Source organism: Drosophila montana, unplaced genomic scaffold, assembly GCF_035044405.1.
Source record: "Drosophila montana isolate Dmon_TW-CO22-7 unplaced genomic scaffold, ASM3504440v1 contig_855_1, whole genome shotgun sequence".
NCBI lineage: Eukaryota > Metazoa > Arthropoda > Insecta > Diptera > Drosophilidae > Drosophila > Drosophila montana.
The window spans coordinates 211,684-486,899 of NW_026999144.1; the positions used below are offsets into that span (position 1 = coordinate 211,684).

Sequence of the window (275,216 nt, forward strand, 5' to 3'; positions counted from 1 at the left end):
TTACGCTAGGTTCAAAATATCCCTTGGTCGGGCAGTCTTGCTTGCTTATATCTTAGTTAATGACAGCCTGGCGCTGGGCACAGGGTATTTCTTAGTCAGGCACTCCCGACCACTGCACTCTTACTTGTTCTATACTGTATCTGATATTATTGGTTTTGTTTTTGCACCTTCTTTGACGATTCACGATAACACTTTGCACTTCGCACAAGCCGCTTCTGCTGTTGTGATGGTTTCTGTTGCGGTTTTATTACCGCATACATATGTTATAAAATGTACACCTTATCTACTAGCGATTTGCAATCACAAATACCTATACACATACATACAAGTAAGTCATTAGTATGTATGAAAGTATGTATGTACTGTAAGCTATTTTTTTGAAACGTGAGTATCCCCGTACTTCGCATTATCTTGTTTACCAACAAGCAAACAAAAACATGAAAATGCGATTTGTTCGTGAGTGCCCCACTAAAAATACCCTGAACCAAGCGAAAAACTGCTCATATAAAGAACACAGTATATCTTTGTTTCATGTAGAGTCTCAAAGAAGGCATTCTCGGACATACATAGTATGTACCTTTTCTCATGCGAAATTTCATGTAATCAAAATTTAAGTATGATAAAGTTGTAAATATCTACATGAAAGGCAAAACAGCAGGAAGTTTTATCTTTAAGAACTTACATTCGGCCGATCTTTCATGTGGCAGCTATATATATTTATAGTGGTCCAATGTTGATGAGAATTGGCATATATATGTACATACATATATGTAAGGAGCATAGCAAACCTTATAAATGCTAAGTATGGTCTTCGTAAGCACAAAAGTGTTTATACGAGAACCTATTTTTCGATTGGTCGTTCCCAAGTCAGCTAATTTGTATAGTGGTCCGATCCGGCCAGTTATGAAATATGTACTGCCTGCAGCAGAAAGACGGACCTCTTAAAACTTAGACACTAGTTTGCAAGAAACAGGAAAATTGAGATGGCTTCGGATATCACCTCGGCTGCTGATGCCAATCAACAATATATACAATTTGAGGTCGAAGATGTATCTGTCCTTGCGTTACGCATTTTATGACAATTTTACAATAACTATAATATTGCGATATATCAAGCAAATTCGTCGATACATCGTACTTAATTTGCATTTGTACCAAAGTATCAAGAAAAATACGTTTCTGGCTAAAATTGTTATTGAAAACTAGTATTAAGAATTAAGACAATTTTATTTTTTATAAATCACTATGCTTTTCCTAAACCTTGCATAGAAAGTATTTAGTTGACCCGTTTATCCAGTAATCGGCCTAACAGACAGTAGGTCTCAGGACTTGTGCAGCCTTTAAAAACAGTCTTTCAAGCACTGATCTTGCGCCATTTTTAAATACTCATAGTGATGCAGCTTTGGGAACTGCACCTGATGGTCTGCTCAAACTTCTATAGGATTCTCATTTAAGCGACTTACCTTAGCACTCAAGTAATCAGCTGACTCATCAGCTACTCTATGGTCTTTCTGAATACTTTTCAAGTTTGGGATGAATTCCGATATATACATTGGATACCTTAATAAAACACATTCATTTATGTACTGATTTATAGACTTATGTGATGCCAAATATAGCCTGAAATAGTTTTAATGATCATTTGTTAATTAACTTCCGTTGCGGCAGTGAAATTCAATCTTCGATTTAATAAATTGATTGAATGCGTTCATATTCCATGATTAGATATATCGTATCAGATCAACATATTAAAGGAATACAGCACTGACCATAGAACATATAGACTCGACAACTAGAGTAAAAGAATGGGACCATGCATATTTTTCGTCAGGTCCAAAGTCGTCTTCGTTTTTGTTCGGGTTCGAGACACGTTCTATGTTCTATGGTTAGTGAATACATCGAGGGTTTTTGGAAAGAAAATACAAGACTCCCTTCAAGAACGAAAGTCGGATGTTTCATTAGACGCCAGTAACCATTGTAAGCCACATTTGAAACAGCCAAAGAGATAATGCCTAATTATTGAGCTGGTGCATATAGCCCCAAGTCAATGACTTTTAATTGGTAACCTTATAAAAAAAATGTAAGATTATTCGTTATTAGTAGAAGAAGGTTCAAGGTATCCCCTACTTCCTAATTTACTAATGTGAGATAGATTCCAACTGAAACTATTCGAAACATTAAACTTGTTGAAGTTGTGTGGAATTTGTTGTGTAAGTATTTTCGTGTTATTAACAGCTGATGCTCTAAAGACGGCTGATATTGGAACTTTGCTTCCTAAATATACCAAAACTACCAAATATCTCTAGTGTTGCAGATTTGTAACACTTTATGTAGTGAAGGGACTAGGTTTACCAACGTTGGATGAAATATTGTAGTGAACATCCTTATTGGCTCTCAGCAGCTGGCTCATGCTGGCTCATATAAAGATAAAAATCCCTATTCCTTCAAAAAAAAAAATAAAACCAAGCTATTTCATTGCTCTTCAATTTATATACTCGCTGCCATATACTTAGAGCTGAAGAGGCGATTGATTGCTAATTGGATTTTATCTTATTGGATTTGACGCCAACGGTCTTTATACGTAGTGGGGCAGAACTAACACTCATGAAAAAGCTGGGCTACTATTTAAGCAACCTTGTCTAGAACTCACGTTACAAAAGTGTAAAGTAAAAAGAACTGCGAGACGCTTTAAATTGGCTTTATTATTGGTGGCTAAGCGGAGGCTCTATCCTCACTTAATAGGGGAGCACCGGGACTAAAGGCTCTCTGAGTTTTAATAATTCAAACTTTAGGTTAATTCCCATCCGTATCCCAGTCAAAGCGGACTGGTATGCCAATAGAGCATGCTATTACGGCCTCGAAGAGCGGACTGGGACAAAGACATTCTACACCGACAGATGTAAATTAGGCAACTGGAGATCTAGTTGATTAAGGCTTTGTCTTCAAATTGGACCCTCTTTATCAATCAGTAGGAGATCCACGGTGTGGAAGGGCGTGGAAAGCCTCGGCTGTTAAAGACGGTTACTAGCTCTCCATCTGCCAAGTCTTATCCCGTGTTCTCAATTGTTAAACATTTTGCACGCCTGTAAAGTAAAAACTCTTAAACAGCTCTCACCGCGTTTACCTCAATAATAGTAAATTTATTCATTAAAGAGCATTAAATGTATATGCCTTTCATAATAATGATACACCCAACCCAATACACTCACTTACGAACCTGAAAGTCGACTCCTGACATGGAACGTTGGAATTATGAAAGTCAGAGGCAGTCGGAGTATAGTTTCGTTTTTTTTCACTGATTCAACCAAATACTGAAATATGGTGTTATACCGTATGCTACCTCAATGCGGAAGATTCTACAAGATAAGCAACAGTCGGCCTCTAAAAGCGTAAATCGTACTAAAATGACACCTTCTTCTCAATAACTATCTGATCAATTCTACTCTACGAGGTCTCTCACTCTATCGTCGAGCAAGGTAAGTGCACCGCTCGGCTCATTTTATATATATGGAGAAAATGATAATTTATTGGGAAAGTGGAATGTTTTCTCTGAGGTTGCTGCCTAGGACAGGTGAGGGTGTTCAGTGATATTTATAGTAATGATTGGCCATTAAAAATCACCCTTTCTGCGATTTGCCTCCTGCGTCGCCGCCATTTGGGTCTGGCGATAAGTCTAGCCATGCGCCTTTAATGCGCAACCAGGCGGGCGCTGTACCGGTCCAAGGTGCGATACGCGCTGGTATTCCGCTTCCAATGCCGACAAATGCCACGATTGCGCTACATCCCAGTCGCTGTTCCAATTACAAAATAATTTTAAGCGTCAATTAGTGCCTTGGCATTTTCACTTCCACCTTGGTTAGGCGTGGGGCCCACCCAAAATCTCTTTTGATCTATAGATCACGGCACCCGGTTGTATAGCGCTGGAAAATGCAGCTCCAGCTCATCTTCTAACTATCAGTTGTGGAGAGTAATTGACTAACGTACCTCTCGTACATCATGGCGACGACGTTGGCCCTCGAGTACATGATTGCCCCTACACTACACATGATTGCACAAGAATTCTGAAAATGTAAATAAAGAAATTGTCTAATAACATGAATAATCGATTCTTATTCACACTATTTTGTGTTATGTTGTTATGTTCTTCCGCATAGTAACTGATGGGGTGCGAGTGATCGCAGCACGATCCCATAAAGGTTTCATCTCTTGCACCTACAACGCTACTTCCTTCACAACCTGTTCGACTAGGACAAGGGACACAGCCTCGACTGACCGAGGAAACTCTACTCGCGACGGGTGACTGCGGAACACGCGCTTGGGCAGCGCATGCATCGCAAGCGCCCATACAACTGCTCGATCTCTGCAATCGGCGAGAATATGAGCTCGCTCTATAAACACGTTATTAAGAACATCTAATGCAATTTCACGCGCCCCCTTGGTCAACTTATCAATTAGCATGTGGCGATCTGGCATCACAGAAATTGATACATTCACTAACCAAATAACATATAGACTGGTCAAACCGTACATTTGGTGGTGACAAGCGTTTTTTTTGCGGCTGGTCCAAAGTCGCCTTCGTTTTTGTTCGGGTTCGAGACATGCCCGCATGCTCTCACAGCAAGAGAGTAAGAATACATATGACCTGTGTCGTGGAACGGCATCGCTGTTTTTTATCTCGCTCACTCTACAGGAAACTGCTTTGGCTTACTCTTAGTGCTCTTTCAATTTGTCTATGTACCGTTTAAATGTTTGTGTGTGTATGTGTCCGCACAAGCAAAAATGCCCACAAATTCAATTTTTCTCAAAAGTCGGTGGCATTTCTTCCCTTTTGAGGGGACGAGTAATATGAAATAATGAAAGGGTTTGCCAAGTCGATGCAAAATTCTTTCATTTTAGCTCGTTCTTGTTCGAAAGGGTACCTAAGCGTTGGCATGTGTGCATTTAAAAGTTTTTGGACCTGCTATTCACGCATACTTGCGTATTTTGTGTATGATAGAAGCATTTATGCGCATGTGTGCCTGTTGGTCCCTGCCTGCCTGTCCGATGCAAATTTGACAATATTTATGGATTTCTGAATTTCGAGCTCTACACATACACACAGTGACACAAATGTGTGTGAATGGGCTGCTCATGGGCGCGAAATTTCGAAATATAATTATTGGCACGCGTCTGACGCGCGCCCTTCTTTTTATGATATTGGGTTTTAATTGAATAGCTTGAATATAATAAGTCAATAAAATCATTAATACTATAAATATATAATTGAAGATTTTAATTTTTGCACAAATATCAAACAAAACATACTGCTTCAACAATCCACAAGTCCGCACAATTAGACTCTCCATTCGTTTCACAACTTTAAGTCTAGGAGGGGGAACTGTGGCGATCTGGCATCACAGAAATTGATACACTTTAAGTTTTTTGTCTTTGATAAGTTTGCTTGACCTAATTTTGAATTTCACAATATTACGAAAAGTATGTATAACTAATTCTAGCTCGAGCTCTCTAACCTTCTAATTATTCATATTTTTTTGGTGTATAATAAATAAAGCAACTATTGCAAAAAGCGAAATATTTTACTTGTGTTAATGGATGCAGACTATCCATATAACCACCCAACGGGCTGCTGCAGGTAATGAGGGGTCAACATTCATTCATTGAATAGCAAGTCCAAAAACTTTTAAATGCACACATGCCAACGCTTAGGTACCCTTTCCAACAATAACGAGCTAAAATGAAAGAATTTCGCATCGACTTGGCAAACCCTTTCATTATTTCATATTACTCGTCCCCTCAAAAGGGAAGAAATGCCACCGACTTTTGAATTTGTGGGCATTTTTGCTTGTGCGGCCACATGCACACACAAACATTTAAACGGTACCTAGACATAAAGAGAGCATTGAGAGCACTGAGAGTAAGTGCGAGCGAGATAAAAATAAACAGCGATGCCGTTCTATCGCACAAATCATATGGAAGAGAGTAACCCAAAGCAGTTTCTATCGCACAAATCATATGGAAGAGAGTAAGCCAAAGGAGTTTCCTGTAGTGTGAGCGATCAAAAGATGTCATATGTATATCTTACTCGCTCGTTGGACCAGATGCAAACTCATTTTTGGTGACCAACATGTTTTCACTGGTTGTCCTATCTATATGTTTTTTGGTTAGTGATATAACCAAAAGCATCTAAAATTAGGTTCTTACACAACTCTGATAAGCTAACGCTAAAAATTCGGCTGTTTCCGGCTAGTGACCTCTGAAAATATCTTAATTTAGCTGGAAAATAGTTGAATTGGCAACACTGCTGTCCGTCACCGACTCTGAGAGCAAATGGAGTGAAACAGGTTTAGTCGTTCAGTCTCCTAATCCATAAAAAATATATATTCTTGATGAACATTTCATAAAGCCGCAAACGGCGTGCGTGCTTTAGTATGTTTGGAAGGAAACTAGAATATTTGTAACGGCAAATTGGCGTTGGGTTCAGATTCTGATTGTCGGATATTTGAGCTAGATACACACAATTTTGATTTGTGGTCTACCGAATAGAATACTCGGATTAGGAAAATTCCTGCTTTTACGGATCATATACACCACAGATATTAAGGAATGCATATCCCACAGTGAGTGCTTATTTGTGCCTACGTATGGATTAAGGAAATTCCGAATGGTTGTAACGGCGGCGCAGGGTATATTTATTAATGACTTGAGGGAATTTCCCGTATTACATTGACAACTATTTCCAACAAGGAGTGGATTATCCGAAAACTGCGAAATACCCCTCAAATTGACCAATCAAATTTTAAGGAATTTCCGTATTCAGAAAATTTCTATATATACATATAACTTTGAAAACGAATTTGAAGCCGATCTTACCCATGAAGGGTAAATGGAATATTTAAAAACCCTGCCATAGCATCACATAACCCAACTACGCTAAAAATTTCTTCTTCCCACCTTTTACGAACTGGAAGCATTTCCTATTCCTTGAAGTTTGCACTATATTCTTTTAACCTTACATTTTTTAACGAAACTTTCCCTTTTATTAGGAATATCTCGTGATTATATAAGCTAGAAACACATTTTGTAAGTTATCGTATCGAATACAAATTTTTTTTTGTAGAAAAAAATAAATAAATATTTTAGGGATAGTGACTCAAAATCTGTGCCTGTACGAAATATGCTATGCTGCCATTTAATGGGAAGCAAACTAGGGCGTAGTCTTTAAAAGATAAAAGATAAAGGGAATCAGCAAGCATCCAGACAAATCGTCTTTAAATCCTAAAACTCAGACAAAACAAACATTTTACGATCACATTTGTATAGAATGGATTATAATTAGTATTATTGCGTTAAGAATAAACTCAAAATAAACTCAGAACACACTCTTAGTATCTAAACAGAAATTAAAATAAGTTTGGTGATTTTCAAATCTCAATGCAATTTGCCTTTGCAAACCGAGACCAACTACTGCCTTGCCAAATGGGCAGTTTCTGCACTTGCAGCCAGTTTCTAAAGTTACCCAATAGCGAGCTGCAAGAAATATAATAACTGTAATTAGATTGTGAATGACGGACGGATGACTTTGAACTATTTACCGTTGCATGATCAACGTAAAAGCTGTCTTGGGCCCAATGCAAGGCAATGCCTGCAGATCCTTAATGCTGCCATTGTTCACCAGCTCTAATAGCTTGGCGCGATGCTTGCGCAGGCGTGTATTCTGGGAGCCATGGCTGACCTGCCCTGAAATAATCTCGTTTAGTCCACCTAGTTTGTTGGCAGTGTTACTTCTATTATGCGATTTAACGAGCGTTTTAGATGGCTGTTCAGTAGCCGGATATGGTTTCAATTCCGTTTGTAAGGCAATTCGTATACTGCGACGTCGCTGCGGTTGCTCCTGACAGTTTTTGATTATTTCTATGTTCATTTGTCGGCTCATTAAACGTGTTGAGCGACGTCTAACAGCTGTTGGTTCCATATTGCTTTTGCTTATAAAAGAGGGTGAAGATGACAGTGGAGAAATGCCGCTGACATTTACTGGACTAGGGTCTCGGGGATTGGAACTGGCAGGACTACTGCTAAAGAATTGACAGCGCGGAACAGTGATTTCATCGATTTCTTCAGCTATGGAGCACAGCTCTGAGTTAAATTCGCAGTAACTAAGCAGAGACAATGACGAAGGCCGCTCAGCGGATATAACAGGGTCATTCAGATGAAGTTTCTCCTGTTGCTCGTTTAGGTAAAGTTGCTGCTGCTGCTGCAGCGCATCGTACTTCATTTTAAGCTTTATATAGTCCCTTATAGTTGGAAACGCCGTAGGTTTCTTCACCCCTTCCGGACTGCTGTTACTCTGTTCTACCAAAGGTAATAATTCCATTGGGCCTGGATTCAAATCAACTGGGAGCTCCAGCAAGGCACGTGCACTGTAAAAATAGAGTTTTTAACCAATTTGTACAACAAATGTCAACATTATTTACCTCTCCTTGGCCTTAGGTGTCAAGCCCATGTCAGAGTGATGGCGCTGTAAATTTTCCTTTGCCTCTGTATTTTTGACTGGCGTACAGAAGCTATTTCTTGTGGCTGCATGGGAGGGCAAAGTCAAAGGCCGCTTGATGACTTTTGAGCTTGGCAGTACACGCCGTAAGCTCTGTCTCGTAGCATTGATGGACTTCTTTTTGGCTGAACGCTGTAAACAATAAAAGTGACATTTGATATAAAAATCAGCTTCAGATCGAATTTGCGGTTGCGGTTAGTACTTATATATGCCTATAAAAGCAATCGCCGGTTAAGGTCTGCTCACAGTACACAATCATGGAGCAACAGGAGGATCTACCCAATGCCAGCGTTCGTAAGACGCTGGAAGAGTTACTTGGCCGCAGCGACTATACACTGGAGTTGGCGTGTGCCAAGGGCAATAACTACTTGGGCATAGTGTGGCGAATACAAGTGGCAAAAGAGCAAAGCCTAGTCTTGAAGCTTCCACCCCAGAACTTATTAAGACGCAAGCAGTTTTTTGCTCGGCCATGCTTTGAGCGCGAAGCTATGGCCTACGAAAAGTTCTTGCCGCTGGCCCGCAGTTTTCAGGCAGAGCGACAGGTACCGGAGCTAAAGCGCTTTTGCCACTTTGCACGATGTTTCGCCAGTCGCCAGGATGAGCCCAACGAGTGTATTGTGCTGGAGGACTTGTGCCGTAATGGCTACCAGATGCACGATCGCTTCGCGGACCTTACACCAGCTCACGTATCGCTGGTCATGTGCGCGTATGCAAAGCTGCACGCAGTCACATTGGCTGTTAAACACCAACAGCCTCAGAAGCTATTGCCATTTCAGAAACTGGTAGATATTTTTGAGGAGCGACGCACAGATCACGTCCTAGGTGTCTATTTTGAGCAGCTGAAGCAAAGCGCACTGAGCACACTATGCCCGCAAAAAGATGCTATTTATATTAAGCGCCTACAGACTTTTTTTGGTCGGGGTAGTTATTTCGAAATGTTATTGGAATTACTTAATGGTTCCAACTGTGAACCATTTGCAGTGGTTTGCCACGGCGACAGTTGGAACAACAATTTTCTCTACAGCTGCCAAGCGTGCACGAAACAGCCTTTAGAGGTCTGTCTTATTGACTGGCAGCTAATGCGATATGCCTCCCCGATAACTGATTTGGTCTACTTCTTATTCAGCTGTACCACGCGAAAGTTTCGCAGGCAGCATTACCAGCCAATGATTCAGTTATACTATGAGGAGTTGCGACAACAACTAACTAGGTGAGCTACCCTTTATTTCGATTGAACTTTACTTAAACTCAAATTTTTTACTTTGGTTTGGAAGACTGGGAGAAGTGGCAGAAGCTTTATTTCCACTGACTGCTTTTAAGCAACAACTAAAGGAAAAGGGCGCTGTGGGATTGCTGCTAGCCATGATGGTGCTACCAATAGTGACCATGCGTGGCGAGGATGCGCCGGATCTTCAAGTTATTAGCGAGATGGCAGAAGGCGGTGCCACCACCAGTTTGCACAGAGTTGGATTTTTAGGAATTGGCAATGAGATGTTGTACAAGCAACGAATGCGTGAAGTCATATTGGATTGTGCAGATTATAACTATATTTAGATGTTTCAGTTGCTTACCAATTGCTCCTGCAGCTGCTGCAACCGATGACTCAGTTGCGGGGACAGCTTCACTTGTTTGGCACTCTTAGCAAAGCGCAGCGTGGAGATAGTTTCAGACAGATCAGAAGCATGTGGACTTACGCAAGTCAGCAAAGTTAAATAAGCACCTGCACTGAGAGAGTCTGCAAATAAAAATATGATTCGCGCGCCTTAATTTAAAAAAATACTAAATACCAATGTTGTCGATAAATTTGCATTTCTATTAAAGCCCTTTTTATTTTTAAGGCTATCCAGATTAGACTTGAATTAGAATTAAAATAAATCAAACAACCTATTCAACCAAGAAAAATTATTTAATTTATATATCGTTGTGCAAATGTATGTATATTATTTATATACATTTCTGCCTCTCATACCTAGCAGATTACATAAAATAGTAAGGCTAATTTGATACTTAGGTTATTTTAATTAATACGCAGAAGAAGCTCACTTCACACTAGACCCCGAATTTATGAAAATTAAGTAAAAACAAAAGTGTACCGTGTATAACATTGTTATTGATGTAAAGATCTATATTGTTTTCTGTGTTTTCAATATCTTACCTTGCCCTTTTTATACCCTCGTAGAGGGTAATAATACTTTCGGAGTTTGTATTTCTATAAGTATGTATTTTCTTGAACAGCATCAACAGAAGCTTGGATTTGTTTCTATTAAAACTACGCAATATCAAGTTTTTTTTTTACAATTAAAATGCTTTTAATAAAGTTAATTTCGACCGATCTAAAGCGGGAAGTAGCTATAAATGCTCGGCTTCTTACCCTGACCAAGTATATGCTTTATGACGTCGGAGATGTCTGCTTCTATGCGCTACACATATCATGGCCAAATTATAATACCCCCTATAAGGTTTTTAGAACGGGCACTCCCCAGGGAGTTTGAAGAGCATTCTTAGTTGTTGAGGTTAGATATGCCCCTTTCTGCATTTCCAAAAGTGCGGTACACACTTTATTGGTCATAAACTATATTCATAATTTAATAATATTCTACCAGCCGTGTATATATATACGCAAAAACACATAAAATGGCACTTCTCTTAGACTCAAAATATGGGAAATGCCTTTGTAATTAGCTGCGGTTGTTATTGACCGATTTAGATGAAAGAACTAAAAGCAGATCACTCAACAAACATGCAAGTTACTCAACATTCAATTTTCACAGGCGGAAAAAGTAGCTCTGCCGCTTTAAAACAATGTCAATCGCAGTTACTTGAAGCGTACATTGAAAAGGTCATGGATATACAAGGTGATATTGCAATCTTAAATGTAGATCAGCTAACGAAATCGATTTGAAGAACAGATTGATTATGATAGTTTGCCAGCTTGGTCAGAGCTGCCGAAGAACAAACTAGGAGCTATATGAAAATATGAACCCAATAAAGAATATCAGGTCAACAGGTGCTCTAAGTATGATCAGAAGGCAGTTTCCAAGTGCAGTTGTTGTTCAGTCACTAATCAGTCTCTCAAATCCTCTTTGAAGAATAAAACTGTACAGATTTAGGATTTCCGATTGTCTCTAGCCATGCCCATCGCTCTTGTATTTATTCACAGCCAAGTCTCGTGTGCCAATCTTTCAAAGGCAATCGATGTGAAGATCATGATGACTTTCAAGTAATCATTTATTGGCTTAAAAGAGACCGATGTCGTAGCCAACAGAATAGTAGAAATATAAGAACTTTCTGCTTAGGTTCATTGGCATCATGAGCCATCAGAAGCGAATCCGGATGATCTGCCATACCCGCTTTTGGTTTATGGTCCTGAATCTTACTAGCCTCAAGTGAATGGCCACGACTTAATCACTTTGAAATATCGCTGGAAATACATTTGTCCGAAAACACAGTGGCGAAAAAAACAGTGGCAGTCATTCAGTCGATATGGGGAAATCCTGTGAAATCTTAGCGTATTATAGTATACATCAACCATTTTCTTCAAGCGAAAAGACGTAGTCTCAACAAAGGTGCTGCAACTCGCGTTTTTAAAATTGGAGTTTTTAAATTAAGCTTGGACTCGAAATGGTCTAATTAGCACCTAATCTTCAAAGATGCAACCATTCGTAAAAATTATAAATCTTTTATACAAGGTCATTCTGAAGCCAATCTGGACATTCAGATGTGGGGCACGGCCTGAAATTCCAACATTGAAATCCTGCAAAGATTTTAAAATAAAACTACGCAGGATGGTTAAGGCCCCCTATTACGTCAAAAACAGTGTAATACACAATGACCTCAAAATCCCATCCGTCACCGAAGAAGTGAAACGAATAAACCTGAAGCACGCAGACCGACTGGACAACCACTGCAACCACCTTGCAAAAAACCTTCTCGATAACAACCTACACCCCCGACGCCTTAAAAGACACCACCCACTCGACCTGCCTTTTAGGCCACCTAAAGAGTGGTGAGACCGTCTAAAATACCAGTGCCAATACACACAAAAACCACATGCAAATATCTACACCACATAATTTACTTATTATCGAAGAGATAGATCGTAAATAAAAATAGAAAAGAAAAAAAAAATTAGTTAAACATTTTTTGTGGTGATGAAAGATGTGTTTACAGCTGATTCACTGCGTGAAGCTCGTCCCTTCTTAGTTTGTGGCTGCCTGGATATGAACATTAAGAATAGAGGGACAACTCCTTTCAAAACATTAGTCACCATCTATGTCTGTTTTTCAATAGATGGTTGTTTATTTGTGTGACGGTCTGAAACATCATCAATTTCGTAGAAGCGGTGAACGACCTGAAGGATCTTCATTTGGTGTACGTCGAGAAGCATCCGGTCCAGGCATACGCAGCGGAGCGAGGTGTCGACTGGATATTCACCCCACCGACGTTGGCTCATTTCGAAGGGCTGTCGGATTCAGCCGTACAAGCCAGAAAGTATCGTCTGGTACGAATTAAGTACGCACCAGGTGCAAGTCGAAGCTCCACTCAACTCTCAACGCCAAGCCACCTAAATGAAGCCAACAGCAACCTGGGCGTACTTGAAGCAGTTTTGGCTGTTCCTTTCCAGGGATTATCTGGTCACTCTGCAGCAGAGCAACACTGTAAGAGTTGATGTTTAATATGCTGCGTCCGTATATATGATATCAGCTCATAAATTAGCTTAGAATGGTCTTATAATTTTGCTTTTGGTTCGCTCAGATTTCAGCGATAAAAGCATTGGTCAACCTCTCCGGTGTTTAATTTTATTAAGTGTAAAGTTAGTTGGAATACAGCTCTGGTAGTGGCCAAATGCAAATAATTTGTATAAAATTCGAATTTTTCGCTTTCCAATTAGGAAGGAGACAGTGCGGATCACTAAGCTGCGTCCAAAATTTATACAAATACAGAAAAAACCTACCTACCTACTTGCCAAATGTATTATATTTAAATTATCGTGTTTAAACCACCCAACACACAACAAGTAAGGGTGCTCTACTTGGGGCTGCCCGACTAGGAGATACCCTGAACCCCGCTGAGTTAGTTTTACAAACAATCTAGCTTTCGTTTTTACATACACTCACGTGTTAATTTTTCCCTTAGCATCACTATGTGGAAAGGCGTTCGCAATGAAATTCGATGTGTATATTTCAATCCTTATGAAGTTTTCAGGGCATAAATATCGCAATTCGCAAGTTTCTATCTAATAATTTATTTATTATTTTTTGGGGGAGGTTATGCAAAAAGTAAATTATTTGTAAATTTCCACTTTTTCCCGTTTTCAAAGAATTCAGGGCGTAAAAAAGAGTTAGTCGGAAACCAGAAGTCAAAAAGACACATGTACATACCTTGTAACACAGTTGTTAGGATAGAGTCTCGATAGGGTATCAATGTGTGCCCAGCAGACATGGAGAGCAGCACTTTATTTATACCCAAGAGTCCCATATTTATATAGACTCCCTCAGCACGTGCCATGCCCTCGTTACCAGTGCGACGCACACCCTCGGAACCAGCTAAATCGACGATGTTCAGGCGCGCATGGCTTTGGCCTTGTCGAATATGGATGGTGACAATGGCATGGGAGCGAGAACTATTTTTGTTCATGTTGGTGGGACGCACATGCCGATTCTTAGTACCCAACATCAGTATATGTAGCAGGTCCTGTTGGTTTCTCAATGGCTTACATGTGCCACCCGTGAACCGCTGACCACGCGATGCCAAAGGCTTTTCCGTGTCGAGCGCAAGAAGATCGTATGCTCTTTCATTATATACTTCTATGTAGGAAGCGTAAACAAGCTTCGGCAAAGGATTTTTCTCTTTTTGATCTACAAGGAATGTATGGTCCAGTATGTCTTGCAAGCACCGTGGTACTACACCCATATGTTCCTCTGTCAGTTTCTGCATTCAAAAAGAGCTCTTCAACGCTTAATGTCAAAGTTTACGCCGCTAATTCAAACTCACCTCTGCGCTCATCCCCATAGAATAGCTTTTCCCAGTGCCGGTCTGACCATAGGCCAATGCTGTGCAATCATAACCAGATAATACCTTTAGGACCAGCGGATGAATAAGCGTATCATATAGCTCAGACTGTGTCACAGTGGAGTCGAATACATAATCAAAGCTAAAAACATTACCATCGACAGAAAGGGCCTGTAAACAGAAGCATGTTCGCCATCACAGGATTAAATTTAATATGTTTGTGGTGTACAGTTACATTGTGATCGTATTTACTTTTGGACAATTCTCCGGATACTGGATTATACTTTTTTCATTGGGGCTTTTGTTGCTAATCAGTGTGGTCCGAAACGGCGCTTCACGCACCGCTATAAGCACAGAATGTATTTTCTGTGAATCCATCAATTAAATCAAATACAAATATTGCTTGGATTTTAGCGTCGCTTTTAAAATTTAAATAGTCTCATTAGGTAGATTCTTATCGATATATAAATTTGTAAACAATAGGCTATCGAATTGAATAGGCTTTTCGATAGTATCGTGTATATTTATTTAACTATCGGCCTAATTCGTTTATTGTTTTATTACAATGCAAAGCATCATCGATATTTGCTTGCCAGCCGGCATACAAAAAAATTTACTTTCTGTGACATAGTGCAGTGGTGGTGTTCCTGAAACCAATTATGGTTTCGGCGATAAGTTGTTCACAGCTGCTCCATACTAGATGTGCAGAATGCCCGGAAAAAGAAGGGAAATTAAAAGTTATAGAGACAACTACTCAGTCAAAAACGAACCTAAATATAATAATTTTAATATTTTATCTACATCGATTCTTAAAACATATAATTTAAGTTACAAATCTTTCCGTTGGTTAGTATTGATGTTAAGTACGTATTCAAGGCTAATGTTCTTGAGTGATAAAAATAACATCAGCAACATTATTGAACAGTATAAACAAAATTTAAAATTTTAATAATAAAGATAAGTATAACATGTTTAATGTACATGATCTAAATCATGAACAGATGATTTAAATGTGAGAATTATATTCATAGCAATATGTCTATCGATATTTTGTTCTAAAACCATTAAATATTTAACGGATTTTATCGGGTTTTTTCCTGAATTATACTTAATATTTGTGCAACTTAGTTTAATATTGAAACATTTTACTATTTTTCAGAAACTGGTTTTTAATAGCATTCAGTTTTAGCTTTGAATTTGTTGACTATTGCTTGACCGATAATATGATAAGTGCTGCCAATTACTTAAATTTGTTAGTCACGAAGGGCTGCATAAATACATTTGGGCTACCTATTCGTAGCCCTGTCAGATATCGATTGCACGTAGTTCTGCTCTTTTTATCAAAAAAGAAAAGAAAAGTATCCGCTAATCAATTTTGCTTTTGGTTCTGTGCAAATAAAGTATTGATATAAATAAAAACCGTAGTGCATATAAAATAAAAAAAGTGAATACCACATATATATATTTAAAAATGATTCTAAACGCCTAAAAATGAGAGTTTTGACCAGCTGTAGGTTAACATCGCTATCAATATCAACAACAGTGCAAGCAAGAGTGCTATAAAATGTAGAAAGTAAACAGAGGCACCCTAAGTAACATTCATAGAAATATATTTTCATTTATTCGTGTGCTCTTTTTTATTTGGTTTGGTATTGGTGAATGGGCGCTGCAACCGCCGCCATCTTCGCCGTTGCCCTGAGATATGGCCTCTCTACATTCCAGTTGGCGTTTCGGCAAAAAAAGAAGCAAACTACAATTACGCATTAAAGGTATATTATGTGTAACTATGATAAATGTTAATTAGAATATGCCTCAAGTAGCATCGCTACTACGTATGTAAACTTAGGTGCATAATACATACTAAATAGATCTGATATTATTATTACTAGCTGTTGCAAGGCTGTAACATGCTAAATAGCAGTAAGCGGAAAGAAAGTCAACAGCTACTGCGGGCTTACCCAATAAACACATATATATGTATGTAGTTTAAAAGGCAGGCAAAGTCGATTGCGCATAACCGAACCAATGTTGCAGCATCCACCTGGCAATATTCTTTAAAATAATCGTCACCTCCGGGTGGTGTAGCTGTCAGAAATGGGTTGATATATTTTTATATGTACATACATATGTGCTTGTCTATGTTTTGTTTGACCAAATTTTTACTTCATGTTTGTTGTCTATTAATAGACGTCACGTCGCTAACATAGAGCGCCCCAACGATGACGCAGCAAGCTAACAACAATATAAAACCAACAGCAACAATTCACATTTGTTGTTAATTTATTTTCTAAGTACAGTTGGGTTGCTTGGTTGCAACGAGACAAACAACTGCTAAGACACTTAATAATTTCACGTGCGCCGGCAGCCCAACTTGACAGCAACAGCGCTGTTTAGTTTCGCTCGTGGAGCAATTTCACTTTGATAGCCGTTTGTTGAGTGAAATTTACAATTGTTTGTACGACATACTTAAGTACATTTTAATGCATAAACATTAACATTGGCCTTATATGCGTTTGTGCAAACAGTCAAAAATCCATATCAGTACAGATATTTACTGATAACAGCCTTGATTTGAATGGACAGGTCTTAAGGTGCAGGCTTCGTTTGCCGGTAAATTCAATAACATCGATGTCTTTTAAATCGTTTAAGTGAGAAATTAGTTTACTTTCATCAATTTATTCGATGTAATACTTATAGTAGATTCGTTTTTCAGTAGTTTGACCGAGACCTTGCCTTCCAATCTATAGATATTGATATACGGTCATAAAATAATTAGAAATGATATGTGTCAACGGTTTATGATTATTGAAAATAAGAAATACTATTTGTGTCTTAAGATACATGTTTAAATTTTCAGTTTTGATACCATAGTCGGTATTTTACAAATGGTTCAGGTATCCTGTCTTTCACCCATCTGATTCCACAAATTCTTGTAACGTTCCTCCATAGATTTTAGTTGTTTGTTAAATCATTCTCCGCGTTCATATCTAAGCTCATCTAAGTTGGTCGACACAAAAGTCTAAGTAAAGACTAATTTTTTCTTAATTTTATTTTAATCATGATTAGGACGATTCCAATAATTTTCGAACTTTTGTTTCCCAAAAAATATCCAGAAAACTGTCGGAATTATTTCCAGACTGCTTTATCATCTGCTGTTAAAATAGATTAAAATTGCTCATATCCTAATAGCTTTCCAAACAATGCGCCATTGAAGGCGCTTTTCTATTTAACACAGTTGTATTCATATTATGTAATCTACGTTTACTAAAAGCGCATTTTAAACATTATGAAGTATGTACTTCTTGTTTTGACCAGTCCATCCTTGAGAACACGCAAAGCGAGCTCGACTTTCCCAGAGGCATAGAAAGCAGCAATACTTTCTATAACAACATTACAATCCCGATAACATGGCTATAACTTTCATATAGAAGCAGACCTATCACGGTTGCTTTTTATGTTTGAAACATTCAAACGGTTCAGCGTTCTTCAAAAAAATTCATGCATATTAACAGAATGGGCGATGGGCATGCAAGATTATATTTCGGAGTAATACAACCCTTACAACGCCACTATCCTGAACATTCCATGCCTTTATGAGTAAAATTGAGAGAATATCAGATGATCGCGTATGGGTGGCCTGCTTAACCCATGACCTTTTTAAGTGAATTTTTTTAAGTCGTTTTGAGGTGCCCGCAGAATTAAGAAAAATGGATACTGACCTCTGATTATTAATGATGATTTTGAATTCGTAACTGTAAGTTTTTTTTGTCTGTGTTGAAATCCGTAACGCATTAACTATCAAATTATTCAAAATTATAATGGTCTTGTGCAAATGTGTGTAACAGGCTAAAGGAAGCATCTCTGGTCTCATAAAGTATATATGTATATTCTTGCTCAGTATTAGCTGCAAAGTCGATTTGGTTTTGTCCGTCTGTCTAATGAATTGAAATTTTGAACGTATTTCCCGCGCAGTGCGATGTCAATAAAGATATTTCATTAATTAACGGTATATATATAAAAGTTTGTCCCGATTGACTGAATGGACATCCCGAGCCGTAAGAAAGTGGGTGTCAAAGTTTTTATGAAAAGCATCAAAAACAACGCAGCCACACACTTGCTGCGTTGCAAACGTGACGTTATTAGTTTGTGTGGCTTAGGTTTCTGGGCGTCGGACTAATGAGTAGGAAGTCGCCGGTTCGATTGCAGCACCAATTGTTGATTTTTATACCCTGAACCCAGGTAAACAGGGTATAATGTATTTGTGCAAATGTATGTAACAGGCAGAAGGAAGCATCTCCGACCCCATAAAGTATATATATTCTTGATCAGCCTCAATAGCCGAGTCGATATAGCCATGTCCGTCTGTCTGTCTGTTTGTCCGTATGTATGAACGCAAGGATCTCAGAACCTATAAGAGCTAAAGACGTGATATTTTAGCTGTAGGTCCTCCTAGTCCCCGCGCAGATCGAGTTTGTTTCCGATATTCGATAACTTGCCCCGTTTCCAAGTAATCGATAAAAATCGATATCGAAATCCTGTTTTTTTAAGAATTTCGGCAAATAATAAGAGCTAGAGTCACCAAACTTGTCTTGTATGTAGCTTCTAGAATAGTATATGTATGTATATATATCAAGTATCTTTCATTTTATAGCTATCGCCACCTCCCCGCTACCACCACAAAGCTATAAATCATGTTAGTAAGCCAACTTGTATTACCTATCTAATTAAGCCACAATATAAATGCAATTGTCATTTTGAGAAAACACGAATATTTATTAGTACAATGAGATATACTACTGAAAATTTCATTAAGATCGGTTAAGAAACACGAAAGAAAATGTGTTTTGGTCTACAAACACGTGCAGCAGCAAGCGCAAATTCCAAGAATTTCTGTATATTGTATTGTTTTCTGTGCTGCTATTATAATTTGTTTATTTTTTCTCATTAAGACTCAATAATTGGTGTGCAGGCGGCAGGTAGTGCGTTCTGCTGCGAGTTCGAAACCTAACGAAGAAATTTTTTTTTTTTGACTGGTGTGGCTGTTGAGTAGAGGCGGCAGCAATTAATGCGGTCAGTTGCGAGTTTTTTTTTAAATTTATCTTTATTACTACTAAAGCAAACGATCGCGGAGCGCGAGCTGCATTTGGTGTATATAAGAATAAGAGGGTTCAGGGTATCCCCTGTGTTGAATGCGTATAGTTCCGTATAGCGCCTCTCAGAGATGGTGTCAGCCAGAACGCTGGCGACGGTATTGGGATGCTCCAGCAGCTTGTCGGCTGCTGCAAACACAGTTAATTTGATCTCCAACCGTTGTGAGGCGAAGATCACGTTCATAGCGTCAGTTGCGAGTCATCTACGCTTGCCTGTTGCCTTGAATTAGCCTTAGCCGATTAAGTTGGTGTGGTGATGCCGTGTCCCAAAGTTGGACGGCGTAGATTCAAATGGGCGTGAGCATCCTCTTAACGAGTAGCGCCTTAGTACAGATAAGCAGCAAGTTTTTGAGCATATACAAGCATTTAGCTCTGCTGGCTGTGATCTTGCGATCCACCTAAACGACCAACTAATAGATAACTCTAGTATGTGCAATCATCCCTCAATTGAAGTGCAGTTCCACGCAGCATTCGGGGTGCAGCGTGAACGTGACACACGCAGACTTGGCACAATTGATTGGGATATTCCAGTCCGTTGTCCAGCTTCTGACCTGCAGCAGAAGTCGCTCAGGGTCAGTGGTGTTGTTCCATCCAAGGAATGGGATGTCAGCCGTGAATAGCGTGTACAGCACCGGACCGAGCACACTGTCTTGCGGATCGCAAGCTTTCATGCTCTTTACTGTAAAGTTTTCATCCATGACGGCGACGCTAAAGGTACATGCTGCCAAGAAGAATGTTGAAGAATGGCGCTGGGAGATGAGACTTAAGTTTGAAGAGAAGGCAAATTTTTTTAGCTCAGAAATCTGGTAAAACTTGAAAACCAATTGTATTATCGGGGACCATGCAGTTGACTTCTTTGAGTTCATTAAGTCTGCTCAATAGTAAGCGCTCAAAGCTTTTTTAGAGCGTTCGCCCCTAGCACATATCACCTTTTGTCAGATCCTTCCTGCTCTGCCTCTCCCCACAATATTTTTTAATTACGTATGTTGATTTAATGCGTTTTTAGTTTCCCAAGATCCGGAGGATTTTTATAGATTGGATCCAAAGAAATCGGCGGCTGAAAATGCCTATGACATCTATGCCATGCTTTGTGTGGAGGAGACGCGGGATACGAAGCGTTTGTTTCTGCTCAATGCTCTGGCCTCGCTCTGCCTAGCGGCCACCACGGGCTCGCCGCACAACAATCTACGCTTCAGCACAGAGGAACTCCTTTACTGGTAAATTACGCATGCAGCAAGGAATCGTAAGAGTTATTTCATACTACTAATATTTTTATCTGCAGTCTAAGTGCCTCACTGGTACACACATTTACGCAGGTACGTGCGGCTGCGCTCCGCACTATCCGCTATACGCTGAGCACGCCAAAGGATATCAGAGCGTTCAATGCGCTGCAGCTTCAGCACCTTTTATGTCGGTCCATTGATTTGATGCTAAAGAACGACGATGAACGCGTGCAGGCGCTTAAGTTGGTACGTAAAATGCTGGCCATAGCGCCTGAAGACATAAGTCCAGTAGTCGTCAGATGTCTAGTGTCGCTGGCCGATAGCGGCATTGAGGAGAGCGACAATCTTCTTCGTGCCTGCCTTGCGACGCTTGCTGAGTTTGCAGTGCTCAATCCGGCGCTGCTAATTGTGTGCGGTGGCGTTTCATCCATTACGCGAAATGTGCTTGAGTGCCACAATCCACGCATCGCCGAAAGTCTCTGTGGTGTGCTGCTCTATCTTCTCGAGTGGCCGCAGACGCGAAATATTTGTGGGGTTCGACTTGACTGCCTAGCGGCCCCTTATTGTGATTTCACCTATGGACTAGGCATTATGGATAAAAACAAGTAATTTGCGAAGTTATTGCCTTTTGTTATCTTCTCTTATTTATTGATTCACCCACTGCAGGGACGCACGGGAGCTGCGTTATACCAGTTGCCGCCTAGCTTTACTTTCCGTTCTACGCAGTTGGACAGGCACGCTCGAGTTCTGTGATCCAAGCAAACCTTCGGGATTAAAAGCAATAGTTGACGCTTTATATTTAAATCAAATTGAAGTCAGAGTAAGTAGAGAAATTGCATGTACACCCATCTTGGCAGTCTAAGTGTATTGAATCTTTTGCTTATTTGGTCTTCGACAAAACTTTGTGACCAGGGAAATAATGTCCTGACTGGTTGTTATGTCAACTTTCAATGCTATCATAGAAATTTTTAAATGTTTGAGGTTCAAGCCTACGAGAAGACAGAATAATTATTTATTAACGATACAGATTCGAAGAAAAGGAACTACATTTTTTTCTGTCGTACAGTTAAGTTAATTTCGACTATAAAATGTTCTTTAAAATTAATATAAAACCATCAAATAAAAATATTATTAACGTTGCTCATAAACTTCACTTCACTAACTATACAATATTTCAATTGTTTGCTAAATTGTAACTTTTTCGAATTTTGTTTATAACTGAGGGTCTAGACAGACCGACATGACTATATAAACTCACCCTATCGTGTATATATTGTAACTTTAGAGAAGCCCCCATTTTCCTGTTCGCAAAACAGTACAATAACAATTTTAGTTTGTAAACAAAATATAAAATTTCGTTTTTTATGTGTATTTATATAATAACTAACTAATTGTCATTCCCGCTCTACTCTTTTTTGTGCGTCTTTCTGCCTCCATTTTGATACCGGCAGAAAGCAATATTGGACTTGCTTTACGAGCTTTTATCGGTGCCACAACCTGGCTGGACGGATGATTATGATGTGGCGTTGCAAACGGTTGATCCGTCAGATTTCCAAGACTCTTGGCTGCTAAGCAATGGGTTTGTCTCCGCTGAGGGACGTTCTATATTACCAAGTTTGGCAGCACGTGCTCCCAATGTGGTGGAACAGCACTTAGCGCTGCTTCTTTACTGCTTTCTTGAAACAGGACTGCTCAATGCTCTGGTCGAGGTAGCCGTTGCCAGTGATCAGTTTGTGTCGGTGCGCGCCACAGTTTTAATTGGTAAAATAGTGCAACTAATGCATACACATTTGCCAGCGGATATTTTTAGCACTAGTCCAGCGTTACCCACGCTCGTTGGACATGCCACGCAAGGCAATCAACAAGCCAATGCAGCCGTGGCAGCTCTGCAAAACTATCAGAAGATGTTGCGCCAGAGGCCGGCATCGTGTAGTTTATTTCTTGATAGCATTGTACAAGGTGGTGCGCTTTTACAAACACGCCTCTTTCGGCGTAACATCAATGCACAGGAACAAACTAGTGCTTTGCAGCTGCAGGATACGGCAGGAGCAGCGGCCGCTGCAGTAGCCGTCGCGTCCTCGTCGTCCTTTTCAGCTTCTTATAGAGGCACAGGAACTCTGGATAGACAGCGATTGGATTCTGTTTCCTCCAGTGATGAGTCTAATTCACAGGCATCAAATTCTCTGCGTTCCAGCTTTAGACTGAAACGTAAGTTTCTACCGCAGGTATTTAACCTCGATAATTTTCGTGCCTTCAATCGACTGCTGCACGAATCACATGTGTTAACCCAAGCCGATGCAAATGCCTGGGACTGGGAGGTGATCATCACAATACTGAGAGTAAGCATTGAAAAATTGACATAGTCATATTTTTCTAACCTTCCTTTATGTCTTTGTCTCAGTCAAATTTAATACGCAAGCTTGACTACACGCCGGGAAAATTCCTTAATAAATTCCTTAAACGTTTGGTGGACTTCTTTAAACCAAGTAACTACCGTTTCTCACATCGAGATCTTGTTCCGGGCCACACAATGCCAGCTTATGTAAGCGCTGGCCTCGATCTTATTGATGTGTTGCTAAGCAGCAACGAGGTAATATTGTTTTGATACAGTCTTAACTTTTTCTTATGCATGTATGTTTTTTTTCTCTGAAGCTGGAATGCATGCGCTACATAACTGACTATTTCTCGGACATAAGCCAACATCTGCTGGCAGTGACCACATCAAGTCGTGCCCATGATTGCCTGTTTAGTCCGCAGCATATGAACAACACAATGTGCCAGCAATATTTCTGTATATTGGACGGATGTGTCGCAACAACAAGGGTATTGAAGTGCTTAAGAACACAACCGTATTCGAATAGTGAGTGAGATTGTCCCAGTTCCCAAGTTAACTTTATTCATTCTATTCTCTCTAGTCTGATTACGTTGGTGCGTCATACTGATCATGTTTGCTATGTAAAACTGATTGTCTCTGGTTTAAACTACAGTCATGAAAATTTGCCGCGACAAGTGCTAGAAAAAGCCCTTACGCTCGCCAAGACACGTAGTGGTCGACTATATGCCACCCAATTTCTGGCCGTACTGCTTCGTGCACGTTTGCCCAACTTTGAAATTTGGGGCCTACCACTAATTATACAGCAAACCAAGGATTCGGACCGCAGTGTTGTACTAGCCGCTATGGATGTGCTAGAGGAGGCATGCCATGACAAATACTATCTGGAAGAGATCGTTAGTCTGTGGCCAAATCTTAAGCAATTGGGCGATGTCGGGCGTCTGCTTATGTCACGTTTTTACTCTCTATCGCGCGGTCTGAACAGCAGCAAAGCTCACATCGAGGATGAGATCAAGTATTGGCGCAATGGGTACAACAAGCGCTATGTGCTGCTCGTCGAGGCGGAGACACACTCCAGTCTAACGCTACACGTGCGCAACGAGGATGGCTACTACTCCAGGCGCAATTGCAATCAACGAGCACAGTTAGTTCCGCCCAATATAGCGCCGCATCTCTATGGCCAAATGGCGCAGACCACTCAGGGCATGACAGCTCTTCGAAAACATGCCGATCTCCCCCAGCTAATCGAGGTGTTTACGCGCGGTAAGTGCAACGACGATGCCGAATGCCTTGAGCTAAAAGCGGCTATTTGGGCTCTAAGTCATACCTCAACGCACTCCAATGGCATTGAATACTTTGTAGAGCTGGGCGCCAGGTGAGCCAATATACATTTACAACGTTGGACAGTAATAACATTATAACTATACAATTTGCAGGCTCTATGAAAAGCTTATACTGTTGGTGACCAAGTGCGAAGTGTACTCGGTGCGGGCGACATGCTTTAGTGCCTTGGGTCTAATAGCAGGAACTCAGGCAGGTGCCAACTTGCTTTTCAAGCTAAGTAAGTTTTAAGTGTATATACATAAACTTTGTACAATTTTACTGCAATACATACAGATGTATGTCGTATCACATTTAGGTGGAAGCTGATCTGGGTGTAGTTGAAGATATTATGACTATATATGTGGCTATAGAAATTTGAATATACTATAAAGTGCAAGAGAGAAAGCAAGTGAGAGAGACAGACTGACAGTCTCTGTTATAACGCAAGCAGGAAATAGCAAAAGATGGCAAATATTGATGGATATGTTATGTTTATAGATTGGCTCAGCGTGCGTCATGATCGGAACACAATGTGGCCCGTTCATCAGCCAGAGGATTGGATTTCAAATCAATATACTCCGGTGCGTCATCACTATGAGGATATGCCGCCGTATAACTACACGGGAATTGAGGATCAAATCGATGCTTCCTATGATACAGGGAGTTGTTGGAATCTTCAGGATGTAAACACCACCACAACGACGACCACGGACAGCGCCCGGACCACTGTCGAAGAGGTATGTCGTCTTAATAATAACTCACCAACTACAAAAATCTAAGAGTTAACTTTCATTCATATGGTAGCTTCAGTTCAGTCGGCCGCTTCCCATTGGCGGAGTAGCAGCCAAATCAAAAACGCTTCCAGAAGGAAGCAATGTGCGTCAGGGTAAACATCAGCGCTCTCTGTCCGAATCCAAGACAACGGATGTATTTAGCCTACTAGCTGGCGGAACTAGTGCGCCAGGTGTTGGTTTCTGTCCAATGCATTATCAGCATCGAATTCGCTACAATTCTTGCACGGACTCTAATACCTCGGGCGTTAGCAGTTGTGAGTCGGTAACTGGAAGAACAGCTGTTGCATCCGCTGCTGCAGGTGCTATCAACGTGGGTGACTTTCAGCAATTTCCATTGAGTCCCATACCAAGTATGTCCAATCTGCTGGAGCTACCGACACTGCAAGCCGCAAAATTGTTGCGTCGCACATCATTGTTGGGTACCAGTTTTCTACCGCCCGCGCTTAGTCCGCTGGCCATGGAGGGCTACGCAAAGCTGCGCTCTTTACGTGCTCGGAGTCGTCCGGTATTCTCAGAGTCGGCTGCGGAACTATACGACTTTATCGACATTGTTGATCGTGGTGAGGTCCAACCACGAAAATACTCCTGGGGCGAATCCAACCGCCGGATTAAAGTGCGCAGTTTGGATCGACAGACAATGCTTAATGTGTTCACGTAAGTGCAGACTAAATACTAAATGTTATTGTATTTGTTTAAAAATATATATAATCGGTGAACAGCGAACGATGTGAACTGGTCGGTCTGTCTATCTGCTTGTTTCTATGCCCCTCTGTCTCTGTCTCTCCTTTTCTCGCTCGCTTTTTTTCTCTCTCTCTCTCTATCTCAAAGATATATTTATGATAATTATATGATATACCTTTACTTTCTGAAGAACGTGACTTATACCATGTCAAGTTACAAATTTCTTCATTTAGAATAAATGAGCTTAGATTATAGGAGTAGAATGCTACTCTACTGTCCCCCAGGGTGTATTATACGTATATAATCTTTTATTTTCCTGGTGAACACGGCGAATGTCCTGTAGTGCGAACGAAACAAATTATAGAACGACGATCTTGCTCTGTCACACAAGGTATGTAGCAATCGCACAGATTGCTCTCCTAGAACGTGAGCGGGTTGAGGAGACGCGGTAGTCCCCTTTGCGTAAAATTGTGCCAAGGCAAGAGGCAGTGCAGCCGCAGCTTAAGCGGTGCTGTCAACGGCGTGCGGGGAATTGGGTTCAGGGAATTCCCTAGACGGGCACTCCTCGGGGTACAAAAGGAAGCATCTGTGACCTTTTATATGAACGTGTTGTTCTCAGAACCCACAAGAGCTAGACATTTGAAATTTTGAACGTAGGTCCTCCTAGTACTCATGCTGTACGAGTTTGATACCTATATCAAAATTTGGTTTTAAAGGATTTCTCTTAGGTATTAAGTGATAGTGTCACCAAGTTTGACATGAAGAACGTAAGGTATACACTGAGCAAGTATAAATCTTCGCTAAAACTAGAGCAGCGAACGCGTAGCGCAAGCTGCATCTGTTTTTGGAAGAAGAAGGTTCCGAATATTTGCTAGCCGGAGGGCACTCCCGACTAGAGCACTTTTACTTATTTTTTGCTATGGAATATATCGTCATGTGACATCCATGTTTTGCGATATGTCCAGCAAAAACGTCGATTTCTTCGATATGTCGTTATAGTTAACATTTTTAAAATTTGTCCATGGAAAGGGACGAACAAGCAATAACTGGCATTTGGAATCGGAGATGTTTCGTTTCGTGTGGGCAAAGTAGGAGAGATGCTGTATTTGGTTGCCAAAAAATATTTTCACTGGCTTCACTATGTTTAACTCATTGTAAGTCACTACTTCATAGTAAAGTTACTTACTATCATAAAAACTCAGTTTCACGCAGGTTTCAGTCACCATTGCTGCTATATATATTATGCCATGTGTCTTCCATGATATTAAAGAAACGGTAATAAGCAAAGTAGTATGCAGAAGAAGCTATACATCCAATAAAGCTTCCCATTCATTTGCATAAACGTGAAATACGCCACGGTGTACACGTTTTTTGTTTATGCGAAGGTCATCCCGGCTATAAGCCGTATATACGGATGCTGTAACATTTAATGTGCTTTTTAAGCAACTCATTTTCAAATGTTGTAGAAATATCGGATTTGGTAAGCTGGTTAGCCCTCGCTAGTCTTCAATATTTATGCAATTTTATATTTCATATTAATACTTTTAACAATTCAAATTTTCAAATAAACTTGCGCTGAGTCAGATAGCAGCTAGGCGCTGGGTACAGGGAATCCCGTGTTTTACTAGTTTGTGGTTCGTAAGAAGGCCCATGACAGAGTAATGTACTGCTTTAATTATAATATATTTTTTAATGTTGTAACTTTTTAACATTTTTCAGACGTCTCTCATCGGAAGAGCTGCAGGTGCCATTACCCTCACTAAATACGCCCAAGTTTCTGCCGCCAAATGATCTACAAGGTCCGTGCTATACAGGTATCTGCTTGCCTAAAAATGCACTCGATTTGTTTCCCTCGCGGAATTTAAGTCGTACTTATGTCTCATGTGATATTATTGATCAGGATTTAATGGGCCTTAATTTATTGAGCGGGCGACCGCAGTTCTTAACGTTTCTTAACGATTCCATCAACAACGAGGGCGGCGACGAGTCCTCGGTAATATCCTCGCTTTCTGATGTCTCGTCATCGGCCAGTCGACGGCCGTCCAAATGGCAATTTGGTGCCAAACATGCACGCAGCCAGTGCCTTTATTGTACACGCTCACGTCGTCAGCAACGACTGCAAGCGCAAGTGCAAGCGTCGGCTCAGGATACCAACAGCACCAATGGCCTTGGCAGCCAAATGGCACCCTGTGAACTTTATAGCAGCGCATCAGCGACATTGGTTGCCGCTGGTATGCAAGCTGGACCCGCATTGGCCCGTAAGAGTTCTGGCAAAACTAGCGGTGGTTCCATACAGCTTGCGGATACGAGCTTCCACTCGCCTGAGAGCATATTGAGTGAAGAGAGTCTCCCAGATAAGTTAACCGCTTCTATACTGTACAATGTGCAGCGTTTAGCTAATCCGGTTAGTGCAAAACAGTCGAAAATGGCATTGTTAGAGCTGAAACAGAAGCATCCCCATGCTTTTCAAGACATTTGCCTATACTCGGAATCTTGCAAGACGTTGGGGCGCAGTAGCTATCGCATGAGTGCGCGCCGCTTTCTGCAGGAACTTTTTCTAGACCTAAACTTTGATACGTTCTATGTGGAGCCGCAGCTTATTATCAGCGCTCGTAAGCAGCCCGCAAACGATCTACAGAAATCATCACATACTTCCGTTGCCTCAACATTATTGTTAACAACCTCAGCAACATCAATAGCTTCAACATCCACGTCAACAACGACAACAGCAGCAGCAGCGCCACCGCCATCAAATTCAACGTTGCTGTCCCACAAGGCACAGCTGAAGCCTAAGCAAACGGCCCAACTAGCAAGCGTTTATGAGACCAGTTGGGAAAATCTACTAATGGATCAATCACCGCGCCTAGGGTCCAACAAGACTCCAGTGCAAGGTTACTCAGCGTCACAACCTAGAACGGTGCCGGCGACCACACACAATGAGCTGCACATTGCCGACTCAACAGAGGATGCTATGTATAGTGACGAAGATGTTGGCGAAGATGTCTGTGATGGAAGTGGTGCCGGCACCCAGGCCAGTAATGTAACGGCCGCAACTACTGCCGTTCTTGCAGCCCACAGTAATCGCAGCAGCATTGGCACTATTAGTCAACAGCCACCACCGCCGTCGTCGACAACATCGTCAACTGTGCCAGCACCCATATCCAGCACGGCATGCAGCAATCTTGAAAACGAAAATCGTCAGTATACGCGTGGACGTTTCTATACGCTGGAGCTAGATCTAAGTTGTACGAAAAATAAATTTCCTATCACGAATCGAAATCGAACGACAGCAATAAAGGCGGATCAAGGATCGATGCCGGGTTCATTGCTAATGCGGCAAATAAGCGCGGATGCGCCTGTGTCACCTGCGTTGACTGATGGTGCCGCGGTACTTTACTCCAATGTGACCAAGAGCTTGGCAGCCTCCATAGCTAAACCTGTGGGCAGTCTTTACTGCGAAAAGCGCCTACAGAGCTCAAAATCTGAGGCATTGCTTGATGGTGGCAGAAGCGGCAATGGTACTCTCAATTGGTCAGCACCTAAACGGGCAGCCTTGTAAAAATAAAAGGTGACTGTGAAAAGCTGTAAGAGATAGCCTTGCTTGACTGAGACTGTCTACCCTGAAAGTTACTCGGCCTCTCATCTATGGCTTCAGTTTTTAAGCTTATCGCGTTAAGTTGTCCACAGTTTTCTTTGCGTTAGCTGAGCGATTAATGTAACTTGTGCATATAGAATATATATATATATATATATGTACAATCACAACAAAAAAGAGAATACACACATCTAAATATACATAAGCGCATAATATAAATAATACAAAAATACCTATTTTCTGTAGATTTTACAATTACAATTAATATTATTGATAAATATTTTCTTTTAATAAAATTTGTTACCGTTAAGTGTGAAACATAATCCAAAAAATAATGTATACATTTTATTTGTATAATAACATAAAAAATAGGAAATATCGGCTACTTCGGAACGCCGATGATAAAATACCAATACCTAGATTTTGGGTTAGAAAGTTTAATTCTGCCCGATCGTTCCTGTTGAAATTATATGATATAATAGTCTGATGTATTACAGATATATTTGAGGTATAACAAATATATCAGAATAGTGAAACTGATAATTTCGGAGTTTTATTAAGATATGGTGAAAAACTCAACAATTTTTTATACAAAAGTTTGTTTTTCGAGAGAACATTCTATATAAATAGTTTATAAATGCCAAGTTTTTTAAAATATCTCGAAAAACAAAAAGTTTTTTTATAGCTGTCCGATGTTGATAAGATTTTTACTCATATATGTAGTATAAGGAGCATAGTGAAGCTTGTTAATGCCAGGTGTGAATAAAATAACTTGGAGAAACGAAAGAGTTGACCGAAGTTGATAAGATTGGTTTAATGAAGCTTTTAAATTCTAAGTAAGGCTTGACCTTATCTAAAAAAAAAAAAACAATGTTCACACAATAACTTAATTTTCACAGATTATTTCCATGGCTATATGATAGAGTGGTCTGCTTCAGCCGTTTACGACATATGTACAGGCTGTAAAGATAGACGAACCTAAGATATAAACTTTCATAACGATAGCTTTTAAGCTGAGAAATCTCCATAGAATCTGATAAATGGTCGTGGCTACATCGACTCAGTTGTTGATGCTGATCAGCAATATATACATACTACCATATGTACGTTATGGGGTCAGTGAAGTTTCATTGTATGCGTTACACACTTCGTGAGGGAATAGAAACAGATAACCGAAAAGGAACATCAAAACCACCGCAATTAATACGAAATTGCCTGAACAGTTATTTTAATGGAAGATTGTAAAGGCATATAAACTGTATTTAAATAAAAGCTTCCAAATAAAATAAATACATGCATACTCAACAAATTGAAAAATTGTAATACAATTGCCCCTAGGCCAAGAAACAGTCAAAATCGGATTTATGCGGGCTTTGTGCGAGCTTGGGTCCAGTTATAAAGTACGATAAAAATGTCGCAAGCAATATCTGTATACCATCACTAACCAAATAGCATATAGACTGGACAACCACTAATGACGGGGACAAGCGTTTTCAGTGCGGCAGGAAGTTGGTTTGGCTTACTCTCAGTGCTCTTTCAATTTGTCTATGTACCGTTTAAATGTTTGTTTGTGTATGTGGCCGCACAAGCAAAAATGCCCGGAAATTAAAATTTTCTTAAATATCTTCTCTTTTGAAGGGACGAGTAACATGAAATAATGAAAAGGTTTGCCACGTCGATGCGAACTTCTTGCATTTTAGCTCTTTATTGTTTGAAAGGGTACCTAAGCGTTGGCATGTGTGCATTTAAAAGTTTTTGGGCTTGCTATTCACGCATACTTGCGTATTTTGTATATGAATAGAAGCATTTATGCGTTTGTACATACATATATGTGTACATACATATGCAAGTGCAGGTGCTTGCCAAGCGTTTACCCTTACGGCCCAACGGGCTGCTGCAAGTAATAAGGGAGCAACATTCGTTCATCAATTCAAACGCGTGCCAATGTTCATACATACATAAGTACATATTTCTTACTCTCTTGCTGTGAGAGCATGGGGGCATGTTTCGAACCCGAACAAAAACGAAGGCGACTTTGGACCAGCCGCACTGAAAACGCTTGTCCCCAGCATTTGTACTGGTTGTCCAGTCTATATGCTATTTGGTTAGTGCTTATAGCAAGCAAATCAAGGGAAAGTACTCCAGCCGGGAGTTCTTGACAAGGAGATGCCCTGAACTGAGCGCCGAACTCAGTTACAAACACTGTAGCTTCCTTCTATACATACATACACATACACGCCCCAATCTCTGGTATTTTTTCATAAGCTTCAGTGTTATTTGTCTTCTTCATCCGAATGCCTAAGCTCAAAGTAATGCACATAAATCTGGAATCCAAGTGTGTGTAAATAAGCCCAAGACTATACTTCTATAACTGGGGTTTTTTTTACTTTGTGGGGTATCCAAAAAGTAAAATATTCTGTGTACATTATACACGAGACTCTACATACCAAATTTGGTGTATCTAGCTTGAAACGGGAAAGTTATCGTTGACCGGCAACAAACTCGTATATTCAAGTCTTTAGTTCTAATAGTTCTGAGATCAACGAAGTCAAAAATATGGGCAAACGGACAGAAAGTCTATATAATTGCATTTCGATACCAATTGAATGCAAGTTAGTTGAGCAAGACATTCACTCTTGGGGAGGTGCGAGGACCATCTTCAACCTCTGCTGGTGTCTGGGTACATCACAAAGTTGACACGCAAATCTAGACTCTCCCCGCATTACTCCCACAAAGTGAACCAATTATAGTAGTAGGCTCGTACTAGCCCATCCCATGGCACCAAATTAACAGCTTTGGACAACTGTTCGATGTAGTATCTACTCCCCAATTTTTTTTTAGGGTTAAGTAATGGGTGGCTTAACCTCGTTGCGTGACACAAAGTGCCCCACCACTACCATCAGATCATCTGATAAGACCTCGTGGTACAGTCCATTCCACTATTAGTTTCGAATATCTTCAGTCACTCAGGCACTGGTAGATCCCGTGTGGCTGCCCTTTAGTCTATTCTTCGTCGCCGTCTATTGAACCTTTCTCTTGCGAACAATTCTAATCTTCGCAGCTGCTTTGGTGTCTATAAGACCCGGGAAAAGTCTCAACTATCCTCTTGCCTCCTCACACGCACAGACGAACAGTCAGACGGTCGTGGTTAGATCGGATTGACTATTGATGTTGAGTAAGAATATATAATATCTTACCTACTGCCTGTTACGTACATTTCCACAAAACCATTATACTATTGATTCATTTTCAATGAGTTCAAGGCTCCTTATTGAGGTTCCGGACAAAAGTATCCCTAAACAAAAATGAAAGTGTGCGAAAATGGCCTTGGTTATCCGTTGCTTCGAACTGTTGGAGGCGGAGCTCGGCACAACCGCTCTCTGCAAGGACCTTAACTGGTATTAGGGGACTCGGCCGGAGCGTTTCTGACCATGCTGTAGCAGTACAACCGGAACCTCTTTATCCATAACTGGTGTTGAGGGTGGAGAATACGAGGAGCGCTGCAAATCGGGCGGTGATAATTATTAATAAGGATTCACTCGCATCGCTATTGGTGAGCCTAATTTTGGCAATAACTTGGCAGCCATCAAGATCTGTAAGTCTGTAAGCGACAAAGACGTCAGGCTCATTTCGTGGCTAGAGGAACCCGATAGGTTTAGTTTGACTCAACATGGGCCGGACGCGTCCACTATTACGCGGGATATCAAAGTTTCCTTCCGTTTAGCTGATTTTGGACTAGACTCAGATAACGCTGACGCAGTCATAGAGTGGGAACTCTACCTAGAAATAACATCTTCAGATGTCAGTAAGACTACTTCAGGTAACCATGATTATGAAGCAGCCTCCGCTGCTTTCCTACTCCGCCTCTCCAGTCAGTCGGAGTCACCGATATGCTTTTAGCGCCTAAATTAAAAAAAACAACCAGGGATCTGTACCTGTTGACATCAATCGCATATTGGTTGATGACTGCGAGAGACCCTAAATTGGTCTTATTAGTGGTTGTGCTCACACAGTACGGAAGCGCTGACACAACTGTAAGGGCAAGTTAGCTACTAGCAAGCTACTACTATTAGGCACATACTTGGAGATATGTAACAGATTTGACCCTTGCATCTCAATAAATAACCGCTTGAAAATACACAATTTGCGGGTAGTAACTATATCAGTGTGTTGTAAACTCGAGGTCTGATACATAACTACTTCACAGCTGCAACAAACAATATTCAAGAAAGTACTCAAAAACGGAAAGATATCAGATGTCTGGATTCAAGGGTTATCTTTGTACCCAAAGCCGGTAAAGCCTCACACTCCTCTTTCAAGGACTTCAGACCGATCAGTTTGTCATCCGTCTTGCTGAAAACCCCTAGGCCACCAGAGCATCAATAAGATTCGCATCCCTGAAAGGGATGCTGCGATCATAGCGAAATCCTTACAAAGTATGGATTATATCCGAATATTAAAGCTGCTCTTAACAACGTCCTGCGTTTTCTGTCCTTACATTTCACAGTTTTCTCGCCATGACAAGAAACAATGTTAGCAGCCATACCATAAAAAGAAAGGCATAGAAAATTGAAGGACCGCTGAAAAAAGTGTGTTGTTCAAACTTTAGCTGTAGGTAAAACATAAAATTAATTTTGTTCTTGTATATGCACATATACATATATGTACAGATCAAACCGTAAGAGCTGGGAGGCTAATATTTTAACTTGTACATAACTGCACTCTAAGATGGGGCATTTGGAAATTACATTTACAAATGTGGAAAAATCGAGGATGTCTGTTGTATGAAACTATTGTAGTGCATGAAATGTTCCTTATCGCGCCTACATTCAAAATGAACTATAACCTTGTCTTAGTTGTGCGCTGACCAGCAATTAGTCAGTCAGTCAATCAACACAAACAGTTTTATGCATATAGAGATAATAAACAAGTAAGAGGTTCTAGTCAGGAGCTCCCGACTGGGGGATACCCTGAACCCTCTTCTTCTTACACCAATTGCAGCTCGAGCTACGCGTTCATTTGCTTTGGTAGTGATAAAGAAAAATTAATATAAAAAAAAAATTGTTCCTTGGCAGGGTTCCACAACTCGCAACTAGCCGCACCACTTGCCGGCTCCTCTACTCAAGAGCCACACCAATAATTGAGTTTTAATGGAAAACAAACCAATTAAAATAGCAGCACAGAAAACAATACAATCGCAATTGCAGTGCTGTTGATAGAATTCAAAGCAGACGCGCATGAATGTGTGTGTGTCATGTATACAGAAATTCTTGGAAGTTGCGGTAGCTGATGCTAAAAGATGCGCACATAACTTTTGTGTTTCTTAACCGATCTTAATGAAATTTTCGACAGTACATCTTATTGTAGAACAGAATATAGAATATTTGTGTATTCTCAATTTTATTATCAATTGCATTAATTGTGGCTTAAATTAGTGGGCAATACAAGTTGGTTTATTAACTTGATTTATAGCTTTGTGGTGGTAAAGGGTAGGTGGCAATAGCTATAAAATGAAAGATTCTTGATATATATATATATATATATATATATATATATATATATATATATATATATATATATATATATATATATATATATATACTATTCTAGAAGCTACATGTCAAGTTTGGGGACTCTAGCTCTTATTATTTACCAAAATTGCGCAAAAAACAGGATTTCGATATTGATTTTTATCGATTACTTGGAAACGGGGCAAGTTATCGAATATCGGAAACAAACTCGATCTGTGCGGGGACTAGGAGGACCTACAGCTAAAATTTCAATTTTCTTTAACTCTTATAGGTTTTGAGATCCTTGCGTTCATACATACGGACAGACGGACGGACAGACAGACGGACATGGCTAGATCGACTCGGCTATTGATGCTGATCAAGTATATATCTACTTTATGGGGTCGGAGATGCTTCCTTCTGCCTGTTACATACATTTGCACAAAAACATTATCCCCTTTTTACCCATTTTTAATAGGTTCAGGGTATAAAAACCATTTATCAATGCTGATAAAAATGAGTTTTCAATGATAATTAAATGTAATTTTCAAATTCGTTAAAATTACATTTCATTATCGTTACGTTTATCAATTACATTTCATTATCACGACTTTTTATAATGCCAATCACAAATGCATTACAAAATAAATTTATTGCCTAAAACACATTAGATCTGAGCCAAATTTAAATGTATTTTAGTGACAATTGTATTTGTATTAAAAATTATGATTGTACATACACATACATATGTACTTGTCTATGCATGTGCATGTATGTATGTAGGTACAAAGTTTTTCAGACAGATATATTGAAGTGTTTTCGACTACTATGGTGACAACAAATAAATATCGTAATATAAAAAAATGTTGCAAATATGCCCACTGTATTAAGAGACATAGAGAATCCAAGCAAATATTTCCATTTCCCACGAAGTGCCTCACAAGTTTGACTGTTACTGTAACTGTTGCCGCTGTAATAATATAATTTAAAAATAAATTGTTGTAATTGCTAATCGCATACATTACATTTAATCTGGAATATATACTTACACATCCCCTGTGTCATCTTCGGCTATTGCTTCTGGGGTCGTAGCCTGTTGGTCTTCCGTCAAGCAGGTGCAGTTGCGATAGTTCAAGAGTGAGCTCGTTGCTGGACCACAGGAGCCATCAGTAAGCATGGACGTATTCTGCAGCTCAGCAAACTCAATAGCGGCACAGACTAGAGCCAAGCAGCAGAAAATTAGTGCCAGAGCAGAAAACACGTAAGTTTCAACAAGCAACACCTTGTAGCAGTTGTTATGTGTCCTTTTGTATTCAGCTCCGCGATCCCGACCAAGCAGTATTAGACCGGCAATACTGGCAAGTAAAAGCTAAAATATTACTTGGTTTACTACTCAGTAAGTAACACTTATGTGTGCAATTAACGGGTAACATTTTTAAAATCAAAATGGACAATTAAATATGGGATGCAACTTACTGATAAGCCACTTAGGTACGGATTTATCAGTATAGAGGCACTCGGTGTCAAAAAAAATATTGAGAATGCGAGACCAACGATCAGCAGGCCAATTGCCAGTTGCAAAATCAGCAGTTGACGTGAAAGATTTGAATTCCGAATGTGTGTAGAATACGTATCTTGGATACCTGTGGGTAACATGCATAATGTAAATAGATAGACTTATTTTTAATGTTGTTGGACTTACTGTCATGGTTCTTATTATTTACAACAATCATCCGACTGTGTCTTAGACTATTTCGAGTTGGTGTGTGTCGTCCAGCGATTTTCATCCCCTTCATATTCTGTGGCACCGTTGTACTCATATAGACAGCCTATCCATTAGAAAAATTAATAAGCATTATCTAGTTTTTCCTGACCACATCGCATCAGGTGCCAGGTATTGTTAATACGAACCTGCGTTGGTTGTAGCACATCTAGATCGCTCAATGGAATTTGCTCATATGTGGCGTCATAACGGTGCGACACATTTGTGGGCTCTTTCATCGCCTTCAAGCTGGTTGGTTCCGGTAAAACGGGAATACGGGTGGACTGTGGAACGTTTTGGTAATTGGGCTCCGGCGTGATTACTAGCATTGACGCATGTGAGTCATGATCATCTGAAGGCGTCGCGGTAACGTCCAATGTCTCACAATTGTGGATTCCAAAAAAATTGGATTTTGCAACACTCAGCGCCGCTTTAACTGCTGCGATGCTGTGGCTGGTTTCATTCAGCTCCGAGACGTGTTCTGGCATTTCCAGGCCAAGCCGATCCCGCGTTTTTGATGCTGTTTCAATGGCTGCTGTAGCCTCAGGCGTTTTCTGATATTTTCGGCTCCGAGATTTCTTGTTTACGTTCATGGCTAAATCACATTGTAAACTTGTGCTATCATGATTGTAATATGACTGCAGTGTGGGGCTCTTTGAATAATCGTTGCTGGGTGTTGCCTCCAGCATTGACTGCTGTTGTTTTATCTTCGGTTCCGATGTGTTGGCTGTGGCAGTTAAGTTGTCATAGGTGCTTATTGGCCGGACGATTTGTGGTTGCATTGTCGCCTTCTTCCTTCATCTGACGTTGTACTAATAATAATGTTGCCTCTTGGCGCATAGCGTATTTTCAGTATCTCTTACTAAAAAGATAGCTGAAAAGGTGGTATTAACTGCAAGGTGAAAACGCCAGTACAATTTTTAAACTCATTTTCTGGTATTTTCAAAAAGTATTAGAGTTTTTATGCCATATACACACATATGTACATATGTAAGCGTGTCACCAGTCAGACTGTTCTAGTCGGGTGTGCTCGATTTTAAGATAGCCTGCAGATAAGACAGCGCCAAGCTATTGCATCAAACATGACAATTTCCTGCATTCATGCCCACACATACACAACACAATCATGCTCACTTTCTGCAGCAGCAGTGCTTCTTCTTACCTCAGCCCCACACCATGGGAAATGCATTCTTAAAAAAATAGTGATTTGGCAGGCGGGAAGAGGTATCCCAGACGAACAACATTTGTAATCTATATATATACTATACAGGAACCCACATACCAAATTTGTATTTAGTTATTATAGTTTCTAAGTTTTAAGCCCTTGTAATAAAATCGATATTTATCGATATTATGAATATGAAAAGAGATTTGGAAAATTTCGTTCTACCTGAGACGAGATAAAAAATGTCAAGCTCTTTTAGTTTCCAAGACCAATATGGTTAGATCGATTCAACTCATCGTCATGAATAAATATACTTTTTATGGTCGGAGATGTTTCTATCTGCCAGTCACACGCATTTGCACAAAATCAATATTACCCTTTTACCCACATGCAATTGGGAATACAATTTGTAAAGGCTTGATGGCACAGACGTACAAACACTCGTACTTAAGGTGAGTTTAAATCGTGTACCTCAGCATTAGCAAGTATGTATGTAATTCACATTACTGCAACAACCAACACGTTAACAATAGTTGAGTTTAAAACTTTTTAAAGTGTACATATATAATGAAGGGAATCGTTATGGGTCGTTGAATATGCTGTTGTTCAAAGTAGGGTAATTGTAAAACGTTGCTTCGATCTATTTAACACTTCTTCCGCATTACAAACTTTTTAAATAAATGTAAACACATGTATGTATTAAGAGAAGCACAATATACAAATACATAAAAAGATATGTGTGTAGAAAAATGGAACCATAAGAGGCATACCAGCTCACAATAAACGAAAGTAGATATATAATGCATAGATATGCCTGTTAATCCACATAAAAAACCTGTATATATTTACCTGTGTATCTGCATGTAAATATGCATGCATATGTAAGTTTCTACTGAGCCAGAAAACAACAGTAAATATTAAAAAAAAAACAATTTTAAAAAATCATAAAACAACAACAGTAAATGCACTCCGATCGAGACGCTGGCAACTGTACGCACCGAAAGGTGAAAACAAACTAAAAATAATTCTCGAACACACTTCGATCGAGCGCTTTAAACAAGCCATTTCCATCTGTACGCTCGCTGCTTGGCCTAAACAAAAACGAAAGCAAGCGCAGAAACCAAAACGGAATTCGCTTACTTACCTGCCAGCACTTGGCAAGAGCGACAGCAAGAGCGCAAGCACTCACATGCTCGCCGCTCCGAGTTTGAGCCGAAGGCCAGAAGCGCTGAATGAAGGTGCGGATAGTTTTCAGTGTTCAGTGAGCGACTAAGTTGACGTGGCAAGGCTAAATTGCATTTTCTTTATATACGATAGAGTAAGAGCAAGTAAGAGAGCTGTTTTTGAGAGTACCCTACTGGCAGACACCCTGTACACAGCGCCGATCCGACACGCAAACTATGGAATTTGAATAACTTCGGTATTTATAGCTCAATCCTTATGAAACTTTCAGGACATAAATATGACATCTTTATGTATACATAAACCAAAGCGCCAAAGGCTGTACCTTTTTAAATGATTTTTTTTTTTAAATTTGGGGTGTATCCAAAAGGTGGAATATTCTTTAGCTGTGTATGCTACTATACGAAATCCCACATACTAATTTGAAAAGTTATATAAAATTCAACAAATTTTAATTTTCTGCATATAAATCAATTCTCAAATTCGATATAATGGAAATGGGGGAGACACAGATAGAATATAGTTATATTCTCGTATTATATACAAGAATACACATGTAATTCAAGTCTCGAGTTTTGGATTGCTGACGAGATCAACGACGTTATACAGAGAAACTTGGCTGAATCAAGCCCGCTTATCATCAAGAATGTTTTTGGGGATATATGTATATGCATCCTTCTGCTTATAACACACAGTTACATCAAACTATTACACCCTTTTTTAGCCGTTTTCATACGGTAAAGGAAATAAAAATATAAGGCGAGAGAGAGAGAGAGAGAGAGGGCATAAATTCAAGAGCGGTGGCTAACGTTTAACCGACAGCTTGTCTTTCACTATTTGTATTTGTGTACCTACATATTTTCTCACAGATTGCTTGACAATGAAATCCACCGTACCAAATCTTGATATTCGAATCTAAGGAATTTCATATTTTAATGTCTAAGCTTTCAACTTAATTTTTTACCTGAAAAGAATATCTGATGAATATATGGATCATAAATAAAATTGTTTGTCCTGACCGACTGACATTGACTGGTGATCAACGCACATCACAAACCGTAGCTAGGAAGTGTTTTATTGATTACCATCCGATCAACTGGGATTTTCAGAAAGTTCCATCAACTTCTATTCAAAGCTTCTATTCAATTTTTGAAGAAAAAAAAAATTGAAGGAAAGGTGTCATAGCGATCAGGAAAAATCTACCTCGAAAATACGAGGAATACCCTGAACATATTGAAAATGGGTAAACGAGTATAATAGAGTTGTGCGAATGTATGTAAATGTAGAGAAGTAAGGGTTACATAAGTTACATATACTCGGTATCAGAAAGACGAGCTAACCGTGTTCGGGTGTCCGTAACAATAAGTAGCTAAAGACTTTAAATATGTGTTATATGTACATATACTTTCGTATATTCTACTCTGAATAAGCTTATCATTTTTCTTTCGATATCACTTTTCATTTAAAAAATATCTATAGCTGTCAATATTCACTAAAATTTTTTCAGACAAGATATATTATACATATATTAGTTCGAAAATTATAAGAGCTGGATATCACGAAATTATTCAAGAATGCATTTCCCCTTATAAGGGGCTAAGGTAAGGAGAAGCACAGCATAAGTTACCAGTTGCACTTGGTTGCTTTCCAAAGATACGTCCGGCGACATACATTTTCGAACAGATGTCTATAATTAATTTTTATACAGGGACTAAACAATTGAATAAGGGCTTTTTGAGAATCAATTTTCGAAGATTTTTTATTGTAATTGAGCTTCGTGGAAGGTTCGGGTGTCTTGCATCGAGTTTGTTTCCGATATTCGATAACTTGCCCCGTTTCCAAGTAATCGATAACAATCGATATCGAAATCCTGTTTTTTGAGCAATTTTGGTAAATAATAAGAGCTAAAATCACCAAACTTGACATGTAGCTTCTAGAATAGTATATATATCATGTATCTTTCATTTTATACCTATCGCCTGTTGGAAGAAAAGGGTTTAGGGTATCACCTAGTCGGGAGCTCCCGACTGAACCTCTTACTTGATTATTATTATTTCATGTGTTTACATTCATTTTGATTATCTTATAACTAACAAGAGGTTCTAGTCGGGAGCTCCCGACTAGGGGATACCCTGAACCCTCTGATTCCAACCCCAATTGCAGCTCGCGCTACGCGCTCGTTTGCTTTAGTAGTAATAAAGATAAATTAAAAAAAAAAATAAGTTTCCTTGGCAGGGTTCGAACTAGTAACTGACCGCATTATTTGCTGCCGCCTCTAATCAACAGCCACACCAGCCAAAAAAAAAAAAATAGTTTCCACGATAGGGTCCGAACTCGCAACAGACCGCACATACTTGTGCCACACCAATAATTGAGTCTTAGTGAGAAAAAAACGAATAAAAATAGCAGCCTATAAAACAATACAATCGCATTTGCAATGCTGTTGATAGAATTAAAAGAAGACGCGCATGAATGTGTGTGTGTACATGTATACAGAAATTTTTGGAATTTGCGCTTGCTGCCGCTGATAGGAGAAAAGTCAAAACACGTTTTCTTAAATCATTTCTGTTTTCTTAACCGATCTTGAAGAAATTTTCTAAAGTACATCTTATTGTACTATAAAATATTCGTGTAGTATCAAAAAGTCATTTGCAATTAAATTGTTGCTTATATTTTTGGGCAGCATAAATTGGTGTTTTTACTTGATTTATAGCTTTTAGGTAGTAGGAGGTGGCGATAGCTATAATATGAAAGATACTTGATATATTTATACTATTCTAGAAGCTACATGTTAAGTTTGGTGACTCTAGCTCTAATTATTTACCAAAATTGCTCAAAAAACAGGATTTCGATATCGATTTTAATCGATTACTTCGAAACGGGGAAAGTTATCGAAAATCGGAATCAAACTCGATCTGCGCGGGGACTAGGAGGACCTACAGCTATAATTTCTCTAGCTCTTATTGGTTCTGAGATCCTTGCGTTCATACATACGGACGGACGGACGGACAGACAGACAGACGGACATGGCTACATCGACTCGGCTATTGATGCTGATCAAGAATATATGTACTATATGTGGTCGGAGATGCTTCCTTCTGCCTGTTACATACATTTGCACAAATACATAATACCCCTTTTACCCATTTATAATGGGTTCAGGGTATAAAAATAAAATGGAACTCTGCATGAAGAAAATTGATTATACATATATACATAAATGTATCTGTTCAAGATACATATCTTGATAAAGAGACAGTTTTTCATACAAGAAATTAATTTTCGATCAATCGATAGAATACTTGATATATTAATCCGATATTAATACGTTTTCCAATATGGAGTAAGCAAAGTGAAAATAATAAATACCGAGTTAGGTCAATATATCATATTTAATCACATTTTTCGTTGCTTTTCAACCGATCATGGTCGCTATATAATATAGAGGTCCGATCTGACTGGCTCTAACATATGTAATGCCTGCAACAGTTGCAAGACGATAGGTTACGAACTGACAGATAAGTTCGCATAGAGAGAGAGAGAGAGACGGATAGACAAACGGCAGACTGCTGTTGATTCCAATCAAGTATATACATATATACTTTATGGGGTCGGACGTGTTTCTTTCAATGCGATCCACATGTTAAGATGAAACTATGATATCTTCTACGAGAGAAAAACAATTGCCATTTATTTATTAATTTCTTTGAGGTACAGGTGGTGTGCTTACATATATATATGTACAAAAATGTATGCTGAATTAATACATACGTACATGTGCTTACACATGCAAAATATATGCTACAGAACCGGTATATGCACACAAATGCATGTGCATGTGTGTACATACATGTAGCACACACGCATTTGCTCGTTTTTGCAAGCGGCACAACACGTCGCACCGGGGCTAGCTTTTTACCCCTGAACCCCTTAACAATGTGTAAAAAGGGTATAATGTTTTTGTGTTAATGTATGTAACAGGCAGAAGGAAGCATATTCGACCCCATAAAGTACATATATTCTTGATCAGCTCCAATATCCGAGTCGATGTAGCCATGTCCGTCTGTCTGCCCGTCCGTCCGTACGTCCGTCAGTCCGTCCGTATTTATGATCGCAAGGATCTCAGAACCTATTAGAGCTAGAGACTGAAATTTTAGCTGTGGGTCCCCCTAGTCTCCGTGCAGATCGAGTTTGTTTCCGATATTCGATAACTTTCTCCGCTTCCAAGTAATTGATATTTCGATTCGATATTGAAATCCTGTTTTTTGAGCAATTTTGGTAAATAATAAGAGCCAGAGTCACCAAACTTGACATGTAGCTTCTAGAATAGTATATATATATCAAGTATCTTTTATTTTTTACCTATCGCCACCTCCCCGCAAAGCCATAAATCAAGTGAATAGTCAAACTTGTATTGCCCATCAATTTAAGCCACAATTTATATGCAATTGACTTTTTGAGAATACACAAATATTCTATTCTACAATAAGACGTACTGTCGAAAATTTCATTAAGATCGGTTAAGAAACACAAAAATGATGTGCGCACGTGTTAGCAGCGGTAGCGCAAATTCCAAGAATTTCTGTGTGCATTTACACACACACATTCATGCGCGTCTGCTTTAAATTCTACCAACAGCATTGCATTTGCGATTGTATGTTTTGTGCTGCTATTTTAATTGGTTTTATTCTCAGTGAGACTCAATTATTGGTGTGGCTGTTGGTTAGAGGCGGAGGGAAGCAGTGCAGTTTTTAGCAAGTTCGAACCCTACACAGGAAACTATTTTTATTTTGGCTGGTGTGGCTGTTGAGTGGAGGTGAGAGCAAGTAATGCGGTCAGTTGCGAGCTCGAACCTTGCCAAGGGAACTTTTTTTTTTATTTATTTATCTTTATTACTACTAAAGCAAATTCAACCCGCAAGTATGGAAACATCGCGAAAATCGATTGTATACAACTGTTTTGTTTAACATCCGAACGGGTTCAAACACATTTTAAAAGTTAGGTGTTCAAATTGAGAGGTGTTTCTGCTACGGGTCAAGGATTAAATGACTAAAATGTGCGGAAAACGTTTATTCCATATTTGATGGACTTCAAATTCATTTAATTATATATATTTAAAAAATTACTTTGCTAGTGGAGTTCCACGTGAAGGAAATTGTGGAATATGTTTGTCTAAAATTTGAACTAAAGAACTAATAACGGGTAATGCCGTAAGATACCATCTATACATACATGTACGTATTTATTTCTTCAGCATAGATAAATATGTATTCCAAACCATGATAGTGAAATGATTTATAATTAAAATGAAAATCAAGAAAGAAGGGCTATCCTCGGCACGCCGAAGATTTTATACCCTTGCAGACCGAACCTTTTCATAATGCTCAAAGTGCTTTGGTTGTATTTAAGAAGCACAGGGAAAATAGTTAATGCAGAGTATGGTTAAGATATCTTAGAAAACAAAAATTGTTTCATACAACTTATTTTTAGACCGATCGTTCCTATTGAAGCTAACATATATGATATAACGTTCCAATGTAAATAGACTTTAAACGCCGAGTTTAATCAATATATCATGAAAAACAAAATAGTTTTCCATACAATAACTTAATTTTCCATTGAAAAACAAAACAGGTTTTTATAGATGAACCTACTTTTCGACCGGTCGTTCCTATGACAGCTATATGATATAGCTATGATATATATAAAACTGAGAGACAAGCTCGAATAGAAACAGACAGACGGACATGGCTATATCGGCTCGGCTGTTGATACTGATCAATAATATATATATCTTATGGCGTCAGAGATGTCTCCTTCTATGCGTTACACATTTTGAGAAAAAATCGAATACCCTCGGCAAGGGTATAATAAAATGTAATGAATTACTTTTTTAACAATAATATTTTCAATAACAACTAAATTGCACTTTCGAAATAAAAAATTGTACTATAAAACTTTCTTTTTATCTTTTTATATATCCCGAACCAATTAAAAACGGGTAAAAAGGGTATAATGTATTTGTGCAAATGTATGTAACAGGAGGAATCATCTCTGACCCCATAAAGTATTTATATTCTTGATCAGCAACAATAGCCTAGTCGATCTAGTCAGTCCGTCCGTCCGTATGTATGAACGCAAGGATCTCAGAACCTATAAGAGCTAGAGACTTGAAATTTTAGCTGTTGGTCCTCCTAGTGCCCGCGCAGATCGAGTTTGTTTCCGATATTCGATAACATGCTCCGTTTCCAAGTAATCGATAAAAATCGTCGCCAAACTTGACATGTATCTTCTAGAATAGTATATATATATCAAGTATCTTTCATTTTATACCTATCGCCACCTCCCCGCTACAACCTAAAAGCTATAAATCAAGAAAGAACACCAATTTATGTTGCCCACCAATATAAGCCACAGTTTGAATGCAATTGGCTTTTTGATAATACACAAATATTCTATAGTACAAGATGTAGAAAATTACATCAAGATCGGTTAAGAAACACTGAAGTTATTAAATAAAGCATTAAATAAAGCGAGTTTGGCGCAGCAAGCGCAAATTCCAAGAATTTCTATATACATGTACACACACACATTTATGCGCGTCTTCTTTGAATTCTATCACATCATTGCAGTAGCGATTGTATTGTTTTCTGTGCTGCTATTTTAATTCGCTTTTTTCTTATCAAGACCTAATTATTGGTGTGGCTATTGAGTAGAGGCGGTGTATATAAGAATAAGAGGGTTCAGGGTATCCCCTAGTCGGGAGCTCCCGACTAGAACCTTTTACTTGTTTAATTTATCTTTATTACTAAAGCAAACGAGCGCATAGCGCGAGCTTCATTTGGTGTTGGAAGAAGAGGGTTCAAGGTATCCTCTAGTCGGGAGCTCCCGACTAGAACCTCTAACTTGTTCTTAATAAATTAGAGGTCGCTTATGACATTAGCCCAAATAACAGTTATAAAATACGTTGACATGGACATTAATGTAAAATTATCTATTATACATTTATTACGCCAAAGAGGAGCCGATCCTTCTAAGCTTTAGTCCAATGAATGCGTTCAAAGATCTTCTGGGAATAAGCGCTTTACCCTTCAATTTGGGAAGGACGAAGAGATATCCGATAGCTGAATAATACAAGGCACATGCGATCCTTCTACTTTACTGTAAGAGATTAACTCTTCAATAATAAATGATTTCCGAATCAGTAAGAAAGGAATTCTCAAAATATAATTTAATCTCAGTTGTAATTTCACCGAATGAGATTGAGCAAATCGATGATATTTTGTAATAGTTGCCCTGAACCTGTTCAAAATGGGAAAATATGCAATTGTTTAGCACCCGCAGGATAGGTTTATTTCACATCATCGGTAGCTTGCTCCGGCGTGGGCTTGTTTTGTATTCTCTAGTATTCCCTATTCCCTAGTCGGGCACTCCCGACTATAGCACTGTTGTTCAATTTTAAATGGTTTCTGAACCCATGTGCAATAATGAAAACACATTTAACAAAGGCTATTATAATTTCGGCCACATCATTTCATAAAATTCAAAACACATTGAATAAATCATATCGACCGCGTATTTTTGATCTAATTAAATATCTGAATGGATATCGTATGCAAACTAGCCTCTCAGTTTTTAAGCTATAGTCATGAAAAATCGGTCGAAAATTAAGTTTTTAATGAAACACTTTTTTGCTTATCAAGATTTTTTGACCAGACTCGGCACTTATTAGTTTTATGCAACACTTTTTTTTTTATCAAGATATCTTGACAGGACTCGGAACTTATTACTTTGACTATGCTCCATACATATAAGCATATAGCCCTATATAGAGAAGCGGTCAAAAATTTGTTTTTGTTCGGCAGTTTTTTCTGCTTTTTACTTCAGCTTCACTTTTTTTCTTACATTACGGAAAATCCGTAAGCCATAAATATACAAGTGTATATATATATTAATCTTCAGTGTGCCGCAGATAGGTGTTTTTTTAATTTTTCGTTACCTTGATCATGCTGAAAATTTCTTATCTTATCTTACCTTACCAACATCTAACTAGTGTATTATATAGCCCCAACGGGAAAAATCGGTAGGCTATAAAGCTTATGTATAAAATCACTTCAATCTTCAGCGCGGCGAAGATAGCTGTTCTTTCGCGTTATTGTGTTTTATTTTTTATTCAATAGCAAATATCTTATATTCTAAATATCGAACATGTACTTGACTAATCTTATCCAGAATACCCGACTAGGAGATTCTCTTACCCCGAACCGAGCTGTAGTAATATTCAGGGAAACTTTCTTTTATAGATGCACACATACTTCTACAAAAACACATACCCAATCACGCACGCCACAAGCTGCGCACTTTATGCAGCGACAGTACTTTCTCTTTCCTAAGCCCCTCACTTTGGGAAATGCATTCTTGAATAATTTCGGTGCTTATAGTTTGATATGCGTACATAAGAAAGCGTAAGTTATACTGGTTCTGAGTCGACTTTGTCTGCGTTGTTTTTGTTTGGGCCGGTAAAATTTTCGCGCGCCGCCCGCAACATCCCACGAACGCATCACTTTCTGTTTTTTCATTTAACAACGAAATAATGAAGCATGAACAACAGCCGCATTTCGCTGTTTTACACTAAACATGTCATTTACACTGAGGTTTTGATCTCGTTTCCTGCCATCGGGTGGTCCTAAAACAATCAATGGCTCCATTGCACCTGTTGTTGACATATCAATAAGCTAAAACTAAGAAACGCAAGATAAGAAACGCATTGCGGCTCTTGTTGCTAGATTGCTTCGCTTAATTGAAAAAAAATCACTTCCGTTTGAATTTATTTAAAACTCTCATATCTTTGAATGCTCAATTTAAAAACAAGTAAGAGGTTCTAGTCGGGAGCTCCCGACTAGGGGATACCCTGAACCCTCTTATTACAACACCAAATGCAGCTCGCTCTACGCGCTTGTTTGCTTTAGTGGTAATAAAGATAAATTAAACACGTAAGAGGTTCTAGTCGGGGATACCCTGAACCCTCTTCTTCCGACAGGCAATAGGTATAAAATGAAAGATACTTGATATATATATACTATTCTAGAAGCTACATGTCAAGTTTGGTGAATCTAGTTCATATTATTTGCCAAAATTGTTAAAAAAAAAAAAGGATTTCGATATAGATTTTTATCGATTACCTGGAAACGGGGAAAGTTATCGATTATCGGAAACTCGATCTGCGCGGGGACTAGGAGGACCTACAGCTAAAATTTCAAGTCTCTAGCTTTTATAGGTTCTGAGATCCTTGCGTTCATACATACGGACAGACGGACGGACGGACAGACAGACGGACATGGCTAAATCGACTCGGCTGTTGATGCTGATCAGGAATGTATGTACTTTATGGGGTTGAAGATGCTTCCTTCTGCCTGTTATATACATTTGCAAATACATTATACCCTTTTTACCCATTTTCAATGGGTTCAGGGTATAAAAAAAGTATTCTGTCTTCTTGCAGGTACGAATACCAAGCTTCGTGCTCAATATGCCGATGCTAATCAATCGAATAAGTTGAAAAAATTGTGTAAGCATTTCCATTTATTTTTCATTTTTCCTATATCCTGAATTAAAATAGTCAATGGCTTAATGGTTTTGTGCAGACAAAAGGAAGTATCTCCGACCCCATAATTTCAATATATCTCTATATATAAAACTGTTTGTCCTGACTGACAGACTGGCTGACTTATTGACTGACTGATTGGTGATCAACGCACAGCCCAAACCGTAAGAGCTAGGAAGCTGAAATTTTCACCGTAGTTACCTTATGTGATGAAGGTGCACGTTAAGACGGGGTTTCGGGAAATTTCACCCGCAAGTGTAGAAAAATCGCGAAAAACGTTTGTATGAAACTTTTTTTTTTACCATTCCTTGGTGAAAATGTTGGTCAAAAGATATGGTGGGTGACGTTTCGCGCTCAAATTCATTTCCTAATTTCTAAATGAAAACTCATTTGAGGTGTGTTTCTCTTTTTTTTGCAAAATCTAAACTACTTCGGTGGAAAGTGTATTTCAAAGATTTTTTTGGTAAAGTTTTAAGTTTCAGCGATTTTGAAAATTCCACCAGTCACAGTGGTAAATTGGCGGAAAACGGTGGTATGAATGTTTTTTGTTTACCATCCGATCGGACTCAAAATAATATTCAAAGATCTTTGTCAAAATTCATATGATGGGATATCGCACTTTTTTGAAAATCCATCCCTCCTTGGTGGATATGGAAGTCAGTGATTTGGTGAGTGACGTTTCGCCCCAAAAATTCATTTCCAAGGATCTACAAAAAAAACACTTGAGACGTGTTTCACGTTTATCTCAAAATCAAAGCTTTCTACATAAGAATTTAATCAATACGCGTTTTAGCGATTTGGGAAATTCCACCCGCAACAGTGGAAAATTGGCGGGAAACGATTGTATGAAATTTGTTTGTTTACCGTCCGATCACTGTCAAAATCATTTTTAAAGCATTTTGAGCAAATGTATTTTAAACGTGCCACGGGCAAAGCCGCGTTATACCCGCCATATGTTATAGACTTAAAATTGGGTAAATCCTTCAAGTGTCCGCGAATAACGAGTTTTTTTTCAAATCATCGATAACCGTATTTCAATGAAATCAATAAGTATCAATATCGAAATACAGTTTGTTTTTATAAGAGCTGGGGGCACCAAAGGTGGTATGAAGAATCGCGTATATAATATAAATATCCAGAATATATACTTCTTTTGGATACCTACTCTTTTTCCCAAATAATTTACAAAAAAGAAAAGAGGCTCTTGTCGGGAGTACTCGACCATGGGATACCGTGAACCCTCTTCTACCAACAGATGCAGCTCGCGCTATGAGCTCGTTTGCTTTAAATAAAAAAAAAAATTGTTCCCTTGGCAGGGTTCGAACTCGCAACTAGCCGCACCACTTACCGCCGCCTCTACTCAAGAGCCACACCAGAAATTCTTGGAATTTGCGCTAGCTGATGCTTACACGTGCGCACATAACTTTTGTGTTTCTTAACCGATCTTAATGAAATTTTCGACAGTACATCTTATTATAACCTGAACCCATTAAAAATGGGTAAACAGGGTATAATGTATTTGTGCAAATGCATGTAACAGACAGAAGGAAGCATCTCCGACCCCATAAAGTATATATATTCTTGATCAGCATCAATAGCCGAGTCGATGTAGTCATGTCCGTCTGTCTGTCCGTCAGTCCGTCCGTCCGTCCGTATGTATGAACGCAAGGATCTCAGAACCTATAAGAGCTGGAGACTTGAAATTTTAGCTGTAGGACCTTCTAGTCCCCGCGCACATCGAGTTTGTTTCCGATATTCGATATCTTTCCCCGCTTCCAAGTAATCGATAAAAATCAATTTTGGTAAATAATAAGAGCTAAAATCATCAAACTTGACATGTAGCTTCTAGAATAGTATATATATATCAAGTATCTTTCATTTTATACATATCGCCTTTTGGAAGAAGAGGGTTCAGGGTATCCCCTAGTCTGGAGAACCGACTAGAACCTCTTACTTGTTACATCATGTCTGAATGGTTTTAAAGCGAGAATGATCAATTTGCGGTAAGAGCAAAGCACAGGTTATTAACGGCATTCTGTTAAAAATAAGCCAAAGAAATAACAGACGAAAATCAAAGCCAAACTAAAACTGTCTTGGTTTTTTCCCGTTTGACTGGTACTGCGCTGCATCACTTGGGGTAAACAGTGGGGCAATTGGCCACCGTGCTCACGCACGACAGCCAATTGACACCGAACTGCTGGGTATGTATTCATTCTATACGCATACATTCTTTAAGTAAACATGGATACCCACATATGAGAATGTAGTTGCCACGGTTGACTACTTACCTTTATTGACCATGCCAATTAATAGAATTAAACAGAACATAGCTTTTACTGTACTCCAGTTATAGTACGGGTTTATTTTCCTTTGCTCACTTGAAGTTGCTCTGTGAACTAGACAGCGGAAAAAAATAAGTAAGAGTGGTCTAGTCGGCCTTGATCGACTAAGAAATATCCTGTACTCAGCGGCGAGCTCCCGCAACAAGCATGAACTCTTCTTTGGAAATAATGTCATGGAACCCAGTTCGCTATCTGTGTAAGTTCCAAATATAAAATGTACCTATATCGTACATAAGGACAAGTTGGGATCGATTAAGCTTGCCCTATATATCTGGAATATATTTACTCAAAGGAGACTTTAACACAACTGCAAAATACCTGGATACTGGGTTGCTTTTAATGGATATAAAAACGGCAAGACTCATAAAAGGAGTGTTTGTATAATATTACCTCATAGTTTACTCTCTATAAAGTTACGATATGATAAATTGAATATATACCAAGTCGTTAATTGCATTTTTTTCATTTAACAAACAAGGAGGAAGAAGGCTAAGGTATCCAACACATGAAATATTCTTAATATTCTACGCCACTTTTTTCCCTAAAGTTGATGTCTTTCGGTCTTATATACTACGAAAAATTTATAAAATTTTAAGTTCTTTTCGATTTTAATTGAATTTAGAATAATATAGAATATTCTGTGTGTGCCATAGTTGAGCTTACAGCCCAATTTTAAAGTGTTCGTTCTTTATATGTAGTCTCTGAGATCGACGCACACATACAGACGGATGGAAGACAGCAGTCATAGTTAGATCGGCTCGTTTTTTGCTTTGTACAATTGTAACCCCTTCAACCATTTTCTACATGTCCAGGGTATAACAAGCAAGACTGCTCACGTCGGGAGTGCCCGACTAGGGGATATCCTGAACCAACGAACGAACCGATTGTCACGATTATGAATGTATGTCTGCTCATCTATTAATACCCTAACCTATCATTATGAAAGTTCCTGGCATTGAACATTCGTATATTCACAAAAAGTTAACAGCCTTAAAATTGTGGCTGCAAATTGTTGTGTTGTTCCAGTTCGAATTTGTATTCATTTGATTTTGTGGGATAAGGAGGCGGCATCCAAAAACTGATCTGTATATACTATACTAAAAGCTAAGTGGCAAATTGGTAACTCAAGGTCTTAAAACCCAAAAGATATTCTCAAAAAACAGGATTTCTATTTCGATTTTTATAGATTGCTTGGAAACATGCAGATTCAAACTCGTATAGCATGCACTTCAGGGGAACTTAAATTCTCAAGCTTTTATAGATAAGATCGACGCGTAGAGAGACGCAGCGAGACGGACGGAAAGACTCGGGCATTTGAAGCCGACCTAGAATATATACATTTTATGGGGACAAAGATGCTTCCTTCTGCCTGTTACATACATTTCAACAAAACCATTATACCCTTTTTACCCATTTTCAGTAGGTTCAAGGTATAAAAACTTTACGTCGGTAACAATAGGGCAACAAAGCCGGCACTTTAACGCGGAGGTTGATTGATAAGTTACAAGCAACGGTTATATTAATAGTATACAACAGGTCATTTGGTATTTCAAAATTATTATATTTGTCTAAGGTTTGCAAGAGTAATAAGATCAAAGGCTTAAAATCAATATATAATAAATAAAGTTTCTGTTAACAAATAATTCTTGTTGATCAATACTAATTGATGGATACATAAAATGAATGATTAAATTTGTTTAAATTTTTAGCTTAAGTTTATTTAAAAAAGTGCAAGTTATAAGAATATCATTATTGATTTTCGCACATCTAGTATAAGTTAATATAATACAAAATTAAATCTCATGCTAATCCAATGCTAATCCGCTTTGGAAGTATGTTAGATTTGGTTAAACTTATTATAGAAAACCAATATTGAAATTAAGTAAGAAACGGTTGCGATGTTGCTTTAGTCTTCATTAAATTCCTACATACGTGCCAAATATGTCTTCAATCAGCCCTCGCACAAATTGTGTAAAGCTCTGCGATTGCGCAGCATGCTTGTATTTCACGTCTGCAACAATGCCACAACAATGACAAACAGCCAACCGAGCAACCGACCAGTCGACCGACCAACCAACAAACCGAGCAGCCAGCGAACCAATCAACCTTATGGTGACGGTGGTCGGTCGTCGGTGCACACGCGCACTGCTGCGAACTTCTGTAAGCAAAGCGCCAGCTTAAAACCAGTTATAAGTCAACTTTCATTCCAAGCAGACGTGTCAGGCGTACGGATCGGATCGCGTTTTTGTGTGTTTTGTTTGGCAACAGCGAACTCCGTATATATATACGATATATATATATATATATATATATATATATATATGTATATAACTATCTATATATACTATTACTTTCGTATATATATATTTATATCGCATATCGTATGCACATGCAATAAATTCACAATCATAGATAACCATTTATTAAAAAGTTGCTGCTCAAGCCAAAAAGTATCGTTTTTGTTTAATACATTTTTTTATGGTGCATTTTTTCACGAGTAAAGGAAACAGCAATAATCAACTTTAACTCCCACTCATAAAATTGTGGATAGTAAAAGCAGAACATTTCCAGAAAGCGAAATCAATAATTCTGGCCATATATGTAAATGGTATAATCGTAAATATATGTATATATACGAAAATATTTTTGTATCTGTATGCATATATTTTCGTGTGTATGTGACATAAAAAACTCAAATCGGGGATTATTTTTTATTTTAACTGACTGTGTGCGTTTTCGTGGTTTAACAGTTCTAATTCGATTTGAGCGCATTGTACTTTCTCATATGGATTCAATTAACACTTCGAATTTCGAATTTATAAGACACTAGCTAAAAACCTATAAACCAAATATTTGTTGCTATTTAGCCAGTAGCAATTAATACCACAGCACAAAACACCAGAAACAGCATTGATAACTAGTGAAAGATACTGGACGTAACGAAAGTTGCTTATGAGATTGGAGAAACCGGCCACCGAAATTCTCCTCTCAGCACAGTGAACATTTAGCGTTCACCATACAAATTTGTATACCCTGTGCACATTAAAATTGGGTAAAAGAAGGGTATAATAATTTAGGCAAGTGTATATGCAGTTTTGACCCCATTAGGCATATATAAAATCGATATTGTCGACGAATGATTACGAAATCTAAAAGAGCTTCAGGCGTGAAATTTAAAACATATTCCCACATATACATATCTCTCGCAATTTTCAGAATATTGATAAATAGAATTTTTTATGTTTCCCTCGGAGGAGCTAGAAACACTCTGATCTCATTAGCATTGATCAAACCTAAAGCTGGTTGCGGACTGCGTGCTTGTGCGCGCGTGTGTATATGTGTTTTTGTTTATGTATGTTTGTATGTATAGAAAAAAGTTCAAATTCTTCTGGACTTAGGGTAACTTATAGTCGGGCACTTTCGACTAGAGCACTCTTACCTGTTAAAATGTATCATAACACACCTAATAAAGCAATCGTTCGACCATAGGCAACATGCCCCAGGCCAAGTTAGCCAAGCTAACAAAACGCAAATGAAGCCTTGAAAGCGGTCAAAGTGCTGCATATTAATACAAGCAGCCAATGAAAATAATGACAATATTTGTTAATACCACTACGTAAAAAGTACTAACGTTTACAAACTAGTGCAATATTCGTCCCTTATTTCCATAGGATACCTAATAGGTATAAATGTATCTGCTTTCCACATATGAATGGATTTGTAGGTACCTACATCATTCCATCATTCAGTATGACTGATTTAGGCTTCAAAAAGTTTTTGCTTCAAAGTCATTGCCCGGTTATTGTGATTTTTAATGATGAAATGCATTTGTTTTATACACCAATACGTACATACATAGATTAACATGTATTCATACATATTTTCATGATTAAGCAGTGAAAATTCAATGTGAATGCAAAATGAAAATCTGGCGAGTGTAAGACAGCAGCTCATGGCTTGTACTCACATAGTTGTGAATATTGATTGAATATATGCATTTATACATATGCTGCACATGCAATTATATAAGTACATACATAAACACATAAAAAATAGGCATTTGTATGCATATGGTGATCATATATGATGCTACAACTGTAAATACCCCCACTAATCAACAGCTAATAACAGCAAAAAGCAAACAATGTTTTGCTTTTGCCGCAGGTTATTGTTCGTCTCGGTTGCACCTCGACTGGAAAACGTTTTTCAAAGAGCCATGGCCTTTTCAAAACATACGTTCCCTCCAACCATAATGCTGATAATGATGATGATGACGCTAATCACATCCGGGAGTTGCCACAGTAAGTTCCTTCCTAGCAAATTTATTCATAACATTAGCATTAAGATTATAATATAATTTCAATCATCAAATGAATTTACAAGAATGCAAATCTTCGAAAAATGCATATTTTATATATATTATTTGCGTGGTCCTATGACATTAGCACTCATAGGCTTAAAGATCGACTTGGTATTCACACACGTATTGGCTAGGTCGACATACACATACATTTATGTACATACATACATTGTATGCAATATAGTAGCGGATATTCCTTTAAAGTGATTCATTTACACATTTTACTCTTTTAAATGGTTGAGATGTTTAAAAATTAAAATATCAAATATAATTACTGAGTTAACTAACTCTTTAATTTCGCTGTTACGGGTTTTAGGTATTACATACACCTATGAGATATGTTTATAAATAACATATACGTTTTGTATCCGCCTGTTTTGCCATAAAGGAATACAGATTCAAGCTGTATTCCTATCACACAGGCTATCTCCTTGCATATGTACTCGAAAGTGAAAAGATTAAAAAAACATAAATTTTGGTCAATAGCCGTCTGTCTCTAAGTATGAACGACGCCCCTGCAGACGCGGAAAATCGCGGATATCAATATCTTCCACAGTTTGAGAGCGTCCTGAAATTCGGAATGAAACCTACTGATAAGCTGAAACACTGTCCCATTTGCTTTCGAGTACACTTATATTTACAGCAAGCTGTTGATTCAGCCACTCCCTACACATTAAAAAAAATGTTGTTTAAAACCATATTTGTGTTTATATATAAGAATTTTAAATCGAGTTTACCTTTTGCCGAAGTTGGAGTTAAACGACTGAGTAAAAAGTGAGTGGTTCTTTTCGCTTTTAAGACCCAAGTAAAAATTTAAATTAATTCACAATTAAAATAAGACCAAGAGGTATGAATGTAAAATTAAATTGGTATAAACAAATTGGTAAGAGTTACAACAAAAATTTAAATGAACTAAGTATATAATATTTTGTAATACTTAATAATAATAATAGTAATAATAATAGTAATAAAAAATAATAATAATAATAATAATAATAATAATAATAATAATAATAATAATAATAATAATAATAATAATAATAATAATAATAATAATAATAATAATAATAAAAATAATAATAATAATAATAATAATAATAATAATAATAATAATAATAATAATAATAATAATAATAATAACAATAACAATAATAATAATAATAATAATAATAATAATAATAATAATAATAATAACGTAGTAAAGGGGAAAAATACTGCGACCGACATGGTTTATTATGCGTGGGGCTCCCTAAGAGAGAATGTGGTATAACCAATTTATGGATTTGAATGCCAACGAACTTACGACAGCAGTTAGCATAATGTCTAGATGTTCTACAATTCCAATTGAGTCTCTTATACAGAACTACTCCCAGGTATTTGACGTCATTAGATAAATCCGTAAATCCCAACGATAAATGGATATAAAGACCTACATCGATTATGTACCGTTCAGAGAACAGAACGACAATCGCCTTTCGTTGGTTGATGTTGAGATACCGCAGTCATCATTTACAATAAGAGGTTATGAATTCTATCACTAGGCACCAAAGGAGATAACATTCCTTCCACTGAAGGAATGCGTGCAGAGATGGCGACCAGTGCCGACGTTCCAAGCTAAGTGCCCTGGATATAAATGGGCAGCCAGAGTTATTGAAAGCACCCTCACAGGATGCAAAGGTATTTACAGCGCAGCGAATACCAACTTATTACCTATATGATGGAGAGTGACCTCAGTCGATCTACAAACAATTACTTTTATTTTCAATTGCTAGTGAAGAAACCATAAATTATAATGTAGATGCTGTATAGAATTGCAAACTGATCATGCCATTTACCAATTATCATTGACCGATCCTTGGCCATTAGTTACACCAAAAACATGGTAACAATATTTATATCTGGATCCTTAGAAGAAGGTTTCACTAGTTTTTGAGGCACTTTTTAAAGCACTGTGGGAGGAATAGACTGCGGTTTACGCGCCACTAGAGGGAGGGGCCCAAAAAATTCAAAATTTAAATTCTTTAGCTTCAACACCATCGTATATATGGATGGATGGACAGTAAAATAGACATTGTACAAAACCAATATACTCTTGTCGCCATGTGAACGAATATAAAAAAAACAAGGGAATTTCCAATGCTATATCACTGTTTTTTAAACCCTTGCCGACTTGGTTGTATATATTGATTAAGAACTCATTTTAGTATCAACAGTTAACTCGATATAGCCATGTCCGTATGTCTGTTGGCCTTAAACCTATCTACGTGAAGCGACAAAAATTAAGTTCGTGCATTAAAACCTTTTTTAAAGATGTATACAAGGGCATTTAGCCTTCGGCGCACGGAAGAAAGCCATTCTTTCTTGTTATTATGAGACACATAATATATAAAGCAAAACTCATATATGTAAGTATGGGTATCATAAATACTGGTTACACCGGATAAAAGCGATTGTAGTCTAATAACAATAACTGCTTTTTATACGGCTCTTGGGGAGAAAAAAAATCATTGAAGTTAGCAACACTTTGCAAAGGGAGACACCTGACATCAGCATCTGGAACAGCAACAACATTCGCAAATATCGCACAAACCCCGAACAACTAAAATACCAAGCCAAGCCAAACGAAACCATTAAGAAACAAATAAATATCAGCGAGCAGAATATTATATTATATCTTTCGGACGTATAGAAATACACTTTAAAGTATTCGAGTCTTAGTCAAAAGAAACTTATCTTCATAAACCTTAACTAACAACTTGTCCGTCATGTCCCAAAATATCAAATGTGCAATGAAACATTTTTGGGAAGATAACCGAAAAAATATAGTTTCAGTCGAGTGCATCCGGGTGCACAATACCCTGTTCATTGTGTAATTATCTCTATATATAAAACTGTTTGTCCTGACTGACTGAATGACTGATTGGTGATCAACGCACAGCCCAAAACCGTAGCAGCTAGGAGGCTGAAATGTTCACTGTAGTTACCTTATGTGATGTAGGTGCACGTTAAGACGGGGTTTCGGGAAATTCCACCCGCAAGTGTGAATAAATCGCGAAAAACGTTTGTATGTAACTTGTTTGTTTACCATCCGATCGGCCTCAAACTTATTTTCAAAGATCTTTGTTCAAATTCATTTGAGGGGTGTTTCACACTTTTAGGAAAATTCATTCTTCCTTGGTGGAAATGGAGGTCAAAGATTTGGTGGGTGACGTTTCGCGCGCAAAATCATTTCCAAAAATCTATAAGAAAAATCATTTGAGACGTGTTTCACACTTTTCGCAGAATTCAAACTTCTTCGGGGGGAATGCGATTTAAAGATTTTTTGGGCGAAGTTTTAAGTTGTGTCCGATTTGCTTCAAACTTATTTTCAAAGCTATACATAAGAACTTAATAAATACGTATTTCAGCGATTTAGGAAATACCACCCGCAACGGTGGTAAATTGGCGAAAAACGTTCGAATGTAACTTTTTTGTTTACGATCCGATCGGCCTCAAACTTATTTTCAAAGATCTTTGTTCAAATTCATTTGAGGGGTGTTTCACACCTGTTCGAAAAATCCGTTCCTCCTTGGTGGAAATGGAGGTCAAAGATTTGGTCGGTGTCGTTTCGCTCTCAAATTCGTTTCCAAAGATCTATAAGAAAAATCATTTGAGACGTGTTTCACACTATTCGCAGAATCCAAACTTTTTCGGGTGGAATGCGACTCAAAGATTTTTTGTGCGAAGCTTTAAATTGTGTCCGATTTGCTTCAAACTTATTTTCAAAGCTCTACATAAGAATGTAATGAATACGTGTTTCAGCGATTTGGGAACTTCCACTCGCAACAGTGGTAAATTGGCGGAAAACGTTTGTATGAAAGTTTTTTGTTTACCATCCGATCGGCCCCAAACTCATTTTCAAAGATCTGTTCAAATTCATTTGGGGGGTGTTTCACACTTTTTGAAAAATCCATCCCTCCTTGGTTCAAATGGTTGTCGAAGATTTGGTGGATGACGTTTTGTGTTCAAATTTATTTCCAAACATCTATATGAAAATTATTTTGAGACGTTTTTCACATTTTTCGCAAAATCTAAACTCCTTCGGTGGAAAGTGCGATTCTAAGATATTTTTGGTGAATTTAAGGTTTTGTCCGATTTGCATAAAAGTTTGGTTCCCGTCCGATCAGTTTCAAAATCATTTTCAAAGCTTTTTGAAAACATTGATTTTATAACATACGTGCCACGGGCAAGGCCGGGTTATACCCGCTAGTAACGTATATAAGTTAAAAAATGTCTTCTTGAATTTGGAGTATTAAGTCTGATACCACAAAGCAGGGGCCTCTAACCTGTAAAATTAGCAAATATTGATTAGATAAAAGCATTATAAGTCTGGAAGATACCATTTGTTGTTGTTTTCTTGCCACATGGTGGGCACTTTAACACTTGTCTGATGCAAAGATGTATATATTCAAAATTTCAAGACTCTAACTTCAAACAAGTAATAGGTTCTAGTCGGGAGCTCCCGAACCCTCATCTACCAACAGGTGATAGGTATAAAATGAAAGATACTTGATATACTATTCTAGAAGCTAAATGTCTAGTTTGGTTACTCTAGCTCATATTATTTACCGAAATTGCACAAAAAACAGGATTTCGATATCAATTTTTATCCATAACTTGGAAACGGGGCAAGTTATCGAATATCGGAAACTAGGAGGACCTACAGCTAAAATTTGAAGTCTCTAGCTCTTATAGGTTCTGAGATCCTTGCGTTCATACATACGGATAGACGGACGGACGGACAGACAGACGGACATGGCTAGATCGACTCGGTTATTGATGCTGATCAAGAATATATATACTTTATGGGGTCGGAGATGCTTCCTTCTGCCTGTTACATACATCTGCACAAATACATAATACCCTTTATACCCATTTTTAATGGGTACGGGGTATAAAAAGAGCCAAAAACATTGAGTTTATAGATGGATGATAAGCAAGAAGAAAAGCAAGATGGTCAGCTAGTCGGATATTGTACAATTCCAAAATACACTATACACTGTTTGAACGAATATGCAGTGTGCCCAATCCGGGTAGATGGTGTCGGCCTGTGCCCATTAGTCTTAAATTATGTAATATTGGTAGGTAGGCATGCCGTTTAACAATAATGAGAGTTTTATTCTTAATTATTGCAAAACCTGAATAGAAAATGTTGTTGGTATTTAGCGGCATACACACAAATATACACCGAACTTCATATATACTAACTAACAATCGTGTTTAAATTTTAAGCACTATGGGAACATTTTTAAAGTTGAAAATTAAATTGTTCGTTTACAAATTATGGTCTATGGGAAAGAACCCAAAACATAAAAGAATATATTACATACATGTAGTATATGCAAATTTTAACTTTGAGAATGTGTTCTTATATCAAGGAATACAAACGAAACCCAACCGAAAGAAACACCCACACCAATAATGCGTACAAATAAATGTGGCAGCTACACATGTATATGTATGTATGTATAAGGCCCTGAAGACCATTCCCAAATTTCTGGACTTTTAAAAGGTTTCTGAATGCGGCATTTATTTTTTTGTTTTAATTTTAAAAACTTGAACCTCGATGACTTACCAAAGACATTTTAATTTAACCAATTAATGAAAATAAATTCAATCGCTATAGAAAGTTTTCAAAAATTAATAGATCTTCTATTTATTAATTAATAATTTCAATATTTAACCTCTATATATAAAACTGTTTGTTCTGACTGACTGATTGGTGAATAATGCACAACCAAAACTGAAAAAGCTAGGAAAACGAAATTTACTTATTATTTACTGGATTTACCTTATGTGATGTGAAGACAGGCTTTTGGAAAATTCTAACCGCAAGTGTAGAACAATCGCGAAAATCGTGTGTATACAACTTTTTGTACCCTTGCAGAGGGTATTATAATTTTGTCCTGAAATGTATTACGCATAAAAGGAGACATCTCCGACCCCATAAAGTATATATATTCTTGATCAGTACAACGGCCGAGTCGATATAGCAATGTCCGTCTGTCTGTTTCTATGGGAACTAATCTCTCAGTTTTAAAGCTGTCTTTATGAAACTTTGCCGAAGTGCTTCTTTCTGTTGCACGCAGTACATATCGGAGCCAGCTGGATCGGACCACTATATCATATATCTGCGATAGGAACGATCGGTCGAAAATTAAGTTGTTGTATGGAAAACTTTTTTGTTTTTCAAGATATCTAAACCATACTCGGCATTAACTATTTTACCTGTACTTCTTAGATACGGGCAAAGCACTATAAGCATTATTAAAATGTTGGGTCTGCAAGAGTATTAAATCTTCGGCTTGCCGAAGATTGCCCTTCTTTCTCGTTTCCTTACCATCCGATCGGTCTAAAAGTGAAGTTTCGGCTTGAATTTAATTTCCAATTATCTTTATGAAAATTCATATTAGATGTGATGTACGCTTTTGGCTGTATCTATACCAGCTGACAAACATATAAGCCCATACACAAGAGTTTACTGATTACGTGTTTAAGCGATTTTGCTTTTGCGTGCAAACGGTTTAAGTTTACAGTCTATTATGCTTATTTCCAAAGGTCCTTGTGAAAATTCTTCCCCCTCTTTAATGGAAATGGGTGATAAAGGTGGTATGAACAAAAGTTTATTTTATGGCTTCATGCTTCACAACACAGTACTACAATAAGCGAAAAACGACGAATACAACTTTTAATGCTACAGACTTGACACCTTTTTAAAGAAAATATGAGTAAACAATTAAGATGTTCTAGTCGGGAGCTCCCGACTAGGGGATACCCTGAACCCTCTTCTTCCGACACCAAATGCAGTTCCCGCTACGCGCTCGATTGCTTTAGTAGTAACCAAAATAAATTTTTTAAAAACAAAAATAGTTTCCTTATGAGGCTTCGAACTTGCAACAGACTGCACTACTTGCCGCCGCCCCTACTCAACCACCACACCAATAATTAAACCTTAATGAGAAAAAAAAACCAATTAAAATAGCAGCCTATAAAACAATACAATCGCAGTTGCAATGATGTTGATAGAATTCAAAGCAGTCGCGCATGAATGTGTGTGTGTACATGTATACAGAATTTCTTGGAATTTGCGCCTGCTGCCGCTAATACGAGAAAAGGTACAATACGTTTTTTTAATAACCGATCTTGATGAAATTTTCTAATGTACATCTTATTGTACTAGAGAATTATCAAAAAGTCAATTGCAATTAAATTGTGGTTTATATCGGTGGTCGGCATAAATTGGTGTTTTTACTTGATTTATAGCTATGTGGTAGTAGCGGGGAGGTGGTGATAGCTAAAAAATTAAAGCTAATTGATATATATATACTATTCTAGAAGCTACATGCCAAGTTTGTAGACTCTAGCTCTTATTATTTACCAAAATTGCTCAAAAAATAGCTTTTCGATATCGATTTGTATCGATTACTTGGAAACGAAGTTATCGAATTTTCAGACATTTTCGGAAGATCAAAGATTAAGTGCCATTTATAGGCGTCAGATAATATAGTAATGCAACATGCAGTTAGGTTAGGAGAATAGTGAAGCGCGTGATTGCCAAGTTTCCTATGCGTCGATTGCGTAAAAACTTGTGTGTTTAAAACTGGCTATAAGCCTTCTACAAGGGAAACAACTTTGATTTAAGCACAATGAAAAAACAACTAGTTCTTTAAAATTAGGACTTTACTGTATTGTCCTTTCAATCATGTTTTGAAACTATTACAATAATTATAATGCAATACACATTAAAGCAATTGAAACTTATATCTTTGACAACCCATTCTTCGTACATCTCTGGGCTAGATTCGGATTGACCAAGTATCTATGTTTTTTCCTTCCCTTCTGCCGCTTATCTTTGTGCATTGCAACAACAAAAGTTTTCTGCATCGATATATATATATATATATAATAAAGTATAGTTTGATATATATAATGTGTATTACATGCAGATACATAAATATTTGTATATCCTTTTATATGTCCTTCCGTATATTCATCATTAAAAAGGTATTCACTTTGTTTTGAAATGACAACTGTCAATTTCTGTTAACGAACACCTGATTTATTTTTTAACAGTGTCATAACTGAGCAGGGGTTTTTTTTTAAACGTTTATCGGAAGAAAACCCGATTATTCTCTTAATAATACCATTTCAAATACATATAAAACTATCTTGAAATTCACATATTTATGTACCTAAAAAATATATTATATATGTATATATAAGTCCACAGCGCCCAGTCTTGTGGTTGGAAGCTTACAGCATTAATCCGCATTTTCAACTCAAGAGGGGGAGGATTTCCAAAAATTCAAAAAAATATAACCCGTAATTAACCCGTTACGTCGCACAATAATCAGCACACAAGAATTTTCACAAAATCTTCAAGTGCATTTTTGTAAAGATCCTTGGATATGAGTTTGTACGAGAAACTTCACCCACCAACACATAGACAATAGGTGTAAGAAATTTCTCAGATGATCTTCACAAAGATCTTTCAAACAGTGTTTGAAGCCAACCTGGTGATAAAAAGAATTGCTTGAACTGTACGTTTATCAGCAATCAGACAGTCAGGACAGACAGTTTTATACATACATCTTACACATTAACTTCCCTAAATATCATCCACAATGTTAGTAAATTTAAATATTTGTTAGCAAGTGTAAAAGACGTTTTTTGATTATACTAATCGTCATTAAGTCATTACAAACTTTAGGTCCGAATTGTGGAAATACAAATGTGCGATGTTCAGAGTGAACCGAAATATATGACTCAAAATTAAAAAATATCAGAAATATACTTGGTAAATTATGCCATCAAAGAATGTAAGTAGTTTAAGGCCTCTTGCTCCTGGACGTGGCAATAAAGAACCAAAATATCATGTTTACTTTGTGTACTAAATACAAACATATATATACCTACACATTTGTGCTTGAAAGGAGAATACATATATGTAACTGCAAAGGCAAAAACGCTTTCCGGTTGTACATGCATATGAAAGGGATAGAACATATTTAAAAAAAAGAGAGATATACGCTTTTTTCTTATTGACTTGCTCTAGGTCATGGATCTTTTGTAATTTAATTAAAACACAATATAATTTGATGACGATTGTCGTGATATTAAAGCACAAAAATTAGAAACCTCGAACCAACCAAATCAAAAATCGTATAAAAATAAAAAAGTTGTCATCAGATCACAAAAACTAAAAAACAAATATGTATAATTGTTTTTGTATTTATTTTTAGTTTGTGGTCCGCCGGCAGTGCCTCTTAATGCCAAAGTTCGCACAGTGACCGGCGAGACTGGTATATCAGAGGCACATTACACATGTGATGCTGGTTACGAGCTGTTTGGCTCGCCAACTGGTAAGTGTGATCCCCACAAAGGCTGGGAGCGAGAGCTGCCCTTTTGTGGCGTCAATGTGGCCTACCGCAAGCCGGTTAACCAAAGCTCCTATACGCGCAGTGGTCCTGCTAGCTTTGCGAATGATGGAAAGCCCGGCAATAAGGTAATTATAGTACATTTACCAAACGAACTAAGCTTTGAATGTGATACGATTCTCTCTTGCAGAATCCTGATGGGCAAGAATGCTCGGAAACACAAAAAGAGCCATCTCCTTGGTGGCGTGTCGATCTTTTGGTACCGCAGGCTGTACATGTGGTACGCATTACCACGCGCGGTTGCTGTGGGCATCAGCCGCTGCAGGATTTGGAGATACGAGTGGGCAATAGCAGCGCGGATCTGCAGCGGAATCCACTTTGCGCCTGGTACCCAGGCACACTAGACGAAGGCATTGTGAAGACTTTCACCTGTGCAAGACCGCTTGTTGGCCAGTACGTTGCCATTCAGCTGGTTGGTGTTGAGGGCAGCCTAAGCTTATGCGAAGTAGAGACATTTACTAATGATGAATTTTCCGTGGATCGCTGTCTAAGCCCTAAAATCGGAGTTGATACTGTAGTAACGACATTTTCCAAGACATGCTACGACTTTCATATTACGAAAGGAGAAAGCTTTGAAAAAGCTCAAAGCATTTGCAAGCAGACTGGCAAGTACATTGTTGCATACAAAATAACCTATCGATAATACATGTTAACTAACAGCACTTTTTTGCATCAGGTGGTAACTTGGTTCACGACTTTCGTGGCGCTACGAGCCAATACATTTTATCGGAATTGGAGCGTCGAAAAACTGAGCTAAAGCCACAATTGGTTTGGATTGGCGCACAAAAAGAACCAGGCATTACATCCCGAACTTGGCAGTGGGTTAATGGTACGAAAATATTATTATCTACATATTTAAATGTAAATAACGAACGCTATTCTATTAACAGGGGAAATAGTGCAGAAGCCAGCGTGGGGTAAGGATCAGCCGAATAATTACAACGGAGAGCAGAACTGTGTAGTCTTCGATGGTGGCCGCAATTGGCTCTGGAATGATGTGGGCTGCAATCTGGACTATCTTCATTTCATATGCCAACACTGTATGTGTCATCTCAGAACATATAAAAATATCTAACGTGCTTATCTGTTTTAGCACCGATGTCCTGCGGCTCGCCGGATGCGCGGCAAAACACAACCGTGTTGGGGAAAAAATTTACATTGGGGGAGAAAATTCAATACGATTGTCCAAAGGGTCACTCGCTTCTGGGCTATGCAGAGCGCGAGTGCAAGCCAGATGGTACGTGGAGCGGAGCAGCGCCGACATGTAAATGTGAGTAACTTATTAGAGCTTATGTACCATTTAAATAACAACAACTATGCAGATGTTGACTGCGGGGCATTACCCGAGCTGAAATTCGGTTCTATACACCTGTCTGAGGAACGCACCAGCTATGGAGTGGTGGCTACCTATAGCTGTCATGAGAATTACACGTTAATTGGCAACGAAAATCGAACATGTTTGGAGGAAGGCTGGAATGGTAAGCAGCCAGAGTGTTTGGTTGACTGGTGTCCTGATCCACAAGGGATTCCTGGCGGCAACGTGCACTTTACTGACAAGCGGGCTGGGTCCACTGCCACGTATGTGTGTGAACCGGGATATGTGCTTGTTGGAGAAGCGGTAAGTATCCAATTTTATATGCCAATTCATATATGTACATAATTTTTAATTCGTGTACAGATAATCTCTTGTGGATTGGGAGGTGATTGGTCTAATAAAACGCCTTCGTGCCGGTTTGTCGACTGCGGTGCGCCCGCTCGTCCAGATCGGGGCATATCCATTCTAGTAAACGGTACCACGACGGTTGATTCTATTGTCAAGTACGAGTGTGATGAGGATCATTGGTTAGACGGTCCGTCGGATCTGTACTGTACAAGAGATGGAAAATGGTCTGGCGAAGCACCGGTTTGCGAGCTTGTCACATGTGAAACGCCACAAGTACCAGCCGGCACCTTTGTCATCGGATATGATTACAATGTACACTCTAAAATACAATACAACTGCGATCCTGGGTACATTATGCATGGAAACCCAGTTCTTGAATGCTTGGATACAGGAGAATGGAGTTCCGATGCGCCCTTCTGTGAATGTAAGTGTATCTGTGAGGTGTTATTGCAATGTTACTTAATTAAAATTCTTTTAGATATCGACTGTGGCCCCATATTGCCCATACCGTTTGGCTCCATCAAATATGTGTCTAATACAACACACGTCGGCTCCGAGGTGGTCTTCACCTGCACGCAATCACACAAGCTAAGCGGAGTGCTTAAACGTAAATGCCTGGAATCAGGCATTTGGAGCGATTCCATGCCCAAATGTGAAGGTAGGATTATATATTGTCAATTTTATAGTATGTTGAATTATTGTACATTATATGATTGTTTATGTTCTTAAGAAATTCGATGTCACGAACCGACGCTGCCCACACATAGCCTCTTGTCTGTTACCGGTAATGACCGAATGTACGGGCGCACTCTTATACGCACCGCGGATTCCACACAAAATACAGCACAGACATACAAGTAAGTTGTGACGATTATATTAATCATCTCGTTTCTGGAGAAAATATTGACCCATCGACAGGGATAAATTGATATCCGCAAAATTATGTTGTAAAACTTATATCTATTAACACTTAGATATGATATTTTACTTGGCTTTTCGAATTCTTACTTCTTGTTAATAGTGTTGAATTGTAATTAAGTCGTTGGCATTTCAGAATTGGAGCTCTGGCAAAATATCGTTGTGAGCGTGGGTACAAAATGGTTGGCGAGGCCCTGGCTACCTGTACGGATAACGGCCAGTGGAGCGGTATAAGACCAGAGTGTGTATGTAAGTATAAAGAAGTTATAAGTTAAATATCGATAGACCCAAAACAAGCAAATTCCCTAACTTTACAGATGTGGAGTGTGGAGCGCCAGAAAATATAACTAACGGTAAGGTGACGTTGGCTACCAATGCCACTTACTATGGAGCTGCAGTACTTTACGAATGTAATGCAAATTACAAACTCAATGGCGTCTCACGACGATTGTGTACAGAGCACGGCAATTGGAGCCACGAGGCCCCAAAATGCGTTGAAGTTGTCTGTGATATGCCCAATGTAAGTGATAGTTTAATTGTGGAGGCAGACACTCGCGCCGTTGGCTCGGTGGCTATCTTTAAGTGCGCAAAGGGTCGCATTTTGGTTGGCAATGATACACGCATCTGCCAAAAAAATGGCAAATGGGCGGGCAAGAGTCCCACATGTAGACGTAAGTAATATAAGTTTAAACGGATAAAATATACATATATTGACGCGTTACAATTGTCAATAAATAGCTGTTGACTGCGGACGGCCGTTATCCATTGACAATGGTCGTGTAATTGTCGTCAACGATTCCACCCTATACGGTGGCTCTGCCGAATATCACTGCATACCAAACTACCAAAGGGTTGGTCAGTATCTGCGGAAATGCACCGAGGATGGTGCTTGGAGTGGCAAGCAGCCGCATTGTGAACTGGCAACTGTGGAGGGGCAAGAAAGTTCTGAACTGGGTACAGGTGTTGCCATTGGCGCTACTGTTATTGTAGCGTTGCTCGTCATCTTTGGCCTTATATTCTTGTATCGGAACAAGGCAAGGCCCGTCAAAAATTCAGAAAACATTCAGGCAGCCGAAACAAAAGATGAGCGCAATGCCGCCGTTATGTCATATTCTACGCTAGAGGCAAACAATCGCATGCACATGGACAACAACCCATCCGCGACCTTCAACACATTTCAAGGCGGAGCTGGTCTTCGAGGAGTCCGGAACAACGATAACACTGGCGACGGTGAACGAGTAAACAATCGCTCGGGTGAGTAGAGATTTTTTTACAATTAAAATAACTAATTAATCCAATTAAATATGTATTTGCAGAAAACATTTACGACCAAATACCAAATGAACAGTTTTATGATGCACCTTACGAGATGCGCACAAATGATGAAGTATACGAGCCAGAGCCAGTATCCAATAACGTAATCACAATTAATGGCATATCTGTGCGATAAAGAGCATGAGTTAAACATTTGTTTATATATGTATATAGTAATTTAAGAAAGGACGTGAACAATTCGTAGTTGTGAAAACTCATTTATTACCTACTACCCAAAGCACAATCAAGAGCACGAATATCGACCCTGTGTGTAACAGGCAAAAGAAAGCTTCTCCGACCCTATAAAGTATATACATATGTATATTCTTGATCAGCCTTAACAGTTAGGTCAATTTAGCCGAGTCCGTCTGTCTTTCTGCATGAACACGTTGTCTTAAAAAAATTGTCGTCAAATTTTGAATATAGGACCTCCTAAAGAAGACGTTAAATTATCATTAACTCCTGTCATTTGCCATTTGCGTTTTGAACCCATCTTGTAGAGTATAGGGGTTAGAGGCACACAATTCGGGATTAATTGTTCTATGTATATGGACAATTCATGGCGCCCTCCCCCCACTATTAAAGTAATTTTTTTTGAAGGAATACCCTTGCGCGTTGGGTGCCATATTGAACTCCTCATATTCAACAAACAAAGGTCGCACTAAAAACAACGAAGATATTTAAAAATGCATTTCCTACAGTGTGGATGCGAAGGAAGAAGCACAAGCGCTGCAGCAAGTGAACATGTATTAATGTAAAAAAGGCATGTTTGTTAGAGAAGCTTGACCCTGGGTATACGGTATCTCCTAGTTGGGCATTCCCGATTAGAGCACACTTGTTTTTTTTTTAAATTATTAAGTATTATATAAAATATGTATAACCAGAATGTACAACTTTGTTATGCAATGTGTAAGTACTCGATAATACTTAAGTCAAGAAAAACTATGTTTTATTTAAATAAATATGTGGTTAACTAATTTATTATAATGCAGATAAACTGAATGTATACGTTCTTTAATCCATACCAATGCGTTGAGTCGTTCTGCTCTTCTGGTTCTAGAAACAAAATTGTTTGATCAATACTTCTTTGAAAAATTGTAGAGCTGCTAGGCATAACCAAAAAAGTTGTTTACAACACAATATTCAACTTACAATATGCTACATTTTAACAAAAATTTGGCTCTTTTATCAAAATTATTATAAAATATTTGGATTTTAAATTGCATATGTATGAGTCTGTACGTAATCGGAACAGACCATGGCAAGGAGAGGAGGAGCGCAACAGTTACAGGTTGAAATTAAAACTGACGAAGAACTGGACAAATTTTTGACCCGCCCAGGATTGCTTAGTATAGCTGGTATTGAATTTTAGTTAAGCATACACCTAACTTTCTTCTTTGCAGTTTTGGAAGTCTACTCAGAGTGGTGTGGCCCATGTCTTGGAATGCTTGGTACCTTGCGTAGAGTTAAACTCGAAATGGGAGGCGATAACATGCACCTGGCAATTGTAAGTAGTTGTTTAGCAATTTAATAATTACTACTTGAAGTATATTTATAGTGCAAATCTGATACCGTGACTGCTCTAAAGCGGTTCCACAAAAAAAGTGAACCTACATGGCTTTTTGCTGTAGTAAGTTGTATTTTCTCATGTAGTTTCTTCTCTGGGTCGATTACTTTCTTTTTTTTTGTCACTTTAGAACGGCAGGGCTGTAAATATTTTCTATGGGTCAGATGCTCCAAAATTAGTATCCATTATACTAAAGGAGCTTGAAAAAACCTTACAAAATGTTTCGCGACCAACCTACGGCATTGCAGACCTTCAGCCGGTTGAAGCTGAAGCACTGAAGGTCAAAAGGGAGGCAACTGAAAAGGCTGAACGCATTGAGCATGAAAAGCAACATAAGAAAAAAATTGATTATCTGAACCATTGCACAGATGTTATAATGGAAAATTTGCCCGATATTGGTGTAACTGTTTTTGGACCACAAGTATCTCGGGATATGTTTAAAAAACTTTCAGAGCCAGCTGAACATCTCAAAATGCAATGCAAAGATCGAAAGTATATCGAAGTGTTTGCAGCAGATTTTGATATCATTAACTATGCTTGCAAGAATCCGTTGTCCCCTGACGTTATAGAGCAACTGGATGGCAAAGAATTGCTTGTGTGCTTCTGGAAAATAGACGAGTCCTCTGGGCCTATACCACATGTGCTTGCAACCTACGCGCATGAACTAACAAAGGAAAGAGTTGCCCCACCCGATGAGGAAATTAATGTACCACATCCTATTCCACCAATTATATCACCATTGAAGGTGAAATTTGAGGTGGAAGTGGAAGGTATGCGTTTGAGATCTCTGAAACATTTATGAAACGGCTTAAAACTTTTTTTTTCAGAGGGAGAAATTTGGGTTGAGGAAATTAGTTCAGAAGAAGAGGCCAGAGTAAAGGCTGCCGAAAGAAAAGCAGCTGAAAAATCAAAGTCTGTTACTCGCCTGCAAGACGAGTCTCGAAAGGATCAAGAGCCGGGGGAGGACGATGGCGAGGAAGAGGCTAGTGAAGAAGAAGAGGTAGTACAAGCTGCACAGCCAGCATTCCCCGGAATGGCATTCGATTTAGATTTAGGACTTGACGATAACGTTGCTACCGAAGAGGAGATGGAGGAAGAAGAAGAAGAACCTCCAAAGCCTATAACTCGTACAAAGCGTGTTAAGATTCCGCCCATATGGGTGGCCAATAATCGTCGCACCCATGCTGCCTTGATCTACGTGTTCTTCCGTAGCCAAACTGCCGGATTCTTACCCCCAGATCCACCACCAGAGCCACCGCATATCATAATGGCATTCGAAGCATTCAAACGGGATGATATTATGGAAGTTGTGGAAACCACTCGAGAAGATATACCTCAATATGGTTTCTTTACTAATGATACTCCAGGAGAGGCAAAACTAATAACAAACTCTATATTTAAATATGATGAGCTTCAGGAACCCACATCAACCGACAGATTCGTGCTTAAAGTTAACAAAGTACAATCTTATACGATGTTGTCTTTGGTGCAATTTGAGCCTACCTACTGTAGTAGCAATGTTAAAGCCGGTCGTTTGGATGCACTCAAATTCTTTCCAGAAGACTATAAGACGGATGATGACATACCGCCTGAAGCGGAGAAGAAGCCCAAGAAGGTAAACCATTTCATCCAGACCTTTTTGCAACAGGCAGCGTATCCGACCGTAACGTATATTTATTTTTGCTCAGCATCAACGGCCGAGTCGATGTAGACAAGTCTGTCTGTTTGTTTGTATTAACGCGTCGTTCTCAAGAAGACTTTAAATTATTAACGTAGTTCCTCCAATGCACGAGATGCAGATCGGGTTTTTGTTTTAAATGATCGATAATTTTCCCTCTTTCTACCCAATCTGCAGTCCTGTTAGTAAAGAGTGGTTTTAAGAGCTTGTGTGCTGCTCTTTTAATTCAGTTTTGTTTCCATGAAAGTCAAAATAATAGTATGAAGCGACCCTTTTTTGATACCCGCAGGTATGCTAGTTGTGTTCGTTTACCCATTACAAAAGTTAAGAGCTTCTGGTTTTGGTGGGATAAAGTTGAGGGTATATCCTAGACGGTAGACGGTATATCCGACTAAAGCACACTTATAATTATTTTTACAATCCTCTACAGAAAAAGAAAATTCAAATGGAACAAGAAGCAGAAAAGGCTGGGTCGCGTGCTCCGTCCACTGAGTTGGAGAAAGGCATTGAGTCCACCCCAGGTGAAGGTGCGACCGCGGAAGAGGCACCTAAAGGTCCAGAAGTCGAGGCGCTGCCGGGCGATACTCAAACGACCGAGGCAGGGCCGACCGAAGCTCCAGCGACCACAGATCCAGTGGCTGTACCGCCAGAGGGAGCACCTCAACCTACCGAAGGCGCCGCAGTACAGGAACCACCCAAAGAAGAAACTACTGCTGAACCAGCAGAACCACCTGCTGTGGATGCTCCGCCACCAGCTCCAGAACCGCCAACCGAACCTGCACCAGCCGAATAGTTTGTTTATATTTATCTATGTACAAAACTTTTATAACTAAATTTGTGGTAAATAGTCACTTCATTTAAAATTTGATTGTTTCTATAGGAGCCATATAATAATGTAGTCCCGGTACAAATCGCAAGGCAACTTTTTCAATTTTGCAGGGAATGGGGGAATGTATCCAGAAAGTAAAATATAGTAATATATACTAACCACACTGAATCTCAAAATTGGTGTTATCGATATTTGGAATATGTGACGACATATCGACAAAAAATTATAAACTCATTTTCCTATGTCATATACATATGTATGTAGGAGATCGACGCGCTATACATATCGACGGACATGGCTAGATTCACTCGGATATCTTTGCTGAACAAGAATACATATATGTACATACATATGCCTGCTTAGGAGATTCACAAGCATTCTAGCCTCGTCCTACACATACTTGCACAAAACCACACATACACACAGACGATGACGCTCGTGCGCAGCTTACGCAGCGGCTGCGCCGACCCCTTACTTAGCACAGCACTATGTGAAATGCTTTCTTCATTTACTTCGGTAGCTATTGTCACATCTTTAAGAAATTTTAAAAGCGCAAATATGGCATCCAATGTGGGCAAATGTCAAAGCCCAAATGTCAGATAAACCACTTCTACCGCTTTGGAATAGGATACAAAAAGCATCATATGAATCCATTGGTATGATCAACATAACTGATAAGCAAGCAGCTTTTATGCACATGCCTTTGTATGCATAACGTAAACAAAGAAAAAACACGCGGTCGCCTCGATAGATTAAAGGTTTTGCTTTCGCATTCATACACCCACACACATATGCGTGTACACAAGCCTGAATATTAGGGTGGATTAAAATGTTCATGTAAAATACAGTCGACAAGGTGTATTGTAAAAAAGGTAAAGGGCAATGGGCTTTAGCAAATAAACCATATTGTTCAATATGTTATCATGGATGGATAGGATGAGTATCTAAAGTTTTTTCGGCATTTCTGTAGAAGTTATGGCTGTTATGGTGGTATCTTGGGGGAGTTTTCTAAAATTCACAGCCGGTTAAAAATTTACTTATAGAAATTGATCCACCCTAATGCATATGGTCGCGCTCATGTGAGTGTGTATCCAAAATCGGTGAGAAACGCTTGATAAATACATGCAAGTGATGATGAAAGTGCATTTCACTACAATTTTTCTTATATGCATCGAGCAATTTACTAAGGCCATTGCCCAAGGCATGCCGATCAGTCCGTGCCCAAAGGTCTTTCAGTACAGATATGATGGTAGTGAATGGTTCGGTTTAACTGCCATACGAAATCCAGATGTACAGGCTCTACAGATTCGCGTAACGCTCTCCATGCGGGGCAAGCCAACGACGGTGGGTGTTTGAAATGTACCATACGATGTTCTTAAAATTCGATTTCTCTTTACAGAATTATCTTGGCGAAATTGAGTTGCTGACTCGTGGACAGTTTGCAAGCAATGCGCCAGTGCTTTACAAGATTCGATTTCCAAAACATAACTTTCCTCCCAAATTAGTGCTTATTTCGGCTAACAATCAAGTTATTTGTGTCGGTTCTGGCGGTATGTAAACATTATGATATACTTGATTGTGATAATAAGTTTTGTAACAATTCATATTTTTGTAGATCACAGCATTTTTATGACTCAAATTCAGCTAGAGCATACACGAAAACTTACTTTTATACCAGATAAAAAATCATCGGGTGTAATGGTGGCTCCAGGCGGTGCAGATTTCGGAATGGTAGTTGGTAAGGAGTTGCCAGCAAATAATGAGTTCGGCTCTAAGCCCCTGCCGCACATCCGGTTCAAGAAGTATGCATTTGGATTGTGGTTGGCTTTAGTACAATTGTTCTACAGTCATATGTATATATTTATATATATTTTATAATATAATATAATATAATATAATATATATATATATATCTATATATATAAATCTATATATATATATATATATATATATATATATACATATGTATACGTGTGACTCGTGTGCATTGATAAAATTGTAATTAATTAAAGTCTTAATACCTTGCAGAAAACCATTTCATTCACCTGGAGAAATCTGTGGTAAGATTAATAAAAGTCTTGGCTTTCGATTGCCTCAACAAAGGCAACGTAAAATAACGTCTAACCTTTCATCAACTTCACAAGGACGGGTCACTACCAATAATAGGTTTGGATTGAGTGCTGATCACGCTGATCAATCGCCAGTTTTTGGGTCTAATAGTGACTACGACAACGATGGTAGCGTCACTGTCCTGGATGAGATGGAAGAGGATGGGTTCGACTCAGATGTCACGTTTACTTTTGTGGATGGGCAAAATACCACGACTGGCAACAGCATGCCTTCAATAACTCGCGGTGCTTGGCCCTGGTTGGCGGCGATTTACGTAAATAATCTTACATCACTGAACTTTCAGTGCGGTGGCACGCTCATCTCTGCGCGGGTGGTTATAAGCTCAGCACACTGTTTTCAAATGTTCAACCAGCGTTACACGGCCAACGAAGTGCTTGTCTTTTTAGGCAGACACAATCTCAAGAACTGGAATGAGGATGGCTCCTTAGCAGCGCCTGTCGATGGTATATATATACACTCTGATTACAACAAACAGCTGAGTAGCTACGACGCGGACATAGCTGTCATTATTCTCAAGGATGAAGTGCGGTAACTATTCTTCCATTGCTTGTGCGCTATTAAGTAATTTGGGACGAATTTAATTATTTGGTAGTTTCAACACATTTATACAGCCAGTGTGTCTGTGGTCGGGCTCCAGCAAAACGGAATACATAGTTGGCGAGAATGGTATTGTCATTGGCTGGAGTTTCGATAGATCAAATTTAACGAAATTTTCAAAGGATTCATCGTCCACATTTGTACCTGGAGACGGTGCTGCGTCCTATGCGAGTAACAGTATACCAACAGTAGTAAGAGCACCAATAGTTTCCAATGAGGTGTGTTTTAAGGCCAATGCACACTTCCGCAGCCTTTCGTCGAACCGCACATTCTGCGCAGGGTTCTTGGTCGACATCCACAAAGATGGTGGCCGCGCTGGTGTTAGCATATATACGGGCATTTCTGGCGCTGGGCTTATGATATTAAAGAACAATCGTTGGATGTTGCGAGGGACCGTTTCCGCCGCTTTGCCCGCTGATCCCAGAGGGTCGCTGAGGAACGATTCTGCTCTCTGTTGTACTAGTCAATATGTCATCTATGCCGACGTGGCAAAGTTTATTGATTGGATTATGGCCTTTATAATATAATTTGTGGAGTTACTTTTATGTAATGTGATATGCCACCATTCAGATGCTAAATGAATTTGAAGTAAATAACTGCTGTGATAACCGTTGAATAGGTTAAGATATAATTTAAGATATGATCACGTTTCACGTGCAGGCAGATCAGAGCTACCTTAAATTTGTGGATTTGATTTTTCTTTTGTAACGGTTTTTTTTGCACCTAGCTACCTAAACAAATCTGGGCTTAACTTCTTTTAAATTGCTTTTATGGCAGACTCTGACTACAGCCCAGTTATTCTAGTACCTGGGGAAGCTAGGGCTATGTGATTTGTGAATTCGTTTACCTGGCCCTCGCTTGCAGAATGGACACTAATTGTCAGGTGTTCTTCTGTTCGTATAAAGTTGAGGCGCAATAATACATATTACATCATTATTGGTTGAGCCTTGGCTGAACATGTTGAACTTGGTATTAATATTAATCGGACTTGGTTTGGTGGCTGCTAACGATGATGGCTGCAATGAAATAGTCTGCGGCTCGGTGGTGTCCAAGTGTCTACTTACACAGAGCTGTCAGTGTAAGCTGAATGACTGTCATTGCTGCAAGGACTGCCTGAACTGCCTGGGCGAATTGTACACTGAGTGCTGTGGATGTTTGGACATGTGCCCGAAGCACAAAGATGCTCCAACCTCTTTGACGCTCCGGTCGGAGATTGGCGATGTTGACGGTGTACCCGAATTGTTTGATACACTCACTGCCGAGGACGATGATCAATGGGCAACCATTCGCATTCCCATGCGCTTAGGTGCTAAACAGCGCATTGAAGGTGAATCTAACCTTGTTAATCAGCCCAGATACAGGCCGGCTGCTATTGTCAACTGCACTGTCATTTACGTTAACTCATGCATCCGGTCGAACAAATGCAAGCAACAATGTGAAAGCATGGGAGCTAATAGCTATCGCTGGTTCCACGATGGGTGCTGCGAGTGCGTGGGTGCCCACTGTCTTAACTATGGAATTAACGAGAGCCGCTGCAGCGCCTGTCCGGATCAGGAGCTTCTTGCGACTGATACTGTAAATGCCGATGCTGAAAAGGATCTGGAGCGAATATTCGGCTTTGAAGATGATTCGCCCAATGATATGTGGGACTATGTTGAGGAAGACGACATGGAATAGATTAACCCTAATCTGACAGCGACTTTAATATTCACCCATGTACCTTAATTGTTATTAACTGAATAAACCATACCTCTGGTATACAAAATAGTTCATGAGAATGTACATACTTAATCAAAAGAATTAATAACAAGTAAGAGGTTCTAGTCGGGAGCTCCCGACTAGGGGATGCCCTGAACCTTCTTATTGCTACACCAAATGCAGCTCGCGCTACGCGCTCGTTTGCTTTAGTAGTAATATAGATAAATTAAAAAAAAAAAAGTTTCCTTGGCAGGGTTCGATCTTGCAACTGACCGCATTACTTGCTGCCGCCTCTACTCAACAGCCACGCCAGCCAAAAAAAAATGGTTTCCTCCGTAGAGATCGAACTCACAACCGACTGAACTACTTGCCGCCGCCTCTACCCAACAGCCACACCAATAGTTGACTCCTTATGAGAAAAAAACGAATTAAAATAGCAGCACAGAAAACAATCCAATCGCAATTGCAATGCTGTTGATAGAATTCGAAGAAAACGCGCATGAATGTGTGTGTACATGTATACAGAAATTGTTGGAATTTGCGCTAGTTGCCAGCCACAGCACCTTTTCTTTAATAACTTCTGTGTTTCTTAATCGGTCTTGATAAAATTTTCTATTGTACTATAAAAGGTTCGTGTATTCTCAAAATAACAATTGCATTTAAATTGTGGCTTATATTGGTGGGCAGCATAAATTGGTTTATTTACTTGATTTATAGCTTAGTTGTGGTTTTGGTAGAGGGGAGGTGGCGATACCTATAAAATGAAAGATATTTGATATATATATACTATTCTAGAAGCTAAATATCAACTTTGGTGACTCTAGCTCATATTATTTACCAAAATTGGTCAAAAAAACATCATTTCGATATCGATTTTTATTGATTACTTGGAAATGGGGCAAGTTATCGAAAATCGGAAACAAATTCATCAGCGCGGGCACTAGGAGGACCTACAGCTAAAATTTCAGTTTATAGCTCTTATAGGTTCTGAGATCCTTGAATTCATACATACATATGGACGGCCGGACGGACATGGCTAGATCGGCGCGGCTATTGATGTTGATCACGAATATATATACCTTATGGGGTCGGAGTTGCTTCCTTCTGCCTGTTACATACATTTGCATAAATATATAATACCCTTTTCCCCATTTTCAATGGGTTCAGGGTAAAAAAGGAAATGCCAACTAGCGGGTGTTCCCGGCCTTGCCCGTGACATTTTAAGTTCGACGAATAAAGAACCAACCTAAACATTTGACTCGCACTTTCCTTCCAAAAGTGGTGAATTTTCCATACAACGTATCAAGAAAATTCTCTCAAATATCTTTGATAATTAGTTTGAATCCGATCCAATAGAAAATAAAAGGATGAATATTTTCTGACATATTTCCAAAGGTGCGAGTCGCATTTCGTATGCTAGAAAATAAGTTTGAGACCGATAGGATAAACAAAATAATTTCAAATTAACCATCGATAAGCAGTTTCGCGAAATGTCCCAATTCAATTTGCTTAAAGTGTTTAGAGAAGAAAGTTCGCCCATTCAACCTTTGATCCGCATTTATCATCCACTAAGGGCAGATTGTGTTTTGTTGATCTTTGAAAATTATTTTAAAGCCAATCGGATACAAGAAATTTTCATACAATCGTTTTTCGTCAATTTAGCACAGTTGCGGGTGGACTTTCCTAAATGGACCATACATGTATTTATTAAGTTCGGATGAAATTTAGAACTTACTACCATTGTCCGCGCAAAAGTGATGGAATATACGAATAATGTAAAACACGTGTCAAATACATATTTCATGATCTTTGCATCCGAAACATTGTTCATTCAACACTGGAATATGCAAAAAGTGTGAAACACGTAACAAATAAATGTTCACAAAGATCTTCGAAAATGGCGAACAAGCTGAGTTCCAATATCGATTAAATACGCATTCCTTAAGTTCTTATGTTGGTCTTTAATTAGGCGATTCGACGAAATTTAAAACTCCGCATAAACACATTTTTGATCCGAAGTTTCCACCGAGGAAGCATTCTGCGTAAAGTGTAAAACACTATTTTTTTTATTTCGATTTCTACAAGTTCGATTTCGTTATTAAGTGAGCCAAATCTATCAAACATTATCGGGTAACTAAAGAATGATTTCTATTACAATTCATAATTTGAGGTTAAATTAAGATTTATTGTGCTCATTTTCAGTAAGGCTTCTTTTCATCAACTAAGGCATACATGAAATACAAATATTAAGTTAAGCTCACCCGTTGTTCCGGCTAAATTTAATTAGAACTCTTATGTATATTACGCTCTGCGCACAATTTGAATAAGTATTTTGAGGCTTGTTAATTGCAAACAGCGCCTTGCACTTAATGCGCATATGCTGGCTGCTATCGAGCACGTCATCATCTGCTATCGCTGTCATCATCAAATCAGCTACGGATGTACATGCGCAAATCTGTCATCTAACTAGCTTAGGCACAATGCCTTCCAATACCTGGTGAACGGATAGCATATCAGTTGTGGCCGAACGGTGCCAGCGAGTGCATCCCAGTCGCTGTTCGGAGTCGTTTGCGGGTCTTTGCCCGTGGTTTGCGTGAATACAGATCGTTAATCTTGCATGTGTTAATATTGTCATGGAGATTCTTTGTCCCTTGTTACTACTCGGGGCTTCGGTTTTAAATAAACGATTTGATCTCTAAAAAGAGCTCGAATTTATAAACCGTAAAGTCTGTCACTTTCATCGTGTAAAGCGTAATTAGCAGACGAGTGGTGTTTTTTTTTATTATCAGGATGCTGGGCGGAGTGGGAGCTCGACGCGGAAGGGTCTCATCTCCGATGGGACGCTTAACAAATGCAAACGTCTTTAGTCTAGATGACAACATTGCCATAATTGGAGATGGCGTCATCAGAGGCAGCACACCTCCTGGTCGGCAGCTGTTCAAACAGCGTAGACGACCCGCCACAGACAGTAGTCATGAGAATATTGCGCCATTTCAAAATCGTCTCAACTTGAGTGACATTATGTAAGTATAATTAAGTAGATATGTTGGCTGGTATAACCCAGCTTTGTTAGAGCCAAGGTTAGACTCATTTCCTGTCCGTGTAAAACTTACATTTATTTTATCCTACTACCTTGATTAAATCCCACGCCTTAAAGTACATATAATACAGATATTAGATAGGTGCGAAACATGTCATTTATAAATATTAAGCTGATCCGAATGAATAATATAATGGTTTTATCCAACAATGTTTAACGAGCATTATTAATTTTTTTTTTAAAATACGACTGAAAGCATTCGGACGCTTCTTGAACTTTCGCCCGAAATCCCATTTCCCCTCCAGGGAGTTGGGCTTTCCGAAAGATGGATCTTTGTAATGAGTTTGAAGCCAAAATGTTTCATAAACCGTCTTTTCATAATTTTTCACAGTTGTGGATGGATTTCCCCAAAGCCCCGTCTTGGTTGCACTGACACCATCCACAGTAGCTTCCTAGATTTTAAGGCTTATGTCAAAGAGCGCGCGATAAGCGATGCGACGAGAAAAGCGATATTTCGTGCTATGACAAATGCGACAAGTCGACTGAGTGAAAGGTTTAAGCTAATCAATTTTTCAGTCGTTTTTAGTTAATTATTCTTAGTCGTAGTTTGAGGGCAATGCATTCAAATGAAGAATGTTATGGTTTAAATGCATCATTTACATTAGTGGTCGACAGTAAAAGGAGCTCACCCACTCAACCAAAATCGAGCAGAAAGAGGAGAATTTTATAATTTATTTGAAGATCTAAGAAGCATCCGTTAATTTTTTACAATCCTTACTTTCGACTATATATTTAATACAATAAGTAGAATGTTGCACAAATGTTGTAATTCATCATATTGTTATATTTACAACTGAAAGAGAATGCAAGTCGTATACAAAGTAGGTAAAAACAGACGTAATGTTTGCCCAGAATGCAATAAAATATGTGTTTGGGCTGTCATTGATCAGTCACTAGGATATGTAGTTCTGTATATATGTACATGTGTATGCATACATAGATAGATTTAAAAATGTAGACATAGATATGTATAAGCTTGCTATGTGAACAAAAATATGTGATTTACAATTTTTTGAAATTTATTTGACTTGATTTGAGCATCGGACTCCTCCACGGCATAATTGTAGTTTAATACCGTTTTGCAGCCCCGCCAGAAACATTGTAGTTCAAATGATATGTTACCAGATGGCGCAATAACATAAGCAGCCCTGTCTGTAAGCTGGTAAACAAATCGATAAGCGAGTAGAAAGCATAATTGCTTTCCAACTGGCAAGTCGTGCAGTGTATGTAGAGCCCAGAAATTGTGCCCATGCGATGGGGGATGAAAGCATCATACGAAAGCTTAAAGCTTTATTCAATGCCATATGTGCGATAGAATCAACACTATCGAGCATCTGTGTCAGATGGAAAGAACGCATGGCTATATCAACGGGCCTACGTTCGCTTATATACACATCTCTTTTATTCCTACGTCCCAACGAAGACAACGTCTTGGTTACATCAAGTGATGTGCAGCTTATTCGCAGCGGCAGTACCTGCAAGTGTTCAGTTTGAGCTTTTGTGTTCGATCCAAAGCGCAGGACTGTTTGGTTAGCTGGTTGTGCGTGTAGTTGTAGTGTGTAATGTGTAAAGTGTAATACAAAGTCTTCATCGACTTGCGTTTGTTAAGTTTTTCGTCCAACTGGTGAGATTGTCGGTAACTAGTCGAACATAGCGGTTTTTGTTTTTTATTTTTGCAAGCGACAATCGAATCTAGAAAACATACGCTGTTCATTTGTAGTGCGAAAAAAAAAAACAAAAATTTTGCCATTTATCTTAACTGGGGCTGAACACTCGACTTTTCGTGGTGGCATATAGCTAAAAATCGGGTCGAGTGGTGAATATAAAGATAGAAAAGTTTAACTGATTAATTGCGAAATTGTTTGTGTGGAAGCCAAGGAATACATTCGAAGTGAAACCACCGAAAAGTGAATTAAAAAACCGTACATAAATAATATTTGCTCGCCGCCCATAAAGCAGCCCACAACCGCATTCACAGCCACTGCAGCTGCAATACGCTAGGAGACATCTTCAACATGTTTGTCGCGCTTCGTTGGTGTCGCAAGTGGTTGTAATTGTTGAGTTCTCGCTTACATTTCTAGTTAAATAGCCTCAATATACGCATTTATCACACATACATATAAACGTATGTATGTACAGACGATTCATACATACATATGTACATACACAATGTACACCTACTTACAAATGCGGCTGCGAATGCGACAGTATGTGCGCGCACTGCTATATGTGTGTGTGTGTATATAACTTGGGTTTGGGATTGGGTCAGCGGGTTGGTAGCACAACGGGTGGAATGTTGCGTGGGTGGGGACGGCGTCAGAGCAAGCGTCAGCGACAGTTTTGACAGCGCCAAGTGAATTTTGGTTTCGGTTACAGCGGTTTTCGAGTTGTGACGTGTATGCGACGGGAGGTGAATGAATTGCAGCAGCACTTTATAAAACAATGCCAAATTATTTTAAATTATTTCTATAATAAACATATTAATTGGAAATGTATGTAAGAGTGTCTGTTATATGATTTCATCGTATCAACATATATTTGTAAAAATACATTTGTATATTCGTACAGATACACTTACATATGTATGTCAATATGTTAACAAGACCAATGTATAAAAGCTGTGGCTTTGGGGCTTAATGCCCCCGGCAATGAAAATTATGTTGTATGTGCTAATGGGATTTTTATATACAAATATACCTACGTACTTATGTCCATTTGGATGTTACGCCAACATGTATTTTTACGTACATAATTTCGGCTGTGCTCAACTATTTACACATACAGTGAACGCTCGATAATAAGAAAGCTCGATATTAGAAAATATCGGTTATAACAAACACCAGTGCAAAATCATTGTCCGGCCGAAATTATAATTGATAATTTCTAGTTTTTGGGAGTGTTTATTTTTTGTATAATTTTTGTAGTATTAATATATAATACTGTTGGTTCAGCTGGCTCAAAGTACAGGTACAATGCAAAATTTAGTTAGTTTTGCGTAAATAAATCAATAACACACGCTCGGCAGCTTACGGTCGTTCAAATTAACAAATTTTGTAGAATCTCACAGCAGTTGACGACGCTTATTTAATCAGTTAACATAGAACATATACATAGATGGAACAGCTTGTAAAAAAAATATTAGCCACTCGTGCGCTCAATGCAGTCTCATTGATTTCTATAGATCCTTGAGATGAACGTGTATGTACATTAAAACGATCTAGAGACATTAATGAGAGGGCACTGAGAGTAAGCAAATACAATGTTCTGTAGTGGGGGTGAAACAAATGTGAGCCATGCCGCTCTGTCAGTAACTCTCTTGCTCTCTGAAATTGTGAGAAAAAAGAAGTCTATGTAGAGGTCCTACACGGTCCTACGGCAAAGAAAACGTGTCACTACGTTTTTGGTAAGAGCTATCCCATCTATATGTTCTATGGTAAATGATATAAGCGAGCAAGAGAATCATTAAACGTTTCTAGTAATTATTGTACCTGAATAAAATTTATTCCCAAAGCAAACGACTTGCATAGGGTTGTAGTGCTAGTACTTACCTACGTACGTGTCTAAATACGTTTAAACTAATTAATAAGGTTGTGTGGCTAAAATACAAAATGTTTTGTTGAAAGGTCGAATAAAAGCAGAACGCGAAAGCCAATTGGCACTGCTACGTCTTTACATGCCTTAATGTATTCATGTATGTATGATGGCATGTGTGCACACTATTCACATGCACATACATATGCAGGAACAGTTGTTTGTTTTTATTCTTTATAGGCTTAAGTTGTCTGCTTTTGGTTTTTCTTTACAACTATATTTTCTCCATTGCCATCCAAATTCCAGAGAGAATGAACCCAAAAACAAATTAAAGAATGACGTCACTAAATTACTTTTAGTATGTATTGTTTATACCAAAGCAAAACAAATGCCTACTTAGTACATTGTACATATGGATAATTCCAAAGACCCGATTCATGCACGACTTAAATATACAAAAAAAAAACACACACACACACACGCAAAGACATCAAAAACAAACCAACCAAAAGGTTTGGTCTCATTTATGGACAGAACTTACCTATAAATAATTTTCGTGTTAACTAAATGTGGAGCCGTCAGAGTACGGCAAGGTATTAACGTACAGAAAATGGCAGGATTTAAAAACGATTTCGTCTGCATCAATAAAACTGCTAAAGTTACCTCAAGTGCTTTTGCCTTACGTGTGTTTTAAAGTGTTATTATGACAAAATATGCTGCACATTATAATCATATGTATCTAACTAACTTAAAGTAACAATATTCTGTTCTGTTCTGCGACTTTATAGATGCATACGAAAACCACTTTTATTTTTGACAGCTACAATACATACATACAATAGAGAATACGTTGAAGAACATGGGATATTATGTTACAAGTAGTCAATAATGTGCTTGTAATAAATCATAATGTATAAACATTTTGCGAATGGAATACATACATATATGTATGTATTAGCCATATGCAAATTCACTAAATTATAGGATTTATCTTTATCCGAAGAAAATATTTGCAGGCAGAGCTACTATCCGGCTGCCCATATTCAGCGCAGTAAGAAACTTTTATTTAACGTTTCACATTTCACCACAGCGTGTTGAACTTTTCATGACCACACTTACGTACGTCGGAATGTATGTAAGTGCCGAGCGTTTCATCCCCTAACTTTTCATTCATATCGTGTTCCAGTAATAAAATGATATACTGACATTTGAAGCTACCTACATTCATATCTACATTCACCTAAAAATACGTCTAAAATAGAATAAGTAAACATTTGATATGTTTATAATAAATTTATGAAATCTACTAATATCTAACTAGTATGTGACATGTGTATACTCGCATTTGTACATGTGTATGAAAATACATTCATATGTATGCATTCATACAAACATACAAGTGCATTTTTGGTGTGTATTTCGATAGGTCATGAACTGAATTGACCCGAACAAAAACAAAGTCACTCTCATAAGCTATTCCTCGCGAAATTCTCATTGAAAAGTGCTTAACAACAAATGAATAAATAGTTATATAAATAAAATCATAAAATTCTTTATACATACACATTAATATATGTGCAAATATAAACAAATGTGATAAAACCAGTACCCTAAACTAAAACTAAACTTCAGCATCTTTGAATGAAAAAAATGTGAACGTGTAAATACAAAGTGATAAAACTACATGGCTCAATTCATAAAATATATCATAAAATCGTGTACGGCAAATTCTCTATAGAACATTAAAACAGTTCCACCTCATCTAAAAATATATATGTAAATGTATTTTGTGTTTGAAAAAATAGCATTTTGTGCAATAATAAAATATTAGAAACAAATACCATATACCAAAATAAAAGACAAAGCAATAGGCGCTGTAATAAAAAAAATAAATAAAAATAAAAACAAAATCTTAAAGAAATTGTGACCGAAAAATAACGAGTGGAATCCGCCTTGCTATTCTTAGTCCTCGGGCATAATATATCGGAAACCCGGCCACTGCGAAATATAGAGCGGCCTTTGGCTTCCAAGCTAAATGTCCGGTTGCCACTCTTGTGCCATGCGGACCGCGTGTCACTCCCGACAAATGCGTATTGTGGTTCATCTTGTGTAATATAATTATGGCCGAGTGGTCGTTACGAAAGTATCAAAAATTGGATATAGTGACGGTATGTTTATCGCCCATAGCAGTAGAGCTAACTTAGTTAATTTAATCTTAGTGATGTGTTGCTAAGTGTCTGCTAAGTCTACAGACACTATGCATATTATTTAGTATTATGTAGCTACAAGTCAGTTTGCACAGTGTTCGTTTCGAATCTATCGAAAGGATATGCATGCCTATTGTTTTTTAACTTTTTTGTTTTTTTTTTATATTAGCATTGTGCAACTTATTGAACAGAACAAACATGCTCATATGTCGTTATAATGACTTCTATCTTCTAACTTAGGTTGGAAGCAGCTCAGGAAGCAGTGCTAGCAGGGCATCAACAGGACTCCTTAGGCGGGGGGCACTTGGGTCGAAAGGGAGCCCATCGCTTAGCTGATAGAATGGGTGGCCCGAAAAAAGAGGAAAACCCACCAGGTGGTGGTCCAACGTCATTGTTTATCCTAACCGAGGATAACCCAATTAGAAAGTACACACGATTCATCATTGAATGGCCGCCCTTTGAGTACGCTGTGTTATTGACAATCATAGCCAACTGTGTTGTGTTGGCACTAGAAGAGCACTTGCCAGAAGGCGACAAGACAGTATTGGCTCAAAAATTGGTAAGAATATAAAACCTTGTTTTTCAGTTCTGAATAGTTATGAATATTAATTTATAATGAAAATAATAACATTTATGTTGTGTACTGCAAACACACTATCGACATTTTATTCAGTCAATTAACTAATACTAATGTTATCAACCAATTACTTTTGAGGGTTGCTCTTTATATTTTGCGTCTAATATCGAAAAAACTTTAATAAAAAATAAAATATTCATTATAAAAATCAATACTCTTGCATGAGTTTCAATTAATTTTAAAAGCACCTTGCCACTAGAATCCAACAAATTTTTTGGGAATATATAAAAAATGTGGGTTCTACGACAAAGAAATTTTCTTGACTGTCATTTATCCTTTCAATATCGAAGGTATGTTTGACCGGCTAATATCTAATCATTTCTTAGTATTAATAATAGCAATTCACTCACAGCACATAAAAAGTTTTTGGACGACCTACACGAAACACCCAAGTTGATCGTTTCCTCGATGCAACTTTTCAAGACCTAGCAACAACTATTACATTCCAGACCTATTATTTCAGACCCTTGACTATTGATCTGTGGCAAATCTGCAACACTGAAAATGCAAAATTACACGATAAATACTCGATTAATACAATCGATATTTCGGTATCATTTAGTGCTAAAGTGATGACAACAGCTGTTAAAAGCATCAATAAAGTAAACTAATAGCCTTTCTCCACTGGGCTTTAAAATGTCACATTTTCAAGTTTCACATATTGGTGTTCCACCGGTTTTCGGTAACAATTGAGTGGCAAAGGTACCACTTATTTACAAAACAGCTGATCGAGTTGCATTAATTTAAAAGTCAAATAATACGGCCCCGAAGTAGGTGCTCCGTTTAATTGACTCTTTGCGGGATTTGGCCAACTTTAAATGTTAAAAACTATTGGATTACTAAAATTTAAAGTTATTATTTAAAGTTACCTTCGTTGCAATATCAGCTGGTTTATGTTCACATTTTTCACAACATCGATAGAAAACTCGATAAATCATCGCAAAAAACACGAACTGTTCGGGGCGAATTTACATATTTTTAAAAAATGTGATATTTTTGAAAAATGTGTGAAATGTGTTTTCTTATGGGAAAGCGTACAGGCCGCATTTTACACATTTTGCAAAAATGTGACATTTTCAAGAAATGTGTTCAGTGGACAGAGGCTATAAGTGCGTAACAAATACTACACACTTCCTCAACATGTTGACTATTAGAAATAGTTGAGATCATCCGCCAAGAGGGTATCTTTAACGCATTTAAATTGCATCTTTCTTAAGCTAGCAAATCAGCAATAACTGAAATCAAATAAACCAAAATGTTATCAGAACGGCTGCGAACAGGTATAAACCATCATTGTGCAGAGTTGGAACGTTGAAGGCTGTTCGCACTTCAAAGCAAACCGAATAGTTCAACTACTATTGAGATTTGGATTTTTTGACCAGCTGCCAGTCTACCCGAATAGGGTAGATAGACAATTTCCGCGAAAGCACAAACGAAAGAAAAAGTAAAAACTATTTTTCCAAGTCCCTTAAAAAAAATAATTTGCCTGCGACGTTGTCCACGATCGTTTTGATTAGGCCGGTAATATTCCTGTTCACCCCTCCTTCGTATAACGATCAATTTTTTCTTTTAACAAAGTAATAATGAAATATAAACAAATACAAATATACATATGTATATAAGAGAAACTACCCGTCGTCGCCGGGGTCTAAATAATGCTAAAACACCTTAATAGCCACCACTTATGTACGCATTCGCCATTCTCTCCAACCCCAATTTATTACCAATTTATTACAAGTGAAATTGTAAACATTAAAACTGCAATTTTCACTGAGATCTTACCATGGGCTTTCGTATCAGGCGGACCGAAAACATTCAATGCTCCCTTTTTCCATGTTGCGGCCCGATCGTCACACTAAGTAAACGCTAGCTCATATCCCAGAGGTCATAGATACATACGGACATTGCTAGATCGACTCGGCAGTTGGTGCCGAGCAAGAATAAATATACTTTTTGCCTGATTTAGTTGAGTCAGTCAGTCAATGCGATCTCTATTATGTATGTTGACGTTTTAGCTGGAATTTGTATATTTTCAACTCCTTTTCTATCTCCATCATCTTTGACACTGGATAATGATCTCCATCTTTATCTCCTTTTTATGCTCCATCTCTATTTCGTTTTGCCCCTTCTTAGCTGCCATTTCGGGCTCCGATATGTATTTTTCTTTCTCCAAATCAGCCATGCCGGTTTCCCTGCCATATTTAATTTATTTTTATCAAGCACTCTTCATACCAGATCCGTCAGCCTTGCGGCTAGGTCAACCTGTTTGGTGGTCACTATCCCCAGCAAAACGAGTACTTCTAACTTCTTCCACCTTAGGCCTCATTAAATAATTTCATTAACTAATGTCGAAATGTAGAAGACATTCTCCATATTGAAATCACAATAGAATGTTAACAAACACCAAGCTTGGCCGTGTCATTTTCTACACAGAAAGGTCTTAGTATAAAACAAAACGAAATCAAATCTAAATCCGCCCAAGAGATGATTTCACTAAATCTATTACTGTGATCCTAATTTCCTTAATTTTTCTGGGCATGCTGAATATTTTGTATGGGACAGTTGTGAGCATGGCATACCTTTAAATATTTTAGAAGTTATATTTTTTCTAAGCCTTTTTTTAAGCTCATATTTTAACCGATTTTATTGGTCGATACGTTTAGCAATGATTCGTTAATATGTAAGCAGAATAATAAAACTAAGAATGAGCCAAACATAACTTATTTTTAGATATGCTTACTGTGCGCTAGGAGAATAATCGATTTTTTGCCATTTTGGCTTGATTTGTGATTTCTGTTTGAGCAAGCAATATATTGATTGAGGCGTATTTAATTTAAACTCTTTTAATATTCAAACATAACATATTTAATAACTTACCAACTATAGCTTAAGAGTATACTATTACATGCATTTCTCGTAGGCTAAGTTTTACGCTACAGTTATAGTGAGCATACCATTAAAAAGCCTCAACGAATAAAAACATAATTAAAAAAACTACTGACAACTAACGAGCTCTTGTCGGGAATGCCCGACTAAGAGGTACCCATAACACCCTAAAAAGCCCCTCAGCCCTTAACACTCACTTTACCTTTCTTCTATATTTGCATACATATATACACAAAAACACAGATGCACACCCAAGTCCGCCGTTTGCCACATATAGTTGGATCTTTATGAAATGTGTAGTACATAAACTTCATATGCAAGAAATGAAATATTCTTGATTTGTGTGTACTTTACGAGAGTCTAAATATTAATTTTGGTGTTTCTAGCTCTTAATAATTCCGAGATATGCTATTTAAAAAGGTTCCGATACCAGATATGACATGGAAACAAGGCAAATTATCGATAATTTGCAACAATCTTGATATGCGCGGACAATAATTTCCAATTTCGATGATTGACGCGTTCATACATACGGAAAGACGAACAGACGGACGAATAGGTTGCTATGCAACTCCACGCCGAGTATGGATCCACCCAAAATGGGTATAAAAGAAAGACGTTACACCCCTTCGCATCCAAAAGTACCAGGACGGAACAAAGCTCTGCAGGATACCATGTTGCCAGTTACACTTTTGCTGTGTTGTTTGTAGTCGTGTCTACATCCCAATTTCGTCCAACAAGAAACAAAGAATGGGTTGTCCGTTTGATTAACTGCAATTGGGAATCGTCTCACTAAATTAAGCTTCCTTGGTATACCTCACTGCTTGTCAAAAGACCATTAGCATCATCATTAAGGTTGCCCAATAAAGTCTAGACTCAGGGGTACCAACTAGAGGCTGCTGGCGTGACTTATTGTGACCTCGAGCTGACTTGCACGATTATGCCAGTTGCGCTTGCCCTTCTATATCGGATAGTCGCACATAACTGGATCAAAACGTTGATGCTGATCAATAATATACATACATATATACTTTATGGGGTCTTAGCTGCCTTCTTTTGCCTGTAACAGGTTCAGGGCATAAAAACATTATTATAGAACTAAAATAAACAACATTATATTGTACTAAAAAAATAAGTTTTCACAAATGGCGCATAAGATACAGATCCCTTACAAACTGTTTAATATTAAAATGACTAAAAAAATGTTGTTTTTTTTTAAGTTTAATTGCTCATGCATCGAACGGCGATTAAAATTGTTGTGCTGCTTCACCATAAGTCGCAAACTTTCTGGTCCTGACAATACTTTTCCAAAATACTCTTCTAAATCATCATTTTGACGAGCTTATTTCTTTAAGGACTGAGATGAATACTAAATAATATAACGAGAAAGAAGGGCTGTCTTCGGCACGCCGAAGATTTAATACCCTTGCAGACCCAACCTTTTCATAATGCTCATAGTGCTTTGCCCGTATCTAAGGAGCACACGGAAAATAGTTAATGCCGAGTATGGTTAAGATATCTTGAAAAACAAAAAGGTTTTTATACATACAACTTAATTTTATACCGATCTTTCCTGTGGAAGCTATATGATATAGTAGCCCGATGTAAATAAGATTTTGCACAAATGTAGGGACCATAGCGAAACTTATAAATGCCGAGTGTGGTCAAGCTATCTTGTAAAAACAAAATTTTTTTCCATACAACAACTTTATTTTCGGCCGATCTTTCCTATGGCAGCTATATGATATAGTGGTCCGAAGTTCTTAGGATTTTGCATATATATGAGGAGCATAGTAAAACTAATAAATGCCGAGCTTGGTAAAGATATCTTGATAAACAAAAAAGGTTTTTATACAAGAACCTATTTTTCGACCGATCGTTCCTATGGCAGCTATATGATAAAGTGGTCCGATCCAGCGGGTTCCGACATATGTACTGCGTCCAACAGAAAGAGGGCAACTGAGAGGCAAGTTCGCATGGAAACAGACAGACGGACATGGCTATATCGACTCGGCTGTTGATACTGATCAAGAATATATGTACTTTGCTATGCGTTACACATTTCACGACAAAATTATAATACCCTCTGCAAGGGTATGAAAATGCTGAGACGCACAATATAAAAAGTAACCGTCGAATTAGTATTATGAAATTCTTATGCAATTTTTTCAATTCTCTAGGAAAAAACGGAGGCCTATTTTTTATGCATTTTCTGTGTAGAAGCATCGCTCAAGATCCTTGCCTTAGGGCTTGTTCTGCATAAACACTCCTATCTCAGGAATATTTGGAACATCATGGATTTTTTCGTTGTAGTGACGGGGTAAATATGTACTTTATTTGTAAACCCACTTTTATGTACCTAAATATTGTTTTTTTTTGGCAAATATGCCGCACATCCGCAATTTTTTAAAATTATGGTTTCAAGTGTATTTCTTTTGTTGCTCAATATTAATTTAAAGTTATATTGACCTGCATTTTATGAAACATGGATAACAACAGGGATCAATTCGAAACTTTTAACGATTGCGGGTTTATTGATTAACAGGTTTTCTTGAGTTTTCACTTCTTTGGCTATAATTCATCCATCTTCCGACTTACATTTTAGCTTTTTAAAGTACTGGTAATAACTGTTGAAATGCAAATCGGAAAGAAAAAGCCCTATAAAAACCAATTAGTTAAAGTTGTGTTAGGATTCTAGAAGCATGTAGGCAATGAATGTAATTTAATCCACATGTGGATCGCCTGTGTGGGGCCGAAGGTAAGAAACGGGTTTCCGTATTGGCTATTAAAATACAAGAAATCATGACACAATTTTTTTTGTTATGTCTGTGTCACATTAACAAGCAACACAACAGATGCAGAACTTAAGTTTAAGAAAAATACCAAGCTAATGATATATTTGTGAGACATAAGGTTGTCCATTTGGTTGTTGTATTTAAGTCACTTATAAAATGCCGTTTGAAGGCACGTTAATTTGTTTGTAATTTACATATGTACATACCGACTTTTATATGGCAATTCCAATGCCGAACAGTGCCATGACGATATTCGCCGAGGCCAATATAGATGTTGACCTACGCATGTTGCGGTCTTTTCGTGTATTACGCCCGCTGAAGCTTGTATCCCGAATTCCAAGTAAGACAACGTAGCTGAAGACATCATTTTTTATTTTAGGAGTCCCTAGGCCAGATAACTTATATGTCATTTACTTCAATAATTATATACATTATTTTAGAGTAATAGATAATATAGGAGCTAGCTTTATTTAACGCATATTAGTGCCTAGGAGCATTTATAGATATAAGAAGCTCCAAAGCTTCATTGTACTTAAACATAAGTATATATAATTATACATATATGTGTTTCAGCGATTTATTGCTTAGATACAAATATTATTTCTGTGTAAGTAACCTAAATGGTTCTAAGTAATTTATTCACATCTTCGAGAGGCCCTGATATTATGATACCCTTATACCCAATGCTATTTATGAAATATTTTTCAAACATAAAGTGAGTAATTTGTAATACTTCTCAATTGACTTTATAAACCAACTATTTGCAAAAAAAAATGTTTTGCAAGTAATTAAATTTATGTTTATACGCAATTTTCAATCGAGAGTTTATTGTAGCCATATTAGCTGTAATTTTGCGCAGTACAATTTATTTTTAACACAAATGTGTATTTTTTAGTAGGAGCGTTGAAAACTGTTTAAATGATAATTAATAAATATATTAACAGCTCGATTAACACTATTTGCAATATTTCTCACTGTTCGTGACTTGTTTTCGAAACACAGGTTGTTGTAAATAAAATGTTTATTGTCAAAAGTTAAGATTGGCAACTGGTGTTTTCAAATATGATGTGTGCCTGAATATACAAGCAAAAGCTTTAGGAGTATCGATATATAAGCTATACCCCTTTTTCGTATTTTCAAAAAAATAAATCAGTAGGAACTTTCGTTGATATCTGGTATTTAGCATAATGAAACATTGGTTTATTCGTACATTTATAGCTAGTTTTGTGAATCAAAAGAATAAACTCAAGAACCAGAGAAGTTAAATGTAATAATAACTTATTTGCTAATTAATTTTAATAATAACAAATTCGTAATATAATGTAGTTCTTTGCATATTTAAATGCTCAATAATTTATAGTACGACTTTATTCATTTTCATTTGATGACATCGCAGACAGAAACTTTAGTGTTTTTCTGACTAAACTGGAAGATAAAGACTATAATTATTTTTAACTAACTTGTTAGAAAATCTTTTATTAGTATATATTCATAAAATTCCAACGCAAAGTTTCGTGACTATATCTTTATAATAACTATATCATTAGCGGAATGAAACACAAGCAATGTACTTATTACGTATATATCAATTATTATATTACAAATAATTCTGTGTTTATTCAATTTTCTAATTAGGACGTAGACTACTAGTCTGTTTTGTTTAAAGGATGAACAAATATATTAACTCCGTAATGCACACCATATACGATTATAATAACAAACAAGTAAAAGTGCTCTTGTCGGGAGTGTCCGACTGGGAGATACCCTGAACCCAGCGTTTAACCGTTTTTGCTGTTCGATCATAAATTTAGAATGCATAAGTATGGCATCAAAACGTGTGTAATTAACAAAGCCCAGAATTAAAGCTAAAAAATAGATTTTTCCAATTGACAACATATACTTTTAAAGGCTCTAAGATATTCTCAACAGGATTTCGATGTCAATAATCGATTTCATGGGAACGGGGCAAGTTTTCGATGATTTCAAATAAACCCGATCTGAGTGGGCAGAGTCAAATCTCCAGCTCTAATCATTTCTGATGGACAGATTGACGGATGAACATGTTTAGATCGGTTGTTGATGTTCAGGGTATAAAATGATATATCAGGCAGCATACCAACAATTGTCCTAAGATAATATAATATATTACAATAACATATAAGGACACCTACAACCTACAATTTAGCAAAAAAGGAATCCTTTTTAATAATATACCTATTATTATGTTGTTTTTTTTTTTTAAATAAGTGGGGCCTTATCAATTACACAAAATTTAGAAAAGTTACTAAAATTATTCGTTTTAGAATTTATGACCTCTTGCATAGATATTAAGCGAACGTTGCTTTCTCAAAACAATTTCAAAGCAAGTAACAACATCGTAAAATCGCTTTAAGCTTTTTCTTTTACATATCTCGATTTTTTACTTGAAAACTATTATAGCTGTGATTTCAAAAACATAAGTTTCGAAAGATGAATTAAAAATTTTCTCAAGTGTATACAATAGATGATAATAAGATTCTTACCTAATAGTGGGATTCATGAAACTGATTTAGATTTATTGAAAGCAAATCTGAACCATTTGATGGAAAGATTCTTTTGCTTACTGATCTGATTTCGATTTCGTGAAAAGCTGGCAGCTTGCCCGAACAGCTGATTGTCAATTGGCGTGAAAGTAAACAAAAAAAGCACACAATTCCGAAAAAAAATGGTGTACACAAGTGTATTTACTATGTTTCAGTTGCAATTGTAACATTTTTAGCTCCTTCGTCTCCATTTTCTTTAAATTCTTTGTATGCAGTTTGAAAAGCAGAAAACAGGCAACGTTCTCCATATTGAAATCACAAACACAAGCTTGGCCGCGTAATTTTCTTCGAAGAATACTAATTTTTCCATACATTTCTACACATTTTATATCGAGCAGCTGTGAACAGCTGATTCAACGCCAAATTCTGCATCATTTTCCCGAAAATTTCGATTTGACTCTTGACCCCTTTTTTTTCGATGGTACACTGGCCTTTTTACAGTTGAATCGTTTTATGTTCGTTTTGGGTTAAGCAAAGCCATTTTAAAATCTTCTTAGTGTATCAAATAAAGGTGCAAGTGCATTTTTTAAAATAATCAAAGCCAAATCACATCGTTTTGTAGTGTTTCATTTTTACTTGAAGCTGGATTTTCAAATTCCTACACGAGAAAAGTAATTTACGTACCTCGTGTTACCATACAATTAGATCTGAATAAAATTATATAATAGCAAACAATTTTTAATACATTTGGATTATAGATACATTTGTGTAGCCAAAGCCAAAGAGTTGGCTGCATTTGACCGATATTCTCACTGCCACACAGCCGCGGCGAATTTGTTTTTGTTATGAACCTTAATTTGATATGGTTTAATATGCGAGAAACTCTGCAAGCAGACGCGCTTATGTTTGGTCAACTAAAGACTTATAAACATTTAAAGCAATGTGCTACCTATTAAGGAAATATAGAATACAATTTTTTTTTTAATAGAAATTAATGATCGTGGATCTCTGGTTTCATTAGACTTTAGCTACAAAAGTATTATGTAAAATAAAAAAAAAAAAAAATAAAAAAAAGGATTATTAAATAAAAAAAAAATGAAGAAGTTGTTAGGAAATTTATTTTGGCACAATTTTGCTTATGACAATCTTCAAGTAACGGATTTCAATATCGACATATTCGATTCGTAGAAACGGGGCAAGCTATAGATGTTTTGATAGAATCTCAACCAAGTCTGTATCGCTTATAGTTTATTGGGATCGACACGGCTGTTGATGCTAATCAAATATATATATACATATATACCTTGTACTACTAAATCATTATATTCCTATTACCTATTTTCATATGGGATATGGATAAATATGTACATATGTACATATTATAACACTTTTCACACTATAATTCGGTTTTCGACCTACTTGTCCAGGCGCAGGGTTACGTTTACATAGTAAATACATCTAAAAGTACATTTACATACATAAGAAATAAATTTGTTTGTCAGATTTCTACAACTTATCACTCAACTAGTTTTTAATAAAGTCGTCAAAAATAAGACATGTCTATATGAAAATACTTGATTTACATTTAAATTAAGTTTTAAAATAGGAATTAAAATTAATGATTGTAGTTGTTAAATGCATTATTAGGCAATGGTTTACCATATAAGTACAAAAGTTATCGCTTGGTGATCCCTTGCTGTGTACGAAATATATAAACTAATTGTGCGTTATACGTCCCCTATATATTTAGTTCTTTTTTTTATTTTACAACTTCTTATTTGTCAAGTATTATCTCTAATTTAATTTAAATTAATACTATTTACTTGCCATCTAGATGATATGTCTAAAATTTTTATGTTCATAAGTTTTAGTAGCACAATTGAATGTCTTATTTGATAATAATTTTGAATTAATTGTGACCCTTTAATTCATTGGATATTGCTAATGAAATGCTCGCTTTGATCGCTTAACGTCTGCAAACAGATTCATGACACAGTACCCACAAATGGGGCCCGAGGTAGACCTAAGAACACTTAGAGCCATTCGTGTGCTACGGCCCTTAAAATTAGTGTCTGGAATTCCTAGTGAGTAGTCATACATTTTATTTTCACTTTAAACAAACTTATATAATACGATACGGCTTAGCGTATGGTAATAGATCATTTTAAAGAATAGAGACATTTTTTTATTCTATATCTATTGCATGGTTTTGTTTATATAAAAGTTTTATGTATATACTTATATATACATGTGTACGTATTTGTATTGATGAGAGAGCTTGTGAGATCTCATGACAATCTTACCATATATATATATACATGTATATTATATACATACATGCATATAATAAGAAAGAATACTTATGTTGACAAAAATTTGTTTATTTAAATTTTACTAATGCAAATTATATTTTACAAATTATTCGCATGACCCACAACAACTTGCGATGGAACTCTACGATGTACAACATTTATCTTTCGCTGTATATAGGTTTACAAGTAGTTTTAAAATCTATAATCAAGGCGATGGCACCTTTACTGCAAATCGGACTCTTGGTGTTGTTTGCAATCGTAATATTTGCAATCATTGGACTCGAGTTTTATTCGGGCGCACTGCATAAGACTTGTTATAGCTTAGAAGATCCAAGTATACAAAATTTGTTACATATATTTTAAGTCAAGAGTTCAAATATCTTGTTTTCCTCTATGATCGTCTGCCTGGTCAGACAAACTAGTGAAAGAAGGGGAATCGGAGACACCCTGCAACACTGATAATAGCACAGAGAAGGCAGGAGGATCCTTTGTATGCAATAGTACGACGAGCATGTGTCTGGAAAAATGGGATGGACCAAATTCAGGCATAACAAGCTTTGATAATATTGGGTTTGCCATGCTGACCGTATTCCAATGTATCACAATGGAGGGCTGGACGTCAATACTATATTGGGTAAATACAATGACTAGAGATTTTACAGAAGACCTTTAATATGTTTGGTTTAAGCAAATAAAATCAAATAGCCATTTATTAAGTTGACAAAGCGTACTTTACAACTAATTGAAGTATATATTAACCTTCGAAAGCTAAGTTTCACATGTTATTTGTATTTATTTGTTTATGCTGATGAAAAATATAAGAAAGAACTCATAAAACAGGCTATAATCGTATTTATTATCTTTTTACAGACCAACGACGCATTAGGTTCAACATTTAATTGGATATATTTCGTGCCTCTTATAGTTATAGGGTCATTTTTTATGCTCAACTTAGTTCTTGGTGTTTTAAGTGGGTAAGTTGGCCTTAAAACTTTAATTCGGTTGCACACAATTCTCTGTCACAGTTTTATTTACATTTTGTATTATTTTTTCGAATGATCTATAGCATTCCAAGAAAATATGTGTATGTGAAAAGATCATTTCAGAAATCACGTCGCTTTTCACATCTGTGAAACAGCCATTCAAATAAAGCTTAACGCTTACGCAGTATCTGCATCTGTAATGAGAAATTTTAAGCTTAACGCTTCCTGTATTGATGATTTTGAATTTCAAAATATTCAATTTAACGAGTTTTATTCAATGCATATTGAATATCAAAGCTTTGTGTGCATATTTACAAAAATTTTATAGATGTACATACATATGTAGTACAGGTTTGTAAAATGTTAATACATATATATATGTACATATGCTCCAATATACATTCTTTGATAGGCATAAAATATATGTACATTCGAGCCCATTAAATACTTGTTGTTCATTAAAAAATATTACAAAAAAAAATTATGCAAAATGAGACAGAATATTTCATATAATTTAGTATGCTCAAAAAGTTGTTAAATAATATCACTCACAATGTTGAATAAGAAATCGTATAATATACGGCTAATTGATGAATAATGAAATTTTTATTTTTGTGCATAATTTGTTTTGGCTTATGTTTTACTAAAATGTATTTTTGAAAATTCAGAGAGTTTTCAAACGAGAGAAACCGCGTCGAGCGTCGCATGGAATTTCAGAAATGCCGCTTTCGTGCCATGTTTCAAACAGCAATGGTCTCATATCTTGATTGGATTACACAAGCAGGTTTTTAAATATGAAAATACAAAATGAAACTTAGCAAACTGCCATAATATTCGTATAATCACAAATTGGCTAAACCGTCATATCCTTAGAGTACTCGAATCTTGAAAAGAGATTTGCCCAACCTGTACTTCCTTCTACTTAGAAATATTACTAACCCCGCAACGTATATATTTATATACGGACACAAAAAAACAAATTAAAATAAAACTAGGAAAATACAATTACAAATACAATGTTTAATTGATCTGCATACTATATACGAACGTGTTTAAATTCATATTAGTTACATATGATATTATTAATAAAACGCAAACAATTCCAAATCCTCGGCAACTAACAATTTTGCTCTTGTCTAATAGTTTATATAACAATTTATTTAATGCTGCTAATTAAATCAATGCAATAAAACTGTTACTATACTTATCTACGAAATGCTGTTTGGTCCCACCACCTAAACCCCATATACATATAACAAATGATCTGGTAGCAACCCAGTTCGAACATGCTACTTAATTATTTCTATGAAGTATGCTATACCACTACAAAATTAGCTACATAATATGTTAATCCTCAATTAACTATATATCAATTTTTCCCAACTACCATACTTATTCTACAAACATACAAGGTACTTCTACACCAGTTTGTTATGCCTTTGCAATTTTTGTTATCGTGTACTAGTATAACTATCTAAATTAATATGTTCCAGTATTTAATAATATCAACGAAATGCTGTTGTGTTATGATTAGAGAACAATCCAGTCCATCAACAGTTTTTACAAATATTACTTATAACAAGTTCACTAAACTTTTTGATAGAGTTTTGAAACTATTTGATATAAACAACATAAAACCTAAAACTAACTGTACATTATGCTGTACTCTTGCAACTCAGAAGGATCCCCATATTTTCACATAACGGAAAACTATTCGTTAACTACGAATAACATTACTGGTATTTCGGAGATGTATACATACAAACATAGGTATACGGCTACCGCATAATGTATGTATGTATGTATATATATAATTGCTGGATCCAGCCACTGTGGCATTTACATAACATTAACTCAACTAACTAACTGCAATTCCAATTGAGTAAATATTTCGGACTTATTTCAAAATGTAAAGTGTTATGCACAGTATGCAACCAATACTTACTCATTTTAAAAAATACAAATCCTTTTTGAATTTTTATTTCTTATTGTTTTTATTTATTTTTTTCATGTATAAATAACTTTTCAACATGTACTCATGTATACATAACTTACAAAATATAAATAATTATATGCTCATTTTAAAACCCCATACACAAATATCTTTAAAAGGTAAAAAACTGAAAATTGTATTATGAAATGCAATACATATATATTTGTTCATTTGATCGTTCCTGTTTTTAGTTTATCATATTCTATTTGATTATTTTTTGTAGTGAATTCGCAAAAGAACGAGAAAAAGTAGAAAATAGACAAGAATTTCTTAAACTTAGAAGGCAGCAGCAACTAGAAAGAGAGTTAAACGGCTATGTTGAATGGATTTGTAAAGCTGGTATAGTATTTACCCCTTTCTTTTGTAACTTTATAAAAATATTTAAAACCTATTTCCTCATGCTTTAACCTACAAAATTGCATAAATACATTCATAATTTTATAATTACAATACCTTTAAATTCACAATTTAAAAAAAGTAAACATAATCTCACGAGAGTGCTCGATCAGAAGATGCCCCATTCATAAATGTATTCTGTGATTATTGTCCGAATTACATAATATTTTATACAGAATATACAGAAACCGACATTTATTGATATCCAGAAATTGACTAATTGTTTAAACTTAATGTGAGATACCTTTCGCGAAAGACCAGCTGCTGTTTAAAGTCCGCATCTTGGAGCGTGAATGTTTTGTGTGTGTATCGGGCTATTCTGCACATCAAGAAAGAAGCTCAAATGCTTTATACGACACCTCAACTCTGAGTACAGGTTATCTCTTAGTCGAACTTTTGTTTTCAGTATTATATATATATTCTTGATCAGAACGGCGAGTGATGTAGACATGTCCGTCTTTGTGAACGCTTAATTCGGATATTATAGAAGATAGGGAGTTAAGAGTTGAAACATATATTCTCGTTAACATACGAATAAGAATATTTTTTTGTGCCAATTTGTTTGTGATAAATTTTTGTATATCTACAAATGTTGATTCAAAAACAAGCTTTATAATTAAAGAATATAAGAAGTCTCCAAGTGGTGTGCATAGATGACAATTTGGATCCCAGTTCCCGTTCCGCCCCACATTGGAAATTCGCCGAAAGTCTCATAGAGATCAATTTGTAAAAATACCCTCGTAAATATTTGCGTTTGAATGTGTATTTCTTGATGTATACATAGAGTGAAGTGTGAATGAGTGTATTTCAACTGTGTATCTTCTAGCCGGGTACCTTCGCCTTGAGCACTCTCTCTTATTTTAATAATTAATATGTTTAATATATATCGCTATGCACCACAAGTGGCTTTTTGCTAGTTCTCCTATAACACACAATTTATTCTCAAATGTAACACACGGACACCTCGCAAATATTCTTCATATTCATTCATTACACAAGTACGCTTTTACTAAAATAAGGGAAATACAAAATATACCCAATCAAAATAAATACATATTTACATATTTGTTAATCCTAATATTGCTTGTTATAAAATTAAATGATTCGAAAATCCTTTATGAGCATGCTATGAACGTATTATAATCCGTCTCTCGTTATGATATCCTTTCAGAGGAGGTTATATTAGCCGAAGAGCGAACAACTGAAGAGGAGAAAATGCACATAATGGAAGGTTTGCTAATATTTAGGCTCTAATATGCGAGATTTCACTAATCATTTTGTATTTTAGCTCGTAGGCGAAATGCAGCCAAACGGAAAAAGCTGAAAAGTTTAGGAAAATCAAAATCGACCGACACTGAAGAGGAAGAAGCTGAGGAGGACTATGGCGATGACGGTAAGCATTTAATTGCTTATTACTATACCTGCCAGAAACTATTTGGGATACTGTGAACGAAACGACTCTTAAACCTTCTTAAATATTATGTTCCCATCAGGGTTTCAAGCGAAATCTTATTCGTTTGAGGTGGTCTCAAATCGCAAAGGTTTTGAATAACAGATTTGCTTAATACTCGCACAAAAAACAATTAAAAGCTTTTCTTCTGAAAAATTTACTTGTACTTTTGTCGAAAATGGCCCGGGTGGGATACCTTCCGTGCCCAGCTTCAAATTACCGTAATGTGCATTATTACCTATGCTGAAATGTACAAGTGAGATTCCCGAAAGTATATTCCTAATTAAAACGTTGTATTAAGTCGGTTTATATATAAGAATATCATGTCATATCCTGAACAAATGCGTATATACAGGGGATATACAGAAATCACTTCCAATCAAATTCCGACCCATTGCCAATTCTGTTTTCAGTTGGCTTAAAACCTCAAGAGACTTGGTAAGAAAATTACGCCAATTTAGTACAATGTGGAGGACGATATAAATCAATTGAATGTCAGCTCCCAAGGAGAATTCTGCGAATAAAGTACAAATGCGATGGGTTGAGGTTTGATGAAACAAATTTTAGCGCAGATCACAGCTCAGTCAAATATTCTCCAACGTGTTGGCAGCCTATGCATATGCAACCCAATTGACTCTCAATGGAATGTGAACGGCCTATGCTCGAATAGACCATTGTTGCAAGCCAAAGAGCTCGGAGTTGTATAGCTATACTCAGGAGAACAGATTTAACACTTGTTGAACAATAAGCCATAACATTACAATGGTTGTCAAAATACTATGTCTGCTTGGGGAACTTACACTGGCAGCAGTCTAAATATTGCCAAGGAACCACATCTTCCACAAGGCTTCCAAAAGGCCAACTCAGAGAAAGGTCCAAATACAAAGCCTTAGGCTGTTTCTGGTGCGAAGATAGTGATTAACTAGGATCTTTTCTGCATTTACCTTTAGTCTTCCTTGTCAAATGAGCTTATAAAAGGAATAAAAGAAAATAACGTATCTTGTCGACCGCCGCCTGAACAAAGCACACATATTAAAACCAAAAAGAAGCAACTAAATCCAAAAACAAACTCCAAGCTGGAGTTTTTGAAAAACGCGTCTGCTCTTTAAAACGAGCATTTTTAAAGCTGAAAAGAACTGAAATTTTGTAGTATTCGGCCATTTAAGTTGGAAGCAGTCGTCCAAGAAGGATTCAGTAGGTTCAGCATGTATTTATATATACATATATATTTATATAAGTTTAAAAAATGGTTTTGATCGTTCCCCAAAGAATTAAAACATTATTTTTTTTTTTCGTATAGACTTGCATTTTTTAAGTACGCAATGATCGGAAAAGTTGATGAAAAACTTTTTACAGTGACTAGAGCTTTGAAAATTCATCCACCAAAGAATTCAAAAAGTTAGAATCTTTCCTGGGCTTAGGTTGCGAGCCTTAGTTTATTTTGGTTCATATGGGCCTCCAATCAAGAAAAATTATTTTTGTTTCGTTGGATCTGTTTATTTTTTTAATTTTAAGGTTTAGCTTCTTTTATTTTAGCCGCTTTAAAAGTATGGTAATATGTGTCATATAACGCCCATATCTTAACCGATTTTAATGATCGGTCAATCTTGACCAATATTATTTTATGGTTTTTAAAGGCATCATATTTTGAAAAACAAAAAAAAATTGTTTATACAAAAGTTTCAATAATCCAATAAAGCATTGTTGCAGCCTTTTCGACTTTTTTGTAATCGCCTAGTGTAATCGATAACTTCATTCTATAAATATACATATACCACAAAGATGTAGATGCAGTTTCGCTTAGATTTTCTTTCTCAAATACTTTTCTATATCGCAAACACAAAATGCGTACCAAAACATACATAATTGTCGTTGCTCGCATTATTGGCCTAGCACTGTGCTTCGTAAACTCAAAAATTCGTATCTTCTTCTTATATTGGGCTCGGTATTACCACTAACCATACGATATGTACACTCATCAACACTCATTGATCAATTCAAACCCTAAATCATAAAAAAGAAGGGCGCGCGACAGACGCGTGCCAAAAATGATATTTTCTTTTGCGCCCATGATCTGCCCATTCACACACATTTGTGTCTGTGTGTGTGTGCGCGCAGAGCTCGAAATTCAGAAATCCCAAAATATTGTCAAATTTGCATCGGACAGGCAGGCAGGGACCAACAAGCACACATGCGCATAAATGCTTCTATTCATATACAAAATACGCAAGTATGCGTGAATAGCAAGTCCAAAAACTTGTAAATGCACACATGCCAACGCTTAGGTACGCTTTCCAACAATAACGAGCTAAAATGAAAGAATTTCGCATCGACTTGGCAAACCCTTTCATTATTTCATATTACTCGTCCCCTCAAAAGGGAAGAAATGCCACCGACTTTTGACAAAAATTGAATTTGTGGTAATTTTAAACGGTACCTAGACATAAAGAGAGCATTGAGAGCGCTGAGAGTAAGTGCGAGCGAGATAAAAATAAACAGCGATGCCGTTCTATCGCACAAATCATATGGAAGAGAGTAAGCCAAAGCAGTTTCCTGTAGTGGGAGCGAGATAAAAAACAGCGATGCCGTTCTATCGCACAAATCATATGGAAGAGAGTAAGCCAAAGGAGTTTCCTGTAGTGTGAGCGATCAAAAGATGTCATATGTATGTATATCTTACTCGCTCGTGGGACCAGATGCATATTTTTTAAAGTGACCAACAAGTTTCCACTGTTTGTCCCATCTATGTACATATATGTTTTTTGGTTAGTGGTTATGCTTAGAGAGAGTAACACTGCTGATAGTGGCAGCCGAGCGCCGGCCTCGAGAGCCGAACGATCAGTATCATTGACTAATAAACTGAATTAATTACCTTTGCAGAAATACGACTTAGAATTTTTTTCTATTTTAAACAAAAAAGGGTCCTCACAGCAAACAACAAACTTATAGTATAAAATATAAATATTTTATTAAGGTCATTTAATTTTTTACTTAATAAAAATCAGAGTTCTCAAATTTCGGTCCTCACTTTCTGGTTGTCTGCAAAAAAACAGTTTTTGTCGGACAGAATGAATAACGGCAATACGCAGTTATGTTTCTACGTACCAGACCCTGGGTCCGAGCAAAAACACTTTTCGTCGTTTTTTTTTTCTTACATGTTTTTCCACGACCACTGAACAGAAAAAAAACTGCCAAAGTGTCTTTTGTAGATATGCATGTACATATGTATGTATGTACATGCCTAGCTGTATTATGTCGTGCCCTCTTTTTCTCTCTCTCACTCTCGCTCTAGCTTTAATTGATATCGTCATACGACAACATCAAGAAAATACACTTTCCGCTTCCACTTTTTTCGTTATGCCCTTCGACATGCACACATTATCTGTGCGCTCGACCGAATGTGTCCTGTTAAGATGTTACTGTTAGACAGAACTGTGTGTATTGCTCAACCAGAACCACGAAACAGAGTAGACTAGCGGAACAAAATAAAGTGTTCGATGGAGAGCGAAACCGTATCTGAAACCGCATTGAAAATATGTGTTGACTGTTATTTGCGATCTCTGATAAAAAAAGATCAGATTCTTCTCATTATGCCTGACTAGACAAAGAAATAGATGATAGAGCATTTGAATGTGTGTGCCGTTTGTTAACACAGGCACAAAATTGAATAAAAAAATCTCTGGCTCAAACTCGCGACAAACGCCGTGACCTACTAGTACGCACATCCACACAACACAAACATATGTATGTACATATGTTTGTAGGTCTCGGGGTTTTTTGAAAAGCTATGCAGGGAGAATGAGTTGCACACAAGTGCTCATTCAATACGGCAGCATGTACACGTGCTCCCATGCTCATATGAAAACGTATCAGCCGCAGCGACGTTGTGCGAGATACGGCTTCATACTGATCTTAAAAAAGAAGGGCGCGCGTCAGACGCGTGCCAATAATGAAATTTTGTGTGTGTGTGCGTATGTGTAAAGGTCGAAAATCAGAAATCCCAAAAACTTGAAATCTTATCAATTATGCATCGGACAGGCAGTCCGATAAATGCTTCTATTCATATACAAAATATGCAAGTATGCGTGAATAGCAAGTCCAAAAAATTTTAAATGCACACATGCCAACGCTTAGGATCCCTTACCAACAATAACGAGCTAAAATGCATGAATTTCGCATCGACGTGGCAAACCCTTTCATTATTTCATATTACTCGTCCCTTCAAAGGGGAAGAAATGTCTACGACATTTGAGAAATAATTGGATTTGTGCGCATTTTTGCTTGTGCGTACACATGCACACACATTCACTCAATCGATCTTTGGACATAATGAGAAAGCCCTGAGAACAAGCCAAACAGATTCCTGTAGTGGGAGCGAGATAAAAAACAGCGATGCCGTTCTATCGCACAAATCATATGGATGAGAGCAAGCCAAAGCAATTTCCTGTAGTGTGAGCGAATAAAAAGGCAGCGACGCCGTTCAAACACACAAATCATATGTATATCTTACTCTCTTGCTGTCTGGGCATGTCGCGATTTTGGACCAGATGTCAACAATTTTGAATGTCCACTTTTAATGTACTGCATGTCTCATCTATATGTTGTATGGTTAGTGCACGCACTCATGGGGCTCACTCGCATTCAAAATTCATGTTTCGATCATTCTAACATATATTACGTTGATGCCAAGCTATTCGATTTTTACAATATTCCGTGTTCGGGAAATAGTGCATTGAAACTTTATTACACTTGTTAAAGTTATGGTAACATATTTTAAGAAACAGTATAATGCTGCTCCAAAATGATTAATTAACTTATTATATTTTGACTGCCAGCTTGCAATTCGATACCGAGATAAAGACAAAGACAAGTGCGTGTTTTGTTCGCACTTTGTATTTGCGACCTAGGCTGTTAGGCATTATTAACTAAAAGATTCTGAGCGAAACTGCAGATCTATGCATTATTAGCACATGTGAAAACGGCCCAAAATACACATATGTATGTATATCAAAAGTTTCTTTACAGATACATTTTTCTATGTACTTAAATCCTGAATAATATGATACTCTAAGTCAAGATCGTCTACCGCTTAAAAATTTTATTTTTGAGTACCTTCTGTGTTCATTGTCCGCTTGTTGGGATTCCAATGGTAGGAGTTTCATTTAAATTACTCTACCTCTTTTAGTCTCTGAGATTGATAAAAAGGTTTGGAGGAGCGTCCTTCTGCGTGTCTTATCAATTTGAACATATCAATATACTCATTTTATCCATATTTTGTAGAAAGAGGGTTTAAAATTGTTGAGGGGTGGCATCCCAATTAACGCACAGAAAAAGGATGGAGTTGATAAAAAGACGTCTGTTCTGTTTCGTTGTTTATTCGCAATAAAACAAGATTAACATAAAACTTTTGCTATTGGCAGCTGCAAGTCTATTGTAAACCTAAAGTTTTAACAAGTTCATTATGCTTCTGCTTTGCTAGATTTTTGGTGAAAACATCAGCTATCATTAAATCTGTTGACTCATATTTCAGGTTAATGTGCCCTTCCTTAACAATATCCCGTACAAAATAATATCTTGTATCTATATGATTTGTTCTCCCATGATGAAGATGATTTCTAGCGAGTTGTTGTGCACCCAAATTATCGCAACATATGGAAGTTGGAGTGCTTGTCTCGCCTCCTTGCATGCGGAAGATAATGCTATATACTTGGATTCTGTGCTACTGAGTGCAACACTTTTCTGTTTCTCCGACTTCATTGAGATAGGACCTGCAGCTAGAAAAAACACATATCCAGTATACGACCGACGATCCATCCTGTCACCACCCCAGTCGGCGTCAACGTAGCCCACAAGAGCATGCTGGCACTCTTTGTAGTGCACCTTCAAGTTACATGGTGATGCCAAATACCTTAGAACAGATGTTCACTATGGTTCCCTGTTGCACTGCGCTAATTTTGTCACTGAGTGCAAAATATCCGGCCTAGTCGACAACGCCAGCCACATCAGTTCGCCAATAAGTGATTGGTATAAGTGATATCTGCGCATCCACCTTGCGACACTCCTCACTTTTGCACACATTTTGATATCCTGCCTGATTTCACCCAATTCTCCTTCCCGTTGGACCTCCATGCCTAGTAACAGCTGCAAGGGTCCTTTGTCTACGCATTCAAAATATTCTATATCTTTGCCTTTGCCATATCATCTTTATTTTGACATGCTATTATAAGGTCATCTACGTAAACCAGTATCATAGCAAGACTGTCCTTATTCTGGTACAAGTAAGGTTGATGTTCACAAAAAATAAATCCAATTTGTCGCAGAGCTTCATCGAGCTTGCTGTTCCACTCCCTTTTTGCTTGTTTCAGGCCATAGATTGCCTTCTTCAGCAATTGGACCTTGTTTGGCTGATCATTATCAGTGAAACCCAATATTTGTTTTATGTAAATGGTGTCTGCCAGGTCACTAGTATGAAACGTACACTCTCCATTCTGCATACAGGCGAAAACGTTTCAGTAGAGTTCACACCATATTTCTGTGCATATCCCTTCCTACAAGCCGTGCCTTGTATCGCTCTACTTGACTCGTTTGATGTTGAAACCCCATTTGCAGCCAATTGCGCGTTGATCTTTTGGCAATTTCTCAATTTGCCCCGTTTTATTCAACATCAGAGAGTCGTACCAAAGACAATATAAACACTAAGATGAGTAACGCCCATACATTTGCATGCGACGAAAAATTTCATGCCTGGCGTTTGAGTTTTCGGACGACATGCCTGCCGACTGGCTATTCGTTCTCCAAAAGCCAGACGAACGAATGCCGAAGTCGCGGCCTGCTGATGCTGACACGAGCAACGAAGTTAGTCGCCAGCCTGCTTTCAGCAAAGCTTCGTTTTGGAAGTACATTGAGCGAAAAGTTTTAAACTTACGATCGACGCAAAGTGCTCTATCCATGAAATGCATGCTTTATTTAAATGATACATTACCCTAGATACTAACTATAAATTGTGCACTAAAATATAGGAATAAAATAATTTTTTAACAAGGCGCAACCTGTGCAATAACTATGTTAAGAAAATATCACATAGATTTATTTCTCTTTTGTTTTTGGACAGTGTATGCTCGAGAGAAGTTCTTGTTCAGCCAATGACGTGCAAGCACCTATGTTTGTATGTGTGAATTATGCATGCATAACTATATCAAAATATGTATATGTTATGTGTTGTTATTCACTGCCTTGGCTTTGGCTGGTGAAGAAATAAATTTTGTTTTCTAGCGCTGATCATGCACGACCTATTCCAAATTTGTATTCACATATGAATGCATGTTGTGTACTGAGGTTTTTAAAGTCAATGCAAATATTTATATAATTTCTTTTAATTAACTTATTAATTAAATTTTTATTATTTTTAAGAAATAAAAGAAATGAAATAAGAGCGCAAGTTTTGTGTTTCCAAAGATTCATTTTATCAATTTTTTTTTATGTTTAAATTAATTTTTACTCCGCCGGTCGAACTAGCTACCGATGTATTTAATTTACCCTATTTGTATTTTTTGGCACTCTTTTATTTTTTAATAAAATAAAAATAATAATAAATAATTAATATTTTAATTTAAAGAAATTATATAAATATTTGCGACGACTTTATAAAACAGATATTTTACGGAGCCAACTTCAGTACACAGCATGCATTCGTATGTGAATACAAATTTGGGATAGGTGCATGATCAGCGCTAGAAAACTAACAAAATTGATTTCTTTGCCAGCTAAAGCCAGAGCTGTGAATAACAACATATTCAAATAAGCTGTTATGTATGTATACTAACACACCTACAAACATAATTGCTTGCACGGCTCTCATAGAGCCGAAGCGCAGAATACATTCTATTTTTAGCTTTTTGCTCTTTCGGCTGTGAGAGCGCAATGATACTGATTTCGTTTTCGTTCTCAAATTTCAAAAAAGCAAACTGCATAGTAGCATTTTGTTGTATGGCGTTACTCATCTTAGTGTTTATATTGTCTTTGGTCGTACTCTCTGTTCATTGCCTCACGCCACAGTGGAGCTTCGGAACAGCTGATGGCCATCTCGTAGGATGGAAGAATTTGTATGAATGCGCCGAGACTTATCATCGATAAATGATAAAACATATCGATTGCCGCCAAAGGATTCAGTCTTAAATGTTCCGCACCCATCAGAATGAACAAGTTCCAAAAGTTTACTCGCTCTATTTTCTGTTTCCGTTTTGCTCAGCATACATATCCCACATGACACCTTGGATAAAAAAAAGCTCCTTCCATCCCATGCACCATTTTCTTTATGGTCAAGTCAGTCGAGCTCCGAAGATTTAAGTGGCCATAGCGCTTATGCCAAAGTGGTCCGTCCACACATGCCGCAGCAAAACAGTTGTTGGGTTTACCTTCAAAGTGTATAAATTTCCCACTTTTTTGACCATCAAAATGCACTTGCCATCCTAAATAATTTTTGCATGTTTGTTGCTGGAGTGCGCAACACAGCCTCTTGCCGGAATTTGACTAACCGACAAAAAATTGCCTTTTAGATCCGAAATACATATACAGTACATTGTTAATAACAATTGTATAGCGATCTGTTTGTAATTCGACCTCGCCTTTTCTCTTTGCATGTAAAAAGCTGTCTGCTGCCAAGCCGATCATATCAGTATGTTTTTCCATCTTGGTAAACATTGCCCCACTACAACACATGTGGCTTGTAGCACCACTATCTAAGCACCACTTTGAGCGATAAAATCCATTTGCGTCCAAGGAATCTAACAAACTGAATTCCTTTTGTGTTTTTTCTTTGCTCGTGCTTTTCTTCTTTTCCGTTTGTGCACTTATGCTTCTACAATCTGCTTTTGCCGCAATTAAAGCATACGATATTTTTTGCATGTGTCTTTTCGCCACTGCTTTCCACTTTAACTGTAAAAGCATGCTTTTCTCCATATTGTCTGTCAGCATTTGATCTTCTCCTTCCCTCTTCCTTTACTTTGATATTCAGAATTTCAAATTCTGGCAACACATCGCGCGTCTCAATGGCGGCAACTAAGTTTTCGTAATTTTTTGGTAGACTAGAAAGAAGGATGCATTTAAATAACTACACACATTTTGACCTTCTGACATTTGCAAACTTAACAGCATTTCGTATAAATATAGCTTACGCACCGGTCCCGTTGGCTGATGCACCGCCTTCAGCTTTGTCCAAGTTGCAAATGACGTGTCACAATTTTTTATATAGCCCAATTGCGATTGCTTGACGCTTAGAGTAAATATAGTCAGGGCTTTGCTATCTTTTTCCTCCTTGAGTGCACCCGATGCCAAGTCCCACAGCTCTGCATGGACCAGAACACTGCGCATTTGTACAGCCCAAGAATCGTAATTCTTTTCTTCGAGTTTGTCTATTTGATATAGAGAATCATTATATGCACCACTTGACAGCTATCTGCGAATTATTTTTCTCGTGAGAATTCCTCTAGCTCGTTAACTAGAATTTAAATTGTCGCTTATTTTTGGTACTTGATTCATTGATTTTTGCAACAATATTTATAATAAATATTAATTATTTATGTAATTATATAGTTATTCAAATATTACCAAGATAAAATTGTCTCGACTTTAATTTTAAAAGGTCAAGTTCCATCTGTTATTGAATGATCTTTAATTAACGGCAGATAGTTGTTGCTTTGGAAATAGTCATTTATTACAAAAAATTCCTGAATCAACTATTTAAAATAAGCATTAAACGTTAGTTAATTAATTGTGTTAAGCTGTATTTAAGATATATTCGTTTTTTAATCCAATTAATTACATTATTTTTTTTTATTGGATTTTGTGAAATTAAACTAAACGAAATTCTATATCTTACATTGAAAATATTCAAAATGTGTAAGTAAACCATAATTTGATCAATTATTTGATTTACTTTACAACCATTTTTCACAATATCGTGCTGCATACGTACAATTTAGTAGCAACATAAATTTATACCGTTTTTTTAAGTATCAGTATCAGTATTAACATTCATACTTATAATACAATCATGTCGGAGATGTTTGTTTATCGAACATCAATTTCACCTATGCTAGGCTCATAGTTTTTAATGAACGATTCATGTAGCCCAACAAGCTATAATTCAATTTAAATGAAATTAAAAAAATGCACTTGTTTATAAATTTTTATTGCTATCAATCATACTTAGGTTGCCTTAATAATGTAAGACTAAAAGTCACACATTCCCGTGATGAGTACGCTATATAGCATTCTGATTATTTGATGATTTTATCACCCTACTTTTTTGATTCATTTGGATTTACTCTAAATACGTCAATATTTTTAATTGGTGATTTTGTCTTTAATTATAGATTTTTTTGAACTTTTAGTGCTGTGAATTCACTTTTCCCATTTCGATGAAATTTCAACAAATTTTAATAACTAAAAAGAAAATAATTATTTTGTAATTTTTTATTTTCGTTTATTTAATTTGTTATTAATCAGAAAAATATGCAGTAATAATAAATGAAAGAAAGTAAAAGTGCTTTAGTCGAGTGTCCTGCTAGAATCAGTTTAGCTTCCTTAAAAATTAAAGTTCGTACGCCGAATGCTGTGCAGTTTACGCTACGGCTGTGCTTCTTCTTCACTTAGTCGTACATTGTGAGCAATGCGTGTTTATTTTCCGATCTTGGTGTTCATGGCTTGATATATGCTCTAACTTTAAAAATGAGTAGGAGAGGTAACTTGAAAATAAATATGTTTAATATGTATATACCATCCGAGAACCTACATAAAAAGTTTTGTGACCCAAGCTCTTATAAAAATCGATATATCGAAAATGTTATCCTTGTTCTGTGTATAGGAGATTATATTTCATTCAAATTGTCAAGTAACCAGTAACCTTTTGTAGTTTCTGAGAGTTCACACAGACGAAGAGATATGCTTCCTTCAACCTGTTACATATACAAAGCCATTTTACCCTTATAACCAATTGTGACCTGAAGCCAGGCACAATCAATCTAAAGTTTTTTAACAGCTCCCGAAACTATGGCCCTCCCAGACAATACTACAGCCATGGATTAGTTTGTTTACGTTGTTCAAGACATATATGTATGTATATATGCGTACTTACTTCTATAAATATAAGAAAAGGCTTGTAGCCTTTAAATAGCCGTAAAGTTGTTCTAAATATAATTAGGTGTAAAAAATGTTTAAAGGCATATTGCGAATAGCAAGTATGTAGAAATTCTATACTTAAGGCTTACGACGTACACTAAGTCGTTTCAATGTTTTAAAATTTGTGACACATTGTCATCTCTTAAATATAGTATTAAAACCCAACATTTCATGTATGTATGTGTTTACTCATACTCGTAGATATCTATGTTTGTAGTTGCATCTTGTTAAGCGTAGATATATCGAATAAAGCTAACAACTACCACGATTATATCACAAAGTACTCATATGCAGGATACATCAAATTTCTCTGGCAATATTTAAAACACTTTTCCATAAGGTTATTAAGAAATCGATTCAATTAAATGTTACTAACGTTATATTTTTATTTTTGACAGGTTATCTAAAAACTCGTTCAAAACCCCAAGGTAGCTGTACAGGGTTCTGGCGGGCCGAGAAACGATTTCGCTTCTGGATACGACACACAGTAAAGACGCAGTGGTTCTATTGGTTCGTAATAGTTCTGGTCTTTCTGAATACCGTCTGCGTAGCTGTCGAACACTATGGCCAGCCAACATTTCTAACGGAATTCTTGTGTAAGTTATTTCTTAATATCGGTCTCGAGTTTGTGCAGAAGATGTAGAGAGCAGATTGTCTGGTAGCTAACAATACTAATTTCGTTACAGACTACGCTGAATTTATATTCCTGGGCCTATTCATGTCGGAAATGTTTATAAAGATGTATGCGCTGGGCCCTCGCATTTACTTCGAGTCGTCGTTTAACCGTTTTGATTGTGTCGTCATTAGTGGTTCGATATTCGAGGTGATCTGGTCCGAAGTTAAGGGTGGCTCCTTCGGCCTATCTGTGTTGCGTGCGCTACGGCTTCTACGCATCTTCAAAGTGACCAAATATTGGTCATCTCTACGTAATCTAGTAATTTCATTGCTAAATTCAATGAGATCTATTATCTCGTTGCTCTTCTTGCTCTTCTTGTTCATACTGATATTTGCACTGCTTGGCATGCAATTGTTCGGTGGGCAATTCAATTTGCCAGGAGGCACACCCGAAACAAATTTTAACACATTTCCCATAGCACTTCTAACCGTGTTTCAAATCCTTACCGGCGAAGATTGGAATGAAGTTATGTATCAGGGTATTATATCGCAAGGTGGTGCAAAGAAAGGAATGATTTACTCTATGTAAGTTTAAATAAATATTTATATATTTTTTTCATTAATATTATATAATATATTTAATTATATGAGTATATTGTATAAACTATAAGATAGTATCATATATAAGACCAAGTAAAAACGATTCAGTCGGGTGCAACCGACTACACAATACTCGAACTGGGTGGGTGGTTCAAAGACTTAACCGCAATGCAGTCATTTTCTAAGGGTGCCCTTAGAAAATGGCGACTTTTGCAATGTGTGGTGACGGATACTAATGTAGCCTCGATCTGCCAAATAAGGGGTTCCAGCCCTTAAACTGTTGGAGTATAGATTTTCGCAGATTAGTCTTTGTCTTACGCAGATATGCACAAGTATATTTTTAAAGTAGCAGGTTTCTATCATTAAGATCTGAAAAAATCTGGGCATATAGACTGTCAGTGGACCAGACAAACATTGCACAAAGCCAATCCACTGTCTCACTTCATGAACCGAGTATTAAAATTGTATGTCATATTCTAGAGAAATACATAATCTGATAGGTTAACTGCTGCTTAATACATGTATGCTTAATATCCTGTTAGGTGACAGGGAGTATATTCGATCTCGTGAATTTTTTGTTTCGTTTATTTATGTTATTGAGAATTTTGCATGATTTTGTTTTACTTATTTTGATAATATTATAATTTCATAATAAATGCTGAAGTAGGCTCTGGGAAAGTAGTTGGAATTCATTGAACGTCGAACCATTAATGTGTGCAATCGGCCTTAAAGATCCGAAACGTTGGAGTTTTGGTTTCACAATATAAGTGAAAGATAGGACTTTATGGCTTGAAGAATTTAGTTTAATTTAATTCTGAAATTTTGCAAGCCAAGTCCATTCTCTTTTTCTCAGTCGCTTATTATCTAAAAAAATCTCGGCGTACTCATCCGTACCTTAATAACGTAAGTGTATACATTTATAAATGCTAAAACAGTTAACACATACCTGCTTAACTATTTACATTCATAATTTTTTTGCAGAAATCAATTCAGTTTTGGATTCATTTTGGCCCTATGTCACAGTTGATTAAGTATTATAAGTATTTACCGCCTTACTACATTATATTCGTTAAGACTTATTGGACTTACGAGTAATGCCGTACTGTAAAACCGTATTCGAAGATTGATTGATTCAACTGTTAGTCTCCTTAAATTCTATAGTATATCTAGCAGTCAGATGCGCAATAAATATATGTAACTAATTATATTTAGATCAGATCTATTTAGTAACTTAAGCTCATTGTATTGGTAGTTAATAACACTCGACAAAATGTTGTTCTTGGAAATATCATCATCATTTTACGCCTGAAAATAAAAGCATTACCATTCCGATGCACATATGAACATAGGTCCAAATAAATATATCTTGAATCTGTAGAGACAGATGAGAATGTGTTTAAAGCACATACTGGTCCGTCAAAACTAAGGTCATGAGGATTGAGCTAATCAACCATATGGTATTCCTACAATAAGGTTAATCATGAACGGATTAAAAAGATTTTAACATTTAGCAGATAAGTGGGTGCAGGGTATTGAATCGGGAGGAACACTTCCGACATTTCCAAGTACTTACTTTTAAGTATATAAATGCAATTGTGTGGACTCAACTCATAACTTTCTATTCCTTTAACAGATACTTTATCGTTTTGGTACTCTTCGGTAATTATACGCTTTTAAATGTGTTCTTGGCTATCGCCGTCGATAACTTGGCGAATGCGCAAGAACTGACAGCAGCCGAAGAGGAACAAGTCGAAGAGGATAAAGAGAAACAACTTCAAGAGCTAGAAAAGGAGATGGAAGCGCTTCAAGGGGATGGTGTTCATCTAGAGAACGGCGATGGCACAGTAGCCACTAGCAAGGGAAAGAGCAAGAAAAAGGAGGAAGAGAAAAAAGAAGAAGAAGAAGTAACAGAAGGACCCAAACCAATGTTACCATATTCTTCGATGTTTATACTTTCGCCAACAAATCCGTAAATATTATTCTCACAAGTTTACTTATTTAAATAGCTCACTCGGCAACGCCGGGTAACACAAGCTATATATTTTTTTTGATTTTATAAACTAGTTAGGGTTACCTGTCGTTTTCCGGGTCAAGGATTTTCTTCCTTTGGAATAGACTGAAGTTGATTAAATTAATAACAGAAATAAAGACTTTTTCTTAAGAAACGAAAAAGTTTGAAGCAAGTCAGACGAAAATATAACTGTCGTCTATACAATCTGTCCGTTCCAAAAGGGTGCAAAACGAATTCATTAGAATTATTAAAAACATTACAAAAGTAGTTTCAAGGCGATCGGCAACAACATTTTAAATTGAGTTTACCCAGGAGTGGGGAGAGGGAGTGGAAGAATAAAACATCGCAAAGCCACTTTTATAAAACTTTTTGTATATATATGTAGATAGTTTATATGTGTTTGGTACCAGGTTTAAGTGGGATTTATGGCCTGACCCATAATTTTGAAATAATAATGTTTATAAATTTAAAATAAAAAACAATTTAGGACGCCGTAGTCGAATGGGCTCGACTTCTAAATATCCTTTAGCCATCAGTAACACTTTAGCTTTTAGTGTAATTCTTCAAATCATAAATTATAGCTCAATACAAATTACAGAATGCCAATACAGGTGCTTATTAATATATTTATTACACAAACTTATGCGCCGCTTCTTTCGCCTGCGCTAATTTCGAAATTTATTGTTGAATAGTTTCTATGTTCGCTGTCCGATGTACATGGAGTTTAAAAGGCATAAATATTGGAATAAAAGTTTTGTATTCGAGAACCCACATACCAAATTTGGTATATTTAGTTCTTGTATTTTTTGAGGTTTGCCCAAAGAAGTAAGTCTTAGAATCGATTTGTATCAAATTTAGGAAATGGGATGGGACATCGGTCGACAAGCAGCCGTGCTGTTGGATAGGTAGGAAAATAAATAATTATTATTTTTAATTCCAGTTTCTTTATACTCGCATAGGCTCGTAAATTTAAGTGCAGGTATTTGTGTTCTAGGTTCCTTTTAGAAATTTTAATATTCAAAAATAGCTATCATTAATAACTATCCTAATATCTGATAAAATTTTTTAGCATAACAAAAAATTTACTAACTATTTTCACTTTTTTCTTTTACTTTTTTCTTTTGGATTCGGTTCAATTTTATGTTGCACACTACAATGAACAACTGAACAAATTAATTCATAAATTGAATTATCATTGATTAATTCAAATTGTAAATATTTGCACTACAAATATCGACGCAAACTTCATTTGATTTCTACACCAATCACCTTCACCACGAGAAACTGCAATCCACCTTATTAAATTCATCATCACCTTCAACAACAACAACAAAACCAACAACAACAACTTTAACCATTACAACAACAACAACTATAACAATGACTATGACAAACACCGTTGATAAAACATTATAAATAATAATTGGAAAAAAAAACAATTTAAACTAAATAAAACGGTTGACTAAACGAAACAAAAATCGCAATCGAATACCTAAAATAAAATTCAATAACAAATGTAATAACCGAATTAATTGAACTTTGCAATTGCAACTGGCAAAAAACAAAAAAACAAACATTTATTTATTGAAAAAAAAAATCCAAAAACGTCAAACCTAACCACCTATTGGTATAACAATTAATTAATGACCCATACAGCATACGACGTGGCGCCCATTGGGTCGTAAACTTACCATATTTTGATTTCTTCATAATGGTCGTCATCTCAATGTCATCAATAGCATTAGCAGCCGAAGATCCCGTTCGTGAGAACTCGAGGCGAAACAAAATTTTGAATTACTTTGATTATGCATTTACCGGCGTATTCACGATAGAAATGTTGCTGAAAATTGTAGACTTGGGTGTCATACTACATCCTGGCAGCTATTTAAGAGAATTCTGGAATATTATGGATGCTGTGGTCGTTATATGCGCTGCTGTTAGTTTCGGTTTTGATATGAGCGGTAGCAGCGCTGGACAAAATTTGTCAACTATAAAATCGCTTCGTGTCTTGCGAGTATTGCGTCCATTGAAGACCATTAAACGTGTTCCAAAATTAAAAGCCGTCTTCGATTGCGTCGTGAATTCATTAAAAAATGTTGTTAACATTCTAATCGTGTACATATTGTTTCAATTTATATTTTCTGTTATTGGTGTACAATTGTTCAATGGAAAATTTTTTTATTGTACGGACGAAAGTAAACATACTTCCGAAGAGTGCCAGTAAGTAAAATTTGTATTCAAGATTGATATTTTTTTCTGTTCTAATTTTTCTTATATGTTTCGTATACCATAAACCGACATTATTTGTGCAAAATTGTTTGTTTAGTTTTAATAGTTATTTGCTTATTATTTCATAGACTTTGCAATAATAATTTATCCTCTTAGTCGCGTTGCGCATACATTCTGTGTGGTCTTACATATATATAGATCTTCTACTCTATCAGTCACTATTGCTCTCTCTCTCTCTCTCCCTCTTTTGTAATTATATATCCGTTTCTCTCTTTAAATATATAATATGAATGTATATGAATGTACATACATGTGTGTATATATATGTATATACATATATGCATATATATTTACTGAACATATGTATATATATTTATATATATATATATATATATATACAATTTAATTATATATATATATATATATATATATATGCATATATATATCTATAAATATGTGTATATATTTTTAATTGATTAGCATAAATATATATAAACATATTTAAATAAACAGTTCATGTCTGTGTGCTACAATCTTTAATTTGTTACAAAGCTTTTAAATACAAACATTAATAAATTCCTGTGTACATGCTTTGCTTTTAAATAACAACACAAGGTACTATATGATAAGCCTACTTATCAGCACCTCAGGAAACTCTTAAAGACCGGACAGATGTACAATTTATATACATAAGTCAATCAAGTGTCATAAAACTGAATGAAGAAACTAATTGCATTTCTTGGGTGTGTATGTGTAACCTCATTTGAGGTGTGACAAGTACTACGTAGTTAGTACCTAGTACCTTTTCTATGTATGTATAACTTTTGTACCTGCCTACATACACAATTATACCACATTATCTACGGTTGGTTCCTATAAATGTTTACACAAATTCTAAATGGTCATTCGAATTGTAGCCATATTCGAAGCTAAGGCCCATCGTTACTTCTCGTCCTTTATAATGTTTTCCAACATATGTATAGATATATATATATATATATAATATGTTTATGTACTTATGATAACCTCATTTCTAAAGTTCAAATCATAGGGAGAGTGAGGTGCAATATCTAGCAATTGTTAAGGCAAGGAACGAAATTTTGATCATGATTCAACCTCATGAATTTTTTTTTTAATCGATCAAGGTACCCAGTACTCTTGAGAGCTATAAATTAGCCGTTTGCATGACACTGTGTGTACATATATTTTGAAATAAGTATGTACATATGCTTAAAATATTCGACATATTTAAGTATATATGTATACATGGTTAATCATTGCAATTGCAAAAAATAGATAACATACGTTTTTTATGTTTTTGTCTCCAATATATATTTTCAATTGTATATTATTTAATTTCTTATGTGTTTGTTGTTTGCTTGTATCTTTTTTCTTTTCTAAGAAGACAAAAAAGGTGCACTGATTTTACAGAATGTAAGAGTAGCATTTTACAGTTTCTCGCCCAGTTTTTCTTGCCTGAATTGTGTTGAGCATTCACGCGAGTAAAAGGGCCAAAAACGAAATAATTAACAAGAAAGCCAACCATAACAAACTACTGATTTTTAAATTAATAAATATAAAATTACGAGCGAAATACAAATAGCAAACAAAACTCAACAACAATATCAGTGTCTGTGTATATATTCATAGAAAAGAACTGAAATGCCATCTAAGACCTTTTTAGTTTTATTCTATTTAATTTATGGTCAGTCTGTTAAGTCGATCAATGTATTTTTATATGTGTTGCCTTCTACACTAAATCAAAAATCAATGTCGAAAACAGCCAATTTGACTCAACTGAAATTCAATTGAATCCAAGAATCTGCTGTCGATCGCGTTTAGCAAGTAAATAATCGTTTTATTTCTTTACAATTGGGTATTTGCAATACCAAAGAGTCCATATTACTACCAGAAGATTTCTTAATAAGTCTGTATTCGCGTACACGCAATAGAATAACTAATCGTATTTAAAGTAGATCTCGTGCTTAAATGAGTAGTACATCATGCCCGGAATTTCATATTTGAGACTAGTGTCCAAAACTTCCTCCTATTTCATCTTACAAGATATCTCTCAATTTTTAAATATGGTAATGTAAATACATACATTCTATCATTTCTTTAAATCGAATTAACAACATATAAAATGTACAAAGAAGATTCAAATCAGTTTCAATAGAAGATAGGTTTATTCAAATATACATTGGCAACAAATAAAATATCTGACTCCATGAGTCGTTGCACGTGACGTGAGCGTGACGATCCCTTCTATAACAAGAGCATACAAAGACAAAACAAAAAAAATGTTAAAGCCTTCGTTGAGTGTGGAAAAAAAACAATTGAGAAGTGTAAATAAAATAAAAAAACAGAATGACTATCATTTTATTTTATGCAAAAGATGCTCAAAACTAATTGACATGAAAATTATACAGAATTCAACAGATACTTACATTTCTAGACGTACATTGTGCTCATACATACATACGACTGTGTACGGCTATGCTTATTATTTTAAAGACATACTCATGAAAATAAGTACAATACAGTCGCCAGATCAATTACCTTTGCAGTCACGTTGATTATCCCAAAATGAGTAGATACTCCACACCATAAGCGCAGCTGCCTTGTTACACATCGCCGAACAAACAACCAGCGACTTACGTATAAGTTGTGCACTACCAATTTAAAATCAACTCGGCTTCACTCTTTCGCATTAAGACTTAAATGCACCGCATAATATTACGTATGTAGGTTTTGGTTTAATTGATTATGCAACATGAAGTATCTTACAGACTTACAGCTTTGCTAACAACTATGGGTTAAGCGGAGTTACTGGATGTAACTGTAGATGCATTAGGTTTTCGAACATTTCTTTTATTTGTACGCCTTCTGATTGTACAGTGTTGATTTGGATTGTTCTGGGTTACAGCTAGACAAATTTAAATACTGGTACAAAAACAATTGCAAAGCCACATATCGCATATTTACCCATAAAGGGAATACAACCTACATATATACATACTATTCTGCTTTAATTTTGTTGTGCAATATTTACTGACACCACATGACCCAATGATTGATTGATTGATTGATGTCTATTCATTAGATTTCTTTTTGCAAATAGTCCCACATATAAATTTAAGTATTATCATGTTTTCAAACTTTTTGCAAAACATGATAGAATATTCAACATATTTGGAAAGCAAAATGAATGTTATTCGAATTAAATTTTGGTTAAATATTATTCATGTCATAATGTACTTTGCATATTTTGTTTGTGTAGTGTTTTTGATTGTACCAAACTTGCTTTTTACGTCTTTAATTAAGTAATTAATCCAAATACTTATTATTTCACAACGTTTTAAAAAATTGAATTGCGAAAACATCATAATCCAAACATTAACATATAATATGCAACCATCACCACCACCTGAAGGGGCTCGTATTTTAAATACGAGGAAGACGAGTTGCTGCCCAAACAGGAGATGCGAGTGTGGAAGCCCCGCAGCTTCCATTATGATAATGTCGCCGCAGCCATGTTGACGCTTTTTGCTGTACAAACCGGCGAAGGATGGCCACAGTAAGCTATTTGCTCGTAGCGTTTAAGTTATTTTATAGTATATAATATGCAACAAAGTGCAAATATTACTGGTGAATAATTAAATTGTACTTTGTTTTTATTTTTTGTTTTGTGCTATCTTCACTTAAATGTTGCTAATGGTAATCATCAAATAGGGTCTTGCAACACTCAATGGCTGCCACTTATGAAGATAGGGGTCCAATCCAAAATTTCCGGATCGAAATGTCCATCTTTTATATAGTATATTTTATTGTATTTCCATTCTTCTTCGTCAACATATTCGTCGCCTTGATAATTATTACATTTCAAGAGCAAGGCGAAGCTGAATTACAAGACGGTGAAATTGACAAAAATCAGGTGAGCCAGCAAATCAAAAAAAAAAACATAAAATTTTAAAAACGAATTCAAAAAATGACTACGTGTGTTTCATGTGTAATGTACTTACAAGTAAAATTGATAGTCGTAAAATTAACAATTATCTATATAACTGCACGTAAATGTACACACATACAACGATACCCATACATGTAAAAACCTCTATTAAAAAATTACTTATGTACTTATGTATGCTAGCCAAACAATACAATCAAACACTGTACGGAAATGCGTTTGCGCAAACGTTATTAGCTCAGGTTCTGCTACCTGTACCTGTACACGTACTCGTAATCGTTCCTTTATGTACCTTCCATTAAAACTTATAGAATGTTTGCCACCACCAATGATTAGACTGACGCCTTGAGCGTCGTTATTGACATTATTTACATTTGGGCTACATAGGGCTACCATTTATCTTGTCCGTCTCTGCAACAAATGTGATTTGGCATTACTTGCATAAACGTACGCAATATGTCTTGTTGTACGAGACTTAGTCTGTTTACTGCTTAAGAACTGCGTGCGAAAATTAAATTAGATTTTCGAAAATGCAAGGATAAGCAATAACAAACTCACTTGTGTGGTGCTCGTCTCTCGATTTTAATTGGGGGCCAGCAAACCTTGAACGTGAGAATTTGAAAGTTGGTCCGCGTTGCGCGCCGCATAATTTGATAATCGGCCCATAAAAATTATCGAAGTGGTTCATGATTCGACAATAGTTTCAATCTTACCTTATTAGTAATATTCATGTATATTATTTAAAAGGAAATAGCCCTTACATAAGTTCCTGTCATTATTAGGCTTTGTTAAGGATTAAGCCCTATGGTCTTATTGCCTTAGAATAATACAGAGCAATAAAAATGATTGTATGTGTATATATTAAGCGATTTTCTTGTGTATTGCTTTCGTTATCCCGAAACATTTTTGATCAAATAATTTTAATCTACAGATGTAAATACATCAATTAATCGTGCCATAGGCCCTAGAACTTATATAGGTTAATGTATTGATCGGACCCTGTATATAAGCATTATTAGAAACCCATTAATATAAAGAGTGAACATTTACCGGAAAGTAGAGATTTTGTATAATACCCACGATAGTCCTTAAATATTCAGTGTTGAATATTTAACGATTGGTATCGTCAAGTCGCTATTATCGCCAAACTATGTAGTTCGTTGCTGAGTACACAACAATATATACTGTAAGTATGTCATTAACCCAGCAATATCTTTCATTAAGGCGGCCTTATACATAACGAGTTAAACTGAATTTTGGTTATAAATTGGTTGAAGAGAATTGAAAATTAAACAATAATTATTTCAAATATAGTGAGGCCCCGGCACTAACACCCGGAATTGATAAAACAATTGCACAAAAATACAAAATTATCCTTTTTTAGTTAATCTCGTTTTGATTGGCATGCAGTTACATAATAGCTTTTAAATTACCATTTAAATTAGAAAGAAAAATGTAAAACTCACTTGCGTCAAGACTTATCAACCTAATTTGTATACCCGGGAGCAGGGTATACAAATAATAATAGGTAAAACAGGGTAAAATATATGTAAATAGCATGCAGCATTCAAGACTTGAACCTATTAACACATTCTTGATTAGCATCAACAGCCTAGTCGATTCATTTGTTTTGTTATCCGCTGGAATTAGTACCCTCCGATCTCTACCTAACAAAGGACTATGCATTTTGAGTGTAGTTACAAGGCTGTGTAGCTTACAGAGTTGTCTACGTCTGTGGTAAAGAATGACAAAGCTTGATACACACAATTTGGCGTGAAAGTGTTGGATAACATGTACAGCTCACGTCTATTTCATTTTTTGGAGAAACTCCACCGAAATATTTGGATTACGATGAAAAAAACGCTCAAGTTATTCAAGAATACATATCCTATAGTGTGGTTATGGGAAAAGAACATGTACAACCCAGAGAGATTTTCCAAGGTAGTCATCTCGGCCGGATACTCTTTACTCTGTTTATAAAAGACATTTCGTCGGTTGGTTCACCCTAGCGTGCCAATGTATGCAGATCAAGTTAAGTTGTTTCGTGCATATGAGGATTTTGCTTCCATTTACCTATGACAAGCTGACATTGTTGCCTTTCAGTGTCGAGTAAGCCTTTTTAATCTAAAAGATAATGATCATACACTTTAGATAGACTCCCACGTCTTGGCCATAGCTTATAAGCCCAGGATTGTTCCAAGTTTCATTAAGCGATGGTCCAATCAAAAAGCATTATTTCTAATTTTCTCACCCATCATGGGCTCTGTAATATTCAATATTAAAGAATAGAAGCCGTACTTAAACAGTTGCTGTTTACTGCCCTTCTTGGATTAAACTGATATAATACTCCAGTAGACTCCCAAAAACGTGTCTTATCTCTTTAGCTAAACGTATTATTATGCTTGGTTTAATATTCAATTATAAATTAACCAGCTGATGTTTCCCGGCCTTGCCCGTGGCAAGTTTTGTGCTTTAAATTTTAGATATAGGCTTTTTACCCTTTTTTCACCCGTAGACAACTTAAATCTACTTATACCATCTTGAACTCCACCTTTAAAGTTATATTATGTTATGCCAAATATGTCACAAATAAATTTTCATAAAGATCCTTGGAAATTAATTCAATTCAATTAATAAACTTTACCACCAAATTGTTTTTTTCCGAAAAAAAACTGAAACATCTTTTAAATTAATTTGAACAAAGATTGTTGAAAATGAGTTTTAGGCCGATCGGATGCTAAACAAATAAACTTTAGCCGTTTTTCGGGAATTCCCAAAACCCCGTCTTAGCGTGCACTTCCATCACATAAGGTAACAACAGAAATAATTTTATCTTAGCTCTTACGGTTTGGGCTATGCCTTGATCACCAATCAGTTATTCAGTCAAGAAAACAAGTGTTGTATAAAGAGAAATCGACTCCTTCTCAATTTTAACTACTCTAAAACGTAAACCATTATTACTTAAGCGCTGCTCAACTATGCCTTCCAATAAAAATAATAAATATAAAATATTTTATATTCTAAGGTATTTAACACTTTGTGTCGGACTTTCTCTGCGTCGAAGTTTCCCACGAGCCGAGAATCTACGAATATGAGATACCTTTTACACAACAGAGCCGCCGGAAGAAACATTTTTACTATATTGTATGCATACATACAAAACGAACAAACAAACCCTTGTCACAAGTTGCTGTCGATTTTTCGGTTGGCGAAGTAGAAAATATATTTTTGAAGAACCTCCAAGCGCCCATTGTGCGCTTATGTACATCATTTAAATGTCTGCACAAACCTCTGAAAACGAGATTTCAATTTATCTGTCATTCCAATGCGTCATAGGTCTTTTCAAAAGAGATTAACTCAATCTGCGTACTATATACCAAAATAAATATTTCAAATCTAACGTTGCTAGCTCGGATAGCATCTAAGATCGACACGTTTATACAGACAGACAGGGCAAGATCGACTTAGACTAGACTAAAATCGTCGTGCAGATCAAGAATATTTGTTAGGTCGGGATGCTTTTGTCTGCCTACAATATAAAGATATTCACAAAAACATTACACCCGTTTTACCTATTTCAATGGCTACAGGATATGAAAATCAAATAATTTTTTTCAGTGCACACTGTTTTTGTTGCTATGATATAATATCAAAATTCTTTTCTTTTTTCACAGAAATCATGTATTGATTTTACAATTGGAGCTCGACCGCTTGAACGTTATATGCCAAAAAATCGTAATACTTTTAAGTACAAAGTGTGGCGCATTGTTGTTTCTACCCCATTCGAATACTTTATAATGATGCTGATTGTTTTCAATACACTGTTATTGATGATGAAGGTAAGTTTCCGTGTTTGTGTTCCCATTTACATGTAATTACTACTGATTTCAAAACAAACAAACGCATTTTAATTTGGGCCAATGATTAAAAATACTATATACGAGGGCCTTCTGAGTCTACGGTTTCAGTGCTTTTCCTAACATTAATTCATACAGAAAATATTTAATATTACTTGATGTATTTGAAGAAGTATTTCTTTCACTTGATATTGCAACCAAAAGCATTCCCACTTTTGAAAACATAAAACTTTTTTCATAAAGAAAACAACCGACAAAAGCTGGGCAGCTTACAGTCGCTATGGTTATTCTTTTCGTAGCTATGAAAATTGTATTATTCACTCATGAAAATGTTTCAGTAAAGCACAAATAGGACTGCTATAGTCGAAAGTAAACGACTAGAAAATACTCTTAATTCCGCGCTGAGTTCCCTTCACAAATATTCCTGCTTTTTCATATACATACACACACAAAGCGGCTTCACTTTGCCCCACACTATGGGAAATGCAGATTCAGTTCGGTGTTTAAAGTTCGAACGTTATGATATTTTGAGGGCATTAACATGACACCCAATGTATGTAAATACCAAAGGCAAGAGTTTTTTGTTTTTATTCGCTATTCTGAAAAAACAAGATTCACAATTGATTTTATCGATATTATGGAAATGCGACAACGAATGATAAACTCTTTGTGCATATGATTTACGAGAATTTCAAGTCTTTAGCTTTTATAGTTTCCAAGAACGAGGCGTTCATACAACATTGTAATTTTTTTTACCCATTTTCAAGGGGTTCAGACAATAAAATAGGAAAATTATTTTGAAAAATATTGAAACCAAAAAGATATCAGCTAACCCCCGTATTTAGCAACTGTAAGAATTTTATAAAGTTGACACTTTATTTTTTTAATGTACTATTTTTACATACCCGCTATGTTTCAAAATACCCAAAAATATTTATGGTTACATTTTTTAGTTAACCACTATTCAAATTTAGTAGTTCACTGTCACTTCAAAATGTTTCAATGAATCTCTCCATTTTATTTGGCTTATACACATTAAAAATAATGTTCTAAATTTGGTATCAATATGCAACAAATAATATATTATAATCAGCCTTAAAAATGTATAAATCGATGTTGTGAATTGTATATAAGCCATTAAAAATTTAAGTTTGTCCTTATGCAAACTGGCATGGAGTTTTATTTTATTTTTCCTTTTTTATTGGGGTACTTTAATTTTTCCACAAACACGTAACATACGAGGGTATGTATATCGAATTGTCTATGTCGCATGATTAGTCGATGAGAAACAATATAAATAGCGAGCGCGAAAAGGAATTATTGTTGATTTAGGAACGCCGTATTTATGGCGGTAATATTCTATTTTATTACATTATTTTTGGGATAATTGAAATGCGTTGTTCAAATACACACCTCTGTAATCGTACATAATTGCGGACCATTTGCGCAAATCCTACTTTTGGCTAACAGACAATGTCTGTGATGTTTTTAAATGGGAGAAACAAACTAATCATAAACAACAATCTTAACAGTATCATAATCAAAGTGAGATGTATGAAAAATCACTCAAATACATCAACATGGGATTCACAGGCATGTTCAGTGTTGAAACTGTTCTTAAGATAATTGGATTCGGTGTCAAGGTAAGTTTAAGATTGTACAAAATAAATTAATGTAAGTGTTATCGGTTAGCATTTCGATCTTTAATATCAGCTAGATCTAATGTACAGACTATTTAAGTCCGTCTTAAGTATGCTGAAATATACAATGTCACATTATCTTTTGGTAATATTTGTATGTATGTTTAATGGGAAAGCTGTCTAAGGTCATACCAAGGTAAGGTTTTTCAAACTACATATGCTCACATTACCAACATTAACGCATGTATCTATTTCTCTGTGTGCTTGTAAATACATATGTCTCGAAACTTCGTTTCAATATACAGAATTTCAAATAAAAAGGCGCAAATACAAACGAATTTAAACTGGTTTAAGACTCCTACTTCGAACTACTAATTCGCGAATTGTTACAAAAATTCGATACCATTAAAGCAGCATTAAAAGTCAATAGCAATAGTCAATCCCTTGTAGAGAGATATTATTATTTTGTAATGAATTGAATGCATAAACGAAAGACATCTCCGACAAAATCGAGTATATTTGTACATTCTTGATCACTATCAACCTATATAGTTCTATAGGAAGAATCGCTCAGAAAATGAGTTTTCGCTGGCGACAATTTTTTTTTTTTTTTTTTTTTTAAGCAATCTTCACGGAACTCAACAGCTACGAGCTTAACAATTCTTCCTAATATCTGCTAAGTTGTAAGCAATATGTTTACAAAGGTATTTCATCGTCGGCGATCATCATAGTTTTATACAAACACGCTAATAATAAACTAAATATTAATTAGAACTAACTTAGGCATAGCCGTTTAATAGTTTTATTTCTTTCACCCTTTGGCAATTTCGACACGAATATTTTTCAGGAATGAATATTGTTTTTTTTTTTCTTAATCGATCGATGTATATCGAAATATTGAAAATACAAAAATCGAGGCTTATTATGAAAAATCGGGTTTAGTGAAAAATCGCTGTTTTTTTACATCACCTAGGACTATTTTTATTTAAATTAAGCCCATAATAACAAGTGAAATAATAAAAATGTTAATATTAACAATATAGCTATGTTAGATAGCATAGCTATATATAGAATTATGTACGGACATATGTATATAAGTAAACTGTGATACGCGAAATTGCCAGAAACTATTAAACTATTCGGTTTACTCAACGGCAATGACATGTTTTCGCTTTTAATACCTCTCATGTTGATAATCCACGTCTAACGATTTGACAGTTTATACTCTGAGATTTTTTATTGGCATGTCGCGCACAGTGTTTCATCTAGTGGACCAAAAATGTAATTTAGATTTCATGAAAAGCCACTGTTCAGTTAGCTAATATCGATATGTGCTATCGATATATATGACCATTTTATTTTATTTATTTTTATTATTTTATAATCATTAGTTTGATTTTCAATGTCGCTTGGGACATTTGGAGTCTCTATATATAAAACTGACTGATTGTTTGGAGATCAACGCTCAGCCCAAGAGCTGGGAAGCTGAAGTGTTAACCGTAATTAGACGGGTTTTAGAAAATTCAATCCGTAAGATTGGGAAAATTGTGGAAACGGTTGCATGCAACTTTTTTTTTACCATCCGATCTGCCTTGATCTCATTTTCAAAGAACTTTGTCCATATTACATTGAGAGGGGGTTGAATCTTTTCAGAAAATTCACTACTCACTTGTAATGGGAGTCAAAGATTTGACGGATTAAGTTTTGGGCTCAAATTTATTTCAAAATTTTTTTTTTTTTAAATTTATTTAAGATGTGTTTTACATTTTTCGCTCCACCCCTCCTAGGTTAAGGTTATGCCGTCGATATTTAAAGTCTTTTCCGATCGGATTTAAGCTTCAAAGTATCAAATATCTTTTTGAAAAGTCATTTGCGACCGAATTCACACTTTTCGGAAAAGCAAGCCTTTACGTTGCTCATTGCGGGTCAATTATTTTTTTGTTGAAGCTTTAAGTTTCATCCGATCGGCTTTAAACGTATACTTGGAGCCTCACGATTCTCCTCACATATCTGTAAAGCCGCAAGCCTACAAGGACATTTAAAATCGTTCTTTTTGCCAATCAATATATTTTATCTTCAAATGGGTGTAATCCACCAACTTACTATCCAAAGTGTGCTTAGCCCAGCTCTCCACCCAAGTCAAAATTTTGAAAAACTCTCTTTTGGTACTCACTTTTGACCCTACGGTTTGGGCTATCCAATAACTCACGCAGAACATATTTTTTTTTATATATATAAATAGATTTAAATATGGAAAGGTCGCAAAGACCATCACTATATATAGATAGAACAAAAATGTCAATGTATATATTTATTATGTATTAAATAATGTTGGTCCATTTGTATCATTTTATTTTATTTGTATCAAACATATATGGCATGTACTTAATTTTTTTATTTCAAGGTTGGGCTAAGAACTATGTATCTATTTATAAATGGATACGATGTGCCTTTAATTTTCATGTTAGTTAAATGTAATAATTCATCTAAAACAACCTTCGGTTCGATCCCCAATGTCTTCGTGTTCTCATTTTATAGTTTCATGATGCACCGCCCACGCACAGTGATATACTGACCTATATGAACCTGGTATTCACCTTGTTCTTCTTAATGGAGACAATACTTAAATTAATAGCGTTTGGATGTACGGTAGGTATTAATGTAAAATGGGTCGTTCATATGCGCTCGTGTTAAATGTACTTATGATGATTACAAAACTAGTTTGTTTGGAATAGTTTGTTATTTTCGTTATTTTATTTACATTTAAATGATTATAGCATTATATGTTGATGAAAACTTATATAGTGTTTTAGCAAACTCTGCGTAAATTAATAGAAGGCCCTTTGTTTTGATTGAAGTGAATAATAATTATCAGAATGTAACATTGTAAATTTCAGCGTATAAAATTGTATTTTGTATATTGATTCAAAACTAAAGAAAAAAAAAAAAACAACAAAAACAAACAAACCCAAAATAATGCAGTTGAGAAATAAAATGATATTACACAAACAATTAAACCTTAAATAATATATAACCATTTGTTTTATAGAACTTTTTCAAGGATCCGTGGAACATTTTTGATCTTATTACTGTATTAGGCAGCATTGTGGATGCACTCTGGATGGAATTCGGGGTAATTATATGCTGTTTGCCATAGCTAACTTTGAGCATACATATTATTGTTGTGTTCGATTTATGTAGGCCGTTATGCAAGACAAACAAACAATATAATCCATTTAAAAACAAAATATTTATTTTTGCCAAGATACTCCTACCCGTACAATAACAACAACACATTCATATTAATACTTACCACAAATATGAAAACATATACACGTACACATATGTATATTTATACCCACGTACACATACTTATGTGAACATACGTGCATATGTATTTAAACGAAAAATTTGGATTTAACGTCAATATATCCGATTAAAGGTGTTAAAGGTCTACTTTTACGGAGGGAAATAATTAATAAGTACTTTACACATCCAAATTGATTTTTCGAAATTTGCTATTTGTATGTTCATAGGAAATCTAAGTCAATGACTTATCTTATATTAAAGATAAATGATTTTAAACGCAAATGTCCTAGAAAATCTTTTAACAATTAGCATATTTAATTTATATATATTACTGTATACATGAACTTTGGTTATTAATCATGGAAAATCAATAACTACAGTATAAAGTGTATATACTTTTTAGTGGACTCAGCGGGGAAAAGTGGGAGTTGTTAGTTGATTTTTGCTACAATGCTAACGTAAATAATTATACTAAAAAAACGAAATCGTGAGGGAAGATCAAAGTTGGGTTTAAGGACTCCACAGAAGTAATACGCAACGATTAAATTAGAAAACTTCCAGGTTATTTTCAATGTTATCTTAGTGTGTGTTTTCAAGGGCAATATACATATGACACTGCTCTTGATATTTAAACCGCCAATGAATACAGCTACACAAGAATTGTTATTGACAAATGAACATTTTATTTCCATGAGATTTTACATAAAAAATAATATTTCTTTTAGAAACTCCCACGAAATACAGAAATTAATAATCATATTTCTTTTTGATTTCCTTTTTCATATTTATTTGTGTACGAAAACGAATACCAAATACGAAATGTGGTCTCAAAATCGGGAAAACCAAATCCGAAACAAACAAAAAACGATGAATGCAAAAAATAATCAAATAAAACACTCACGCAATCCAAAATTTACACCCTTCACGTATATTAATGTATGAATTATGTAACACGTGCAAATATTTACATGTATTCGAATTTATATATATGTAACGTAAATGCATACATGCGACTACATATGTATATATGTAAACATCAAATATTTTGATACAAATACCTTCTATTAATAAATATTTCCACCAAATTTGGCCATCGGGAAACGAAACGTCACGTTATCGCTGCCCAACACGAAATTAATAATAAAATAATGATAAAAAAAAAACAAAAACAAAAAAAACACCCACACTTGTACTATGTAATTACAAAACCAACACCAATGCCAATACTAAATGCAATGAATATGCAACTAACTCGCTCATCACAATCACAACTTGTATTAAAAACAAATTCACCAAACAAAATTGAAATTATATAAAAAAAAAAAAAAAAAAAAACAACAACAAAACTGCCACCAAATTAATTATGAAACGAACCAATTAACAAATTAAATTGTATTACAAAAATGTTGTCATTCAACAACTTTGCATGTGTATGTGCTTCAATTGAATGTGTTATCTTATACACATGTTGCACATACATATGCATACATATATATCATCTACAACTACATCGACATGTACAACAAATTTCAACACCAACAGCACGATGTAAGTACGAAACACAATCTACACAGAATTGCATTTTTCAAAATCTCATGTGCTCGAATCAATGATTTTAGATTTCGCTTTTACTGCTAAGCACCTTTCACTTACCTAATAAGCTTATTAGATCTTATATTTTTGATCTTATATTTACACATACAATTTCTACACACATTTTTATTAAGTGTTGCATTTTTTCCTTGATTTGCGTGCCCTAGCAGCCAGTATTGTAAATTAGTTACGAAATGGGCGCAACTTAGTTTTGGGTCTGGAAAGCTAGATTTAAATAAAACAAATTGGTTTTTAGGCACCCATCGGTTTTTTCGCTAATTTATATTGAAAATTGGAATCCAACGGGAACTCTTACTTTATTTACCTGAAGCCAATTTTAAATTTGTTTTAAACAGTTTAAGACTCAAAGAAAATAAAGAGTGAAAATAGCCTGAAAATCGAAAATCGGAAAATTTTAAAGTTTTCTATTCAAATAACGGCGTGTTTTGGATATTTTTATTTTAAAACTCACAATAAATAATAATTAAATTTTTTTTAAACTAAGCATGACACACAATGTACATCTATGCAGAATGACATGCTGTGTATAATAGCCATGAATTTTGTTAGAGCTTAAGTGAGTTTAATAAAGATACTAAGTTGTTCTTACTTGAAAACGTCTAAGTTTCTTATGTCAAATAGTATACCAAATGTTGTCACGAGAACCAGAGATCAAAATATCAAGCTTATGTTAGAAAAAACCTAATTAATTGAAAAGAATAATTTGACAAAAAATACGCTTTGATATTTTAAGAAATGACGATAAACAAAAGCTATTTTCGTAAAGGAAATTTCAACTTAAATCCAAGAATACAGAAGTTGCGAATACTCGTATCTGTAATTTTCAGTTTTTTGTTGCAAGCCCACAATATTGCGTTTGTACCCACTTGTTATCTTCTTGTTAAAAATATAAAATATATATAAACTGCACAGGATAAAACGCATAAAAACACCAAAAAATCGCAACCAAATGCTTAATGAGCCGAAATAAAAAGTTTAAAATAATAATAATATTAATTTATATTATTTCAAAAAGTTCAAATATAAAACCACTAAGAACTTTGCAGTCGGGTATAACCGAAACTGCGTTTAACGTGGTTTGCAGAGTAGGTACCGACTAAATCAAGCTGTAAAACTGTTATCGCAAAGATTGATATTTCAAAAAGTTCAAATAAAAAACCACTAAGAACTTTGCATTCGGGTATAACCGACTGCGTTATACGTGGTTTGCAGAGTAGGTACCGATTAAATCAAGCTGTAAAACTGTTATCGCAAAGATCTAACATTTAAACTGTTAACTGATACTTAGGGCTTTACTTCCTAGCTTTAATTATTCAGCCCCAAAAATAAAGCGGAATAGATATATAAATGAAAACACAATATAGGTATTATCAGCAGGGCTCCTGTTTTCACTTTTGTCTCGTCCGATTTCGGTTTTACAACGTAGGGTTAGGTGCTCCTATATTCGCAATCCACAAGCTCAAAAGTTTTCAAAACGGAAATTTATTTCTCCCCTGAACTCATTGAAAATGCGTAAAAAGGATACAATAGTCTTATTCAATATATATGTAACAGACAGAGAAGGCATTTTCTGTAAAGTATAAATAAACGCAACGATCACCGAACCAATAAGAGCCAAACAATAATCGATTTTGATATCACGTTATCACATATCGATGAAAAAGTTTGCGAAAACAGAAGCACCTAAAAAGGAATTCATGAAATCGTAATTATTATTATTAGTTCAGTTTTCTTCATAAATGTGGAGTCATGCATCTGCTGTTATATTCGCGTGAATTTTACCCATTTTTTGCGCATGTATTTTATTAATTGCTCAATCAAATTGTATTTAGAATTTGACCAGAAAAATGTACATATACTTAGAAACTTACAAAATAAAAACTTTTGAGCCCGATTAAAAGCACTGAAACATTTGATTTAACAGTCAAACAATTCCAAGCTATAATTTAAATAGAGATTTATAAAACAAATGACTGTCGGCCCACAAAAACAATTTATTCGTTTCTTGAATACAGAATAATTAATTTCTTATTTGTGTAAGTGGAATTATTAAGCTGACCAGTGGTGAATGTAAGTAATACATAGTGGTCGGCAAGTCAATATCAGAACCACCAAAAGAACTCAAGGTACTAAAAAGGATTTCAGTTAAGCACTCAAAGTTTCCAAAAATAAACTTATGTATACTCTTTAATTGTATATACCTATTAACTTTTCCGCATGATGTAAATTCTATATGGATTTCTTGAGTGCCATGTTTATAGCACAGGGCAATACTTTGGCCTATTCAATTTAACCTACTTAGGAGCCTCGACTATTCTGTTTTTACTATCCCTTTTCACTACAGGTCTTTAACAACGTACAGCATCTTTAGATACTGAAGTAGATTTTTCCCTGTCATATTCTTAAGATATCTTAGAGACTTTCAATTCCATACATTCCTCAACAAGCCTTTCAATATTGTTTGTGTATATTGCATTGCTGTTCTCATATGCTAATCGCAATCTAATCAGATAACAAACGCCGAAATCGAGTTGGTTTGTATCCCTCATAATATTTTTAGTAGTATAATATTTGATAATAACACAAACGCTTTTTAAAGTTGTTTAGATTATTAAGATGCATGCCGCGAACTAAAACTTCTCTCTGAATGTACAATGTACTTTATTAAAAAATATACAGTACTGTTAGGCTTACGCTGTATAACTGCTTTGTTCATATGATCCGTGTTTGAAATTTGTATATTTTTTGACGTTCTCTTCAGGTTAGTAAGGTATGAACCCAAAGTAATAACATCCTTCGGTACCATCAAAAATTCTTAAGAGTTATGTTATTTTGCTATTGTCATTAGATTGCAGGTAACTTTATGCAAACCGATAAATTGATAGTACTTTATGCTCATAGTAACGTATGTACAAGCAAGGTGTAATACAAAATATAAATAACCACCACCATACTCATACATAGTAGTACACATAAGTGGCTTTTAAAATTCAATTTATAGAGCAGTTCAAATGCAGCGTGATGAAAGATTCAGTAAAATATGTGCATTTCAATTTAAATATAATTCTGATCACATATTTTCATTAATTTATATTTGCATATTGCAAAGTAAATTATTACTACTAATTTTAAACTCTACTTTATAAATTTCTTTGTTTTTCTAAAAAAAAAAAAAACGTAATCGACTACCTATAACGCCGCCAACGTCGTATGAAATCCGCAATTCGATTTAAAAACAACCAATACGCACTCGTTATTGCGAATAAATACTATAATTAAATAATATAAAAAAAATAAATTAACAATTATATCAACAAAAATAATATTTCCAACGCTCAACTGCACTGCTACAATCACACATTTCATTATCGTTGAAAACTTTGCAATTCATCCTTTGGCTGCTGTCGATTCGAACTCAATGCAACTTAATACAACTGCTGTTTTAAATCCATGCAATTAACTTGCTGATTGGTATTTCCAAAAACCAACAACATTTTTGGCAAAACTTCGGTGACAATCCGGTATATGAGTTGTGTGTTCATTAATTTCAAAAAACCGAATCCAATATTTCAATTAAACATGGTTTCTGATTATTCTACAGGATGTAAGTAAACAAACCAAAACAAGAACAGTTTTATGTTTATTTTATTAATTATAAAACTACAACAACAAACCACAAATAATTTTTTTTTAGCAATTTAGCTAAACGTTTACCATATATCCTTTTCTATATTCACATCGCATCGTTGATGTTTTCTTCCGTAGTAGATTCAATTGTCTTGATTTTCAAAAATACATATTTACATATATGTATTTAGCTACTCATTAAATACTATACTAGTCCAAAGTACACCTCTCTTTTAATTTTTCGTAGTACTCTTACACCATTGCCATTGCCATGCCATTGTTGACATGGACTTGGCTCAAATTACAACTCCCAAATTGCTTTTCTTTACATAAAAACCTTATTGTTACTGCTTATATCCTATATCCTGCTAGTGGATCAAGTGAATCAAAACCAGTTTCCCATCCAATAGGTATACCAAATGGAATACTCTGCAATATACCCGCCTATGTATGAGATTTTTACAGATACAGATGGTCTCAGTGTGACATTTAGTATCTTAATGGTTCACAATAGCAATAGCAGTGCACACAGCGCATACATACATGCATACATACAAATGTACATACTTATTCAGAGATAATTGTACCTTATAACATATCTAACCATTATTTAATCTATTTACTTATATAGAGGCCACGTCGAGGCGGTATGCGTCTCCAAGTCAGTCGTTGCCAAGCACTTATTTACTGATGTGTGTGTGTCACAGTCACGGTCACGTTTGCAGTGACCGTTGCTGTGACTCCTACATTCGTACGTATGTGCAATGTACAAATACACATGATTTTTAAATATGCAACAGCTGATAAGTAAAATATGTTGGTCAAAGTTCTTGAATCGGTTACTAACCAATGAGTGCCAAATCACAATACATGCGACAACTTATATGTACATATTTTTTTGACTGACATACACTATTACATAACCAACCTACTTTTACACTCCAATAAAACAAAACAAACTTGTGTACACGTGTACAAATTAACAAACGGAAAATGTACATACTGATAAATATAAACAAATTATTTTTATGTACGTTGTACTTTGTGTATCGTTATGCTATTTTATCATTGCAAAATCTCGCCCAGATAGTTTAGAACAGTACAAAAAAAATTCAAATTCAATTTATTTTTTAGATTCTTAACTATAAAGACCCCTAGGCCCAATAATTGACACATTTTCAAACTGTTTTGTAATTAGTATCAGCATCTTAAAAATACAAATGCACATGTTACGCTGTATTGGTGTGGTAGCCAACACACACATATACACACCGACAAATAAACAAGCAGACTCCCATACAGTTAAACCTGAAACTAATATGATACGAAATTTCTCAATAGTTTTTGATTAAAAGTAACATACAAAGAGAAAAAATGTAATAATGTATAAACAATTAGTTTGAAATACTTTTTATTTAGCATTTTGTTAAAAATAATATGTATTTTATACTTGTTTTTCATTATTATTATCTCTATATATCTGAGTATATACTATGAAGATTTGATTGTAATTATGTTATATTTTATATATAGAAAAATAGGTAAATTAAATTCTTTTAATGATTCGAACTTTACTGACCAATCAAAATTGCAATTATTTAATGAATCGATCAATACTAACTAATCAAACTACAACTAACTTAATACAACTATGTAAATGTATGTACTTTTATTATGTGCTACTAGTACCACTACTTACTTACTACTGCTGCTACTGCACTACTACCTACTACTAATATTACTATTATACTACTACTACTACTACTATAACTGCTACTTAAAACTAACGAACTAAATGAAAAAAGCAAAAAAGCAGAGAAACAACCTGAGATCATATTCGAACTGAGCTGAAAGGCGTCAATTTCGAATATATCTGAATTCATTGGTAAAAACGATACACCATCACTCTAATCTACTCTCCTTATTTTCTGTTTTTCTCTTTTTCTCCCTTTGACCAATAATATTTTACAGTCGAACTCAATCAACGTTGGCTTCCTGCGTTTGTTTCGTGCGGCGCGTCTTATAAAATTACTTCGTCAAGGATATACAATACGCATTCTCCTGTGGACCTTTGTACAATCTTTTAAAGCACTTCCATATGTCTGTTTGCTTATTGCAATGCTATTTTTTATTTACGCCATTATTGGCATGCAGGTAAGTTTCCGTTTCGCGCTAAACTGAACCTTTGATTATCCCAGAAATGGGAAATAATGAATCGCAAATTTAGCATAAACATAACACATAACACAGTTGATTAATCATGGTCAAGTTTGGGATATAGCCAACATAAAACTTGGGATCGATTAGTAGCTATTTTAAACAATAGCCTTAAAATATACTTATAAAAGGATATACATATTCCTAGTTTGATTATAATTTTAAACACCATATATATATTTAGTTTTTAAGGCCAAAGCCCATGTCATTTTCACAACAATCTACTCATCATTACACTTAGCAGATAGACTAAATTATTATAATGATTTAAATTTAAACATTTCAATATTTCTTTGTATAGCTTACCTTTAACGAAGAAAACCGCAGATAGTGCAATATTTGTATTAATAGCAATAATAATTCTTTTTTGAATTAACGCGCAATAGGCCGTACCTCCGATATACCTACGTTAATATTAAAATGGGCAATACTTGGGTTCAATTATTCGCAAATTTATTAACTTTTAAGCTGTGATTTTATAGTGGTTAAAGTTTATTTTGGATAGGTTACTAAAATGTTTTTCAACCACTTGATGTAAACATTTATTAAGTTTAATGAAACCTTGACAAGGGTCCCTTCCAATTTTCATAAATGTATGTAAATATATACTAAGGCCTTCGATTGTATTGCTATTTCGCAACACGGAAACATAGCGGTCTATTTTATTTTTTAAAGTAAGTCAGTCGGTCTTAACAATAACATATGTATTAACAATTTGATGCGTGGCTTTTCGAACTATAGCGTAGAGAAATTTGAAATTAGCTTTAAAATATCTAACATAAACCAATTATAATATCTCACAAACTGAAAGGTTTTTGGCAACATTAAATATGATCCGGACACACAACTGAATCGTCACAATAACTTCCAATCGTTCTCTGGAGGAATCATGCTGCTCTTCCGGTAAACGAAGAATAAAGTTACTTAGTGTATCTTTAGTGTCTATAAACGATGGCACAAACAGACAAGCATACCTACATAATTACTTCATTCATATTAGAAAAATGTATGTAGTTTGCCTAAACTCAGAAATCCAAGTGTCCATACACGTGACGATTTGACATCAACGTGTGAGGACATCGTACGTACATATATATATATTAAACAGTCAATACCAGTTGCAAGTCACAAATGAGGAAGCACTATGATTAGTAATCTGCTGTCTTTTGTGACTTGGATAGTTTTGAAGCATCATTTAGTTATATTTTCACATAATATAATACATGTTACTCGTTTGATTCGTTCGTTAATTATATAGACAAATCAGAAATGTAGAAAGTACTAGAAAATGAAACTCCAAGAATAAATTGTATGCATTAGCTGTGACAGTTCAAAATGTGTTTCTATAAAACACCCAACTTTCCTTAAAACACTTAACCTAGTTTATCGTATGTATGAAACTGTTGCCATTGTAGTTACAGCTATCGTTACGACTTACTATTGTAAATGCGCGGTAGATACCTTATACACGTTAATTTTCGTATTGTTACAAAGTTTTGCTCACAAGCATTTGTTTGAAATTTAATCAATACAAATATATAATACACTTCAATAAAATCTTAAGTTGTAAAATAAAACAGTTGCTTACAACGCAGTTCGGGTTGCGTCAGCTTTCATAATTATAAATATTTAACTGGGCCATTAACGTTGCGTTAGAATTCGGCTTTACAACCAATACCTATACCTATACCTATACCTATACCTACACCTATACCTATACCTATACCTATACCTATACCTATACCTATACCTATACCTATACCTATACCTATACCTATACCTATACCTATACCTATACCTATACCTATACCTATACCTATACCTATACCTATACCTATACCTATACCTATACCTATACCTATACCTATACCTATACCTATACCTATACCTATACCTATACCTATACCTATACCTATACCTATACCTATACCTATACCTATACCTATACCTATACCTATACCTATACCTATACCTATACCTATACCTATACCTATACCTATACCTATACCTATACATATACCTATACCTATACCTATACCTATACCTATACCTATACCTATACCTATACCTATACATATACCTATACCTATACCTATACCTATACCTATACCTATACCTATACCTATACCTATACCTATACCTATACCTATACCTATACCTATACCTATACCTATACCTATACCTATACCTATACCTATACCTATACCTATACCTATACCAATACCTATACCTATACCTATACCTATACCTATACCTATACCTATACCTATACCTATACATATACCTATACCTATAGCTATACCTATACCTATACCTATACCTATACCTATACCTATACCTATACCTATACCTATACCTATACCTATACCTATACCAATACCTATACCTATACCTATACCTATACCTATACCTATACCTATACCTATACCTATACCTATACCTATACCTATACCTAACATATGTAAATCCATCCTCTTTTCTCGTTATATACATATTTCATTAGATATAGCAAGTCAGGCACTTAAATTTTCTTTTAATTATTTTCATACCCAAGTATTGACATATAAATATAATTGTGTACTCCACCCAAAAATACACAGACAAAAACATAAATACATATCACCTACATATTTGTTTTTTTCTGTAATAAGCAATATTAGGATCCTTAGTCCAGTTATTATTCAACTTATGTTTGCATTTGCTATAACCAGTACCCGTATCTAAAACTCTCTTTTCGTGTGTGAAATTTAATTACTAAACCTGAAAGTCTTGATCATAGGTGGCTACACGAATATTTCTTAGCTTCTGTGTTCAGTGGGTCATATATCTGAAAGTTCTACCTATATTAGAGCACTGTTTAAAAAGCAGCGCAGAGTTAATTACAAAAAAAAAATTATAAAAAAAATAGACAAAGGATATATAGGTGAAAAGGTGTTATGTGTTTAACTTTTTCGTTTATAGTTGCTATTAACAATATAAATTAATCATTATATTATTTACCGATATTTAAATCGTGCATAGGTATTCGGAAATATCAAACTAGGTACAGTGGAAAATTCCATTACTAGGCACAACAACTTCCAGTCATTTATACAAGGCGTCATGTTGCTCTTCAGGTATGTAAACTTAAACTCAATTGCGATTAATCGCATAGAGTTAATACAATTACAAATTGTTCGTTAAGCAAATTTTCGATTTTCAATAGTTAAGAATATACAAAAATACATATAAATATATATATATATGTATATATTTATGTATACCCATTTACATAGTTATATTTCCACATTATATACAAGCTACCTTAGCATTAAAATAATATAATATTTAATAGATTTCTGTCTCGTACTACACGAGTCTAATATCATCAAAAACTGGAGTTGAGGTGATGGCCAACACCACTGTATTATTTTATTATAATATTTCTAGTGAGATAATAAGAAGATTTAACTAGCATTAGATACAAACTATTATTTTAGGCGATTTTATTATAAAATATCTTAGACTCTTAGCAAAAATCATGGTTAGGTGATAATAATACTATAACCCAATATTAGACGATGCCATAAGTAAAATATGACAACAGCAGCAAAATGCAAAAGTCGATCGTTATAAGTACAATGGAACCTAGTAATAATATGCATTAAAATATTAAATGATTTTCTTATGACCTCACAACAAAACTTTTATGCAATTTAACAAGTGTGTTGGGCAGTGTATGTAGAAGTTTTTTATGCAGCAAATATATATTTATAATTCATATGAACCTTTTCTTTTTTGTTCTTTGTGTCTACTTTTTATATACAAAAATGGACATTTACTAGCAATTTCTGTCTGTCCGTCAAACTATGGATATTTTTTATTTTTATTCGATTATTTGGCCACGACTGTTAAACAGTGTATAAGTTGCGAAATTCGATATAGGCCTAATTTTTCGAGATAGAGCTAATTTCGCCACGCACAATTACAAATCGCAAAAGTAAATATTTCCCAAAGTCAATATTTAAATACACTTCTTAGGGTTACATTCTTATAGACACGAACACAAAAATAAAGACTCTTTTTGTTCTTAGCTTTTATCACACTGTAAACAGGGCAAAGCAAGGTCGGTTGCATCCATTTTTGTTCATTTCTTATTTTGGACTTCCCAAATAGTTTTAGCTCGTAAATGCCTTAGTATATAAAAATGATAAAAGATATGTCGTGTCCGTATCAGTTATACTATATAAAAGAGATTTCCGGTAAGTCGGATTTGAGGTAGCCTTACTCCATATCAAGTTACATAAATATTCATTAGCCTTTAACTGTGCATATCCGCTTAAATATGTTTATTGTTGTGAAAGGAGAAAAATAATTGCCTACTTCTACAAAAATTCAATTAATCTTCATACTGTACAATTTTGATCATTACAAATACAGAGTACTTATGCAAATACCAAATGTAGTAAATTGATTACCTCCAAACGATTTTTCCCTGTGTATATACATCATTGCTAGAATTTTTTCAGTTATAAATCTGATATATGTATGTAACTATTCCTATGTATGTATGTGTGCGTGCAATTTGATTTGGTTGCACTTTTATTGTTGCCGTTGAAGTTTCAGTTAGTGGTTGAGCTAAGTTATTTTTAGTTTTTAAAATTGTTTCTCACAGTAGTCATGCTCTATACTTGGTAAATGTACAGCAAGAAAGGACAACACCTATATAATATAAAAGTATACTTCAAGTTATATTAATAGATGCATATGTATGTATACATAGATATAGAGACTCATCTGGGCTTATACAATTTCCTATCCGAGCACTTGCGGATTTTAGCATTGTTGTTGTTCAAATTTTTGGCCACAAGCTCAAAGAAATATGTGTATGTAATCAATTTAAAATTATATTCTAGAAGTTGGACCAATTTTCGCAAATTTTTACGACTTTAACGCTTTTGTCGTTCACTTCGATAAAAAAAAACATCCGGAGCCTTTTTAAATACAAACATTCAATTCACTACGAACCTCTTTGTATTATAATTGTAGCTGTTGAACAAATTGTTTGAGCTTTTTATAATTGGTTTTTATATAAATAAACTCAAAAATAATGGTTTTCACATTTACCATTTCCGCACAATTGCATTAGGCATAATAGTTGGTCACGAGTTGAACGATTGGGGAAATTTCCAACATAATACTGAGACGGAGAAATCTCCTATATACTTATCCGACTTTTTGTCTGTCTGCCTGTTTCTATGTAGACTAGTCTTACAGTTTAAAAACTTCCTGAAGAAAAATAGTGCTCTTATATGCATAATTTTTTTGTTTTAAAGATAGCTTTACCAAACTTACCAAAAACGTGCCTGCACTTAGTGAATAACTAACAGACGGCCTCAATTGCTAAATAAGTCACTCTTTGAAACTTGTAAGCTACTGTAATCTTTTGACGCATTTTTTTGCCGAAAGATGGGTCTTTCATGCTAGAAACTAAATGGTTTCTGGCTAATATATATAACAATATATATATGTATATACATATATATATATATATATATATATATATTTGTTTACATTTGTTATAAAATATATATACATATATAAATATATATAAAAAAATTACCGGCCGAACCAAACGGCCTAAAAGGTTTTTCCAGGGCTAGTTAGGCTACCTTAAATTTGGGTACAGGGCATTTCGTAATCGAGCATGCATAGTGTTCTTACTAATTGGTAAATAAAGCTATAACCATAAAATTGTTAGATGTGACTAACTGACAAATAGTGTAAAACATGTTTGTTTTTCGTTTAATTGGCTTTAAGCTTAAAAGTTGCCTGTTATATTTTTATTTTTCTACTGGTGGGAAATAACTGGACGATTGGTGGCTTCATTTAAATACATAGAATATGAGTACAAATGTAATGCTCGACTAAGAGATACCCTTTAACCAATGGTAAAGTATCCCAGAATATATACTATATGCATACATTTATATATATAGTCGTATATATGACAGCATAAAAAAATAAAGAATATATAAATATATATGTATATGTATGTTGTTGGTATGTTGTATTTAGTCTGTATTTAAATATTTACTATGTAACTATGTAATCTTAAACCAATTGCGTATATACATATGTGTATGAATTCAGTAATTGTAAATACACATTTACAAACACTCACATTTATAACATAAGCTACGTACCGAGTTATTTTCTATATGCCATTATCATGCATACATAAGTAAATCAGCATTTACGTAGAAAGTTACTGACTAAATCCTGTTGTGCCACGATGAATTTTAATTGGTTAACATTTTTCGTGCCGTCCTTGTTTTAATTGGCGACCCTCATCCTTGATGACAACCTCAAAGATGTGCAACAGGCGAAGCGTGGCCCAACATAATGCTCGCATGCCTCAAAGGGAAGGCCTGTGACGATGATGCTGAGAAGGGTGCCGGAGAGTACTGTGGTTCGACGTTGGCCTACGCCTATTTCGTATCGTTTATATTCTTTTGTTCGTTTCTAATGTTAAATCTGTTCGTGGCCGTCATCATGGATAATTTCGATTATCTCACGAGGGACTCAAGTATACTGGGTGCTCATCACTTAGACGAATTTGTGCGCATATGGGCGGAATATGATCCAAATGCGACGTAATTATCACTTTAATATATACATCAATGTTCATATACTTAATTGTTCCTATTTCTTAATTTTTATAAATTATATCAGAACACTTCGTTACTTTATTTACCACATACACACATACACGAAAATATTAAATGATTATTATTTGATCGTATTTGTTTCATATAAATTCCGGTCAAAATAACAACTTAAAAGACTTTACATATGCAAAAGCTAAGATCAATAAGAGAAGCTGAGTGCACACATTAAAATATTCACATTTTCCCCTTACATTTAGTGGTATGATTAAACAATATTATTATAAAAATTATTTGAGTATATTTTTATACTCTGTTCAAATTGTAAATAGTATACTACATTAATTTTTGTGCTATCCGTCCGTATCTCCCTTTGAGCTTAATATTTTTAGACGAAGTATACTCTTATATACTCGCCAACCAGGTAACAAACTGTAAACAGAAATATTTCGTACTACAGTCCGACCCCATAAAGCTTATAAATTCTTGATTAGGACGACGAGGTGATTCGATCAAGTGATGCCGTCTATCCGTCCGTTAGTGTGAATCGATCTCGGACACTACAAAAGTTAAAGAATTGAAATTTGAATTATATTTTATTTTCTATATCATACGCAAACGGAACTTGTCTTTTTTTTCTCGGTATCATCTTATTTGACTTTGTTTTATTATAAAACGAAAATTATTAGAGCTAGATAGTACATTAAACTTTATGAGTAGCTTCCTCCGTTACCCCCAAATGGGCTTCAGTAATTAGACACATTCGGGTGGTAAATTTAAAGAGATGGGACAATAAGGCCATTGCCATTTGTGCCAAAGAGAAAGGGAAGGTTATCCGCATTATTAAGTGTACAGTAAACTGCGTTACATGTGTATAGAAGAAAGCTAGAATATCTGACCGGCATATTGACAGTATAAAGCGGAAACTCGAATGATTGTATAGATATCTCATAGTCGTGCAATCTCTGCAATCTCTTACCTGCAACATCACTTTTTGTCTCTAATAGCACTATGAACAGAGTACTGCGCAGTCAGTTTGTACCAAAAATGGGTTTCACCGTTTTTGTGTTCTTGTGGAAATTACACTATCGTGTAATTGATATAGGAACTTTATTAGTTTTCGCTTTCAAATAGTTTTTTTAAATTTTGTTCTGTCCTGTTTGCTTGTTTTAGTACCATGTTTACTATTCTTCTATGCCTCACAAGATATTTTATATTTATAAAGAGCCAATTAAACCTATAAACTTATAAACTTGCTAATAAATAAACTAAAAAACTTGTGAATCTGGTTAAATATTTATAAAAGATCTCACAAAATTCTGATGTTTTTGTCTGTTTTTGCATTTTCAAATGCATTAAATCTTTAAAAGGTGGCCCATAAGATCTTGTGATTGGTGTATTTAGCTTCGGTGATATCGAATATAATATTTTGGTTTGCCCCCTGACAATATTAATGCCCCATCATGGAAACTAATATGTTTTTCCTGATTCTGCTGTTGGATGTCCAAAATAGTGGTAGAATACATTATACCGAAATGTATGACATGCTGAAAAATATGGATCCTCCTTTGGGATTTGGTAATAAATGTCCGAACCGCCTTGCCTACAAGAAACTTATACGTATGAATATGCCATTGGACGATGAATTAAGAGTCCAATTCACCACAACGTTGTTTGCTCTGATTCGAGAGAATCTTAGCATTAAAATGCGCGCACGTAAGTTCAAATTAGTTTGTCAACAAAAAATATTAATGCATTGTTCGTTTTTGTTTTTTGTGTATCCTCATCTAGCGGAGGAAATGGATCAGGCGGACATAGAGCTCAGGGAAACCATCACGAACATTTGGCCATTGCAGGCCAAGAAAATGTTATATCTTTTGGTTCCTCCCATTGATCAATTGAACAAAGGAAAACTGTCAGTTGGTAAAATCTATGCAGGTTTTCTCATATTGGAATCCTGGAGAAATACAAGATTCGGACAGATTGATTCAGGCATGCCGGTAAGTCTTCAAAAATCCTACGTTAACAAGAATGTGTCGTAAAACTCATACTTCAGCTATTTAGCATGTTAATAAGGGCAATAGCCAATTATGATAATTCCTATTTGGAAAAAATGGTTCGAAAAGGTAGCCTTATACTTTCAATGCCATATCAATACCAACTCTGGACATACTTTTGCTCCCAGGGGTTATAAGTCAGTCCATTTCACTTGTTTATACATACTTATATTTTAGATATAAAAAGCTATTAAGTGCAAAATGTAAAAAGTTAAATATCTAAATGCTAGAACTGATCTGTTCATGATATAAGTCGAGCATTTTAAAAAATACGGGCGTAGGAATTACTTTCCCTCTACATACAAATATATATTTTTTGGATATTTATTTCTGTCAGTTACATCACCCTCATTTGGGCTAAATATGTGTATAGATAGTGTAATCAGTTTAAATAAAATACATATGTATTTTAAGCCACACCCGACACATTAAGCCAACTACATCGACATTGCATATTTGATAAAAAATCGATTTATTTTGGCATGGATTGAATTTCCTAAAAATATTATAGAAACTTAAATATGTTCTGTAATCCGTCCATTTCTTAATCATTTATAAGATATTTTAAGTTAGACCCATAAGAAAATAACCAAATAAATTCTTTACTGGGCCAAACAAGATAATACTCAGCAAATGCAGGTCAATAATTTATATAAATTTAATCTTAACCAAAATCTTTGGCAAAATATTAAAGACTAATAGAATTATTTGAGAGGAAATATAGTTGAAAAAAAAAACAAACAGAAACGTGGATAAAGCTACGGTCGATAATTCTTTATTTTAGTTACCAAAGGTTAAGAACGTCCAAATAAGTCTGGGGTTGTGTCTTTTCCACTTAGTTTTTGTTACCATTTCCGGCGGCGCAGTTTAACAATATAGCATATTATATTATTTATCTGAAATTAAAAGTTGTTGTGCAGCAACTACTACTTGATGATAAATGTTCAACAACGCTTCGATATGAGCGAAAGCTGCTAATTTTCGATGACAATTCTTTGTAAATATCGACATAATATAAGCTTATGCATAATATATCGATTATATTTACATTTCTATAATTATTTATTCAAATTTGTTGCCTATTATTGTATAAATATATTTATAATATTTAATAGTTAGCAGCACTAACCATACAATGCATAGACTTGTCAAATGTCAAAATAATCGGATACCGATAAATCGTCAACGACTGAGCCCCATGGGTGACCGCGACCATTTTAGTGTGCCCAGACAAAGTAAGACTGCTGAGAGTGGCAGCCGAACGCCGGCCTCGACAGCCGAACGTTCAGTATGAAGCCGCATCCCGCTCAGCGCACAACGTTGCTGCGGCTGATGCTGTTTTGTAATATATGTATCTTTTCAGCCCAAATACATACATATGGTGTATATGCGTGTGCAGAGTGCCCCTCGCTCACACTTATTGCTTTGCGCACTTGTGTGCATCTCCTTCTCCCTGCATAGCTTCTCAAAAACCCCGAGATCTACAAACATACATACATATGTTTGTGTTGTGTGGATGTGCGCACAAGTAGATCGCGGCGTTTGTCGCGAGCCAGAGATTTTTTCTTCAATTGTGTGCCCTTTGTGCCTGTGGTGGCAAAAGGCACACACATTCAAATGCTCTATCATGTATTTCTTCGTCCAGTCAGGCATAATGAGAAGAATCTGATATATTTATATTCATTAAAAACTTAAATGACCTAAATGATATATTTATATATTATATTTTAATTTTTTTGTTAACTGTGGGGACCAATTTTGCTTAAAATTAAAAAAAAACTAAGTCGTATTTCTGCAAGGGTAATGCTTCGTCGGCTTGTCGAATAATTTAAGAAAAGACCAAACATTGAAAATGTTCAATTTTTTCGACTTGCTACTTGTGCACACGCACACTCTTTCGAGTAAGCAGTTGGGTGACATTATTAAAGGGTTTGGCCTGTTCATGTGCAAAACGCCTATTTTCCATGCATGGTGTAAGGGTAAGGGTACCTGAACGTTGGCATGTGTGCATAATAACTTTTTGGGCCTGCCAAGCACACACACTTACACACTTTTCTATATGGATGGAAGCATTTATGCGTTTGTGTGCGTGTTGGTTGCCTGCCCCTGCCCGATGCAAATTTGACCAAATTTGAAGTTTTTGGCATTTCTGAATTTCGAGCTCTACACACAGACACACACACACACAAAAATGTGTGCGAATGAGCCGATCAAGGGTTTGTCGTGAGACAGAGATATTTTCATCAATGGGTGCGTAAATTTGGGCGACGGTGGGCTTGCGGCCGCGAAGCATACGCCTTGCAGAAATACGACTTAGTTTTTTTTTAATTTTAAGCAAAATTGGTCCCCACAGTTAACAAAAAAATTAAAATATAATATATAAATATATCATTTAGGTCATTTAAGTTTTTAATGAATATAAATATATCAGATTCTTCTCATTATGCCTGACTGGACGAAGAAATACATGATAGAGCATTTGAATGTGTGTGCCTTTTGCCACCACAGGCACAAAGGGCACACAATTGAAGAAAAAATCTCTGGCTCGCGACAAACGCCGCGATCTACTTGTGCGCACATCCACACAACACAAACATATGTATGTATGTTTGTAGATCTCGGGGTTTTTGAGAAGCTATGCAGGGAGAAGGAGATGCACACAAGTGCGCAAAGCAATAAGTGTGAGCGAGGGGCACTCTGCACACGCATATACACATATGTATGTATTTGGGCTGAAAAGATACATATATTACAAAACAGCATCAGCCGCAGCAACGTTGTGCGCTGAGCGGGATGCGGCTTCATACTGAACGTTCGGCTGTCGAGGCCGGCGTTCGGCTGCCACTCTCAGCAGTCTTACTTTGTCTGGGCACACTAAAATGGTCGCGGTCACCCATGGGGCTCAGTCGTTGACGATTTATCGGTATCCGATTATTTTGACATTTGACAAGTCTATGCATTGTATGGTTAGTGGTACCACCATGGGTGACCGCGACCATTTTAGTGTGCCCAGACAAAGTAAGACTGCTGAGAGTGGCAGCCGAACGCCGGCCTCGACAGCCGAACGTTCAGTATGAAGCCGCATCCCGCTCAGCGCACAACGTTGCTGCGGCTGATGCTGTTTTGTAATATATGTATCTTTTCAGCCCAAATACATACATATGTGTATATGCGTGTGCAGAGTGCCCCTCGCTCACACTTATTGCTTTGCGCACTTGTGTGCATCTCCTTCTCCCTGCATAGCTTCTCAAAAACCCCGAGATCTACAAACATACATACATATGTTTGTGTTGTGTGGATGTGCGCACAAGTAGATCGCGGCGTTTGTCGCGAGCCAGAGATTTTTTCTTCAATTGTGTGCCCTTTGTGCCTGTGGTGGCAAAAGGCACACACATTCAAATGCTCTATCATGTATTTCTTCGTCCAGTCAGGCATAATGAGAAGAATCTGATATATTTATATTCATTAAAAACTTAAATGACCTAAATGATATATTTATATATTATATTTTAATTTTTTTGTTTACTGTGGGGACCAATTTTGCTTAAAATTAAAAAAAAACTAAGTCGTATTTCTGCAAGGGTAATTCTTCGTCGGCTTTTCGAATAATTTAAGAAAAGACCAAACATTGAAAATGTTCAATTTTTTCGACTTGCTACTTGTGCACACGCACACTCTTTCGAGTAAGCAGTTGTGTGACATTATTAAAGGGTTTGGCCTGTGTTCATGTGCAAAACTCCTATTTTCATTGCTTGTTGTAAGGGTAAGGGTACCTGAACGTTGGCATGTGTGCATAATAACTTTTTGGGCCTGCCAAGCACACATACTTACACACTTTTCTATATGGATGGAAGCATTTATGCGTTTGTGTGCGTGTTGGTTGCCTGCCTGCCTGCCCGATGCAAATTTGACCAAATTTGAAGTTTTTGGCATTTCTTAATTTCGAGCTCTACACACAGACACACACACACATAAATGTGTGCGAATGAGCCGATCAAGGGTTTGTCGTGAGACAGAGATATTTTCATCAATGGGTGCGTAAATTTGGGCGACGGGCACGGTCTTTGTTTTTTTCGGCATGCCTGCGGTGGGCTTGCGGCCGCGTAATGCACACATGTGTGAAGAGGCAACGAAAACAGGTGAACCGCACTTGCCGCTCGCTTGCACTTTGATATGGAAAAAATGCAAGTGATCTTTTTATTTATTTTTTGACATAGTAAACATTTTGGGTTAAAGGGTGTTATGGCAGGCAATAAACGATCAGAATGTCCAGCATGCGTCTGCATCCATTTGTCCATTTGTTCACACATGTGTGCCTTACGCGGCCGCAAGCCCACCGTCGCCCAAATTTACGCACCCATTGATGAAAATATCTCTGTCTCACGACAAACCCTTGATCGGCTCATTCGCACACATTTATGTGTGTGTGTGTCTGTGTGTAGAGCTCGAAATTAAGAAATGCCAAAAACTTCAAATTTGGTCAAATTTGCATCGGGCAGGCAGGCAGGCAACCAACACGCACACAAACGCATAAATGCTTCCATCCATATAGAAAAGTGTGTAAGTATGTGTGCTTGGCAGGCCCAAAAAGTTATTATGCACACATGCCAACGTTCAGGTACCCTTACCCTTACAACAAGCAATGAAAATAGGAGTTTTGCACATGAACACAGGCCAAACCCTTTAATAATGTCACACAACTGCTTACTCGAAAGAGTGTGCGTGTGCACAAGTAGCAAGTCGAAAAAATTGAACATTTTCAATGTTTGGTCTTTTCTTAAATTATTCGAAAAGCCGACGAAGAATTACCCTTGCAGAAATACGACTTAGTTTTTTTTTAATTTTAAGCAAAATTGGTCCCCACAGTAAACAAAAAAATTAAAATATAATATATAAATATATCATTTAGGTCATTTAAGTTTTTAATGAATATAAATATATCAGATTCTTCTCATTATGCCTGACTGGACGAAGAAATACATGATAGAGCATTTGAATGTGTGTGCCTTTTGCCACCACAGGCACAAAGGGCACACAATTGAAGAAAAAATCTCTGGCTCGCGACAAACGCCGCGATCTACTTGTGCGCACATCCACACAACACAAACATATGTATGTATGTTTGTAGATCTCGGGGTTTTTGAGAAGCTATGCAGGGAGAAGGAGATGCACACAAGTGCGCAAAGCAATAAGTGTGAGCGAGGGGCACTCTGCACACGCATATACACATATGTATGTATTTGGGCTGAAAAGATACATATATTACAAAACAGCATCAGCCGCAGCAACGTTGTGCGCTGAGCGGGATACGGCTTCATACTGAACGTTCGGCTGTCGAGGCCGGCGTTCGGCTGCCACTCTCAGCAGTCTTACTTTGTCTGGGCACACTAAAATGGTCGCGGTCACCCATGGGGCTCAGTCGTTGACGATTTATCGGTATCCGATTATTTTGACATTTGACAAGTCTATGCATTGTATGGTTAGTGATTGTATGGTTAGTGTTAGCAGTTAGCATTCGATAATATCGAAGTGTTGGCGATAGTTCAAAACTATCAGAAATCGTTGCTGCATGACATTCGACAATCGTGCCGCCACTGGCTTATCGGCAACTTTTAATTGCTTATATTTCGTAAACTACGGAATAGAGTTAAGCTCCGCCACCGGAAAAATTTTGGTAAAAGAGACTTAGAGGGATTGACACCACCCCGCTCATCGGGATGCACAAAATTTTGCATCTGAAGCCGTTTTGGAGACCATGCGAGAAGCTGTCAACATTATCAATTATAACAATATGAAGAACAAGCATAGAAGCATATACATAAACAAATTTTACAAAAATTCCTAAAAGCGCCGCCAAGATTAAGCGGAGTAAAATTTTGCAGATTTTGTAGTCTTAAATTTCAATAAATAAAATACAATTTAATGTCGGACAGAATTTAGGCGGTTCTGCCTGAACGTAGCCTAAATAATTATGACCGAATAAATGGTGCTAAAAAAGATTCCAATGGCTTAGATATTATCACTAACCAAAAAACATATAGATAGGACATGCAGTGAAAACTTGTTGGTCACTTTAAAAAATATGCATCTGGTCCAACGAGCGAGTAAGATATACATATGACATCTTTTGATCGCTCACACTACAGGAAACTCCTTTGGCTTACTCTCTTCCATATGATTTGTGCGATAGAACGGCATCGCTGTTTTTTATCTCGCTCCCACAACAGGAAACTGCTTTGGCTTACTCTCTTCCATATGATTTGTGCGATAGAACGGCATCGCTGTTTATTTTTATCTCGCTCGCACTTACTCTCAGTGCTCTCAATGCTCTCTTTATGTCTAGGTACCGTTTAAATGTTTGTGTGTGCATGTGTCCGCACAAGCAAAAATGCCCACAAATTCAATTTTTGTCAAAAGTCGGTGGCATTTCTTCTCTTTTGAGGGGACGAGTAATATGAAATAATGAAAGGGTTTGCCAAGTCGATGCGAAATTCTTTCATTTTAGCTCGGTCTTGCTGGAAAGGGTACCTATGCGTTGGCATGTGTGCATTTAAAAGTTTTTGGACTTGCTATTCACGCATACTTGCATATTTTGTATATGAATAGAAGCATTTATGCGCATGTGTGCCTGTTGGTCCCTGCCTGCCTGTCCGATGCAAATTTGACAATATTTTGTGATTTCTGAATTTCGAGCTCTATACACACACACACAGACACAAATGTGTGTGAATGGGCAGATCATGGGCGCAAAAGAAAATATCATTGTCGGCACGCGTCTGTCGCGCACCCTTCTTTTTATGATTTTGGGTTTGCATTGATGAATGAATGTTGACCCCTTATTACCTGCAGCAGCCCGTTGGGCCGAAAGGGTAAACTTTTGGCAAGCACCTGTACCTGCATATGTAGGTCAAGTGACTGATCACTACTAATTTTAGGAAATTTGTGTAAAAAATAAAATCTTTAAAATATTCAAATATACCAAATACAAAAAAGGAGCACTTATATATTACATAGTATACATACTTTTATTGTCTTAAAATATTGAGCTTTTTCATATATGAATTTGATCTGCAGGTAATAAGGGGTCAACATTCATTCATTAATTCAATTCAAATGATATTTTCTTTTGTGCCCATGATCTGCCCATTCACACACATTTGTGTCTGTCCGTGTGTGTGTAGAGCTCGAAATTCAGAAAACACAAAATATTGTCAAATTTGCATCGGACAGACGGGCAGGGACCAACAGGCACACAAGCGCATAAATGCTTCTATGCATATACAAAATACGCATGTATGAGTGAATAGCAAGTCCAAAAACTTTTAAATGCACACATGCCAACGCTTAGGTACCCTTTCCAAAAATAACGAGCTAAAATTAAAGAATTTCGCATCGACTTGGCAAACCCTTTCATTATTTCATATTACTCGTCCCCTCAAAAGGGAAGAAATGCCACCGACTTTTGACAAAAATTGAATATGTGGGCATTTTTGCTTATGCGGACACATGCACACACAAACATTTAAACGGTACCTAGACATAAAGAGAGCATTGAGAGCACTGAGAGTAAGTGCGAGCCAGATAAAAATAAACAGCGATGCCGTTCTATCGCACAAATCATACGGAAGAGAGTAAGCCAAAGCAGTTTCCTGTAGTGTGAGCGATCAAAAGACGTCATATGTATATCTTACTCGCTCGTTGGACCAGATGCATATCTTTTTTGGTGACCAAAACTTTTCCACTGCATGTCCCATCTATATGTTTTTTGGTTAGTGATATTATGTTACAAAATTATAATATCCTCTGCAGGCTCAAAATTTTCTTTAGATCCAATCTATGCCAATAAATCGATATGTTATTAGTAAAAATAGGCGCATATTGATTAAATATGTTATTAAATGAAAATATGTGATTAATAAATATTATGATTTTTCTTCTCATATGTTTATCAATGAACTCTCGAAAATAACTTAAAACCATAATAAAATGTACTACAACAAAAATGATAATTTTCATTAACAAATAAAAACGCAGAATTGGAAGGAGGTATATAATTAATTTATATGCAACCTCGCACTTTACACAATTGTAAATGTATATGTTGGTCACATATGTATCTATCTAAAACACATTGCATACTTGTTGCTTTATTTTACCTATACATAATCAACTAACTAAAATTTACAAGTACCAGAAATTAAACTTTTTCCATCATATTGATTTAAATTATTTGGCAAAAACTCAAGTTTATAGAAAGTATTACAAAAACAACTTTTAAACAGTAAAAGATTTTCTAAAAAATCAGTCAGTCCTCCAACTTTTGAGGATTATATGAACAGAACTTTATATTCATTGTATTTCGAATATAGTATAATTTCGTCAATTTTCGTCATCAACTGTGATCAGTTTTTTTATGATAGTCGACTCCTGAAGTTAAATAAAAATAAAAGAACTCGAGTCGTAGGTCTTCAACGCACTGCTTCCAGGCATAAAAGCGCCAAAACCTTAGACAAGTTAATATTCAATTACGAAATAAGTGTTACCTCAAATTTAAAATGTACATCCTAAATTTTTCACCAGAAGCCTTTGTTTTTACAAATTTCAAATTCCTTCCTTGTTAAATCAACGGAGCGTGATTTTTAAAGTAATGTCTTAGGTATATGGTCTCTTAACGATCTTTTCATAAGGTAAAACAGACAGATATAAGTTTTCTGCATTGTCCGTGTAGCTGTTTTCTAAAAAGATTCTACATTAATCCAACATTGCTGCTTACAACAAGAAAATGGTTTTTAAAAATTGTACATTCTTTAATTACAAAGAAGAAAAAAAAAATGATGGAAAAAGTCGTGTACTTTTGTGTTCTTCCAAAGTGATGCACTTTAGCTGCAGTTAAGTGCAGTCTTATTGGACAGAATATATCTAAAAAAAATTGTGCATTTTCGGAAACAACATTACCTATACTTTGATATAATTCATATTAAATGAGTTGAAAAATAGTAGACACATATATTGGTAGAGTTAAAGAGTTGATATTCTGATTGTCAAGTTTGACTCGTATGTTTGCTATTAATTTAGGTACAAGTAGTATTGTTTTATGTCTTAATTCATAGAAAAACAAATACCCATTTAACGACATTTTTATAAGTAATACATAGTTCTTTGGCCAAAATCAGAGTTCGTCTGTTATTTGTTTGAACTGAGCAAATCGTCTTAAAGACCTTTGATAGCTTTCTACCAAACAGCAAAATATAATTTTTAAATTACAGTCAATTCATAATAACTACAAATTCGTTAAGACTACAAAAAGTAATTAAATTACATACATTGTTTTATTCTTGTTAATGCACAAACGATCGATAAATTAACACTGACAAACTGATTAAAATCAAATTGTCGTAAATACATGTAATTGGATATTTGGGCAATGATAGCGGAAGAAACCCGATGATGATGATGATCGTAAATGTAGCCCAACGGCAGTCGAGGAGCCGGTATATAATCTATTTACACATCTTTCGCTTGATTTTACTTTGCCATTTATAAGCTCCCTTTTCACCCATTTGCCATTTAAAAATGTTTTGCAAGTAACTACCAATTTCGGCTAGCGGCATGTGTAGATACTCGCATAGGAACGTGAATATACATATAGGAATCAAAATACACTAGTTTTATGCATTATGCAGTATTATTCTTCATAGACACCCAAAAAATTTCTAAATATCTAGCACTACAAAAACACCTATATAACAAATAATTGCAATGCTATGGTTATATTTCTGCTTTCAAAAACCACACAAATGCTCTTCCCTGTCACTCGCTCACCAATCAAGGGCTGGCGAAGCTTCAATTTAAAATCGGATTTCAAGCCAACCCGCTCCTTTTAATGCAATTGCGAAAAAGGCCAAACATATACTTGTATAAAATCGTAGTATATGACAATTTCTAAATTATTTTATCAGCGTTGTACATGCCGCGGGCACTAACTTGTTTTCTAAAAAAATTTACATACATCCCAAATATGATTACAAATTAACCTTAACCATTTATAGTTTCTTAGGACTTTAAAACATTATGTGCATAAAACTAAAGAAACACAAGAAAAAAAGATGCGCGTTATATGTATCGATGGTTTTACAAATGTATTTATAAAAAAAAATGTTTATATCCGACCGATTCGATCTTTAGATGTAATGGTCCGATCCGATCGACTGCTGTCTATAAAAAAGCGTACCTATGCAAAGTTTCATATATTGGTGCTGCTGTTTATCAGGAGTATAGATACCTCATGGGACCAAAGATGCCTACCTTTATATGATACGCATTTCGTGACAAAATTAAATTACCCTCTGCATGGTTCTTACACAGCCACCGAGTAGGGACAATCAGTTAGCTAAATTATCATTGCCTTATCGATACTAAACTGCATACCAATTAATATTTGGGCAAATTAAATGATGCCATAAGGTCAACCAATTTAAATAGAATAAAAATCGCACTTAGTCCAATTTTAGACATTGTCCACCCTCTGCAGAAGTTAAACTAAAATATTTTGTATAAAATTTAAACGAGAAAATAATTATTTTATAATTTATCTGAGCCTCTTTAATAATGCACATTTTATAGAGTTTTGCAAACGAATTTCGCACCATTATATTTGTTTGCATAGAAAGGCATTGTTCTGCAATATTTATAACCCATATAATAAATGCATTCAAATATTAAATCAAGAAGTTATCTAACTAAACGTTATATATGCAGTTATTATTGCTTATAGTAACATAAATGCCGGAGATGGGTACGGCAATTACAATAAATATAAAACAAATTACATAACGAATTAACAAACTGAAGTATAAAGAAAAATAAATAGTATCAATAATTGTTCCAAAACAATAGCAAATGTCCTATATTTAACATTTTTAGTTGATTCACAAGTTGTGCCGTTGAGTTTCATATTCCATTTTTATGATGATAGGCATGCATCAAAATGTATGTCATAAGTTAGGTAAAAATTAATATTTGCATATCTAACCTAACTATAGACCTTAACTTAACAAAACGTTGGCATGCAACAAATAATCTAAGCTGAACGTGTCATGAAGATGCAACCTAATCTTAGCAGCCTTACAATTTGTTTTTTTTTTGTGTTATACATTGCTATCTAGAAACCCACACTACGCTAAATCAAATAAATATTCAAAACAAAAAAAAATTAAGTAAACGAAAACCAATTCTGTCCAACTTTTCTATAAATTAGCACACATATGTAATTCTCATAAAAATATATATACACATAGATTTTCTTCAAAACCTAGTGAGTTGTCAAAATGTTTGCGCATGTTTTTACCATAACGATCGAAACAATTACAAATAAAAAAACGAAACTCTTTTAAGCAGTTATTGAATACACAATGCGAAAGCATTAATACATACATATTGACACACATTTTTAAATTACAAATTAAAAATTACATTGAGCTTTAAACATCTCTTAACGGTATACTCCTACATATGTATTAACGAAATCTCCAGAAACCCCGCTATTTGCCCATTATTATAATATTAATATATTTATATAATACGTAAACATATATATTTATAGAATATTTAAAAACAACAAAAAAAACATATATATATATATATATATATACATATATATTAATTAATATTTTTATGTTATGTGCTTTTATTTTGATACCCACTTATTACATTTTCAATTATTCTATAACAATTCTTACATTCCATTTTAATGCTTGAACATAATCAAAATCGAAAAACAAAACCCAATGCGTTGCAATGTAAACATAACTCCTTATACTCACCACTCACTCAACTTATCTACAATGATACAATTGAACTTGCCACAACGTTTGAAATCTACATGCAATCAACCAACAACTAAAACGTATCGATTTGCGAACTTAAATCACATACAATCACAATAAAACAATTGAATAAATAATAAAATAACAATAATAATTCATTGAAAAAATTATAACATGCAATCTGTATTCATTAAATAAATACATCAATAACATTATGAAATGGTATTAACGAATCCGATCTGGCACCGATCTGGTCTAAAACTGCAACCGCCCACTGCAAACAAATAAAAATAGAAACAATCATTCTTTAACTGCCTGCTCGATATGGCAGCCCTTGACAAAGGAGGATCGCGACAGGGCTCCATAAGTTTTGAGCCGAACGGGGAAGGAGGCGCCAACTCACAAACACATTTATTAGCAAGCACTTATCACGCAAATGGTGATGTCGAACACAACAGTTTGGCAACACTTGCACGTCGGAGTACGATCAGAAAGCGATCTGTTAGGTAATTTAAAAAACACACCTTAACTTTACTTGTAACGACCAAAGTATTGCCAACGCCATTAACATAACCAAATCATCATCATAATCATGTTCATCATTGCCAACACTATCTTTTTCATACATCATTCACATTGATGCGCATTATGCCAGACAGAAATGTAACTACTTTTTGTACGTTTACAAACAGCTTCTTAGAAAGGCCATGCCCATTCGTAATGTCCACTAAAAGCTTTATTATTACTACAGTATTTTCAAAGATACCACCATATATATCACTCTTATTGCTCTATATGCCATCTGGTCATCATTCCTCTAAAGCCTTTCGTGATGATATACCATATGACACCTAGTAAAGTATAAGTATAAGTATAAGTATAAGTGATTTCAAGTCATTCCGTTGTTAGTCCAATTTACAAAGTCAGTACAATTTGAAAGTGATCGGGTAAAATATATTTTGACCAAGGTTTGATGCACCTTACGTACTAACAGTTTTTCAGCAGTGATTCCGTCCTCTTAATAGAACAATTTGTTATCGTATTACTTCTATGTTTGTTATAGAGATTCAAAGAGCTTTATACAACAAACCTTTTTTAAATGACGTACAATAGCCTTTTTGGTAAAAAATACGGATCAAAAAATGTATGAGTTAGGCTATAAGTTTTGCCCGATCGCCATATAAATATTATATATACATAGGTGGTATTTCGAGGCGTAACCAGGTTTCAAGTTTTTTTGCTTTAAATTTTAGACAAATTTTACACCTATTTTCCGAACGCGTACTATCTCAAACTCCACTTCTAAAGTAATGTTTTACAAAGATAATTGAAAACGAGTTTGAAAGTCATCAAATAAAGAACCAATTGTTGGAATCAACGGTTTTCCTTATTTTAGTTCTGTGGTGCTAGGCTTGATGCCGAAAAATAAGCTTTTGTTCTTCAACCGCTGGGCTGCATTTTTTTGTCAAAGAAGGGTGGCTTTTGCAAATGTTTGACACACGTCTTAAAAGTTTTTCCAGATAGTTGAAAAACTGCTTATTGTTGAAAAAAAGAAACTGTTTTCCGATTATTTTCCGCAGTTGCAGGTGAAATTCCCAAAAATCGCTGAAACACGTATTTAATACGATCTTATGTAGGGCTTTGAAAATTAGTATTGAGCGAAACTCGAAATTTTGCCCATACAACCTTTGACTCATATTGATACATTTTGCAAAAGGTGTAAGTTGCATTTCAAATAAATTTTCTTTAACCCCTTTGCAAATGATCTTATACCCGTAACTTCGTTTATTAAATTTGCGACATGCATTTTCTACCCACGATGGTGTGAAACACGTATAATATCGATATTCGAAAATATTTTTAAAAATGAGTCGAACAACTATTTGTGTATAATATTTGTGTATATTGTGTATATGTCCAAACTCACTGATTTTGCGAATAGTCACAAATCACTGACCGCCATTCGGCGTGATTGCCTGCACCTCCATTATATATATATATATATATATATATATATATATATTATATTACATTCAGTACCAACAAATTTCAATAACTTAATCTGTGTACATTATACAAGAACTCGCCTGTAAATTTGTTGAGAAATGCTCAAAAGCCTGATTTCGATATCGATTTTCAGCGAGTGATTTGAAACGGGACAAGTTATCAATCATTTGAAACGAACGTGCGCGGACTATATGAGAATCTACGTTCAATTACAAATCTCTAATTCTTATAGGTTCAGAGATCGACGCCATGCAGACAGACAGACGGACATGTCTAGATTCTAACCTATGGGATTGGAGATGATTCCTTTCCCATAAGTTGTTTTGATTGGTGCAAGTATTGAAATTTTTAAAGATTCTATAAAAGATAATTAATTAAAATACTTTTATAGTTTTCAAATTTGTTTTATAGGCCTTTGTCCTCTGACACAGTTATTCCTACTTTAAGCTTAGTAAAGAAATTGTCGAAACTTTAACATTTAAATATGTGTAGCATACTTATAAAAACACTAATAATACTATGCAGCAGTATTTGATCAAGTTTGATGAAACCAATCTGTTTTAATACATAACGAAGTTAATGTTTAACAATTTTTCGTAGGCAAGTTTGTTTTAGGGGTCGGGTAAATATCTTTCTGAAGTTTCAAACAATCTTTAAATGCACCAATTTTGCACCAATGGAAAGCTAAAAGATATACTAAATACTAAAAATGGTGTGAAAAATTGTCAAAATGTTCACAAAGTTCGTAATAACAAAGTGAATATTTCCCAAACTATTAATTTTTATTTTATTTTTTATTATTAACCATTTTATTTATTTTAAAAATAATATTTTTATAACATTTTCAAATATGTATAATTATTTTTTTAAAAAAACTCGCTTACAAATTCCTAATATCTAATATTAGGAGCACCAAATTTATAAAAAAATAAATATTGCCTTACAAATGCGGTTATTCGGCTGACATCACTCTTTTCCAGTTGTTTTCATATGTACCCTATAACTGGTTATGTTGTGGATAGTGCTGAATACATTGGAGTGTCGGATTGTGATACGACGATTTCATTTTCAAACTCTCCGTGTGCAGTCCGACCGCTAATCGCCAGGCAATCTTAGGTGTATAAGGAAACTTCACGAGCGTCGACTACCCGATTCCTCTCCCATTATTCCCTAGAGGGAATGCTTGTGTTATATTTTCTTTTGAAGCACAGTTCGCTGGTCTTTTGCTTAACAGATGGGCATTATATGAAGGTAGATTTGCAGTAAGTTTAGGAGTGTGTTGATAGCTGCTGCGGGGCGTGATCACAGGGCTCCTTGGATGCCTGCACAGGCGTCTTATTTTAGTCCCTTAGTCCATTTTAGATTATTCTGGTTACCAGGCTCCCAGCTTTTACCAAAAAATTCTCTGGTGGAGTATAATGCGATACATGGTTATTGTCTCCTCTATAGGTCGCTTCCAATTATGTTTTGCGTCCAATATCATTCCCATATATTTCGCACTGACCGATATTTAAGTTAGGTTTCCTCCAACATTAGTTGGCTGTATCTTGGTACTTTTTCTATTTTAGTAGAGAGCATTAATTATGTGTTGTGTGGGCTTACTCCAATAATAAATGCGCCTATCTGTAATGGGGTCAGACAGGACCCTGGCGACCGCGTTCGAGTGCCGCTGCAAATTGATCTGATCTCCGACCTGTGTTAGGCGGAGATTGCGTGGTTTGTGGCGTACCACGGGAAGCTGACCACCTTGCGTGCTGCCTTGGCTTGAAGCAAGAAATTACATGTACTTGTCCCATTGTACTGCGGCTGTTCAGTGTAGTTTCCAGTGAGGCCTGACTTCAATAGCAGTTCTAGCGATTCTTTCGATGAATTCGTTGCTGTGCCGTCTGGATTATTCAGCAACGTGTTCCTTGTTTGTTTTTTAGCAAGTACCTCCAGTGCATCACAATAGTGCGTCCTTCTTCTGTTTACTGTCTTATTGCATCGTTGTATGGCTTCTAGTCTTTGGAGGATGGATCATGGAACGATTTCCCTCTCTCCTTTCTGAGATGAGAGAGTTCACTGTTCCACTATGGTGAGTACGTTTTCTTTAAGTTTATGAGCACACTGATGCTCAATTTCTTTTGAGCATATGGGAATGGACAATGTGGACAATATCGCAGTAATTTTTCTATTTTACGGGTTACAGGTAGATGTAAAAAGCTTGGTCAGAAAATGATGGTTGGTCGATGCCCTGTAGTTGGGATGGGGTGTTTGACACATAGCGTTTGCTCCCTAAGAGTCGACTTGGTGTGTCACAAGTCATATCTGTCTCCAAAGGCTATTGGTGATTTTGCCTTGTTATGACATTTTTATTGCCAATCTTTTTATGTATATATTTAATCAGGACGACGAGGCGACCGTATGTCTGCATGAACGCATCGATCTTAGATACTATAAAAGCTAGAGATATGAAAATCTTGATATGCCTTCTCGTATATTATACCCAAATTCATATTTTTTCGATATACACAGTTAAACCTCGATTACCGTCAGTCTCATAGCCGGGAACATCTGTTTACTGGGATGCTGAGTGGTTGATTTTATATATTATAGTTAAATAACCACTTCCTTAAACAAATTTTTTAAATATTTATTTTTTATGAAGATGGTGAATAAGATATCTACAGATGTGAAAACACATAACACCACTGGTTTTTGTTACTTTTTCATAACGATCTTTTAATATTTGAAAAACATTACAAGATGTTGTTTTTTTTTTTAAATAGAAGGTTTTTATTTTAAATAAAATCGAATTATTATGTTTCTTATTCTTACAATTAATTAAGATGCATTTGAAAACGTTGCTTGTGAGGATGGTTGTATTTTTTTGCAGCTGTATTATACAAATAAATATAACAAAATAACTTTGTTTTAATAAAATCGCTTTAAATACAGCGAAATAAGCGAAAATGCGTAATGAGCTGGGCCTTGAGTTTCACGGATAATCGAGTTTCAACTGTATTTATACATACAATACAAAAACACAATTGACAACTTCAAGTATCAGGTATACTCTAACTTTGGCGAATTACTAGATTCCGAATAAACCGACTTATATTTGTCTGTATCTTCAAACAAAACCAAACAGTAACTAGCCCAGTCTAGTGTTTTTGGAGTTTTATTTTTATTTTTTATTTGAAAGACGAACGATTAGAAATGCTAAAATATAATTAAGTAAGTACGAATCAATTTTAAGGTACTTCGACCAGAAAAAGGTATCTCCGAGTCAAACCCTATTCTTCCAATCTGTGTACGGTGCTTTCCAAATCATGCTATATATTTTAAATAAGTGAAGAGCTTTCTTAACGTTGGATTCTTTTTTTTTTTGTACTTCATTACGCCGTTCAAAAAAAAAATCTTAGCATTCAGAGAATAGAATATATTGTTCTGTTAATTTCTCGCCATTAAAACTGGTTAAATTATTACATGTGACACATATTCAAGGATCGCATCCTCAATATCATATACATACTCATTGACACACTTTTCATACATAGCACAGGCATACATACATAAATAATGCATACATATATGAATTCGCAAAATAATATGTATAGGTCTGCAAATATCAATTTGTAAATCCACAAAACAACACAACACTTACAATTTTGTGCTTTGTACATTTACAAAAGTAAACTGTTTTTTTCTAATTTTTAAATAATTTCAGAAACAAAAAGGTGAATAAGTTTGATAAACTCCAAGCGGTAAACCAAAAGAAATTATCAAAAATTCTAAAAATTTAAACAAGAATAAATAATTGTGTATTATATGAATATATGTGAATACTCTTTATGTCCATAATCCGTTTCCGATATAAATGTTGTTCAAAAACCAAGTACTTAAATCAAAGTAAAACACTAGTACCTTTGAATATACGCTCACTCATCTACATATACATTTATGTATGTATGTAACAATATAAGTATCTATATACAAATAGAAATAAATGTACATGCGTGCTGTGTATTTTATGTTCAGCAATTTGCGTTTACTTAATGGTAACTTACATACATACATATTTGTTGCATAGCCATTTATTGATCAGTTAGAAAAGCAAATCTTCGCTTAGTACTCATAATCAGTGTTGTAATTTGATCGTTGATCTGTAGGTATAAGTACTTGTACAATGTACGTAAGCATTCGTTCGGCAAATGTTCCAAGTTGATAACAGAGTTTCGCAAAGCATTGCTTTGACAGCGCAATGGAGCCATGGGAGCTGTAACCCGAAATTAAACTAACAAAATTAGCAAATTGCCTGCGCAAACGAGCTACCTATGCGAACTCTGATCAAACATAAACTGAAGCTTAGTAAGCGAAGCTAACATTTACAGCATTAGTGTTAATATAGAAATGTGCTTATGACATTTTAAAACCAAAGCATTGTTACTTAGATTTGTGTCCCAAAGTAACAAATTTCCTTGACAATATGGAAACTAAGACCCTTATATACAAAAGTAGTTTCAAATTTAAAACATGTTAAAGCTCTGGTGGTTCCGTACTGTTTATTTTCGTTCCCGAGTCAATTTAGTCTGTTCTTATAGAGTTCACCAGTGAGATATACCACCTCGGTATCAGAAATCAGAACAATTTATGTAAATAGTGTAAATTCTTTATTTTTTGAAAGTCCATAGTTATATAGTCAACATGTGGTAAGTAAATCAGGTGCATCACTTGATCATGGACATTTGGACAGGTCACTTAGCTGCACATCCACCAGCACTTGCAATCAGATACAAAAAATAATTGTCAATATATACAAACGCTCATAAATAGCTTATTAAACTATAACTAACAGGAGAATGCATGCATGTAAATACATATATATATATATATATATATGTATATACAATTATATGTATACATATATGTATAATTAGATGAAGATGTTTATTAGATGTAAATATAAATATTCACACGCTCATTTTTTACTTTTTCCTTACACTTGATTGCTTGCTTCTTCTGCATTGAATTACAGCCATGTTTACTCATTTTAGACAAGTATAGATGAACACATATATCTATTTATTAATTTTTAGTGTAGTAACAATGTACATAAAGTTGTAATATAGCATCATTTGTCTGTTTGTATAACATCGACTTTAAATTTGGTATCTTTTTATTATTATATTTGATTCATTTGGCCAATGTGTCACTTGATTTTACATAAATATAGGACAACATTTAACTGCAATTATGTAGATTAATCTGGGTCTTAATTGATTGGCACATCAAAAAAAAAGGAAAAAAGTAACACAAATGAGAAAATCGCATACTGATATCAAGAATCAAATTAAAAAAAAAAAACGTCAATGAGATAGAAAAAATATAATACATAACTAGTACATAAAATACAACCCAATACCGAAAATCTAAATTAATTTTAAAGTGTTCAAGTAAATAAACATACATGTATACTGTAAGTAGTGTATGAAATTGTTTAAATGTTACACGCCCTAAACTAGGTTATCCTGCATTTAAGAACCTTTCGATACTTCAACCTAGTGCAATTAAAACCGCATTTGGATATGTATTTTGTTGCAGTGAAGTAATAATTGTTTTTTAATTTACATATTATATATGTATATCCCCTTTAAATACCTACGCAAAAAAAATAGATTTACATATTTATATATGTATTTATATTTATTTTGTTGCTTTTGTTTATACGTATATATTCCCTGCGCTCCAATATGGAGCATTGGTAAAATTTGTAGCTTTTATTGTAAACCAACTAAACTAAAAAAAAAATGAATGAATTCATTTGAAAGCCGTCAGCTTGCGAAACACAATAACCTCTAATCATAATCTTGATGTCTATAGGCTATATAGCGTATTCAAATATGAACATTTCTTAGTTAATTGCTTGACAGCTCAAGTAACCATGCCGCGGCTGATTACAAATGTTATCATTCATTTTTATTCTACTAAAGCACTAACTTGAATATCTAACTCTCTTGACTAGATGCTGGATCTACAAGATTCGTCGAGACATCCATCACAAGAATCGCTGACTGGTCCCGATGCTGGCCATTTACATCCTGGACATTCGTATATAAATGGCCATCGGCATTCGCCTAGCTTGAGGTAATATTTTATTACTCCTGTCTTTAAAATTTCCAATATCAAACAATCGAAAATATCGTTTTTATACGAATTGGTAACAAAAAATTTAACTCTGTTTCTAATGATTAACATTACCAAAAGCCCAACGTCCTTACTACCGGTTTACTTAACTTACTTAACACTTGCATCTTGTTCCGTCACAGACACAACGGTTCTCCTTTGGCCAGATCGCCAAGTCCTAGGCGACGCGGCCATCAGTACATACATCATGATATCGGGTTCTCCGATACCGTATCTAATGTTGTAGAGATGGTCAAGGAGACTCGACATCCTAGGCATAGCAATAGTCATCAACGGTATCCAAGAGGTATTTATCCAAAATTGTTGTTTTGTATTTCTATGTATGTACTATAATGTATGTATTTGATGCACTTACAAATTTATGTGAGCTGGCCGCTACGAAATTTTTATTTTTTCTTAACGCTCCATTACATTATTCTTGTTCCCACTACAGAAAAATGTCTGCCAAGCTTAGAAATGCGTTTTAATAATGGCTTGAATATTTTTTGTAAAATTACAATTTATTTATAAGGCGTTTATCCACTTGACGCGAAATGAGAAAAAAACAGATATGAAATTTTAACGCAGGGCCTCTTCAAATTTGGTATGCACCTCACGCAAAACATGGCAGCGTATTGACATTACGTTCAATTTCAATTACGTAGCGAATAACTGACTGCTATTATCTCATTTCGCGCTGACGTATGAAAGCAGCATGCGAAACGATATTTCGTGTGAAATAATTGGAAAAAAAAGAAAAAGAGAACGCACCACAGTTAAATACAGGCTGAAAGCCTTTTGGACAGTATATAAAGAAAAATGTCGAATGAGATAAGACAATTTATATAAAAGATTTTTTTTTAAATTAAATTTAGCCAATACAATTTGTGGATATTACAACTAACATCTGAGACAAATCGTCGTTTTACACTCATGTATGTATATTGCGCAGATACAAATCGACCCAGTATCTGTGTTGTCTTTTTTTACTGTTGCTCCTCTTCCACATATGTAGGTAAAGGACAAATTCGCAACATTTAGTTGCAACAATCAAATTATTGTTAAATGATGATATTAATGAAATATAATTCAATGTATAGAAAATGCATATGTATACCAGGAAATACATAAGTAATTGAATATATTTTCATGAAGTTACCGAAAATTCATCTTAAACTAAACGCCTTCCCTGTGTTTTAAAATGACAACAAAAAAAAGACTATTTTCTAAGAAGCTGCGAAATAAGAAGCTTCCCGCTTGTAAAATATCGCGTCAAGTGAATAGAAAATATTATAATATTTATGAACAAATTATGAATAAAATCAATGGCATTCTACAACCGCTAATGTTATATATAAAGTGCATACATTACAATTCGGTGCGACCGAAGTTTTATCTAAAAATGTTGTAGTATCCTAGTTACATACATTTATGATTATATGTCTACAGTTTATTAGCATTTAAAGATAACTTTTATTCATTATTCGTTTCAATTTAATTTTATAATTTTTATAATGTCATATAATTATTTTCCTTTGTTATTCCAAAAAGAAAAAAAATGAAATTTCAATATTAACAAAATTTCAAATTATAGCAATTTTAACAAGAATCTTACAATACGTAAACTGTTGTGCCCCGACATCCTTAATTATTGTTGTTTTTCTTTGTTATTGTTGTTATATGTACAATATAGGTTCATGGTCAGCATCGACAAGTCCGGCCCGTTCGCCCTCGCCTTCTCGTTATGGTGGTCATTTGTCTCGCAGTAAACGCACTCAACTGCCTTATCCCACATATGGGACAACAAGTTTATGTCAAAGATCACGATCGCCGAGTCCCGCTCGACTTCAGGAGATGCGTGAACGAGACAGACTTGGTTATGGGATTGATATGGGTACATCTTTAGCACGTGTTTACTAAAGCTGACAATTCAATCAAAATCAAAATCAAAAACACTATAACAATCAAAATCAATAAGAAAATCAAAACCAAAAACATGTTTTCTATATATGCTAGTACTTTCTTCTACACAAATTTCTTCAAACATTTCTACTTTTACAAACATCAGATATAAATATCAGACATGCTTACTCGTACACAGCTGCTAAAATGCTTAACATGTACATGTATTGTCATGCCATGAGACGTTCCATTATAAGCTTTCAATTATCAAATAGTTTTCTATTCTACTTACAAATCATAACTACACAGTTCTCAGTTTTGTTAGCGTTTCACATTGAACAATACTTATGTATGTATGTATGTACTTGTACTCGTACTCAAATATTCTTATTAGCAGCGTTCATTTCATATCTCTAGTGCCCATACACTTACCTAAATATACTATGTACAAACATTCATCCTCATCAAAAACTACACGGAAAGAATTTGGCAACAAAAACTTTCACTAAACGGTTGTAAGATATATGCATACAGCACAACTTTAAGACTATAATTTACAAATTATTTCGCATATCAGTCGAAAAAGGGGCTCATCAGTGACCTATCTAAGACTGCATGGACAAACAAAGTATCGGAATTAACTTAACATTTTTAGTAAGAGTGAACTTGATGACGGTTTTTAAACACATAGTCTTCTATAATTGTGTGATGCCCTTTGACTCGTGCATAAATATTATGTATCAGGGCAGTGCTCGTTATATACGTATTATTAGTCAATTAAAAATATACCTTAAATTCATTCTATACCCAAATTACTGACCAAGAATCTATGTGCTTCTCCTTTATGATAATTTTACATCGATGAACACCCGTCAATGCAAAAACTAAATCAAATAGTCCAACAATTTTTGGGCGCCAGCTAAATGGGAGTCTATTTCTCATTATCATTGCCCTCATTTCGAATTTAAGCTGTGGGTAGATTTTTATTTTCGTTATTTCCACTTGCAGAAGCAAAAAAGTTAACAAAGTGGACTTATGGTTATCATTCTGGAATCGGTTGGGTGTATAACCAAAGTTGTTATATGTATATCTTTCATATTTTGCACTGTTACGTTTCTTCTAGTTTCATTGTTTCTGTCTCTATACCATTTGGAATAAACTCTATACTCATTAAACTTGTATGTATAGCTCACAGTCATGCATGCTACCACAATTAATTACGTTTTACAATGAACCATCTAAGTAACTGTGCACCTTGATTCCAAAATAATAATTGGATCTATTGTTATTAACTGTACATTGGATATTCGATATATATATAGATAAAATGTATAAAATATATAATATATATATATATATATTGTATATTATATATTATATATAGCAATGTTCAGTATTCATAGTGTCAACGTAATATTGGCAATAGGAGTAATATTTAATATTTAATTGGAATATTACTTAAAAGTTGTATGTCTTATATAAAAACTGAACGCACAACAAAAAATTGCATTCTATATATGTATGGTTTCCGAATATTGTCATTATGCTTATCTTATAACTTCAAACCGTTAACTTGTTTTAAAATTTACTGAAGTTCCACACAAGCCTAACTGATTTTTTGTGCCCAATGTTTACAATAGGTGGCCCGCATGTACAACACAGCTACCCAACGTTGGCCTCTCGTCGTGCTGGCATTGGACGACGCCTACCACCGACTCCAAGCAAACCGTCGACCCTTCAGCTTAAGCCAACCAACATTAATTTTCCAAAGCTGAATGCGAGCCCAACTCACGTACGTAAAAATCAGGAATTTATTGATCCATTTTGTATGCGGAACTCTTTAAATTCGGTAAAAAGTCAATCGGATGGAGAAATTATAATTAAAAAGCCCAAATGAACCTTATTTAATCAGTTCCACCCATTTTCCGCGAGTGGTGCTGAATTATCAAATTACTAAAATACGAATCGATTGCTTTAAAAAATTAAATTAAATCCGATTGGTTGAAAAGTACAGCTTTCTAGCTGTTACGGTTTAGACTCTGCGTTGATCCCTATCAATCAGCCTGTTGAATAAACATATATAGATATACATTAATGCATTTAAAACTTCAAATACTTTTAGACACACCACTCAACACCCCACAGTGTTCACTCGCTGCCACATCACCGCGACCTACTGCGGGATCCAAGAGAAGTGTATTATAGTAGTAGAGAACGTGATCGTGATCGCGACCGCTTTAGAGATCGAGATCGATTGCACGAGTATGACCTGCGTTATGAGTATCGAGACCGGGAACGTGAGTTGTACGAACGTGGACGGGAACGTGAGCGGGAAGTGGAAAGAGAAAGGTAATATTATGTTATTTTAAAAACATATTTGAAATAAAATGAATATTTCTCGCACCGTTGTCATTTGAACAAGCGTTGGCTATGGGCCGAACGGGTCGTGTACTGCCATCTCCAGTTCTTAATGGATTTAAGCCAAAGAGCGGACTTAATACTCGACACTCCGATTCGGATGAGGAGGATTGGTGCTAGCAAAGGCTTTGATTGCGATCGCGTAATCCAAAGGAACAGATCTGGGTATAGCATCAGGCCGAAAGGTCATCGTTATCAGCACCAAACTTAGATCACAATTTTGATACGATACGAAACAAAATAAATCAATATACTACCACCACAACAACATTAGAAGAAAGAGCAACAGCATTCAATATTCAATTAGCTCAAGGGAGCTCACAAGCATATGCTTTAAACCCAAATCGACAGCCGCAATCGCAACAATTCTTAACAGGACAGTCAGACACAAGCTACGAGTACTCGCATTGCGATGCTTCACCGTCAGCAATATCAGCCCGAATAGTACTGTCATTGCCAGAAACAAGAACAACATCGCCCCTATCGGATATACTAGTAAGCAGGAAATTAAGCAAAGCAAGAAATGCAATACCAATGACACCAAGTAATCAAAAAACATCAGTTGCTATTCAAAAGGTTTATTCAGATAACGATATAAATTATAATACCGCCACTTTAAATGATAGATTTGCGTTATCTGCCGATTTAATCGCGCCTAATTATTGCCAACATAGCTCTAATCAAGATTATGAGAAACTTACACAGGAAGACCAGCAACATTCGTATCATACACTTTAAATGCCGAACCCGCTTAAAAATAAGAGCCCAAAACAACAAGAACTTAAAAAAGCAAATAGATTAAACCCTGTCATAAAATATGTGAAACGCATTGTATGTAAGACCTAAAAATATTTCGAATATGTGTAGACATACATAGTTCTAAGTAGCTATATACATATATATGTAGGTATACGCATACATTGTAAGTTATTTAGTACATATTTACATGCATAACGCGATAAATCTGTAACCCATTTGCAAGCGTTTTTGTCTTGTTTATATTTAAAGTTAATAATTCAATTTAGTACATTTTTATGCAGAACTATCTTTATTATTATACGATTGTGCATATTATCAAATATTATTGTAGATATCAAATTTTTCATGTAATGTATTTATCTACGACTATGATTATACTAGCAGAAATAGAACTCATTTCGAGCCCATACGGATGCATTGTGTACATTAGTACGGATATTAAAAAAAATGCATGCGAGAAATACTGTTTTAAGTACCTACTATGTTTTAAGAATTGATAAGTATGTATGTGTATATGTGCGTGTGTGTGTGTGTGTGTGTGTGTGCGTGATTTTGGTGGAGTTTCAATTCTTGCGTGCATGTAAGTGTCTTTAGATCCATTGGTATTTAAGTATACTAAAATTCAGCTATATTCAGTTCCATGTGCATAGGTATTTATAATTATGTTGCTGGTCGAAAATTATTATTTTAATGCATTTTTGTTGTCTTCCTTTATTGCAGAAAATGCACTCTTATATTTATGTATGTATGCTATTGTACATATATATGTATATTTGTTATTCTGTTGGCGTAGGATATAAAAAATTTGCTATATCTGTTCTAATATGGTATATGGTTTCCCGTATGTTTCTGCGCTTGATTTCTGTTATAAGGCCTCATATTTTAGCTTGATCTAATCCAATTGTTGCTTTGTAACATTGCATATATGCACATGCAGCCGTATACTTACATAGACACATAAACGATATGCATGGATAGGTATATAAGTATTTAAGTATTGAAGTACATAGACAGCCATGACATACATACATAGATACATTTTTGAGCGAGTCTGACAATAGATTTTCCCTAGAAGAAGCAGCCTGGTGAAAAATGTAAAACACATGTAGATCACATTTATATAAACCCTAGTGACATTCCAAATCAAAACCAGTAAGCGTTTAGATAGTTAAATCTGTGAATATGTAGTTGTTGAACGAGGGAATATTGAAGAGCGCACAAATATTGTAATTTAAAAAAAAAAATGAATCCATAATTTAAGTTAAAATTAAAACCGCTGAGCATTACTGCGAATTTACGCAATATATAAAGTATCAAGCGTTTGAAAGCAAACACCAACTAAAGGATTGACTTTAAATAGTACATACGATACATATTTATATAGTTTATATTTAGGCTAGTTGAATACTACTTTCACATTATCAAACACAATATTCAATACTTACATCAATCTTTTAAACTCAACGCAGCTAAGTACATGTCAAATGTGCATATATACATACATACTGATGTAAATATATTATCTACGCACATAAATGTATACATGACATATACAATCGTGTTTAACAAGTCTTAAGAGTCAAAGCTAAGTGAACCCAAATTTACTAAGAACAAAATGTTATGTTAGAAAAGTAATAAATGGCATATAATGTGTGCCTTTAATCTTCTACTACTATTAAAACACAACACACCTCCCAAAGCTATTATTTATTATTTATTATTTGTTTTTTTTTATTTTTTTTTTTTATAATTTTAATAAGTTTTACGTCGATCCGTGATTTAATATTCACACCTTAGTATCTACAATGTATGTTTGTATGTATGTACATAGGCATCCGAATTCACAGTTCGCTCGCTATCGGCTTTATAATAACATTAGTACAATTAAATCAACCTGCGAATATTTGCAGTCACCTAATTGCCAAAAAAAGAGAAAAAATAAATAAATAAAAATTAAAAATCAACCTATTAAGTACAAAATTGATAACTATAAAAAAAATTGTAAAAATTTGAAATTTGTTTTGTCCCTGGACCTTTTTCTTATGTTTTAAGTAATTTACTATTGGCCTAGTTTGTAAACTTTTTTTAGCCGCTTATTTGCCAGCTGTGAACTCTTTTATAAGTGTATGAGAGACGCCTATTGTTGGGATAAACTTCGACAACAATATCTCATAAGCAAGGCTTTGTCAATCCAGATCTCAATAGAATTTTCTTAAGTATTTAAGAGTCGCTTTTAAGGTCTCCGATTCATTCATCTTGTAGTTGGTTGCCCACCATAAGAGCAACGTCCATGCCCCTTCTTGTCATGCGAAAAACCAATTAGTACTTAAATATCTTAACATGCATATTTGACATCCTTGTGTTCGGTTTGTTCTTCCAAGTTCCAGTACATATAACACGTTTTGCACTAATAGTCAATCTAATTGTATGCATTATAAAGAATTTCCATTAAAAATGGGTAAAAAGGGTATCATGTATTTGTGCAAATGTATGTAACAGGCACAAAGAAGCATCTCCGACTCCATAAAGTATATATATTCTTGATCAGCATCAACAGCCGAGTCGATCTAGCCATGTCCGTCTGTATGTCCGTTTGTCCGTATGTATGAGCGCAAGGATCTCAGAACCTATAAGAGCTATAGACTTTAGCTGTAAGTCCTCCTAGTGCCCGCGCAGATCGAGTTTGTTTCCGATATTCGATAACTTGCCCCGTTTCCAAGTAATGGATAAAAATCGATATCGAAATCCTGTTTTTTGAGCAATTTTGGTAAATAATAAGAGCTAGACTCACCAAACTTGACATGTAGCTTCTAGAATAGTACATATGTATATGTCAAGTATCTTTCATTTTATAGCTATCGCCACCTCTCCGCTGCCACCGCAAAGCTATAAATCAAGTAAATAAACCAATTTATGCTGCCCACAATATAAGCCACAATTTAAATGCAATAGACTTTTGAGAATACACAAATATTCTATGGGAAAATAAGATGTACTTTCGAAAATTTCATCAAGATCGGTTAAGAAACACGAAAGGAAATGTGTTTTGGCCTGCAAACACGTGCAGCAGCAAGCGCAAATTCCAAGAATTTCTGTATACATGTACACACACACATTCATGCGCGTTTGCTTTGAATTCTATCAACATCATTGCAATTGCGATTGTATTGTTTTCTGTGCTGCTATTTTAATTAAATTAATTATTGGTGTGGCTATTGAGTAGAAGCGGCGGAACGTAGCGTGGTCAGTTACGAGCTCGAACCCTACTGAGGGAACTATTTTTTTTTTAAATTTATTTTGATTAGTACTAAAGCAAACGAGCGCATAGTGCGAGCTGCATTTGGGGTTGGAATAAGAGGGTTCAGGGTATCCCCTAGTCGGAGCTCCCGACTAGAACCTTTCACTTGTTATATCCTGTACCCATTGAAAATGATAGTTGATAGTTTTGTGGAAGTGTATGTAACAGGCAGTGGGAATTCCTTATCAGGAAAGTGAGGTCAGCCGATCTAGGCATCTGGTATATAAAAACAAGTATTCATACTTTCTTTGATTTATCCATGTCCGTCTGTCTGTGAGTCTATCCTATATATTGTTTAAATGTATTTCAAGGTATATTATTGTATATTTTATGCAGAGCGATTTTGTATATTTATTTATTTTGTATATCCTTTCACTTCCATATTTCGGAAATTATAAGAAGTAGAGACTACAAATTTGGTATGTCCTCGTATAGTATACACAGATTAAGAATATTTCCCTGTCCCTCAAAAATTGTGCCTCGTGTGGAGCTTTTGGAAGAAGGAGCAATACAATCGCTGCATAAAGCATGCAGCCTACAGCGTATGTGCTTGTGTGGGAGTTTAAGTGCTTGTGTGTGAGTGTATGAGTGTTTTACGTATGTACATAGGTAATAAAGGATATTCAGACGTATATTACGGCAGCTCGACGGTGGAGGGGTACTTTCGACTAGAGCACTCTTGTTTTCAAGTGTTGTTGCTCATCTGATGGGTCGATGTATTAAGATGTTATGAAGCGGTTATTTTTATTATAATTGTAAATTTGGGTTGTTTAATTTCAGGCTGGATTGGAAGTCACATGAGAAATCTAAAATTATCAGCTATTAATTTTTTACAAGCAAAGATATATTAATGTAAAATGGTAAAAAAAATACATTATAATACATATACCTTCATATATAAATTATCTTAACTGAGTACACTAAGTAATAATGCAGTTTAAATATTAAATATAATATTAAGAAAAGCTAGAGTAAATGATAACTGAAGTAAATTTAATAATTATTAATTATGAAAATGACTTGTAATTTATATACAAGATATACACAAACATATAACATAAATACCTGCCTTCAACAAATTTGTTAATAAAACCTATTAATACTTTCTTATTTTACACAAAGTAAAGGAATTACATAATAAAAAAAAACTAAACTAAATGAATGCCTGAAAATTACTAACTTACAATCAACGCAACATTTTCTTACTATGGGCCCCAATGTGGCGCTTTATTAATCTTGTCTAAAGGTTTTGAGCAATACAAGTCATACCTGTACGTCCGTTCGTACGAAGTCAATACCTATCCAAGCTACCGATGCTAGAGACGTTACTCGTGTATACTTGCGTCAAGCAAGTGATCAAATCTGTTAGCCACGTTCACTAGGAGCCGGGAATACCGCAAGAGTTAGATTTAGAGCCACAGCAAGTAGATGATATGATCTTAAGAAAAGCAAAAAAGTCTTTTTATCCAACAATGCTAAAGTCAGTCATAAACGAATAAGTTGTTGTCACTAAGTTCATTTCCACATATGCATTATCAGCTGCGGTTACACTTTCGAACAAACTGCTACAAATTAAGCATTACATTTTATTTTTTCATGTGATTTATAAGTGGGCCATATGCCCCTCTTCATTAGGCACTTTTTATCAGTCACCACACATCATTTTTATTTCTATTTTTGCGTCTACATTTATTTTCAATATTACACTTCTGTCATCTCTATTAAATTCTAACTGACTTGTCGTAATCACGCCACTCGACTCATTTTGCCTTCATTTTCTTTCCTGTTGGCAGCATGAAATATCTAGGTTAACCAATTGTCCTTACGGTATGCCGTGTAGCACGCCCATATTGACCGTAATTAACTATATTTATTTCTCCTACGTTCCCTGAAATCGATAAGAAATCAATGATTTTGTAAATGCCTTTAAGCTTTTGAAATTCACAAGACCAAAATTTGTAATATATGTAAGAAAATCAAATGATGATCAGATACAAAAAAAAAATGTTGGTAATGGAATTCTAAATAATAATTTTACATATGTATTAGTTTAACAAGTAAGAGGTTCTAGTCGGGAGCTCCCGACTAGGGGATACCCTGAACCCTCTTCTTCCAACACCAAATGCAGATCCCGCTACGCGCAGATTCAGTAGTAATAAATAAAAATGAAAAGAAAAAAAAATTGTTCTCTTGGCAGGGTTCGACGAACTCGCAACTAACCGCACCATTTGCCGCTGCCCTACTCAAGGGCCACACCAATAACTGAGCTTTAACGAGAAAAAAAAAAACTAAAATAAAAGCACAGAAAACAATACAATCGCAATTGCAATGCTGTTGATAGAATTCAAAGCAGACGCGCATGAATGTGTGTGTATACAGAAATTCTTGGAATTTGCACAGCAGCTATGCTGCTAACACGGGCGCGCATAACTGTTGTGTTTCTTAACCGATCTTAATGAAATTTTCGAAAGTACATCTTATTGTAGAATAGAATAAAGAATATTTGTGTATTCTCAAAAATGCAATTGCATATAAATATGGGCAATACAAGTTGGATAATTAACTTGATTTATAGCTTTGAGGTGGTAGCGGGGAGGTGGCGATAGGTATAAAATGAAAGATACTTGACATATACATATGTACTATTCTAGAAGCTACATGTCAAGTTTGGTGAGTCTAGCTCTTATTATTTACCAAAATTGCTCAAAAAACAGGATTTCGATATCGATTTTTATCCATTACTTGGAAACGGGGCAAGTTATCGAATATCGGAAACAAACTCGATCTGCGCGGGCACTAGGAGGACTTACAGCTAAAGTCTATAGCTTTTATAGGTTCTGAGATCCTTGCGTTCATACATACGGATAAACGGACATACAGACGGACATGGCTAGATCGACTCGGCTGTTGATGCTGATCAAGAATATATATACTTTATGGGGTCGGAGATGCTTCCTTCTGCCTGTTACATACATTTGCACAAATACAATATACCCTGATTACCCATTTTTAATGGGTTTAGGGTACAAAAAGACTTTTAAATCCGTTAAATAAAAATGTTTCTAAATCTTTTTAAATATTTTGCATAAAGTAATAATTATCTTTTTTATTCATTTCGTCGTGCTTTGAGTGACTATTTTACAATCTTTTATTGATATGTGCGAATACCTTAGTTCTATGACTACGTAACCCCGTACATTACATATTTATAAAACAAATACTACGTGTCATTACGAAAATGCCCTTGCACATTTTTGTGAGTCATTTGCATCCCAGCAAGTCTCATCAGCTGTGAGCATTGTAACGAAATATTTGGAATATGGTATAAAAACCAGCTGACTAGCTGTCATGCGCGGTAGGAAGAAAGAGTATTGATTTTATATAAGCGCATTCAGTATTACACTAAGAAACATCGAGATTCACTATTTGTGGGACAAGAATTTGACAAAAACATATCAATATCAAGTGAAAAACGCCAATATTCAAATTGACGAAGTGGTTAGCTAGCACTTTTACTCATATTGTGAAAAGGTCAACACATTGACGATGTCTGATATAGGCGTAAATCTTATATATACATGCAGATATCTAGTCGTACTTAAAAAGACTGCAAGTTGATTTGAAACACGCACTTAATAAGCTGGGAACAAATATTTATTCGGCAGAAAATTTCCTGCAACTTAACTAACAGACGTAAAATACGTTAGTTCCAGTATGGAGATACCCTTTTCTAATGTGTTGTTGCTCTGTTTAATATTCCTGCTAATCGGCGGAGTAATTATGATATTGCTTCAGTATTTGCTTTTTATAAAATTTTCAAATTTACCGGATGAGAGCGAGGAACAAAAACAGATTAATGCCAGATACACCTTACCCCTGGTAAGTTGATTGTGAATCGTGTTTCCATTATGTATGTATGTATGTATTTATTCGGAAATAACAGCTAAACATTGATTCCTTTTTAGAACATCAAACAAACCGCCCGTAATTTGAATACGGCACAAAACGAAGGTGGAAACTTCGAGATGCATCAAAAAAGCGATCAGGGCTCGTCGACGTTAATATCATTGAATTTTGTTATGCAGTTCTTGTTTCATGAGTTTAAGAACTCGAATCGCGTGCGAAAATGGTTTTATCGAAAGCTTTCCATTGAACTGGATGAACTGATTACAAAAACCACAACAGGCAAATTGCTGGACAAGCTAACGGTGCAGTTAATAAGCTTAAGTCATTAAACAATATGGAATTCTAATGCAATTCTTTTCTAGATTAGAGAACTTGAGCTGGGAGACCAGTTTCCAAACATCAGATCGCTTTCGGTGCATAACGTTCATCTTGACGACGCAGAGCAGCGCATTGAGAACTTAGACTTGTTACTGGATATTAACTATATCGGAAACTTCTCTACATCGATTGATGCGGACATGGTACTAGGCAAAAAGGGTTCCATAATGCTAAAAGGTATGGTATACAAGCAGTAGTTACTGAGTTTATGGATGTTGAATTTGATTTTCATTATTAGTAACACAACTGTCTGGCATGGCACGGCTTCAGTTTACTCGGAAGCCATATACTCACTGGTCCCTCAGCTTCTTAGGTGACCCGGAACTTAACTTAGTTATCGAGTCAAAGTACCAAGGGCGCCAAATGCAATCTAACATTACGAATCTTATATCAAATCAAATACGCAAAGCAGTGCGCCGCAAACATACCCTACCCAACTATAAGCTGCGTTACAAACCCTTCTTCCATTGGGCGGCGGATGAAGAGACAAGTGACTGTGACATACAGCCGAATGGCGATCTTACCGTACGTGTGGCAGAGTTGTCACGGCTGATGGGCTGGCCGGGAACCAGCAGCATATACTGTACTATAACGCTGGCGCCAGTGCCTTTCATTGAAGCGCATCAGAAAGATAACCGACACGTGTTAATCTCCATGGATGTGGTTATACACAAGGCAAAGAATCAACAGATAGGTATTGTGTTTAAACAAAGGAGCAGTCAGGTGGTGAAGATCGAGTCTATTCTGCCGAACACGCCAGCCTGCAAGGCTAATCTGTTGTCTGGTGATGCGCTTGTTTCTATTGAGGGCAAACAGGTAACAACTATTCAACAAATTGCGAAGGTTGTGAAGAACCTACAGTCCACAGTCTGCTACCTGCGCATCGAGCGTATCATTCCCGGAATCATACGTAACTATGCTATTTTGGAGGATCTAGAGAAATATGACGATTTGTGCGACATTCCTGTAGCTTTTAAACACGACTCTGACGAGACCGAGATGATTCCCAAGCATTTAGTAGTGAAGGCTGGTCATAGTCGCAACACTGAGTCTAGTCTGAGTTCTACTCTAACGAACTCCCCAAAAAAATCAAACATAATTGCAAAAGCCATCAAGAAAACCATCAGCCGTGAAAGCGGTGACAGTCAAAAGGACAAAGATAAAACCAAATTGGACGAGACTCCTTCAAAAATGCCCTGCCCGAATGATGATAAGGTACCTAGTGTGAGCGACAAGCCACTCGATGAAGTCAACTATTTCTATCAACATTCGACCATCGATTGCACCTTTAGCCCTCTTATACGCATGGATGATATGTGCAATTTTCAGCTGGATGCTAAGAGTCGCTTTCTAAACGTATGTGTGTTTGGGAAGTGCGCAGGTGAGAGCATACTGTTGGGGTATTACAACTTACATGTCGGTCAGATATTAGTCGAATGCAGCGAGACTAGCCTGAATCAATCCCTAAAGCAGATAGCTTTAAATCCGCCAACGCTTTTGCCAGTGTAAGTACAATATTTGTTAGAAATTCTCGATGGCTTATGCCTTTCTTAAAATTTTGGTTGGATCCACAGAAAAGCACATCCGTTGTCCACTCAATCTGGGTTCAATCCCAACCTGTGTTTCGGAGATATTTTGTTTGGATTTTTATGGAATGGAAATCCAAATGCTACTGCGAGTGAGAGCACAGTCAAGAGTACTACCAAGTCCCAGTCTCCAGCCAGGTATATTTTTATAATTTGTATATAAACTGCATTACATAACATGTGTATTGTACATATTTTAGCCAATCAGCTGCAAATGATAAAGTGCAGGATGAAAACAGCGGGGAGACGGTGTCATTGAAATCTTCAAACATTTGTGGCGATTATTCAGTTCCTGGTGTGGCTAGTACAATGGCTGCATCGAAGGCCCATAACTTTATACGTACTCATTTTCACCGTGCTACGCAGTGTGATTTTTGTGGCAAGAAAATCTGGCTAAAGGATGCAATGCAGTGTAAGGACTGTACCATGTGCTGCCACAAAAAGTGTATTGCCAAATGTCAGAGCGCCACCGTTTGTGGTCCAGTCGACTTCTCTGGGTCGATACCAAACACTCTCTTCGCCCCTCCAGTAACATTCAATAAGCCAGAGTTTACAGTCACACAGGCCGAATATATTGATATTTTGGAGCCCAAGTCTTTAAGCTCTATGACAACGGAGGAGACCTCGTCGCAAGGCAGCATTGAGCAAACGCACAATGCTAATATGGACGAGCATAGAGCTAGTCTAACGGGTATGCTGACACAGGGAATAAAGCGACAAGCCAGCAATCTGGACATACCAGGCATAGTCTCCTCACTTTCAGGAAACAGCTCACAGGTTAATTCAAAAAGTCTACCGCCGAGTCCGCAGCATACGCCTTCGCGGTAAGTTAACCTGCAGAGTTAATCCGAGATAAAATTAAATGCATGCCTACTCGATTTAGAAAGTCGTCGATAACAGAAGAAACCTCGCAACATCACCATTCAAATCCAAATCCCTTCGCGATGATCACGCCCCATTTAGAGGCTCTTCCCCCGGAGTTTACAGCATTAACTTTGGACCAAGTTGTTCTCATCACTGATCCAATCATTAGACATTCCCGAAACGAGGATCTGATGAACCTGGCTAAGAGTTACAGTAAGCTTCTTTATGCGGAAGTCCCCCCCAACGAGCGAGTGACGAAAATAAATGAGCTGGTCAGTCTTTTTTTAGTTCAATGTAGTCTCATTTGTAGTAAAATGTTTATATTTCTAATGAAGCTAACAAAACTGAAGGGTGCATTAGATGCGGAATCGAAGGGAAACACGATGCTAAATTATGCTGAAAAGGCGACCACACTCCGAATGGAATCAGAGTCGCCATGGAAATCAATGGCCTGCACAAAAACTAGGTCCGAGGAACGAGTTCAAGCCTTGAGTATTATCATGTTGTATTTATGCACAGGGCTACAACATGCACAGGGCTCCGCAATGCAATAGAGAGTTTTTAAATATAAAGTTTGTTACGTATTTGACTGTAAATGTGTTAGTGAATCTATGGGCATTTTTGATTTGAGTACTATGAATTTGTATGTTAAAAAATTTGTCAAATTAATACAATTTCAATATATGATATATCAATATATATAATACTTTTACATTTTTTTACATAAAGCTGGAAAAATATATATATATATACACACTAGCATATTCCGACGCAACTATCTTCGCGTGAATTTTGATTTTTAGATTTAGATTTTTCTATGATGAGATTATTTTATTTTATTTTATTTTTAAAATCTAGTATTTTGTATCGTTTTTTAGAGGGGAGCCTGCATTTTTTATCAGTGCCCGTGTAGCTGATTACCGATTTTAAGAAGCTTAAACGCATACAACATATGTTGCATGGTAAGTGCCCTAACTACGGGGATTTTATACCAATATTTGGATAAAACAAACAATTTAGGTTTGATCACAGGTAAGGGTGATAACGACATGTTAACACCCTCTGCTAAAATTTTGCCAACAGCATATACCAACTACATAAGCCGCTCCACAGTCTACTTCTCACATTCATCGGAATACGAGCCACCGAAAGTATACCATGTAAAAATGTAAGAGTGCTGTAGTCGAGAGTGCCCGACTAGGGGATACCCTTATACTTCATCTATTAACACCAGATGGAGATCGGGCTGTGTTTTCAGTGGAAATTTAAGCGTTTTTCCTTAATCATATTTAATGAATAAGGCATTAAATATAAATTTGAAAAAATATATATTATTTTTCTCAGCCTGTGTCGAACTCGTTAGCGCCATCAACCTGCCGAATTGCTTTTTATTGCCTCATAATTTTCAGCCATTATAGAAATTGGATTTAAACGGAAACAATTAACTAAATTAGCAGCATAACCTCACAATGAAACTTACAACACAATCGCAATTACAATTCTGTTTTTAGAATTCAAGGCTACGCATATGAATATATGTGTTTGCCAATGTTTTCTTTAATAACTTCTGTGTAAACCGATCTTTCTGGAGTAGATCTTATTATGCAATAGAATATGCCATTAGAATATTGAAAACGAGGCAAGCTATCGATTGGAAAAAACTCATAGTGAGCGGACACGAGGAAGACCTTCAGAATGTAAAGTTTCTAGCTCTTTTAGTTTCTGAGATCATCTCATTTATACATAGACGGACATGGCTAGCTGCCTTAGGAGCGATCGTTCGAAAAGTTGTTTCTTGTATGGAAACCAGGCATATACTATTTAAACTATGCTGCTTATGTGCTATGTCTTATTAAAATCGCACTATTAAAGCACTATAGTAAGAATTGGCCGAAAATGAGTTTTTGTATGTCAAAATATTCTTTTTTCCAGGATTTTTTCATCAAGCTCATCATTTACAAGCATCACAATTGGTGCCAGGCACATTACATATTATGAAATCTATTTATCTTGTTACTTTTTAGTTCAACCTTTGAACTTTCAACACATCATATAAAAAAGTACTGAGATCAATGTTTCCGACTTTATTTGTGGCTTTCAGTTTTTTCTTCTTAGTTCCTAAAACTACAAATACAAGAGAAAGCGTCTTCATCACACGAAACTACGACTAGGAGAATGGGACTTTAGCCTAACTAAGAAAGTGCTTTAACGTTATAACTTTGGAGAGATGTTATCAGGGCTTGTGGACTCAAAACATGATAGGCGATTACGTGTGAGGTTTCATACGATAATCTGATTTTAATACCTTAAGCCGAAAGACGCGACACTTAAACCATTTTTAAATGCCAACTCAATATTTGAAAACTTGAATAACATTAAATGCCTTAAAATCTAATAGTGAATCTTATTTTTTACAAATGTTTATAAATATATCATTTCTGATTGTCTTATGATCGGCTATGTGTTGATGAAGGGCAGTTCATGGTGAAAACCACTTAAATCGTATCTACTGCGATCTAGCACCTTATACATTTTTCGTTTCTGCATTAATTTTAGTGAAAGATATTTTATTTGACGATCCATTAATATATTTATTTATTTCAGGGATCGTAAAGTTATGATAAATGATAATGATAATGATGATAATGATAATTATAGAAAAGATTAGTCAGCCTCTGAACATAATTTTAAGAAAAACAGTATATTTTTTGGAAAGATATCTTCATACGAGATTGTGATAATGACGGACAGATAAACGGATATAGCAAGATCGACGAAGCTCGTCGTTCTGAACTAGAACATATATACTTTATGGGGTGAGGGATGATTTGATCTGCCTGTTACATATGCACAAAAACATGCAAGGCATGCTGCCTTCTTTTACCGATTTTTAATGGGTTCCGGGAGTAAAAAATCAGAAGAGTAACTTTCGAAGTACTAATGCGCAAAAACTAGATTTTTTTTAAACGAGTACAGTCATAGACATACACGCATATATTATCAGTATATAGCAAGTGTGCGGAAATTTTTTACAATAGTTCCGTTAACCGAACATCGCAATTTATCAGATGCGTCAAAGTTCGGATCTATATGAACGTATGCACACATACATAGATATGCATATATGTATGCATAAAGAGTATATTTTGAGCGTATACGCATCAAATTCGCACTGAAATTTTCCCTCTCTCTCAGTGTGTTGAACTTTTACACTTTTCCGTTGTCAGAACAGAGCAGACCAAGCGAAATACTGTTTATAACAGAGGCTATTGCTCTTACGATGACAAGACGATTTCGTAGTATGCAATAACACCCTTTCCGCGAATAAGTCCTAATGATATGGCAGTATTTATGGAACTGATCAACTAAAAAAATTCGAAAACATTCAATAAATCAGATTCATGCATTAATGGTACATATAAATCTTTATATTATGCTTGTTGCATGTCAGGGCAACATTGGAAACTCGACGGTCAATATCAAAAATCATAAATTGCATCCAAAATTTTAAGGAGTCCCCTTCATACATTCACATGTATTTATATATTTTTTACTATACAGCGCTTTATATTTCTAAAAAATGCAGCCTTCATAATGGGGATGACCGCTACGTGTCCGTTTCAATCTGACTTGTGTCCCTATATACCCTCAACGATTTTTAACACTCAATTTATAAAGTATCGTTAGTAGTATGTATATCATCGGAAAGAGTATTTGAGATACTTCTTGTCGGGAGAAGTCCCAATTTCTGGTTCATTATTTGTTGCTTTTCATGCCATTTTATTTTTCATTTGTTTTGTTATGCGCAGTTTTTCTTTCTTCTTCCGTGCTATAAAAACCGAAAGTAAAAAGCATTTTCAATATTTCAATGCGCAAGAGAGTGACGTTCAGTTGGTTGTTGAAAAGTTCGCGTTTTTATTTCAAAAAATTTTAAAATCTTTTTCAATTTATTCTAATGTGTTGAGTGCGTAAAAATAATATCATTTATTCACTGTTATCTATAAAAAAAATTTTTTTGTGTGTTGGAGTTAGCGTGAAATACTATCTACATATTCAATTTTGTACTCCTGTGTTGCGCTGATAGTAGACCGTAAAAATACAACGATAACAATAAAGAAAACAATTCTCAAACATGCGTCCTTTCGGCAATGATATTACAAACATCTCCAATAACAGTGGAGGGGGAAACGGCGAGGATCGTTCAAATGGCAATGGCAACAATCCGGTCAATAGAGACAGCGGGGCATCGGACTCCTCCAGCAATGAAGTAGCATTGGGCACAGAAGTAGATCCCCGTATACCTCCACATATAGCCAGAATTGGCGGCATAGTTACATTCTCGCCAATTGCCGGACGTGGAGTTATACGAGTGGTGCAACGCTGTGAAGACGCTAAGGAGAATCACATGCTAGGTAAGATATATGACCGTGTTCTCGAAAAGACCATTATTTCATCTGTAAAGAAAATACGAAGTGGCTCGGAATAGGGATGATGCAAGTTACACTTTTAACGCTTGACACGCACCTTAATTCGAAAACAATCACGCAGCGCTGCGCACTGCAACATGAAAAGCCGCAACTCGACTTGTCAAATAGAAAAAAGAAAAAATATGTTTATGTGCAAATGTATGAAACAGCTAAATGGATTGTATGAGCATATATTGGAGCTTATCAGATCTGAAGACACAAATTTTGGTAACGCCTTTCGCTTTCGTATACAGACATTTGGTTGTCATATTCAAGCTGTTGAAATGTTATAGGAATCGGTCATTAAACGCCAATGTTATTTAAAAATGCATTTTCCATTGTATGGAAAAATGCACAGCCGCATTATCAAGTGCGCAAAAAGCGTCTTGCGTGTGAGTATATGTGTGTGTTTGTGTATATACATATGCATATGTATACTTGTTTTGTACTGACAACTCGGCGCTGTGTTCAGGGTATCTTTTATTCGAGCATAACTTATTACCATGTTTTCATTATTTCATAATTTTTCTTGGAAAAAAGACACCGAGGTCGAAAGCTTGTCATCAATTTTACATTTTCTATGTATGATTCGATGAAAATGTTCAATTTCAATAATATTACTCTTCACTAATTTACCTACGCTATAATTTCGAATACATGTAAAATAACGTATTTAATAGTTGTGCAAATGCATTTAACAGGCAGAAGGCCTCATTACCTACCCCAAAAAGTATTGTTGATTGTGCTAGCGACCTTTTTACTGTGTAACTGGATGTATAGCTGTCTCGAGATCTTGGAAATCTTAGGAAAATTAAAATTTTTTTTTTAGTCTTCTCCGTGTCGTAAATTATTTACACAGTCGACATGGAGTTTCCAACTGATCTGATTGTGGGTCACACTTTCGACTAGAGCACTTTGACTTAGTTTGGTTTGCATCATGTATCCCTCAAATTGCTGTACTCAGGAGTTTAGTCGTCTTCCATACGGCCAGGAATCGCCACATCGCGTTGAGTAATGCGTTTTCGTGTCACGAAAGCAATCACGACATACACCCAACTCTTGCGTGTTACACATTTATTATTTGTAAAAATGTATTTTCAAAACAGAAACAAATTGGCCCACAGCCAATTTCAGTTATTGCGCACTGAGTTTTGTTTAAATAATAAGCTTTATATTTACGTAGCTACATACATATATAAAATCGCCTGTTTTCTCTTTAACTGTCGAGATTGCGTCGAATTCATTTGATTTCAGCTGGATATCAAACGCATTGCAACGTTTCTTAGTTTCTCACAAATTTTCTTTCCAATAACTCAAATAAATAATAATTAAAAAAAGAAAGTTCCACTACCTAAGACATGCCAAAGATTCAACACCCTTCGACATTTGACTTTAAAAATTGTACATATACTCCTCATTTCATATATGTACATATGTATGTATATATTAAATATAATTATACATATACATGTGTGCATATACATATATAACCCGTATATATACGGGGTATTCCTAAGTATTTATATGTTAATAAATGAAACTGTCTGTCGTGACTGACAGACTGACTAGACCGTTAGAGGTGGGGTTAAGACGAGGTTTTGGAAATCTACGCCAGCAAGTGTGGAACGAACGACGTCAAATTCTGATAATAATCTGAATGCGGAATTGATTAGATTAAAGTACATACTTGTGTGTATGTAGATACGCATAAACTCATTGAACGCAAGTGAGTAATAATGAGATTAATTTCACTGTTTATACACTAAGCCCATTGATGGGAAAAAGGGTAGACATGGGGTCGCGAGCTCTGAACCAGTATACGGCATCAATTTTCTTGCTTATATTTATATTTTAATATTGCTAGTTACTTACTTTACCTATTATATTCATAAAATAAAAATGTAATTTTCCTGGCTAAAGCTTCGGCAAGCGAGCGCGAACCGCCTATGGTTTTGGTAGAAGAAGGTTTGGAGTATCTCCTAGGCGGGTACTTTCGGCTTGAGCACTCTTGCTTCTACTCAAGCATTAATGTATGTATATCCGACATGAATGAGCTGAAACATATCGTCTGTTTACAATAAAATAAGACAACAAACAATTATTTAATAAATTGAATGCAAACCAAAAGTGAAAACGTGCTTTAGTCTGTAGTGCAGGACAAGGAGATACCCTAAACACTTCCAACCAAACACCAGAAGCAGCATGCGCGCTCTCTTGCCTTAGCTTTACATCTTTTTTTACCTCTCAAAGGGTAAAGGGAGCATTAAAGAAAATAAATTATAGCAAGAGTGCTCTAACCGGCAGTGCCTGACTAGGGAATACCCTGAACCTTCATCTACCAAAACCAGAAGCACGCGCTCGCTTGATCAAGCTATAGCAAGAAACCCAAATACACATATCTACATATTAAATGGATAAAGGGATATAATTAGAATTATTAAAAGTAAAGTTAAGCTTGACCTGCTGGAATCGAGCTCGCGCCTCAATTCACCAAACGAACAAATTGCCACCGCCTCACGCCTAAACGCTAATCTCTATATATAAAACTGTTTGTCCTGACTGACTGGCTGCCTGCCTGACTGACTGACTGACTGACTGACTGATGGGTGATCAACGCACAGCCCAAACCGTAAGAGCAAGGAAGCTGAAATTCGAAAAATTCCACCCGCAAGTGTGGAAAAATCGCGAAAAACGATTGTATGTAACTTTTTTGTTTACCATCCGATCGGCCCCAAATTTATTTTCAAAGATCTTTGTTCAAATTCATTTGAAGGGTGTTTCACACTTTTAGGAAAATCCATTCCTACTTGGTGGAAATGGAGGTCAAAGATTTGGTGGGTGACGTTTCGCGCTCAATTTCATTTCCAGAGATCTATATGAATTCTATATTATATATTCTTCGGGGGGAATGCGATTTAAAGATTTTTTGGGCGATGTTTTAAGTTGTGTCCGACTTGCCTCAAACTTTTTTTCAAATCTCTACATAAAAACTTAATAAAAACGTATTTCAGCGATTTGGGAAATTCCACCCGCAACAGTGGTAAATTGGCGGAAAACGGTTGGATGAAAGTTTTTTGTTTACCTTCCGATCGGCCCCAAACTTATTTTCAAAGATCTTTGTTCAAATTCATTTGAGGGGTGTTTCACACTTTTCGAAAAATCCGTTCCTCCTTGGTGGAAATGGAGGTCAACGATTTGGTGGGTGACGTTTCGCGCTCAAATTCGTTTCCAAAGATCTATAAGAAAAATCATTTGAGACGTGTTTCACACTTTTCGCAGAATCCAAACTTTTTCGGGTGGAATGCGACTCAAAGATTTTTTGTGCGAGGTTTTAAGTTGTGTCCGATTTGCTTTAAACTTGTTTTCAAAGCTCTACATAAGAACTTAATGAATACGTATTTCAGCGATTTGGAAAATTCCGCCCGCAACAGTGATAAATTGGCGGAAAACGGTTGGATGAAAGTTTTTTGTTTACCATCCGATCGGCCCCAAACTTATTTTCTAAGATCTTTGTTCAAATTCATTTAAGGGGTGTTTCACACTTTTCGAAAAATCCATTCCTCCTTGGTGGAAATGTAGGTCAACGATTTGGTGGGTGACGTTTCGCGCTCAAATTCGTTTCCAAAGATCTATTAGAAAAATCATTTGAGACATGTTTCACACTTTTCGCAGAATCCAAACTTTTTCGGGTGGAATGCGATTTTAAGATTTTATGGGCGAAGTTTTAAGTTGTGACAGATTTGCTTCAAACTTATTTTCAAAGCTCTACATAAGAACTTAATGAATACGTATTTCAGCGATTTGGGAAATTCCACCCGCAACAGTGGTAAATTGGCGGAAAACGGTTGTATGAATGTTTTTTGTTTACCATCCGATCGGCCCCAAACTCATTTTCAAAGATCTATGTTCAAATTCATTTAAGGGGTGTTTCACACTTTTTGAAAAATCCATCCCTCCTTGGTGCAAATGGGGGTCGAAGATTTGGTGGATGACGTTTTGTGTTCAAATTTATTTCCAAAGATCTATAAGAAAAATCATTTGAGACATGCTTCACATTTTTCGCAAAAACTACACTCCTTCGGTGGAAAATGCATTTCAAAGATTTTTTGGTGAATTTTATGTTTTGTCCGATTTGCATAAAAGTTGTTTGATTCCCGTCCGATCAGTTTCAAAATCAGTTTCGAAGCTTTTTGAAAACATTGATTTTATAACATACGTGCCACGGGTAAGGCCGGGTTATACCCGCTAGTATAATATAAATAACGATATTCATTTTGATCGATTGTATTAAAACGGGACAACTTTATCATTCGAAAGAAACTGAAAACTTTAAAATTGTAAGTTTAAGTGTGCCCCTATATGAATACACTTTATGGGGTCGGAAATGTTTTCCTCTCGCCGTTACATACATTTGCACAAGCCACTATTCCCATTTTTTTAACCTATTTTAATGGGTTCAGCGTATAAAAATGTCAATGATGATAATCCCTTCGTGTGTAGGTCATCGTTTTTGCTGAAGCTGCTTATGCCAAGAGCAGAAAAGAACCAAAATAAGAGCGTGTAGAAATCTAAAATTATGTGCATTTTATTTGCGGTCTGAATATGTTGCCGCTTCTCTTTGCTGAATAGTGTACTCTTGCTCTTTTGCTCTCCTACTCTCTCGACTAGTCGTTCGGCTAGTGTACATGACAATATCAAACATTTAGTGTTGGGCCAGATAGAAGTGCGCTAGGTTCTGTATTTCTGTTTCTATTTCTTGATGGCACATGTGTGCATACAAATACTCTATTCATTGGAGCTTTCTATATATATTACTCAATCACATTTTTATAAACAACCCCGCTGATAAAGGACAGCGCATTGTTTGCGCATTTTGGGCATATGGTACGGAAATGGCGCACTTGGTGGTTAAAGTAATTGAGCGATGTGAAAATGCAACCGAAACTTCTCATTTGGGTAAGGGATTTGGTTTTTACAATGATATGTACATATATATGTCTATAGGCATTAAACTTATCCACACTGTTGTATATATATATATATATATATATATATATATATATTTGTATACTTGCACGTACTTACGTGCTTATATACTTAGGTATATGTATAGTAAATGTCAAAATATACACTTATTTATGTTTTTATGTATGTATACGATTACATAAATAGATCTATATATAGTTGACTTGTTAACACATATTAATATTAATATATATTCATGTATTTGTGTATTTATCTTATCGGCAAAGTTGATATACGTATGTATGTATGTATGTATCTATGTACGTATATACAGCTTACAAATATGCTCAGTCTGGACTGGTCGATTGGGAGATACTCTGAACCTTGCGTATAGTTTCCGTTACCTGTCTAGGGATACACATATAGACAAAAACACACAAACTCAGAAACGCTCGGCTCTTGCTGGACAATTTAAGCACCGGCGCTGCTTTTTTACCAGCTGATAGCCTCAGTGTTTAGAGTCCTATTTTTATGTAGTTCTCAGTGCATAAATATGGTATTTAAATGGATTTAAACACCAAAACTTCAGGTTGTAGCTCCACAAAAAGGCAGCATTCTTTACCTGTACGCTCAAAATTTGTTACTAAGTAGCTTTAAATTTTTTTCGAGCTATGCTTAAAACAGCAAGTCTCAAGATCCAATTTTAGCGATTTCCTGTATTTGGAATGAGTGATCGCCAAAAAATGATAAGCTCGCATATATATTTCAAACTTCGAGTCTTCAGCTTAGTAAAAGTTTCCAAGATCGCCGATTTTACACAAATAGACAAACAAACATGGATAGATAGACGCAGTTGGACATGCCGATTAAGAATATGTATGCTTTATGATGTTTACCTTTGCCCAACTCTATTAAAACCCATTTTCAATAAATACAAGCTAATTAATTGCGGAATCTTTGGTTTTTCAGATCTATCACAATGTGAATTGATGCAAATACCAGATGCAGTTTATCACCTTATGCGGAATACAATATTACAGACGTGCAACCTTAGCGGTAATGTGCTGAAGAAGCTGACGCCAAAATTTGCGATGAAATTCAGCGCAATTACAGGTGATTGATTAGCCAGTGTCAATTGTATCGATAGAAAAAATATAATGAAATCGAAAATATAACTGCATTCCAGATCTCAATCTCTCATATAATCAATTGTCAAAACTGCCGGACGAATTGGCCAACCTGAGTGCTTTAACCACCTTAAATATCTCTCACAACTCATTTATAACATTACCTCAAGTCGTCTTTAAGCTTCAGAAGCTGGCCACCTTGGATGCCCAACAGAATGCCATTTTGGGTAAGTACACTGGCCCGACCGTTGCACCAATTCAGTAATTACTTAACCCGAATGGCACTTTCAGAGATTGATACTGATGAAGCAGTTAGCAGTGACTCCCTGGCTTTAGTGGATCTGCGCAACAATCCACTGAGCAGAAACTGTCGTCGCAAACTACAAGATTACAAAACTAGCTTCCGCCTAGAGATTTCAAGTGATGTTGAAGACGATTGGTAGGGCTGGGCTTATTTAAATAATTTAATTGTTATCTCTAGAAAACACTTTCTGTAATGTTTTCAATCATTTGAATAATTTGGTTAATTAAAGTACATGTACATTAACAGAAACAATTCTATTTTAGCAAAACTAAGTAATTTACAAGGAGTGCTGTTTATGACGTATACCTACTCTTAAGATATAATTACACTATGCAACAAATACAGACTTTTTGTCCTGCGATGAGGCTACAATTTTACTTATTTGGTAATTTAGGAACTTTCAATAAACAAAATAATTTTGAATACCAATGAAAATTAGAAAGAAATGCGTATTAACAGGCAGAAGGAGGCATGTCCGGCCCCATAAAGTTTATATGTACTCCTGATCCGAGCTACGAGCTGTTTCGATTAGCCAAGTCCGTCTGTATGAACGAGAAAAGCCAGTCATAAAATTTGGTATATATACTCACCTATATCATATGCAAAACGAGTTTATCATTTGTTGTTAATATTCCGTCACATTTACGAAATATCGATAAAAATTTTGAGGCCTGGTTTTATAAGCAAAACTCAAAAACTTTAAGTGCAGATAGACAAAATTTGGTATGTAGGCTCTCGAATAGCATACACAGATTGGGAGCATTTCAATTTATAGATACCTCTCCCCATTAACCCCCAAATTGAAATCACTCATTTTTATACACTGATCCGATTGAACATGGGTATAATGGTCTTGTGCACATATATGTATGTAACGTATCCCACTCTGCATCAATAGCCGAGTTGATCTACAAACTGCCAGTAAGCGGCGTGCGTGCGTGTGTATGTGTTATATTGTTTATGCATGGTTAGAAGACAGCTAGACTGCCTAGTACATCAGTTCCCCGTTCAGGGAGCTTCCGTTTCGGCCACTAACCGACTTGAACACTTACTTGTTTAAGCTAAAGACTTGCGATGAATGCACAGCCCAAATCGTAAGAGCTAGAAAGCTGAAATTTTTACTGCAGCTACCTTATGTGGTGTAGGGGTACGCTAAGATGTGTAATTCTACCCGCAAGTGATAAAAAATTGTGAACAACTTTTTGATGAAACTTTTTTGTTTACTTTCCGATCGGCCTCAAACTCATTTTCAAAGATCTGTTTGAAAACTAATTTGAGATGTGGGTCAGACTATTCGCAAAAATCCCTCCCTCTTAAATGATAAGCTCGGGTAAAAGGTTATAAGGGTGAAGTTTTAAGATTCGTTCTCCGACCTCAAACGTATTTTCAAAGCACTACATAAGAACTTAATGAAAATTCCATCCGCAACTGTGGAAGATTGTGTCCAAACCCATTTTCACAGATCTTTGTCAAAATTTATTTTAGACGTTTTTCGAAATATCCACCGCTCTAGAATGGAAATTGCTTATTGAAGGAAAGTTTTTTTTTCTCACCACAAGACTTTCATGGACAGAAATCGTCGATTCTAACTTCTGGTTCTTTATTTGATGGACTGTACAACTTTTTCGAATATCTATGTAAAATTTAACTTTAGACGTTGGGTTCGAGATAGTACGGGTAGATTTAAATTGTCTACGGACGATAAATGAGTCAAAAATGTATATAATATATAATGTAGTAGCGGGCATAACCCGGCCTTGCCCGTGGCACGTATGTTATAAAATCAATGTTTTCAAAAAGCTTTGAAAAAGATTTTCGATCGGATGGGAATCAAACAACTTTTATGCAAATCGGACAAAAAAAAAAAAAAATTCACCAAAAAATCTTTGAAATGCATTTTCCACCGAAAGAGTTTAGATTTTGCGAAAATGTGAAACACGTCTCAAATGATTTTTCTTATAGATCTTTGGAAATAAATTTGAACACAAAATGTCATCCACCAAATCTTCGACCCCCATTTGCACCAAGGAGGGATGGATTTTTCAAAAAATGTGAAACACCCTTCAATTGAATTTGAACATAGATCTTTGAAAATGAGTTTGGGGCCGAGCGGATGGTAAACAAATAACTTTCATACAATCGTTTTCTGCCAATATACCACTGTTGCGGGTGGAATTTCCCAAATCGCTGAAATACGTATTCATTAAGTTCTTATGTAGAGCTTTGAAAATAAGTTTGAAGCAAATCTGTCACAACTTAAAACTTCGCCCATAAAATCTTAAAATCGCATTCCCCCGAAGAATATGGAATTCTGCGAAACGTGTGAAACACGCCTCAAATGATTTTTCTTATAGATCTCTGGAAATGATTTTGAGCGCGAAACGTCACCCACCAAATTTTTGACCTCGGTTTCCACCAAGGAGGAATGGATTTTCCTAAAAGTGTGAAACACCCCTCAAATGATTTTGAACAAAGGCCCCCCTAGTTGAGCATAAGTTCGTATGTAGTTTCAAATTACATCAACTAAATACGTATGTAAAACTTCAATTGATGATTTCATCAATGACGCTCAATTCTTAAAAATATCTTGAACTCATTGAAAAATGGTAATAAAATTAATTCTATGGCACGCACAGATATTTTATTAATAATGCTTGGTACGATTCAGTAGGTAAATAAATCAAAAAAGTCCGCTTTTTATATCCTGAACCCCTTAAAATATCTTTCATTTTATACCTGTTGCCTGTCGGAAGAAGAGGGTTCAGGGTATCCCCTAGTCAGGAACTCCCGACTAGAACCTATTACTTGTTATACCCTGAACCCAATGAAAATGAGTAAAAAGGGTATAATGTATTTGTGCATCGCCTGTTGGTAGCAGAGGATTCAGGGTATCCCCTAGTCGGGAGCTCCCGACTAGAACCTCTTACTTGTTTTTATTGCTGAAGTAAATGAGCGCGTATCCCGAGCTGCATTTGGTGTTGGTAGAAGAGGGTTCAGGGTATTCCCTAAGTATGTATCCATTTCAGGGTCAGAGATATCTCCGTCTTCTACAAGTAGACATATATATATATATACCTAAATAGCTTTGGAAAATAGAAGAAATATTTGGTTAATAGGTTTTTCCAAGAAAAATATTATGACTCAAAACTGAATTGAGCAAAGTAAGTAATGTCACATTTAAGTCATCACAGCTAGCAACAAACAACAACCCTTTCCGATCTGTGCATCATTATCAATCGTAGTTGTGTACATTGTATGTGTTCAATGATTTGAAAAAGTCAAGAGCGTGGCGCTCAGCAACTCTCAATCCCTTGCTCTTTTGGAGCCACTTTTTATAAACTTTTAACTTGGCTGAGAAACGGCAAGCGGCTTACCCAGCAAATTATGTGAGAGACAGAGCCAATGCCAACGCAAATAAAGCAGACATAACAGGTTTTGGCAACAAGCCGAGAGAAACTTGTACAGATACTGAATCCGATGCTAATGTCGAGATACCCCTCCATCAGAGCTGAGTCCGAGAGCTCGGAGTCTCGGTTAGTTGATCACGGGCAAGTGTGATGGAGACGAGAGGCGTAGGTCAGCTTAAGCTGGTTCTGACTATACAAATTCGTTGCGCACCGCTGATCGCGGGGACGGGGGGGAATAGAAACGGGAGCTGCACTGGTGAACAAGTCAAAAACCGCGTCACTGAGTAGAGAGCGACTGAGAGTCAACGGAATGATTAATTCACAGACACTAGCACACGTATACACATACAAACAAACGGCAATGTGTATGTATTGCACAGATACGGGTACGTGGGCAAAGCTCGTCTGATGGTAAACCAACATGGCCAAAGGTGGGAGCCAGAGCCAAAGCAGAAGTGGGAGCGGAAGTGGCTGACGCTGTGGAGCAGCGCCAAACGCTTGGTAGTCGCTGTCAAATGCCAAACGGCCGCAACAGTCGCAAGCAGGTAACCTACTAGCGCGCGTTCGGGCACGGACAAATATTAGCCGCTTGCATAGAATTGACAAAAAATAAATAAAATAAATTTAAAAAATATCATTTTAACGAACGATCCTCCGACCGCGCTATTAAAACATCGAGGCGCGACGCGAAAAATTTTCAACAAATTTAAAACAATAAAGCTATTGCTATACTCGTACGAGACCGAGTTCCCGCAATACCGTTGCGAAACTCTGTTGTTTACGGCTTGATGTATATTCAACGTTCAGTATAGTGCAGTAAAGACTAGCAAAAGTGAGCTACATATATGTTAGTAGCATTCCCCAATTACTAATTACAAGCAAATGCACATGTACATATATAAATATATTTATAGTACATTGCATATGTATTTTTTGCATATTACATATTTTTACCATTTTACCGTTAATTAATGTTGCAATGTTGCATGCAAAGGGGCTTTTAGCCTCGATTTGCAAGATTTTTTTTGTATTTTTTCTGTGTTTAAAAAATGTATATTATAACATACATATTAAACGGTGTATGTACGTAACAAAGTGCTATGACATACTATTAATTGATTATTATTGCTATGTATGTGTGTATGTATGAACCTTTTTTTTTTTGGTATGTCAATAAAATGTGAATAAGTCTTCGCGAGACCTCAGGAAATTAGATTAACATACATAATATATAATCCCATTGAGTTACCTAAATGCAGACATGTGCGTGAACATTATTATAAACATCAGTATGAATCTATGTACATACAAACGAACACAACTCCAGAGAATGCAAAGACTGAGATCTCAATAAAATCTCTGGATGTTTCAAAGATTTATATGAACATATGAAAATGCAGAATATCATTGAGACAGTGGTAGTAGGCAAGGTTTTCTTATGGTATCAAAAATGTTGAGCTTAATCAGTTAATTGAATCTCGTGAATGTTCCCAAGTGCTTTAGCGTACTTGCTACCTGCAATACAGCTTGATACCACTTAAATAATTATACCAAATTTGTTCTTTATCTTCAGTTTCAATAGTACGAAGATCAACTTAAGTTCGTTCGCATCCATACCGCAAGAAATTCCTCCACATATGCACATAGATATGTACATATGTATATACTTACATACTTGGACATATATATGATAATAAACACAAAAATACGCGCATACATACATGCATGATGTGTGGGCAACATACGGTTGGAATATTGCTAATCCGTTGCCAAGGCTGCGGCTGGGCTTCTGGTTCTGGTTCTGGTTCTTGCTCCGCCTTTTGTTCTATCTCTGTCTGTGGGTCTTATATACAGATGCAGTAAGCAATGGGCACATGGGATGCTGGTTTGGATTAGACCACAACGTATGTACATGAATATGTACTTGAGACCGCCATACTCGTAATTACACTAGCACTACCTTACTCGCGACATCATTTCATCAAGTTTAAAGCAGCTACTCTGTCTACCGCGTCACGTAATCATTAAGCCAGTACCAGAGGAGAGCTGAGCAAGCACAGTATAGGGGCAGACAGAGAGAGAGTGAGAGAGACGCAATCTACGACAATTCAAAATACCAGTTTTACTCGAAATTGCCGTCATCTGAGCTTATTGTTGCGCCAAGTCTTTCAATAAGTGCGACATACGAAATTATATTCATATATGTGTATATATATATTTATATATTTATATATATATATATATATATATATATATATATATATATATATATATATATACATATATATATATATATGAACAAATAAGTATATGGATATGCATTAACATATGTATGTACATATGTAGCTATACATTCGAGTTTGTGCGAGTACCAATACCACAATGTAACATGTACACACTGAAAACCGATCATACAGGAATATGACTACATACATATATATGCATGTATGTATGTGCACGCATGCGTGTATGTAAATTCTTCAAAAGCGGATTCTTTTTAGATGTGTGTGTCTCATAAAATGTATTAGAGTTTCCTAATAATATTGTTAAATATTGTCTTAATTAAATATTTTGATCTTCTTTCCTGAGACACGTTTATAATATAATATTGTTGAATATTGTTTTAATTAAATATTTGGATCTTGTTTCCTGAGACACGTTTATAAACGCACCTTTCCTTGGGTAGATTTAAAATACATACACACGTATGTTCTAACCTAATCCGTTGTGCCCTTTGCCATTTAAGCCATTTTATTGGTAATTACCAACTTTTGGAAATAATTTCTTGGTTAACTGACAAACTGTTATTGAATATGCGTATGTATATACACATGTATATGGATACGGTTGTTTTAACCTTCAAAATGTATTTAATTCGCATCATGACTAATTCAAATCTGCAAAAGATAAATGATGCAAAAAAAATCATCGGAAGTTGTGTGACAGCCGGTTAAGAGCTAGCGATAAATGTACATACATCTTTTTTATGTATATGTATATGTATATACACAGATACCAATGCACTTGAATTTATTGTTTCAGTTAGGAAATTTGAAGAGCCAGAGCGACCATAGCTGGAGCCAGTACTAGACAAACACATCAAGTTAAGTAAAACCTTGCTCAGAAGGCTCTCCTACGAGCGTTTTCAGCTGTACCTGTTTGGGGTGATTGTGTGTTTGTATTGGCCGCTTGGCAAAAACTTGTTTGAACAACCAATGCTCAAGCCAAGTAGAATTTGAGCCACAAAGCAACTCGATTTGATTTTAACATTTTTCTTGACGTCGTTTGTTTGCATTGCAGCTGCGCAGACTGCTCAAGGCGACTGTCTGACAAATATGGCGAAACTGTCGTAGGAGTTTTTATTTGGCTTTTGTGGATAGAGCACACTGGCATGTGTAAGCGTAGCTATATGTATGTACATATAAGTATATGCACATATGTACATATATCGATCTGATGGTCTGCAGTTGCGTGAAGATTTCGTTGTTGCGTATGTCAGGCCTAGCTTATGCAATACACCCATACGCAGATTACATGCCATTTTAGCAATTATGTTCATTTTTTAATATGACCACAGACATTTTATATTCCACTTTATATTTCCGACAGCATCGCGTGGGCAGTCTCTATAAGACTTTTTTTAGTTACAGAAAATCAATCTGAAATTTTATCATATCCTTTTGTTCAACAAACCTAAATACAAACATACAAACCTTTTTAGCGTTTTGTCATTTCTAGTCCAATCTTCATTTGAATCTCGAGCTACTTGAGGTTGAAGAAAGTCATGAATGCGATTAACAACAACTCCAGAATTTTGTTGTTTATTATTTCTGGCGATGAAAGAAGTCGATGAAAAATGTGTTGTTCTTATACCTATTGTTGTTGAATGGAGAGAAACTTTGAAGAAATATGTACATACATATGTGTGCGTGTATGTTATTTTTTTTATTTTATTTTTTTTTCATTTTTGTCTAAATTGTGTGTGCGGCGACTACATATTTGGGGCGAAGGTCATTGACAGAAGTCATTAGCGATGGCAACGAATGGTATGAACACCGGAGAATTCCATTGGTTGGTTAAGCTGGCATCCACCTGGAGACAAGCGTTATTCCCAAGTGACCCATATCCATTTAGCAGTCAGCTGCTGGATTGCTTACGATTGCTAGTAAGCACAATTAGATGTAAGCCCTAGTCGTTCGAGAACAAATGTAACCCCAATTTGGCAATTTGACGATAATTGATCGTAATGCAAGTTGCTCAAATGCAGCAGCGGCGATCTGCAACAAAATATAACAAGAGTATCTAAGAGCAGCTGCAGCTGCACTCAAGTTTCCTCAACTGCTGCACAATTGCAGCTTTACGGGCCGCTACCTGTGGGCCGCAGCGCAAAGATAGGTTTATAAGTAGCTAGAATATTGTGGGCTTTATTGTGTGCACTCGTTTCCGTTTCAGGCTGTTTTTTGTGCTATTTCTTAACATTTTCTTTGCCGTGTTTTATTCTTCTCAGATACGTTTGAGCAAAATGCAGTCAGACCCATCGCCGCTGTGGTCCAACAGTTTGCGCTGCGTGCTTACCACCGCTATACTGTTGCTGATGTTCAGCGGTAAGACAGTGGCTCAATCCAATTACGTGCAACATGGCGATAGCGGCAACTACTCTACAAACGGTCTGCCCGAGGAAGCGACCCTGGATGGCAAGGTAACGAGTTCATTCTTAGCATTTAGTTACGAATGCAAATCATATATTATTTTGGGAACGTATAAATGTACATTATATATATATATATATATATATATATATATAAATGTATGTTTTTAATGTATATAATTAAGCCTTTTCGAGATTTTCGCTTTCTAGTCACCGAGCTGGCAATCACTTTTAGCCGTTTCTGTCGAGTACCCGCTTCGTGAATATCTGATACTGGATAACAATGTAAAAATGCTGGAGTCTTCTTGATTGCTACATTATGGGAGGAGCCAATAGTCATTTAGATGTATTAAGAATATTCATTTCTTAAAAGAAACTCTTGGGTTCTGTCCTGTTTTATGTAGAGGCGGAAAGATGATTTTCAGGTGGAATTTGACGGATCAAATGATTTTTAATTGAATTTCTACTGATATTCGGGTATCCAAATACAATCAACTTTATGTGTTTTCACACTTTCGGTTTTGACTGTTCGATTCGATAGTAACTATATTATAAAAGAAATGTCGAAACTGGCTGGTTCTGACATGCTAAGTACGCTAAAATAAAGCAAATGTGTTACTTTGATTAACCAAATCTTCGAAACTGGAAGATTAGTCTGCTTAGAAATAGGGCCAATGCAAAGTGAATCAATGAGAAAATGGGCTATAATTTTTGCCAAGTTTGTACCAGAAACAATAACCCCATTACTTGAGCTGAGATACTTGAATGCATATGAACGTGTATTGTTATTATCGAGGACACATTCAAAGCCAGTCTCAACGGAAGCTTCAGTCATGTGATGCGATTCCACACTTGTAGCTTATATAATATGATAATCTGTGGAAGCTCTGTCGATTGTGTAAGGTTTGGTTTGGTTGGACTTGTTGCCTAATTGCAAGCTTCCCACGCAATATGTATACAAACACTGCTAATAGGAAGACTGTTTATTTTTTCATTATTCTTTTTATTACTGCTTTCCAGGTAACCAAGTTGGACGATATTAGCCCTTTGATTTTTTTGAATCGCACCAAAGCCGCGCTTAACTGCGCCGCAGGCTCAATGCAAGTAAGTGGCTGTTATGTCTCAAAAGATTCAACCAAGACTAACCTCAAACCTTTGCTGCTGCAGGTTGATCTCAAATTCAATGATCCATTCCATGGCATCATACAGGCCGACTACGATCGCAGCAGCGCGTGTCGCGTTAGTGGCAAAGGCGCACTTAGCTATCGCCTGGAGCTCCCACTTAAGGGCTGTGGCACAATACAGGTAGGCATACAATATCCAAATTCACGCAGTCCAACTCATTATTAAAGGGTGACTTTAACAGAATCCCACACGCGTGTTCACCAACAACATTATTGTGCGCTTTCATGCCAATTTGGAAATGGATGGCGATGAGATCATCACAATAGTTTGTCGGTATCCGCCGCCTGTACCTTCACTGCCACCCGCATTGCCAGCGCCCATGTAAGTAGTTGACTATTGGTTCTCATCGGAAATAACATTTTTGTGTTTGCAGATTAAATCCTATTGCCACTGGTGCTGTGCTCCAGCCGCCACTAAAGGGCATACAAATATTAATGATCATCTGTGCTATCATGTTCCTGACGCTTTTGCTGTTGGGCCTAGCCGTCTCCTACTACTGTCTGCGAAGCCGGCCCATACCAGTCGTACGGCGGTTACCTATGAGCATGGGTAGCGGATCGGAGATAACCAAGTTGAGCGGTAGCAGTGCTGGCAATATTAGCGCTTTCGAGGGTGTGAAGATACCGCGCGCCCATGCCGCACTCCAAGCCGTCTATAGCTCCTCGGGTAGCGAAGGCGCGTTGATACCTTCGGATTATCCCAGTGAATCGCATTCAGAAATCGAGGAGATTGACACTCGATCATTACCATTCAGTTCAGCGGGCAGTTTTGAAAATCGAGCATTTGTTCAAGAAACTTCTAGTATCTATAGTGACCATTATAGCCCGACCCAAGAAATACCTGCAGCTAACGCAATGATGACTACTGTTTCACGACAAACCAATTCTATACAAGAGATGACCGCTGGTTCACCGAAGTTCGATGTTCAGGTCCGGGTAAAGAAATCTCCACCGCCAATTCCATCACCCGTCACTTCCGACACGGAGAGCATGGCCACGCTACGGACCGATCGAAACAATTTGTCCACCATTATGGAGGCATATGAAGATCGGGAGAGTGTCATGACCATGGACTCGTTGCCGCCGCAAGTAGAGACGATGCAGTCGCAATTTACTTATGTGCCGGAGCTGCATCCAGCACCACAGCTGCCGCAGCCACAACCGCTCCCCATGGTAGCCGAGCCTAAGTTCTCAGTGTACACTCGCACGCATCATGAGGTCGTAGATGGTCGCCCAGAAACCTGGTCTGACTACACCGATGGACCGGAGCCAAGCGAGATTATAGACCTAGCCCCTGAGGCACCTGAAAGACTAGTACATGACACAAGTCATGCAGTGGAGTCGATGCACTACTACGAAGACGAGTATATACCAGCGGAGCCAGTGGTGCTATCCTCGGTGCTGCCTGTAACATCGCACACAGTAGACGATATCTATTTGCGTACAGTTACTGAGAAAAAAACCATCGAAGACATTGAAAGCCACAAGCGACGTATTACCGAGTACAAGAGTAAGCCGAAAGCGCCACTGCCACCTCCTCCTCCGCCGGTTGTTGATCCCAAGTTCGATGTTAAGGTGCGCAATTATCCGAGCCAGCGCGAAGAGCAGCAGTGGGAAAACTTCTCTGATATCTCTAGCGCCTCTGGTCTTACACTGACGCCCAAGATGGCGCGCACCGAGCTTAGTTTGCCGCCTGCTGAGCCGCCGGCGCAAATTCACGATAACAAGCTTAAGTTGACCAGCCCCGAGCTAGTAGGAAACATGAAACCTATAGAGGTGCCACCACAGGACAAAGATGTGCCCAACTGGGATGTCCTCATACGCATTCTAGAGGAGCCTGAGCTATCAGAAATTGGTGACGATGCTAGTTCCGTGCACAATATAAGCTATGATGATAGGGCCAAGTGGAAGGAAATTATCACCACGCAATCTTCATTGCGTACAATGCTCACAGAAGCTGTTGTGCGCGAAGACTTTGAACGTATCCGCCAGGACACTCGCTATGAACGCATGTTCGAGCCGCAGACTTGGGACGTCATCATACGCATCCTTGCACCACCCAGGGACGACGATACAGACGTGGAAACGCGCGGCCCTAAGCGTGGTAAGAAGGCGCCTCCGCAGCCCTGGGACACCCGCTCGAGGCGCAGTTCACTGCCCACGCTATACGAGTATGATAGCGACGGTGGATCCAGCGTGCGAACCATACGCAACGATCCAACATTACCGCTACATGGCCCATTGGGTGTTGGGGCCGGGTCTGGTCCATTCAATACGCAGCGGTCACGACGAAGCTCGCGCACCTCATACCAAACGGACCACAACGACTTTCGATCAATGTCTGAGGTGACCGTTGATTTTGGTAGGCCACAGCCAGATAATCTGGATAATGTAAGCGATGCCAGCTCGTATTACCACATGCAGTACTATGATGACGAGGACAGGCGTTCCTTCCATCGGTCAATCAGCCATCCATCACTGGCTCGCTCCGCCAGTGAATTCACCGAGCACTGGACAGCACCCGATGAGCTTGAAGTCTCCTCGCCAGAGGGTACGCCCCGCGCCTATCGAGCGCGTCAGGTGAGAACTAGTACCATAATGGCCCAAGCCCATATAATAACGATCTGCCTATCAATTTACAGCCATTAACGGTAGCTCAGCTCGAATCGGTTCAACCTGAGGAGCGCATCGTATCTCAGACGCAAAGCGAATACGTGGAGACGCATCAAAGAATCTTTCAATCTGAAAAGCAGTTGCCCCAGCCCCCGCGCAAATGGTAGGCGCACTGTCTTTACCACAAGCCTTTTTTTTTGTTTTTTTAATTATTTAGCCAAACACATAAGCGCAAAATACGTTTCGGGTGGGGTTATTAATACTTAGTTTTGACAGTAATACATACATAATTGCTTTTACAAATTAAAATCTTGAAGTAATCTCTTCAGCTGATTTAACTTTATCAACCACTCTGATAAATAACTTTATATAAAACTTCTCATCAAATATAACTGAAATCTTACCGGGCCACTATAAAAACAATTCAAAATTGTCAGCCAATCCAATTAGTAAATTCGCTGAATTGAATGCCCCATTTATAATTGTTTATTTGTGAAGTAACGCAATACTATCAAAAGTGCCAATTACAATTGCCTGACAAAATGTCCACACAGTTTGCAATATTAACATAAATTTAAATGCAAATCTGATACATTTTAGTAATTAAGCAGAATCGACATAAAAGTTGTAAATTCTTTAACAATCCAAAACTAAGGGGCCTATTTTTTTTCTTTTTTAAGCATATGTATATGTATATGTATATGTATATGTATATGTATATGTATATGTATATGTATATGTATATGTATATGTATATGTATATGTATATGTATATGTATATGTATATGTATATGTATATGTATATGTATATGTATATGTATATGTATATGTATATGTATATGTATATGTATATGTATATGTATATGTATATGTATATGTATATGTATATGTATATGTATATGTATATGTATATGTATATGTATATGTATATGTATATGTATATGTATATGTATATGTATATGTATATGTATATGTATATGTATATGTATATGTATATGTATATGTATATGTATATGTATATGTATATGTATATGTATATGTACATATGTATTTATGTATTTATCTTATCTAACGAAATAGCGTCTTAAGCTGATAGAATAAATATTTAAGTGCCTTAAATATTACATATGTATATGTACCTCTCCAAGGATGTATGTACATATATGTGTGTATGATTCTCCAATTCGCATTAAACACTATGCTGCCCTTTAATATCTCAAAGAACATGGTAATGTTTTTACTTTAATTGGCCAAGCTAATTAATACTACAAGCTTTGATAAGAAGTATCTTCAAGCGAACCCCTCTATAAGACATTTCTACTGCCGCACACAAGGAGATAAGCGAAATGAAAGATATCAAAGATAAAAGATATAAATATCACATTCATTTACTAGTTGTGGAGAGCTTAGAGTTTTTAAAGTATTAATAAAATAGCTGGAAATACAAATGAATGGTTGGGTGAAGGTATTTTCAATACTAAAAGTATATCTAAAGATACTCCTAATTATACATGCGACAGAATCAACACATAGGACTTCCACTGTTTTCTGCTTTTGCGGACTTTAATATTGTTAGATACCGCATCAAATATATACTATATATATAGTATAATTAATATTACAAATATACTTTTTTTTTATGTTGAAAAGATGCATATAGATTTTCATTAACTATACTAACTAATCAGTCCAAGTTAAATGCACATTTAAAAAAAAATTATTTATATTAATAACAAGATCTAACAACTTTTTTCGGGATACCGAAGGTGCATACATTTAACACTTCTACAAATCGATGATAACTGCAAAAGCTTATTTAGTGAGAATACATTTTTGTTATTTTCGCTCTACGGACCTTATTCAAATTTTGGTAAGTTGCATATGGTTTAGGTTGTATGTAAAGAGTTTATCTGAGCTGGCAAGAGATTGAGTGATCAGAACTGAGACTAGACCAGACTATGTACAGCACATTATGCAACGGTTTAAAAATTCAAAAATTAAGTAAGAAGTTTTTTTTTATTTTACTGTAAAATAATATAATGACAATCCATTTAATAACTCTTAATGAAACTTAGTTGATTAATATTTATCCTAACAGAACTGTCTGTAATCAATGTAAGACAGTGAAAATACAATGAAAAAAAAATCTACTAACAAATCGCCCATTTGTTTTATTTATGGGTATGTATAATCAATGAAGGTATTTAAGGAATCAGGATAGATCTGTTTGACAAAATTTATATCGAAGTGTTTGAACTGACTGACCGGTTGATGACAAACACACAGACCAAACCGTAGGAGCTAAGAAGCTAACATTTTAACAGTTACTATTCCCGATAATACAGCAAAACGGTTGAATATATTTTGTTTGGCATTGGATCGGCCTCAAAAACTAATTTTCAATAGTATTTGTTTAAATTCAACCACACTTTTAAAAAAACATCCCCATGGTGCTTTAAATTTCGGGATGAAACGCATTTCCATGGATATTTCAGGCCACCGTCTCAAATTCACCGGCAATTGTAAGTTTTTATACACTTAAAACGCCATTGAACATAGGTAAAGGCCTGTCTGAGCAAGTGAGCGCCTCTCGGATCCAAACAAAAACGAATTCGATTTTGGACCAGGCCGAAACAATTTTGAATGTCCACATGTATTGCTCTAGTTGTCGCATCTACATACATATATGTTGTATGGTTAGTGGCAAAAGGCTATAATGGTTAGGTGTAAATGTATAAAACAGGCAGAAGGAAGCATCTCGGACACCAATCAAATATATGTATATATCTCTATATATAAAACAGTTCGTCCTGACTGACAGATTGGTGATCAACGCACAGCCCAAACCGTAAGAGCTGCAGGAAGCTGAAATTTTCACTGTAGTTACCTTATGTGATGTAGGTGCACGTTAAGACGGGGTTTCGGGAAATTCCACCCGAGAGTGTAGAAAAATCGCGAAAAACGTTTGTGTGTAACTTTTTTGTTTACCATCCGATCGGCCTCAAACTTATTTTTAAAAATCTTTGTTCAAATTCATTTGAGGGGTGTTTCACACTTTTAGGAAAATCCATTCCTCCTTGGTGGAAATGGGGGTAAAATATTTGGTGGGTGACGTTTCGCGCTTAAATTCATTTCCAGAGATCTATATGAAAAATAATTTGAGACGTGTTTCACACTTTTCGCAGAATTCAAACTTCTTCGGGGGGAATGCGATTAAAGATTTTTTGGGCGAAGTTTTAAGTTGTGTCCGATTTGCTTCAAACTTGTTTTCAAAGCTCTACATAAGAACTTAATGAATACGTATTTCAGCGATTTGGGAAATTCCGCCCGCAACAGTGATAAATTGGCGGAAAACGGTTGTATGAAAGTTTTTTGTTTACCATCCGATCGGCCCCAAATTTATTTTCAAAGATTTTGTTCAAATTCATTTGAGGGGTGTTTCACACTTTTAGGAAAATCCATTCCTCCTTGGTAGAAATGCAATTCAAAGATTTGGTGGGTGACGTTTCGCGCTCAAATTAATTTCCAGAGATCTACATATATGAAAAATCATTTGAGACGTGTTTCACACTTTTCGCAGAATTCCAACTTCTTCGGGGGGAATGCGATTTAAAGATTTTTTGGCCGAAGTTTTAAGTTGTGTCCGATTTGCTTCAAACTTATTTTCAAAGCTCTACATTAGAACTTAATGAATACGTGATTCAGCGATTTGGGAAATTCCATCCGCAGCAGTGGGAAGTGGTAAGCAGTGGCAGCATTTGTATATGTATGGAATGCTTGTTAGAACTGCTCAGCGTTCGGGTACAGGGTATATCCTTCTGGGAGCTCTAGACTACAACACTCTTATTTGTTTGATTATATTTGATAAAATACAATGCAATGTACAACATTTGCCAGAAAATGCTGCAGATGCGTGTATTTCGGATTTTAACTTATTTTGACCACAGCAGCAGCAGAGCTGTTACTCATCCTCCAGTTTATCATTGAACTGATACACTTCGTGTCTGCACTGCGGCGTCCTGTGCATCCTGGCTTCCTGCTTATCAAACATAAAATGTAACATAAAACCACAAAATCTGTTGTGGTTATTTTAAATCACGTTTAAATAGTATAGTAGATATAGAGATGAACGCGTATCGCATTTTCCTAACGCGACATTACACAGAGATAAGCCATAATTGGGGACGACTCTTCCATTTTTTTTTTTTGTTAATATTGAATATATTGCAAATCTGCCATATGACATCCAGGGGTATTAAGTGTTGACTGTTCTGTTCTTTCTCTCTTTGAACCAATTGTATAATGTTGTTATGCAAAAAAATGCAACAGGCAGATAGAAACATTTCCCATAAATTATATATGTATCTCTTGAAACTGGGCAACGAATTGAATCGATCTATCCATGTCCATCGGTATGAACACAGCGATTTCCGAAATTATAAGATTTATAAATATATATTCACGTATCTTATAGGAAAAACGAGTTTTTAATATTTTCTGTATTTGTTTAACCCTAATATAGTTAATTTTTTACTGGATATTTTAGTCTATATTTCTCAAGTATTTATCAGTGTTAAAAAAGGCACAATCAAAATTTGATACTGTCACACGACCACAGCGGGTTAATTAATCTGGGTACGTGTTACGAAAGAAAGAACGAAAGCCGTCTAACTCTAGCGTAAAATATGGCCAAAAGGGCCAAAAGGGAAATTATTGTGAATAAGGTCGCTTGGGATATGCTATGAAAAAAACCCAAAACCAAAGCAAGTTTTTATTCGGGTTAGAAGAAAATGGGTGTGTGTTGCCATATCACATAATAATTTGTATAAATATTTGCATTAATTCAACAAGCCACAATTTTGATGCCAGGTTCAAAATGTGAGCAATAGTTCTAGTGCAATTTTTACCTTGCATAAACGAAATTGAAATATAGAGTTACTTGTGTATATGCGCGTGAGATAATGTGTTTAAATATTTGTGTATACCCGTATCAATCAAAATGTTAGCAAATTGGAAAAATCTACAGTCATTTATATAAAGATATATATACATGCGCGACTGTATTTGGCATTAGCTTGAGGTGAGGTCCTTTCTTCATTGTTGTCATGCTATAAAAAATTGAAATTTTTTAAATTAAGATCAATTCTGATAAGATAAAGCAAAGAATAATACGCATCTATTGAAATTGAAAAGAAATGTCCGCTTGCATGAGATTGTAAATAGTAGAGTGTAAGTAGTAGAGTGCAAAGATAAATGCAATAAGAAATAAGAAAAAAAAATAATGTTAATTGTCAATAATTATAAGATAATGAAACCAATTATACGGATATTCTGAAAAGAGAAATATCCGGCTAATTATCCATTGATGAGGAGAGGGGGCTTGACTGCCGACACGGGGTGATGAAGGCCATCTAATGGCCAAAATGAGGGAGACGAGATCAGGTGACTTTACTTCTGGAGAAGTAAAGTGGATCAGTAGTGTTTTTTTTTGTTAATTTATATTTGCGTCTCACCTTTGTTGTTTATATTTATCGGTTGGCACAGCTGTTATTGTTGTTATTTGTTAGTAGTTCTAGTTGTTTGACGTTTATCGATTAAGTGGTTCGTTTAGCGATAGTGCTGTGTAGGTCTGTTTTGATACAGATGTTGTAGGTTGTGGATACCGATTGTGCGGACTGCGGGCCATGGATGGGACGCGGCCCAAAGAGAAACAAGCAATTCCGTAACAATATGGCGCCCACCTTGAATAAGTACCCGGCTTCTTTGAAGTCGGGCGGAAATAATAAAATAAAATAATAATAATTCAAAAAAAAGTATATAAAATTTCAACGCAGGTACAGAGAAAAGTCTTCCTTGGCTTTAGGATCCACACCGCTGATGTCTTTAGTGGCTCGAGTGGGTGGCCCATAATCGCGCAGCGTGTAGTGGAATCCGAGAAGCACGACGGAGGCAGATATTACCAGCATATCCATAAGTATGAGAAGTTTTTCTTGTCGTGGTTGATGGCGGAAAGTCACGTTCGCATGTTAGCGTAACGTTTGCGACCGTTCATCGTAGCCTGGTGGTAGCCGCAATGACAAAGGCATCTTGTGATAAAAATGTGATATTAGGGTTGTTTTGTCAGGTGTTATTTATTCATTTATTAGTTTTTTGTCTCATTCTGTGTTAATGTTGGATGTGTGATGACCGTAGTTAGAAGAGCTTCAGAGAATGAATGGCCAGAAGAGCGAACGAAACGGATCTTGCCATAGTGTCCATTAACTTGGGGAGGTTTCTTGTCGCTGTTGATGGCAGTATGACACGCTCGCATGTTGGCGAAGCGTTTGCGACGCTCCAGCACAGCCTGGTGGTAGCCGCCATGACAAAAAACCCTGTGATAAAATGTGATATTAGAGTATGTTTTGTAAGAGTTTGTTTATTGTCTACTATTTGTTTTGTCTCACTCTGTGTTTACGTTTGATGTGTGATGGCCGTAGTTATATGAGCTTCGGAGACAGGTGACCCTGGACGATATAGATTCGATCCTGCGCCGCACCTGTGACACAGCATACCCCAGGAGTGCACAGAAGTGTGACAGAAGCCAAATAGACTTCAAGGTAGCGTTCCTTGAATGCCGTTCGTCAGTCGCACTGACAGACTGAGCATTTGACGAAGGTTTAAATGTTGTCCACTGCCCAGATTATGCGTAGACACGTTAGCCTGGGCTAGGATTTGTCTTCTTATATGAAATTGAATGAAAAACAAAAAAAAAAATATTTTTGTGAGTTATTTTTGTGGTCGATGTTTATTTATTACCCTATTTATTATTGCAGGTAAGATTTTGTTGTCGATAGGGAGTTGACGATAATTATTTATTTATTATTAAATATAGGTAAGATTTGTTGGTGGATGATTATTTATTTAATAGGAGTTATTTGTAAAGTTTTTTTGTTCTAGTTTTGGGGCTAGTAAGCCTTCTAGAAGAGAGTGATATAGTTGTCATAAGAGATTAGTATGGCTGAGGAACAGGTGTCTGACTAGGTTTCTGACGCTGACGGAGCGTCGGAACTGCCACCGACGCGTCCGGCAGGAGGTCTCCTGAGAACGCCAATGAATTTCTGGGGCATCCGGCATCAGCGAGTCCATCCGCGAGAAGATGCGAACTGGCTTCATGGAGATGATGAAGGGCATCGTTGATGTGCTTAGGCCGCCTGGAATACATGGCGCGCGATGAGCGGTTTACTCATCCAGCAGCCCAGTATTCGTTGCAGATGCTCAGGCGAGCAACTGGCGTAATCCGAATAATCGCCACTTCCGAGTGGAGGACCGGAGAGCGGATGACTTTTAGCCGGAGTAAGCACATGCCAACGTACGGGAAACGGTGTACCTGACGCTCGAGTTTTGGAACGTCAAGTTCGACGGCGAGGACGCAATGAATTCTGTCGAGGGCTTCGTGTTCCGTCTATATATATCTATGCGATGGATGTGCTCACCGTAGATGAGCTGCGCCGAGAGTGCATGGAAGTGGAGAGGCACATTGGTCGCTGAAGCCGGACTGGGTACGTGCAACCGTCGCGTTACTCGCAAGGAGTAAAACCGACAGTTCACAAGGTTGAGGTACCACCACATCGTGCAGAAACCCTGCCTAGAGAACTGGAGGAGGCCGTACGAGGGAAAACATCTTCTCGGCTAGTATGCTGGAACTGTAGGCAGTTCGGCCATGTCTTTAGAGACTGCCTGTCCAAAGAGCGGAAGATATTCTGCTATAGATGCGGAAAGCCGGACACATTCTGCTCACAGTGCGAAAATTGTCCGGGAAACCCCAGAGGAAGCGCGATGATGGCGGGACAGATGCTTTCGGGGACGGTGACGGCGGAAAAACAGGAGAAGAACACCTAGCAGAGCCAATAGTCTTTGAAAAGGAGACGAATATAGACCATTAGGATCAGAATAAGGCATGTACAGGGATATGAACAAAGGAAGAACATTTCGGCCGAAATAGAATTTTTGGTTAGCGACAGCTGGATGGGATGACGCTGGCCACCCGACGGGTGGTGAAGGCTCGGACGGGCTTCCGCAGACGCAGAATTAGCAGGCGCCAGGTCATTGAAGCTGTGAGACGGGAGGGTAGCATAGACCCTGCGTATTCGCCAGTCGCCCAATTTTAGGCCACATCGTTCTGCTTGTGAAATATGGGAGTAAGAAAGAAGTGATCGTATTTAACATGTGCCCGGACCTGCGACTAGAACGTGTAAGGTAGCTACTTGCCGGGGTACAACTCTCAGAGTACCCAGGACCAGCAAGTTACAAGATATTTGTTATTTTGCTGGGATGGAGGGTTTAGAGGGGAGAGGAAGTTGTTCAAACACATCATGCCTCGCTCCTCTCTTACAAGGTTGGGCATGAAGTACATACACACTGCCGGGATTGCTCACACAGGCGACGGGCATCAGCCTCGTACCACACACACTGCCGGGATTGCTCTCACAGGCGACACAGCAGCCTCGTACCACACTCATTGCACTTGAGATTGGGAAAGGCGGTTATGTTTAACACCGACTAGCCCCGATGTTCGAGATTGGGACTAATAAAAAATAAAAAGAACTAGCAGACTTTCTTAGTTAACTTTGTTTTATTTACATTTCTTGCTCCTTAATTATTAGGCACTACCCTACTCTGCTTCCCTAAGTAAAGACCCTTCCGCACTGTTCGGAGCCCTAGCGCTCCGCTGCTTACTCGGCCGCTCAACTGCGCCGCGAGCTTTGGCAACTTCGCCTCGGAGCTTTCGCTCTTTGCCGCCGAATTGAAGCTGCGCTCTCGTAAACGGTGTTGAGGAACCGATCAGCAACGCACGGTTGCTGCGGCGGCCGGCAGTTAAATTCAAACTTAAATTATTGCCCTTAACTACTCTTGTTTTAATAATGCTAACGAAACAAAATAACTATAAGCTAAACGGCTCCTTGCCTTTAATTGACTATGCTCTTATTCTAATCCGGTCCGGTGCTCCTCCACAACCATCTGGCAGACGGCAATGGGCGCTAGCCAGGGCGACGGAATAATCGTCCTCCGTCACTGTCTCAAAGGTCGCCATGTACTCTGGCGCCGGCTGGTCCCTTTTCTCGACGGGGTCCGAGCTGCGGCGAAGCTGGCTGGCTTCCGCGTCGGGTATTGGGGCGTTGCGCGCTACCTCCGTCGGTGACGACTCAATATCCGGAGCCAACAGGGAAATTCTTGTTCCACCTACCGCTTTGGATTCCCGCATCGATGGAGTGTGGTCGCCCGCCTCGAGAGGTGGGACTTCCTCCTCGTCCGCTGAATCGTCCACCTCGTCGGTTGCTGCCGGGGCTGTCATTCCAGGCGACATTGGCGAGGGAGATGCCAGCGGCGGGGATGGGGGCTCTTCCGCGTACAGCGGCAAATTCCGCGATAACGGAGTCTCGACGAACATGGTCCGGTGCCATGTCCGGGGCAAGGCTGAGTACTTCCGCTGCTCGCTTCCTCGTCCGATAAGATTGAATTTACTTCTGGGTGCATCTGTAAATTCGACTTATTCGTTAACTTATCCATTACGTAGTTGTAAGTACCCTATCCTCACAGTGCGGCTCACATTCTATTTTGCCTCCTCTAACCACGCTACTAGTGTTAGTCTAATTTACAGTTAGTACTGGTGTTGCGTTAGGCGACGGGCGTCGCTCTCACTGTTTGCCTACTCGTGGGCCTCCATGGGTCCAGGTTTCTCTCCTTCGTCATCAGTCATCTATTGGTGGAATGGCATCAGCTGCGACCACCCTCTTCTTTCGTTCACCTGGCTTCACTAGGCGCACGATGTTGGGAGATATGAACTTGATGACCCGATAGGGTCCGTCAAATTTGGGTGCCAATTTCGTGGTGAAGCCCTCAGCCGCGTTGGACAGCTGGTGCTGCCGTAACAGGACCATCGAATCCAATGAAGGTCGCCACTCGCGTCTTCGCAAGTTGTAGTGCCTGCCTTGGTCCTTTGCCGTACGCTAGAGATTGCTGTGGGCGATATAAAAGATTTCCCTAAACCTATCCGACTTCGTCCTAGGGTCGATCGCACTAGTTGCGGACTCCGGTGCGGACCTCGACACCCAGGGACTCCAGAAAAGTTTTGAAGCTAAGGCTTGTAAACTGTACCCCGTTGTCGCACACAAACTTCTTGGGTACCCCGAACTACTCAAAATCCTCTCTCAAAATCCCCCTCCTGAGAGGGACCAGTTCCACCCACTTCGAGAAGGCATCATGGAACACCAATAACATTGTGTTGCCATGTCTCGACCGTAGAAGGGGACCGACGAAATCCGCGCAGAGTACTGCCATCGCCTCTGCTACCTGTCTCGTCAGCATGCGGCCAGCCGGTTTGAGTTGCTCGCTCTTGAACTTCTTGGCGGCGTCGCGGAACATACCCGGCCAGTAGTACCTCTGGGCCAACCTTGATACTTTTTTCCTCTCGCCTTGATGCCCGGTCGTGGGAGCATCATGGCATTCCCGCAATACCCTCTGCCGTTGACCACTGGCCAAGCATAGCTTCCAAGGAATGTAGTCCGTCCGGTGGCCCAAATGCCTATACAACTGCCCATTTTCTTCTATGTAGTCCGGGAACTTGGCTGGCTCTTCGGTGATCCTGGCACACATAGTCGCGACCCATTTGCAGGGGGAATCTGCCACCAGACAGGTGGCCTGCTGCCTGCTGACAGGTCTCTAGAGGATGCCTTGATAGTGCATCAGCCACGACGTTGAGCTTCCCTCGTCAGTAGTGAACACCGAACTGAAACTGTTGGAGTTCCAGTGCCCATCGCGTTATACTTCCTGAGGGGCTCTCGATCGAGTTGAGACACTTGAGTGCCAGATGATCCGTTATCACGTCGAACCGGTACCCCTCTAGGTAGCAACCCAACTTCCCAATCGACCACACGATTGCTCGGTGGCGGAATAGTTCACCTCAATCTTCAGCAGCTTCTGACTCGCGTACGCTATCATGCGCTCCTGCCCCTCTATCGACTGCGACAGTACTGCGACGAGGCCATACTCACTCTCGTCAGTCTGCAAGACGAATTTGGTGAAAAAGTCCGGACAAGCCAACACAGGGGCAGTCGTCAAGCTATCCTTCAATTGACGCAATGCCTCCTCCTGATTTTCACCCCATGACCATTTCCGCCCTTTCTTTAGGAGCGCTGTTTGCAGTTGTACCTGAATCGCGAAGCTTGGAACGAAGCGCCTGTACCATGAAGCCCTCCCGAGACACTGCCGCAACTCCTTGCAATTAGGCGGGCCCTAAGGTTACAATCGCCTCCACTTTCTCCGGATCGGTACGTATGCCTTCCCCGCAAATGACGTTCCCCAGATATACCAACATCTCCCTGAATAAGCTGCATTTCTTCCTATTCAGCCTAAGATTGGACGCCCTTAACCGACGGAATACCTCCCTCAAATTCTCTACATGTTGTTTTTTCGTTGCCCCTATTACCAGGATATCTTCTTGGTAGGCGAACGCATGAGGCTCCATCTCCGGCCCTATTGTCGTGTCCAAGGCTCGCTGAAAGGTCGCACACGCTGAATGTAATCCAAATGGCATCACCCGCCATTGGAAAAGACCTTTACCTGGGACTGTGAATGCCGTGCATTCCCTACTATCGGCTGTCATCGGTATCTGCCAGTACGCGTGCTTCAAATATAGAGTGGATATGAACCGGGCGTGACGCAACCGCTCAAGGATGTGATTAATCCGAAAGACAGGATAAGCATCTCAAATGGAATGCGCATTGAGTTTCTGATAGTCGATGCACATGCGCCACTCGCCAGTCTTCTCATTGACTGAGACGATCAGCTCATCCACCTGTTTTTCAATCACCCTCTGCATGGCCGGATTCTTCGGATAATACATTTGCTTCAGTGGCTTGTCATCCTTCATCCTTCGGATCCTGTGCTCCGCGATATGCGAGACCCCCTGCAGCACCTCGAAGAGTGTCAGTTCCGACTCCAGGATGCGCTCATGCGCTCGGTCCGATCCCGAGTGGGGCCCCTTCGTCGCTCTCTCCTTCGTGTCTTTTCCCTCCGGTTGCCGAGCAGGTACTCCCCATTCTTGACATGGGAGGCCTTCATTTGGTTCTTTATTGGTATCCTCTTTCTTCTGTTGCCGAGCAGGTTCTTCACTTTCTTGACCTGGGAGGCCTTCCTTCGGTTCCTTTGTGGTGTCCTCTCTCTTCTGTTGCCGAGCAGGTGCTCCCCTATCTTGACCTGGGAGGCCTTCCTTCGGCTCCTCGCTCGTTCCTGGCCCCGCGACCGGTGCCAACACCGTCTCTAAGACTAGTTCTGCCTTGCCGCAGCGTATTTTGGTGCCCATTGCACCCACAAAACCAACCACAGAATGACGAGCATCGACATGCTGATCACCTTTCCCGCTAAGCCAATAACCACAATGCCTTCCCTACTTCCAGCGTGGACCCATCTGCCAGACGAATGCGCGTCTGCACGTCCTCCGCTCTTTCCCGAATTGCCCACTTGCGTACGCAATTTTCACTCATGAAGCTGCGAGTGACTCCGGTGTCGAATGTTGCAGGCATCGTGCGCCCGCCAATCTCCACTGTAGCGACGATTCGGCCACCGTCCACCTTCAGTGGGTGTCCTATCACGCGTGTATCGGCGCTGAGCCGATCCTGGCCTGGGCGACGCCTTTACCCGTTGCCCGCCTCCGTGCGGTGACAACAATCCTGGCTACTCCTGCCCCAGTTCCCACATACTCAACAGAACAAGTCGTGTGCGTTGGGACACTCCCTGGCGAAGTGCCCCTCCTGTGCGCACCTACGACATGCTCGTCGCAGAACGCACCCGGTCCCGGCCTCTTAGCTCATCATCTGATGGGAAACTTCCGCAGGGGCCACTGCTGGCGGGGCGTAATCCTTGAATTCCTCCCCCACGCGTTGCCGGCGGAACCGGATTTAGACTTCAAGCCTCTCGAAATAGCAAGGCGGCAGGAAGAACTCCAAGGACCCCTTCTAAACACTGACCATGGCACATCCCTTAGCCCACTACTCAAGAACCAACGAGTGGCCCGGCCGCAGAATACCTCGCTCATTTCAATAGGCATGCGATCGACGGCAATGCCATATGTGATGACCCATTCCTCAGGTCCTCTAAGAACCCAAGGGAATCTGATCGACCATCATACCTCATACCCCACTTCCGAACTTGTTCCGGAATGAGGATATGGCATGGCAGTATAAGGAACACTACTCGGTTCAGAAGGGGTCCACCCTATCTCTGTGTCGATCGCTGTTGCTGGGCGGGCTCCATCTTTCCTGATGTCAAGAGCCTCTTCTGCACCCGTGACGGCTTAGCTAGGGGTGGGCATCTGCGGACGCTCGTACAATTGTGAGCTTCTCAGGTTGGGCTCCGAGTTCTGACGCGGCCGTCCGGCCACGTCGGCCCCCGGATGGCGGCCTATTGAGACTCTAACTCGGGCCCAAATTTCGGATGAATGACCGCCATCCTGCACGAAAGTGGATAGCCGCTTAAGCAATTCCTCCACGCGCCCTTCCTTCTCCAGCCCGAACTCATGGGCGATCGCCACTAATTCCTCTATACGCCGCTGGTGGACCCTGCGCACGCCTCCCCCGGATTTTGGCACCCACCTGACTTCATTTTAAGTCTCTCTTACTTGTTCTAGGTGCTCTGACGTCGACTTCTCTTTCGTGGCCTCTAGCTCGGTTCTCGTGTTTGGGGAGTGGGTAGTTCTCGTTCCATGGGCTTAATTTTCTCCTTTCCGCAGGTTTAATTATTTCACGATAATATATATACATATATATATATATTCTTCTTTTATTTACTTATTTTTATACCCTGAACGCATTAAATATGGGTAAAAAGGGTATAATGTATTTGTGCAAATGTATGTAAAAAGCAGAAGGAAGCGTCTCCGACCCCATAAAGTATACATACTCTTGATCAGCATCAACAGCCGAGTCGATCTAGCCATGTTCGTATGTATGAACGCAAGGATCTCAGAACCTATCAGAGCTAGAGACTTGAAATTTTAGCTGTACGTCCTCCTAATCCCCGCGCAGATCGAGTTTGTTTCCGATATTCGATAACTTGCCCCGTTTCCAAGTTATCGATATTGAATTCCTGTTTTTTGGGCAATTTCGGTAAATAATATGATCTAGAGTCACCAAACTTGACATGTAGCTTCTAGAATAGTATATATATATCAAGTATCTTTCATTTTATAGCTATCGCCACCTCCCCGCTACCACCTAAAAGCTATAAATAATGTTAGTAAACCAACTCATATTGCCTACCTTATTAAGCCACAGTTTAAATGCAATTGCCATTTTGAGAATACACAAATATTTTATAGTATAATAAGATATACTATTGAAAATTTCATCAAGAGCGGTTAAGAAACATGAAAGAAAATGTGTTTTGGCCTGCAAGCACGTGCAGCAGCAAGCGCAAATTCCAAGAATTTCTGTATAAATGTATACACACACATTCATGAGCGTCTTCTTTAAATTCTATCAACATCATTGCAATTGTGATTGCATTGTTTTCTCATTAAGCCTTAATTATTGGTGTGGCTATTGAGTAGAGGCGTCGGAAAGTAGCGCGGTCAGTGGCGAGTTCAAACCGTGCCAAGGGAGGCATTTGCGCGTAGCGTGAGCTGCATTTGGTGTATATAAGAATAAGAGAGTTTAGGGTATCCACTAGTCGAGAGCTACCGACTAAAACCTCTTACTTGTTTTGTTTAAAATTTATCTTTATTACTACCAAAGCAAACGAGCGAGTAACACGAGCTGCATTTAATGTTGAAATAAGACGGTTCAGGGTATCCCCTAGTCGGGAGCTCCCGACTAGAACCTCTTACTTGTTTTAATTATTCCTTTGTCTTTTCCGTCTATTTCACATAAATTAAAAACCAAAAAATATAATAGAAAAAACGCACTTAATGTTCTTTTAAATTTTGACCATCCTTCACTTAACTTGTACTTGTACTTGTTTTTCCTTATTGGTCACTGCGTTTTGTTCTTTTATTAAACAGCCGTTGTCTTTGCCTTCGCCGACTGTACTGACGAATTCAACTTTTCACCGCGCGTGAGCTGAATTCTCCCCACTGTACATCCGCTGCCGCGACGCCTTAACAGCCCTTCGACGACGACGTCGTCTGCGGCGCGCGTTTGTGCAAGCGTGGTTTCGACGTCGCCCGTCTGCGCGCGCGCGGTGTACTTTTTCGACCGACCGTTATCTTTCTGCTCTCCGCTCTGTGTGCTCGATTTTACACACATTTTCGTCGATTAAATCTTGCAGGTGTTCACTTTATCGCCTAACACAGGGTATGAAATGCCTTTGCTAGGGTATGCTTAACTACCTAATACCCTAGATTTATTTTTTGCCCATATTATAGCCTCTGCCCACTGAACACATTTCTGAAAATGTCACATTTTTGCAAAGTGTGTAAAATGCGGCCTGTACGTTTCCCCATAAGAAAACACATTTCACACATTTTTCAAAAATGTCACATTTTTTAAAAATGTGTAAATTCGCCCTGAACATTTCGTGAACATTTCGTTGTGAAAAATGTGAAAGTATCATAACCATAAACAGCTGATATTGCAACGAAGGCAAGCGGTAACTTTAAATTATAATTTTAAATTTTAATAATCTCACAGTTTTTAACATATAAAGTTGGCCAAATCCCGCAAAGAGTCTATTAAATGGAGCCCCTACTTCGGGGCTGTATTATTTGACTTTAAGAAGGAAATCTGTGCGGCACTTATGTAAATTAAAGCAACTCGATCAGCTGTTTATTTTAATAAGCGGTACTTTTGCCACTCACATGTTACCGAAAACCGGTGGAACACCAATATGTAAAACTTGAAAATGTGACATTTTTAAGCCCAGTGGAGAAAGGCTATTAGATGTATTATTTTTCCCTTAGCCTCTGCTAGGGTACATACACTGTAGGCTATGCTGGACGTAAAATACCCTGTATACGCCCCATCATCTTATATTCCTTTTTTTAAAACACTTATTTGGGCATACTTGCGGGGCTTTAAGCTGCAACCATGCCACGCCCTTAAACGCCTCATGGTCCTTGCTCGGGCGCCACTTGTAAGGTAGCTTCTGGCTGGGGTACAACTTCGGGTCTTACCACGACCAGCAAGTTACAAGTGTTAATTTGCTGGGATGGATGGATTAGAGGGGAAAGGAAGTGCTTCAAACACATCATGCCTCGCACCACTCTTACAGGGTAGGGCATGAAGTACATACACACTACCAGGATTGCTCACACAGGCGACGGGCAGCAGCCTCGGCAACAGTCCCGCTGTTCGAGATTGGGACTTTTAAGAAATAAAAAGGGGAGGCCGCTGTACCAGTTTCGCCACATGCCATTCGGCTCATGGATAAGGTGATCCCGAAGAGTCTGAGGTCAAACGTGTTCGTATATCTGATCATTTCGGAAGATTTTCAGACGCATCTGAAGTACCTGGATTTGGTGGCCGAACAGGTAAATGTGCGTTGAGCGACGAGGCCATAGATGCCGTGAAAAGTTTGAAGCTAGCCCTCACCAGCAGGACAACGAGCAACAAGAAATGCCGATCGCATTCTTCTCGGCCAAACTCAACAAGCACCAGATTAACTATTCGGTGACCGAGGAAGAATGCCTAGCCGCCAAACTGGCCATACATTGATTCCGACCGTACGTGGAGATGATGCCGTTCACGGTTATCACCGACCACGCGAGCCTGCAGTAGCTTATGAGTCTCAAACACTTGAGAGGAACAGGCGGTCTCTAGAACTGCAAGCGTTCCCCTTTTTCATGCAGTACCGCAAAGGTACCCCGGAGGATCTGTTGGAATTTGAGATCCTGGAGCTCGAGAGCACCGAGTATTAAGAACTGGTAAAGGAGGTGATGAGCCATCAACGGAACTTGCCGGATTTGAGAATACACGAAGGACTCCTGTTCAAGAGGACAGTGCACGAAAGCTTGGAGGATGAAGTCGAAGGCACGAGTTGGAAGCTCTGGGTGCCGGAGTCGCTGACTGCAGGACTCATCAAGCACACGCGGACGAGACGATAGCTCATGGAGGTATGAGGAAAACACTGCACGCGCTGCGCAGGCGATACTATTGGCGCAACATGGCTATACAAGTCAGGGACTATGTGCGGAAATGCGACACTTGTAAGGAGACCAAGGCACAAAATTACAGAATGCAGGTCGGAATTGGGGAAGAAGTACGCACCGACTGCCCCTTCCAGAAGATATACATCGACTTCTTGGGGAAGTATCCACGGTCAAAACTGAGGCATTCGTGGATATTCGTCGTCGTAGACCACTTCTCAAAATTCACCATGAGGGAAGCCACCGCAGCGGAAGTCGTCAGCCTCCTAGTCCATGAAGTGTGCTTCAAATTTGGCGTGCCGGAAGTGATCCATTCGGATAATGGGCGGCAATTTATATCAAAGTCGTTCGATGCAATGGTCCAGGCATTGGGACCGCCGAAAGCGGGAACCGCATAGTGCTGTCTGCAATTAGAACTTACTTGGACCAGAATCACAGGGAATGGGAGACGTACCTACTAGAGGTAGAAGTGGCAATCCTGAATGAGGTGCCCAGTGCAGAGGGAGTGACTTTGTTATTTAAGGTCTTTGGCCAAAACATGTACCTGAATGGTTCCGGTTTCAAACTGTCCCGGAAGCTGAGGTCATTGGCGGATCACAGCATTTCTGACCTAGACGCGAAGGACAGGAGTGAAGTCGTAAACGCGCGCGCCAACTCCATCTGGAACCGGGACAGGAAGTGTGGAGGCGCAACTTCGCACTAAGCAGCTGTGGCAAAGCCTTCAATGCCAAGTTCCCCCGAAAAATTCTGGAGAGCCGTGTCGTCCGAGCCGTGGGTACCAACGCCTACCAGTTAGAAGATCCCCATGGACGTGTGCTAGGCGTTTTTCACGCCATAAGCGTAATTTGATCACCTTCTCGCCAGGCGTTGATGGCGGCAGTGTCCGTCCTTTTTGATCAAAGGAGCAAGTATAAACTATTTGTCGTGGGTGGGGCCTACATTGGGCATTCTTTTAAGCCGGCTGGGTCAATGTAGGAAATGCGCACGCAGATTTTTGTGACGGTCACGTGCATGTCGTTACATTAATCTGCGTGGTTTAGTTGCATTTGACATTATCGGCAGCATAGATATTTTGCTTAGTTGGTTGCGTTTGATATTATCGGCCCCGTCGATATCTTTTCGTTGCAAGGTCAGGGTATCTGGGGGGAAGTCGAACGCACAGTAGCTCCCAATTAACTGGAGGGTGGTAACGCCAAACTTGCGATCCATTGCGCTGAGAGGGGAAATGCAATAGAGCGATCGTAATTGGGCACCCGATTCGCTCATAGACAGATTAGGAGGAGAGCGGATCGCATGCCCTTGCTAATGCCCTTGGCCTTCAACTGGGCCGTTGACCCTAGAATGCAGCTGTGCATATGGGCAGCAACGGTGCCCACCTCTACATACATGTATGCGTGTGCCGAAATTCGGCACCGATGATGTTGCTGCCCAAATGTATAGCCGAGAGTTCGACTTGGTCAGCGGTTAACGGCGGGCGTGTTGTGCGCAAACGCAATCTTTTGAACAAATTTCAAGAAAAATAAATTATCATTAGATCATACCGAAAAAATAAAACAGGTTTTTTTTTTTAATTAATTGTGCCGGGAAAAAAATAAAAAATTAAACCATATGTAATAAAATAACGCCACGCAATAAATAAAATATTAAATATATATATATATATATATATGATACACAAATCTTAGGCTGTAAATAACAAGAAAACTTTAAGCTGAACGCGACAAACCGAGTGCCGTGGACACCAAAAGTTAAATATCGGCCACAAGCAAATATAGTCCAGGTCCAAGCTCACGTCGACGGCGCTGGGCCGGTCGCTACATTTTCCGGGCCGAGGGAGCGCGCAACCCATCCAAAAGAAGTAAAGAGACACCAAAGGCGATGCGACGACGACCAAAATCGGGAAGGGCGGCGATATTCAAGTGAGTCCGTTCCATAAGCGCTATCCCACCCCAGGCTAAAGGCAGGCACCAGAGAACCCGAAGGGCGGTCCAAGTCTGTGGCCCGATTGGGTTGCTGTAAAGCGGAGAAAAGGATATTTATATAATAATAATTATATATTAAGATTAGTTTTTTTGCCTTTTTCAAATAAGAATTTAATTAAAAAAATATATATATGTATATATATTTAACAGTTTGCGCAGAAAAGGGAGGACACAAAGGTTATGGCCAATTCCAGTGAATCCTCAAAAGAAAAGTAGTTTTGAGTAAACAATATTCCATGTATATATATATATTTATGTCGGATCAGAAAAATCACTTACTTTGCAATTAGGCATACTGGCAGCACAGCAAGTCCCCAGTGTCATTATAGTCACAAAAAAATTATATTCTTAGGACCGAGCACGTCCGTTCGCCATGACATACTACTCATGCTCTTATCAATATACATTCTTCTCTGACTTTTAGTACTGTTAGTGAACCCTCAACACTATTCCAAACTGAACGCTATACAACACACTCGGGCCATGCTCGGCAGAGACTATCTTCTATGTCTCACACCATGCTTTCAGTAGCAACCCTATTACAAGTAGGACAGTAATATTGAATAGCAGTACCTGCTGTCAAATTCTCTGTTTCTTACTAACACTTAATCGTTGACATTCATAAATAGTGCTCACAATAATTTGTTGGATACACGACACGGCCTTCCTGACATTTCACACGTCCTCGTGTGTACATTTCGCTTTAAGAATCACTTTACAAACAGCAGTATCATCGGTCATTGTAGGTTTTATTCTTTTTTTTATACCGTTGCAGAGGGTATTATAATTTTGTCGTGAAATGTGATCAGCATCAACAGCCGAGTCGATATAACCATGCTCGTCTGTCCGGCTGTCCGTCTGTCTGTTTCTATGCAAACTAGTCTCTCAGTTTTAAAGCTATCTTAATGAAACTTTACAGAAGTCCCTCTTTCTGCTGCACACAGTACATATGTCAAAACCAGCTGGATCGGACCACTATATCATAAAGCTGCCATAGGACCGATCGGTCGAAAATTAAGTTGTATGACAACTTTTTGTTTTTCAATATATCTTGACCAAACTCGGCAGTTATTAGTTTTACTATGGTACTTATATATGTGCAAAATCCTATCAACATCGGACCACTATATCATATAGCTGCCATAAGAAAGATCTTTCGAAAATTAAGTTGTTGTATGGAAACCTTTTTTGTTTTTCAAGATATCTTAACCATACTTGGCATTAATTATTTTCCCAGTGCTTCTTAGATACGGGCAAAGCAATATGAGCATTATGAAAAGGTTGGGTGTGCACGGGTATTAAATCTTCGGCGTGCCGGAGATTGCACTTCTTTCTTGATTTTTGTTGTTGTTGTTTTGTCATCACACATCTATAGGCTCTTGCTGCCCAGCAACGATAACATGGAGCGGATCCATACAGGTCTTTCAACTTCTGACCCCCGCCACTTCAGCTTGCCATGATCGAGCACTTGTGCACGGCGTGACTATTGTGGTGCGGTCTTAGCCATCGTGTATGATCCCAACCGCACTCTCTCTAAGTGCCACAGTGTCTTGACCAATGTCCTCAACATTGTCACACATCATCTCTCAAATCTATCCACTCCTCCGATACAGTGTTGCTTGGAAAAGCTCGGAAATGCTCATGCGCATACTTAAACGTGCGCTTACTCGTCAATGACTTTAATAAACACCTGTCTCCATCAAGTATTTCAATTATCTCAAAAGGTCCCTTAAACTTGGGATCTAACTTCGTTTGATTTCGTTCTTCCCTCTTGAATAGGACTTGATCACCACGCTTATGTTTTACAATCTTTGCTTTATTTTTGTCAACCCTAGCCTTATCATATTTAGCGTTGTTTAGATTATTTTTTTTGGCTTGTGTTCTTATTAAATCTTTATCAATTTCTCTTTCATCTGCTATTGTTACCATTCCTAACGGCCTTGCCTCTTTACCGATTAACAATTCTAACGGACAGTGCAACAGTTTCTTTGACTGCCTTTATGTAGTTTTCCGTATCAAGGTTCAGCATATGTTGAAGGTGAACAAATTTTGTGAACGCATCAACTTGAACTGTGATATACTCTTTCAAGTCATTTTTGCCACTTAACTTTCCGGTTATATCAATATGCACACTGCGCCATCATTATGAATCGGGTGCATTTCTATTTGTGGCTTGCCACAAATAGTTTTGACACTCTACAGGTAATGCAATTTTCTACAAACTTTCTCACATATTTAGACATCTTCTCGAACCAGTAGTTGGTATACATTTTGTCTAGAGTTTTCTTCCACCCTAAATGCATTATGGCTTCATGGACATTATTAATGACTGACCATCTAAAGGCTCTAGGTATTACAGGCAAACATTTTGTGCTGCCATTTCTTTGAATCTTTCGATATAGCACTCCCGCCCTCTATTCGTACGACGCTGAGATAGCTTCTACCATCTCATGGCTTCGCAATTTTAAGGTTATGGAAGCAATGTCAGAATCTCGTTGCTTTTCGGCTAGAAGCCAATCGTCGGTTATCTCAGCTAGGTTTATGCGCATTTCAACCGTTTTCGCTGAGGATTTATAATCAATGGGCCATGGATTGCGCGAGAAAAAATCAGCATGCGACATGCGTTTTCCCTTCCTGTATTCAATACTGAAATCGAATGATTGAAGATATGCCCACCATCGATGTACCCTTGGGGTAAGGTCATTTATTTATGATACTTGCTTTCAAAGAGTTCAATCTGTATGCACAATAAGTTTTTGACCATGTAAATAATGGCGGAAGTGTGTTACTGCGTGTGAACCTCGAGGGTCTCAAGCTCGTATTAGTGATATTTTGCTTCAGCCATTGTCGTACATTTGCTGTAATATTCAATAACTCTGGGTCTATTTTCTATCTTGTGCATTAAAATGGCACCATATCCAATAGAACTTGCGTCCGTGTATAGTTCAATTGGCTTTAGTGGATCAAAAATTGTCATTCGTCAAAATTGATATGATTTTTTGACGAATTTCCTCATATTCTGGCTTCCAGACAAAGTTATTTTTGGAGGTGAGATTATGTAAACCTTTCTGCTCAGAAAATTTTGGTACGAACTGCCTAACATACGAGGCTAGGCCTATGAATTGTCGCACCTGTGTTACTGACTGCGCTGACGGCAATTCGGCCAACGCTTTTATCTTGCATGGATTTGGTCGAATTTGACCCGCTTCAACTAAGTATCCTAAATATTCTATGCTCGTTTTCAAGAATGAGCATCTTGTAATATTAAATGAGAATCCAGCTCAGTTTTCCAACACCACTTGTAGCCTTTTAAGTGCCTCTTCCTTTTTCTTCGCTACAATTAACACGTCATCTATATAGACGATGGCATACGTTTGAGCCAAATCACCCAAGCTCATTGCGCGCTGAAAAATCGAGGAAGCATTTTTCAATCCAAACGGCATGGCCAAAAATTCATATTGTCCTTCTAGCGTGATAAAAGCAGTGCGCTCGATAGAGTCAGGATGTATTGGAACTTGGTAAAATCCACTTGCCACTTGTCTAAGCTAGAGAAATATTTGCAAATATCAGCAATCAAAGGCAGCGGATATTTGTCAGCGGCCGTATTAGCATTGAGTTCCCGATAATCGACACATAGCCGATCGGTTTCATTTTTCTTTCTAACCATCAGCATTGGGCAAATGGGGAGCAACTCGGACGTATAACGTTTGATTCTAACAATTCTTTTACTTTAGTTCGCATGACTTCCTTTTTTCTATAGTCAACCTAAACGGACGTCTTTGAACAATTTTATCTGTGTTGCTTAATGCTATATCATTATTCAAATGAGAATCCAGACCCTAATCCCTATATACCAAGTCCAACCAATGCATCATAATATAAGAACTTATCCATTACTACATTATGCACAATGCCCTTTAGAACTACTAAATTATTAGTATTTTCTCAGCACAACTCTCATGATGGGCGTTCATTTAGCTACAGAATGAAAACAAAATGGAACGGGCTCACCAAATTAATGCAGCATTTGCCATTTGCATTGCTCTTAATTTCTTGAGAAATTTTCAGTTTTGAGACTCCAGAAGCTGAAGCCATGCAGCGTCAGAATTTCCTCGTGGAGAGGCATCGCCCGATCCCACTTCTGATGTCGGATCAGAAAAATCACTTCCTTTGCCATTAGGCATACTGGCAGCATAGCAAGTCCCGAATGTCGCTATAGTCACAAAAAAATTATATTCTTAGGACCGAGCATGTCCGCTCGCCAAGACTTTCACTTTTAGAATGAATGATTTTCATCGTCCTCTAGCATACTACTCATGCTTTTGTCATTCTACATTCTTCTCTGAACCCTCAACACTATTCCAAACTGAACGCTATACAACACACTCGGGCCATGCTCGGCGGAGACTATCTTTTTTGTCTCACACCATGCTTTCAGTAGCAACCCTAATACAAGTAGGACATAATATTGAATAGCAGTACCTTCAGCCAAATTATCTGTTTCTTACTAACACTTAATCGTTAACGTTCAAAAATAATACTCACAATAATATGTTGGATACACGACATCGCCCCAGAGAGCTCAATAGGTATTACCGAGACGACGCCGATCGCGTGACAGATTCGGAATTGTGGGACCTGGACAACGACCAGAAGAGTCATTTGGAAGGCTTGAAACGCAGATTTCTCCAATTTGAAAAGGATGGCCTAGGGAAAACTCACCTGTTGCAGCATAGAATACAGCTGATCGGGGGAACCGAACCCGTGAACGATAGGCATTATTCGTTGTCACCGACCAAACAGGAGATCGGGTGGGCCGAAGTGGATAAAATGCTAGAATTAGGCATCATCGAGGAGAGTGACAGCCCATGAATCAACCGAACGACGGTGGTGATGAAGAACAGGTTTTGTTTAGACACCAGGATACCAAATAGCGTGACGGTAAAGGACGCTTACCCGCTTCCATGCATCGACGGAATCTTGTTGCGCATCGACGAGACGCATATTATCTCAAGCGTCGACCTCGAGTTCGCGTTTTGGCAGATCGAGATTGAGGAGAAGAGGCCGGACAAGGTGATCCCGAAGAGTCTGAGGTCAAACGTGTTCATATATCTGGACGATTTACTGATAATTTCGGAAGATTTTCAGACGCATCTGAAGTACCTGGATTTGGTATCTTTTCGTTGCAAGGTCAGGGTATCGGGGGGCGAAGTCGAACGCACAGTAGCTCCCAATTAACTGGAGGGTGGCAACGCCAAACTTGCGATCCATTGCGCTGAGAGGGGAAACGCAATAGAGCGGTCGTGATTGGGCACCCGATTCGCTCATAGACAGATTAGGAGGAGAGCGGATCGCATGCCCTTGCTAATGCCCTTGGCCTTTAACTGTACCGTTGACCCTAGAATGCTGCTGTGCATATGGGCAGCAACGGTGCCCACCTCTTACATGTATGCGTGTGCCGAAATTCGGCATCGATGATGTTGCTGCCCAAATGTACAGCCGAGAGTTCGACGCAAACGCAATCTATTGAACAAATTTCAAGAAATATAAATTATCATTGGGTCATGCCGAAAAAAATAGAACAGGCTTATTTTTTAATTGTGCCGAGAAAAAAATATAAAATTAAACCATATGTAATAAAATAACGCCACGCAATAAATAAAATATTAAATATATATATATATATATATATGATACACAAATCTTAGGCTGTAAATAACAAGAAAACTTTAAGCTGAACGCGACAAACCGAGTGCCGTGGACACCAAAAGTTAAATATCGGCCACAAGCAAATATAGTCCAGGTCCAAGCTCACGTCGACGGCGCTGGGCCGGTCGCTACATTTTCCGGGCCGAGGGAGCGCGCAACCCATCCAAAAGAAATAAAGAGACACCAAAGGCGAGGCGACGACGACCAAAATCGGGAAGGGCGGCGATATTCAAGTGAGTCCGTTCCATAAGCGCTATCCCACCCCAGGCTAAAGGCAGGCACCAGAGATCCCGAAGGGCGGTCCAACTATGTGGCCCGACTGGGTTGCTGTAAAGCGGAGAAAAGGATATTTATATAATTAAGATTAGTTTTTTTGGCCTTTTTCAAATAAGAATTTTATTTAAAACAAGTAAGAGGTTCTAGTCGGGATACCCTGAACCCTCTTATTTCAACACCCACGTGCTCGTCCGTTTTAGTAGTAATAAAGATAATCTATCAAAAAAAAAAGTTCCCTGTGCTGGGTTCGAACTCGCAACTGACCGCATTACTTACTGCCGCCTCTACTCAACATTCACACCAGCCAAAAAAAAAAAAAAATTAGTTTCCTCAGTAGGTTTCGAACTCGCAACATAACGCTCTACTTGCCGCCGCCTCTACCCAACAGCCACACCATAAATTAATTTTCAATGAAAAAAACAGGAATTAAAATAGCAGAACAGTAAACAATACAATCGCAATTGCAATGCTGTTGATAGAATTCAAAGCAGAAGCACATGAATGTGTGTGTGTACATGCATATAGAAATTCGTGGAATTTGCGCTTGCTGCCGCTGATACAAGGAAAGTCAAAACACGTTTTCTTTAATAATTGTGTTTCTTAACCGATCTTGATGAAATTTTCTATAGTACATCTTATTAAAAATATAAAATGAAAGATGCTTGATATATATAAACTATTCTAGAAGCTACATGTCAAGTATGGTGACTCTAGTTCTTATTATTTACCAAAATTGCTCAAAAATCTGGATTGCGATATCGATTTTGATCGATTACTTGGAAACGGGGCGTTATCGAATATCGGAAACAAACTCGATCTGCGAGAGCACTAGGAGGACTTACAGCTAAAATTTCATGTCTCTAGCTCATATAGGTTCTTATATCCTTGTGTTCATACATACGGACAGACGGACGGATAGACAAACGGACATGGCAATTCGACTCGGCTATTGATGCTGATCAAGAATACATATACTTTATGGGGTCGGAGATGCTTCTTTCTGCCTGTTACATACATTTGCACAAATACAATATACCCTTTTTACCCATTTTTAATGGGTTCAGGGCATAAAAATATATATATATATATAATTAACAGTTTTCGCAGAAGGGGACACAAAGGTTATGGCCAATTCCAGGGCAACCTAATCACAGCTAAGGTGCATGACCAATAACACGTGAGCCAAGTCAGCGCATTCCTAAGAGCCACCGTGAGACAGGTCCACCGTGGTCCACCGTACCTTGAACACCCGACTCCAACCAATTGGACCTTAGCGTCAAAGCGGCAACGGCGACAATGCGGCAACGGCGACAGCAGCAGCAGCAGCGACAAACCAACTGCGAAAAAAGGCAAGCAGCAGCGGCAGTGCGAGCTTAATAAATATTAAGCCAAATTTTGTCAAGTTTGTTCTTAAGAAGCACTACAAATAAACAGTTGTGTTTTTCTTTTAATAAACACAATCAACGATTGTTTTAATTGGCGCCCGAGCAGGGACCGGGTCGTAACCAACAAAGGATAACGCGTCGGGAAAAAAACCGCCTCAAAAGGAGCCACAAAGCGCGAAAGTTTAAGTAATCCGAAAAATGCCTCCAAAAAAGCCACAGCGCGAGTGCAAACCATAAAGACAATCCTTACTGCGTTTATCCTCTAACGTTTCCCGGTCGTTATCGCCGAACACCTGTAGTACCAGTTCGCAGGGTACCACGTACTAGTGTCTCGCAGGATCCCCAGTCACCCGCCGTCGCTTCACCGCTTTGCCGTTACACCGCGGGATAAAAAGGAATTAATCCAAAGGACCAGCGTGGGAGATTCACCGAATGCTACTTATCGTGTAAGATTAGTGTTTAAGTGACAGAAAAAATTAAGCAAGAAAACAAACAAAAATACTTTCATAAGATTAAAAACAAACTTAAAAAGAATAAAAAAGGAAAAATTTAAATTTTACAGTTTTGCTTCTCAACTTTGGAATATTTTAAGATCGATATACCCTATTATTAAAACGATATATTAATAATAAATGGTAACTATAGAATTAAAATAAAACAACTAGCAACTCAAGCAATCAATAATATTAAAGTAAGAACTGAACACATGTCAAACACACAGGAAAACCTCATAGCTCGTATCTCTCAACCACACTCTTGTTCGCAGACCCAGACGAAAAACTGACCTACACCACGAAAGTGTTAGGCGAGATAAGAACGACATCGGACTCTCCGGTGTATAGCAAACATTACCCCTACCCTGCTTCTCTAAGAGGAGAAGTAGAAAAACAATTAAATCAGTTGTTGCGCGACGGCATTATAAGACCTTCACGGTCGCCGTACAATGCACCCGTATGGGTGGTCCCTAAAAAGAGCGATGCGTCAGGAGAAAAGAAGTATCGCCTAGTCATCGACTATAGGAAACTTAACGCGGTAACAATTTCGGATCGGTATCCGATCCCTGAAATCGGAGAAATAATCGCGCAATTGGGCGAGAACAAATATTTCTCTGTGCTCGATCTGAAGAGCGGTTTTCATCAAATTCCACTCAAGGAGAGAGATATACAAAAAACAGCATTTGCAGTAAACGGAGGTAAATATGAGTTTACCAGGCTTCCATTTGGGCTGAAAAATTCCCCATCAATATTCCAGAGGGTCTTAGATTATATTCTAAGGGAACACGTTGGAAAAATATGCTACGTTTACATCGACGATTTTATCGTCTTTAGTCAGTCCGAGAACGATCACGCCAAACACCTAGAAATGATCTGCACGACCCTAGGCAAGGCGAATATGAAAATACAAATCGACAAATGTGAGTTTTTCAAAACCGAAGTCGATTTTCTAGGCTTTACCATATCGGCGAACGGCGTAAAAACCAATTCCGAAAAGGTAAGGGCAATAGAAGAGTTACCCATGCCCACCACCCTCAAGGACTTGGGTTCTTTTCTGGGCTTATGGAGTTATTTTAGGAGATTTATCCGCGAATATGCTAAATTAGCGAAACCTTTTACAACTTTTCTTAGGGGTGAAAATGGCAGACTCCAAAAATGTCTCTAATAAAGTAAAAGTGACATTTGACAACAGCGCACTGCACGCATTCAATAAAATCAAGGGGACGCTCACCTCAATCGATGTGATACTAGCTTACCCCAATTTCGAAAGAGAATTTCACTTAACAACCGATGCATCAAACTACGCTATCGGAGCAGTCTTAGAACAAGACGGTAAGCCTATCACCTAACATATTACGTACACTTTCCAAAGCGGAAGAAAATTACGCTGCGAATGGGAAGGAAATGTTAGCCATCGTATGGGCCCTACAGAGCTTGCGCTTGTATTTGTACGGAACCTCAAAAGTAATAATATTCACCGACCATCAGCCTTTAACTTTTGCTCTTAGCAACAAGAACCACAATGGGAAACTCAAAAGGTGGAAAAGCTACCTTGAAGAGTACAATCATGAACTGCGATACAAACCAGGAACTTCAAACGTAGTTGCGGACGCTTTGTCCAGAGATCCCCCAAACCCTCAAATCAATAGCACAAGTGCAACGGTACATAGCGACGATAGCTCGTCACATAACCTCTTACCCGTCATGGAAGTTCCAATAAACGTTTTCAAGAACCACCTTTTTTTATTAACTTCAAATACAGATTCATATGAGTTTAAAATAGCTTTTCCAACTTACCATAGACATATAGTTCAGAAACCTAACTATTCCGAAAAAGACTTGATACAAATACTAAAGACAAGGCTCAACCCCAAAATTGTAAATGGACTATTCACATCAGAAAGCATTATGGGCAAAATCCAGAATAACTACCCCTTACACTTCGGCACCTACAAAGTACGATACACGCAAAAACAAGTAGAAGACGTCACCTCTGAGGACGAACAAACTGAAATAATAATAAAGGAACACACCAGGGCTCACAGGAATGCAATAGAAAATAAAATTCAATTCTTGAACCAATTGAAAGCAACCGTCTACACGACACCGCCATTCACCTCAGTAAGCAATGGTCAAGTTGAAAGATTCCATTCAACTCTGACCGAAATAATGAGATGTGTAAGGAAAGCTGACGGATGTGTAAATTTCGTAGACCTAATATTCAAAGCCGTTTAATTATACAACCAATCCGTACACTCCACAGTAAACGCTAAGCCCATAGATATTTTTTTCGGAACTCAACATACTAGCGACCCTCAGGAATTAGAAGATACAAGAACTGAAATCAGAAAAATTTTTTTAAAAAAACAGGATGATGATTTGCAATATCATAACAGCAAGAAAAAAATAATAAAACAGTATGAGACAGGAGACACAGTATATGTCAAGATAGATAAAATATTAGGATCAAAAATCACACCAAAGTACAGAAAAGAACAAGTAAGAGGTTCTAGTCGGGAGCTCCCGACTAGGGGATACCCTGAACCCTCTTCTTCCAACACCAAATGCAGATCGCAATACGCGCTTGTTTGATTTAGTAGTAATAAATAAAAATGAAATGAAAAAAAAAATTGTTCCCTTGGCAGGGTTCGAACTCGTAACTAACCGCACCACTTGCCGCTGCCTCTACTCAAGGGCCACACCAATAACTGAGCTTTAACGAGAAAAAAACCAATTAAAACAGCAGCACAGAAAACAATACAATCGCAATTGCAATGCTGTTGATAGAATTCAAAGCAGACGCGCATGAATGTGTGTGTATACAGAAATTCTTGGAATTTGCACAGCAGCTATGCTGCTAACACGTGCGCGCATAACTGTTGTGTTTCTTAACCGATCTTAATGAAATTTTCGACAGTACATCTTATTGTAGAATAGAATAAAGAATATTTGTGTATTCTCAAAAATGCAATTGCATATAAATATGGGCAATACAAGTTGGATAATTAACTTGATTTATAGCTTTGAGGTGGTAGCGGGGAGGTGGCGATAGGTATAAAATGAAAGATACTTGATATATATGTATATACTATTCTAGAAGCTACATGTCAAGTATGGTGTCTCTAGCTCATATTATATGCCGAAATTGCTCAAAAAACAGGATTGCGATATCGATTTTTATCGATTACTTGGAAACGGGGCAAGTTATCGAATATCGGAAACAAACTCGATCTGCGCGGGCACTAGGAGGACTTACGGCCAAAATTTCAAATTATAGGTTCTGATATCCTTGCGTTCATACATACGGCCGGACGGACGGCCAGACAGACGGACATGGCTAGACCGACTCGGCTATTGATCCTGATCAAGAATATATATACTTTATGGGGTCGGAGATGCTTCCTTCTGCCTGTTACATACATTTGCACAAATACAATATACCCTTTTTACCCATTTTTAATGGGTTCAGGGCATAAAAATATATATATATACATATATTTATATATATAATTAACAGTTTTCGCAGAAGGGGAGGACACAAAGGTTATGGCTAATTCCAGGGAAACCTAAAAGAAAATTAGTTTTGAGTCCACACTATTTAATCTCTATATATAAAGCTGTTTGTCCTGACTGACTGACTGACTGACTGACTGACTGACTGACTGATTGGTGATCAACGCACAGCCCAAACCGTAAGAGCTAGGAAGCTGAAATTTTCACTGTAGTTACCTTATGTGATGTAGGTGCACGTTAAGACGGGGTTTCGGGAAATTCCACTCGCAAGTGTGGAAAAATCGCGAAAAACGTTTGTGTGTAACTTTTTTGTTTACCATCCGATCTGCCTCAAATTTATTTTCAAAGGTCTTTGTTCATTTGAGGGGTGTTTCGCACTTTTTGGAAAATGCATCCCTCCTTGGTGGAAATGGAGGTAAAAAATTTGGTGGGTGACGTTTCGCGCTCAAATTCATTTCCAGTGATCTATATGAAAAATCATTTGAGACGTGTTTTTCACTTTTCGCAGAATTCAAACATCTTCGGGGGGAATGCGATTCAAAGATTTTTTGGGCGAAGTTTTAAGTTGTGTCCGATTTGCTTCAAACTTATTTTCAAAGCTCTACATAAGAACTTAATAAATACGTATTTCAGCGATTTGGGAAATTCCACCCGCAAGAGTGGTAAATTGGCGGAAAACGGTTGTATGAAAGTTTTTTGTTAACGATCCGATCGGCCTCAAACTTATTTTAAAAGATGTTTGTTCAAATTCATTTGAGGGGTGTTTCACACTTTTCGAAAAATCCGTTCCTCCTTGGTGGAAATGGAGGTCAAAGATTTGGTGGGTGACGTTTCGCGCTCAAATTCGTTTCCAAAGATCTATAAGAAAAATCATTTGAGACGTGTTTCACACTTTTCGCAGTATCCAAACTTTTTCGGGTGGAATGCGACTCAAAGATTTTTTGTGCGAAGTTTTAAGTTATGTCCGATTTGCTTCAAACTTATTTTCAAAGCTCTACATAAGAACTTAATAAATACGTATTTCAGCGATTTGAGAAATTCCACCCGCAACAGTGGTAAATTGGCGGAAAAAGTTTGTACAAAAGTTTTTTGTTTACCATCCGGCCCCAAACTCATTTTCAAAGATCTATGTTCAAATTCATTTGAGGGGTGTTTCACACTTTTTGAAAAATCCATCCCACCTTGGTGCAAATGGGGGTCGAAGATTTGGTGGATGACGTATTGTGTTCAAATTTATTTCCAAAGATATATAAGAAAAATCATTTGAGACGTGTTTCATATTTTCGCAAAATCTAAACTCCTTCTGTGGAAAATGCATTTCAAAGTTTTTTTTGGTGAATTTTAAGTTTGTGGGAATCCCGTCCGATCAGTTTCAAAATCATTTTCAAAGCTTTTTGAAAACATTGATTTTATAACATACGTGCCACGGGAAAGGCCGGGTTATACCCGCTAGTGTAATATATATATACATATATACACTGCCGTTCAACTGAATAGGTTCATGCTCACCGAGGTAAGAATTGGTCTGTAATTCCTATACCAATGTTCCGATTTACATGAAATTTTTTTTCTATAACTCTCTGATCTTATATTGATGTCAAAGTATGATTTTCATAAACTTATATTTATTGTTTGTTTATTTTTTCTTCTGAAAGAGTAACAATATTAATGCTTTATTTTCGTTCATCTGAATAGGTTCAACATATTAAAATTAAAATTAATTAAAAATTTAAGCTAATTTTCACATTTTTTGCTGTTTACTTATAGGCTAGTATATTTTTAAAGAAATTTCAATAGATTTTAATAGTGTGTGAATCCTCCCTTTGTTGAAATAACTTCAAATACCCGGTTGGGTAGGGAGCTATACAAATTTTCCAGGATTTGCAATGAAATTGTTGTCCAGGCCGCTTTAATCGCCGCAACTAAAGTTTCTTTGCAGTCGAATTGTCTGCCTCCTTCATATACCTTGCGCGATAACAACCCCCACACATTTTCCATTATATTAAGGTCAGGCGAATATGGAGGCCATTCAAGCAAGTCCACCTTTTGAGCCTTAATCCATTCTTTAACCACCCTAGCAGTATGAATGGGGGCGTTATCGTGTTGGTAAGTCCATTGAATAGAGTGAAAAATATTTGTATAGTGAGGAAACGCCTTCTGAATTATGGATTTATAGGTTATCGCTCTCATTCTGGAAGATACAAATTCAAGGTCGCATGTGCCATAGATTGATACCGATCCCCAAACCATAACGCCTCCTTCACACGAGTGGCGACGGCTCAGGAAATGCTCCTCTTTTCGAAGATCATGATAGTAATAATTGTAGCCATCAGGGCCGTCTAAATTGAATTTCTTTTCGTCGGAAAATACAACGTTGCGCCACTCCTTCGTCCAGCTCATGTGCTTGCGCGCAAATTGCAGTCGTGAAGCTTTACGTGCATCATTTAAAGGTTGTTTTTTTTTTAAGTTTCAATCTTTTTAAATGATCAGCCGACAAAATCACACGTCTAACTGTTGACACACTTGCTTTAATACCACAAATTTCTTTAATTTTGGGTGCTGAGAGATGCGAATTGGACCCAGCTCAAACAATATGCCTCCTGTCTGTCGCAGTGGTTGCGTATTTGACTACGCCCTTCATATTTTTATCATATTCGGCTTTGTTTCTTAAAAAATTACTAACAACATTTTGGCTTCTTCCAATTTTTTGAGCGATTTTGCGATGGCTAAGACCACTTTCATGATAGGCTTCGATTTGGCCTCTTTCGTAGTCGGATAATTGCGCTCCGCGACCCATTTTTCATTAAATATGAAGTAAATATGTATATTAATTTATAAATTTACAAAAAAATTTTGTCGTTATATCGCCGAATTTCATCACAAACACAAAATCATTCAGCTGAACCTATTCACTTGAACCAAAAAATTGCATAGAATTTAACGAACGCGATATGAAAACAGAATGTGCAAAGTAACGGTACTTGGCAAACTTGACTTTACAAGCGCCTACCGATTGGCACAAATATAACGTTGCAATAAAATACAAAAAACATGTGTACATTCAATATGTATTAAGAAAATCATGAAAATGCAAGCAAAATTATGTGAACCTATTCAGTTGATGGGCAGTGTATATAAGTTAAGAACAGTTATTGCAAATACTAAGAGGAAGTACTCATTTACCCAGCCCAACGATCACGGCTAAGGTGCATGACCAATAATCGACACGTGCGCCAAGTCAGCGCATTCCTAAGAGCCACCGTGGGACAGCTCCACCGTGGGATTCAGAATGGACACCCGACACCAACTAATTGGGCGGGAGCGTCAAAGGCGACAAAGCGGCAACGGCGTCAGCAGCAGCAGCGGCGACAAACCAACGGCGACAAAACGCCAGCAGCAGCGGCAGTGCGAGCCTAATAAATATTAAGCCAAATTTTGTCAAGTTAGTTCTTAAGAAGCACTACAAATAAACAGTTGTGTTTTTCATTTAATAAAAACAATCAACGATTGTTTTAATTTATATATATATATATATATATATATAATAGATATATATATAAATAAACAATAAACTATAAACAAACAAAAAAATCATTTTTTATTCCACGCGCCACAGAGAGCTCTTTAGGTAGGTTAAATTTATTAAAGCGATTTAATTAATGTTATTTATATATATAATACTCTTACATACTGTTTCAGCGTGGTAATATATAGATATACATATGTATATATGTACATGCACGACTGTATTTGGTGGAGAGCCAATCGCTCAATCTAATATTTGTAAATTTGTTATTCAACGTTGTTCCCAGCGGTAATTGGCATTAGCTTGCGGTGACGTCCTTTCTTAATTGTTGTCCTGCTATGAAAAATTGAAATTTTAGAAATTAAGATCAATTGTGATAACTATAAGATAAAGCAAAGAAAAATACTTACCTGTTGAGGTTGAAAAGAAATGTCCGCTTGCATGAGATTGTAAATAGCAGAGTGGAGATATCCTGCAAAGATAAATGCAATAAGAAATAATGTTAATTGTCAATAATTATAAGATAATGCAACAAATTATACGTATATTCTGAAGAGAGAAATATCCGGCTAAGTATCCATTGACGGCGAGAGGGGGCATGACTGTCGACACGGGCTCATGCAGGGTCGCTGGGTCCGGAACCAGGACCCGATCTGCAAAAGTAAAGTGGATCAATAGTGCTTTTTTTTGTTAATTTATATTTGCGTTTCACCTTTGTCGTTTACATTTACGTGTTGTCACACCTGTTTATGTTGTTCACTTGTATTGCCCATCAATTTATGCCACAATTTATATGCAATTGACTTTTTTAGAACACACAAATATTCTATGGCACAACAAGATGTACTGTCGAAAATTTTATTAAGATCGGTTAATAAACACAAAAGTTATGTGCGCACGTGTTAGAAGCAGCTAGCGCAAATTGCACGAATTTCTGTATACATGTTCACACACACATTCATGCGCGTCTGCTTTGAATTCTATAAACAACATTGCAATTGTTTTTTTTCTCACTGAGACTCAATTATTTGTGTGGCTGTTGAGTAGAGGCAGCGGCAAGTAGTGCGGTCTGTTGCGAGTTCGAACCCTGCCGAGGAAGCTTTTTTTTGATTAATTTATCTTTATTACCACTAAAGCAAGCGAGCGAGTTACCAGTGTGGCCCTCGGTAACTAAGGATGTGGTAGTAATCGGAGGTGTGCGATAATATGCAAACACCCACGATTAGTTTTGGTGTAGTTAATTATGTGTTTTAAATGTTTTTTTTTTAATTAAAAAGACTGAACTGGACTGGTTGAAGTTCGTACAAAGAGTAATTTTATCTTCATTTCCATATCTTATAAGTAGCCTGCTGTATACAAAGTTCGGTCAACATGTTTAGCTACATGAGTCCGAGAATATGCTGTTGTAGCGGTTTCATGTGGCTAGCACTTGAAATGTCGCAACGGCACATCCTCTTAGAACGCTTAGTGTGCAATTTAATATGAAATTTGGAATATGTTACAATAAACAGTTGCCCTTTTAAAGTGGGTAACGAGAGACGTGTGAGAGGCATGTGTTTATAAACGACTAGCGGGTATAACCCGGCCTTGCCCGTGGCACGTATGTTATAAAATCAATGTTCCCAAACAAATTTGAAATGATTTTGAAACTGATCGGACGGTAAACAAATAACTTTCATACAAACGTTTTCCGCCAATTTACCACTGTTGCGAGTGGAATTTCCCAAATCGCTGAAATACGTATTTATTAAGTTCTTATGTAGAGCTTTGAAAATAAGTTTGAAAAAAATCGGACACAACTTAAAACTTCGCCCAAAAAATCTTTAAATCGCATTCCCCCCGAAGAAGTTTGAATTCTGCGAAAAGTGTAAAACACGTCTCAAATGATTTTTCTTATAGATCTTTGGAAACGAATTTGAGCGCGAAACGTCACCCACCAAATCTTTGACCTCCATTTCCACCAAGGAGGAACGGATTTTTCGAAAAGTGTGAAACACCCTTCAAATGAATTTGAACAAACATCTTTTAAAATAAGTTTGGGGCCGATCGGACGGTAAACAAATAACTTTCATACAAACGTTTTCCGCCAATTTACCACTGTTGCGAGTGGAATTTCCCAAATCGCTGAAATACGTATTTATTAAGTTCTTATGTAGAGCTTTGAAAATAAGTTTGAAAAAAATCGGACACAACTTAAAACTTCGCCCAAAAAATCTTTGAATCGCATTCCCCCCGAAGAAGTTTGAATTCTGCGAAAAGTGTAAAACACGTCTCAAATGATTTTTCTTATAGATCTTTGGAAACGAATTTGAGCGCGAAAAGTCACCCACCAAATCTTTGACCTCCATTTCCACCAAGGAGGAACGGATTTTTCGAAAAGTGTGAAACACCCTTCAAATGAATATGAACAAACATCTTTTAAAATAAGTTTGGGGCCGATCGGACGGTAAACAAATAACTTTCATACAAACGTTTTCCGCCAATTTACCACTGTTGCGAGTGGAATTTCCCAAATCGCTGAAATACGTATTTATTAAGTTCTTATGTAGAGCTTTGAAAATAAGTTTGAAGCAAATCGGACACGACTTAACACTTCGCCCAAAAAATCTTTAAATCGCATTCCCCCCGAAGAAGGTTGAATTCTGCGAAAAGTGTGAAACACGTATCAAATGATTTTTCTTATAGATCTCTAGAAATGAATTTGAGCGCGAAACGTCACCCACCAAATTTTTGACCTCCATTTGCACCAAGGAGGGATGCATTTTCCTAAAAGTGTGAAACACCCCTCAAATGAATTTGAACAAAGATCTTTGAAAATAAGTTTGAGCCCGATCGGATGGTAAACAAAAAAGTTACATACAAACGTTTTTCGCGATTTTTCCACACTTGCGGGTGGAATTTCCCGAAACCCCGTCTTAACGTGCACCTACATCACATAAGGTAGCTACAGTGAAAATTTCAGCTTCCTAGCTCTTACGGTTTGGGCTGTGCGTTGATCACCAATCAGTCAGTCAGTCAGTCAGTCAGTCAGTCAGTCAGTCAGGACAAACAGTTTTATATATAGAGATTGAGTGGGCGACGGTTGTCAGCGGGAATGTGTATAGTTAGCTGTTTCTAGGCGGCTTCGGTGGCGGTATTGACTGTGACATGCCCTGGGTGGTCCATACGGTAACTCCTCCCCCCCTAGATTGAAGTGAAGGCCATAGAGAGGCTATGGGCTGAGCGTCGGAGTCTTTTGGTTGATTGAGTTTGATTGTTGTAGTTCTTTTTGCCATACCGAAAAGTAGTATTTCAGCGACCATCATCAGTATTATTGCGGAGTAGATAGTCCAAAGATGAGTTGAATGTTTTTTGTTTAGGTGCCAGATTTGCGTTTGACTTCTAATGTCTTCTAGTGGTAGTTTATTAAGGTCTAATTCGTCTATTGTGATATTAGTTTCCAGGTTCGGAATTTCTGGGACTGTGAAGTGGAATTGGTCTTCGATCTGATTTATAGTATCGTCGAAGGTTTGGTCCTCGATGATGACTGAACAGTTGTTGTAGTGAATTATTGCTGATTGTTTGATGATGCTTTCCTTCCCACAATTTGAATTGATCTTTAGTCCAGGTGCGTTGAATATATTAATATGCCCTTTCTTAGGTTCGAAAATTTTTTTCTTAATGCCTATATCTCTAGTCTCACATTTACTCGTTTTGTTATTTAATAAATTTCTAACGCAATCTACGTTAACTAAGCTTGACTCATGTTCTTGGTAGTTATAAATGTTTATATTGTGAATTTTAGCGCATGGTTTATTTAAATATAACAATTGATTTTTGTTAAATGCTATGAAATGTGGGGCTATTACAAATTGTGAATTCTTGATCGGCAGGGGAATAAGGTGTACTAATTGTAAGTTATCGTGTGTTAACAGAGGTATTTTGATAGCAAATATAATGTCAGTATTAATTATTATAATTATAATTTTAAGATTTTGATGGTACATGATTATTTTTATTCTGTCCCATTCTTCTCTATCTAGAATGAATTTTGGTATTACGTTTAATTTAGAAAGAAGCAAACTTTCTGCAATATTATTAATGTTATGAAGAATGATGTCGATATTTATGCCTATTCTGGTGGCGTAATCTAGTAATTGAATTTTCTTTTTTTCTTCATTTATATTATTCATTTATTATTTATTGTAAGTTCTATTTTGGTTTGATGAGATGAAATTGTTAATGGTATCTTGTTCGTTGTTTATGTGTTGTATCGTTATTAAAAGTTACTTGTGTTTTTAAGTTGTTAGTAAGATCGTTAGAATTAGTTTGTAAATGTCTCAGTGTTCGTTCAAATTCGTTTGCGTCGGTTGCGTCCATATTTCCTGTAATAGCTTTAATAACTGACCCTAAGTCATCGACAATTCGCCGCTTTTGTCGTTTGGTCTATCAGGCTATTAAACCTATCTGCTAATTGTTCCCATTTTTTCAACAATGTTTTTGTTAATTCTGCTAAGTCGTCTTCGTTTTGTAAGTACAAAAGTGAGTCTTTGATTTTGTTGATGGAAGTTTCGTACTCGGCGAGATGTATTTCATGTAATATCGTTTTGTATGCATATGTTGTTCTTGTTTCGCCTAAGTTCATCGTTGCTACTGGTTGTTGTTCAAGTAAGGTCTCTATTTTAATGAAGTTACCGTATGTGGCAACTATCCTTTAACGATATTAATGATTCTTTACTATTGTTTTCTTCTAATAAGCCTTTTAATTTTAGTTTTATGTATTTTCTGTCGGCGTGTAGTTCTAAATGTAATACTACCGTCCGAGTGAACTACTCGTTTGGAAAATCTTGGGGTTAGTTTATTACACTATATCGCCCGGTTGTAATGGTATTGGTTCTTTTCTATTGGCGTTTAACTTGTATATATTTTTAATTTTTTGTTTTTCTAGCTTTTCAACTATTTCTGTATAGATTTACTGTCTATATTTATTCAATTTTTCTAGGTAGTCATGTTCGTTATTGAATACGATATCCTTATTAAAAGTGTGTGTCCTGCCTGTAAAAAATTCGTAGGGGGTTAATTGTGTTGGCGAGTGTATGGCATTGTTGTATTTATAACATACGTTTCTGTTAGGATTTTTCGTGTGTAATTGTGTGTTCCCTGTTCTTCTTAGCGTCGTCTAAGATAAGCCTATATGTTTCCGTGAGAGTAGAATGCAACCTCTCTATAGGAGCGTTACTAGAAGATTGTTGAAATGAAGTCGTGTGTAATTCTATTTGGTATTGTTTACAAAAGTCTTTAAAGATGTTAGACGCGTATTCAGCGCCCTGGTCGCAAATGATTTTCTTAGGAATGCCATATGTATTTATAAAAGTTTTAATTGAATTGAGAATACTAAGCGCGTCTCTATTATTGATGGTATAACCGTATGAGAATCTTGAAATTTTGTCAATAATAGTTACTACATATTTTCCGTTTATTGTATAAAGGTCAGTATGTATAATGTCTAAAGGTTGTTTTGCTGTTTCAGTTTTTTTGAATTCAATTTTCTGTGGGTTTCTGTCATATTTTAGGATTTGACAAATATCGCAGTTGTTAATCGTTTGGGCTATTTTATTTCTCATATAGGGGAAGTAGTATTGTCTTTTTAAATGTGCTGTTGTTTCATCTATGCCTCTATGATTGGTGTCAGTGTGGTATTTTGTTATAAGATTCTCTTGGTCTGTGATATTTTGAATATCTGTAAGAAAAATTGTGCATCTGACTACTTTAAATATTTTACTATGCGCGAAGAAGTTTTTATACACTTCCTGGATAGTTTTAAAAATGTCGTCATTGGCGAAAATAGTACAAGCTTTGTTTGGTCTCAAGATGTTCTTAAGAAGTTTGATTAGTAAGTCCGAGTCGACATTGGGTTCTGTGATTGTTCTTCTAATTTTGTTTTTAAAAGGGATTTCTGTGTTAATGTTTGATGTTTGGCCTTGGTTGAATATAAGTTGGATATTAAAGTCATTCAGTGGCTTTTTTGCTATGTATATGTATTCGTCCGAATTTTCGTTGGCAGAGTGTACTGTATCCCCGCATGTTCCTATTAGTGACATGTCGTCATTCATGTTAAGATCTACTTCTATTCTGCTAAGTGCATCTGCGACTACATTTTTTGATCCTTTTTTGTAAATATCTTCGAAATCATACTCCAATAATTGGAGTCTCCATCTGACAATTTTTGAGTTAGGTTCTTTGAAACACATTAAACAAACTAATGGTTTGTGATCTGTGACAATTGTGAATTTCGAACCGAATAGGTAAGGTCTAAAATATCGAATTGCCCATACTATTGTTAACATTTCTTTTTCGACCGTGGAATAGTTTCGTTCGGTGTCTGACAAGGTTCTACTAGCAAAACATATTGGTTTGTCGCTACCCAAGTTGCCTTGAGACAATACGGCTCCCACTGCTACGTTACTAGCGTCGGTGGTTAAAATAAAAGGTTTAGAAAAATCTGGGTATTGTAATAAAGGATCGTTGCAAAGGGGTGTTTTACAATTTTCAAAGGTGTTTACGAATTCACCGGATATAATTACTGCTTTTTTTCCTTTTAATTGAACTGTTAATGGTTTGGTAATTTTTGCAAAATCTTTGATAATATTTCTGTAATAACCCAAGAAACCAAGGAATGATTTTATTTGTTTTCTAGTTTGAGGAGTCGGAAACCTTTTAATTGCTTCCAACTTGTTGGGGTTTGGTTTACCTTTAAGTTGGTGTTTCTCTGTGTCGGTGAATGTAAGAGTGTCTTTTTCGTCATAAAATAAATATGGGAATTTAGCGAGAAGTTTCTTTAATTAGTTTTCATCTTCTTTGTTCAAATGGTCTGTTTTTACTAAGGCTTGTTGTGTGCTATTAGTGTCGATAGGTTCTAACCGAGTCGAAAAATTAAGACTTTTGACTTCTTGCTCTTGGCATTTTTCAACTTCTAAGGGTATTTCTAAACAAAATTGTTCGTTATCTTCCGCGTAGTTGACTATTTCAAGATAAGCAGTGTTATTAGAAGCTTCGTATATGCCCTCTGAAATAAAGGTATTGTCGGCAACTTTACTGCCTTTAAACCAAAAACTGCCTTCTTTTAATTGCACAGGTAAAATTAGCATGTTTCTAGTCATTCCTTCTATTATGTGAACTTGTGTGGTTTTGTTTTGTCTCATTACTAGTTTAATTTGTGCGTGCGAAGTTTCCAGTATACAGTCGTTTATTCTGATATTTGCTTTAACCGATTCTAGAATGTCTATTCCTATAAGCCCATCGAAATAGTCGTGGAATTTAAGTAGGAGAAAGGAGAAGGTGCCAGATGTATTAAGCTCTTTAAATGCCTTAAATTTTGCTTTTTCGGATAATTCTATGGATTTGAGCACTGTTCGTACTATAACGGGGTTTTCTAATTTGGTTCTGCTACTGTGACATACGAATTTCGGGACTAGGAAAGAATGGCAAGCTCCGGTGTCAATTAAGAATAATAGCTGTCTGCCAAAGGGTGAATTTATCAAAATGTAAGGTAAGTTCGGTCCGTGTCTTTTTTTGTATTCTCTTAGGTATCCTGTTTGTCCGTTTCGGATTCATCTAAGTTGTGTAGGTGTGTCTGCCTGCTGTTACTAAGAGCGTTGTTACACTGTTTGTTATTGTTATAACCCTGTTGTGAGAAGTTAGACACAATCGAATTCTTAAATTGTCGTGAATTGGGGCCTAAGTTTTGGTTTGTTGGTGGCATTATTGCTCTTGGGTTTCCGTTGTTTTGTGTATTTGTTAGTCTGGGATAGTTGGGTTGGTTTTGTCCGTAGTTATTATTGTTATTGTTGTACGAGTTTGGTTGGTTATAAGGTCCTCGTCTTGGTCCTTGTTGTCTGCAATGGTTGTTATTGTTATAATTGTTGTAATTATTTTGTCCCTGCGTTTATCTTGGTAATACGTATCTCGTTCGAAGATAGCTAAGTCAAAGGCTTCGTCTAAGTTAGTAGGTCTTGCCGATCTAACGATGTTTCTTAGTGGTCCTGTCAATCCTTTAATATAGGTGTTGAGACACAATGTCGTATAAAATTCCTTTTTCTCACCTATCGTTTGGACCGATAATTCTTTATTATCTACTGTGCTGAAAAGAGCTCTTTTGGATTCGAGTACTGAGATATCATGTAACTGTTCTATAATAGTGAATTCGTTTCTTTGGTCTGATAATTTTTTAGTCAACACTTTCTTCATTTCATCCCAATTAAGGGGAGTGTCTGCCTGATCCAATATTTCGCTAGCTCGTCCCTCTATTTTATTCCTAATTGCTCTCAAAAGGAGCTGTCCCCTGGGCGTTTGATCGCTTCCTCTGATGACCATAAGAATCTCTTGAACATTAGCTTTAAAACTTTTTAAAGAGTTTGGGTTGCCCTCGAAAACCAGGAGGCATTTCATAGCATCCGGGATGTCTAAACATGCTTCCTGTGAGCTTGTTCCTGACAAGTTAGCTAGTCCGTTTGTCGTCATTTCTGTCCGTTGTGTTGGTTTACGTGTTAGTGTGGGTGTATTGATGTTTGCGTTAGATTTAGGGATGGTAGTATTAATTTGTCTAACCTGGCTCCTAGTAAGAGTACTCAAAATGGATGTTTTTTTTTACCGATTTGGACATTTAATTTATGCTGTGTATTAACTCTTAATATGAATATTGGCATGCGACTTAGTATTAGTGTCTTCAGATTATGTAGGTACTGATAACTTAATATAAATTATCGTTTTGTTTGTTTTTCTGTTTGGGGGCTATTTTAGAAATGTACAGTATGTCAACAAATTGTTTTGACAAAGCGAAAAATTCATATTTTCTAGATTAGGGTGCACTTTAAACAACATTCTTTTAATGTTTTTATGTATTTTATATTTTATATTAATTTATTATTTTTCTAAGAACTAGTTTAAAAAAAAAAATACATATTGAAATCGATTACTCCAAACAATTTTTAAAAATCAAAATCAAAAATAATCCATTTTTAATGGTGTCAAGAAATTGTTTTGACAACCACTGTCATCGATTTCGCAATTCGCTTTTGATGCGATCCCGTTAGAATTCAGTTTTCATATTTTGCCTCTTACTTTGCCTATGAATTCTGTTAGCATTTTCTGTGGACAAACAAAAATGGCAGGGAAGCGAACATCTTTTGATATTGCCCAATTGGTTTACTATAACCACCAGATCGGCAAAACAGTGATAGAGTTATCCGAGATGGTTTCGTTGTCCAGACAAACAATATATAACATCTTGTACCGCGCAAAAAATGAAAATAGACTAGTGGGCTCAAGTGGGCGTCTGCGAAAACTATCTGATCGAGATGAGCGGAAAATATTGAGAAAAGTGGAAAAAAATCCCAAAAATTTATATCAGGAACATTTCACGGGATCTTGATCAAGAAAGTGGTATCAATGTTTCCCATGAAACAATAAGAAAGATCCTGAATTCCAATGCCTATACATCGCGCGTTGCACGTAAGAAGCCCCTGCTTTCAAATATTAATATTGAGAAGCGGCTTTCATTCGCGCAAATGCACTTGGGGAAGCCAGCAGGGTATTGGGATGACGTCATATTCTGTGACGAAACTAAAATTAATTTTTTTTATAATGATGGACCATCCAGAGTCTGGCGGAAGCCCTTAAAGGCATTGGAAGCCCGGAACATAATACCGACGGTAAAGTTTGGAAAACTTTCCGTGATGGTATGGGGCTGTATATCAAGCAAGGGCGTTGGTGACTTGGCTTTTATTGAAAACACTATGGATGCTGCCAAATATTTGGAAATATTAAAGACTTATTTAATAAGTAGCGCTCATAAATTTGGGTTTTTTGATGGCAACAGACCAAATTTCAAATTTTACCAAGACAATGACCCCAAGCATAAGGCTCATATAGTAAAGATGTGGTTGCTATACAACTGTAAAAAAGTATTGGACACTCCTCCACAGAGCCCTGACATACATAAATCCTATTGAAAATGTTTGGTCCTTTTTAAAGAAAAAAATGGCAAAAAGGAGTCCGAAATCTCGCGACGAATTGAAAGCTGCTATTCTTGAAGAATGGATAAAGATTCCTGAAACTTATAATATGGATAACCTAGTTAAGTCTACGAACCGGAGATTACAGGCTGTATGTGCTGCCAAAGGCCGTCATACAAAGTATTAGCGTCTTGTTTTTACTTATTTCCATGAATATTATAGGTCTAAAAACGTTTTGTCAAAACAATTTCTTGACATCATTAAAAATGGAAACTTTTTAATTTTGATTTTTAAAAAATGTTTGGAGTAATGGATCTTAATATGTTTTTTTTTTAAATAGTTCTAAGAAAAATAATATATCGATATAAAATATGTAAAAAATAAAAGCATTAAAAGTATGTGGTTTAAATAGCATATTAATCTCGAAAATATGAATTTTTCGCTTTGTCAAAATATTTTCTTGACATACTGTATGTAATTGAGATAATCGCAATATTATTATACGATTGGAATTCAAGAATTATTTTACTTAATATTACTTTATACGAATGTTACGTATTCTAAGTGTTCTTTTTTTATTATTATTTTTTATACCCTGAACCCATTAAAAATGGGTAATCAGGGTATATTGTATTTGTGCAAATGAATGTAACAGGCAGAAGGAATCATCTCCGACCCCATAAAGTATATATATTCTTGATCAGCATCAATAGCCGAGTCGATCTAACCATGTCCGTCTGTCTGTTCGTCCGTCCGTCCTTCTGTCCGTATGTATGAACCCAAAGATCTCAGAACCTATAAGAGCTAGAGATCGCGCAGATAGAGTTTGTTTCCGATATTTGATAACTTGCCCCGTTTCCAAGTAATCGATAAAAATATCGATATCGAAATCCTGTTCTTTGAGCAATATTGGGAAATAATGTCACCAAACTTGACATGTAGCTTCTAGAATAGTATATATATATCAAGTATATTTCCTTTTTTAGCTATCACAACCTCTTCTCTACTACCCCATAGCTATAAATCAAGTAAAAACTCCAATTTACGCCGCCCACCAATATAAGCCACAATTTAAATGCAATTGACTTTTTAATAATACACGAATATTCTCTAGTACAATAAGATGTACTGTAGAAAATTTCATCAAGATCGGTTATTAAAGAAAACATGTTTTGGATGGCCTTGAGTTTTGGGCAGCAAGCGCAAATTGCAAGAATTTCTGTATACATGTACACACACACATTCATACGCGACTTCTTTGAATTCTATCCACAGCATTGCCATTGCGATTGTATTGTTTTCTGTGCTGCTATTATAATTCGTTTGTTTCTCATTAAGACTTAATTATTGGTGTGGCTGTTGAGTAGAGGCTGCGGCGAGTAGTGCGGTGTGTTGCGAGTTCGAACTGTACCGTGGAAAAAAATTTTATTTTTGGGTGGTGTTGCTATTGAGTAGAGGCCGCGAAAACTAATGTGGTCTGTGGCAAGTTCGAAGCCTACCGAGGAAACAATTTTTTTTTTTGTTGTAATTTATTTATATTACTACTAAAGCAAACGAGCGCGTAGCGCGAGCTGCATTTGGTGTCGGAGCTCGCGACTAGAGTGAATACTTGTGAATATTTAAGGATGGCCAAATCTCGGAAAGAGTATTTGAAATGGAGCTCCTACTTCGAGTTCGTATTATTTGACTTCTGGAAGGAAAAATTTGCGGCGCTTAGGTAAATCAAAGCTAAGCATTCAGCTGTTTATTTATAGAGTCGGTACTGTTGCCACTCACATGTTACCGACAACCGACACTGAATATAATCAGATTGAAGCAGCCTCTGATAGTCGAAAGTGTACGTTATTTATTACAGTAGATGGAATTCAAACGCATGCCATTTGGAATAAAGAATGCGCCACCTGTGTTTAACCGAATTATAGCAGAATTCAGACAAACTTTCATAGCTATGAACTTGAAGCGTTAGCGGTGGTCGAATCTTTGGAGCGTTTTAAGTATTACATTTGCGGAAAACAGATCAGGGTAATTACTGATTGTAACGTATTAAGAACTTCAATTAAAAACGGTAGTTAATACCACGAATTGCACGATGTGGTTGTGTATTCAAGAGTTCGATATCGAAATAATTCATCGATCTCGGATGGAACATGTCGATGCCTTAAGCCGTGCTCCATATGAGGATGCACGCGAGAGGGAAACAGCCAGCTTGAAGATATCCAAAACAATCATCGATGAAGCGGATTGGTTATTTGCTATACAACTTCAAGATGAAAAGATTTAAAACATTGTCAGCAAAATGACGAGTATGTCATTGAATTAGATCGGCTCTATCGCAAATAACACAACAAAATCTTATGGGTTGTGACCAAGCAGCTATGGTATCAGATCCTTTATGAATATCATGATACAGCAGGCCATATGATCATCGAGAGAACGATGAGCCGTATAAAAATGTATCCCAATCCTGGGATACCACAATCAATTGGCTCCGATCGAGGAACACCCTTCACCTGAAAAGATTTTGGAAAGAAAATATTATTAAGCACGTCCTTAATGCTATTCGAACACCCAGAGGCAACGGACATGCTGAACGCACTTACAGAATCATCATGTCAATGTTGCTGCCTATGTCAGACAATGAGAAACGTTGGTATGATAAGATGCACTTCATCCAGTGGAGAAATAGCACAATGGTTAACAAATCTACTAACTGTTCTCCGTTTCAGCTATTATATGGCTATGAGCCTCGTGGCATACTACAAAACACTTTAGTGAACTTGCTCCAAAACCAGGAACCTACTATGCTGACAGAGTCCGATTTACAACCACTAAGAAGAGACGCTGCCAATCGCGTCAATAATCATCGAGCTGAAGCCAAAAGACGATATGACTGAAGATATGGTTTTGGTCGAAAATGAACAATGCAGCACGGGCACGTCACGCAAATTGAAGCCACATTACAAAGGACCCTTTATAATCAAAAAAGTTTTGCCAACGGACAGATAGCTTGTTGAGGATATCCCGAATGCTGATACACAAAACACACAAATGTTCGGAAACCCGAATGTAAGCGTCTGGCAAGCTCGACCATTGGCCATCCGCAGCGATTCGATAATTATGCGAGAAAGTATCGAATTAAGCATATCTAGAGTGAGAAGCTATGCAGCAAGCCAATAAGTGAAGAATGAAGATGATACTTAAGGATATAAATATTTAAGTCAATATTTGTAACGTTAATGACACTAAACTATCCTATCCTTTACCGATGTTTATAAAAGCTTATATCACTCAGTCAACCTGACAATTCTTACATAATAGCTTGAAATTGTGTTGTTGTGAATATGTCACTCCTCCCAACTAAAAATAAAGCGTGTCCTCACGCGTTGAAGTTATATAAAAAGATAAGTATTAAAAAATAGTTCTTTAAACGATTGGATACAATTTTAGTGAGATACTTAAACTTTCTTGTTCAATTTCAAATTCAACTGGGAGTTGCTGGTTGCTGTTCCATAACATTTAGTTTCTTAACAAAAATTCGTTTGGGTATATTTTTTAACTTATAGCCTTTCTCCACTGGGCCTAAGAAATGTCACATTTTCAAGTTTCACATTTTGGTGTTCCACCGGATTTCGATAACATGTGAGTGGCAAAAGTACCGCTTCTTTAAATAAACAGCTGATCGAGTTGCTTTAATTTACATAAGCTTTTTTTTCTTTTGTTTTTGATAATTCGTTTTATAATGCTTAATTTTCGACCTCTGTTAGTCTCTTCAATTGTTCTATTTTCCCAGTGGGTTTGTAAGGGTTATGTAATTTACAGTCAAATATACATAGGTTCTTTCTACAACTTATTATTTATTTCAAAATCATTTCGGGTTTTATTGAGATTATTTATTCTTGTCTCTTTTATGTTCTGGGAATTAAAATGAGGTGTAACTGCGTAAATGAAAATGTCAGCTGGAGATCTGCCAGCAGAATTATGTTTTAGCACTAACCATACAATGCAAGGATATGTCAAACAGCCGAATAATCGCAACGTGTGAGCCCCATGGGTGCCTGCTTTGTTATGCCCAGATGGAGTAAGACTGCTGAGAGTGGCAGTCGAACACCGGCCTCGCAAGCCGAACGTTCAGTATGAAGCCGCTTCTCGCTTAGCGCACAACGTCGCTGCGGCTGATGCCTTTTCTTTATACATACATATATATGTATGTACATATGCAATATTTCATATTTCATATTTCGTTTGGCTGTCACGTTATTCATCAGCAAGCACTTTAAAGTTTAACAGCTGTTTGTTCAATTTTTGCATCAACACTGTTTCCCTCACTGTTCTCCTTAGCATTTGCCATCTGGTTTTCTCTTGCACACGTCATTTCAGGTCCGACTTCAGCCATCTCGTTTCCTCTCGAACGCAACTTTACTCCTGTGTCTCTTTGTTTTGTATTTTCTACTTTTTTACTCTGCTTCTTTAAAGGCGTTTTCTTCATATTTCGCCTTTTTCTGTATACCACACAAGTAACAGTTTTTGCAAATGGCGACGTTGCGGCGCGACTTCGAATTTCACAACTTTTCCACTGATTTACACAACAATCGATTTTTATAAAACTGCGCGTTTGCTGATATACTCACAGTATTCGGATTATTCAACTTAATGTTTATAGTCACTTGTAACAACTTTACAACTTTTAAACAGCATATAACGACTTTAGCAACTTTTCCGAAATCCTGCGCTTCAGTCAGCTTTATTCGACCACACTTTGAACTCTGCATTTGACACGGACGAGCCCCCAAATGAATGATTTATAATTTTGTATTGTTTATTTAATATATACAAGTCATAGTACAAAGTAGAAAGTGTTTCTTAATAATAGTCTTAGTGAGTCAACTTCACGCTGCTGCAGATAAAAACCGACTCTGTTGACAACAGACGATTCGTGTCTATCCATAGCTTATCGAATGATCGGGTTATGTTAATTAACAGGATAGTGTTAACTCCTACCTTTACATAATATTCTAGAAGTTACTTTTCATGTTTGGTGACTCTAGCTCTTATTATTTACCAAAGTTGCTCAAAAAACAGGATTTCGTATCCATTTCTATCGATTACTTGGAATCGGGGCAAGTTATCGAATATCGGAAACAAACTCAATCAAGTCTGTGGCGATCTGGCATCACGGAAATCGATACATTTAAGTTTTATGTCGTTAATAAGTTTGGTTTCATTTTGAATTTCATCAATTTACGAAAAGCATGTATAGAGATTCCAGCTCGAGCTCTCTACCTATCAACATCTACGCATCTAAATATTCACTTTTTTGTGTATAATAAATATAGTTTAAACTGAAATATTTTACTTGTGTTAATGAATGTGGAATATTAACTTTTAAGTCCCATCCATATAACCAAAAGTCTCTAGCTCTTATAGGTTCTGAGATCCTTGCGTTCATACATACGGACAGACGGACGGGCGGACAGACGGACATGGTTAGATCGACTCGGCTATTGATGCTGATCAAGAATATAAATACTTTATGGGGTCGTAGATGCTTCCTTCTGCCTGTTACATACATTTGCCCAAATACATAATACCCTTTTTACCAATTTTTAATGGGTTCAAGGTATTAAAAATGGGGTAACGACATATATCCGCTCGACATATCTCCGCGGCTCTACAAACGACATATGTATCTCTGAGCGGAGGTATGTCGTTTTCAAGCGTCATATCTCCGCGCGGAGTTTAGTTGTTTTGAAACGACATATCTCCGCGCGGAGATATGGCGTTTTTAGATCGGCGGAGTTGTCGTATTCAAATGTTATATCTCCGCGCGGATTATATATGTACATATTTTGTTGCGAAACGACGTGCTAACATACATACGTTGTATGTTACAATATTATATATTAGAATTATATTTTGCGCCCAACTTAGGGGCATGAAGCAGCCATTCTTGCTGGCCCCGTCTGATAACTCTTCTCATTTGTCAACAAAACCTGACAATACACAGCTAGTTCGATTGTGTTCGTCGCTACCCATTGTCTTGTTATTGGCAATAAGTTCTTTTTGGATCAGCTACAGCTTTAAATTGGCGTAACTGCCAAGACTTATTATAGCAAGAAACACATGTGTTTTGTTTAGATTTACTGGATGCGTTTTAACTTTAATCTGTTATAACTCCGAGATCTATATTTACAAAACCATGTTAATCCCTGTGTAATTGTTTGTTCGTGTATAGTAGACTTCGGTTATTGGTTTTACGCGGAGAAATGTGCTGCGGCCATCCCATTTACCCCTACACTGATTCAATTATATCCTTCCGTTGCTTTATGGAGTAAGCGCTACTTTCTCATTAAGTCGTTACTTAGGCTATCCCTTTCATCCTAACTTTTTTTTTTTCCTTCTGAGAGATTCCTGGAGCCTCACTGATTTTGTGGCTATCAAGTGGATCAAACTGTTGTCTTTTTTTATTTTATTTATTTATTTATTAGTGGTCGACAAAACGAGTGTCTTCCTAATTATTCAATACATTATATTTACAATTATGAAATTTAGATGCTAAAAGCCTAGATAGAGAACACAAATTTCTAATAGCATCACCGACCGATGGAGGTGTTTTATTTGCCAGTCCGGCCAGCTGTGCCCCTTTTTACAGCTAAATTTGTAAGTGACGCTATTAGAGCCTACATCTAAGAAGAAGGGTGTAAGTAGGAAAAAGTGCTCTTAAGTAAAATTAAAAATAATCTTAATTTGCTATATTATTTAAGAATATATCATAAATAGGAGAAAAGAAAGTAAAAAGATTGTTAATAAAGTAAAGAACTGTATGCTAGATATACAGAGTGTTAAGTAGATAGGATAAAGAGATAGTATTGGGAAAGTAATGGGAAATCACCGACCCGGTGGGGGAAAATTTACAGCCTGTCCGGCAAGCTATGCCCCTGCTCATAGCTGGGAATGGTCAGTGACTTCCCGAAGGTATCCTAAAAGCAATGATTTTATTAGGTGTAGAGAAAGTTCGGTAGAGAAAACGTGATGCAAACTATTGTAATTTTTACATAGCACGCGAAAAGGATTGTGCATAGCGTAGTCTGTTGTGCACGTAGATAGGAATAAGGGGCGGTAATTTCTGGTTGGTCTAGCCGGAACAGAGAATTGAAGACGCCCTAACAGAAAAGGAGAATCTATATCGCCAACAACCAACTTATGTAGAAAGACAACACCGAGAATTGTCCTACGGTTGGTTAACGACGGAAGGTTAAGAAGAAGAAGCTGCTGGAATAGGATGGCAACCGAAGATTAGGGTCCCAATTTAAACCTCGTAAGGCAAAAAGCAGAAATTGCTTCTGAACAGATTCAATAAGATCCTGGCTATTGTTATACTGCGGAGACCAGATGCAAGAGCAGTGTTCAAGGATAAGGCGAACAAAAGAGATGTATAGAAGTTTCGTTATGAAAGGATCGTTAAACTCCTTAGACCATCGTTTAATGAATCCAAGTACACCTTTTGCCTCATTAACGATGGTATCTATGTGAAGATTGAAACAGAGTTTATAATCAAAAAGAACGCCTAAATCCTTAACTGTTAGTATACGTTGCAATGGAGTATTCTCGATTGTATAACTGACCACATAAGGTGTAGTACGATTAAATGTCATAAACATACACTTTGAACAATTCAGATGCAATTGATTGGCCGAGCACCAAAGTTGCATAGCGTTCAAATCGTCTTGAAGACGAGAATGATGTAGGGGATTGGTGTATGATAGAATAAGTTTCACGTCGTCCGCATACATGAGTACACGGGCATGGGATTTAACAGAGGGAAGATCATTAATAAAAAGAGTAAAGAGTAAAGGTCCAAGATGACTACCTTGAGGAACACCAGAAGTAACGTGAACCTGTTTAGAGGTAGTCAGCCTCAACATTACTCTTTGGGTCCTACCTTTTAAATAAGAACTAATCCAAAGCAAAAGATACGGAGGAAAACCTATTCGGTCAAGTTTAAAAAGTAAAATGTCATGGTGCACGGAGTCAAACGCCTTACTGAAGTCAGTGTAAATGACATCAGTTTGCATTTTCGAAAGGAAAGCATCATTTACCAAGGAAGTTAACTCAAACAGATTGGTCGTAGTAGACCGACTCTTTACGAATCCATGTTGAACAGGGGAAACAACTGATTTGCAGAAATGCTGCAAATTCGAAGTGATTATTTTTTCAAATAATTTAGGAATAGCGGACAGTTTTGCAATGCCCCTGTAATTTAGTATATCAGACTTTCCACCTTTCTTGTGGAGAGGAATGATATAAGATTCTTTCCAAAGAGATGGAAAGACAGAAGATTCAAGGGATAGATTAAAAAGCTTTAGCAATGGATAAACAAGGGAAGAACTACACTCCATGAGTAGTCAACTAGGGATATTGTCAGGCCCAGGAGAGAATGATGATTTTAAAGAATTTAAAGCTAAAAGGAGAGAGGAATGGGAAATAATAGGGAGAGGAATAGAACTAGAGGAAGTAATAGTATAAGGGTAAGAATTATTATTAGGACAGACTGAAGAGTAAGTTGATTGAAAAAAATTAGCAAATAGGTTAGCAGAATCAGAGTCATTGCTAGCTTTATCCATCCCGAGAGAAAAAGAAGATGGCAAACTTGAAGATTTACGCTTCGAGTTTACAAAATTGTAAAACTGTCTTGGATTTAGGGCAAATTGCCTTTTGCAACGAGTTAGATAATTCTCATAGCATTGAGAATTCAGAAGAAAGAAGTTCGACTTGGCTATGGAATATTTAGCCAAGTTAGTACACGAACCAGACTTTTTAAACTTTTTAAAATATTTTGATTTTATATTTTTTAGATTCGTTAATCTGGGAGTAAACCAATGTGGCTTTGAAGAGGTAGTCGAAGGAATTGACTTGGGAATACACATATCTAAGAGGGAGTTTAGGGTGTTATAAAAAAAGTTAATAGCAGTATTCATGTCAACCGAGTCATATAAAAAAGACCAATCGGTTGCATAAATAAGCTGATTCAGCAATGAATAATTTCCTTTGCGAAAGCAACGGCGGGGCTTATTGACTGATGAGCACGAAATGAGAGGATTACAATTGAACATTGCAACCTCTAAAGTAGGATGATATACATCCTTTTTGCCTTTTTGATTTCTTACTTAGTCACATCATATAAGAGTAAGCCGGATGTCAATCTAACTATAAACTATTGTTGAGAAAGCGAAGAAGAAGATATTAGTTACTGCTGGAGTCAAGTGTGCTTGGTGCTCAACTTTTCACTAGCTGATCAGTTATAAAGCTGATACAAATGATTACCTTTTATGAAAAGGACTGCATGGCATCCACACATATTTTTATGAAATATTGTTCTAAATTTTCGTTCTGCTTATCGATTTTGCACTTTTTCTTGTACATTTTTTTTCTTTTCGCTTGAGTAATTTTAGTTATTGTTAGTTTTTATCTTTAACCATGGGTCGGAAATGTCAATACATCGTAGTTGCGAAAACTTTGCAGCTGCTTCGATTAATAAAGAACATGGCTATATTTGCCTTAAAACGATTGAGTTTTCTACATAATTAGTAGCTAACAGTTGCGAGCACACATTCCATCGTGCGTGCTTTAATACTAAAGTAGGGAAGAAAAATATTTGTCCTGTTTGCAAAACAATAATTTCACCGTCTTACCCAAGTTTGGTAGTCGACGCCCCCGCAAAGCGACTGACGACAGTTACTATGCCGATTGGAACCCGAAGTCAAGGACCTTCAGAAGAGATTTTGTCACAAGGCACAATGTCCAAGAATCCTCGTCCGGAAAGTGTTCCGCCTATGGCTGCAGAGCCAGATGAAGGCTCTCGTGTATCCCCCACTGTAAGCGAAATACAGCAGTCAATTTCTGATTCAATGGCGGCAGCCACAGAAAGATAAACAGCCTCCCTGACTCAAGCTTTACAGTCAGGATTCCAAAATCTTTTGTCTGCTTTTACAGCTCAATTAGGCAGCTCCACAGCTCAGCAACTAACTCCGAACATGAGTACTGTCAATTATTCTCAGCCCAGACCGGCTAACTTTTTACGGAACGAGTCTAGAACTAGGAGTTCTCTAATGTTAGAAGATTTGCATCCAGACCGACTTGGCCAAATAATTAGTAACTGGAAACTTCGATTTTCTGGTCGATCGGGCATGGGTACAGATGAGATCATCTATCGTGTTGAGGCGTTAACAGCCGAGACACTAGATGAAAACACTGAGTTGTTGGCTCGTCATATAAGCCATCTATTTGAAGGCAGCGCGAACGATTAGTTCTATCGAATTCTTCCTTGCTGGAATCGTTGCGCTCAAATTTGCTGCCAGAAATACAGGACGAGCTTCTCTATGAGTCCATAAATTCTATTGCGCAACTTAGGCATTTAGTGCGAAAGCGGGAAGGTTTTATTCAGTCAATCTCTAAAGCTCGAGTGTTTGCACCCCGCCCAGCGCCTCGTCGCTCATTGAACGCTATAGAAGTTCAAACTGAAAGCGAAACAGAGCACGATACGGTAGACGCTATCGATAATGATGTATCAGCCACCAATCTTGTCTGCTGGAACTGCAGGAAATCTGGCCATCGGTATCAAGATTGCGTCGCAGAACGCAAAGTGTATTGCTATGGCTGTGGTCAGACAAATACGTACAAGCCAACTTGTGGCAATTGTAACAATGTGCCAAAAAACTACCTGTCTCGTGTACCATTGACCGGTACACGCAAACCAGTTGCATCCAAGGCAACAAATACCGACTAGAGGGAGAAGTAGAATCCTCTAATCAATATTTACCTGACTTGTCATTTAACCCAGAATCTACCCTACATACACGTTTAAAATGTCTATCTGCTAATAATAAAACTTCTATAAGTCGCTAAAGCACGATTACGTTGAATAAATTTCCTTAGGCGATGTAAGATGGAGAAACAAGCTCTCGTGTCAGCGATCTTGTGCACCGATTCAAGGCCTTACGCCGAAGTAACCGTATTAGGAAAAACTATTACAGGATTAATGGATACAGGTGCGTCGATAAGTTGTTTTGGTGGGAATTTCGCTGATGAATTGCTTAATATGAATGTACCGTATAAACCGATTACTTCAAGTTTGAAAACCGCCGATGGAAAAACACAACAAATATTGGGAAAGTTACGCACAGAAGTTTGTTATGGTGGAACCGCTTTACTTGGGCATAGACTTTTGGTCAACGTTTGATTTGTTGCCTCCATGCTTGTTAAGGCCAGCCTTGCAGCCAAGTGTTGCATGCGTTGAGGATACGTTGCGAAATTTAACTGTGCACCAACAGCAACGTCTTACAGAAATTATCAAACTATTTCTTTTATTCGCGGAAAAAGGCTTAGGAAAAACTACATTACTGTCTCATGTCATAGATGTAGGTAACGCAATTCCTATTAAACAACGCCACTATTCCGTATCGCCTGCAAGGGAGAAACTTATGTTCGAAGAAATTGATCGTATGCTTTCCCTTGGCGTTATTGTCAATCTGAAAGTTCTTGGTCTTCCCCAGTTCCCCAGTGCAGAAAGGTTAACGAGGGTACCCGAAAGGATGCTTATCCGATGCCTCTAATTAAAAGAATTATTATTCCCAAGGCCGAATATATTACAAGTCTCGACTTAAAAGATGCTTATTGGCAAATCCCCTTAGATGCCAGTTCTCAGGACGAAACAGCGTTTTTAGTACCAGGTAGACACCTTTACCAATATACGGTAATGCCATTTGGGTTGTCTAACGCCCCTGCTACGATGTCCAAATTGATGGGCAGAATAATTCCCGCTTACTTGAGAAACGAAGTATTCATATATTTAGTTGATCTGCTTATTGTGTCTGATACGTTCGACCGTCATCTTGACGTGTTAAAAGAACTGGCTGGAAAAATGAAGGATGCCGGGTTAACAATAAACGTCGAAAAAAGCAAGTTTTGCCTAAAAGAAGTTAATTATCTTGGTCATGTTGTTGGTCAGGGTATTATTCGGATGAATGCTGATAAAATAACTGCCATTACCGAGTATCCAGCGCCTCGCTCGCTTAAATAATTGCGTCGCTTTCTCGGCATGACTGGGTGGTACCATAAGTTCATTCGAAATTACGCTTCCATAGTTTCTCCATTGACTGACGCCCTGACAACTCGAAAAAAGTTTGAATGGTCAGAAGCGGCAAAGCAAGCTTAAAACTGAAATGTGTAAGGCGCCTGTGTTGCATACACCTAATTTTGAGGCTCCCTTCTACATACATTGTGATGCTAGTCACACTGGCGTGGGTGGAGTTCTCGTGCAAATTAATGTTACAGGTGACGAGGTCCCCATAGCATTTATGTCCCGTAAGTTGAATAAATGCCAACGTAATTATTCAGTTACGGAGAAGGAATGCCTAGCTGCAATTTTAAGCATTCGCAAATTTCGAGCTTACGTCGAAAGCCATCCATTTACTGTCATTACTGACCACGCATCCCTCAAATGGCTCATGAGTAAAACGGATCTCAGTCGTCGTTTAGCTCGATGGGCTCTCAAGCTCCAAGGATATACATTCTCCATACAACATAGAAAAGGCAGTAAAAATATTGTACCAGATGCTTTATCCTGTACTCACACGGAGGATTTATCGGATCTAGATGTGAATAACTTTATTGATATACAGTCTCCATATTTTAAATCCCAGGACTATGAGTTGTTAAAGTCGAAAGTTTTGCAGAATCAGACTCAAATGCCGGATGTCAAATTTATCGATGACTCTATTTATCGAAGGTCCGAGCATGCCTAAGGAGACAGAGTTGCCGATGACATGGTTTGGAAATTATGGCACCCAAAGAATTAGTTACCCATGCCTTGAAATTGGCTCACGATGATCCCTTAGCTTCGCATTGTGGAATAAATAAAACACTAAAGAGATTAAGACGATATTACTATTGGCCAAAGTTAATTTCGGACGTCAAGGAATACATCAATAAATGTGAAATCTGTAAAGCGACTAAACATGCGAATCGTGCTCTTAGACCTCCTATGGAAAAAAGTGGAGACTCAGCGATGCTTTCAAAAATTATATGTTGATTATCTTGGACCGTATCCCCGTTCCAAGGCTGGTCATATTGGCATATTTATTGTGCTCGACCATTTCACAAAGTTTCCTTTTTTGAAACCTGTTCGCAAACTGACCGCAGCTGCCATTCTACCGTTTTTGGAACAAGAGTTGTTTCACTGCTTCGGGGTACCAGAAGTGATTGTATAGGACAATGGTGTTCAATTCAAATCACAAATATTTAATGATTTACTTCGATATTCGATACACCACTCGTACACTGCGGTTCACGCACCACAAGCTAACGCCTCCGAGTGTGTCAATAGATCCGTTATAGCAGCCATGAAAGCTTATATAAATCCTAACCAATCCAATTGGGTCGAAAAACTCAGCAGTATTTACTGCTCACTGCGATCAAGTTGGCATTCAGCTATTAATCATAGTCCGTATCGCTTGGCTTTTGGTCAGAATAGGATTACCAATGGGTCGACATATAAAATATTACGGGACTTGAATTTATTAGAAGATCGATCAGTGCAATTTAGTAGAGATGATTCCTTTGATTTAATGAGAAATCAGGCTGCCAAAGTTACTCAAAAGCAGCATGAACGCAACAAAAATTTCTACAATCTACGGTGTCGACCAGTATTATTTACTGTAGGACAAGAAGTTTTTCGAAGGAACTTAAAACAAAGCAACTTCTCTCAGGGTTTTAGTGCTAAGCTAGCTTCTACTTTTATCAAGGCTAGAATAAGACGCAAGCTTGATAATAGTTATTATGAGTTGCGAAAGACATCAAACAATAAACGAAATATTCGCTCCAAGCGCGAATCACACTTTGGTGGTTTAGAGAAAAAAAAAAACAAAAAACAGCCATCAAAGTCCGATTTTGGCGGGGGGATTTGTAGTGGCGCTTGAAGCAAGGAAAGTGTGTATAAATTTAAATAAAAAGCCCAAAGGTAGGCAATATAAATCTGTTAAAGTTCTTGTACTCTGCTTCGAAAAAGTCGTAGTATTGTTTAAATCAAATAATATCAATTTTTATATATTTTTTTTTTATGTAAATTTTGGTTCCTTATAAGCCCGGAGATTTTTGGATGAGCAATTTTTCTTTTTTAATATCGTAAAGTAGATCTCGCCATCTATGGCTCAACCTAGACGTTATATCGTTTGTAACGAGTGAAAGAGAAAAAGTTATAGATAAATGTTAATTTGAGATTTCGAAATGGCGTCTGACCTGTTGTCGCTGTAAATAGCTTTCCCTAAGGCGACCGGAGCTCAGATCTTTCTTTTATATTCTGTCCACCGAGGAAAAAGCTTGACTAATAGAAAGTGAGAAGTGCGCCTATTTATAATCGCGCTTAACCTCTAAGAAAAAAAAGTATTTTTTTCTGAAAGTATACTTCTAAATCAAGTGATTACAAAAAAAACGAGAAAGAAGTGCTATCTTCGGCACACCGAAGATTTAATACCCTTGCAGACCCAACCTTTTCAAAATGCTCATAGTGCTTTGCCCGTATCTAAGAAGCACAGGGAAAATAGTTAATGCCGAGTATGGTTAAGATATCTTGAAAAACAAAACAGGTTTCCATACAACAACTTAATTTTCGACCGATCGTTCCTATGGCAGCTATATGATATAGTTGCCCGATGTGAATAAGATTTTGCATAAGTGGAGGGAGCATAGTAAAACTAATAAATGCCGAGTTTGGTCAAGATATCTTGAAAAACAAAAAAATTCCATACAACAGCATAATTTTCGACTGATCGTTCCTATGGCAGCTATATGATATAGTTGTCCGATCTTAATAGAATTTTGCATATATATGGGGACCGTAGTAAAACTAATAAATACCGAGTTTGGTTAAGATATCTTGAAACACATAAAAATTTTCTATACAAAAACTTAATTTTCGACCGATCTTTCCTATGGCAGCTATATGATATAGTGGTCCGATCTTAATAGGATTTTGCATATATATGGGGAGCCTAGTAAAACTAATAAATACCGAGTTTGGTCAAGATATCTTGAAAAACAAAAAAAATTCCATACAACAGCATAATTTTCGACCGATCGTTCCTATGGCAGCTATATGATATAGTTGCCCGATCTTAATAGGATTTTGCATATATATGGGGAGCGTAGTAAAACTAATAAATACAAAGTTTAGTCAAGATAACTTTATAAACAAAAATGTTTTTCATACAAGAACCTACTTTTCGACCGATCGTTCCTATGGCAGCTATATGATATAGTGGTCCGATCCAGCTGGTTTTGACATATGAGCTGCGTGCAACAGAAAGAGGGAATTCTGCAAAGTTTCATAAAGATAGCTTTAAAACTAAGAGACTAGTTCGCATAGAAACAGACAGACGGACATGGCTATATCAACTCGGCTGTTGATACTGATCAAGAATATATATACTTTATGGGGTCGGAGATGTCTCCTTCTATGCGTTACACATTTCACGACAAAATTATAATACCCTCTGCAAGGGTATAAAAACTCTAAGTGCGCGTATCGCCAAACCATTTCCCAGCCGCCAGTTGGCCACAACAATTAATTGGAAGAAAACTAAATTCAAATAAATGCCAGACCCAATCAGGGGTAAGTTAGATTTTTGCTAGACCCATTTTTAGTCACCCAAAGACTAAATGGCACCTTTGTCTCAACCTGTCTATTGCAGGTATGGCGCTTAGTAATATTCTCAAAAAAAAAAACATTAGATTGAGATATTACAGTCATTCGGCTTTCTGCAATTAGCAGCGAAAAACAAAAACAAAAAATATCTGCTTTTTTCGACTGCCGAATTACGAAAAATGCAGAACACCTGTTATTGCCCTCATTAATTCACCTCTCGCCTACTCGAAAATGGGAGTTCGAAAAATGAATTAGGAAGAGACGATCGCCGTCTCCGAAATTCCATAAATCAGTTGGAAATCGTTCCCTGGTGGCTGACGTCGACGAAAGCAGCTACATTTAACTCTGTCGCGCAATAATTTCCCCCACAAATAAGCGAACAAATATAACAAAAAAGTGAAAAATTGCATAAGTTCCTCTGTGAACGCCATGGGCGTAGCTAAATCGCCTTAAGCGCATAATTCAATTATTGCCATAGTTATGTGTAAGTTTTTATTCTTTTTCGGCAAAAAGATCTAACCACATGGTTAAAGTTTTAATTCCTCTTTTCTTTTTTTCTTTAACTCCGTTATTTTCTTTGCCTTGCCCTACATATTCTTTCCATTGGCCTATATTTTTAACTCTCCTTCTCTCCTTCCATGCCCCGAAATTCGGATCGCCATATTGCTGGTTAGACCCAAATTTTCAAGTAATTCGAAAAGCGACGTACGAAGACAAAGAGAAAGAATACAAGTCACATTAAGCTTAAAAAAAATTATTTTTTATCTAGTGCCTTCTTTTTTTTTTCTCTAAATTTTTTTTGTGTGCAATTCGAAGTGAATTTTGTCAGCAAATCATCGCACATTACATCGATGGAAGTGCTTTCGGAGATGGAGTGAATGCATGTAAGTGAAGTAAAACTCTTAATTTTATTTATTTTTTGTAACCCAAGTTATGAGGTAAAGAGAAGGGCCTTATAAAAAGAAGAGAAAAATAAAATTGAATAATCGAAAGCCCCGTTAAAGAGCAACCGAATCGTGTTAAAGAGTAACTATTCAGAGAATAACTTAGTTCAATTGAATGATAATGCTTTTGCTTCAGTAACCTTGCATTTCTAATAGATTAAATGAATTTCTGCCGAACAAAAATAAAATTTTCTTGATCATGTCATATATTAATTCAGAATCTAAAATATTAAGAATTTCTTTCACTATGTATGTTATAATTTTTTCTTTTCCTATCATTAAGAATCCATAATGTCTAAATTAAATTTCTTTTTAAGCCCTCAGTCCTCCACCAAAATAAATATGTGTAATGAAATTATAATTATGTGCTAAATTTGCCTTGTTATGTTGGAGCCATGCATCGTCGGAATGTTAAGCTAATTTAATTTGTGTTGCGGCCCCGGTGATCATGGTTGGGTGGGCAACAGCAACAACACCGCAGCGTAACAGCAACGACAACAGCCACAATTACTGTATCCATCTAGTACAATTTCTTTAACTCTGTCGATTTCTCCTAACCCCTAAATTTTGTTTTTGCAATCGAACTTACCTTCTAAATAGCACGCGAATTTTTATATAATTAAAAATGCCTGCGAGTAGGTAGCTTAGCCCTATCCTAGTTAACACACCCCAGCCGACGTCACTGTGCCGGAACCAGCGCGTGCTCCGCTAGACGCTACACGGACATTAGCTCGCTAACATACGTTGTATGTTACATCGGCTTGTCGAAAAATGCTAAGAAAAGAACAAAAATTGAAAATGTTCAATTTTTTCGACTTGCTACTTGTGCACACGCACACTCTTTCGAGTAAGTAGTTGGGTGACATTATTAAAGGGTTTGGCCTGTTCATGTGCAAAACTCCTATTTTCCATGCTTATTGTAAGGGTAAGGGTTGAACGTCGGCATATGTGCATAATATTTTTTTGGGCCTGCCAAGCACACACATTTACACACTTTTCTATATGGATGGAAGCATTTATGCGTTTGTGTGCGTGTTGGTTGGCTGCCTGCCTGCTCGATGCAATTTGACAAGATTTTAATTTTTTGGCATTTCTGAATTTCGAGCTCTACACACACACATACAAGCAAATGTGTGCGAATGAGCCGATCAAGGGTTTGTCGTGAGACAGATATATTTTCATCAATGGGTGCGTAAATTTGGGCGACGGTGGGCTTGCGGCTGTGTTAGGCACAAATGTGTGAACAGGCAACGAAAACAGGTGAACCGCACTTGCTGCTCGTTTGCACTCCGCGCGGAGATATGTATGTCGTTTTCAAAATGATATAATTCCGCTTTTGTCCACACCTCGACATTATGTCGCTTTAAAACGATATAACTTCGCCGGTCTTATAACGACATACTTCCGTAGGAGTACGTTTATATATACATATATGCATGTATGCATTAGTACACGTTCATATGCAAGTAACTACGCTCGCAGTTATTGTGTTTTCATTTTAAAGTGATAATCTGCTAGTTCCAAATCGCGTATCCCAAAAGCTCTCTCATCAACAGCGGTATCGTTTGTTTTTAATTCTAATGCAACTGTTAAATTTAACCAAATTTAAAAACAAAGACATTTCAAAATTATCTTTATTAATAAATCCATTTTTTTATTGACTGTTTGCCATTACCAGGTGTTGGTGTTACATTTTTTTAAGTGTAAATAAAAACATTTCGTATTGCCTCTTCGACTTCGACATTTCGCATTGCCAGTTCGACTTCTTGGTAGATTTTTCTGGACAGTACGAACAGCTCTTGTTCACGCTTTTGGCGCAGAATAAGCGCCTGCAGGGGTGCTTGAGGCCGTTTTCGGGGTGCGTACGTTTCACATGCTTCGCATGTCCCAGATGGCCAAGCGCGGGCTTTGGCGGTGAGCGCCGCCAGAGGGGGTCCCATGTCGGCAGCGCCGTCTACCCCTGAGATGCTTTGACCAGTTGACACCTGGTCCTTGGTTGTGCGCAGCAAGGCTGTTGGTAAAACTGCTAAGGACTTGGTTGAGTAGGTTGGGAAGGAGGTAGGGCCTACCCTTGGTGTGCGTATTCATGAGGTGAAACCTCTACGGGATGGAGGTGCGATAATTCGTACGCCATCAGTCGCCAAGCGTAAGGAGATTGTGGAGAACACAAAGTTCAACGAGGGGGCATTGTAAGTAAGTGTGAATGATAAATTGGGGACAAAAGTTGTGGTCCAGGGCGTTCACTCGTAGATCACCCCTGACGCATAATGGGTGACTTATGAGATGAACTTAAACGACAATATAGCACTTGAAGCCTTTAGGATGACAAGTAAGCTATGGGCGGTGGAAGGTAATGCAGTGTCACCGCAATTGCTCCATTAAGTGGAAGCCGTCGGGACATCTGATGGTGTCTCTAGGCTGCCCAATATACAGGGCAATTGCTGCGCGTTCAAATGCTACAATTGTCAAAGGTCGTATGCAGCTATGTGTGATGTGGGGGCTATGATGTGTGCAAGGAGCAGCGTCGTTGCCCTTCTGCAGGAACCCTACGTGACCGGTGGTTGCGTAAGGGGATTCCCCGCATGTATGCGGGTATTTCCTGACAGTAGGGCCAACTCCGCTGCCATTGTGAATGATGTCAGTATTGAATTTTAGAGAGTTGAACTGACTGGGGTGTGTGTGTGTGAGCCCTAGCGGCAGTTTTGGCAGTATATTTGTAGTAATCATGTATTGTTGGATGAGGTGCGGCTCCGCTGGGTTAGAGTAACATTTCTGTTACTCTAGTAAATAGGGTAGCAAAGAGTATGTATGCTTTCCATTGGAGTGAACTAGGTGGGCTTGATGTGAGTGACCACAATCCGATTGAGATTGTTGTCACACACATTAGTACTAGGAATGAAAGTGTTAAGTGTAATCGCTGGAGCACTTTTAGTGTGAATTGGTCTTTTTATGGGCTCATTGTTCGGGATGCGGCAAAGCAAGTTCCGCTTAATGCATTTAATGAATCAAATGTGGATGAGCAGGTCGTATGTGTGAATAGGTGGATAGGAGGTACCGTTAAGTAAATGCGGATGGTGCAGCCCAACTCAGGATTGAACATAGTCGATAGTGTGAATGTCTTGTTGAATGACCACCTAGTGTGGTTAATCCTACTGAACCGCTTCTGGATAGTGAGTTGGAGGTGATTTTCTCGAGGTTAAAGTCTAGGAAGTCCCCTGGTATGGACGGATTCATTGGGGAAATGTGTAAAAGTGTTTGGAAGTCAAGTTCAAAATATACTATGTATACGAAGTGTCTGAATGAGGGTTATTTCCCCAGTGAACGGAATTGTGCGAGAGTGATAGTGGTCCTGAAGCTGCCCGACAGGATGAGGAGGAATCCTAGATGGTGTAAGGCGGTCACGACCGTGGTCGGCAGAAAGAAAGTGCTGACTTGCCAGAGGGTGATTTTCCTTGGTTGTCTGCCCCTCTTGACTTGGAGATCAGCCGTCGAGCCTAGATGTACCCGATAGAGAGGCGGTTGCTATTGCTGTAGAATGATTGGCTAGCGGATAGGGATGTGGAGATTTTAGGGCTTAGTGAGTGCAAGAGATTCGCGAAAGAGCGTGTTCTGTCTGTCTGGCAAGTCAGGTGGGACACAAGTGAGAATTGGCGTGTCACTCATCGGTTTATACGGGAGGTTAAATTTTGACGACAACCGACCAGACTTTCTGCTTCTGCCTGAGTCTTGGATTTCTGTTGACTGGTCACGGTTCCCTCAATGCATTTTGGAAATCGAGGAGCCTTTGTGACAGTCCAGAATGCAGTTGTGGCTCGGGTGCAGAGACATGGGAGCATGTTCCCTGTGAGTGCTCAAGGCATGCAGATCTTCAAGATCTGAGCGGGATGAGCATCTTTATGGTTAGTGGCGGATTTGACGGAAGTCAATCACTCTCCACTAGTTATAGGATGAAAAAATGTGTGAGCTTGCTGGAGCTGCATTTGCAAGTCGACGTTTCCAATTACAGAAAAGAATTGTATGAATGATGATGCACGGTAGATGTATAAATGTGATGGTACGAAAGACGGGGTACGAACGTAGGGTGTGCATGAATGGGCAACTCGTTGAACATCGTGTTTGTCCGGCGGTACCAGTCCCCAGCATCATGGAGCTACAATTAGAAGTATCCATTTAGGGTACAAGTTCTGACCAGAGGACTGATCTGGTACCACGAGCGTTAGGGAACTCTGGGGCGGTCTCGGCTCTCTGCTCCCTCCGCCATAGTCTTTTGGGACTTGTTGCGGACACTAGCCGCCTAGCGGTTTGATCTACAATGTACTAGTAAATGCCGTCGGTTTCAGAAGAGGCAGAAACAGGATCCAGAGATCGAAGGAGGTTTGAGATGGGCCTCGTGCCAAACCAAGGTAGAACACACAACCAAACAATCGTGTCTTAAAGTGGTACCAGCGGAATTTAAGTTCCAAGGGGACGCTGATTGACGCTTAAATTAATCCTATAACAGGAGCCGTGAGATTAAGCCATCGTGGCAGGTGCTCACGTTAAGCCCACTGACCTTAATGTTTCTTTTTACTCGGGTGGTTTCAGACGTTCGTCGCGAGCAGTCGTGTTGCGTGTTTTTCAATTTTTCGAGCAAAAGCCATTAAGTGCAGCTGTTCGTTTTTGTAAACAAGGTCATAAAACAATAAATAAAATTGTGGTTACGACGGAAGCGTGACCGGCACGTGGTCGAGTGCTGAGTCGGCTGCCGGATTCAAAGCACTATGTCTGCCCCTTGCGTGCCCGTCGACGCAAAGGGACAGGCGCTGGAAAGACGAGGTTGCCAGGCCCGCCGCAAAGAGACCCGCTGCCGTCCCCTATCACGCGACCCGCAGCCTGTAAGATTGTGGCCGAGGGGACTGCGGCAATCATTGCGGATCTCTTCGCAGCTATCGAGGTAACCTGCAATGCCCTGGTGGATAGTGTCCCCGAAGCAGCACGCCACACCCCCCCCCCCCTCCCCCCCAGAAATTCCGACTGCCGCCCCACGACAAGAAGCCAGTTGAGACGTGATCCGTGACGTGGTCACGAGTCGGGACCCGAGCGTATCCGGTAAAACTGTTGCCAGGCGCATTATGGAGGAGGTCGTAGCCACCCTTGGCGTGCGCGTTCACGAGGTGCGCGATTTGAGGCGAGGCGTCGCAGTCATCCGTAAACCTTCGGCGGTGGAGCTAAGGAAGGTGGAGGCAAATACCAAATTTGCGGAGGTCGGAGTCCAACTTCAGCCAAACAACGGACTGAGGCCGAAAGTCACGGTCTACGACGTGGACACGACGATCACGCCGGAGCTTTTATGGGAGGAGATGACAGCAACGGCGTTCAAAAAGGCGGCTCATCTGGAGTCGAAACCGTGGTCCGTCACCGACGGCGCTAGCATCAGCTTGACGCTAGACATTGACGAGAGGTCCCTGGCGACTTTTGAAAAGAATGGGGTGGTCTACGTAAAGTGGCTCTATGCTTGTCATAGCTATGTCGGCTTCGACTATAAGGTGTCCGAGTGTCGCCTTAAGCAGGACGTATGCCGACAATGCGGACAAATGGGGCATATCGGAACCAAGTGCGCAAATACCCTCGCGGCATTACATGCTTTCGGAGTCATGCCCGATCTATGACGCAGTGTTAACAAGTATTCGGGTTTGTCGATACCGGAAAGAAAGCGCTGTTGTAATTATCGACGACCCAGATGCCATCTGCATACCAGTGGAATCGCTGACCACCGAGGCTGGGGTATGTCTGAGAGTCAAGAGTAATGCCTGCCAATGCTGATTTGACGAGGATTCTAAGCTATATAGATGGCGTACTGATACAGGCTAGCAGTACTCCGGTTATCCTTAGCCTGTAGGCAAACGCTGTGTCTACCATGCAGGTGGCCAACGCTGAGTTGAAGGGGATTTTAAACTACATGGATGTCGTCTGCTACAAGCGAACAGTACTTCGGTGTTCAATACGATAATGGGGTAGCTTCCTTGGTAGCCGCCACACAGTGTGAATCAGTTAAACACATGCGTCTGGATATCAAAACGCAAGAACCTCTAACTTGCTATACCCTGATTCCATTAAAAATGGGTAAACAGGGTATAATGTATTTGTGCAAATATATGTAACAGGCAAAAGGAAGCATCTTCGACCCCATAAAGTATATATATTCTTGCTAAGCATCAATATCCGAGTCGATCTAGCCATGTCCGCCTGTCTGTCTGCCCGTCCGTCCGTATGTATGAACACAAGGATCTCAGAACCTACAAGAGCTAGAGACTTGAAATTTTAGCTGAAGGTCCTCCTAGTCCCCGCGCAGATCGCGTTTTCCGATATTCGATAACTTGCCCCGTTTCCAAGTTATCGATAAAAATTGATATCGAAATCCTGTTTTTTGGGCAATTTCGGTAAATAATATGAGCTAGAGTCACCAAACTTGACATGTAGCTATATATAGTATATATATGAAAATTTCATCAAGATCGGTTAAGAAACACGAAAGAAAATGTGTTTTGGCCTGCAAACACGTGCAGCAGCAAGCGCAAATTCCAAGAATTTCTGTATACACGCACATTCATACGCGTTTGCTTTGAATTCTATCAACATCATTGCAGGCAGCGCGATCAGTTACGAGTTCAAACCCCGCCGAGGAAGCCATTTTTTTTTTGGCTGGTGTAGCTGTTGCGTAGAGGTGTTAGCAATAGCGATAGCTAAAAAATTAAAGATGCTTGATATATATATATACTATTCTAAAAGCTAAATGTCAAGTTTGGTGACTCTAGCTACTATTATTTATCGATTTTTATCGATTACTTGGAAACGGGGAAGTTATCGAATATCGGAAACAAACTCGATCTGAGCGGACACTAGGAGGACCTGCAGCTAAAATCCACAAATGTATTATACCCTTTTTACCCATTTTTAATGGGTTCAGGGTATAAAAAATAAATGGTGGGGAATAGGCACTATGGACCCCAAATTATCGCGACAGCTCGGTTGGAATAACAGACTAATGAGTAACCAGATGATCCGCCATCTGATAGGTGACGCATATGAATTGATAAACGAGATGCATACTATCCCTTTTTACTCAGTTTGTTTCAGACGGTCGTTGAGAACAGACGTTCTTTTTTTCACGGCTCGCTTCGCGCATAATTTTTAGATAGCGGTGTTTTCAAGCAAAATTATTTTGTTTACATTTTGTGCGTTTATCGGCAATAAAGTTTTATTGCTCTATTGCCTTGTTTACGTCGTTGCTGTGTGAGCAACAGGCGTGCGTGCGTGTGTGTGTAAAACCGCCAGCACTTAAAAGTGTGTGTGCGTGTTTTTCTATTTTAATAAATAGATAAGCGAACACCTGCGGACGATGCCGCCACGCAAGAAGCCAGCTAAGAAGGGGACGGGTGAGGCCCGCTGGATGTCGTCGGATGACGAGGTCGGCCTGTCGGAGTCGTCGTCGTCAAACAGCGATGTATGGATGAAGAGCAAGCAGCGGCTGAGGAAGGCAACTTCCGAGAGCGCTGTTAGCTTTTTTTGTATGGATGAGGGGAGCACTGTTCTCGCGGGAGCCGCTGCTGGACGAGTGCGGCAGCTCCTAGGAGGCGGAGGGGGCAGCTATCGAGCAGTTGAAGGCAATAACGGGGGACTTGGGGTAGCGTCGGGGGGCTCCTGAGCAACTTAGTAGTTTTTCTCGACAGTACGAACATCTCTTGTTCACGCTTTTGGCGCAGAATGAGCGGCTGTAGGGGCGATTGGTGGCCGTTTGCGGGGGTGAAAACGTTTCACATGCTTCGCATGTCCCAGATGGCCAAGCGCGGGCTTCGGCGGTGAGCGCCGCCAGAAGGGGTCCCATGTCGGCAGTGCCTTCTACCCCGGAGAGGCTTTGACCAGTCGAGACCTGGTCCTTGGTTGTGCGCAGCAAAGCTGCTGGTAAAACCGCTAAGGACGGGGTTGAGCAGGTTGGGAAGGAGGTCGGGCCTACCCTTGGTGTGCGTATTCATGAGGTGAAACCTCTACGGGATGGAGGTGCGATATTTCGTACTCTACGGGATGGAGGTGCCGAGCGTAAGAAGATTGTGGAGAACATAAATTTCAACAAGGTGGGATTGGAAGTAAGTGTGAATATAAATTTGGGGCGGAAAGTTGTGGTCCAGGGCGTGAACTCGCAGATCACCCTTGACGAGTTCATGGGTGACCTGTACTAGGGGAACTTGAAGGACGAGATGTCACTTGCAGCCTGTTTACACAAAAAGTGTATATAGCCGTCCCTACTTCACTAAAGTTGGCTCTATTTCCGAAACCAGAACAAAAATATATTCACCACACACTTACAAGTTATCACCAGCTAGTCCGATTGGGCGACCGGATGCCGTCGCAACAATGTTGCGACACTTGCAAAAGACGCTGACAGTGCAGTGCCGGCCGGTCAACGGCCAGCGCCTAGAAATATGATCCCGCACATGCGCGCGCTGAGTGGCTGCTAAAGAACGGCACGAGGCGCAGAGTCAGCGATCTGCCCATGCCGCTGCCGGAACGTCGCGGCTTCATTATAACTTAAGATATCTTTGTAAAATCAGTTTTCTCTTACCCACGAAACAATCCAGACGGATTGTCTAATAAATAATATTAACTAAACAGTTTTATTATAATTGGCGCCCAACAGTTTGGGAACCTCCACAATTAAAAGTGATCGCTTGAGCTAACGCTGCGAGTATCATAAATTGTGAAAAAAAAAACAACTTAATAAATGATCGCTCCCGCGACAAATTTTTTTGCTAACGCTGTGTGACAAACCACACAAAAAAAAATTCCCAACAATTAAAGTGTTGAGTGTGTGGCAACAACAACAAAATTATATTAAAAAATAACACCCCAACACATAGTGTTGAGCGAGTCGAACAAAAAGAAAAACAACA

At 37.3% G+C, this 275,216-nt stretch overlaps 13 protein-coding genes and 1 long non-coding RNA gene across 31 annotated transcripts; 11 read left to right on the forward strand and 3 right to left on the reverse strand.

Annotated features, from left to right (window-relative positions):
• Positions 1 to 7,306: 7,306 nt before the first annotated feature.
• On the reverse strand, positions 7,307 to 15,022 carry nod (no distributive disjunction). The gene is made up of 7 exons (XM_064699151.1): positions 14,813 to 15,022; positions 14,543 to 14,731; positions 13,930 to 14,479; positions 10,120 to 10,283; positions 8,472 to 8,680; positions 7,593 to 8,417; positions 7,307 to 7,527 (listed from the first exon to the last, which is right to left on the reverse strand). The coding sequence occupies exons 1-7, from the start codon at positions 14,936 to 14,938 to the stop codon at positions 7,422 to 7,424; spliced, it is 2,169 nt and encodes a 722-aa protein (XP_064555221.1). The 5' UTR covers positions 14,939 to 15,022; the 3' UTR covers positions 7,307 to 7,421.
• Positions 8,780 to 10,390, forward strand: pkm (Pinkman). Its single transcript, XM_064699152.1, has 2 exons — positions 8,780 to 9,758; positions 9,823 to 10,390. The coding sequence occupies exons 1-2, from the start codon at positions 8,806 to 8,808 to the stop codon at positions 10,100 to 10,102; spliced, it is 1,233 nt and encodes a 410-aa protein (XP_064555222.1). The 5' UTR covers positions 8,780 to 8,805; the 3' UTR covers positions 10,103 to 10,390.
• A 900-nt stretch (positions 15,023 to 15,922) lies between the features above and the next one.
• Positions 15,923 to 30,568, forward strand: rictor. The gene is given in 13 exon segments (XM_064699120.1): positions 15,923 to 16,329; positions 20,717 to 20,927; positions 20,993 to 21,538; positions 21,600 to 21,753; positions 22,385 to 23,272; positions 23,335 to 23,523; positions 23,586 to 23,721; positions 23,724 to 23,793; positions 23,849 to 24,640; positions 24,702 to 24,826; positions 25,087 to 25,325; positions 25,393 to 26,036; positions 27,783 to 30,568. Coding segments are annotated over 13 exon segments (5,901 nt in total). The 5' UTR covers positions 15,923 to 16,262; the 3' UTR covers positions 29,623 to 30,568.
• Positions 16,823 to 17,873, reverse strand: LOC135440118 (uncharacterized). Its single transcript, XR_010438254.1, has 2 exons — positions 17,471 to 17,873; positions 16,823 to 17,301 (listed from the first exon to the last, which is right to left on the reverse strand). It is a non-coding gene; the product is annotated as an uncharacterized LOC135440118 (long non-coding RNA).
• A 5,292-nt stretch (positions 30,569 to 35,860) lies between the features above and the next one.
• LOC135440142 (uncharacterized) lies at positions 35,861 to 39,413 on the reverse strand. 5 transcript variants are annotated; one of them, XR_010438256.1, is made up of 7 exons: positions 38,945 to 39,411; positions 37,080 to 37,804; positions 36,871 to 36,997; positions 36,645 to 36,811; positions 36,451 to 36,537; positions 36,218 to 36,386; positions 35,996 to 36,138 (listed from the first exon to the last, which is right to left on the reverse strand). XR_010438256.1 is itself a non-coding variant. In XM_064699166.1 (6 exons), exons 2-6 carry the CDS (start codon positions 37,710 to 37,712, stop codon positions 35,964 to 35,966), a joined length of 1,422 nt encoding a protein of 473 aa, XP_064555236.1. In that variant the 5' UTR covers positions 37,713 to 37,804; positions 38,945 to 39,403; the 3' UTR covers positions 35,861 to 35,963. The 5 variants fall into 5 exon arrangements, 4 of the variants coding, with proteins under 4 accessions (XP_064555236.1, XP_064555237.1, XP_064555240.1 ...); XM_064699166.1 differs by having other exon boundaries at positions 35,861 to 36,138; positions 36,218 to 36,537; positions 38,945 to 39,403; XM_064699167.1 differs by having other exon boundaries at positions 35,861 to 36,138; positions 36,218 to 36,537; positions 37,080 to 37,822; positions 38,945 to 38,963.
• A 15,894-nt stretch (positions 39,414 to 55,307) lies between these two features.
• On the forward strand, positions 55,308 to 69,931 carry fw (furrowed). Its single transcript, XM_064699132.1, has 14 exons — positions 55,308 to 55,524; positions 64,865 to 65,127; positions 65,190 to 65,664; positions 65,736 to 65,888; positions 65,950 to 66,099; positions 66,153 to 66,329; positions 66,382 to 66,677; positions 66,738 to 67,146; positions 67,201 to 67,380; positions 67,453 to 67,579; positions 67,777 to 67,889; positions 67,958 to 68,311; positions 68,379 to 68,894; positions 68,957 to 69,931. Exons 1-14 carry the CDS (start codon positions 55,368 to 55,370, stop codon positions 69,088 to 69,090), a joined length of 3,504 nt encoding a protein of 1,167 aa, XP_064555202.1. The 5' UTR covers positions 55,308 to 55,367; the 3' UTR covers positions 69,091 to 69,931.
• A 150-nt stretch (positions 69,932 to 70,081) lies between these two features.
• LOC135440126 (fibrous sheath CABYR-binding protein) lies at positions 70,082 to 73,062 on the forward strand. Its single transcript, XM_064699133.1, has 6 exons — positions 70,082 to 70,303; positions 70,358 to 70,461; positions 70,513 to 70,584; positions 70,652 to 71,291; positions 71,349 to 72,136; positions 72,630 to 73,062. Exons 1-6 carry the CDS (start codon positions 70,213 to 70,215, stop codon positions 72,990 to 72,992), a joined length of 2,058 nt encoding a protein of 685 aa, XP_064555203.1. The 5' UTR covers positions 70,082 to 70,212; the 3' UTR covers positions 72,993 to 73,062.
• A 1,040-nt stretch (positions 73,063 to 74,102) lies between these two features.
• gd (gastrulation-defective) lies at positions 74,103 to 76,436 on the forward strand. 3 transcript variants are annotated; one of them, XM_064699164.1, is made up of 6 exons: positions 74,103 to 74,372; positions 74,428 to 74,578; positions 74,644 to 74,830; positions 75,057 to 75,686; positions 75,751 to 75,946; positions 76,006 to 76,217. In XM_064699164.1, exons 1-6 carry the CDS (start codon positions 74,151 to 74,153, stop codon positions 76,078 to 76,080), a joined length of 1,461 nt encoding a protein of 486 aa, XP_064555234.1. In that variant the 5' UTR covers positions 74,103 to 74,150; the 3' UTR covers positions 76,081 to 76,217. The 3 variants fall into 3 exon arrangements, with proteins under 3 accessions (XP_064555234.1, XP_064555232.1, XP_064555233.1); XM_064699163.1 differs by having other exon boundaries at positions 74,104 to 74,372; positions 75,057 to 75,088; positions 75,173 to 75,686; positions 75,751 to 76,436; XM_064699162.1 differs by having other exon boundaries at positions 75,751 to 76,436.
• A 135-nt stretch (positions 76,437 to 76,571) lies between these two features.
• On the forward strand, positions 76,572 to 77,485 carry tsg (twisted gastrulation). The gene has a single exon (XM_064699165.1). It carries the CDS (start codon positions 76,713 to 76,715, stop codon positions 77,430 to 77,432), a length of 720 nt encoding a protein of 239 aa, XP_064555235.1. The 5' UTR covers positions 76,572 to 76,712; the 3' UTR covers positions 77,433 to 77,485.
• A 4,375-nt stretch (positions 77,486 to 81,860) lies between these two features.
• On the forward strand, positions 81,861 to 168,114 carry cac (cacophony). Of its 9 annotated transcripts, XM_064699171.1 has the most exons (30): positions 81,861 to 82,177; positions 85,890 to 86,252; positions 86,532 to 86,850; positions 91,995 to 92,134; positions 97,115 to 97,215; positions 97,622 to 97,777; positions 97,857 to 98,077; positions 98,314 to 98,417; positions 100,643 to 100,758; positions 101,987 to 102,046; positions 102,104 to 102,208; positions 113,842 to 114,039; positions 114,130 to 114,643; positions 116,292 to 116,627; positions 118,326 to 118,889; positions 122,332 to 122,475; positions 122,631 to 122,832; positions 126,540 to 126,704; positions 128,255 to 128,365; positions 131,412 to 131,495; positions 138,884 to 139,066; positions 142,151 to 142,245; positions 145,483 to 145,764; positions 147,290 to 147,492; positions 147,568 to 147,776; positions 155,868 to 155,879; positions 157,265 to 157,324; positions 159,953 to 160,164; positions 167,670 to 167,791; positions 167,974 to 168,114. In XM_064699171.1, the coding sequence occupies exons 3-29, from the start codon at positions 86,632 to 86,634 to the stop codon at positions 167,716 to 167,718; spliced, it is 4,845 nt and encodes a 1,614-aa protein (XP_064555241.1). In that variant the 5' UTR covers positions 81,861 to 82,177; positions 85,890 to 86,252; positions 86,532 to 86,631; the 3' UTR covers positions 167,719 to 167,791; positions 167,974 to 168,114. The 9 variants fall into 9 exon arrangements, with proteins under 9 accessions (XP_064555241.1, XP_064555242.1, XP_064555244.1 ...); XM_064699172.1 differs by lacking the exons at positions 155,868 to 155,879; positions 157,265 to 157,324; positions 159,953 to 160,164; positions 167,974 to 168,114 and adding an exon at positions 165,375 to 165,411 and having other exon boundaries at positions 81,865 to 82,177; XM_064699174.1 differs by lacking the exons at positions 142,151 to 142,245; positions 145,483 to 145,764; positions 147,290 to 147,492; ... (2 more) ...; positions 157,265 to 157,324; positions 159,953 to 160,164 and adding an exon at positions 139,941 to 140,032 and having other exon boundaries at positions 81,868 to 82,177.
• An 11,477-nt stretch (positions 168,115 to 179,591) lies between these two features.
• Pdzd8 (PDZ domain containing 8) lies at positions 179,592 to 183,589 on the forward strand. Its single transcript, XM_064699180.1, has 9 exons — positions 179,592 to 179,705; positions 179,873 to 180,086; positions 180,173 to 180,415; positions 180,476 to 180,668; positions 180,730 to 181,996; positions 182,066 to 182,215; positions 182,278 to 182,901; positions 182,961 to 183,213; positions 183,277 to 183,589. Exons 2-9 carry the CDS (start codon positions 179,922 to 179,924, stop codon positions 183,493 to 183,495), a joined length of 3,114 nt encoding a protein of 1,037 aa, XP_064555250.1. The 5' UTR covers positions 179,592 to 179,705; positions 179,873 to 179,921; the 3' UTR covers positions 183,496 to 183,589.
• A 3,276-nt stretch (positions 183,590 to 186,865) lies between these two features.
• On the forward strand, positions 186,866 to 194,055 carry Sclp (sclp). 2 transcript variants are annotated; one of them, XM_064699128.1, is made up of 4 exons: positions 186,866 to 187,353; positions 193,342 to 193,485; positions 193,559 to 193,726; positions 193,791 to 194,055. In XM_064699128.1, the coding sequence occupies exons 1-4, from the start codon at positions 187,074 to 187,076 to the stop codon at positions 193,940 to 193,942; spliced, it is 744 nt and encodes a 247-aa protein (XP_064555198.1). In that variant the 5' UTR covers positions 186,866 to 187,073; the 3' UTR covers positions 193,943 to 194,055. The 2 variants fall into 2 exon arrangements, with proteins under 2 accessions (XP_064555198.1, XP_064555199.1); XM_064699129.1 differs by lacking the exon at positions 186,866 to 187,353 and adding an exon at positions 192,119 to 192,363.
• Positions 194,056 to 197,669: 3,614 nt separating this feature from the next.
• Positions 197,670 to 206,058, forward strand: pot (papillote). Of its 3 annotated transcripts, none has more exons than XM_064699146.1 (7): positions 197,670 to 197,755; positions 201,718 to 201,909; positions 202,879 to 202,962; positions 203,026 to 203,163; positions 203,225 to 203,364; positions 203,417 to 205,622; positions 205,685 to 206,058. In XM_064699146.1, exons 1-7 carry the CDS (start codon positions 197,726 to 197,728, stop codon positions 205,820 to 205,822), a joined length of 2,928 nt encoding a protein of 975 aa, XP_064555216.1. In that variant the 5' UTR covers positions 197,670 to 197,725; the 3' UTR covers positions 205,823 to 206,058. The 3 variants fall into 3 exon arrangements, with proteins under 3 accessions (XP_064555216.1, XP_064555217.1, XP_064555218.1); XM_064699147.1 differs by having other exon boundaries at positions 197,748 to 198,057; XM_064699148.1 differs by having other exon boundaries at positions 197,748 to 198,042.
• Positions 206,059 to 213,113: 7,055 nt separating this feature from the next.
• Positions 213,114 to 213,533, forward strand: LOC135440139 (uncharacterized). Its single transcript, XM_064699160.1, has 2 exons — positions 213,114 to 213,174; positions 213,238 to 213,533. Exons 1-2 carry the CDS (start codon positions 213,114 to 213,116, stop codon positions 213,531 to 213,533), a joined length of 357 nt encoding a protein of 118 aa, XP_064555230.1.
• Positions 213,534 to 275,216: the final 61,683 nt, after the last annotated feature.

What these genes read in the sequence shown, in the direction of transcription:
- pkm (XM_064699152.1), top strand. Translation starts at nt 8,806, where the DNA reads ATGGAGCAACAGGAGGATCTACCCAATGCCAGCGTTCGTAAGACGCTG. An exon ending in TTGCGACAACAACTAACTAG is followed by an intron (nt 9,759 to 9,822) that starts GTGAGCTACCCT and finishes TTGGTTTGGAAG; the next exon opens with ACTGGGAGAAGTGGCAGAAG.
- nod (XM_064699151.1), bottom strand. Translation starts at nt 14,938, where the DNA reads ATGGATTCACAGAAAATACATTCTGTGCTTATAGCGGTGCGTGAAGCG. An exon ending in CCTAACAACTGTGTTACAAG is followed by an intron (nt 10,284 to 13,929) that starts GTATGTACATGT and finishes TTTTATTTGCAG; the next exon opens with ACTCTCTCAGTGCAGGTGCT. An exon ending in ACACCTAAGGCCAAGGAGAG is followed by an intron (nt 8,418 to 8,471) that starts GTAAATAATGTT and finishes CTATTTTTACAG; the next exon opens with TGCACGTGCCTTGCTGGAGC.
- LOC135440142 (XM_064699166.1), bottom strand. Translation starts at nt 37,712, where the DNA reads ATGCAACCACAAATCGTCCGGCCAATAAGCACCTATGACAACTTAACT. An exon ending in ATGTGCTACAACCAACGCAG is followed by an intron (nt 36,998 to 37,079) that starts GTTCGTATTAAC and finishes TCTAATGGATAG; the next exon opens with GCTGTCTATATGAGTACAAC. An exon ending in CGTACCTAAGTGGCTTATCA is followed by an intron (nt 36,538 to 36,644) that starts GTAAGTTGCATC and finishes GTAATATTTTAG; the next exon opens with CTTTTACTTGCCAGTATTGC.
- fw (XM_064699132.1), top strand. Translation starts at nt 55,368, where the DNA reads ATGTTTTGCTTTTGCCGCAGGTTATTGTTCGTCTCGGTTGCACCTCGA. An exon ending in TATAAGACCAGAGTGTGTAT is followed by an intron (nt 67,890 to 67,957) that starts GTAAGTATAAAG and finishes CTAACTTTACAG; the next exon opens with ATGTGGAGTGTGGAGCGCCA. An exon ending in CAAGAGTCCCACATGTAGAC is followed by an intron (nt 68,312 to 68,378) that starts GTAAGTAATATA and finishes GTCAATAAATAG; the next exon opens with CTGTTGACTGCGGACGGCCG.
- LOC135440126 (XM_064699133.1), top strand. Translation starts at nt 70,213, where the DNA reads ATGGCAAGGAGAGGAGGAGCGCAACAGTTACAGGTTGAAATTAAAACT. An exon ending in GACCCGCCCAGGATTGCTTA is followed by an intron (nt 70,304 to 70,357) that starts GTATAGCTGGTA and finishes TCTTCTTTGCAG; the next exon opens with TTTTGGAAGTCTACTCAGAG. An exon ending in ATTTGAGGTGGAAGTGGAAG is followed by an intron (nt 71,292 to 71,348) that starts GTATGCGTTTGA and finishes TTTTTTTTTCAG; the next exon opens with AGGGAGAAATTTGGGTTGAG.
- gd (XM_064699162.1), top strand. Translation starts at nt 74,151, where the DNA reads ATGCAAGTGATGATGAAAGTGCATTTCACTACAATTTTTCTTATATGC. An exon ending in TGCGGGGCAAGCCAACGACG is followed by an intron (nt 74,373 to 74,427) that starts GTGGGTGTTTGA and finishes TTCTCTTTACAG; the next exon opens with AATTATCTTGGCGAAATTGA. An exon ending in ATTCTCAAGGATGAAGTGCG is followed by an intron (nt 75,687 to 75,750) that starts GTAACTATTCTT and finishes ATTATTTGGTAG; the next exon opens with TTTCAACACATTTATACAGC.
- tsg (XM_064699165.1), top strand. Translation starts at nt 76,713, where the DNA reads ATGTTGAACTTGGTATTAATATTAATCGGACTTGGTTTGGTGGCTGCT.
- cac (XM_064699171.1), top strand. Translation starts at nt 86,632, where the DNA reads ATGGGTGGCCCGAAAAAAGAGGAAAACCCACCAGGTGGTGGTCCAACG. An exon ending in TTATAGCTTAGAAGATCCAA is followed by an intron (nt 97,778 to 97,856) that starts GTATACAAAATT and finishes CTGCCTGGTCAG; the next exon opens with ACAAACTAGTGAAAGAAGGG. An exon ending in ACCGGCGAAGGATGGCCACA is followed by an intron (nt 122,476 to 122,630) that starts GTAAGCTATTTG and finishes ATCATCAAATAG; the next exon opens with GGTCTTGCAACACTCAATGG.
- Pdzd8 (XM_064699180.1), top strand. Translation starts at nt 179,922, where the DNA reads ATGGAGATACCCTTTTCTAATGTGTTGTTGCTCTGTTTAATATTCCTG. An exon ending in CCAGATACACCTTACCCCTG is followed by an intron (nt 180,087 to 180,172) that starts GTAAGTTGATTG and finishes ATTCCTTTTTAG; the next exon opens with AACATCAAACAAACCGCCCG. An exon ending in AATTGCTGGACAAGCTAACG is followed by an intron (nt 180,416 to 180,475) that starts GTGCAGTTAATA and finishes ATTCTTTTCTAG; the next exon opens with ATTAGAGAACTTGAGCTGGG.
- Sclp (XM_064699128.1), top strand. Translation starts at nt 187,074, where the DNA reads ATGCGTCCTTTCGGCAATGATATTACAAACATCTCCAATAACAGTGGA. An exon ending in GAAATTCAGCGCAATTACAG is followed by an intron (nt 193,486 to 193,558) that starts GTGATTGATTAG and finishes ACTGCATTCCAG; the next exon opens with ATCTCAATCTCTCATATAAT. An exon ending in CCAACAGAATGCCATTTTGG is followed by an intron (nt 193,727 to 193,790) that starts GTAAGTACACTG and finishes TGGCACTTTCAG; the next exon opens with AGATTGATACTGATGAAGCA.
- pot (XM_064699146.1), top strand. Translation starts at nt 197,726, where the DNA reads ATGCCAAACGGCCGCAACAGTCGCAAGCAG. An exon ending in AAGCGACCCTGGATGGCAAG is followed by an intron (nt 201,910 to 202,878) that starts GTAACGAGTTCA and finishes ACTGCTTTCCAG; the next exon opens with GTAACCAAGTTGGACGATAT. An exon ending in GCGCCGCAGGCTCAATGCAA is followed by an intron (nt 202,963 to 203,025) that starts GTAAGTGGCTGT and finishes TTGCTGCTGCAG; the next exon opens with GTTGATCTCAAATTCAATGA.
- LOC135440139 (XM_064699160.1), top strand. Translation starts at nt 213,114, where the DNA reads ATGGATGTGCTCACCGTAGATGAGCTGCGCCGAGAGTGCATGGAAGTG. An exon ending in GGAAGTGGAGAGGCACATTG is followed by an intron (nt 213,175 to 213,237) that starts GTCGCTGAAGCC and finishes TAAAACCGACAG; the next exon opens with TTCACAAGGTTGAGGTACCA.